Source organism: Bombina bombina, chromosome 4, assembly GCF_027579735.1.
Source record: "Bombina bombina isolate aBomBom1 chromosome 4, aBomBom1.pri, whole genome shotgun sequence".
In the NCBI taxonomy this organism is placed as follows: domain Eukaryota; kingdom Metazoa; phylum Chordata; class Amphibia; order Anura; family Bombinatoridae; genus Bombina; species Bombina bombina.
In genome coordinates, this window is record NC_069502.1 from 795,508,175 (window position 1) to 795,796,532 (window position 288,358).

The 288,358-nt window shown below is 40.2% G+C and overlaps 2 protein-coding genes across 6 annotated transcripts in view; both read right to left on the bottom strand.

Moving 5' to 3' along the window:
* Positions 1-17,254: 17,254 nt before the first annotated feature.
* LOC128657005 (gastrula zinc finger protein XlCGF17.1) lies at positions 17,255-154,047 on the bottom strand. 5 transcript variants are annotated; one of them, XM_053711225.1, is made up of 7 exons: positions 153,979-154,047; positions 130,472-130,624; positions 126,887-126,994; positions 104,567-104,662; positions 102,748-102,852; positions 50,475-50,558; positions 17,255-18,096 (listed from the first exon to the last, which is right to left on the bottom strand). In XM_053711225.1, exons 2-7 carry the CDS (start codon positions 130,521-130,523, stop codon positions 17,273-17,275), a joined length of 1,269 nt encoding a protein of 422 aa, XP_053567200.1. In that variant the 5' UTR covers positions 130,524-130,624; positions 153,979-154,047; the 3' UTR covers positions 17,255-17,272. The 5 variants fall into 5 exon arrangements, with proteins under 5 accessions (XP_053567200.1, XP_053567201.1, XP_053567199.1 ...); XM_053711226.1 differs by having other exon boundaries at positions 153,983-154,031; XM_053711224.1 differs by lacking the exon at positions 153,979-154,047 and having other exon boundaries at positions 130,472-130,673.
* Positions 154,048-262,300: 108,253 nt separating this feature from the next.
* LOC128656999 (gastrula zinc finger protein XlCGF26.1-like) overlaps positions 262,301-288,358 on the bottom strand; it is a 208,062-nt gene continuing 182,004 nt past the window's right edge. The window contains exon 10 of the mRNA XM_053711214.1: positions 262,301-263,760. Within this exon, the coding sequence (XP_053567189.1) occupies positions 262,562-263,760 (1,199 nt within the window). The 3' untranslated portion in view covers positions 262,301-262,561. The remainder of the gene's footprint in view (positions 263,761-288,358) is intronic.

Genomic DNA, 288,358 nt, shown 5'->3' on the forward strand with positions numbered 1-288,358 from the left:
CTGCTATCTAGCCTAATTAGCAAATTAAGCACGGGGCAATCCTATGGGGCTCGCTCCTGGTATTATTCACAAGTGGGGTGAGTAGCAGCATTCAGTATTTCACAATATGCTGATACGCTCATATTATCTTATTCTAGCAAACCGAAGTTGGGGTTTACCTGCATTTTCACAAAATAATTGGCTGATTAGTGGCACATATTTTCTCTATCCATGAGAATATACTTATTTGATTCAAAAGATGGTGTATATAATTTAGCAAGAGGTCATGCCAATATCTATGTCTACGCTGTTGGCACAAGTGATCACCCAATTTTATCTATTACAAGATGTTAAGTCTCATGGATAGGGGACTATGCTAAACAATATATAGAAGATGTAAATATTGCCATATTATTTATAATTTAAGGGGGATTAGAACTAACCAATTACTAGTATTATATAAATCACAACTAGTCTTATCTCGATATTGTAGCCAATATAGATTAACGGTTATAAACCAAAGCGGTCATAAGCCAGCAACGTTATAATTTGGGTATATATAAGGCATAATATATGTCCCATACCGTCAAGGTCATATCAGAATTTAAGTAAGCACAGATTAACCGTTAGAACTCAGACTTGGACATACCAGTACTGCTATAAGTCGATCAGATATAAAATATAATATGTGATGATCTTTCTATAAACGGTTAATCAACTGCCAGGTGGTTTTCCATCAGAGATGCTAGACATATAGTGAGATCCAATTGCGCAATAGCAACTAAAAAATAACTGTGATGGCTAAATATTTTAAGATGCCTGGCATGCAGTGATAAAGTTGATCTTTACTTACAATGCATTGGACCATATTCAATTCCCCTTCAATTGTTCAATAAAGGTATAAGGTGCATATAAAGCCCAAATCCCTGAATTAATATGGTCATGAGCGCTCACAAGTGGCATTTACTTGCATCATACCTATATAGTGTACACAGAATCAGCTAACTAGCACAATCATCAGAAGTGCAATACTGCAAATATAAAAGTAATGCCAAGCTGTCTTTTATGAAACATAGTAACACAGCTACCATATTTTTCTGCTCCATAAGACGCACCTGACTATAAGACGCACCTAGTTTTTTAGAGGAAAAAAACATGAAAAAAAATATTCTGAATCAAATGGTGTAGAACAGCAGTCAACAGTAGAATAAAGAACCTGGGTGCTGGCTGCTTGCTGCCAGGTCAACCATCAATTGATACCAATATAATTATCAGGACAGGAAGGAAACTACCGGTACTGTAACTAGTGAAGAAGTAATTTTTAATTAAATGACACACTCATACTGTGTGTGCCTGGTCGCTTCGGCCCCCTCAGAGTCAGAGAGACCCCCCCAGGCCCCATCCTAGTAGAAATTGAAATACCCCTCCTCATAGAGCCCCCCCGGGCTCACTCAGTCACCTCACCTGGCTCAGATGGATGGATGGTGCTGCAGTGTGTGAGCCTGTGTCATGACTCACTTGGAGATGTCAGGCGGCCGCGGCTCATCCCGCAAGATTCCTCCCTCTCAGAGTGAGTGACATCAGGCAAGTGAGCTCCACCTCGCGCTCCAGTCCTCCACTCTATGACTCCGAGACTGAGTCTGACAACACACGCACGTGCTGCGTGCACAGACCACCACAGTGCCAACAAATTTAAACCAATAATAGCCGGGGCGGGTAGCCGGGTCAGCCAGCCAGCCAGGTCACTGTGTGGTGTCATTCACTTACCGGTAATTTTTTTTTATCAAAGGCAGTCACATTCGCTCCATAAGAAGCACAGACATTTCCCCTTACTTTTGAAGGGGAAAAAAGTGCGTCTTATGGAGCGAAAAATACGGTATATTATAGCAACAATCTTCTGAACTTTCTGCTATATAAATGAAGATGATTTCAGTACACTATTTACTGTTACCAACTGCTATATCACCAACCCATATTTAGGGACAGCTCCCTGAACTTGTTATATTTGTTATAACACTTGACTCAGGTTCTTACCCCCTGAGCGCCACAGCAGTAAGATTGTAGCAAGAGGCACAGATGTCACAAGTATTATAGTAGAATTACCTACAACGTAATTGGCATACATGCCGCAAGTACTTCAGTAGGATTACGTACAACCTATTAATCTTACTTGTCTGTGTTAACATATGCTGAATCAAGCTAGAAATTTATATTCCCACCACTTAGGCAGACACATCGCTAATTAGGTATTAGACTAATACTAGTAACTCACAATTGTGGTACTTGGAATTCTTATAACCAAGGCTTTAAATACTTGAATAGTATCACATCACCTACCACATTGGATCTATCTCACTTGGTTGATTTTAACAATAGAGTGTTTTGTGAATGTTTGTGTTGAATACAATTTTAATTTTCAATAATAAAAAGGAAATTTATGCTTACCTGATACATTTATTTCTTCTACAATATGACGAGTCCACGGATTTCATCCTTACTTGTGGGATTTATCCTCCTGCTAACAGGAAGTGGCAAAGAGCACCACAGCAGAGCTGTATATATAGCTCCTCCCTTCCCTCCACCGCCAGTCATTCGACCGAAGTTAGGAAGAGAAAGGAAAAGCCAAAGGTGCAGAGGTGACTGAAGTTGATAAAAAATATAATATAATCTAAACCTGTCTTAAAAATGACAGGGGGGGCCGTGGACTTGTCATATCGTAGAAGAAATAAATTTATCAGGTAAGCATAAATTTCCTTTTCTTCTACAAGATATGACGAGTCCACGGATTTCATCCTTACTTGTGGGATACAATACCAAAGCAACAGGACACGGATGAAAGGGAGGGACAAGACAGGAACAAGACAGGAACCTAAACGGAAGGCACCACTGCTTGAAGAACCTTTCTCCCAAAACCAGCCTCAGAAGAAGCAAAAGTATAAAAATTGGAAAATTTGGAAAAAGTTTGAAGAGACGACCAAGTCGCAGCCTTGCAAATCTGTTCAACAGAAGCATCGTTTTTAAATGCCCATGAGGAAGCCACAGCCCTAGTAGAATGAGCCGTAATTATTTCAGGAGGCTGCTGTCCAGCAGTCTCATACGCCAGACGGATGATACTCTTCAGCCCAAAAGAAAGAGGTAGCCGTAGCTTTCTGACCCCTACGCTTTCCAGAAAAAACAATGAATAATGGAGATGATTGATGGAAATCCTTAGTTGCCTGCAAGTAAAACTTCAGGGCACGGACCACATCCAGGTTATGCAACATACGCTCCTTCTTAGAAGAAGGGTTAGGACATAATGAAGGAACAACGATTTCCTGATTAATATTCTTATTAGAAACAACCTTAGGAAGATAACCAGGTTTGGTACGTAAAACCACCTTATCAGAATGGAAGATAAGATAAGGCGAATCACATTATAAAGCTGAAAGCTCAGAAACTCTACGAACAGAAGAAATAGCAACCAAAAACAAAACTTTCCAAGATAACAACTTAATATCTATGGAATGCATGGGTTCAAACGGAACCCCTTGAAGATCATTAAGAACTAAATTTAAACTCCAGGGTGGGGCAATTGGTCTAAACACAGGCTTAATTCTGGTTAGAGCCTGACAAAAAGACTAAACGTCTGGAACATCTGTCAAACATTTGTGTAGAAAAATTGACAAAGCAGAAATTTGTCCCTTTAAAGAACTCGCTGATAACCCTTTCTCCAATCCTTCTTGGAGAAAAGACAGAATCCTGGGAATCCTAACTTTACTCCATGAGTAGCCCTTGGATTCACACCAAAAAAGATATTTACGCCATATCTTATGATAGATCTTCCTAGTTACAGGCTTACGTGCCTGAATCAAAGTATCGATGACGAATCAGAAAAAATCCCGCTTAGATAAAATCAAGCGTTCAATCTCCAGGCAGTCAGCTGCAGAGAAATTAGATTTGGATGTTAGAAAGGACCTTGAATGAGAAGGTCCTGTCTCACTGGAAGTTTCCACGGAGGCAGAGAAGACATGTCCACTAGATCTGCATACCAAGTCCTGCGTGGCCACGCAGGCGCGATTAGAATTACTGAAGCTCTCTCCTGTTTGATCCGAGCAATCACCCGGGGAAGGAGAGGAAACGGTGGAAACATATAAGCTAGGTTGAACGACCAAGGCACTGCCAAGGCATCTATCAGTCTACGGCCTGAGAATCCCTCGACCTGGATCTGTATCTTGGGAGCTTGGCATTCTGTCGAGACGCCATTAGATCCAATTCCGGTCTGCCCCATTGGAGAATCAGTGAGGCAAATACCTCCGGGTGGAGTTCCCAATCCCCCGGATGAAAAGCCTGTCATCTTAAAAAGTCTGCTTCCCAGTTGTCCACTCCTGGGATGTAGATTGCTGAGAGATAACAAGAGTGGGCCTCCGCCCATCAAATTATCATGGATACTTCTGTCATCGCTAAGGAACTCCTCGTTCCTCCCCGATGATTGATGTAAGCCACAGTCATGATGTTGTCCGACTGGAATCTGATGATTTTGGCTGAAGCCAACTGAGGCCACGCCTGAAGCGCATTGAATATTGCTCTCAATTCCAGAATATTGATTGGAAATAGCGACTCCACCTGAGTCCATACACCCTGAGCCTTCAGGGAATTCCAGACTGCACCCCAGCCTAGTAGACGGGCGTCCGTTGTCACTATCACCCACGAGGGGCTGCGGAAACACATCCCTTGGGACAGATGATCCGGCGACAACCACCAAAGAAGAGAGTCTCTGGTCTCCTGGTCCAAATTTGCATAATCCCCATTCCACTGTCCGAGCATGCACAGTTGCAGTGGTCTGAGATGAAATCGAGCAAACGGAATGATGTTCATTGCTGCCACCATCAATCCAATTACCTCCATGCATTGAGCCACTGATGGCAGAGGATTGGACTGAAGAGCTCGGCATGTATTTAGAATCTTTGACTTTCTGACCTCCGTCAGAAAAATCTTCATGACTATGTTAGTTCCCAAGAAGGGAATCTTAGTTCCCAAGAAGGGAATCTTTGTCTGTGGAATTAGTTAACTTTTTTCTAGATTCACCTTCCATCCGTGAGTTCTCAGAAAAGACAACACCGTGTCTGTATGAGATTTTGTTAGATGATAATTCGACGCCTGAATCATAATATTGTCCAGATAAGGTGCCACTGCTATGCCCTGCGGCCTGAGAACCGCCAGAAGGGACCCTAGAACCTTCGTGAAGATTCTGGGTGCTGTGGCCAACCCGAAGGGAAGAGCCACAAACTGAAAATGTTTGTCCAGGAAGGCAAACCTTAGATACTAATGATGATCCTTGTGGATAGGAATATGAAGGTATGCATCCTTCAGGTCCACGGTAGTCATATATTGACCCTCCTGGATCATTGGTAAAATTGTTTGAATGGTCTCCATCTTGAAAGATGAGACTCTGAGAAACTTGTTTAGACTCTTGAGATCTAAAATGGGTCTAAACGTTCCCTCTTTTTTTTTGGGAACCACGAAAAGATTTGAGTAAAACCCCTGCCCGTGTTCTAGTCTTGGAACAGGACGAATTACTCCCATAGTAGAGAGGTCTTTTACACAACGTAAGAACGCCTCTCTTTTTATCTGGTCTACAGACAATCGTGAAAGAAGAAATCTCCCTCTTGGGAGAAAATTTTTGAATTCCAGTTGATACCTGTGGGTCACGATTTCCACCGCCCAGGGGTCCGGAACATCTCTTGCCCAAGCCTGGGCAAAGAGAGAAAGTCTGCCCCTTACTAGATCTGGTCCTGGATCGGGGGCTGCCCCTTCATGCTGTTTGGGTAGCAGCAGCAGACTTATTGGGTTGTTTACCCTTGTTCCAAGTCTGGTTGGGTCTCCAGACGGACTTGGTCTGGGCAAAATTCCCTTCCTGCTTGGCGGAAGACGAGGAAGAAGAGGGGACTCCTTTAAAGTTCCGAAAGAAACGAAAATGATTTTGTATACCCCTCAGTTTAGTAGTTCTATCCTGAGGTAGGAGATGACCCTTACCTCCCGTAATGCCAGAAATTATTTCCTTCAAGTCAGGCCCGAATAGGGTTTTCCCCTTGAAAGGAATAGCCAAAAGCTTTGACTTAGATGACACATCAGCAGTGTGGGTCGCAGAATATACAAAAACATGTCGCCATAAAAAAAGTTAGCCATGTGCCCTCTATAAACAGAACAAACGTCGTAACACTGTACACTTCTCAGAATGTAACAGCCCTTTAAACCGCAGCTCCCAGCGTCCAGCCCTGCTATGCAAAGAAATTTTTATACTTTGGCAATCAGCATAGATAAATTTTTATACATTGGCAATCAGCATATAAGGGTCCCAGATACACCAAATCCTTCTGTGTAAACTGCTTCCCCTTCCCCTTATAGGGGATTGCCTACAATAGTGCCATTGTTCGACCCATTTTCCAGTTCTCTCTTTTTATGTATGCAAATTATCACCCTTAAGTGTGATGTGGGAAATGCAGACATGGACCCGTTGCTCAGTGTGCCTAGAGGGATATGGCTGCACCTCACTGACGAGGCCCACATTAGGCCGAAACATAGTTTAGTCAGGATCAGACTGATATGCTTCAGGAAAGTTCTTCTCTGTGAAAGGCACATGTTGAGCAAAAAGAGGTTGCTTCTTGGGTGGTAACTAGTTATAGAACAAGCTATTATGCTATTGTTCGTTCCCAGGTTGAGCGCTTCTCTCTTTTTATGCAACCAAATTTAACACACCTGTTCCCCCTTCACACCTGAGACCTTGTAACACGAACGAGGCACATGACACTGGGGAGGGAAAATTGTTAATTGGGCCCAATTTGGACATTTAACCTTAGGGGTGTACTCACTTTTGCTACCAACGGTTTAGACATTAATGACTGTGTGTTGAGTTATTTTGAGGGGACAGCAAATTAACAATGTTATACAGGCTGTACACACACTACTTTACATTGTAGCAAAGTGTCATTTCTTCAGTGTTGTCACATGAAAAGATATAAAAAATTTACAAAAATGTGAGGGGTGTACTCACTTTTGTGAGATACTGTAAATATATATATATATATATATATATATATATATTATATACACAATATTATATACACATACATACATACACTATGATTTCAATTTCAGAGCTGCTTTACATTATATATATATATATATATATATATATATATGTATATATATATTTTTTTTAAATGCTCATATCTTTGGAGTGGAAATACATATTTGGCTGTAATTTAGTAGTTATATCCGGACTGGGGATCACTACAAAACTGATCTGAAGTAATCAGGTTTAGTAGTTTTTGATATATTTGAGATTTAAAAACCAGGGGTATGAGTTGAAAATGCCATAGACTTCACATTGGAGTATTGAGACAGTGCTAAGAATTGGATGTATGGATTTGTTTAAAATTTGCATACAAAGAGAGAAGCGCTCTACCATGAATGAACAACAGCTCAGTAGCTTGTTCTATGGCGAGTTACCACCTAGGAGCAGCCTCTTTTAGCCCAGTTGTGCTTTTCACAGAGGAAAACTTTCCTAAAGCATATCAGTCTGATCCCGCCAAGTAAGGTCAGTCTAGCCCCGAAATACCAGGCAATTCTCCTCTGAGCAAGGAACGTGACAACCCCAGACGATAGTTTCGGCCTTCTATGGATTTGTTTAAAACTTGGAATTTGAAGAGATTGTGTAACAAGTATACACACACACACTCATGTTCCTGTACTTTCTATTGTTGCTTCATTATTAAAGTGAAGGTAAAGTTTATGTAATTTGAATATATCTATGTATTCCTTGAACATAGAATTTGCTAACTGCTAACTTTATTTTAGAAAAAAAAAAAATATTTGTCTTTTTTTTTTAAACTATATTTTTCCCTACCGTTATGTCCATAACTCCTCCCAACCTCTACATCCGGTTTGTAATGTGCTGTTACGTATAGAGTGATCACACCCGGCTCTATACGTAACAGCAGGAGCGCGTTAACGATGAGCAATCTAACTGCGCATGCGCGATTCTAAGCGCACCCATCTCCCTTCAACCAACATTAACCGGCCTTAAGTAGCAAAAGTACGCATGTGCAAAACTAGAACGCCCGGTGTAGTCTTTGATGGAGAAATAGACTCTAGCGCATGCGCAGTATATCAAGTAGGCGGATGACGTCGGGTCACAGCCGCCTAACGGCCAGAAATTCAACTGGTTTCTCTAAAAACGTGACCAGAAATAAAAAAAAAATACAAAACAGGATGATTGTGAAAAATCGGCAAAAAAGGAATTGAAATTGAAAATAAAGGTTTTTGAAGTAATAATGTAAACAATCATGAATGAAAGTCCTATTCATTTTAAAAAAATAATTGGATTCTGTATCAGTGTCAAGGTAACTTTACCTTCACTTTAATAAAACATTTGTATTAATAATTTATGACTTTAATTATCTTATTTATGACTTTAATTATCTTATGCTGATAATAATTTGTGGGCACAGACATCCACAACATTTTCAAATGTTTCATGAAGCAATTACACCCCCTATACCTTACATGAGGACACTGGTATTCCTGGTCATTATAAAACACCTGAGGAGCAGATTTTTACAGGTTATCAAATTAACGAGTCATGAACTTTTTAAAAAGTAATTTAGATTTTTTTTTTTCTAAACATAACAATTTATTAGTTTTATTTAGTAGATGAGGTAGCTGGAATGAGGAGCTGTCAGGCAGTCAGCATGGCCTCCTGGGTACTGAAAAAAGACTAGAAACCAGCAGGGAGACTCCAGCAATATTCAGCTACAACAGAACAAATCAGATTAATATGTTCCAGCTAATCAGAAGAGAGTCCACCTTCTATGAGGTTTAACATTGAGATTTTATTTAGAAATTAAGCATTTATGGAGTCAAAAAATATTGATCACATCACATTTTAACAAATAAAACAAGCAAAAAAAGATTAAACAGATAGAGTAGTATAAAATCTGATCTACAGTAATGAAGTTACAGTTGGCCTTGCAAGCCCTTAAAAGGGACATGAAACTCTCACATTTTTCTTTCATGATTCAGATACAGCATGCCATTTTAAACAAATTTCCATTTCACTTTGAATATCAAATCTGCTTATTCTCCTGGTATCTTTGTTAAAGAAGCAGCAATGCACTACTGTGAGGTAGCTGAACACATATGGTGCCAATGACAAGAGGTATATATGTGCAGCCACCAATCAGAAGCTAGCTCCCAGTAGTGTATTGCTGCTTCTGAGGCTATTTAGCTATGCTTTTCAATAAAGGATACAAAAAGAGAGTAAAGCCAATGAGATAATAGATGTAAATTGAAAAGTTGTTTAAAATTGCATGCTTTGGGGGGCGGAGCCTGAAGCCTTAGAGTGATGGCTGCTTAATTTGTGAGCTCCGTGCTGAACTGTTTTAGATGGCTGGCATACAAGGAAATCAGGGCTGAATTTACTCCCTGGAAGTTAAGGGCTAAGAGGTGCATACACCGGAACACTTTTGTGGACATTCCCAGACACCTAGGGCTAACGGGGAAACTTGAGACTAACGGAGCTACCCGATGCTGCGCGCCATTTTGGAAGTGTGGCGTGGCTGCATTTGAACGGTCCTGTGCCGCAACAATTGACCACATACTACACCCTAGATGGCATTTGTGACCTGAGAGGAGGCCTTTATTAAGCGGCTACACCGGACACTACAGGAACCGGGTAACAGGCATCATAACGGCAAGAGAAGCCCGGCGAGGCTTCAGATCAACCAAAATGAGTGAACTTACTGTACCGGCTCCGGCAAGAAGAAAGGTGAGGGGGGAGTATTTTATGTAGGTTAAAAGCAAACACTTGATAGAAAGAAAACTACTTATGGCCACACAGATGAGGCATGCGAGGCGCACTTTGCAATCACTTATCTAAGATAACGGGCATGTTGAAGGAAGGTGGAAGGCATCGGCAGGGTGCAAACGTATAACGGCCACGTGTCACGCATATACTTAAAATGCCCTAATCTAACTACTGAGCGATAAAGCTGCCTAATACACTACACTGAAACGAATATAAGGTGCAGAAGCTGTTATTTACAAATAGCAGACAGGCTCTGCTTAAAAGAGGGCCTCTATATTACAACCTACATATCGTTAACACCTAAGATTAAGCAATCTCCCCTTACCAGCAACGACATTATGCTATTTAAGCACTGCAACAAAGCACGCTACTACTTAGCCCCTGCCTGATGGACTCAGCCAGAAAACTGGGAGAAACTCAATTAAGCTAGCTAGGTTTGCTGAATGTATGTGTGTAGCTGTAATAAATAACTATAGGGGACACTACAATACCCTCCTGAAAATAGGGGCTGGGGATCTGCCTCTTTCCTCATCATTATCCAGACCTGTCTTGGGATGGCTCATCTGTCCTCCACATAATTCACTATAAACTTTTCTATGACCATAGCAGTATAGACGAGAAGCAGGAGCAGGATTAACTAGGTTAGCTTGCTCTTTTAATCTTTGCTGGATCTGACATATTATCAAAAACTCTGTAATCAGGGATTAACCCTTTATCAACATGTCTGTTAGGAAGCAAAACAAACCTGCTCAGGGGTCTAAACCGCCTACAGCTAATCTATTCTTTAAGCCAGCCAGAAGTGAGAAAACTTCAGAACCCACTAATATGGGGCTAGAGGAAGATAATATCTCTGACACAGATTCTCAGCTCATGGATGACGATGCTATCCCTGCTACAAAAGCGGACTTGAAAGCCCTTGTGTCTAAACAAGACATCAATACAAATTTCGATAAACTATGGGAAAAAATTGATGCTTTCCAAAATACCGTCACCAACAGCCTAGCAGATATCAAACAAGACATCACAGATTTAGGCACACGGGTGGCTACTTTAGAAGAAAATGAAACCTCCACCTCAGAAGACCTCTCTAATCTAACACAAAAGATTTCCATGCAGCAACAGGAAGTTAATGAGATGCATGATAAATTGGAAGATCTCGAAAATAGAAGCCGCAGGTGTAACCTGCGGTTAAAGGGGATTCCAGAGGCTATTTCGACGGAAGAACTCCCCATCTACTTACACCAACTATTTCAAGCTATAACAGGAGAAATAGGGGAAGAGAAGTTTCAAATGGAGAGAGCTCACCGAGCTTTACGGGCCAGACCGAAGGATGAAGCACCCCCCAGAGATGTTATAGTTAAATTTCTCAGATTCCCAGAAAAGGAAAGCATCCTCTCAGCTGCTAGGAAGCATCCAACCTTCAAGTTCCAGGGTGTGGTAATACAATTTTTTCAAGATCTCTGCATAAGAACGCTCCAGAGGAGAAGCTATTTGAAACCACTTACCACACTCTTAAGAAAACATCAAATTGGATACCGCTGGGGTTTTCCCTTTAGTCTATACATCCAGCACAATGGCAGATCACTAAATCTAAAAGATGTCTCAGAAATTCCGGATATATGTCGTAAGCTTCAATTGGAACCTCCTGATATACCACAATTGAATCAACCAGAAGAACTATCCCAAGCAACATCAAGCCTCACTCCACAGCAGAGACAGAAATGGACTAGAGTCTCGAAAAGAAAAGCTAAGTCTTGACACTGTATCACTTATTTATCTGTTGTTTAAAGAACTTTGCTCTATCTACTGAGGTAAAGAGAGAGATGAGGACTCTAGTATCTCTCAACTTACTATTACTATTGAGGAAGGAGGTGGTTGGTGAAGAACCTCAGTGGTCACTGGATCCTGATAAAAGGGTTCTAATGAAGGTTAAAAGGTTCTTTTGGTTGTGAATTTTAAGGGTTGTTGGTCTCCATGGGGGGCTATCCCCTTTCCCTTTTTTTACAATATCTAGGATTTGTAGTTGCTCTTTCTAATGCCAGTTTCTTGTTCTTTTTTTTAACATACTCTGTTGCAACATATACAGTTTTAGCACGGTAGATTGGTAGAGTACGGTCAACCTGTGTAAGAGGGAGGGCGAGGTTGATGGTACTCTCCCTTTGTTTCTTTTTTTTTCAATTTTATTGCTGGTTCTCTTATATAAGAGAAGCAGATTCTGTTTTTATGTTTTAACATGGTTCTTGATTAGACTGTTAATGTTTGTAAATTCTTATGTTTTTATTTTTGTTTTTGCCATGTCGACTCAACTTGTTTACCTACATGCATCATCTCATACGAGACAACTATATCAGCAATGCCTAAGGGCAATCATAGAGAATGAAAAGACTGCGGATCTGGGAGGAGGGCCCCCCACTGGTAAAACCGTGAGTAATGACTTGTAACCTTCGACTGATATCACACAATGTCAGAGGCCTAAATACAGACTTAAAGCGCAGAACAGCACTTAGCCAATATACTAGTCTAAAAGCTAACATTATATTCCTGCAAGAGACACACTTCACCAGGGAGGTCATACCTAAATATTGGGCCAGAGGCTATACACAACATTTTCACTCAATAACTGACAAAAAAAAAAGAGGAGTGTCAATACTGATACACCAATCGGTAGGTTTCGTAGTAGAAGAGACAATTAGGGACCCGGAGGGCAGGTTTCTTATACTTAAAGGGAGACAACATGATAAGCAGTTAGTATTTTGTAATGTATACGCACCAAATGAAACACAAGCATCCTTCTTTGCTCAGGTTTCTCACCTACTAACCCAGTGGTCGCACTCCCGGTTGATCTTGGGGGGTGACTTTAATGTATCAATGTACACCCACCAAAACAAAGATAAAAACCCACTATCCCAAAAACAACTGAGACATAACTCCACAATTAAAAAAATAAAAGAGATGTTCTTCTCTCATAATATGTTAGACTCCTGGGACACTCTATATGGGAGAACACAAGACTATACATACTATTCGTCGGCACACAAATCCTACTCAAAACTAGATTATGTCTATATCAGCCAAACTCTGATTCCAGACCTAGCGTCCTCTAAGATTCACGCATGTGCTTGGTCGGACCACTCCATAGTCCAAATAGATATCAAACAGACATTCCACACTAGTGCGACGCGATCTTGGAACTTTGACCCATACGTTCTCCAGAACCCTAAGACGCGTGAATCTATCTCTAAAGCACTGTCAGAATATTGGGGCCTGAATGTAGGGACCACTTCCAACCCTATAAATATTTGGGCAGCACATAAACCCTTCGTTAGAGGCCTACTAATTAAGGAAAAAACAGCCTTGACTAAAACAACAAGACTTCAAATAGATACTCTACAGAAACAAATAGATGAACTTACCAGGTCACATCAGCGAAATCTATCACCCACCATTTTTACACAATTACAGGCCAAACGACTAGAATTAGCTACAATTATGAACAAGACTTCTGCGAGAGCAGCACATAGATTAAAATCACAGTATTTTCTATACTCAAACAAACCGGATAAGTATCTGGCCCACAAGCTTAGGGAGAGGACTAAATCTTTTGCCATACCATATCTGCAGACAACTGATGGCTCTTGCACCTCAAACCCCCAAGAGATAGCCAACACTTTTGCACAATACTACGCCCATCTTTATGACGGGGAAAAAGTAACGCATAACGATCAGACGAACCGACTCAGGGCTAAATTTTTGGATGACGCTAAACTCATACCCTTAGATAAAGAGGCCGGAGAGGAGCTCAATGCAGAGATAACAACTAGGGAAGTCCTTAATGCCATAAAAGAGCTTAAACCGGGTAAAGCAGCAGGCCCAGACGGCTTCCCAGGCGAATATTATCAACTCTATAAAACAATTTTGGTCCCACATGTAGTTTCATTGTGCAATGATATTTTACAAGGTAATGAAATCCCACGCGAAATATTACAGGCCAAAATAGTAGTCATACCCAAACCAGGTAGAAACCCAAAGTTGTGCCAAAGCTATAGACCCATTTCCCTAATCAATCAGGATATAAAAATTTTCACCAAAATTTTAGCCAAGAGACTCAAAGTACATCTAACATCACTAATCCACCCCGATCAGGTGGGTTTTATTTTAGATAGAGAAGCCCCAGACAACACAAGACGAACGATCTCCTTAATTGAATACCTCAGCAAGTCGAAAACGCCTTCTCTGGTCCTCTCTTTGGATGCAGAGAAGGCGTTTGATAGAATAGACTGGGACTACATGCTAGAGAGGTCTTGAATAGATTTGGTTTCCATGGGTCGTTTGTTCAGGCTATCAAAGGCATCTATTCATGCCCCACAGCTACTGTTAGGGCGGCAGGATATCAGTCAAAATTAATAGATATCTTGAACGGCACCAGACAGGGCTGCCCGCTCTCACCACTTTTATTTGCGCTTTGCATAGAGCCATTAGCAGCGATGATTCCGTTGACCCCAGATATACACGGAGTTTTACTTAAAGGACAGGAATTTAAGGTGTCATTGTTTGCGGACGATGTCCTTCTTACGATGACTAAACCACTTATATCCCTCCCAAATCTTTATCGGGTATTACAGGACTATTCTGATGTCTCAGGATATAGGGTTAATTTAGAAAAATGTGAAGCTATCCCTATCGCCCTTCCCAATCACACTAAAAAACTGATTGAAACAAACTTTGAATTTACTTGGACTACAGAGTCGATCAAATATTTAGGGATTAAGATCTCACATAATATAGAAGACCTATATAGACTGAACTATGTCCCCTTATATAAAATAATAAGGAAAGATATAAATACATGGAAAAAGGGCGGATTTTCATGGTATGGCCGATTAACGGCAATTAAAATGAACATCCTTCCGAGGCTTCTATACCTCTTTCGGGCCCTCCCAATTAAAGTACCCCTGACTGATCTTAGCAAACTACAAACTGACTTGGTGGGCTTCCTGAGAGGCAACAAAAAAGCTAGAATACCATCCCAGATCCTACAGCAACACAGACAGTTAGGAGGGGTGGGAACACCAAACTTAATACACTATTACCAAGCGGCAAGACTGGCGCAAACTACTTTACTGAGTAAGAATCCAAAAGACCTAGTGTGGGTGCAAGTGGAGACGCTTATGACAGATTACAAAACCCCAGAGGAGATACTATGGGATTTTTCTAGACACCCTTTAGGGGAATGCCAGCCTCAAAGCTCACGATGGAGATGATGCAAACATGGGTTTCGCTCTCCAATTCCCTAAACCTAATCCCTCAGGACTCGGTAGTGCGACCAATTAAGTCCATTTTAAATCCAGACTTTCACACACATTTGGGGAAGTGGGAACAAAGGATTATATAGGGTTGCAGACTTTCTGCATAATAACAAATTAGCTACTTATCAACAAATACAAGAAAAAATCAGCCCAGAGAAACTACACTGGTTTTTATACCTACAAGTGACCTCAGCTATCACCAAACTCAGGACACATAGCTCTAGAACACCGTTAACAACACTTGAGCACTTCTGCAACACATCCAAACGTCACAAAAAACAAATCTCGGCTATATACTTAGCAATACAGAAAGCTAAATTCACATCTAAATCCCCTATAATGGAGAAATGGGAAAGGGATCTACAGAAAGTTTACTCTAAGGATGAATGGGAAATAATGCTATATACAGCTAGTAAAGGATTAATTAGTGCAGACTTCAGAGAAAACTGTATTAAAACATCTTTCAGATGGTATCTGACCCCCATAGTCACATCCCATTATACTCAGAGAGGTAACAAGCTTTGCTATAGAGGCTGTGTGGAAACAGGGACATATATCCACATGTGGTGGGAATGCCCACAGGTCAAACAAATATGGTTCAAACTCTCTGAGTTACTTAGCGAAGTCTTATCTTAAACTATCTCTCTAACACCGTCACAAGCATTGTTAAACGAACACATTAAACCCTTTAATGCACCTATCAATACGTTCATACGTACACTATGCACGGCCACTAGGATTTGCTTAGCACGATATTGGAAATCAGGAGCACCCTCATGGGGGGAGGTGATGGACAAGATTCAAGCTACATATAAAATGTTGGAAACGATAGCCCACATTAAAAATAACTATGAACAATTCTTAAAAATATGGAACTTCTGGATCCTGGCAGGACATTAGATACATAGAGGGCGGGAGCATGTAGCTCTGACATTAGGATAGGTTGCCTACGGATGGGGTCTCTGGGACGATCCACAAAGCTGCTCAGGCGACTGCGATTCGACTTTTGCTTAGAAACTGGTGGGGGCCCTTCCCTCGGATCTGCTGCAAGGGAAAAGAGGCGACAGGCAAGTTGTTGGTAATTTAATTTTATGTTGGTTTATGTTTGGTTTTTGAAGGGTTGGGGGGAGGGGGAGGGGGGGGGAAAGTATATAAAGTAAATATGTCGGGTGTGGAGAAGGGAGAAGTGAGAAATTGTCTGATTTGTTTTTTACTGTTGTTCCCTTCAATGCATCCCTAAAAATTTAGATATATAGTTGGCTACTCAACAACACAGGACTGAAGATTTTTGCCACAATAGCTTTATAAGATAACTTTCATGTGCTAATGGACCTTTAGATAACTTCTCCATAGCGGATCACTGTGTGATGGACTAAAGCTTCTGATCGGGGGATGGTGGAGGGGTTTCGTTTTGTATTATATAAACAATGTGACCTGTATTTGTTATACTTACTGCAATAAAAATCATTTCAACTAAAATTGCATGCTTTGTGTGAAATTTTGACTGTCCCTTTAAGCAGGGAAAATTTACTAATCCTCATAACCACTTTAGTACACAGGGCATGTAGTTCAGAGCTGAAAATGTCAGCAAGATCAAAGTATTCAAGCATATTTACTAGAAACTGCTCATTTAAACCAGTGATACTGCTGAAACATATATGAGAAGCCTCAAGGCACAGTTAACAATCAACAGCATGGAAACAGCCATTAACTTGCACTTGATTAGCTTGAACAGTGGCTTCAGATCCTTTGTGAGAAGCTGAATGTGGAAGTAGGCGACCGTCTACTTTTCATAGCCAGATTGATTATTAGGAAAGATCACCACACTATGTTCTGGATTTGCACCGATCTTAGTGTGGTGATCTTTCACTAGAATCAATCCGTAAAGTTAGAATGGCACGGGCGGCTGCCTACTTCAATGATGAGATCCTCATTAAGGGATCCGAATGCACATCCCTAGTGACTACCATCTATGGAATCTAACATTTCTTCTTACACCTAAAAGCAATCCTATTTGAGCTATGATCTATACAAGGAGGAGCACAAACATATGTAGCTCAATAGTCATTAGAGTGACAGCCCTTACAAGGAGTCTCTAAAGAATACAAAGTCCCAAACACTCGCATTCTGTACATCAAATTTATTAATTTTCTGTATGAATTTTCTGATGAATAATAAGATTAGTTTTCCGAGTAAAACATTTTTCACATTTAGAACATGAAAATTCTTTCTCTCCTGAATGAATTTTCTGATGAGTTATAAGATGCGATTTCTGAATAAAACATTTCCCACATTCAGTACATGAAAATGCTTTCTCTCCTGTATGGATTTTCTGATGAGTAATAAGATGTGATTTGCGACTAAAACATTTCCTACATTCCAAACATGAAAATGGCTTATCTCCTGTATGACTTGCATGATGTCTAATAAGATGTGATCGTCGAGTAAAGCATTTCCCACACTCTGAACATGCAATTTTTTTTTGTCCTGTATGAGTTTTCTGATGAGTAATAACATTTGATTTTTGAGTAAAACATTTCCCACACACAGAGCATGAAAATGGTTTCTCTCCCGTATGAATTGTCTGATGTACAATAAGATGTGATTTCAGAGGAAAACATTTTCCACACTGAGGGCAGGAAAATGCTTTCTCTCCTGTATGGATTTTTTGATGAGTAACAAGATTTGATTTCTGTGTAAAACATTTCCCACAGTCAGAACATGAAAATGCTTTCTCTCCTGTATGAATCTTCTGATGAGTAATTAGATATGATTTCTGAGTAAAAGATTTCCCACAGTCAGAACATGAAAATCCTTTGTTGTCTGTATGAATTGTCTGTTGTGCAATGAGACTTGTTTTCTGGGTAAAACATACATTTTCCACATGATTGCTTTCATTTTGTAAACGATTAAAAGAAACATCTGCACTCTGGCCATCACTAGGATGATCACAATCTCTGAATCTACCTGTTAGACAGAAATACAATAGAAGCAATGTTATTTATCAATGATACAATCTACCTGTTCGACAGAAATACAATAGAAGCAATGTTATTTATCAATGATACAAATATCATGTTTTTAACATTTTAACTGGTCTCTCTAAATGGCGCAAGTTATATGTTAAAGCAATAACTATTTTTAATTTAGTCTCTACTATGAAGAATCCTAAGGAAGGATTAAAATGCATATGTCTACCAAATACATTTAAAGCAAAGGTGTTATAGGAAAGCCATTACCCCTTAAATTCTCATGACAACCCATTTTCATCATATGCATCTATTCTATTAGTGTGGATTATTACTACTTATCCTGGGGGTCCCCTTTACATACCAAATCCTATGCCCCCCTGCACTACTACAGCAGGTGAAGGAGACTGCATCTTCTTCATGAAAGCTTGCTGAGGGTGCATCTGCTTATGAAAAGACCACTTGATGTGTCGGGAACTCACAGGAACTGGGAATGGAGTCAGTGAATTCCTTGTAAGTACGTGGCTAGGGAAAAAGGGCTTTGTACATGCATGTCTCAGCCCCTAAGCCACTTTCATTTAAAAGAGAGTGATACCCTGCAGTAGCACTTAAAGTGCAATTTACTCTGGGGGTTTAATGAAGCCACTATCAACTTCCTTGTTTGTGTAAGAGATTCAAGTGACCCCCTCATTTGAGGAGTCTGCCCTTTTGAATGAGGTCACTTCTACCTGTAGCTTAAAGGAGGAGGAAGAATAGGGGCCCTTTCCACCCTTCAGGGTAAAAAGCGCTTTTAGTGCTTTAGTCGTCTACAGGTTATTGCCATTCTTGGTGATCACATGTGTCATACAGGGGTTTAGAAAAATCCAAAGAAGTTAGGCAGCAAAATGTGGTATTCAATTATTTATTGAGCACAAAGACAGCAACGTTTCGGGAGCAATCCCTTAATCATACCGGGGTTTCAAATGTGTAAAAACGTAAATTATGCTTACATGATAATTTCCTTTCCTTCTGTATAGGAAGAGTCCACAGCTGCATTACTTACTTTCGGGAAATACTGAACCTGGCCACCAGGAAGAGGCAAAGACAACCCAGCCAAAGGCTTAAATAACTCCCCCACTTCCTTATAACCCTAGTCATTCTGCCGAGGGAACATGGAACAGTATAAAAAAATAGGGTGAAAAAATTGCCATAAGAATAAATTTAAATTTAGGGCCGCCCATCGGAGAACACGGGCGGGCGCTGTGGAATCTTCCCATATAGAAGGAAAGAAAATTATCAGGTAAGCATAATTTAAATTTTCCTTCTTAATATGTGAAGAGTCCACAGTTGCATTCCTTACTTTTGGGAAACATATACCCAAGCTCCAGAGTACACAAAATGCTAACAGGAGGGAAAAAGAGAGGAGGACCCTAATCTGAGGGCACCACAGCGTGCAAAACCTCTCTCCCGAAGGCTGCTTCAGCAGAAGCAAAATCATCAAACTTGTAAAGCCTGGAAAAAGTATGTAAGGAGAACCAGGCGGCCGCCTTACAAATCTGATCCATAGAGGCCTCCTTTTTGAAGGCCCAAGAGGAAACTACTGCTCTCGTAGATGAGCCGTAATCCTCAGAGGAGGCTTTTGTCCCACTGTCTCTATGCTAAACGGGTGACACTCCTCAGCCAAAAAGATAAGGAAGTCGAAGAGGCCCTCTAACCCCCACACTTACCGGAAAAGAGAACTAACAGAAAAAACAGAATTTATGCTTACCTGATAAATTACTTTCTCCAACGGTGTGTCCGGTCCACGGCGTCATCCTTACTTGTGGGATATTCTCTTCCCCAACAGGAAATGGCAAAGAGTCCCAGCAAAGCTGGTCACATGATCCCTCCTAGGCTCCGCCCACCCCAGTCATTCGACCGACGGACAGGAGGAAATATATATAGGAGAAACCATATGACACCGTGGTGACTGTAGTTAGAGAAAATAATTCAGCAGACCTGATTAAAAAACCAGGGCGGGCCGTGGACCGGACACACCGTTGGAGAAAGTAATTTATCAGGTAAGCATAAATTCTGTTTTCTCCAACATTGGTGTGTCCGGTCCACGGCGTCATCCTTACTTGTGGGAACCAATACCAAAGCTTTAGGACACGGATGAAGGGAGGGAGCAAATCAGGTCACCTAAATGGAAGGCACCACGGCTTGCAAAACCTTTCTCCCAAAAATAGCCTCCGAAGAAGCAAAAGTATCAAATTTGTAAAATTTGGCAAAAGTGTGCAGTGAAGACCAAGTCGCTGCCTTACATATCTGGTCAACAGAAGCCTCGTTCTTGAAGGCCCATGTGGAAGCCACAGCCCTAGTGGAGTGAGCTGTGATTCTTTCAGGAGGCTGCCGTCCGGCAGTCTCATAAGCCAATCGGATAATGCTTTTAAGCCAAAAGGAAAGAGAGGTAGAAGTCGCTTTTTGACCTCTCCTTTTACCAGAATAAACAACAAACAAGGAAGATGTTTGTCTGAAATCTTTAGTAGCCTCTAAATAGAATTTTAGAGCACGGACTACGTCCAAATTGTGTAACAAACGTTCCTTCTTTGAAACTGGATTCGGACACAAAGAAGGTACAACTATCTCCTGGTTAATATTTTTGTTGGAAACAACTTTCGGAAGAAAACCAGGCTTAGTACGCAAAACCACCTTATCTGCATGGAACACCAGATAGGGCGGAGAACACTGCAGAGCAGATAACTCTGAAACTCTTCTAGCAGAAGAAATTGCAACCAAAAACAAAACTTTCCAAGATAATAACTTAATATCTACGGAATGTAAGGGTTCAAACGGAGCCCCTTGAAGAACTGAAAGAACTAGATTTAGACTCCAGGGAGGAGTCAAAGGTCTGTAAACAGGCTTGATCCTAACCAGAGCCTGAACAAATGCTTGAACATCTGGCACAGCTGCCAGTCTTTTGTGAAGTAAAACAGATAAAGCAGAGATCTGTCCCTTCAGAGAACTTGCAGATAATCCTTTCTCCAAACCTTCTTGTAGAAAGGATAGAATCTTAGGAATTTTTATCTTGTTCCATGGGAATCCTTTAGATTCACACCAACAGATATATTTTTTCCATATTTTATGGTAAATTTTTCTAGTTACAGGCTTTCTAGCCTGAATCAGAGTATCTATTACAGAATCTGAAAACCCACGCTTTGATAAAATCAAGCGTTCAATGTCCAAGCCGTCAGTTGGAGGGAAACCAGATTCGGATGTTCGAATGGACCCTGAACAAGAAGGTCCTGTCTCAAAGGTAGCTTCCATGGTGAAGCCGATGACATATTGACCAGGTCTGCATACCAAGTCCTGCGTGGCCACGCAGGAGCTATCAAGATCACCGAGGCCCTCTCCTGATTGATCCTGGCTACCAGCCTGGGGATGAGAGGAAACGGTGGGAATACATAAGCTAGGTTGAAGGTCCAAGGTGCTACTAGTGCATCTACTAGGGTCGCCTTGGGATCCCTGGATCTGGACCCGTAGCAAGGAACCTTGAAGTTCTGACGCGACGCCATCAGATCGATGTCTGGAATGCCCCATAATTGAGTTATTTGGGCAAAGATTTCCGGATGGAGTTCCCACTCCCCCGGATGGAATGTCTGACGACTCAGAAAATCCGCTTCCCAATTTTCCACTCCTGGGATGTGGATCGCAGACAAGTGGCAGGAGTGATCCTCCGCCCATTGAATTATCTTGGTCACTTCTTTCATCGCCAGGGAAGTCCTTGTTCCCCCCTGATGATTGATATATGCAACGGTCGTCATGTTGTCTGACTGAAACCTTATGAATTTGGCCTTTGCTAGTTGAGGCCAAGCTCTGAGAGCATTGAATATCGCTCTCAGTTCCAGAATGTTTATCGGGAGAAGAGACTCTTCCCGAGACCATAGACCCTGAGCTTTCAGGGACTCCCAGACCGCGCCCCAGCCCACTAGGCTGGCGTCGGTCGTGACAATGACCCACTCTGGTCTGCGGAAGCTCATTCCCTGTGACAGATTGTCCAGGGTCAGCCACCAACGGAGTGAATCTCTGGTCTTTTGATCTACTTGAATCGTCGGAGACAAGTCTGTATAATCCCCATTCCACTGTCTGAGCATGCACAGTTGTAATGGTCTTAGATGAATTCGTGCAAAAGGAACTATGTCCATTGTTGCAACCATCAATCCTATTACTTCCATGCACTGCGCTATGGAAGGACGAGGAACAGAATGAAGTACTTGACAAGAGCTTAGAAGTTTTGATTTTCTGACCTCTGTCAGAAAAATCCTCATTTCTAAGGAATCTATTATTGTTCCCAAGAAGGGAACTCTTGTTGACGGGGACAGAGAACTTTTTTCTTTGTTCACCTTCCATCCGTGAGATCTGAGAAAGGCTAGGACGATGTCCGTATGAGCCTTTGCTTTTGACAGGGACGACGCTTGAATCAGGATGTCGTCCAAGTAAGGTACTACTGCAATGCCCCTTGGTCTTAGAACCGCTAGAAGGGACCCTAGTACCTTTGTGAAAATCCTTGGAGCAGTGGCTAATCCAAATGGAAGTGCCACAAACTGGTAATGCTTGTCCAGAAAAGCGAACCTTAGGAACTGATGATGTTCCTTGTGGATAGGAATATGTAGGTACGCATCCTTTAAATCCACGGTAGTCATAAATTGATTTTCCTGGATAGTAGGTAGGATCGTTCGAATAGTTTCCATTTTGAACGATGGTACCCTGAGAAATTTGTTTAGGATCTTTAGATCCAAAATTGGTCTGAATGTTCCCTCTTTTTTGGGAACTATGAACAGATTGGAATAAAATCCCATTCCTTGTTCTCTTATTGGAACTGGATGTATCACTCCCATCTTTAACAGGTCTTCTACACAATGTAAGAATGCCTGTCTCTTTATTTGGTTTGAAGATAATTGAGACCTGTGGAACCTTCCCCTTGGGGGTAGTTCCTTGAATTCCAGGAGATAACCTTGAGAAACTATTTCAAGCGCCCAAGGATCCTGAACATCTCTTGCCCAAGCCTGAGCAAAGAGAGAAAGTCTGCCCCCCACTAGATCCGGTCCCGGATCGGGGGCTATCCCTTCATGCTGTTTTGGTAGCAGTGGTAGGCTTCTTGGCCTGCTTACCCTTGTTCCAGCCTTGCATTGGTTTCCAGGCTGGTTTGGGTTGTGAAGTATTACCCTCTTGCTTAGAGGATACAGAATTAGAGACTGGTCCGTTTCTGCGAAAGGGACGAAAATTAGGCTTATTATTAGCCTTAAAAGACCTATCCTGTGGGAGGGCGTGGCCCTTTCCCCCAGTGATGTCTGAAATAATCTCTTTCAAATCAGGTCCAAATAATGTTTTACCTTTGAAAGGAATGTTAAGCAATTTTGTCTTGGAAGACACATCCGCTGACCAAGACTTTAGTCAAAGCACTCTGCGCGCCACGACAGCAAACCCTGAATTTTTCGCCGCTAATCTAGCTAATTGCAAAGCGGCATCTAAAACAAAAGAGTTAGCCAATTTAAGTGCTTGAACTCTGTCCATAACCTCCTCATACGAAGATTCTTTACTGAGCGATTTTTCTAGTTCCTCGAACCAGAAACACGCTGCCGTAGTGACAGGAACAATGCATGAAATTGGTTGTAGAAGGTAACCTTGCTGTACAAAAATCTTTTTAAGCAAACCCTCTAATTTCTTATCCATAGGATCTTTGAAAGCACAACTATCTTCGATAGGAATAGTAGTGCGTTTGTTTAGAGTAGAAACCGCCCCCTCGACCTTGGGGACTGTCTGCCATAAGTCCTTTCTGGGGTCGACTATAGGAATAATTTCTTAAATATAGGGGGGGGGAACAAAAGGTATGCCGGGCCTTTCCCACTCTTTATTTACTATGTCCGCCACCCGCTTGGGTATAGGAAAAGCGTTGGGGGGCACCGGAACCTCTAGGAACTTGTCCATCTTACATAATTTCTCTGGAATGACCAAATTGTCACAATCATCCAGAGTAGATAACACCTCCTTAAGCAGTGCGCGGAGATGTTCTAATTTAAATTTAAATGTCACAACATCAGGTTCAGCTTGATGAGAAATTTTTCCTGAATCTGAAATTTCTCCATCAGACAAAACCTCCCTCATGGCCCCTTGAGATTGGTGTGAGGGTATGTCAGAACAGTTATCATCAGCGTCCTCTTGCTCTTCAGTGTTTAAAACAGAGCAATCGCGCTTTCTCTGATAAGTAGGCATTTTGGATAAAAGATTTGCTATGGAGTTATCCATTACAGCCGTTAATTGTTGCATGGTAATAAGTATTGGCGCACTAGATGTACTAGGGGCCTCCTGTGTGGGCATAACTGGTGTAGACACAGTAGGGGATGATGTAGTATCATGTTTACTCCCCTCATTTTAAGGAATCATCTTGGGCAATATCATTATCTGTTGCAATACTGTCCTTACTTTGTTTGGACACTATGGCACAATTATCACATAAATTTAAATGGGGAGACACATTGGCTTTCATACATATAGAACATAGCTTATCTGATGGTACAGACATGTTAAACAGGCTTAAACTTGTCAACAAAGCACAAAAAACGTTTTAAAATAAAACCGTTACTGTCACTTTAAATTTCAAACTGAAAACACTTTATTACTGAATATGTGAAAAAGTATGAAGGAATTGTTCAAAATTCACCAAAATTTCACCACAGTGTCTTAAAGCATTAAAAGTATTGCACACCAAATTTCAGAGCTTTAACCCTTAAATTAACGGAACCGGAGCCGTTTTTACATTTAACCCCTATACAGTCCCAGAATGAGGCTCTGTCTATAACTAGAAAGGCCCCCATCTGAAAAAGGTGTCCAACACAGTGCCTGCCGTTTTTCTAAACGTTCCCCAAGATTATAATACCAATAATTAGTTAGAATCTGCATAATATGCCTAGTAAAGCAATTGTTTTAGCCCAGAAAAATGTCTACCAGTTTTTAAGCCATTTTTGAAGCCCTTTATTCTTTTATGTTTAACTAAGAAAATGGCTTACTGGTCCCTATGAGGGGAAATGACAGCCTTCCAGCATTACATGGTCTTGTTAGAAATATGGCTAGTCATACCTTAAGCAGAAAAGACTGCTAACTGTTTCCCCCAACTGAAGTTACTTCATCTCAACAGTCCTGTGTGGAAACAGCAATTGATTTCAGTTACTGTCTGCTAAAATCATCTTCCTCTTACAAACAGAAATCTTCATCCTTTTCTGTTTCAGAGTAAATAGTACATATCAGCACTATTTTAAAATAACAAACACTTGATAGAAGAATAAAACTACATTTAAACACCAAAAAACTCTTAACCATCTCCGTGGAGATGTTGCCTGTGCAACGGCAAAGAGAATGACTGGGGTGGGCGGAGCCTAGGAGGGATCATGTGACCAGCTTTGCTGGGACTCTTTGCCATTTCCTGTTGGGGAAGAGAATATCCCACAAGTAAGGATGACGCCGTGGACCGGACACACCAATGTTGGAGAAAGAAGTTTGTCTAAATACCTTTGTGGCCTGAAGATAGGACTTCAAGGCCAAAACCACATTCAGAATTACGTTAAAAACGTTCCTTCAACTAAGAAGGATTAGGACATAAGAAAGGAACCACAATCTCTTGATTGATGTTTCGAATTGACACAACCTTAGGAGAAAACCTAACTTGGTTCGTAGAACAGCCTTATCAGCATGGAAAGCCAGATAAGGAGGGACACATTGCAAGGCAGCAATCACAGATACTCTGCATGCAGAAGCAATAGCCAGTAGAAATGGAACCTTCCAAGACAACAATTTAATGTCTACTTCATGCATAGGCTCCAATGGAGTCCGTTGCAAAACCTTGAGAACAAGATTTAAACTCCAAGGAGGAGCAATAATCTAAACACAGGTCTGATCCTAGCAGAGCCTTAACAAATGACTGCACATCTGGAAGCTCAGCGAACCTTCTGTGAAGTAACACAGACAGGGCCGAAATCTGACCCATCAAGGGACCTGCAGAAAAGTCCTTCTCCAGTTCATCCTGGAGAACAGAATAAGTAGGTCCTCCACACCTTAAAAATAACTCTCTCAGAAAACCCTCTTGGCTAGGACTAAGCGTTTAATCTCCACACAGTCAGCCTCAGAGAATCTAGATATTGATGAACAAAGAGACCTTGGTCAGCAGATCCCTGTAACAAGGTAACTTCCACGGAGAAGATGAGAACCTCCCCACTATATCCGCGAACCAAACCCTTTGCGGCTAAGACAGAGCAATCAGTATCACTGACGCCTGCTCTTGCTTGATTCAAGCCACTACACGAGAAAGTAGTGGTAAACGGCCAGAAAAGACAAATTGGATTGAACCTCCAAGGCACCGCTAATCCATCGGATAGCTCCGCCTGAGGATCCCTGTACCTCGACCCATATCTGGGTAGCTTGGTGTTGAGACATCATAAGATCTTCCTTTTGCAAATCTCCGCAAAAACTTCGGGATGGAGAGACCATTCCCCTGGATGAAAGGATTGTCTGCTGAGGAAATCCGCTTCCCAGTTGTCCACACCCGGAATGTGGATTGCTGACAGCGAACAGATGTGGGTCTCCGCCCACTCCAGAATCCGAGATACTTCCCTCATGGCTAGGGATTTTCTCGTTCCCCCCTGATGGTTGATGTAAGCCACCGAGGTTATATTGTCTGATTGGAATCTGATAAACTGGGACTAACCCAGCAGAGGCCAAGCCTTCAGAGCATAGTATATTGCCCGAAGTTCCAAAATGAGATCGGGAGGGAGCTTCCCTCCTGAGTCCACAGCTCCCCATCCTGACAGGCTCGCAACCTTAGTCACAAACACCCAGGATGGTCTTAAGACGGACGTCCCTCAGAACAAGAGATCCGGACAAAACCACCAAGAGAGCGATTCTCTCGATCAGTTGTCCAGAGAAATCTGTGAGACAGATCCGAAAGATCGCCGTTCCACTGCTTCAGCATGCACAGTTGCAACAGTCTGAGTGAAACCTGGCAAAGGGAATGATGTCCATGCTGGACACCATGAGACCAATCACCTCCATACACTGAGCCACATATGGCCATAAGGAGATCTGGAGAGCAAGACATGTTGAAGCTAGTTTGCAACATCTCTGGTCTGATAGAAATATTCTCATGTCTATGGAGTCTATAATAGTACCCGGTAATTCCCATCCATGAGATCGAAGAAGAGAGAGGAGATTCTGAATGGTCCACTCTTCGAAAAATTTCTTGGAGCCGTAGCCAGACCCAACGGAAGTACAATAAACTGGAAGTGCTGGACTAGGAAAGCAAACTCTAGGAACGGGAAGTGGTCCTTGAGGATTGGTACGTGAAGGGAGCATCCTTCAGATCTATCTTGGTCATGAACTGACCTTCTGAAACAAGGGGAAGAAAGGACCCTATTGTCTCCATCTTGAACGAGGGGACATAAAAAAAACTTGCTTAAGCACTTTAGGTCCAGAACCGGACAGAAGTTCACTCCCTCCTTCTTTGGGACCACGAAAAAGGTTTGAATAGTATCCCAAACCTCTCTCTGCGATAGCGATAGGCACCGGGACAAAAACTCCTAAGAGGACAGATCCCATACACACCCCAGAAAGGCTTCCCTCTTTACTGGTCAGAAAGACAGGTTTGAGAGGAGGAATCTGCCCCTGGATGGCTGAGATTTGAAACCTATCTTGTAACCTTGAGCTATGACTTCCAGGACCCATGGATCCTGTACGTCCCTGAACCAAGCGACTGAAAAGAGTGACAGTTTGCCCCCAACATGATCCAGACACGGACCGGGGGCTGCCCATTCATGCCGACTTAGACTCGGCGGGCTTCTTGCTCTGCCTGGATTTATTCCAGGACTGAGCTGGCTTCCAAGACCTCTTGGTTTGCACTGACTTAGCGGAGGACTGCTGATAATGGGCTTTATCAGAACGAAATAGCATCACAGATAAAAAAAATTAGTAACCCTCAAGGCCGCAATTCTTTCCTGAATAACGTCGAGGGGACCTCTCCACCCCGATCAAATCCTATAAGGAGTCGCACCCGTAGGTAGTTTCTCCAGTAACTGCGGCAACAGCCACCGCCAGTTGAAACAAATATCCCGTATGTGAAACGTCTTTCTTAACAGAGTTTCCATCTTTTATCTCCTGAGCTCCTTAAACGAAGAGCTATTCTCAAGCGGAATTGCAGTATGTTTAGCAAGGGAGAGTCCAGGACTGGGAACAATTTCTTAAAGGAAGAAGAGGGGGAAAAGGAATCCAATCCTGTTCCATTAATTCTTAATAATGTTTGCCATCTAACAGGAGCAGGAAAGGATAAGGTACCACCCTGTCCCCATATCCAATTTAGGAAACAAAGGTTCATCAGGCAATTTGGCCTCTGGAACCTCTAAATTCGCAAAAACTTCCTTTAGACGAAAGCGTAAATTCCTAAAACTTCCTCCGCAGCAGGAGGTTTAGAGGCAGCAGACTCCGATCCAGAATGTACATACTCTGAAGTCTCAGAAAGAACTTCATCCTTGCATAACCTTATTAGTTAAATCCAATAAAATATCTGATGTTCTCTGGGAAGGAGTGCAATATGTAACCTTTCGCTTGCGCTTGGCAGGGTGAGGTAAAGCATTAAAGGCCGCAGACACTGCCGTCTGAACTGCGCAGTAACGTCTGGTGGAAAAAAGGCCCCCTCCAGATGGAGGATCAGCAATGCTAGGGGAAACTGCATGTGTAGAGAGAAAAGAATGTAGGGTACGCACCTCACTGGACGACAACTCCTCAGAGGTGGATGGCTCAGTGGTATCAAACATGTTTGAAATTACACATTATCAAGGCATATGGAACATAACTGAGAGGGCGGAGCCAAGGCCAACTCACAATATAAGCAGGAATTACTCTTCAGGAATAGAGGGAGTACCCTCTAAAGTAACAGAATCTGCCGTCGCTAGTGCAATAACTGGAGAACTATATAAAATAAAACAATCCTATTTTATTCACAAAAACAGCACCCTTACAATCTTATTTTATTCACAAAAATGGCACCCTTATACCCCAATGGCTGGGGCATTCCCCACCGCCTATGACCCAGACAGTACAGAGATTTAGGACTCCTCTCTGATAGACACCCGGTCAGGAAAGAGGGAATAAAAACTGCACAATGCGGGGGGGCGTGTCCGAACACCGACTAAAATGGCTGCTTTTCAACTATGGCTGTGAATCCAAGCAGATAAATCCGCTGTTTATTGCTCATTAGCACTAAAATTCAAGGCTTCTCTAAGTACTGCTGTGTTGTCTATCTCTAAAGGAGCAGAATTGTATGGTTTTCATACTAGTTTCCAGCCTGGCAGACCAGAACTTATGAGGTACGCAGCGGAGGCCTAACATCGGCCTGGATCCTCATTCGCCCTCCCCAATTTCCTGATCAGTCGGGTCCAGCAGCTGAAAGAGCTGAGCAGCTATAAGAGCTGAATTTAAACTGTGCAAAATACTGTGAACTTTATCATATTTATGGAGTTGAATCACGTAACCCTACTGAAGGCGGTAGACTGTTTATTTCAGGAACACTTTCTGCGTTTTACTGAGACCTTACATTTAACATGGGGGAGTGTTTGCAAAAACGTGACACCGAGGTTACAGCATACTTCGGAGGGCAAATCAGCCCTGCAACAAGACACCCACTTTATGGAGCCTGTGGCGACAACATGCCAGGTAGATTGTGCAGTGGCATCCTTCCAGGACATTGGGAGCAGCATAACAATGCATGGTGCAGCTGACAGTTTTGTACAGAAGGAGAGTGAGGAGGTCGCAAAGAAAAGACATGGAGGTATGCCCTGCGATCCGGTTACCATTGAGACCCGCTCCATGACCCCAAACCTGTCTCGAAAACAAAAAAAGGAGAAAGATCATCTAGCTGGAATGGAGTTTGGTCAAGGCCCTGACTTCAAGCTGATAAGAGCTGTCCTGAGTGAGGTGTTGCATTACACCTGAGTCTAAGCCTGAAGCAGCATTCATTTGAATCAGAGAGATCCCTTGTTTCAGTATACGAAGCACAGTACAGGATCACATCCACACTTGAGATCCACCTGATCAGTCTCAAACTGTCTCTGTGCCCCAGATCAGGAGTGGGGTAGTTTTTTATCCTGTTAACTAGGAGTCAATTAACCACTCGGTGGGACTGCTGTACTGACTCTCACACCTCGGGACATGTTACTTGTTAGCTGTGTCCCATATATACTTATCGTTTTCATTTTGTCTATAAGTGCTTAATTATGGTCACATAAGTATGTCTGTAATTTATCTTAAGCTAACAATATGTGTCTGTTATGTTGTATTCCACTTTTAATAACAGTTAACCATGCAATGCACATAGGGACATAGCCCATTTGGAGGATTTGATATTATGCACAGAGTTCCGTTCGTAATAATTGCGCCATTTGTCCCACCCCATGGAGGCCTTGTCTATTGTTTTTTCTTATTTATTTGTGCTAACCTCAATTTTACTCTTAGGTCTATTGATAGGTTAGGTCCATTTAATCCCTCTGCCCTTATCAGCGTTAACAGTCAGGTGGTACAACTCCTCTGGCATTAGTATACCATCTCACATATGTATATTCATAGCTCCATACCCCCTAAGATGTTATATCGTTGGCTTAAAAGAATCAATCTCGGACCTCCTTTTACAGTCTGCAACATTGATATTTACATTTACTTAAACCAAGGTTTTTGTTTTCCTTTTTTTTTTTTAGCATATCACTGTTGATGGTGTTGGTTTTGTATTTTTCTAGTTCATATTGTCTACATTTCTATGTATATGTGTGGCAGGGGTCCAAGAGTGGCCCTATATATTTAATAATCACGGAGTGACCCCTATAGCCCCTCTTTCTATTATTCCTTTATGTTAAGAGCCGAAGAGAGGCGATTGTTTATTTTAAGAGGGAACATGTTTTTTTCCCCCCATAAACCTTGATATTTACATTTGGGGGTCACCTTTCTTATTTTATCATTTATAGTTATATAAATAGAAAAGAGGATAATATAGCTAATGTGGGCATAATTGTGATTATATTTCCCTGTTATGTGATATGTGTAATTTAACATATACTGTAAGATTTACTTGATGACCTGCATTACTTGTTGCTACCTTTAGTAATGTAATAAGAAGGGTTTGGCTTCTTGTTAAGTATAATTTTTTTGTTTTACATTTTATATCTGGAAATTTGTAAGCTATGTCCTCAATAAAAATATAAATTTAAAAAAAATAAATTGCACAATGCAGGACCGTCCCTGCTATGAGAAAGCGTGCCAAACTTGTAAACTGCACAGTTCTCAAAGTGAAAGTGAAACCTGTATATTCCATAACAGCCTATGAGCCCATACCATCTCACACATAAAGCAGCATAAAATCAAATAAACATATAAGATTATTCCCCACTGTTCAATAATCCCCCTCAGGAGATATTAACCCTTGATTCTATACAGATAAAAGGAGTCACACTGTGACCCTGTCTTCTTGTGTTATTATACATGTATAAAAAAATGAAACGATCTTACCAGAATCTATGCCGTGGAACAGTAACACGGTCCTTCAAGTTTGACAGATAGTAGCGTTGCTTCTGACATGGACTTGAGTGAAGAAAGCAGGCAACGAAACTCAAAGCTGATTGCCTATGGAGCTGTTAATATAAGTCAGGATGGTTTCGCAGAAAGACTCTCCCTGCATCTCCGGATTCTAACTTTCATCCATGCTCTCACTGAGAGGCTGACAGGACTACTTAAAACTCCAGTCCCATCTTGAAGAGTACTACCCTCCATAAGAGTCTACTCAGAATCTTCTGACACTTCTCTGCCAACCTCCTGTGACGAAAGGCAAAAAATGACTGGGGTTATGAGGAAGTGGGGGAGGTATGTAAGTCTTTGGCTGGGTTGTCTTTGCCTCCTCCTGGTGGCCAGGTTCAGTATTTTCCAAAAGTAAGGAATGCAGCTGTGGACTCTTCCCATATTAAGAAGGAAATAGCAATAACCTGCAGCAGCACTCCATTAGAGCGGTTTATCCTGGGGGCTCTAATGGAGTGCATATCTCTCACCCTATTTGTGTTAGATAATTTTAAAGAGCAGTCTCTCTCAAATGAGGGTACGCTTGGCCCTCTATCACAAATAGGGGGGGGGGGGGACACATAATTTATGTAAGAACTTACCTGATAAATTCATTTCTTTCATATTGGCAAGAGTCCATGAGCTAGTGACGTATGGGATATACAATCCTACCAGGAGGGGCAAAGTTTCCCAAACCTCGAAATGCCTATAAATACACCCCTCACCACACCCACAATTCAATTTAACGAATAGCCAAGTAGTGGGGTGATAAAGAAAGGAGTAAAAAGCATCAACAAAGGAATTTGGAATAATTGTGCTTTATACAAAAAATCATAACCACCATAAAAAGGGTGGGCCTCATGGACTCTTGCCAATATGAAAGAAATGAATTTATCAGGTAAGTTCTTACATTAATTATGTTTTCTTTCATGTAATTGGCAAGAGTCCATGAGCTAGTGACGTATGGGATATCAAATACCCAAGATGTGGAACTCCACGCAAGAGTCACTAGAGAGGGAGGGATAAAAAATAAACAACAGCCAAATGCTGAACAAATAATCCACAACCCAAATATAAGTTATTCTTATGAAGAAAAGAAAAACTTAAAACAGCAGCAGAAGCTGCCTGAAGAACTTTTCTACCAAAAACTGCTTCAGAAGAAGTAAATACATCAAAACGGTAGAATTTAGTAAATGTATGCAGAGGACCAAGTCGCTGCTTTGCAAATCTGATCAACTGAAGCTTCATTCTTAAAAGCCCACAAAGTGGAGACTGATCTAGTAGAATGAGCTGTAATTCTCTGAGGCGGGGCTTGACCCGACTCCAAATAAGCTTGAAGAATCAAAATCTTTAACCAAGAGGCCAAGGAAATAGCAGAGGCCTTCTGACCTTTCCTAGGACCAGAAAATATAACAAATAGACATGAAGTCCGCAAAACCGCCTTATCTTGATGAAAAATCAGAAAAGGAGATTCACAAGAAAATATAATTTATGCTTACCTGATAAATTTATTTCTCTTGTAGTGTATTCAGTCCACGGGTCATCCATTACTTATGGGATATATTCCCTTCCCAACAGGAAGTTGCAAGAGGATCACCCAAGCAGAGCTGCTATATAGCTCCTCCCCTCACATGTCATATCCAGTCATTCGACCGAAACAAGACAAGAAAGGAGAAACCATAGGGTGCAGTGGTGACTGGAGTTTTAATTAAAATTTAGATCTGCCTTAAAAAGACAGGGCGGGCCGTGGACTGAATACACTACAAGAGAAATAAATTTATCAGGTAAGCATAAATTATGTTTTCTCTTGTTAAGTGTATTCAGTCCACGGGTCATCCATTACTTATGGGATACCAATACCAAAGCCAAAGTACACGGATGATGGGAGGGACAAGGCAGGAACTTAAACGGAAGGAACCACTGCCTGTAGATCTTCTCTCCCAAAAACAGCCTCCGAAGAAGCAAAAGTGTCAAATTTGTAAAATTTTGAAAAAGTGTGAAGCGAAGACCAAGTTGCAGCCTTGCAAATCTGTTCAACAGAGGCCTCATTCTTAAAGGCCCAGGTGGAAGCCACAGCTCTAGTGGAATGAGCTGTAATTCTTTCAGGGGGCTGCTGTTCAGCAGTCTCATAGGCTAAACGTATTATGCTACGAAGCCAAAAGGAGAGAGAGGTTGCCGAAGCTTTTTGACCTCTCCTCTGACCAGAGTACACGACAAACAGGGAAGAAGTTTGACGAAAATCTTTAGTTGCCTGTAAATAGAACTTCAGGGCACGGACTACGTCCAGATTATGCAAAAGTCGTTCCTTCTTTGAAGAAGGATTAGGACATAATGATGGAACAACAATCTCCTGATTGATATTCCTGTTAGAAACTACCTTAGGTAAAAACCCAGGTTTAGTACGCAGAACTACCTTGTCTGAATGGAAAATCAGATAAGGAGAATACCAATGTAAGGCCGATAACTCAGAGACTCTTCGAGCCGAGGAAATAGCCATCAAAAACAGAACTTTCCAAGATAAAGGCTTAATATCAATGGAATGAAGGGGTTCAAACGGAACCCCTTGAAGAACTTTAAGAACCAAGTTTAAGCTCCACGGAGGAGCAACAGTCTTAAACACAGGCTTAATCCTAGCCAAAGCCTGACAAAAAGCCTGGACGTCTGGAACTTCTGCCAGACTTTTTTGTAAGAGAATAGACAGAGCAGAAATCTGTCCCTTTAACGAACTAACAGATAAGCCCTTTTCTAAACCCTCTTGTAGAAAGGACAATATCCTAGGACTCCTAACCTTACTCCATGAGTAACCCTTGGATTTGCACCAATATAAATATTTACGCCATATCTTATGGTAAATTTTTCTGGTAGCAGGCTTCCGTGCCTGTATTAAGGTATCAATAACTGACTCCGAGAAGCCACGCTTTGATAGGATCAAGCGTTCAATCTCCATGCAGTCAGCCTCAGAGAAATTAGATTTGGATGTTTGAAAGGACCTTGTATTAGAAGGTCCTGCCTCAGAGGTAGAGACCATGGTGGACAGGACGACATGTCCACTAGGTCTGCATACCAGGTCCTGCGTGGCCACGCAGGCGCTATCAGAATCACCAATGCTCTCTCCTGTTTGATCTTGGCAATCAGTCGAGGTAGCATCGGAAATGGTGGAAACACATAAGCCATGTTGAAGACCCAAGGGGCTGTCTGAGCATCTATCAGCGCCGCTCCCAGGTCCCTGGACCTGGATCCGTAACAAGGAAGCTTAGCGTTCTGGCGAGACGCCATGAGATCCAGATCTGGTTTGCCCCAACGATGAATCAGTTGAGCGAAGACCTCCGGATGAAGTTCCCACTCCCCCGGATGAAAAGTCTGGCGACTTAGAAAATCCGCCTCCCAGTTCTCCACGCCTGGGATGTAGATCGCTGACAGGTGGCAAGAGTGAGACTCTGCCCAGCGAATTATCTTTGAGACTTCCAACATCGCTAGGGAACTCCTGGTTCCCCCTTGATGGTTGATGTAAGCCACAGTCGTGATGTTGTCCGACTGAAATCTGATGAACCTCAGTGTTGCTAACTGAGGCCAAGCTAGAAGAGCATTGAATATTGCTCTCAACTCCAGAATATTTATTGGGAGGAGTTTCTCCTCCTGAGTCCATAATCCCTGAGCCTTCAGGGAGTTCCAGACTGCGCCCCAACCTAGAAGGCTGGCATCTGTTGTTACAATTGTCCAATCTGGCATGCAAAAGGTCATCCCCTTGGACAGACGGACCCGAGAAAACCACCAGAGAAGAGAATCTCTGGTCTCTTGATCCAGATTTAGTGTGGGGGACAAATCTGAGTAATCCCCATTCCACTGACTTAGCATGCATAATTGCAGAGGTCTGAGATGCAGGCGCGCAAATGGTACTATGTCCATTGCCGCTACCATTAAGCCGATTACTTCCATGCACTGAGCTACTAACGGGCGTGGAATGGAATGAAGGGCACGGCAAGCATTTAAAAGTTTTGAAAACCTGGACTCCGTCAGGTAAATTTTCATTTCTACAGAATCTATCAGAGTCCCTAGGAAAGAGACTCTTGTGAGTGGTGATAGAGAACTCTTTTCCACGTTCACCTTCCACCCATGCAACCTCAGAAATGCCAGAACTATCTCTGTATGAGACTTGTCAATTTGAAAACTTGACGCTTGTATCAGAATGTCGTCTAGGTATGGAGCCACCGCTATGCCTCGCGGTCTTAGCACCGCTAGAAGTGAGCAAAGAACCTTTGTAAAAATTCTCGGGGCCGTAGCTAACCCGAAGGGAAGATCTACAAACTGGTAATGCCTGTCTAGAAAGGCAAATCTTAGGTACCGATAATGATCTTTGTGAATCGGTATATGAAGGTAGGCATCCTTTAAGTCTACTGTGGTCATGTATTGACCCTCTTGGATCATGGGTAGGATGGTTCGAATAGTTTCCATTTTGAATGATGGAACTCTTAGGAATTTGTTTAAGATTTTTAAGTCCAAGATTGGTCTGAAGGTTCCCTCTTTCTTGGGAACCACAAACAGATTTGAGTAAAACCCTTGCCCTTGTTTCGTCCGCGGAACTGGGTGGATCACCCCCATCACTAAGAGGTCTTGTACACAGCGTAGAAATGCCTCTTTCTTTATTTGGTTTGCTGATAACCTTGAAAGATGAAATCTCCCTTGTGGAGGAGAAGCTTTGAAGTCCAGAAGATATCCCTGAGATATGATCTCCAACGCCCAGGGATCCTGGACATCTCTTGCCCAAGCCTGGGCGAAGAGAGAAAGTCTGCCCCCCACTAGATCCGTTTCCGGATAGGGGGCCCTCTCTTCATGCTGTCTTAGGGGCAGAAGTAGGCTTTCTGGCCTGCTTGCCCTTGTTCCAGGGCTGGTTAGCTTTCCAGCCCTGTCTGTAACGAGCAACAGGTCCTTCCTGTTTTGGAGCGGAGGAAGTTGATGCTGCTCCTGCCTTGAAGTTACGAAAGGCACGAAAATTAGACTGTTTGGCCTTTGATTTGGCCCTGTCCTGAGGAAGAGTATGACCCTTACCTCCAGTAATGTCAGCAATAATTTCTTTCAAGCCGGGCCCGAATAAGGTCTGCCCTTTGAAAGGAATATTAAGCAATTTAGATTTAGAAGTCACGTCAGCTGACCAGGATTTAAGCCATAGCGCTCTGCGCGCCTGGATGGCGAATCCGGAGTTCTTAGCCGTTAGTTTGGTTAAATGTACAACGGCATCAGAAACAAATGCATTAGCTAGCTTAAGTGCTTTAAGCTTGTCCATAATCTCATCCAATGGAGCTGTGCGAATGGCCTCTTCCAGAGACTCAAACCAGAATGCCGCAGCAGTGACAGGCGCAATGCATGCAAGGGGCTGTAAGATAAAACCTTGTTGAACAAACATTTTCTTAAGGTAACCTTCTAATTTTTTATCCATTGGATCCGAAAAAGCACAACTATCCTCCACCGGGATAGTGGTACGTTTAGCTAAAGTAGAAACTGCTCCCTCCACCTTAGGGACCGTCTGCCATAAGTCTCGTGTGGTGGCGTCTATTGGAAACATTTTTCTAAATATCGGAGGAGGGGAAAAGGGCACACCGGGTCTATCCTACTCCTTGCTAATAATTTCTGTAAGCCTTTTAGGTATAGGAAAAACGTCAGTACACACCGGTACCGCAAAGTATCTATCCAACCTACATATTTTCTCTGGAATTACAACCGTGTTACAAGCATTCAGAGCCGCTAATACCTCCCCTAGCAATACACGGAGGTTCTCAAGCTTAAATTTAAAATTAGAAATCTCTGAATCCGGTCTCCCCGGATAAGATCCGTCACCCACAGAATGAAGCTCTCCGTCCTCATGTTCTGCAAATTGTGACGCAGTATCGGACATGGCTCTCACATCATCAGCGCGCTCTGTCCTTAACCCAGAGCTATCGCGCTTGCCTCTTAATTCAGGCAATTTAGATAATACCTCTGTCATAACAGCAGCCATGTCTTGCAAAGTGATTTGTATGGGCCTCTCTGATGTACTTGGCGCCACAATATCACGCGCCTCCTGAGCGGGAGCCGAAGGTACTGACACGTGAGGAGAGTTAGTCGGCATAACTTCCCCCTCGTTGTCTGGTGATAATTTCTTTACAGATAAAATTTGACTTTTATTCAAAGTGAGATCAATACATTTAGTACACATATTTCTGTGGGGCTCCACATTGGCCTTCAAACATAGTGAACAAACAGATTCATCTGTGTCAGACATGTTTAAACAGACTAGCAATGAGACTAGCAAGCTTGGAAAATCCTTTCAAATAAGTTTACAAGCAATATAAAAAACGCTACTGCGCCTTTAAGAAGCACAAAAAATCGTCACAGTTGAAATAACAATGAACCAAATCAGTTATAGCAACCAAATTTTCACAGTAAATGTATTAAGTTAGCAAAGCATTGCACCCACTAGCAAATGGATGATTAACCCCTTAATACCCAAAAACGGATAATCAATTTAACAATTAACGTTTTTATCACAGTCAAACACACTGTCACAAGTCTGCTGTGACTGATTACCTCCCTCAAAATGAATTTTGAAGACCCCTGAGCTCTCTAGAGACGTCCTGGATCAAGGAGGAAGAAGCAGGAATACTGTAACTGAATTTTTACTGCGCAAAAAAGCGCTAAAATAGGTCCCTCCCACTCTTATTACAACTGTGGGAAACCTAAGTTAACCGTTTCTATGTAGAAATAAACGACAGCCATGTGGAAAATCATGCCCCAAAAGATTTATCAGCAAAGTACCTCACAAAAAACGAATAACATGCCAGTAAACGTTTTAAACATGCACTTTAAAAGTTAGGTAGTGTTATTAATAAGCCTGCTACCAGTCGCTTCTACTGCAGTTAAGGCTCATACATTACTTCAGTATTAACAGTATTTTCTTAGTCAAATTCCATTCCTTAGAAAAATACTTATTGTACATACATTCATCAGCCTGATACCAGTCGCTACTGCATTTAAGGCTGTACTTACATCGGTATCAGCAGTATTTTCTTAGTCAATTCCATTCCTTAGAAAAATAATTTACTGCACATACCTTGTTTGCAGGATTCCCCACACGCTATTCCCTTTCTGAAAGTTACCCCACTGCTCAGAATGTGCGAGAACAGCCAGTGGATCTTAGTTACTTCTGCTAAGATCATAGAAAATGCAGGCAGATTCTTCTTCCAAATACTGCCTGAGAACAAACAGCACGCTCCGGTGCCATTTAAAATAAACTTTTGATTGAAGAAATAAACTAAGTATAAAAAACACCACAGACCTCTCACAACGTCCTATCTAGTTGAGTTGCAAGAGAATGACTGGATATGACATGTGAGGGGAGGAGCTATATAGCAGCTCTGCTTGGGTGATCCTCTTGCAACTTCCTGTTGGGAAGGGAATATATCCCATAAGTAATGGATGACCCGTGGACTGAATACACTTAACAAGAGAAAGAGCAGATAAATTAGAAACTCTTCTAGCAGAAGAGATGGCCAAAAGGAACAACACTTTCCAAGAAAGTAGTTTAACGTCCAAAGAGTGCATAGGCTCAAATGGAGTAGCCTGTAACACCTTCAAAACCAAATTAAGACTCCAAGGAGGAGAAATTGATTTAATGACAGGTTTAATACGAACTAAAGCCTGTACAAATGTAAAAGTTGTCTCACAAAATTTACTTGCAGTAATAAATTCTTACTGAGTTTAGGTAACTAGCATGTTTTATTAGCTAAGTGCATTATGTAACACTATTTCTTTTGACAACACAATGATTATAGTGCAATCATACAGATTAGTGTGCAATATTGTAAGATAGTAGAAAACATTCAATTGCCACCAAGAGAATGTATGTCACCAAATGACCGTAACTTTATGATCATGGGACTAGATGGATTGAGTGGAACGTCACACATTAAGTACTTCCAAGTGGTAAAGTATAAGCTTCCCTTTAAGACAAATTTTTGATAAGTGGCATAAATCGTATATGCAGCAAAGATTGACAAGTCTTTGTATTCAGCAAAGATTGTAGGATGCAAAAATGAGATAACTACAGTCAGTATGAAAACAAGAAAGTAGGCAAACAGTTTACCTTACTCCCGGTAAGAACATCAGAGAGCGCTTGCAGCTAGGAGTTCCGGTGTGTGAACACACTGAGAGGGGAGGAGTCTTCCAATAGATTGTGCACGCTTCTGTTTGCTAAGCGTGTGATGTCATCGGAGCGGCGGAGATGCCGCAGGACATAATTTCCTGACTTCACCAAATATACAGTAAGGTACAATAGCAAAAACAGTAGAATGTAATAAATGGTACCTTGAAGTTGTCCCTGAGTGAGCTGTAAGGGTCGGTAGATCCGGAGCTGAATAGATACCCAGGAATTAGGAGCGAGTGAACTTTACCACTGTGAAGGGTACAATTGTAGGGAAGAGTGAAATCCTGGTAGGAATACTGCTGTCCTGGAATTATAGAGATTCCACAGTAAGCACACACAAAAATGATCTGTAGGTTAGAAGAGGTTAAGCAGATGAATAATAAACGTTCAGAGAGAGCAATTGGGCTGTGTTACTCCAAGCTGAAATAACAGAATACTAAGCAAGGAGTCCTTGATGAGCAGGTGTTTTAAGGGGGTTGCTAGAATGTCATTGGTAGATCAACAATTAAAGAGACAGTGTGAACCTATTCCCTGACAGGACTCCCCCCTCAAGCAAGCTGATCCTCAGCTTGTGGTCTGGGATGATCCGGAAATTTCCTATGAAACTGAGCTACCAAACGTGGTGCATATATGTTGGAAGCAGGTTCTCAAGTATCGTCTTTTTCCGAAAAGTTTCTCCATCTGACCAGATATTGCAAGACGCCTCTAGAATATCGTGAATCAATTAAATCCTTTACTTCATACACATCCGAATCCTGTGGAGAGATTGTTGAAGGTGGTAGAGGGGTAGTGGTTCTAGTAGGAGTATATGGCTTAAGAAGGGAGACATGGAAAGTCGCATGGATTTTCATGGTAGGTGGAAAATCCAGTGTAACCGCATTCCTGTTGATTACTTTGCATATGGTGAAGGGTCCACAAAACTTTTGAGTCAACTTCCTACTTGGAAAAGGTAACTTTCAACCATACTTGATCACCGACTTGGTAGTGAGGTGGTTCTCTACGCCGTAAGTCATAATAGTGCTTCTGGTTGTTTTGAGCTTTTATTATATTTTCCTTAATAAATCTGAAGTTGTCCAGTAGGGCATTATTTAGTTCATCCACCAGAGGGGAATCTGAGGGTGCTGAAGTAATGGGAGCGATGGTTGGATGAAATCCATAATTTGCAAAAAATGGTGAAAGTTTTGTGGAGGAATTAGTCAAATTATTATAAGAAAATTCTGCAAACAGTAAGTAAGTTAGCCAATCATCTTGTTGGTAGGAACAGAAACAACGTAAATACTCATCCAACCATTGGTTAATTCTTTCAACTTGTCCATTTGCTTGTGGGTGGAATGCTGTCGTATATTGATGGGAAATACTGAGAGATTAACAAACTTTTCCAAAACCTGGATGTGAACTGAGATCCTCTGTCAGAAATCAGTGTTGTAGGTACTCCATGTAACCAGATAACATGTTGTATGAAAAGTGTGGCTGTTTCAGCAGAAGTGGGAAGTTTATGAAATGGTAAAAAGTGGGCCATCTTGGTGAAACTGTTGACTACTACCATTATGGTAGTTTGTTTTTTTGATGGGGGTAAGTCTACTATGAAATCGACTCCTATTTGTTTCCACGGTCTGTCAGATACGGGTACTGACATCAGAAGTCCATAGGGGAATTTTCTTTCGGTTTTACATGTTTGGCAGTTGACACACCCTTTTATGTATTCAGATACTGATCTTTTCATATCTGGCCACCAATAAGTCCTTGTTATAAGTTCTATAGTGCGTGTTTCTCCTGGGTGTCCTGCTAATGGGGCATCATGATGTTGTTTCAGTATATCAATTCTCATTATTTCGGGAATATAGATCTTTCCTTTATAGTCGTATAATCCATCCATCTTGAGCAAATCCATCTTTGAATCAGTTGGTGGTGTAATTGAAAACTTCTTGATATCTGAGAGAAAGTCTGTGGTAACACCAATGAAACGTTCTGATGGGATAATAGATGTAGGGTTATCAGATGGTAGTGGAACGGATGGTTGGCGAGACAAAGCATCAGCTTTTCCATTTTTATTTGCAGGCCGGTAGAGAATCTGAAAATCAAATCTTGCAAAGTACAGACTCCACCTAACCTGTCTGGCAGAAAGGGTTTTATTGTTTTGGAGATACTGTAAGTTTTTGTGATCTGTATAGATTATAAAGGGCTTCTTTGCGCCTTCCAGTAGGTGTCTCCAGAATTCCAGGGATTTGCGAATGGCTAATAATTCCTTGTCTCCAATTGCGTAGTTCCTTTCTGCAGATGACATAGTTTTGGAAAAGAATGATATGGGATGTAAAGGTTCTTTCAGAGTTTTCTGTTGGGATAAAACAGTACCAATTGCGAAATCTGAAGAGTCCAACTCTAAAATGTACTGTAGATCAACATTTGGGAATTTCAGTATAGGAGCCTCAGTAAAAGCTTGTTTGAGATATTCGAAAACTCTTGAATGCATAGTATTCCAATTATAGGGGTGTGTTGAACCAGTAAGTTGTGTGAGAGGTCTGACAATAGATGAAAAGTTCTTTATAAATTTTCGATAATAATTAGCGAACCCTAGGAACCTTTGTAGTGACTTCTTATCTGTTGGCTCTGGCCAATCCTTGACTGAATCAACCTTTTCCGATTGCATCTGAATACCTTCTGGTGAGATGGTATATCCAAGGAATGAGATAGTGGTATTATGGAAGGAGCATTTTTCTAACTTGGCATATAATTTATGTGTCTTAAGACGAGCTAACATCCAACGTACATGTTTTATGTGGTCTGTAATACTGTTGGAGTAAATCAGTATATCGTCTAAATAGACTACCAGACAAATGTCTAATAAATCTCGGAATATGTCGTTTATGAAGTGTTGGAAGGCTGCGGGGGCATTACAAAGGCCGAATGGAATCACAAGGTATTCGAAAAGACCATACCTAGTTCTAAATGCTGTGAGCCATTTGTCACCTTCCCTTATGTGTATAAGGTTGTAAGCCCCTCTTAAATCTAACTTTGTAAATATAGATGCGTTGGTTAATCTTTCGATCAATTACGGAATTAAGGAAGGGGATAGCGGTTTTTCGCTGTCCGTTTGTTGAGCTCACAATAGTCAATTATCGGTCTTAGAGAGAAATCTTTATTAGTAACAAAGAACATCCCAGCTGCTGCGGGAGAAGAAGATGGTCTTATGAATCCTTTCCATAGGTTGTCTTGTAAATATTGCTTCAGATGATCAAGATCTGGTTGACTTAGTGGATACAAATGTCCTACAGGTAATGTTGCTCCTGGGATAAGCTCTATCGGGCAATCATATACTCGATGAGGAGGTAAAGTTTCAGCCTCAGTCTTGCTGAAAACTTCTATGAAATCTTGGTAGGATTCTGGAACGTTCATCTCTTCAGATGCGGTTTGAAGCAATACAGGCTGTGGGAAACAAGTAGTTTTGCAATATGAAGAATGAAATTTTACAGCAAAATGTGACCAATCAATGTCAGGATTGTGTAGTTGTAACCAATACAGACCGAGGACTATTCGAAAATGTGGAGATGGTATTATATAGAAAGTTAGGTATTCGGTATGACCATCCTTTGTGGTAACGAGAATAGGTATTGTATTATGTGTAATCGGACCATTTGATATCACAGGGCCATCAATAACTTTGAGTGAGACAGGAGATTTTTTTAACACACTAGGTATTTTATTTTGTTGTACAATAGATATATCTATGAAATTGCCAAATGCTCCTGAGTCTACTATGGCAAAGGTATTCATTCTCCTAAGGTCCCACTGTAATAAGAGAGATACATTGCAGTAAGTAACTGGTTTATCAACACATCTGGAATTGTTTATATGTAAAAACTTACTCTTTTTGTTCTTGCGCAAGATTGGGCAGTCTGTGACCATATGACGAGGATTTGCGCAATACATGCACAAGTGATTGGTCCTTCTTCTCAACCTTTCTTCTGGAGTGAAAGGTCCTTGGATGACTCCTATTTCCATGGGGCTAGCTTGATCAGTAGGAGGAGGTTTCACATGTGTATAAGTTGGAGTAGTGGCTTTGGATGTTTCTTCAGTATTACCACGCTCTGCCTTCCTTTCTCTAAGCCTACGATCGATTTGTGTTGCTACTTTCATTAGTGCTTCAAGGGTGCTTGGTAATTCAATCCATGCTGAATCTGAAGCGTATAATTTAAACTCAGTGATATATTCTTCCAATGTCTTTTTACCTTGTTTTAGGCTCCTCATTTTCTGTTCTGCTGTTAGTTGAATGTCAGTGTCTCTGTATAGCTCATCCATTGCTAGAAAGAAATCTGATAGCGAATTTAAGAGGGGGTCATTCATTTTACATAGGTGGTCGGCCCAAATCCTGGGTTCAGACCTTAAGAAAGAGATTGTAGATAAACCCCTAACCCTATCTGAAGGGTAAGTTTTGGGTTTTAAATTATACAGAAGATGGCATGCATTTTTAAACTGCCTGTATAACCTTCTGTCTCCATAGAACAGTTCAGGTAAACTTATTTGTGGCTCTGGACTGGGGGGGGTGTTGTCCTTTCACCTCCTTAATTAGTTCTCTAAGAACCTGGTTTTCAACCTGTAAGTCAAGGATAGCCTGCCCCATTTGATCCACTTTTTGACTTAAGTTATAGACTATTTGGGGTAATTCAGCTGGATCCATGCTAGCTATTCTTTTCTTTTATGGCTCAGTATTATGTAAAAGTTGTCTCACAAAATTTACTTGCAGTAATAAATTCTTACTGAGTTTAGGTAACTAGCATGTTTTATTAGCATAAGTGCATTATGTAACACTATTTGTTTTGACAACACAATGACTATAGTGCAATCATACAGATTAGTATGCAATATTGTAAGATAGTAGAAAACATTCAATTGCCACCAAGAGAATGTATGTCACCAAATGACCGTAACTTTATGATCATGGGACTAGATGGATTGAGTGGAACGTCACACATTAAGTACTTCCAAGTGGTAAAGTATAAGCTTCCCTTTAAGACAAACTTTTGATAAGTGGCATAAATCGTATATGCATCAAAGATTGACAAGTCTTTGTATTCAGCAAATATCGTAGGATGCAAAAATGAGATAACTACAGTCAGTATGAAAACAAGAAAGTAGGCAAACAGTTTACCTTACTCCCGGTAACATCAGAGAGCGCTTGCAGCTAGGAGTTCCGGTGTGTGAACACACTGAGAGGGGAGGAGTCTTCCAATAGATCGTGCACGCTTCTGTTTGCTAAGCGTGTGATGTCATCGGAGCGGCGGAGATGCCGCAGGACATAATTTCCTGACTTCACCAAATATACAGCAAGGTACAATAGCGAAAACAGTAGAATGTAATAAATGGTACCTTGAAGTTGTCCCTGAGTGAGCTGTAAGGGTCGGTAGATCCAGAGCTGAATAGATACCCAGGAATTAGGAGTGAGTGAACTTTACCACTGTGAAGGGTACAATTGTAGGGAAGAGTGAAATCCTGGTAGGAATACTGCTGTCCTGGAATTATAGAGATTCCACAGTAAGCACACACAAGAATGATCTGTAGGTTAGAAGCGGTTAAGCAGATGAATAATAAACGTTCAGAGAGAGCAATTGGGCTCAGTGTTACTCCAAGCTGAAATAATAGAATACTAAGCAAGGAGCCCTTGATGAGCAGGTGTTTTAAGGGGGTTGCTAGAACGTCATTGGTAGATCAACAATTAAAGAGACAGTGTGAACCTATTCCCTGACAACAAAACAGTGAATATCAGGAAGAATAGCAATTTTTCTGTGAATAAAACAGAAAGAGCAGAGATTTGTCCCTTCAAGGAACTTGCAGACAAACCCCTATCCAAACCATCCTGGAGAAACTGTAAAATTCTAGGAATTCTAAAAGAATGCCAAGAGAATTTATGAGAAGAACACCATGAAATGTAAGTCTCGATAATAAATCTTCCTAAAGACAGATTTACGAGCTTGTAACATAGTATTAATTACTGAGTCAGAGAAACCTCTATGACTTAATACTAAGCGTTCAATTTCCATACCTTCAAATTTAATGATTTGAGATCCTGATGGAAAAACGGACCGTGAGACAGTAGGTCCGGCCTTAACGGAAGTGGCCAAGGTTGGCAACTGGACATTCGAACAAGATCCGCATACCAAAACCTGTGGGGTCATGCTGGAGCCACCAGCAACACAAATGTTTGTTTCATGATGATTTTGGAGATCACTCTTGGAAGAAGAACTAGAGGCAGGAAGATATAAGCAGGTTGATAACACCAAGGAAGTGTCAGCGCATCCACTGCTTCCGCCTGAAAATCCCTGGACCTGGACAGGTATCTGGGAAGTTTCTAGTTTAGATGAAAAGCCATCAGATCAATTTCTGGAAGACCCCACATCTGAACAATCTGAAAAAACACATCCGGATGGAGAGACCACTCTCCTGGATGTAAAGTCTGACGGCTGAGATAATCCGCCTCCCAATTGTCTACACCTGGGATATGAACCGCAGAAATTAGACAGGAGCTGGATTCCTCCCAAACAAGTATCCGAGATACTTCTTTCATAGCTTGGGGACTGTGAGTCCCACCCTGATGATTGACATATGCCACCATTGTAATATTGTCTGTCTGAAAACAAATGAACGGTTCTCTCTTCAACAGAGGCCAAAACTGAAGAGCTCTAAAATATTGATTGGTAATCTCGCCTCTTGAGATTTCCAAACCCCTTGTGCTGTCAGAGATCCCCAGACAGCTCCCCAACCTGAAAGACTTGCATCTGTTGTGATCACAGTCCAGGTTGGCCGAACAAAAAAGGCCCCTTGAACTAAATGCTGGCGATTTAACCACAACGTCAGAGAGTGTCGAACATTGGGATTTCTTTGTATAATCCCGGCACCATTGATTCAGCATGCAAAGCTGGAGAGGTCTCATGTGAAAATGAGCAAAAGGAATCGCGTCCAATGCTGCAGTCATGAGGCCTAAAACTTCCATGCACATAGCCACTGAAGGGAATAACTGAGACTGAAGGTGCCGACATGCTGCAAAAAAATTTCAAATGTATCTTGTCTGTTAGAGACAGAGTCATGGACACTGAATCTATCTGGAAACCTAAAAAGGTGACCCTTGTCTGAGGAATAAAAAAACTTTTTGGTAAATTGATCCTCCAACCATGTTTTCGAAGAAACAACACAAGTTGATTTGTGTGAGTTTCTGCAGAAAGTAAAGACTGAGCTAGTACCAAGATATCGTCCAAATAAGGAAACACCGCAATACCCTGTTCTCTGATTACAGAGTTTAAGGGCACCCAGAACCTTTGAAAAGATTCCCAGAACCTTTGAAAAGATTCTTGGAGCTGTTGCTAGGCCAAATAGAAGAGCAACAAATTGGTAATGCTTGTCTAGAAAAGAGAATCTCAGAAACTGATAATGTTCTGGATGAATCGGAATATGAAGGTAAGCATCCTGCAAGTCTATTGTACACATATAATGTCCTTGCTGAACAAAAGGCAGAATAGTCCTTATAGTCACCATCTTGAAAGTTGGTACTCTTACATAACGATTCAAAATTTTCAGATCCAGAACTGGTCTGAATGAATTTTCTTTCTTTGGGACAATGAATAGATTTGAATAAAACCCCAGGCCTTGTTCCTGAAAAGGAACCGGCATGATTACCCCTGAAACCTCCAGATCTGAAACACACTTCAGGAAAGCCTGAGCTTTTACTGGATTCACTGGGATGCGTGAGAAAAAATCTTCTCACAGGAGGTCTTACTCTGAATCCTATTCGGAAACCCCTGAGAGACAATACTCTGAATCCATTGATTTTGGACAGAATTTATCCAAACATCCTTGAAAAACCTTAACCTGTCCCCTACCAGCTGTGCTGGAATGAGGGCTGCACCTTCATGCGGACTTAGGGGCTGACTTTGGTTTCTTGAAAGGCTTGGATTTATTCCAATTTGAGGAAGGCTTCCAATTGGAAACAGATTCCTTGGGGGAAGGATTAGGTTTTTGTTCCTTATTTTGACGAAAGGAACGAAAACGATTAGAAGCCTTAGATTTACCCTTAGATTTTTTATCCTGAGGCAAAAAAACTCCTTTCCCCCCAGTGACAGTTGAAATAATAGAATCCAACTGAGAACCAAATAAATTATTACCTTCTAAAGAAAGAGATAGTAATCTAGACTTAGATGTCATATCAGCATTCCAAGATTTAAGCTACAAAGCTCTTCTAGCTAAAATAGCTTAGGACATGGATCTAACATCCATTTTGATAATATCAAAAATGGCATCACAAATAAAATGATTAGCATGTTGCAGTAAGCGAACAATGCTAGATATGTCAGAATCCAATTCTTGTTGCGCTAAATTCTCCAACCAAAAAGTTGAAGCAGCTGCAACATCAGCCAAAGTAATTGCAGGACTAAGAAGATGACCTGAATATAAATAGGCTTTCCTTAGATAAGATTCAAGCTTCCTATCTAAGGGATATTTAAAGGAAGTACTATCTTCCATAGGAATAGTGGTTCGTTTAGCAAGAGTAGAAATAGCCCCATCAACTTTGGGGATCTTTTCCCAAAACTCTATTGCAATCGCTGGTAAAGGATACAATTTTTTAAACCTTGCAGAAGGATTAAAAGGAGTACCTGGCTTATTCCATTCCTTAGAAATCATGTCAGAAATAGCATCAGGAATAGGAAAAACCTCTGGAGCAACCACAGTAGGTTAAAAACAGCATTTAAACGTTTACTGGTTTTAATATCAAGAGGACTAGCTTCCTCAATATCCAAAGTAATTAACACTTCTTTTAACAAAGAACGCATATACTCTATTTTAAAAAAAATAAGTAGATTTGTCAGTGTCAATGTCTGAGGAAGGATCTTCTGAATCAGATAGATCCTCATCAGAGGTGGATAATTCATTATGTTGTCGGTCATTTGAAATTTCATCAACTGAATGAGAAGTTTTAAAAGACCTCTTACGCTTATTAGAAGGTGGAAATGCAGACAAAGCCTTCTGAATAGAATCAGTAACACATTATTTAAAATTCATAGGTATATCATGTACATTAGAAGTTGAAGGAACTGTAACAGGCAATGTACTATTACAAATGGACACTCTATCTGCATGTAAAAGTTTATCATGACAACTAATACAAATTACATTAGGAGATATAATCTCCACAATTTTACAACAAATGCACTTAGCTTTGGTAGAACCGATGTCAGGCAGCAAAGTTCCAGCAGATACTTCTGAGGCAGGATCAGATTGAGACATCTTGCAGAATGTAAAAGAAAAAACAACATATAAAGCAAAAATATCAATTTCCTTATATGACAGTTTCAGGAATGGGAAAAAAATGCAAATAGCATAGCCCTCTGACATAGAAAAAGGCAAGAGGCAATAGCAATGGGGCAATAAATAATGAAAAAAAGTTTGGCGCCAAGTATGACGCACAATGTAACTTTTGGCGACAACCATGTCCGGAAATGACACACTCGCGTCACTAACGACGCAACCCTGTGTGAACCCCTGTGTCAACTACAACGCCGGAAATGACGAACTAGCGTCAACAGACGTGCATTTTCGTGCCAAAAAATTCTTGCGCCAAGAATGACGCAATAAAGTGTAGCATTTAGCGCACCCGCGAGCCTAAGACAGCCCGCAATTTAAAACAAGTAGTCAATTGAAAAAAAGACTAAACCCCAGGTAAGAAAATATTTCTCGATATTAACTTTCCAAATATGAAACTGACAATCTGCAAAAGGAAATACATGAACCTGACTCATGGCAAATATAAGTACAATACATATATTTAGAACTTTATATAAATGCATAAAGTGCCAAACCATAGCTGAGGTGTCTTAAGAAATAAAAACATACTTACCAAAGACACCCATCCACATATAGCAGATAGCCAAACCAGTACTGAAACAGTTATCAGTAGAGGTAATGGTATATGAGAGTATATTGTCGATCTGAAAAGGGAGGTAGGAGATGAATCTCTACGACCGATAACAGAGAACCTATGAAATAGACCCCCGTTAGGAAAATCACTGCATTCAATAGGTAATACTCTCCACGTCCCTCTGACATTCGCTGTACTCTGAGAGGAATCGGGCTTCAAAATGCTGAGAAGCGCATGTCAACGTAGAAATCTTAGCACAAACTTACTTCACCACCTCCATAAGAGGCAAAGTTTGTAAAACTGAATTGTGGGTGTGGTGAGGGGGTGTATTTATAGGTATTTTGAGGTTTGGGAAACTTTGCCCCTCCTGGTAGGATTGTATATCCCATACGTCACTAGCTCATGGACTCTTGCCAATTACATGAAAGAAATAGGATCCCACTAAATCCTCTGGGAAAGCAGTACTTTGAGTGCTGCAGGCTATTGTTTTTTTATGAAAGTGAATTATGGCTTTTAAAATGAGATATCTCTTGTCCCTGTAGGAGGTCTGTTGACTGAGATATGGGCTTTTATACCCTTCCCCCAAGCTCAATATTCTCTTGTTACATGTGACGTTGTCATGCACACATCTGATGACATCATAAACAGCTCAAGAAAAAAGTAACTTTAAGATCTACTACATATTTAGTATTTCATACCTCACCTTTGGCAAATGGAAAACTGTTCACATATGGCTCATCAATCTGCTCAATCGTTGTAAAAAATGAAGGTTTCACACTTGAATAACCTGTATGGACATAATTGACAGGTTATGTGATAAAGAACCCACTATATGTCACCAAACAATAATTAGCTGGTAATTCATGTCAAACATACAAACACAAACAACTAGAAATATTAGGCATATCATTTATATATCTATATATGCATTATATTATGTATTTACTATGTATATTAAATGTTAAGTGCTCAAACTTTATATTTGACCTATCATTGATGGGACCAGAGGGTCTGGCCTCCAATGTGAGGTCCAGAGTGTCCCGCTGGGCTGTACACCGTTCTCTAATTGCCATCTAGACCTCCAGGGACCAATGTCCTTTCTCACACTACCTTTCACCTGAAACGTATAATTAGCTCCAAGTAAAAGGGAATGTGTTAGTCACATTTCTCTGTACAGACTCTGGAAGAAACAGTGGTTAAAGAACAAATAATTAAAAGCACACAGCTGTACTAACCAGGCATAGCAGTTGTGTTGTCTAAGACTACACTGGTGTAAGATACACATAGGGACCAGATAAAGAACAAAGAGTAATTGATTAACCTGAAAGTGTGAGAAAAGTCTATTGCAGATACGATAATCTCAGAGGTCTTGTACAAAATAATATTATTTATACTTTTGTGTGTGCTGGTCTACATAAACTTGTGCTTAAAGTACTCATTGTAAAAGTCTTTATTTGATTTTTATCAGGTTTGATATTGACCTCAATTTGATTTACCTGTTGCTGCCTTAATTTCTTCAGTAAAGTTTGTTCAGGAAAAAGACTTTCTTTGTTTTGGTTTTCCATTCCTGCATACTGAGTTCCACACATCTCCCCTCATCCTTACATATGCATATAACAACATAGTTACTTTGTTGACTTGGCTTTTTATAACATTGTCACACAGCACAGGCAGGAACACTTCAAACAATGCCTGTGTGACCTAACTGTAACTAAACCTACACTACCTGCCTCACCACTGAAAAGGTGGCAAGACAATCATGGCTGAAACCCTAACCTGCAGGGTTGCCCTTGGAATATATTGCACTACTACTGGCGATATATCCCACTCCCACAAAATGCCTACATCAACGTCATGTCTTCGCTAATCGCTACACCTGACTAATAAATAAAAAAAAATAAACATCCTATTATAACTATAGGAGCTATGTCAATACATGTATATACAATGTTCAAATAATATGCATTTTCCTGTAGACCGCATATACATTTAAGTATTGTATTAATTTTAAACATGCTTTTTGTGTTGGGAGGTTGGGGTTAGGGGGTGTTTGTGGTGGGGGGTTGTGGCAGTTTAGGGGTTAATAGGTTAGTCGCAGGACATGAACAAATATTATACTCATTTTTATTGCTACATGCAAATTTTAATATATGTATTAGTTTCAATAATCACAAGGTACACAAATATACAGTTATAGGAGTGGGTGAGGGGAGCGCCAAAAGGCTGAGGTAGTTAAAAAAAATTCTCAATATCTAATATGCAATAAAATATACAGTTTTAATAAAATGTTGTGTGGTCTATAACAATAAAATACATGGATCCATGTCTAGTGTATACAGGCAAAAATAGCACAATTAAAATCACAGTACTTGATATTACATATCGATGCAGGCAGTTTCAAAATAACAATAATAGAAGAAAGTGTTGTATGTGAAGCAAAGAGTTGCTCCTATTACAAATGCAGTCTCTTTCTTACTAGAGAGTGATGTCTTAAGAGTTTAAATAGTTAGATAAAGATGTCCTAATCAAGATTGGTCCCAAAATCCAAAACAAGTTAATGGTGATGCATAATTGCTTGCAAGTGATGAAAAAACATAAGTTTATTATAAGTAAATTTAAAAGAGAGTTGGAAGATCTAGCCCTAAAAGCAAAGACCAGGGGGATACTAAACCAAAGAGAATATAACTACATAATGGTCAAACACCCAATTACCCCAGTATTTTACCAACTCCCAAAAATACAAAAATCTTTGGCAAATCCACCCGGAAGACCTATTATATCGGGCATAGGATTGATATCTAGTAATCTTTCCGAATATGTGGATAGACATCTCCAAAAACATGTCACCAGTCTCCCATCATACCTAAAAGACTCCACGCAAGTTCTGACTACTCTGGACAAAATAATATGGGAAGACACATACATTATGGCAACATGTGACATAGTCTCTCTTTATACAAGCATTCCCCATGAAGGAGGTATTGAAGCGGTGGATTTCTTTCTTAAGAAAGACTCATCTGTTCCTGAAGCACAACGCACTTTTATACTTGACAGTATTAACTACATTTTAACCCATAATTATTTTAACAATGATAAAAAGTTTTACCAACAACTATGTGGGACGGCAATGGGGACCAGGTTTGTGCCAAGCTATGCTATACATGGGCAAGTGGGAGAAATTTATTTGGGACTCCTGCCCAGCCAGCACGGACCTGGTCCTATATGTAAGATATATTGAGGATATCTTCCTTATTTGGAGAGGTACACTTGAAGATTTGCAACATACTGTTGATGTAATGAACATGAACAAGATGAACTTAAAATTCACTTATGAATTTAGTCAAAGAGCTATCCCTTTTCTAGACTTGAAAATAGAAATTGTAGATGAAAAAATAGAGACATCGACCTTCTTTAAGGAGGTTGATTGTAATAATTACATTCTCAACCTAAGTTGTCATCATACCATCTGGAAAAACAATATCCCAAAGGGGCAATTACTAAGGGTAAAAAAGAACTGCTCCAATCCCAAAAAGTGGGAGGAAAAAGCTAATGTTTTAAAACAAAGATTCTTAGAAAGAGGATACAGTGAGGCATTATTGGAAGAGAATATTGAAGCAGTCAAAATTGTTGACCGAAAAGATCTCATAAAATATAAAAACAAAGAGGTGACAAAGTCTGAAGATGACATCATAAATGTTCCAATGATCACAGAATATTGTGCCAATAAACATATTATGGAGAAAATTTTCAAAAAACATTGGTCATTATTGAAAGATGATGATATAATTGGAGAAAGACTGACTCCACATCCACAATTCATATACAGAAAAACTAACAATCTGAAAAACATAATAGCTCCAAGTATCCCAAAACAAAAAGGAGAAATATGGTAAATCAATTCAATAAGAAAATAAAAGGATTCTACCCCTGTCCAAGTTGCAAGGCATGTAAAAATGGTTGGAAAACCAACACCTTTACATCACAACACAATAAAGAGAAATTTATGATTAATAATTTGATTAGATGCTGTGATAAAGGTGTCATATACCTAATAGAATGCTCTTATAAATTTCAACATGTAGGACAGACTACTAGACTATTAAGGGACAGAATCAGAGAGCATATACTGTGCATAGAGAAAAACCCCCACAGATACGCCACTATATTTATTTATTTATAAAATATTTTACCAGGAAGGATACATTGAGAATTCTCTCGTTTTCAAGTATGTCCTGGGATCACAAAACATTGCATTGATACAATTAGGGTACAATAAAATACAAAAACAATAATAATACACAATATATGCAAACATTTAACATAGAGCAGGTACGAAATATTTAATCAACCATGACAGGAGCATTCTGTTTTGAGATATGTATAGAGGGATCTCTTAAAGGATTTTAGGCTTGGGGAAGTTTTTAAAGTGTGAGGGAGGTCATTCCATAATTGTGGCGCTCTGTAGGAAAAGGAGGATCGAGCTGCTTTCTTTTTGTATTGAGGCAAGCTAAATAATGTGCTGTTATTGGATCGGAGGTTATAGGAGGTGGGAATAGCAGGGGAGAGCATTCTGCTCAGGTAGGGTGGGAGCTTCCCAGAAAGGCTCTTAAAGACAAGGCAGGAAAGATGGAGGGTGCGTCTGGATTCCAGCGACAGCCAGTTTAGTTCTTTTAGCATGTCACAATGGTGGGTCCTGTAGTTACATTGTAGCACAAAGCGGCAGAACGAGTTATATAATGTATTTAGTTTATTAAGGTGAGTTTGCGGAGCAGGTGCATATACTATGTCCCCATAATCCAAGATAGGTATCAGCATTTGCTGTACAATCTTTTCCTTTACTGTAGGGCTGAGGCAAGATTTGTTTCTGTACAGGGCACCTAGTTTTGGATAAAGTTTAGAGGCAAGTTTTTCTATGGGGTGTCCAAAAGATAGATTGGGGTCTAATAACATACCTAAGTATTTAAAAGAGTGGACTGCGGTCAGCGTGCAATTGGATTTTGTTTTGATGCGAAGATGGGAATTTTGTAATTTTTGTATTTTAGGTCCCGTTCCAAAGATCATTGTGACAGTTTTGTCAGTGTTTAGGAAGAGTTTGTTTTTCGAGATCCACTTTTCTACCTCTGTGAACTGGTCTTGGAGCACTGCTTCAAGCTGCGGCAGATCAGATTTGTTTGCATAGATTACCGTGTCGTCTGCGTACATGTGTACAGTTGAGGATTTGCAGACATTAGGCAAATCATTTATAAATAATGTGAATAGTAGGGGACTGAGAATGGAACCTTGGGAGCAATGATATAGGACGATAGTTAGAAACCAAGGTTAACTCCCCACTTTTATGAATAGGCACTACTCTTGCAGTTTTCCAGAGTTTGGGTATGTATCCAGACACCAAGGATTCGTTAATTAGGGTTGTGACAGGCTTAGCAATTGCCGGCGCACTGAGCTTCAACAGCATTGCTGGGATTTGATCAGGCCCTGACTGGTTTTTCATTTTTAGATTATTGAGGTGTTTCTTAATGACATTGAAGGGTACAGGTCTAAAATTGAACTTTTCTATATTGGGTCTTTGCTGTTTTAGTGGGGCCTGATCCACATTTGTAGCTTCAGGATGCGTGCTATTTATTAGTTTGTCAATCAGGGTGGTGCAGCATCCAACAAAATAATTGTTTAAAAGGCATTTGCTACTTCTAAGGGGAGTTGCAGGTTTTGGTTATCCACATTGACAGTGGAGGGTTGGGAGTGGATTGGTGGATTTTGTAAGTTGTTTATGAGTTTCCAAAACTTTCTAGGGTTAGATATATTATTGTGCAGATTTTCACAGAAATATTGTGCCTTAGCCAATTTTGTTTGTTTAGTACATATATTTCGCCATTGTCTAAATACACAGTGATCATTCATAGAGCCAGTATGCTTGAACTTTGACCACAATGAATCCCGAAATTGGTACATTTGAATGAGGTCAGCTGTGATCCAATTCAGGTGTGCTCCTTTTACTCTCACCTTACGCAGAGGTGCATGTAAATTCCAAACTTGTAGGAGTTCAGACTGAAAGAATTCAACTGCAGAGTCTAGATCTGGGATTAGGTTTAATCTGTGCCAGGGGAGGTTCTTGATGTCATTTAGAAATGATTGAAGATTACATTTTTTGAAGGACCTGGTGATTTTAACCTTGGGAGAGGATTTAGTAGCCTTTATTTTGCGCACACAGTACACTAAGCAGTGGTCACTGAAATTGTTAGGGAGAACACCTGCCTCCTGGATTCGGTCGGGAGAAGTGGAGAGAATCCAGTCGAGCAGGGTATGATTATGGCTTTTGATGTTTATGCGAGTTGGGGAGGAGATTAATTGCGTTAGCTGCAAAGATTTAAACAGCGAGCGACAACTGTTATTTTTTGGATTCAGCCAATCGATGTTAAAATCTCCAAAAACCAAAATTTCACTTTTTGGGTTTTGAGTTATGGATTCACTAAGGAGCTGTGCTATGTCCGAAATGGAATGCACAGGGGAGCTAGGTGGGCGGTAGATTCCTGCAACAATGATTGATTTACTGCACGGGATCTCAATTTTGCCAGAAACGAAATCAAAGGTGGCAGGAGAGCTAGATTTTTGTATGGGGGTGAACTTTGTGGAGTTGTCAACATAAATTACAATGCCGCCTCCTCTCTTTGCTCTGTCAATTCTATGGCATGAATACCCATGTATTGCAATGGCAGAGTCAGGTATTTTTGCAGTTAGCCATGATTCAGAGATCACAATGATTTTTGGCTTGTATTGTAAACACCAAGCTTGCAGTGCATCGATTTTTGGAAATAAGCTGCGTATATTACAGTGCACAAAGGAGAGGCCTTTTTTAGCTGGAAGGCTAGGAATGGAATTTGCTGGGGGACCAGGGTTAGACTCTACATCATTTGCAAGGGCAAGTAGCATAAGGAATAGGAATTTGGACATAGTTTTTGTTTGGCTATATAGTGAATGGCATACTTTATAATTTTGTGAGGTGGGGGTAGGAGGGCTATTTTTTATAACTCTCCATCAGCACTCAGCAGATAAGTTACAGCAACAGAGCAGGCCATGGTGTATGATAATTTGTTTTCCAGTTTGAGGTGGGTGCTTATGGCGGTAATGAAGTGAACAAAATTGGAGTGAGAAAAGGGTTGTCACGAATATCAGTATGGTCATATTTTGATACATGTTAGTGCTATTAGGTGTGTAGATGAAAATAAATAAAAAAATAGTACAATATAAAAAAGAAATATATATAAGTATATATATATATATATATATATATATATACACATATACATATATATATACACACATATATATTCACACACTATTGATGTGGGATATATAGCTATTTGTAGGGAGAGAGGGTATGTATTCTAAAGGGTTAAGTGAATGGAAGGATGTGCTGATTAGTGTTTGCAGCTGTCAGTTTAGGAGAATGAAAGGTGTGTGGGAGACTATCTATAAATGGGGGAATGAACCTGTGGTGGGAGGGTAATTATCTTCCTTTGACTACCTGAAGCAGAGGGCAGTGTCAGCTGAAATGTGGGTCTGTGAATGTTCTTTAAAGACTTGTTGAAAGTATACTTTATAATTCAGCTGAAGCAGAGGGCAGTGTCAGCTGAAATGTGGGTCTGTGAATGTTCTTTAAAGACTTGTTGTAAGTATACTTTATAGACACTTCACCACCATACATAGTGGAAATCTTAAAGATTTTAAATACTGTGGGATATAAATAGTGAGTAAGAACTGAAGAGGAGGGAAATATGAACAGAAATTATTTTTAAACGAGTCCAAATGGATTTTCGCCTTAGATTGTCTATATCCAAAAGGATTAAAGAACAAAGAAGACCTCTCACACCTTTTTCATCTAAAAAGACACTAAGAGTTTGTATACTATAAGAAATTAGCGGAATAATATTTCACCTTTTTCATTTCAACAACAGATAGACAAGTTCAAATTCTTTAAAAACTTTTAAGAAGTTTTAATTATTTTTGATAATTTTTAACAATAATTTTTAATAGTAATTTTTAACAGTAATTTTAGAGACACACTCAGAAATATATGTCCAATCTTAAGTTAAGAACAGATAATTTTATCAATGCATTGCTAACACAATCAGCCTAGTATTTTTATCTCTTAACTAAGAGTCACAATAGAGAGACTTTTATTTTATTTTATAATGGCCAATTAGTCTCCATATACAATTAAACTATTATATGGTAGACCAGTCTGCAAATTAGGTTATATTACCCTATATTTTAATTCCACTATAATATATTAATCTATGGTCTAAAAAGTTTGTTCAACTAAGACATCAATACTTTGTTTGACTTATCCTTTAAACCATCTACGTCTCTCATACATAAGATTCTAATATAAAAGTTATATTCTTAACCATTACCGTATGTAATATGTAATATCCTATATTTGAATTCTATTATATTTCACCAAAATTATATGTTCTATTTCGGAAGAAAGTTTTTTTTAACTATGGTCTTTCAAACATGTCCGTTTTTAACTATGCCTTTTCAAATATATCCATTTTTAATTTTGTCTGTTGATTATAAGAATTTAGCAAATAATGTTTGTTTGATTTCAATATGTTTACGTTTCTTACATACATAAGATCTAAGTATATCTAACAGCTCCTTATGTTTATTTATTTCTGTTTATTTATTTTTGTTTACCTATAATACTGTTATCATTTCCAAGAAGAAATCACTAATATATTATCGATATATAATATGTACCTTCTAAAACAATGTTTTCACAAGTGAGAAATCAACTCACCAGTATAATAATTTCAGTCCATAAATTGACAAATATGAATGATAAACCCTTAGTAAACTCTTTAGATAACCGACAGTAAAACTCTTAGTATAATTTTTAGTTTCATTTTCTAAAAGATCCGGTAAATCCGAAACCGGAAATGCTCAACGCGGAAATGATGTCACACATCCGAAACCGGAAATGACATTCCGGAAATTACGTTAAACAACGCAAAACCAGAAGTATCATTCCGGAACTAGAACTAGAACTAAAAAATCAAAAGGATACATTTTAGACATGGACTAACTACAAAGGGGATATACAAATTAACTAAGTAGTTAGCTTCAAGCTGAAATCTATAAAAATAGACACAAAAAAACAAAAAAAAGATTTTAGGAAGATATCGAACAAACATCTTACATTGTTTGCCCACACCTAGAATGCAATTCACAGGAAGGGGCGGAGCTTAACTTTTGGTGTCCAAACAGTCGACAATTATTGGCAGACTAACCCTATAAAAGTCATATTAGCTTACTTGGTATTTAGTCTTGATAAAGGCCTAGTTATAGGCCGAATCGCATCGACATATCAAAGTAAGCACATTACCTTTATTTGAACTTAACGGTTTATATTTTCTGCAGTATTGTTCTTTTCTTTTTTTTAACAGGTTATTTCCAAAAAATTGTTTTTATATATCCACCGGTGTTATCTATGGACTTTAGAAGACACAAGGAATTTTCTACACCATCCTTTAAACATTGGGAATTTTAATTCAATTTATTTCCTATTTTTCACCTTTTTTGCTAAAAAGTTTTTTTGTGATATAACTTTTCACAAATATTTTGCACAAGTATTTTTGACTTATATATTTTTTCATTTTTTACACAGTTTCTTCATCCCAATTTCTTTTTATTCCAACTTTTAAACTTTTTTTCATCACTTGCAAGCAATTATGCATCACCATTAACTTGTTTTGGATTTTGGGACCAATCTTGATTTGGACATCTAACTATTTAAACTCTTAAGACATCACTCTCTAGTAAGAAAGAGACTGCATTTGTAATAGGAGCAACTCTTTGCTTCACATACAACACTTTCTTCTATTATTGTTATTTTGAAACTGTCTGCATCGATATGTAATATCAAGTACTGTGATACTGTGATTTTAATTGTGCTATTTTTGCCTGTACACACTAGACATGGATCCATGTATTTTATTGTTATAGACCACACAACATTTTATTAAAACTGTATATTTTATTGCATATTAGATATTGAGACATTTTTTTACCTACCATAGCCTTTTGGCGCTCCCCTCACTCACTCCTATAACTGTTAATTTTAAGGTTCACTAGGGAACCTATCGATGAGAGCTAAAGGTACCTTATTTGCGCAGGGTGAACTCAATAATATACCAGTACACAAATATACCAAATGTTTTTAAAATCCTGAATTATTATTATTAAACTGTATTAAGTGTATTTAATACGAAAATAACATAAGGAAATGTCTAAGAAAATATGCAAATTTGCATTTTATTAACATTAAGGGCCAGATTACTAGTGGAGCGCTATTTAATGCTCCTGCTCAAGCTTCAACTGCGCTAGACGAAGCTTTTTGCGCTCGTTGGGTTGCGTCCATATTATGGGTTGAACACAAAAAAGCCCTACTTAGAATATCGCGTGTGGGTTCATGTATTCCCCTAAAGAAGTCAACAAAGCAAACAAAGTGTGAAAAACAACCTTCATGTGCACAAACCTGATATACAAGTGTGCTAACCCAACATGAAAATATGAATATGTCACATTCCAATATTATTGTTCTACTTCTTAACTGCAAGGGGCTCCAATGCACTTACATATATGTCTAAATATGTGCACATATGTATTTATGTGTTTATATGTGTGTATATATCTGTAAATACATATATACAAATATAAATACATGAATACATATGTACACACATATAAACACATATATAAAAGACAGCACTTAGTCTGAACTTCAAATGAGTAGTAGATGTTTTTCTGACAAATTTCAAAGTTATGTCTATTTCCATTCCTCCTGTATCATGTGACAGCCATCAGCCAATCACAAATGCATATACGTATATTCTGTGAATTCTTACACATGCTCAGTAGGAGCTGGTGACTCAAAAAAAGTGTAAATATAAAAAGACTGTGCACATTTTGTTAATGGAAGTAAATTGGAAAGTTGTTTAATTTTGTCCCTTTAAAAAAAAAAAAAAATTGCTCAAAAAAGTTATAAGGGCTCAAAGATATGAGGTCTCAGGTGTTAGAAAAAAAGGAATGCAAAGGGCTTTAACATAGAAATACATAAATATACATGTCTAAGTACTTGTACGTGTGTGTGTGTGTGTGTGTATATATATATATATATATATATATATATATATATATATATATATATATATATATATATATATATATATATATATATATATATATATACATACACATACATACACACACAAGGTAGAATATATCACTGGAAACCAGTGATATACGCTTTGGAGTCTACTGAGCGCAAATACAGAGTGTCACACAATCAATATAAACCTAAATAAATAACCAAAAACAAACTAGAATATAATATAATACTAAGTCCACAATATTATATACTAGTATATAATATAATATTATATCCACAGTATTAGTTCCACCCCTATAACGCTACTGTATAAAAAAACATAATTTATGTAAGAATTTACCTGATAAATTCATTTCTTTCATATTGGCAAGAGTCCATGAGCTAGTGACATATGGGATATACAATCCTACCAGGAGCGGCAAAGTTTCCCAAACCTCAAAATGCCTATAAATACACCCCTCACCACACCCACAATTCAGTTTAACGAATAGCCAAGCAGTGGGGTGATAAAGAAAGGAGTAGAAAGCATCAACAAAGGAAATTTGGAAATAATTGTGCTTTATACAAAAAATCATAACTACCATAAAAAGGGTGGGCCTCATGGACTCTTGCAAATATGAAAGAAATGAATTTATAAGGTAAATTCTTACATAAATTATGTTTTCTTTCATGTAATTAGCAAGAGTCCATGAGCTAGTGACATATGGGATATCAATACCCAAGATGTGGAGTCTTCCACTCAAGAGTCACTAGAGAGGGAATAAAACAAAAACAGCCATAATCTGCTCAAAAAAATTAATCCACAACCCAAAAATATAAGTTTATTTCATTTGAAAGAAAAAAACTTAAATCAAAAGCAGAAGAATCAAACTGAAACAGCTGCCTGAAGAACTTTTCTACCAAAAACGGCTTCCGAAGAAGCAAATACATCAAAATGGTAGAATTTAGTAAATGTATGCAAAGAGGACCAAGTGGCTGCTTTGCAAATCTGATCAACTGAAGCTTCATTCTTAAAAGCCCATGAAGTGGAGACTGATCTAGTAGAATGAGCTGTGATTCTCTGAGGCGGCTTTTGACCCGACTCCAAATAAGCTTGATGAATCAAAAGTTTCAACCAAGAAGCCAAGGAAATAGCAGAAGCTTTCTGACCTTTCCTAGGACCAGAAAATAAAACAAATAGACTAGAAGTCTTTCTGAAATTTTTAGTAGCTTCCACATAATATTTCAAAGCTCTTACCACATCCAAAGAATGTAAGGATCTCTCCAAAGAATTCTTAGGATTAGGACATAAAGAAGGGACAACAATTTCTCTACTAATGTTGTTAGAATTCACAACCTTAGGTAAAAATTGAAAAGAAGTCCGCAAAACTGCCTTATCCTGATGAAAAATCAGAAAAGGAGACTCACAAGAAAGAGCAGATAGCTCAGAAACTCTACTAGCAGAAGAGATAGCCAAAAGGAACAACACTTTCCAAGAAAGTAGTTTAATGTCCAAATAATGCATAGGTTCAAATGGAGGAGCCTATAAAGCCCTCAGAACCAAATTAAGACTCCAAGGAGGAGAAATTGACTTAATGACAGGCTTAATACGAACTAAAGCCTGTACAAAACAGTGTATATCAGGAAGTATAGCAATCTTTCTGTGAAATAAAACAAAAAGAGCGGAGATTTGTCCTTTCAAGGAACTTGCAGACAAACCCTTATCCAAACCATCCTGAAGAAACTGCAAAATTCTAGGAATTCTAAAAGAATGCCAGGAGAATTTATGAGAAGAACACCATGAAATGTAAGTCTTCCAAACTCTATAATAAATCTTTCTAGAGACAGATTTACGAGCTTGTAACATAGTATTAATCACTGAATCAGAGAAACCTCTATGACTTAGAACTAAGCGTTCAATTTCAATACCTTCAAATTTAAAGATTTGAGATCCTGATGGAAAAACGGACCTTGAGATAGTAGGTCCGGCCGTAACGGAAGTGGCCAAGGCGGGCAACTGGACATCCGAACCAGATCCGCATACCAAAACCTGTGTGGCCATGCTGGAGCCTCCAGCAACACAAAAGACTGTTCCATGATGATTTTGGAAATCACTCTTGGAAGGAGAACTAGAGGCGGGAAGATGTAAGCAGGTTGATAACACAAAGGAAGTGTCAGTGCATCTACTGCTTCCCCCTGAACATCCCTGGACCTGGACAGGTATCTGGGAAGTTTCTTGTTTAGATGAGAGGCCATGAGATCTATCTCTGGAAGCCCCCACATCTGAACAATCTGAGAAAACACGTATGAATGGAGAGACCACTCCCCTGGATGTAAAGTCTGGCGGCTGAGATAATCCGCCTCCCAATTGTCTACACCTGGGATATGCACCGCAGAGATTAGACAGGAGCTGGATTCCGCCCAAGCAAGTATCCGAGATACTTCTTTCATAGCTTGGGGACTGTGAGTCCCACCCTGATGATTGACATAAGCCACAGTTGTGATATTGTCTGTCTGAAAACAAATGAATGGTTCTCTCTTTAGTAGAGGCCAGAACTGAAGAGCTCTGAGAATTGCACGGAGTTCTAAAATATTTATTGGTAATCTCGCCTCTTGAGATTTCCAAACCCCTTGTGCTGTCAGAGACCCCCAAACAGCTCCCCAACCTGAAAGACTTGCATCTGTTGTGATCACAGTCCAGGTTGGGCGAACAAAAGAAGTCCCTTGAACCAAACGATGGTGATCTATCCACCATGTCAGAGAGTGCCGTACATTGGGATTCAAGGATATTAATTGTGATATCTTTGTATAATCCCTGCACCATTGATTCAGCATACAAGCTGTAGAGGTCTCATGTGAAAACGAGCAAAGGGGATCGCGTCTAATGCTGCAGTCATGAGACATAAAACTTCCATGCACATAGCCACTGAAAGGAATGACTGAGACTGAAGGAGCCGACATGCTGCGACCAATTTTAAACGTCTCTTGTCTGTTAGAGACAGAGTCATGGACACTGAATCTATCTGGAAGCCTAAAAAGGTGACCCTTGTCTGAGGAATCAAGAAACTTTTTGGTAAATTGATCCTCCAACCATGTTTCCGAAGAAACAACACTAGTTTATTCGTGTGAGATTCTGCAGTATGTAAAGACTGAGCTAGTACCAAGATATCATCCAAATAAGGAAACACTGCAATACCCTGTTCTCTTATTACAGATAGTAGGGCACCCAGAACCTTTGAAAAGATTCTTGGAGCTGTTGCTAGGCCAAATGTAAGAGCAAGAAATTGGTAATGCTTGTCTAGAAAAGAGAATCTCAGAAACTGATAGTGTTCTGGATGAATCGGAATATGAAGGTATGCATCCTGTAAGTCTATTGTGGACATATAATGTCCTTGCTGAACGAATGGCAGAATAGTCCTTATAGTCACCATCTTGAAAGTTGGTACTCTTACATAACGATTCAATATTTTCAGATCCAGAACTGGTCTGAACAAATTTTCTTTCTTTGGTACAATGAATAGGTTTGAATTTAACCCCAAACCTTGTTCCTGAGGAGGAGCTGGCATGATTACCCCTGAAGACTCCAGGTCTGAAACACACTTCAGAAAAGCCTGAGCTTTTACTGGATTTACAGGGATACCCTTGAGAGACAATGCTCTGAATCCAATGATTTTGGACAGATTTTATCCAAAAATCCTTGAAAAACCTTAATCTGCCCCCTACCAGCTGAGCTGGAATGAGGGCCGCACCTTCATGCGGACTTAGGGGCAGACTTTGGTTTCCTAAATGGCTTGGATTTATTCCAATTTGAGGAAGGCTTCCAACTGAAAGCAGATTCCTTGGGAGGAGGATTGAGCTTTTGTTCCTTATTCTGACGAAAAGAACGAAAACGGTTAGAAGCCTTAGATTTACCCTTAGGTTTTTTATCCTGAGGCAAAAAAACTCCTTTTCCTCCAGTGATAGTTGAAATAATAGAATCCAACTGAGAACCAAATAAATTATTACCTTGGAAAGAAAGAGATAGTAATCTAGATTTAGATGTCATATCAGCATTCCAAGATTTAAGCCACAAAGCTCTTCTAGCTAATACAGCTAAAGACATGGATCCAACATCAATTTTGATAATATCAAAAATGGCATCACAAATAAAATGATTAGCATGTTGCAGTAAGCGAACAATGCTAGATATGTCAGAATCCAATTCATGTTGCGCTAAATTTTCCAACCAAAAAGTTGATGCAGCAGCAACATCACCCAAAGAAATAGCAGGTCTGAGAAGATGACCTGAATATAAATAGGCCTTCCTTAGATAAGATTCAAGCTTCCTATCTAAAGGATCCTTAAAGGAAGTGCTATCTTCCATAGGAATAGTGGTACGTTTAGCAAGAGTAGAAATAGCCCCATCAACTTTGGGGATCCTTTTCCAAAACTCTATAGATTTTGCTGGTAAAGGATACAATCTCTTAAACCTTGAAGAAGGAATAAAGGAAGTACCTGGCTTATTCCATTCCCTAGAAATCATATCAGAAATAGCTTCAAGAATGGGAAAAACACCTGGGGAAACCACAGGAGGTTTAAAAACATAATTTATGCTTACCTGATAAATTCCTTTCTTCTGTTGTGTGATCAGTCCACGGGTCATCATTACTTCTGGGATATTATCTGCTCCCCTACAGGAAGTGCAAGAGGATTCACCCAGCAGAGTTGCTATATAGCTCCTCCCCTCTACGTCACCTCCAGTCATTCGACCAAAGACCAACGAGAAAGGAGAAGCCAAGGGTGTAGTGGTGACTGAATTATAATTTAAAAAATATTTACCTGCCTTAAAAAACAGGGCGGGCCGTGGACTGATCACACAACAGAAGAAAGGAATTTATCAGGTAAGCATAAATTATGTTTTCTTCTGTTATGTGTGATCAGTCCACGGGTCATCATTACTTCTGGGATACCAATACCAAAGCAAAAGTACACGGATGACGGGAGGGATAGGCAGGCTCATTATACAGAAGGAACCACTGCCTGAAGAACCTTTCTCCCAAAAATAGCCTCCGAAGAAGCAAAAGTGTCAAATTTGTAAAATTTGGAAAAAGTATGAAGCGAAGACCAAGTTGCAGCCTTGCAAATCTGTTCAACAGAGGCCTCATTCTTAAAGGCCCAAGTGGAAGCCACAGCTCTAGTGGAATGAGCTGTAATTCTTTCAGGAGGCTGCTGTCCAGCAGTCTCATAGGCTAAACGTATTATGCTACGAAGCCAAAAAGAGAGAGAGGTAGCAGAAGCTTTTTGACCTCTCCTCTGCCCAGAATAAACGACAAACAGGGAAGAAGTTTGGCGAAAATCTTTAGTTGCCTGCAAGTAGAACTTGAGGGCACGAACTACATCCAGATTGTGTAGAAGACGTTCCTTCTTAAAAGAAGGATTTGGACACAAGGATGGAACAACAATCTCTTGATTGATATTCCTGTTAGAGACAACCTTAGGTAAGAAACCAGGTTTAGTACGCAGAACTACCTTGTCTGAGTGAAAGATCAGATAAGGAGAATCACAATGTAGGGCTGATAACTCAGAGACTCTTCGAGCCGAGGAAATAGCCATTAAAAATAGAACTTTCCAAGATAACAATTTTATATCAATGGAATGAAGGGGTTCAAACGGAACACCCTGTAAAACGTTAAGAACTAAGTTTAAACTCCATGGCGGAGCAACAGCTTTAAACACAGGCTTGATCCTAGCTAAAGCCTGACAAAAGGCCTGGATGTCTGAATTTTCTGACAGACGCCTGTGTAACAAGATGGACAGAGCTGAGATCTGTCCCTTTAATGAGCTAGCCGATAAACCCTTTTCTAAACCTTCTTGTAGAAAAGACAATATCCTAGGAATCCTAACCTTACTCCAGGAGTAATCTTTGGATTCACACCAGTATAGGTATTTACGCCATATTTTATGGTAAATCTTTCTGGTAACAGGCTTCCTAGCCTGTATCAGGGTATCAATAACCGACTCAGAAAAACCACGTTTTGATAAAATCAAGCGTTCAATTTCCAAGCAGTCAGCTTCAGAGAAGCTAGACTTTGATGTTTGAATGGACCCTGAATCAGAAGGTCCTGTCTTAGAGGTAGAGACCAAGGCGGACAGGATGACATGTCCACTAGATCTGCATACCAAGTCCTGCGCGGCCATGCAGGCGCTATTAGAATCACTGATGCTGTCTCCTGTTTGATCTTGGCAATCAATCGAGGAAGCAGCGGGAAGGGTGGAAACACATAAGCCATCCTGAAGTTCCAAGGTGCTGTCAAAGCATCTATCAGAACCGCTCCCGGATCCCTGGATCTGGATCCGTAGCGAGGAAGTTTGGCGTTCTGGCGAGACGCCATGAGATCTATCTCTGGTTTGCCCCAACGTCGAAGTATTTGGGCAAAGACCTCCGGATGAAGTTCCCACTCCCCCGGATGAAGAGTCTGACGACTCAAGAAATCCGCCTCCCAGTTCTCCACTCCCGGGATGTGGATTGCTGACAGGTGGCAAGAGTGAGACTCTGCCCAGCGAATTATCTTTGATACTTCTATCATTGCTAGGGAGCTTCTTGTCCCTCCCTGATGGTTGATGTAAGCCACAGTCGTGATGTTGTCCGACTGAAACCTGATGAACCCCCGAGTCTTTAACTGGGGCCAAGCTAGAAGGGCATTGAGAACTGCTCTCAATTCCAGAATGTTTATTGGCAGGAGACTTTCCTCCTGACTCCATAGTCCCTGAGCCTTCAGAGAATTCCAGACAGCGCCCCAACCTAGAAGGCTGGCGTCTGTTGTTACAATTGTCCAGTCCGGCCTGCTGAACGGCATCCCCCTGGACAGATGTGGCCGAGAAAGCCACCATAGAAGAGAGTTTCTGGTCTCTTGATCCAGATTCAGAGTGGGGGACAAATCTGAGTAATCCCCATTCCACTGACTCAGCATGCACAATTGCAGCGGTCTGAGATGTAGGCGTGCAAAGGGAACTATGTCCATTGCTGCTACCATTAAGCCGATCACCTCCATGCATTGAGCTACTGACGGGAGTTGAATGGAATGAAGGACACGGCATGCATTTAGAAGCTTTGTTAATCTGTCTTCTGTCAGATAAATCTTCATTTCTACAGAATCTATAAGAGTCCCCAAGAATGGAACTCTTGTGAGAGGCAAGAGAGAACTCTTCTTTTCGTTCACTTTCCATCCATGCGACCTTAGAAATGCCAGAACTAACTCTGTATGAGACTTGGCAGTTTGAAAGCTTGAAGCTTGTATCAGAATGTCGTCTAGGTACGGAGCTACCGAAATTCCTCGCGGTCTCAGAACCGCTAGAAGGGCACCCAGAACCTTTGTGAAGATTCTTGGAGCCGTAGCCAATCCGAATGGAAGGGCTACAAACTGGTAATGCCTGTCTAAGAAGGCAAACCTTAGATACCGGTAATGATCTTTGTGAATCGGTATGTGAAGGTAAGCATCCTTTAAATCCACTGTGGTCATGTACTGACCCTTTTGGATCATGGGTAAGATTGTCCGAATAGTTTCCATTTTGAACGATGGAACTCTTAGGAATTTGTTTAGGATCTTTAAATCCAAGATTGGCCTGAAAGTTCCCTCTTTTTTGGGAACCACAAACAGGTTTGAGTAAAACCCTTGTCCTTGTTCCGACCGCGGAACCGGATGGATCACTCCCATTAATAATAGATCTTGTACACAGCGTAGAAACGCGTCTTTCTTTATTTGGTTTGTTGACAACCTTGACAGATGAAATCTCCCTCTTGGGGGAGATAATTTGAAGTCTAGAAGGTATCCCTGAGATATGATCTCTAGCGCCCAGGGATCCTGGACATCTCTTGCCCAAGCCTGGGCGAAGAGAGAGAGTCTGCCCCCCACTAGATCCGGTCCCGGATCGGGGGCCCTCGGTTCATGCTGTCTTAGGGGCAGCAGCAGGTTTTCTGGCCTGCTTACCCTTATTCCAGGACTGGTTAGGTTTCCAGCCTTGTCTGTAACGAGCAACAGCTCCTTCCTGTTTTGGTGCAGTGGAAGTTGATGCTGCACCTGCTTTGAAATTCCGAAAGGGACGAAAATTAGACTGTCTAGCCTTAGCTTTGGCTTTGTCTTGAGGCAGAGCGTGGCCCTTACCTCCTGTAATGTCAGCGATAATCTCTTTCAAACCGGGCCCAAATAAAGTTTGCCCCTTGAAAGGTATATTAAGTAATTTGGACTTAGAAGTTACATCAGCCGACCAGGATTTTAGCCACAGCGCCCTACGTGCCTGAATGGCGAATCCTGAATTCTTAGCCGTAAGTTTGGTTAAATGTACTACGGCCTCCGAAATGAATGAATTAGCTAGTTTAAGGACTCTAAGCCTGTCCGTAATGTCGTCCAGCGTAGCGGAACTAAGGTTCTCTTCCAGAGACTCAATCCAAAATGCTGCCGCAGCCGTAATCGGCGCGATGCATGCAAGGGGTTGCAATATAAAACCTTGTTGAACAAACATTTTCTTAAGGTAACCCTCTAATTTTTTATCCATAGGATCTGAAAAAGCACAGCTATCCTCCACCGGGATAGTGGTGCGCTTAGCTAAAGTAGAAACTGCTCCCTCCACCTTAGGGACCGTTTGCCATAAGTCCCGTGTGGTGGCGTCTATTGGAAACATCTTCCTAAATATTGGAGGGGGTGAGAACGGCACACCGGGTCTATCCCACTCCTTAGTAACAATTTCAGTTAATCTCTTAGGTATAGGAAAAACGTCAGTACTCGCCGGTACCGCAAAGTATTTATCCAACCTACACATTTTCTCTGGTATTGCAACAGTGTTACAATCGTTAAGAGCCGCTAAGACCTCCCCTAGTAATACACGGAGGTTTTCCAATTTAAATTTAAAATTTGAAATATCTGAATCCAATCTGCTTGGATCAGAACCGTCACCTACAGAATGAAGCTCTCCGTCCTCATGCTCTGCAAGCTGTGACGCAGTATCAGACATGGCCCTAGAATTATCAGCGCACTCTGTTCTCACCCCAGAGTGATCACGCTTGCCTCTTAGTTCTGGTAATTTAGCCAAAACTTCAGTCATAACAGTAGCCATATCTTGTAATGTTATCTGTAATGGCTGCCCAGATGTACTAGGCGCCATAATATCACGCACCTCCCGGGCGGGAGACGCAGGTACTGACACGTGAGGCGAGTTAGACGGCATAACTCTCCCCTCGCTGTTTGGTGAAATTTGTTCAATTTGTACAGATTGGCTTTTATTTAAAGTAGCATCAATACAGTTAGTACATAAATTTCTATTGGGCTCCACCTTGGCATTGGAACAAATGACACAGGTATCTTCCTCTGAATCAGACATGTTTAACACACTAGCAATAAACATGCAACTTGGTTACAATCTTAGTTAACAAAAACGTACTGTGCCTCAAAGAAGCACTAAACGATTAAATGACAGTTGAAATAATGAACTGAAAAACAGTTATAGCATCACTCTTTAAAAACAACACAACTTGTTAGCAAAGGTTTGTTCCCATTAGTAAAGTAACACTAATTAAATTTTAAACATAAAAATCATAGAGCAACGTTTTAAAACACAGTCACTACATAAGTCTCACAGCTCTGCTGAGAGAAACTACCTCCCTTCAAAGAAGTTTGAAGACCCCTGAGTTCTGTTAGAGATGAACCGGATCATGCAGAAAATACAAGAGTAACTGACTGGAAATTTTTGATGCGTAGCAAAGAGCGCCAAAAACGGCCCCTCCCCCTCACACACAGCAGTGAGAGAGAAACGAAACTGTCATAATCAAAACAAGTAAACTGCCAAGTGGAAAAATAATGCCCAAATATTTATTCACTCAGTACCTCAGAAATGCAAACGATTCTACATTCCAGCAAAAACGTTTAACATGAATTAAATACCTATTAAAAGGTTTAATGTATTTTTACAGAGTAATTCCGGTGAAATACCATCCCCAGAATACTGAAGTGTAGAGTATACATACATGTCATTATAACGGTATGGCAGGATTTTCTCATCAATTCCATTCAGAAAATAAAAACTGCTACATACCTCAATGCAGATTCAACTGCCCGCTGTCCCCTGATCTGAAGCTTTTACCTCCCTCAGATGGCCGAGAAACAGCAATATGATCTTAACTACTCCGGTTAAAATCATAAGAAAAACTCTGGTAGATTCTTCTTCAAACTCTGCCAGAGAAGTAATAACACGCTCCGGTGCTATTGTAAAATAACAAACTTTTGATTGAAGTTATAAAAACTAAGTATAATCACCATAGTCCTCTCACACCTCCTATCTAGTCTTTGGGTGCAAGAGAATGACTGGAGGTGACGTAGAGGGGAGGAGCTATATAGCAACTCTGCTGGGTGAATCCTCTTGCACTTCCTGTAGGGGAGCAGATAATATCCCAGAAGTAATGATGACCCGTGGACTGATCACACATAACAGAAGAAAACAGCATTTAAACGTTTATTAAACTGAACGTCAATAGGACTGGTTACCTCAATATCCAAAGTAATTAATACTTCTTTTAATAAAGAACGCATATACTCTATTTTAAATAAATAAGTAGATTTGTCAGTGTCAATATCTGAGGAAGGATCTTCTGTTTCAGATAGATCCTCATCAGAAGAGGATGAATTATTATGTTGTTGGTCATTTGAAATTTCATCAGCTAAATGAGAAGTTTTAAAAGACCTTTTACGTTTATTAGAAGGTGGAAATGCAGACAAAGCCTTCATAATAGAATCAGAAACAAATTCTTTAAAATTTACAGGTATATCATGCACATTAGAAGTTGAAGGAACTGCAACTGGTAATGTACTATTACTGATAGAAACACTATCTGCATGTAAAAGTTTATCATGACAACTATTACAAATGACATTTGGTGGAATAATTTCTACAATTTTACAACAAATTCACTTAGCTTTTGTAGAACCCATGTCAGGCAGCAATGTTCCAGCAGAAACTTCAGAGGCAGGATCAGATTGGGACATCTTGCTCAATGTAAGAGAAAAAACAACATATAAAGCAAAATTATCTATTTCCTTAAATGACAGTTTCAGGAATGGGAAAAAATGCAAAAGCATAGGCCTCTTGATAGAAAAGAAAGCAGGAGGCAAACAACAATGGGGTATTGAAATAATGAAGAAAAAATTGGCGCCAAGTATGACGCACAACGTAACGTAAATGACACACTTGCGTCACTAATGACGCTGCCGTGTGAAAGGTCTCGACGTCACGTATGATGCCGGAAATGACGAAGTTGCGTCAAAAAACGTAATTTCCCGCGCCAAAAATGACGTAATAAAGTCTAACATTTGACGCACCCGCGGGCCTAATACCCGCAAATGCAAAAAGTAGTCAAATTGAAAAAGACTAAACCCAGGTAAGAAATAAATTTCTTAAAGTGTTTATATTCCCAAATATGAAACTGGCAGTCTGCAGAAGGAAATACATGAACCTGACTCATGGCAAATATAAGTACAATACATATATTTAGAACTTTATATAATTTGCATAAAATGCCAAACCATAGCTGAGAGTGTCTTAAGTAAATGAAAACATACTTACCCAAAGGCACCTACCCACATATAGCAGATAGCCAAACCAGTACTAAAACAGTTCTTAGTAGAGGTAATGGTAAATGTGAGAGTATATCGTCGACCTGAAAAGGGAGGTAGGAGATGAATCTCTACGACCGATAACAGAGAACCCATGAAAAAGACCCCCGTTAGAGAAATCATCGTATTCAATAGGTGATACTCCCTTCACGTCCCTCTGACATTCGCTGTACTCTGAGAGGAATCTGGCTTCAACAATGCTGAGAAGCGCATATCAACGTAGAAATCTTAGCACAAACTTACTTCACCACCTCCATAGGAGGCAAAGTTTGTAAAACTGAATTGTGGGTGTGGTGAGGGGTGTATTTACAGGCATTTTAAGGTTTGGGAAACTTTGCCCCTCCTGGTAGAATTGTATATCCCATATGTCACTAGCTCATGGACTCTTGCCAATTACATGAAATAAATATATATATAAAATAGACAGCAGAAACAATACAGAGAAATGAGGTGTATAAAATACAAAGTACTGAATGCTCTAGTAGGATATTCCTTTTGCTATTCTGATTAGGAGATTAAAAATACACACATAAAAACTATATAATATATTAAAAAAATATAAAAATGCAATTAAAATTACCAATCGGCAATATGTGTCGGCAAAATAAATAAATAAATAAATGATTATGAATAAATAGCCTCAAAAAGAGCTCAGTCACCCCCAAAGCGGAATATCCTTTTCCAGATATTCCTAAAGAAAACACAAAATAAACAGAAGGGATATGGGGGTAGTGAGGAAAGCGCTAATAATGGAAACAGGAAACAAAATGAGGGGTCCTAAATGACACAATATAAATAAGAAAATATGTATATATGGTGATAGTTATCATAAAATGTCACAAAGTATCACCTCCACAAGTTTACATTTGGGTCTCTATTGGATTGGACTTTGTTTTTAGAAAAGTAAATTTATGCTTACCTGATAAATTAATTTCTTCTACGATATGACGAGTCCACGGATTTCATCTTTACTTGTGGGATTTATCCTCCTGCTAACAGGAAGTGACAAAGAGCACCACAGCAGAGCTGTATATATAGCTCCTCCCTTCCCTCCACCTCCAGTCATTCGACCAAAGTTAGGAAGAGAAAGGAAAAGCCAAAGGTGCAGAGGTGACTGAAGTTGATAAAAAATATAATCTAAATCGGTCTTAAAAAATGACAGGGTGGGCCGTGGACTTGTCATATTGTAGAAGAAATTAATTTATCAGGTAAGCATAAATTTCCTTTTCTTCTACAAGATATGACGAGTCCACGTATTTCATCCTTACTTGTGGGATACAATACCAAAGCTAGAGGACACGGATGAAAGGGAAGGACAAGACAGAGACCTAAACGGAAGGCACCACTGCTTTAAGAACCTTTCTCCCAAAACCAGCCTCAGAAGAAGCAAAAGTATCAAATTTGTAAAATTTGGAAAAAGTGTGAAGAGACGACCAAGTTGCAGCCTTGCAAATCTGTTCAACAGAAGCATAGTTTTTAAATGCCCATGAGGAAGCCACAGCCCTAGTAGAATGAGCCGTAATTCTTTCAGGAGGCTGCTGTCCAGCAGTCTCATACGCCAGAAGGATGATACTCTTCAGCCAAAAAGAAAGAGAGGTAGCCGTAGCTTTCTGACCCCTACGCTTTCCAGAATAAACAATGAATAATGAAGATGATTGACGAAATCCTTAGTCGCCTGCAAGTAAAACTTCAAGGCACGAACCACGTCCAGGTTATGCAACTTACGCTCCTTCTTAGAAGGATTAGGACATAATGAAGGAACAACGATTTCCTGATTAATATTCTTATTAGAGACAACCTTAGGAAGGAAAACAGGTTTGGTACATAAAACCACCTTATCAGATGGAAGATAAGATAAGGTGAATCACATTGTAGTGCTGAAAGCTCCGAAACTCTACGAGCAGAAGAAATAGCAACCAAAAACAAAACTTTCCAAGATAACAACTTAATATCTATGGAATGCATAGGTTCAAACGGAACCCCTTGAAGAACATTAAGAACTAAATTCAAACTCCAGGGTGGAGCAATTGGTCTAAACACAGGCTTAATTCTGGTTAATGCCTGACAAAAAGACTGAACGTCTGGAACATCTGCCAAATGTTTGTGCAGTAGAATTGACAAAGCAGAGATCTGTCCCTTTAAGGAACTCGCTGATAACCCTTTCTCCAATCCTTCTTGGAGAAAAGACAGAATCTTGGGAATCCTAACCTTACTCCATGAGTAGCCCTTGGATTCACACCAAAAAATTTATTTACGCCATATCTTATGATAGATCTTTCTAGTGACAGGCTTACATGCCTGAATCAAAGTATCAATGACCGTATCAGAGAATCCCCGCTTAGATAAAATCAAGCGTTCAATCTCCAAGCAGTCAGCTGCAGAGAAATCCTGTCTCACTGGGAGTTTCCACGGAGGCAGAGAAGACATGTCCACTAGATCTGCATACCAAGTCCTGAGTGGCCACGCAGGCGCGATTAGAATTACCGAAGCTCTATCCTGTTTGATCCGAGCAATAACCTGGGGAAGGAGAGGAAACCGTGGAAACACATAAGCTAGGTTGAACGACCAAGGCACTGCCAAGGCATCTACTAGTTCGGCCTGAGGATCCCTCGACCTGAATCCGTATCTTGGGAGCTTGGCATTCTGTCGAGACGCCATCAGATCCAATTCCGGTCTGCCCCATCTGTTCCCACTCCCCCGGATGAAAAGCCTGGTGGCTTAAATAGTCCGCTTCCCAGTTGTCCACTCCTGGGATGTAGATTGCTGACAGATAACAAGAGTGGGCCTCCGCCCATCAAATTATTTTGGATACCTCTGTCATCGCAAAGGAACTCCTCGTTCCTCCCTGATGATTGATGTAAGCCACAGTCGTGATGTTGTCCGACTGGAATCTGATGAATTTGGCCGAAGCCAAATTAGGCCATGCTTGAAGGGCATTGAATATTGCTCTCAATTCCAGAATATTGCTCGGAAGTAGAGACTCCGACCGAGTCCACACACCCTGAGCCTTCAGGGAATTCCAGACTGCACCCCATCCTAGTAGACTGGCGTCCGTTGTCACTATCACCCATGAGGGTCTGCTGAAAAACGTCCCCTGGGACAGAAGATCCAGCAACAACCACCAAAAAAAGAGAGTCTCTTGTCTCCTTATCCAGATCTATCTGAGGAGACAAATTTGCATAATCTCCATTCCCCTGTCTGAGCATGCTCAGTTGTAGAGGTCTGAGATGAAAACGAGCAAACAGAATGATATCTATTGCCGCCACCACCACCACCAATCCAATTACCTCCATGCACTGAGCCACTGATGGCCGAGGATTAGACTGAAGGGTTCGGCATGAATTTAGAATCTTTAACTGTCTGACTTCCGTCAAGAAGGTTTTCATGGATATTAAGTCTATTAGAGTTCCTAAGAAAGGAACACTTGTCTGTGGAATTAGTGAAACTGTTTTCTAGATTCACCTTCCACCCGTGAGTCCTTAGGAAGGATAGAACCATGTCGGTATGAGACTCTGTCAGTTGATAAGACGCCTGGATAAGAATATCGTCCAGATAAGGCGCCACTGCAATGCCCGGCGGTCTGAGAACCGCTAGCAGAGACCCTAGAACCTTCGTGAAGATCCTGGGTGCCGTGGCCAGCCCGAAAGGAAGAGCCACGAACTGAAAATGTTTGTCCAGGAAGGCAAACCTTAGGAACTGGTGATGATCTTTGTGGATAGGGATATGAAGATATGCATCCTTTAAGTCCACGGTAGTCATATATTGACCCTCCTGGATCAATGGAAGAATTGTCCGAATAGTTTCCATCTTGAAGGATGGAACTCTGAGAAACTTGTCTAGACTCTTGAGATCTAAAATGGGTCGGAACGTTCCCTCTTTTTTGGGAACCACAAAAACATAATTTATGTAAGAACTTACCTGATAAATTCATTTCTTTCATATTAGCAAGAGTCCATGAGCTAGTGACATATGGGATATACATTCCTACCAGAAGGGGCAAAGTTTCCCAAACCTTAAAATGCCTATAAATACACCCCTCACCACACCCACAATTCAGTTTAACGAATAGCCAAGAAGTGGGGTGATACGAAAGGAGTGAAAGCATCAAAAAATAAGGAATTGGAATAATTGTGCTTTATACAAAAACTCATAACCACCACAAAAAGGGTGGGCCTCATGGACTCTTGCTAATATGAAAGAAATGAATTTATCAGGTAAGTTCTTACATAAATTATGTTTTCTTTCATGTAATTAGCAAGAGTTCATGAGCTAGTGACGTATGGGATAGTAGATACCCAAGATGTGGAACTTCCACGCAAGAGTCACTAGAGAGGGAGGGAAAAAATAAAGACAGCCAATTCCGCTGAAAAATAAATCCACTACCCAAATCAAAAAGTTTCAATTTTTATAATGAAAAAAACTGAAATTATAAGCAGAAGAATCAAACTGAAACAGCTGCCTAAAGTACCATTCTACCAAAACTGCTTCTAAAGAAGAGAAAACATCAAAATGGTAGAATTTAGTAAAAATATGCAAAGAAGACCAAGTCATTTCTTTGCAAATCTGATCAACAGAAGCTTCATTCTTAAAAGCCCAGGAAGTAGAAACTTACCTAGTAGAATGAGCCGTAATCCACTGAGGCGGGAATCAACCCGACACCAAATAAGCATGATGAATCAAAAGTTTAACCAAGATGCCAAAGAAATGGCAGAAGCCTTTTGACCTTCCTAAAACCAGAAAAGATAACAAATAGACTAGAAGTCTGTGTGAAATCTGAATAGCTTCAACATAGGATTCCAAAACTCTTACCATATCCAAAGAATGTAAGAATCTTACCAAAGAAGTCTTAGGAAAAGACAATAATTCCTCCCTAATGTTGATAGAAATCACAACTTTAGGTAAGAATTGAAATGAGGATAGCAAAAACCACCTTATCCTGATGAAAAAATCAGAAAAAGGAGACTCACAAGAAAGAACAGATAATTCAAAAACTGTTCTAGCTGAAGAGATGTCTAAAAAGAACAATACTTTCCATGAAAGTAAATAATGTCTAGAGAAAGCATATGCTCAAATAGAAGAGCCTATAAAGCCTTCAGAACCAAATTAAAACTCCAAGGAGGAGAAATTGGCTTAACGACAGGTTTGATAAGAACCAAAGCCTGAACAAAATAATGAATAACAGGAAGGAACACTGCCTTATCCTGATGAAAAATCAGAAAAGGAGATCCACAAGAAAGAGTAGAAAACTCAGAAACTCTTCTAGCAGAAGAGATAGCCAAAAGGAACAATACTTTCTAAGAAAGTAATTTAATGTCCAGAGAACGCAAAGGTTCAAACGGAGGAGCCTGTAAAGCCCTCAGTACCAAATTGAGACTCCAAGGAGGAGAGATTGACTTAATGACAGGCTTGATACAAACCAAAGCCTGTACAAAACAATGAATATCAGAATGAATAGCAATCTTTCTGTGAAAAAGAACAGAAAGAGTAGAGATTTGTCCTTTCAAAGAACTTGCAGACAAAACCTTATCTAAACCAACCTGAAAAATTGTAAAATTCTAGGAATTCCAAAAGAATGCCAAAAGAATTTATGAGAAGAACACCAAGAAATGTAAGTCTTCCAAACTCGATAATAAATCTTTCTAGAGACAGATTTACAAACCTGTAACATAGTATTAATCACTGAGTCAGAGAAACCTCTATGACTAAGAATCAAACGTTCAATCTCCATACCTTCAAATTTAATGATTTGAGATCCTGATGGAAAAAATGGGCCTTGAGATAGAAGTTAATAACCAAATAGTGAAGCCAAAGCTTCAAGATAGAGAAAGTGCGCACTTTCTCTATCTTGAAGCTTTGGCTTCACTATTTGGTTATTAACTTGTATTTGATACATACAGAGATTGTATCTTTAGAGTAGTGTTTAGCAATACCTTCCTTTAGCGCGCACTAATCCACCCAATTTGATTTGTTTTGCCTTGAGATAGAAGGTCTGGTCTTAACGGAAGTGTCCAAGGTTGGCAACTGGCCATCCGAAAGAGAGCCGCATACCAAAACCTGTGAGGCCATGCTGGAACCACCAGCAGTACAAACGAACGCTCTATTAGAAATTTGGAAGAACTAGAGGCGGAAGATATAGGCAGAATGATAATTCCAAGGAAGTGTCAATGCATACGCTACTTCCGCCTGAGGATCCCCGGACCTGAAATAGGCCCCTGGGAAGTTCCTTGTTAAGACGAGATGCCAACAGAACTATTTCTGGAAGCCCTCACATCTGAAAAATTGAAAAACATATCTGGGTAAAGAGACCATTCTCCCGGATGTAAAGCTTGATTAACAGAGATAATCCGCTCCCCAAATGTCAATACCTGGGAAAAGGACCACAGAATTTAGATAGGAGCTGGATTTAGCCCAAGCAAATATCCGAGATACTTTTGTCACAGTCTAAGGACTGATAGTCCCACCCTGATGATTGACATACACCACAGATGTGATATTGTCTGAAAAAAACAATAAACGTCTCTTCTTCAAAAGAAACCAACTGAAGAACTCACATCTGTAGAGATCATGGTCCAGGTTGAAATCAAAGAGACCTGTAGAACTAAATGATGGTGATCTTAACCACCGAATCAAAGATAGATAAACATAGAATTCAAAGATTTAAAAAGTGAAATCCTAGAATCCCTGAACCATTATACAGCATAAAAAACTGGAAAGGTTTTCTATGAAAATGAGCAAAGGGAATTGAATCCAATGCTGCAGCCATAAGATCTAAATTTCCATGCATATATAGCAACTGAAGGAAATAATAGAGACTGAAGGTACCGACAGACGGAACCCAATAAAAATGTCACTTGTCTGTTAGAGACAAAGACAGTGACACAATCTATCTGGAAACCTAAAAAAAGGTGACCCTTGTGTGAGGAATCAAGAGCTTTTGATAAAAAGATCCTCTAACCATGTCTTGAAAAAACAAAGTTGAATCATATGAGATTCCGTAGTCTCAGAAAATAAAAATAATCTGAATGAAAACAGAAAATGAAGATATGCATCTATTGTATCTAATGAAAACAAATAATGCTATCACTGACCAAAAAAAAAGGCAGAATAGACCATATAAATACCAATCTAAAAGATGGTACATTTATATAATAAAAAGATTTTCTATCTTTGGAACAATGAATAGTTTTGAATAAAACCCCAAAACCCAGTTCCTAAAAATGGAACTGGAATAAATACCCCAGAAGATTCCAGATCTCAGCAGCGCTTGAGCCCCAACAGGTGATCAGCCGCACTTCAACATTACCCAAAATATATAGGACTGAAACACATTAAGGAAGTGTTAGCCTTACTGGAATAGCTGGAATATAATAGAGAGAAAAAGACTTCTCATAGACGGTTTTACTCTAAATTTTATTCTCTACCCAAAATCTAAGAAATTTGGACCGAATAGAACCAAACAAATTTAAAAAAAAAAAAATCTTCCAATTAAAAAACATGTAACTTGGGTAAGAATTTAGAATTTTGTTCCTTAGTAAGAACAACCAAACTAAAATAAGCTTAAAGTTTTAGTCTTAGAACTCAATCTTGAAGCCCAGAATAACAGTTAAGAATTGAATCCAATATGAACCAAATAATTGATTATCTTGGAAAAAAAGAAATAAGGAATTTTTAGAAATCACAAAATTCTTCTAGCTAAAAACAGCTAAAGACATAGATTAAACCTCATTTGTGAAAATATTCAATAAAATGAAGATACAAATGAAATTATTAGCATGTTAATCCAGTTAAAGGACCAGTCAACACACCGGACTTGCATAAACAAATGCAAGACAACAAGACAAATGCAACAGCACCCAGTCTGAACCTCAAATGAGAAGTAGACTTTGTGTCTTAACAATGCTAAATAAAACATAATCTGATACTTGATCTTAAAGTAAACCGAAAAATGAAGCAAATGCAACATCATCCAAATAAATCACAGGTCCAAGAAAAGTACCTGAAAATAATTTTGCTTAAATCAGATACAACCATCTAAAAGGAAAATAAATACTATTTTGCTATAGAAACAATAGCATATTTTAGCAGGAGTAGAGATAGCCCCATTAAATTGGAGAACCCTCAAAATTGAAATTAACTGCCGGCAAAGAATATAATTTAAAACCTTTGAAGAAGGAAGAAAATTCTCAGCCTATTCCATTCCCTAGTATGAAGAACTGGAAAAAAACCTCTGAAAACACAGAAGATAAAATAAGCAGAAATAAAATGTTAGCTAGTCTTGAAAAAGAACTAGTTACCTCAATATCCAAAATAATCAACACCTTTTCAACAAGAAACAAATGTACTCTAATAAAAAATAAAAAAGTAGATTTGTTAGTGTCAATATCTGATGAAGAAAATTCTGAATGAGAAAAAAACAGAATTTATGCTTACCTGATAAATTACTTTCTCCAACGGTGTGTCCGGTCCAAGGCGTCATCCTTACTTGTGGGAATATCTCTTCCCCAACAGGAAATGGCAAAGAGTCCCAGCAAAGCTGGCCATATAGTCCCTCCTAGGCTCCGCCCACCCCAGTCATTCGACCGACGGACAGGAGGAAAAATATAGGAGAAACCATATGGTACCGTGGTGACTGTAGTTAGAGAAAAGAATTCATCAGACCTGATTAAAAAACCAGGGCGGGCGGTGGACCGGACACACCGTTGGAGAAAGTAATTTATCAGGTAAGCATAAATTCTGTTTTCTCCAACATTGGTGTGTCCGGTCCACGGCGTCATCCTTACTTGTGGGAACCAATACCAAAGCTTTAGGACACGGATGAAGGGAGGGAGCAAATCAGGTTACCTAAACGGAATGCACCACGGCTTGCAAAACCTTTCTCCCAAAAATAGCCTCCGAAGAAGCAAAAGTATCAAATTTGTAAAATTTGGCAAAAGTGTGCAGTGAAGACCAAGTCGCTGCCTTACATATCTGATCAACAGAAGCCTCGTTCTTGAAGGCCCATGTGGAAGCCACAGCCCTAGTGGAGTGAGCAGTGATTCTTTCAGGAGGCTGACGTCCGGCAGTCTCGTAAGCCAATCGGATGATGCTTTAAAGCCAAAAGGAGAGGTAGAAGTCGCTTTTTGACCTCTCCTTTTACTAGAATAGACGACAAACAGAGAAGATGTTTGACTGAAATCTTTTGTAGCTTCTAAATAGAATTTTAGAGCACGGACTACGTCCAAATTGTGTAACAAACGTTCCTTCTTTGAAACTGGATTCGGACACAAAGAAGGTACAACTATCTCCTGGTTAATATTTTTGTTAGAAACAACCTTTGGAAGAAAACCAGGCTTAGTACGCAAAACCACCTTATCTGCATGGAACACCAGATAGGGCGGAGAACACTGCAGAGCAGATAACTCTGAAACTCTTCTAGCAGAAGAAATAGCAACCAAAAACAAAACTTTCCAAGATAACAACTTAATATCTATGGAATGTAGAGGTTCAAACGGAACCCCTTGAAGAACTGAAAGAACTAGATTTAAACTCCAGGGAGGAGTCAAAGGTCTGTAAACAGGCTTGATCCTAACCAGAGCCTGAACAAATGCTTGAACATCTGGCATAGCTGCCAGTCGTTTGTGTAGTAAGACAGATAAAGCAGAAATCTGTCCCTTTAGAGAACTCGCAGATAATCCTTTGTCCAAACCTTCTTGCAGAAAGGAAAGAATCTTAGGAATTTTTATCTTATTCCAAGGGAATCCCTTGGATTCACACCAGCAGATATATCTTTTCCATATTTTATGGTAAATCTTTCTAGTTACCGGTTTTCTGGCCTGAACCAGAGTATCAATCACCGAATCTGAAAACCCACGCTTTGATAGAATCAAGCGTTCAATCTCCAAGCCGTCAGCTGGAGGGAGACCAGATTTGGATGTTCGAATGGACCCTGAACAAGAAGGTCCTGTCTCAAAGGTAGCTTCCATGGTGGAACCGATGACATATTCACCAGGTCTGCATACCAAGTCCTGCGTGGCCACGCAGGAGCTATCAAGATCACCGAGGCCCTCTCCTGTTTGATCCTGGCTACCAGCCTGGGAATGAGAGGAAACGGTGGAAACACATAAGCTAGGTTGAAGGTCCAAGGCGCTACTAGTGCATCCACTAGAGTCGCCTTGGGATCCCTGGATCTGGAACCGTAGCAAGGAACCTTGAAGTTCTGACGAGAAGCCATCAGATCCATGTCTGGAATGCCCCATAATTGAGTCAACTGGGCAAAAATCTCCGGGTGGAGTTCCCACTCCCCCGGATGGAATGTCTGACGACTCGGATAATCCGCTTCCCAGTTTTCCACACCTGGGATGTGGATCGCAGATAGATGGCAGGAGTGATTCTCCGCCCATTGTATTATTTTGGTTACTTCTTTCATCACCAGGGAACTCCTTGTTCCCCCCTGATGATTGATATACGCAACAGTCGTCATGTTGTCTGATTGGAATCTTATAAAATCTGGCCTTTGCAAGCTGAGGCCAAGCCCTGAGAGCATTGAATATCGCTCTTAGTTCCAGAATGTTTATCGGGAGAAGAGACTCTTCCCGAGACCATAGTCCCTGAGCTTTCAGGGATTCCCAGACCGCACCCCAGCCCACTAGACTGGCGTCGGTCGTGACAATGACCCACTCTGGTCTGCGGAAGCTCATTCCCTGGGATAGGTGGTCCAGGGATATCCACCAACGGAGTGAATCTCTGGTCTTCTGATCTACTTGAATCTCTGGAGACAAGTCTGTATAGTCCCCATTCCACTGTTTCAGCATGCACAGTTGTAATGGTCTTAGATGAATTCGCGCAAAAGGAACTATGTCCATTGCTGCAACCATCAACCCTACTACTTCCATGCACTGAGCTATGGAAGGACGTGGAACAGAATGAAGAACTTGACAAGCGCTTAGAAGTTTTGACTTTCTGACATCTGTCAGAAAGATCCTCATTTCTAAGGAATCTATTATTGTTCCCAAGAAGGGAACTCTTGTTGACGGAGACAGAGAACTTTTTTCTATGTTCACCTTCCATCCGTGTGATCTGAGAAAGGCCAGAACGATGTCTGTATGAGCCTTTGCTGTTGACAGGGACGACGCTTGTATTAGAATGTCGTCCAAGTATGGTACTACTGCAATGCCCCTCGGTCTTAGAACCGCTAGAAGGGACCTGAGTACCTTTGTGAAAATCCTTGGAGCAGTGGCTAATCCGAATGGGAGGGCCACAAACTGGTAATGTTTGTCCAGAAAGGCGAACCTTAGGAACTGATGATGTTCTTTGTGGATAGGAATATGTAGGTGCGCATCCTTTAGATCCACGGTAGTCATAAATTGACCTTCCTGGATAGTGGGTAGAATCGTTCGAATGGTTTCCATTTTGAACGATGGTACCCTGAGAAATTTGTTTAGGATCTTTAAATCCAGAATTGGTCTGAAGGTTCCCTCTTTTTTGGGAACTACGAACAGATTTGAGTAAAATCCCATTCCTTGTTCCGTCATTGGAACTGGGTGTATCACTCCCATCTTTAACAGGTCTTCTACACAATGTAAGAACGCCTGTTTCTTTATTTGGTTTGAGGATAAGTGAGACATGTGGAACCTTCCCCTTGGGGGTAGTTCCTTGAATTCCAGAAGATAACCCTGAGAAACTATTTCTAGCGTCCAGGGATCCTGAACATCTCTTGCCCAAGCCTGAGCAAAGAGAGAGAGTCTGCCCCCCACTAGATCCGGTCCCGGATCGGGGGCTACTCCTTCATGCTGTTTTGTTAGCGGTAGCAGGCTTCTTGGTCTGCTTACCCTTGTTCCAGCCTTGCATCGGTTTCCAGGCTGGTTTGGACTGTGAGGCATTACCCTCTTGCTTAGAGGATGCAGAATTAGAGGCCGGTCCGTTCCTGAAATTACGAAAGGAACGAAAATTAGACTTATTCTTGGCCTTGAAAGGCCTATCTTGTGGGAGGGCGTGACCCTTTCCCCCAGTGATGTCTGAGATAATCTCTTTCAATTCTGGTCCAAAGAGAGTTTTACCCTTGAAGGGGATGTTAAGCAATTTTGTCTTGGATGATACATCCGCTGACCAAGACTTTAGCCAAAGCGCTCTGCGCGCCACAATTGCAAACCCTGAATTTTTCGCCGCTAATCTATCTAATTGCAAAGCGGCATCTAAAATAAAAGTTAGCCAACTTAAGTGCGTGAACTCTGTCCATAACCTCCTCATATGGAGTCTCTCTACTAAGCGACTTTTCTAGTTCCTCGAACCAGAACCACGCTGCTGTAGTGACAGGAACAATGCACGAAATGGGTTGTAGAAGGTAACCTTGTTGTACAAAAATCTTTTTAAGCAAACCTTCCAAATTTTTATCCATAGGATCTTTGAAAGCACAACTATCCTCGATAGGAATAGTAGTGCGCTTGTTTAGAGTAGAAACTGCCCCCTCGACCTTAGGGACTGTCTGCCATAAGTCCTTTCTGGGGTCGACCATAGGAAATAATTTCTTAAATATAGGAGGGGGAACAAAAGGTATGCCGGGCTTCTCCCACTCCTTATTCACTATGTCCGCCACCCGCTTGGGTATAGGAAAAGCGTCGGGGTGCACCGGAACCTCTAGGAACTTGTCCATCTTGCATCATTTTTCTGGAATGACCAAGTTGTCACAATCATCCAGAGTAGATAACACCTCCTTAAGCAGTGCGCGGAGATGTTCTAATTTAAATTTAAATGTCACAACATCAGGTTCAGCCTGTTGAGAAATTTTTCCTGAATCTGAAATCTCCCCATCTGACAAAACCTCCCTCATGGCCCCTTCAGATTGGTGTGAGCACAGTCCAAGAGTGAGCACAGCACAGAGGTCTGGGTGCACAGGAGACCAGGGGCACTGCCACAGCCCCCCAATAATCTGTCAATGGTACACACAAAGAGGAACTCCAGCACTCCAGTAATAGAAAAAGGCAATTTATTAAGCAACGTTTCGGGGTCACAGCCCCTTCCTCATGCTATCATGAGCATGAGGAAGGGGCTGTGACCCCGAAACGTTGCTTAATAAATTGCCTTTTTCTATTACTGGAGTGCTGGAGTTCCTCTTTGTGTGTACCATTGACAGATTGGTGTGAGGGTATGACAGAACAATTATCATCAGCGCCCTCCTGCTCTTCAGTGTTTAAAACAGAGCAATCGCGCTTTCTCTGATATGCAGGCATTTTGGATAAAATATTTGCTATGGAGTTATCCATTACAGCCGTCAATTGTTGCATGGTAATAAGCATTGGCGCGCTAGAAGTACTAGGGGCCTCCTGCGTGGGCAAAACTGGCGTAGACACAGAAGGAGATGATGTAGAACCATGTCTACTCCCTTCATCTGAGGAATCATCTTGGGCAATTTCATTATCTGTGGCAGTACTGTCCTTACTTTGTTTGGACGCTATGGCACAATTAATTATCACACAATTTTGAAGGGGGAGACACATTGGCTTTCATACATATAGAACATAGCTTATCTGAAGGCACAGACATGTTAAACAGGCTTAAACTTGTCAATAAAGCACAAAAACCGTTTTAAAACAAAACCGTTACTGTCTCTTTAAATTTTAAACAGAGCACACTTTATTACTGAATATGTGAAAAAATATGAAGGAATTGTTCAAAATTTACCAAAATTTCACCACAGTGTCTTAAAGCATTCAAAGTATTGCACACCAATTTTCAGAGCTTTAACCCTTAAAATAACGAAACCGGAGCCGGTTACAGATTTAACCCCATATACAGTCCCAGCTACAGCCTTTGCTGTGACTTTACCAAGCCCAGAGGGGAATACGATACCAAATGACGCCTTCTAGGAACTTTTCCAACTACTTTCAGGTGCTCACACATGCATCTGCATGTCTTGCTCTCAAAAACAACTGCGCAGTAATGGCGCGAAAATGAGGCTCAGCCTACAACTGGGAAGGCCCTTCCTGACTGGAAAAGGTGTCTAACATAGTGCCTGACGTTAAAAAACGTTCCCCAAGTTTATAAGTGTGAATTATCAGCATAAACATGTATAAAATGTCCAAATAAAGCAATCGATTTAGCCCATAAAAGTGTCTACCAGTTTTATAGCCCATATTAAGCCCTTTATTCTGTTTGAGACTAAGAAAATGGCTTACCGGTCCCCATGAGGGGAAATAACAGCCTTCCAGCATTACACAGTCTTGTTAGAAATATGGCTAGTCATACCTTAAGCAGAAAAGTCTGCTAACTGTTTCCCTCAACTGAAGTTACTTCATCTCAACAGTCCTATGTGGAAACAGCAATCGATTTTAGTTACTGTCTGCTAAAATCATCTTCCTCTCACAAACAGAAATCTTCATCTTTTTCTGTTTCAGAGTAAATAGTACATACCAGCACTATTTTAAAATAACAAACTCTTGAAAGTAGAATAAAAAAACTACAACTAAACACCACATACTCTTAACCATCTCCGTGGAGATGTTGCCTGTGCAACGGCAAAGAGAATGACTGGGGTGGGCGGAGCCTAGGAGGGACTATATGGCCAGCTTTGCTGGGACTCTTTGCCATTTCCTGTTGGGGAAGAGATATTCCCACAAGTAAGGATGACGCCGTGGACCGGACACACCAATGTTGGAGAAAACATCATCAGAGAAGGATAATTCAGTATGTTGTTGGTCATTTGAAACTTCATCAATTAAAAAAGAAGTTTGAAAAAGACCTAAAAATTTTAATAGAAGGCGTAAAGTCAGACAAAGCCTTTAACATAGAATCAGAAAAATATTCTTATAATTTTTTTAAGTATATCTTGTACATAAGATGTAAAAAGAATAGCAATACATAAAGCATAAATACTACTGGATTCTGCATGTAAAAGTTTATCATGATAACTTATTACAACCCATAGCTAAAGATAAACATTCATAACATTTAAAATAAATGAACTTAGCTTTGGTAGGACTTATCTCAGTCAACAGGAATCCCTCAGTATGTTCTGATCCAGGAACAGTTTATGGAAAATCTTGCAATATGTAATAGAAAAAAAAAAATCAACATATAAAGCAAAATTATCAAATTCCTTAAATGACAGTTTCAGGAATGGGAAAAAATGCAAACCAAACAAGCCTCTAGCAACCAGAAGCAACAAAAAAGTGAGACTTAAATAATGTGAGAAAAAGTGGAACAAGAATGACACCCACATTTTTGGCGCCAAGTATGAAGCCCACATTATTGGCGCCAAGTACAACGCCCAAATTTTTTGGCGCCAAGTATGACGCCACATCCTCTGACGCCGAAAACGACGCCCACATTTTTTGGCGCAAAAAAAGTCTGAACACACATGCGTCAAAAAATGACGTAACAACGAACAACTTCCGGCGACAACTACGGCGCCGGAAATGACAAAATTTTGCGCCAAAAAAGTTTGAACCAAGAAGGACGCAATAAATTGAAGCATTTTCTGCCCCCGCGAGCCTAACAGCCCGCAGGGAAAAAAGTCAATTGAAAATTTTCAAGGTAAGAAAAAAATATTTATTCATATGCATTATCCCAAATAATGAAACAGAGTCTGAATGAAGGAATACTGATTATCCTGAATCATGGCAAATATAAGTTTAAAGACATATATTTAGAACTTTACATATAAAGTGCCCAACCATAGCTTAGAGTGTCACAAAAAATAAGACTTACTTACCCCAGGACACTCATCTACATATAGTAGATAGCCAAACCAGTACTGAAACGAGAATCAGTAGAGGTAATGGTATATAAGAGTATACCGTCGATCTGAAAAGGGAGGTAAGAGATGAATCTCTACGACCGATAACAGAGAACCAATGAAATAGATCCCGTAGAAGGAGACCATTGAATTCAAATAGGCAATACTCTCTTCACATCCCTCTGACATTCACTGCACTCCAGAGGAAAACCGGGCTCTAGCCTGCTGCGAAGCGCATATCAACGTAGAATCTAGCACAAACTTACTTCACCACCTCCCTGAGAGGGAAAGTTTGTAAAACTGAATTGTAGGTGTGGTGAGGGGTGTATTTATAGGCATTTTAAGGTTTGGGAAACTTTGCCCCTCCTAGTAGGAATGTATATCCCATACGTCACTAGCTCATGGACTCTTGCTAATTACATGAAAGAAAAGAGTTGAGTAAAACCCCTGCCCCTGTATGGGAACGGGACAAATTACTCCCATAGTGGAGAGGTATTTTACACAACGTAAGAACGCCTCTTTTTTATCTGGTCTACAGACAATAGTGAAAGAATAAAACCCTCCCCTTGGGAAGGAATTTTTGAACTCCAGCTGATACTCTTGAGACACACTCTCCAGTGTCCAGGGGTCCTGAACGTCTCTTATTCAATCCTGGACAAAAAGAGAAAGTCTGCCCCCTACTAGATCCGGTCCCGGATCAGGGAGCCGCCCCTTCATGCTGTTTTGGTAGTAGCAGGCCTGGTTGGGTCTCCAGGTGGGCTTGGCTGGAATATGTAGCAATTGTCAAAGGGCAAAAATAAATTTGACCATAGGAAACGATTTTCCTTGAATTTGGAAAATTAACTCTATGCTTTAGTGCTCAGTTATAATTTATTTAATACAATGCACTCAGAATAGGACGGAACTGTCTTTTTAATTCTGAAAGAAACTCATTCTAGTGAAAGTTTGAACCATCACATACAAAGGATGATTGAAAACAACAAAAACAGCCACATTTGTATAAACTCAGTGTTACTAACACACTGTTTGCCTGAAAGTAAGCATAGCTTGTATGTATGGGTACTTGTAAGCGCGGCTAATCGCCCGTAAGGGTCTCAAGGTGCTGCTCAGTCTATCGACCTCGGAAGGATGAAAAACTGAGTGGACCTCACCAAGGATCAAACCTGCAACTCAAGTTGCTGCAGAGCTCAGTCATAGTGCATTAACATGCAGAGTTATTTTAACAAAAATCCCCCCCCTTTTTTTTTTTTTTTTTTTTAAAAAAAAGGAACCTGCTAGAGACAAACCAGTAACCACATAGATATTGCTGCAACAAGACATTGTTATGTATCTGAAAAATTCAAGGTTTTGCAAGGAACCGCAGAGCCCTGCCTGTGGTTCATAAAGTAAATTGGACAACACATGTAAAACATTGTGGCATGGGTTGTGCAATAAAATCTACACATAATAACATGTTACTGTCCTGCATTTACTCCGTCCAAAGACGCCAAAGAGAAAAGGACAATAAACAGTTGAAATACATCTTACTATGTTTTTAAAACATAAAAGGAAAACTCTGTTAGTGCAAGCAAATATCCCTCCAAATCAAATCAACAGTTGAAAGGGCTGTAATAAACTGACACCAAGAAACTGTACTGTGTCTTTAAATGTTAAAGTAACACTTTAATTCTTGTGTGTTAAAACTTTCCAGGACACCCCAGATGAAGCAGAAAAGACCTTTGCAAAAGGTTACTGCAAATATGTAATTTAACCAGCCACCTGAGAAAATACAGCAGCTAAAAATAGTACAAACTGCAGAATGTTTTCCAGCACCATAGCGTCCGATAACCGGAAGAGATCTAAGAAGTGATCAGTATAGAGCGCACATAGTAACCACTAGAGTGCTCCATGTGCCTCTAGGACACTGAATAAAGAACTAAACCTCCGCTCCTTACAACCTTTCTACTTAAATGGTTATAAAGGAGGAAGAAGAAACCTCGGCGTCTGTTACTTTCGCGCCCTTAGAAAACCCCGCCCCTCGTGGGCGTTTCGTCCTCTATCTCCCGGTCGCCATTGATTATATGTAAAGGCACGGGAGTGTATAACGAAAAGATGTCGTTCTCAACAACAGTCTAATCGCCCAACACATATGTGCACTTAGACAACCAACCCCCACCCCTCTAGGGCGAAAACAACCCTCTCCCGGTCGCCATTACCTTGTTACAGAAAGCGCCGGGGGGAAGAAATCATGCGGACAGTTTACATTACACTTATACATAAAAAATGCCAGGGGGGGGACATACAGACAGATTACTTATGTCAATAATAACCCTCTCCCGGTCGCCATCACATTCTCACAGAAAACGCCGTGGGGAAACTCATACAGACTGTGCACCATGCCCATAACAACCCTCACCCAGTCGCCAATACATTTTTACAGAAGGCACCGGGGGAAATTCACACAGACCGTTCATCTATGCTATGCCGCTGGTAGCCGGTATCGATGGTTAGACAAACTAATGGTTACCTAGAAAACCCAATCACACATGCCCCACAGTGCATCGCCGGGGCGGGGGTATCATGTGAGGGTTGATAATGCTGTCAGGGGAAAAACAGCCCTTAAAGAAATAAAGAGAGTTGCCCCTATTAGCGTCAAGCCACCATATTATTCCAGCGCTTCTAACCCATATGTGTTCTCTGCAAAAGTTAGAGTGTCTGGGACAAGGAGACAATATGTCGGTTCTCATACTCTGTGACCTCAGTGAGAATCTGCATGCTGTCATAAAAGCCTATAAGCCCATAGTATCAAAACTTAGAGTACAGTCAGTTCTGAGATATGCTGCATGGCCCCAGAAACAAAAAGACTGCACTTACCTCCATGCTGAGGAACAGCATGAAAAACTCACAGTATCAGGGGGTCCACTCTTCCTCCTGAGGTCCTGTGCAGACAGAAGGGCCTTAGTTAAACTTCTCTAAAGCCATCAAAGAAGAGCAGCATAAATGTGAGAGGCGCAGTGCAGGTAAAACCTCACCAGTTCCCAAAACCATAAGGTTATAATCTAGAGGCTGCTCCAAATAAAAAAATAGTACACATTGGCACCATTGAAAAATAATAAACTCTTGATTGAAGAATCTAAACTCACACCTCACTTTACCTCACTCCTATCACTAACACAGGCAAAGAGAATGACTGGGTTGGGGAGGAAGGGAGGAGCTATTTATGCAGCTCTGTTGTGGAGCTCTTTGCCTCCTCCTGCTGACCAGGAGGCGATATCCCATAAGTAAGGATGAAATCCGTGGACTCGTCATATCTTGTAAAAGAAATACAAGATTTAACTATTTTGAACCTTTCTGATATAACATTAGATGTAGAGGAGCAGAGGGTACTTAAATAGGGTCTGGGCTTCGTTCCTTCAACAGATTTTAATTTTTTTGAGACCATTCTTGATCTAAATAAGTTTGTAAGGAACTTAATGCTTAATAAATGCTTTAAAAATAATACAACAGATTCTGAAAAATTTGTTTCAGACGATAAAGGTCATTGCACTGAAAGGATAGATGTATATTTTAGTGAAGCAACAGATTACTTATCTCTCCTCAGTCTAGAGATGGAATCCTGCAAAGAGCAACAGGTTAAAACTAAATTTAAGGCTGTGTCAGAGTTCTACCTGACTAGGAAGAGGGGGATTTACCTTGAATCCTTTCACAAGAGAGTTGAGAAAGAATTGATAAAACTACATAATTCTCTCTCAGAAAGAACTAAATATAATAATCTTACTAAAGCAGAACAGGAAGCTATTCAAAGGTTGAAATCTAAACCTGACATAGTTATACGCTGAAGTGATAAAGGAGGGAATATTGTTATCCTTAATAAGCGAGACTACGTACAAGAGGCTGAAAGACAGTTAGGAGACATAGAGGTATATCAGAAACTGAGTTTTGATCCAACTGTTTCGTTCAAACAGAGCCTAGAACAAATTCTGGATGATGGTAGAGATCTAGGAATTATTGATGACAATACCAGTGCCTACCTACATGTCAAGTATCCTAGAATTCCTATTTCCCATCACCTCCCCAAGACACATAAAACCCTTGATAATGTGCAAAGACGCCCGATCGTTTCGGGCATTGGGTCATTGTTGGAACCCTGGGGAGGTGGATGGAAAATATCCTTCAACCTTTAGTCAGGATTTTGCCCTCTTTCTTACAGGACACTAAGCATCTCTTGGTTATGCTTGATAGAATAAACTGGAAACCAGGATTTACCTGGATGACGACTGATGTTGTTAGTTTATATTCAAGCATACCATTGGACAAAGGAATGGTGGCCATTGCCTTCTTCCTTGACAGTTACACAGGCTATACAAGCACTCATAAAAGTTTTATTTTAAGAGTATTGTACTTCTTGCTTACACACAATTACTGCTCCTTTGGTGGTAATTTTTACCTCCAGAAAAGAGGGATAGCAATGGGGGCAACATTTGCCCCAGCTTTTGCAAACCTATACATGGGGTGGTGGGAGGATTGCCACCATAGGGGGAAGTATTGTTATGTACAAGAGGTGCATTGATGATCTCCTCTTTATCTGGCAAGGGGCAACTCAGGAGAGTCAGGATTTTGTAAATAATATTAACATAAACAATGTAGGTCTATAATTCACGAGTGTGAAAGATAAACAGAGCATTGAATTATTGGATCTGATCCTTCTGGGAGAAGGAAACAAGATTAAAACTAAACTTCATCGTAAGCCCATATCAGGTAACAGCATCCTAACATGCTAAAAGTATGCATCCTAAGCATACACGTTTTGGTATCCTGAAAGGCGAATTTATTTGCCTTAGAAGAAACTGCTCCTCAGTGGAAGATTATAAAAAATCAGCAGATGAATTTAAAGATAGATTCCTAAAAAGGGGATTCCCATACCAATAAATTATCAACAAAACCATAGGTAACATCTTGGCCCCTAGCGAGGTGAAGATACCTCCAGCCAGAACAAACAGCTGGCTAGAATGTACACTATAAGTGTAGTGCAGGGCACTATAAGTGTAGTGCAGCAAGATGTAAATTGTGTTTATATACCCTATCTGGGAAAACTTTCCAGTCTTTGAATACACAAAAAGTGTTTATGATGGATGCTTGCACCGATTGCCATAGCACTTATGTAGTGTACTTAACTTGCTCTGATTGTCAGAAACAATATGTAGACCTCACTGCAAGGGAAGCCAGAGACAGGATAAAAGAACATCTTAATGGTATAAAATCGGATGACCCTGAATCACAAGTAGCAAGGCATTAGAAGTACTGCCATGATGGCAATACAGATAAATTAAAGTGTCAGGTCATAGAGGGGGTCAGAACCCCCAGAAGGGGTGGAGATAGGGACAAAATGCTTCGCATAAGCAAAGCATTTGGATCTTTAAACTGAAAACCCCAGTGCCAGATGGTATGAATATACAAACAGATTTGATAAACTGCTGGCGCTAATAGATATGTGGACACATATTATGTACATATTTGGTTTCTGGGCTAACTAATACATTGTATAATATTCAATACACATTTGATCTGTTAAATATGCTTATCTACTCTTATAATAAGTTTTTAGACCCCACTAGTAGGGAGCATATTAATTTGTGCCCACATATGATGGAATATTTTATCCATTAGGCTTTGAAACAAACAGAATGTGTCTTGATACATAGTGTTTGTAACTTAGTCTACTATTTGACTTAAGCTGACTAGGATAGGATCCATTTAACATTTGAAGTCAGACTAAGATTTTATAACATAATATAGCTATTTAGGGGAGCTTATCCCCCCCCCCCCCATTTTGGATGTTTCTAGTAATGTAGGCAACTATATAATTTGTATGTGAACAACTTTATATTTACTGCCCACAACATTGTTGTATATATCATGATGTTAATACCGTTTATATTAGTCATTTCCTTTTGTACCAAATTAGCAAGGGTTAATTCTTTAGTGCTGCTGATTACGTCAGAGTAATCATTATAATTTAAGAGGGCTGCGAGCTAGAGACAGCACAGTAAGGCAGGAGCCGAAACATGTTAGACCGCTGCTGTCCTGGCTCTTTATGTTTTTACTGGATGCACCGAAGTAATCTTTTTATTTTAAGGGGTGTACTGGCAATAAACGTTAAGTTTTACATTTTGAACCTGTTGCCCCGACTCGCCTTTTTTCCCACTTCTACGCATTGGATCTACTGGGCAGACCTACAGAAGTCTGCTGGCGGTTTGCAGGGACACGCTAAAAGCAGCTGCAGTAATAGGAGGTGTTGTAACTCCTTAACACACCTGATGGTGACGTGGAACAAGGGAGAGGACCTATTCGAGAGGATCCAGACAGGGACCGTGGCTGATGTCTGAGCTGTATTTGCGGAAGACTACCAACGTATTACAAGGTACTGTCGATCCTTAAAGCAATTTTAACAGATTGTGCTCTTTCTGTGAGCGGATTGTTTGGTTATTGGATCCCCTGCTTTTTTACAACTGTTAGAGCGCTGGTTAAAGGGATTGTTTGAAGGAGAGGAATTGCCTACTAAGTATCTCTGGACTTTTCAAGAGCACAGGAAAGAATATGACACCAAAGATACAACACAGTGAAAGCTATTAATATATCCTTTATGTTTACTCTCATGGGGGGGGATTGTTTAGAGGGAAATGAAGTACCTAGTGGAAGAGGTCAAATCCACGCAGTTCATATGTTTTATGTGTTTCTTGTATTTTTGTTGGCTTTGGTTTTGTATGTTGATCTTAATTCTGTATTATTTGAATGTCCACAGTTGTGATACCAGGAAGTTCCTACCACTCCATCACTCCTATACGAAAGCACTTATCAACAGGAAGAGGCACAGAAGGAATGAAACTACTACATTATTGTTGCAACACACCCAACTTAAACAGCAAGTATACTGCTTGTTACACTGTACTCACACTGTACACACTTATGTAATGCTTTGCATATATTCTCTACCCCCATGGTGACCATAATGACAGCTAATAGAATAAATAAAGTTACTTGTAATGTTGGCGGAGTTACATCCCCCATAAAAAGAAAAAGCATTTTGAGAATCCTAAAAAACAAGAAAACAGATATTGCTAACCATTGATTTACTGAAGCCCATATTAGCACGATTTTAAAACCAGGAAGAGATCCACTACAACCTGAATCATATCGACCTATTTCCCTGCTTAACACAGACTATAAACTATTGACAAAAATTTTAGCCACTAGAATAGGATTAGTACTACCATCTATCATACATGAAGACCAAACAGGATTTGTCCAAGGTAGATCCCCAGTCAAAACATTAGAAAAGTCCAAATATCTTATTTCTGGAAAAATAGACATGACCCCCAGTTCACAAAACAACCTAAAGCATGCATGTTAGCACTAGATGCAAAAAGCCTTCAATAAGGTATTATGGGGCTACCTTTTTCCCACACTTCCTCTCCTCTTTGACACTGCTATTGAACCCCTTGCTCAGGCTATAAGAGTAGAGACTGAAGGCTTAAAGATAGACACATCCACCATGCATTTATCATTATATGCAGACAATATGAAATTATTCCTATCAGATCCACAATCTAAATCGCCCCGGCTGATGATATTGAGAGATTTGGCACCATCTCAGGTTACCATGTGAATCAGGATAAATGGCTAAAAATCACCCAAACTTGCACTAAATATTAACCACTCCATGGAAATCCCGACTTCTTGGCTGGTATTAGAACACAAACCTTCCAAGTATGGCACCAAAAGGGACTTTGCACTGTTTATCACATATTAGACGAATCTGACAACTCTGTTAAAAGTTGGTGAACTCTACAGACAGAATACTCATTACCAAATAATCATCCCTTTTTGTATTTACAAGCCCGACATTACGTGTCAGATTTATTAAAGACAGAGGCTTTTCTTAAACAGACCTATAACCCAATTGGTCTCACTGGTTACTCAGGGAATACATACAATATCTCTAATATATAGGCTATTATTGGAATCGTTAAATGCCAATACAAGTGTACAAATAGCTGAAAATTGGTCCAAATCCACAGGTGAGCAGATAGACACAACATTCATCCAATCAAGTATAAAAACTATGCGTAAAGTAACATTATCCCAAGACTTAAGAGACTCTCATGCCAGACTAATGCATCATGCATACATAACTCCAAAAACATTCCAAAATGGGCACTACAGATTTGTCCTAAATGTAAAAAAAGAAAACCCTGATGTAATACACTTAATATGGCGTTGTCCTCGCCTAACAAAATATTGGAAATCGATAGTATATTGGCTTAATATAAAAGGTCCTGTGGGATTACAGCATACAGACTAGAAATGTCAAGAGTCACTAGTAAGTCAGTAACTTCAATATTGGAGAGTTGTGTGATCAGTTTGATAAAAGATGATGAGTCCTGGATGTAAGATTGCATTTGTTTGACCCATGGTTGAAGATGGAAGTCAACAAATTTTGCCAGAGGTTGAAGAAGAGACCATCTGGCTGAGACAATGGGCCTACCAGGTGGTCGGTGGGCATCTATGTGGATCTTCGGAAGTGTGTATATCACAGGGGTGATCGGGTGATCTTGCTTCAAAAACTTGAGCTCATGGTCTGTCATCAACTATAATTCCCACCATGCTGTCAACTTGCGATCAATTTTTTCTTTGAACACCAAAAGTAAGGTCTCTGGAAAGTATGTGGTAGGTCTGTACATCAGTGAGTTGACGTAACATTTCCTCTCTATAGTCGCACATGTTTATGATGACCACCACACCACCTTTGTCCACAGGTCTGATCACTATGGACTTGTCGTTGCTCAGGGAATTAATAGCCTGTCTCTCTTGTTTGGAAAGGTTATCATTCCAATGGATCTTTTTCTTCTTGAATATCTATTGTGTCAAGAAATTGGTTAAAATAGATATCGAGGGATTCTTAGTGTTTGGGCTGAAGGTGCCTTAAATTCTAAAAGGAGAAGGATCAGTGGTTTTCACTTGAAAAAACTCTGAGTTTCAAATTCATCCCAAATCTTTGAACACCAATGTATGTGTTAAAAGAGTTCATGCTAGTTGATGGTACAAAGGACAGTCCTTTGTTTAAGAGTGATACTTCTGGAGGTGTAAGCTCCCTCAAGCTGATGTTGAATACAATGTCATCTACCTTCTTTGTAATGGGGGGCGGCGCTCAGTGCCCCCCACCTCCGAGCGTGCAGCATCGGCCTATGCCTAAAAAAGGCAAAGCTGTACGATGTGATGTTACTGGCGGTAGTGAAGCTGGATTTGCAGACTGACTATTCCACTGTTGGTTTACTTTTTTGCCCCTTGAGCGATTAGTGATACCACAAAATTCTGAATTGGAGTTGTCAGTCTCTGTGTACACCTCAGGCTCAGAGCTCTCACGAGAGCTGGAATCCACTGTATTTAAAGCTTTTTTGCTATAGTGTCTGCCTCTTCTTGGTCTGAAGTTCCTCCTCTCATCAGGAGTCAGCATCCCCCTATATACACTCTTATGGGTATAGTCACCTAAAGGGTTGAATATCAACACAAGGTGGCAATGCTTCTTATAAGACAAACATCATTACTGTTCATACTCATGAGGGTCCATGATACATGCTAACAGAGCAAGATGTAGTCTAAGCTTGAATACGCACACATGAATGGGAGTCCTGATCTATAGGCTGTTTTTTAATGAGAGTTCTGTTTCATTTTTTGATTTCTTTGATGAGAGCTCTGATTCATTATTACCAGCTATCTGATTGTGCAACACTGTATCCACATATGCATATGTGTCAATTTGCTTTTAGTCCCAAATATGTTGCTGGTAATGTTTGTTTTCATGTCTCTATGAATATTGTCTGTTGTGTGACAGTCTCTCTTTTCTTGTTTTTACTATTTTTATGTATAATGATTTGTTTTTAACTTTTCACCCTTACTTAATTTAATATTTTTTTCACTTTTTCAGCCCTGTCTTAGACTTTTTTTTCCTTTGAGCTGCATGTTGGAATTGAGTTTTGGATGCATGCATTGTTTTGAGACTTTTTGGTTTTATTGTAGTTTTTGAACCTTTTAGGTTATATATTTCATCAATAAGGGTGTTTTTTTTTCCCACACTGTGCTCCGATTTTGAAACCTGCTCTTTAGTGTGTTATGTTTCTGGATAGGACATACCGGTATGGATGTGCACCATGTATTTTACGCATTGTGTTTAGGTTAGACTGTGATTGATCGAGTTAGAATTTGTTAAATATGTCCTTTATACATTGTCTGTGCTTAATGATAGAGTCCCTGTTAGGTTACTTATCATACACTAGTCACTGCTGCAGTTATCTGCAATGTCAGGTATTTGTTTGATAGTCTACTGCTGCTTTTGTTTTTCAGTACTATGGTGACCATTGACGCCAAGGGACGTAACTCCAATTCTTGTGCACAGCCATTATCGGCTCATGGGTGGGATGCAGATCCGTTCAATTGGGACCCCCTACAATAGGGAAATGCAGTAGTAGGTACTTATGTTTTTACTCTACACTTATCAAGATGGTGATATATTGGGGCGTGTGTCCGGCATTATACCACAACACAGATCCATTCATATATTTGAATGTTATCTTGACTTATTGTCCATCACTTGTTTGGTATGACGAGTAGCGGATTGATGGTGAACACGCTAGTTAGTTTGTTTTGGCATCCTAGGGGTGTGTGGTCTGTCTATCAGAATGCTGTGCTCATCACTATGATGATCACTATGGTGATGCATAGGGGCGGGATTCCGGTCTCCTGATCGGCATTGAACTGTAACATAGATCTGTCTACAGATTAGGTTTTGTCCTTATTATTTGGTTGTCTGATAGATTCATAGTTCAGTATCCACCTGGAACTTTGAGTGGCTATCTGACTGTGTTCACGCAAGGCTCATGGTTTCTTACAGCTTAGCGGTGTGTGTGTCAGGTCTGCCTAACAGTGGACTATGAGGAGTGGTTAGAATGACCAATAGGATTGAGGCAAGCACGGCTTAAAGTTTTGACAATCTGTGTGGTGTATGGTGTGGTGTATGTCCAATTACTAACTGGGCTTATATGGATATTTTATATGTACACTATGGATATTCAGCTTATACGCTATTTGTTTATTTTATTTTGCACATGCTCTGTTGTAACCTTTTGCACACGCTGTTTTCCGATTGGAAGACTGTAGTGGGAGGGCTTAACAGGTCTTTAAAAGTTTTATATATATATATATATATATATATATATATATATATATAAAGGTAGCAATAGGTCCAACACTAGTATATAATGTAGCAGTTCATTATTAGTATCAGAAGTGCACGTACGCCTGAGGGTCGCGTATACGCGCCCCTGTACGCTTCAGCTCGCCTGTAGCGGGACGAATTTACCTGCAGGTAATCACCATTGCACACAAACGCAATTTTGCCCCCTGCCCGCACCTAGCCAATCACGCGCGCAGCAGGAGCTGTCAATCTCCTCGGTCGGACTAGACCGCAGAGATTGAATTTCGCCACCTTAGAGGTGGCGAAGAGGTTAGGGAAGCGGCGGTCTGGTGACCGCTGCTTGTTAAATTATGGCGGGCAAGTTCATGTGAGAACTTGCAGCCATAGGGCTTTGATAAATCGAGCCCATAGTGCTGACGCCACATTTTGTTTTTCCTTGTCTTTTAGATATCGTCTGCTATGTTTAGACGATATCTAAAAGACAAGAGAGACACTTCCTTGTGTGTACCAATAGTGTGAGATTGTTTAATAAAACTGTAATACAAATGAGTAAAAAGCAACAGTTTTATTACATTTTGTGTGCTTTTTATCACTCAGTGAGTATTTTTTGCAACACTCATTTAGGTTCATATCCTCCCAAGATGCACTTTGAGAAGGATATTGGATTCTCTTTCCCGTGTTAACGACAGATAAAGTTACTGAGGAGGATATATTTTTAGAGTGTTCCGGTCACCGGTGTACATCGAGCTGAGGCGCTGAAAGTTCTCAGTTCGCCCCTAACAGCACAATTGGGTGCGGCAGTCATTGTGAGTACCCTGAGACTGGGAAGCTTGTATTTGGGGTCAACAATCTCACACTATTGGTACACACAAGGAAATGCCTCTCTTTTTGTCTTTTAGATATCGCCTCGATCTGACCATGCTGAATTGGGCCACTTTGGGGGAGAGCAGCTATATTTTGTATACAGACTTATTTTGATTCACTTTCATATTGTATTTTATGGACTTATGTTTATTCACTTTATATTGTTTTCACATGGACTTATATACGTTATATTTTTGTTTGTTTTTTCACCTTGGTTCTATTAGTCATTTTATCCCATATGGGATATTATAATACACGTTTTGGCGCCCCCTTTTGATTTTAGTACCTTTGGTACTTAAGTGTTATATTCTGCTATGTGCGGAACATTGGGTTATGAAAGTTGCAATATTATCTTTTTATGTTGCCACAATTGTGTTTGCCCAACTTGTGGGGGAGGGGGTGTTCAACTTTTTTGGCTCCATTGAAGTCTATGGATGAATACGATTTTCCATTTGTGACTTACTTCTAAAAGTCTATTTGATACCGCGACTTTGTGAACGTGAGAGCACAAACTTGTTACTTTAAACTCATACTCTGAGCGCGAATCTCTGAGCGCAAAAAAACGTACTTCTAGCAGTTTTAGAGCTTGAACGTGAGCACAAACTACCACTCCAATCTTAAACTGGCCCAAAATTAAAGATATTTACCTGCTATTTACTGCTAGTAGAGGTCGTCTAAGTTTTTATTTTAGTTGTGAGTCGATAAAAATCTGGCAGAAATGTTGTCAAGGCTGTTGATTTATAAGGATTGCACAATGCTTTGACTTCACAGTCTTTATTACAGAATACAGCGATCATAGCCGATAAGTGAGATGAGTCGCACACTGATTTTTCTTCAGTTTAGGATATGATATTTCTGGAACTTGCTTCTAGAGCTTAATTTTAGACTGAGATTTATAAATCATCTCTGGACCCTAATTCTGTTAGTTCTAGTTCTAGCTAGTTCTAGTTCTAGCTTCCACAGCAGATGATTCTGTAACTAAGGTTTCAGGAATTGGACAACCATCATTGATTGCATCAACATCAACCATAGAAAAAAATTACAAGAAAGGTGAATCTGTTTAGGAAATGATCAAGACTTATTACCTTGTAATATAACTTTGTTTTCTTCCAGTGGTCTAATTTGATAAGTAAATTAAAAAGGTTTTAAAAATTGCATGCTCTATCTGAATCATGAAAGAAAAAATGTTGGTTTCATATCTCTTTAAATCATTATTCATTTTTTCTGCAACATCAGCACTGATCTAGGAGATACACCTCAATAGTGAAGCTGCTGTTCAACACTTAATAAATGCTAGATAGAATGATGCATTCAGAGAAAAGAATAGTCTGAGAATAACCTGTAGATGTATTTTTTAAAGTTTAATTAGCTGTTTAAATATTGAGAAAATAAGTGTAAAGTTTTAGTGTATATAAAATAATGGGAGCTGCCATGTTGTAACTTAGGTTACCTTCTCTGCTGTGGCCAATTAGAGACAGTTATAAATAGAGTGTGCAGCCAATAGCTGCGTGGAATATAAACGTGTTCTGCAATTCCATTTCTAAAAGGAAATGAAAAGCTCACAATTTCAGAATGGAATTACAAGAAAAGGGGACAAAATAAATAATGAAAGTATACAGCCACATACACAGCTATCATGTGATCACAAGCTATGCCACTAAAACAAACACTGTCAGTACCAAATTGTACAATTACTGATACCCGGTAAATACTTCTTAATCTTTTTTATTTACCTTTTATATTAATTGTTATGCAAAAAGGAGCTCAATCAACTTGTTTCAAAGAGCTGAAAGCAGCTTGTGAGCGGTGGTTCGGCCACCTGGTGTAGTAATTTACATCACATACCGGGCTCGATTTATCAAGTCATGGTGAACAGGGGCGTACATATGCGCCCCAGCTCGCCTTTTGCGGGCAGAGATCCGCTGGTGGAATGCAGCATTGTACACAAGCGCTATTTTGCTCTTGTGAGAACCTACAGTCACAGCAAGGCGAAGTGCTTGATAAATCGAGCCCACACTAACTTTACTGGATTTGGTGTCTCAGGTAAATGAGTTGTTAGACCACTGCACCCCCACAAGTATCAGGGGCCTGTGCTTCAGTGTTTTAGATTTCTGTGAAATATCATTGTTCTGTGTAATTGGTTAGCAGCATGAGATAAACTATAAGTAACATTGAAGTTCATGAGTTTATACATTTCTTATATAATTATGCTTATCAGGGCTAGTTTTATCACTGGCTTTGTCATGGCTGTTTAGCTGATAAAGTTTATACTGAGCTCCCTATCACCTAACTTGTGTTTTGTGCACTCAGCTTTGTATGCAGGTATTTTTCAGAGCAGTGACTGATGCATATAGAAAAATATGCTCAAAACCTAAATATAATCACCTGTAGCCGTATTTACTGTAACTTTATTTTCCTCAGTCTTCACCTGATCACACGTATACAGATCTTCTGTTATCTCAACTTTCACTATATCAGCGTTATCTTCATCTGTACAAATAAAGCAGATTCTGTTTTTATATCACATGATCTAGTTTTTATAACTTTACCATAAAACAGTTTGTGTATTTCCCAAACAAACAATAGCACCAAATACACTCACTATGGTACTTTTCCCTCTTAACATTTACTTATCTTACATCTTTTAGCTGAAAGAGAAGATAAGAGACCATTTGCGTGCACACCAGGGTGGACAAAAATCAATGATTTTCAAAACCATTTTATAAAATAAACATACAGAGTTGAGAAATAGACCTTAAAGGGACAGTCTACTCCAGAATTGTTATTGTTTAAAAAGATAGTTATTACTCATTCCCCTGTTTTGCATAACCAACACAGTTATATTAATATACATTTTACCTCTGTGATTACTTTGTATCTAAGGCTTTGCAGACTGCCCCCTTATTTCAGTTCTTTTGACAGGCATGCATTTAGCCAATCAGTGCCCTCTCATTTGTAACTCCATGGGCGTGGTCACAATGTTATCTGTATGGCACACATGAACTAACACCCGCTAGCTGTGAAAAACTGCCAAATGCACTGAAATAAGGGGCGGCCTTCAAGGGCTTAGAAATTAGCATATGAGCCTACCTAGGTTTAGCTTTCAACAAAGAATACCAATAGAACAAATCAAATTTGATGATAAAAGTGAATTGGAAAGTTGTTTAAAATTGCATGCCCTATCTGAATCATGAAAGTTTAATTTGGACTAGTCTGTCCCTTTAAATGCACATAATCATGAAAAAAAACTTTGGGGTTGCAGATAGAGCATACAATTTTCAGATGTACTTCCATTATCAGTGTTGCTTCATTCTCTTGGTATCCTTTGTTAAAGAAGAGCAATGCTCTACTGGCTCGTAGCAGAACACATTGGGTGAGACAGTGACAAGTAGCTAGCTCACAGTAGTGCATTGCTTCTAAGCCTACCTATATATGCTTTTCAACAATTTATACAGAGAGAAAAAAAACTAAATTAGATAAGAGAAATAATAAGCCCCCAACCTCCCTGATCCCCCCCAAACAGCTCTCTAACCCTCCCCCTCTACCTTATTGTGCGTCATCTTGGGTTTGCCATAAAATATGTTGGGTTTTTTTAAAAAATATTTTTCTGTAGTGCAGCTGCCCCCCCTCAATAACCAACCACCCACCCCCTTCTCTCTTCCACCTTATCCTAAGCAAAATAAAATTGTGCCATAGTGTAGCGTCCCCACCCGCTCCCGTGCTCATGCTCACCCCCCTCCGACACACTTCCCCCATCGATGGCCGCCTCCCTGCAATGGCTCCCACCCACCAACGATCGTGACCATCGATGTCCGATGCAGAGAGGGCCACAGAGTGGCTCTCTCTGCATCGGAAGGCTAAAAAATGTTATTGCAGGATGCATCAATATCGAGGCATCACTGCAATAACATGAAAGCAGCTGGAAGCAATCCGGATAGCTTCCACCGGTTGAAAACACTAATGACGTACAGGGTACGTCCTTGATCGTTAACAACCATTTTTTGTAGGACGTACCCTGTATGTTATTGGTCGTTAAGGGGTTAAATCAAATCCACACTGGTGCACACTCATCTGTAGCGCATAACCCTCAGACACACCACACGTGAACCCTCACCTGTAACGTGCTTACCAAAGACACACCACTCGTGCACACTCATCTGTAAAGCATAACCCTCAGACACACACACCACACATGCACACTCACCTGGGCTGATACTGTCACTGGTTTCCTCATCCGGGGCTTCCACCTGACGCCACGCAAACAGATCTTCTGTTATCACAACTTTCAATATATCAGCGTCTGTACAAATAAAGCCAATTAAGTTTTATATCACATGATCTGGTTTTTATAACTTTACCATAAAACAGTTTATGTATTTCCAGACAGACAATAGCACCAAATGCTCAATGTGGTGCCATTCCTCTATCTATTCTTTTACTTTTTTAGTTTAAAGGGACAGTAAACACCAGGGTCAGCGAGGGGCAGATATGCAGCAGGGTTAGGCTTGTGAAGCCTGCCGTGTGCACTTCTAAATTTCATAACTGGAAATAACACAATTTTCAGACTTAAATTATATGAGATTAGGAGAAATAAATCATGACAGTATATTGCAATTTTGCTTAGTACACATCATTAACTGTTTACACTACAATCTTAGGACTAGATTACAAGTAGTGTGGCAATTATGTTTTTTCGCAATTACGAAAACATTGCGCGCCTTAAGGTTTTTGCACATTTGGGGTTGTGCAGGTATTACAAGTTGTGAAACAACCTATTTTGTGCGCGCATTAACCCAAATACCGCGCATAAACTAACTTGTGCTTTTGCGTGCGCGAGCTTGGCGCCGGATTTCCCTCGCAGCTATTTGCAAAGAGGTGGAAACATCAACTCTTAGCAAAACAGCGTTCTGCCGTGAGCTGCCTGAGCAGCTCAGTGCGGAGAAGACTTGAAACAAATAACATAAATTATGTTTACCTGATAATTTAATTCTTAATATGGAAAGAGTCCACAGCTGCATTCCTTACTTGTGAAAGCATATACCCAAGCTCTATAGTACACGGAATGCTAACGAAAGGGAAAAAAAAGAGAGGCGGACCATAATCTGAGGGTACCACAGCCTGTAAAACCTTTCTCCCGAAGGCTGCTTCAGCAGAAGCAAAAACATCAAACGTAAAATTTTGGAAAAAGTATGTAAGGGGAACCAGATATCCGCCTTACAAATCTAATCCATAGAGGCCTCATTTTTAAAGGTCCAAGAGGAAACCACTGCTCTCGTAGAATGAGCCATAATTATGTCCCGCCGTTTCTATGCTAAGCGAGTGACAAAAAGATAAGGAAGTCGAAGAGGCCCTCCGACCCCTACGCTTCCTGGAAAAGAGAACAAACAGACAAAGAGGTTTGTCTAAATTCCTTCGTGGCCCGAAGATAGAACTTCAAGGCACAAACTACATCCAGAAATACGTTGTAAACTTTCCTTTGATGAAGAAGGATTAGGACATAAGAAAGGAACCACAATCTCTTGATTGATGTTGCGAAATGACACAGCCTTAGGAAGAAACCTAACTTGGTTCATAGAACAGCCTTATCGGCATGAAAAGCCAGATAAGAGGGATGCATTGCAAGGCAGCAATCACAGATACTCTGCGCGCAGAAGCAATAGCCAGTAGAAAAGGAACCTTCAAATGGCTGCACATCTGGAAGCTCTGCAAACCTCTTGTGCAGTAACACAGACAGGGCCAAAAACTGTCCCTTCAGGGGACCATGCAGAAAAGCCCTTCTCCAGTTCATCCTGGAGAACAGAATAAGTAGGTCCTCCACATCTTATGATAGATGCGACGAGCAACCAGCTTACGAGCTTGAATGAGAGTAAAAATAACTCTCTCAGAAAACCCTCTTTTGGCTAGGACTAAGTGTTCAATCTCCACACAGTAAGCCTCAGAGAATCTAGACATTGATGAACAAAGAGACCTTGGTCAGCAGATCCATGCGACAAGGTAACTTCCACGGAGGAAATTATGAGATCCCCACTAGATCCGCGAACCATATCCTTCACGGCCAAGAACGGGCGGTCAGTATTACTGACGCCTGCCTGACTCAAGCCACTACACTAGGAAGTAGTGGTAACGGTCAGAAAGGATAAATCAGATTGAACCTCCAAGGCACCACTAATGCATCTGTTAGCTTCTCCTGAGGATTCCTGTACCTCGACCACTATCTGGGTAGCTCGGTATTGAGACGTCATAAGATCTTCCTTTTGCAAATTTTCTGCTGAGGAAATCCGCTTCCCAGTTGTCCACACCCAGAATGTGGATCGCGGACAGCGAAAAAATGCAGGTCCCCACCACACCAGAATCTGAGATACTTCCCCCCCAACACTAGGGAGCTTCTCGTTCCCCCTGATGGTTGATGTAAGTCACCGAGGATATATTGCTTGATTGGGATCTGATGAACTGGGACGAACCCAGCAGAGGCCAAGCCTTCAGAGCATTGTATATTGCCCAAAGATTAAAAATGAGATCAGGAGGGAGTTTTACCTCCTGAGACCAGAGGTCCTGTGCCTTCCTGGCACCCCAAACAGCTCCCCATCCTGACAGACATGCAACGGTAGTCACAATCACCCAGGATGGTCTTGAGACAGACATAGTGACAAGTGATCCGGACAAAACCACCAAGAGAGCGATTCTCCCGATTGGTTGTCCAGAGAAATCTGTTGAGACAGATCCAAATGATCTAGTTCAGCATGAGCAGTTGCAACAGTCTGAGGTAAAACCTGGCAAAGGAAATGATCTCCAAGCTGGACACCATGAGACCAATCACTTCCATACACAGAGCCACAGATGGCCTTAAGGAGATTTGGAGGGCAAAACATGTTGAAACTAGCTTGCAACATCACTGGTCTGTTAGAAATATTCTCATGTCTATGGAGACTATTATAGTACACGAGAATTCTGCCCTGGTACTTGATACAAGAGAACTCTCTCTAGATTATCTGCCATCCATGGGATCAAAGAAGACAGAATGGTACACTCTTCGAAAAATGTCTTTAGCTAGACCAAACGGAAGGGCAATTGTCAGGGTGCCATGAATCAGACTGAGACGAGAAGTTCAAAAATAATCACACCTTTATTAATAGCAAAAAATAATAAAGTCCACAAGTCAAATAACAAGCCAGGAGTCAAAACCAGAGCTGGTAGTCAAACGAGCTAAGTCAGGAGCCAAAGCGAATAGTCAGACGAGACGGAATCAGGAACAAGGAAAACAGCAGAGTCAGGAACAAGCCAGGGATCAGGAACCAGGAAGAACGTCAGGCAGCCAGGTAATACACAGGAACTCTTGCAAACAGGTCTGAGACAACGCAAAGCATACTGAACAGAGGCCCTTTAAATAATAAGTGATGACATCACAATTCTGAGACTGCATCCTGCCTCACACGGATGATGCACACCAGTCTGGCCATAAAAGGAAGTGCAGGAAATGAGCAGCATCCTCCACAATGCACCATAGTCAGGAAGAGAGGTGAGTAAAATGGCTGCCAGCTGCACATGGCAAACAAAACAGGAAAAAAACCCTGACAGTACCCTCCCCTCAACGACCTCTCCCCCGCGGGAGGACAAAAGGCTTATTGGGGAAACAAGCATGGAAGGTACGGAGGAGGGCGGGAGCATGAACATCAGAGGAGGGAACCTAAAGTTCAGACCAATTATTGTGGTGATCTGAGACATAGCAACGGAGGAACTGTTCCAGAGCTTGATTAGACCGTTCCACAGCCCCATTGGATTGAGGGTGATATGCCGAGGAGAAGGAAAGCTGGATCCCCATTTGAGCACAAAAGGAATGCCAAAATCTGGAGACAAACTGGCTACCCCGGTCCGACACTATCTCCTTGGGTAACCCATATAAACGGAAGACCTCCCGGGCAAAAATTGAAGCAAGCTCCTGAGCGGTAGGCAGCTTCATCAAGGGAATGCAATGTGACATTTTAGAAAAACGGTCCACCACCATAAGGATTGGAAACAGGGAGCTCGACAATGAGGTCCATGGAAAGATGTGTCCAAGGACGCTCACCATTAGCAATAGGTTGAAGTAGACCCACAGGAAGACGTCGAGGAGTCTTATCCTGTGCACAAACTGAGCAGGAGGCAACATACGCAGCAACATCAGAACGAAGACCTGGCCACCAGAATTGTCGAGTGACAGACCAAATCATTTGGTTCTTGCCTGGGTGACCTGCGGCTTTAGGATAGTGGTAAGTGTGCAAAAGTTTAGTTAGAAGATTCTCAGGAACAAAACACTTACCACTAGGTTTCTCAGGAGGTGCATTGGTTTGTGCAGCCAGGATCTCCTCCCCCAAGGGAGAAGTCAAATTATTACGTATGGTAGCCAAAATATGGTCAGGAGGTATAACAGGAGTAGGTACAGACTCCTCTTTGGACAGAGGCGAACATTGTTGAGAGAGGACATCAGCCCTAACATTCTTACTACCAGGCAGGTAGGAGACCACATAATTAAACCAAGACAAAAATAGCGCCCATCTGGCTTGTCGGGGCGACAAACATTTTGCTTCAGATAGATAAATTAAATTCTTGTGGTCAGTAAGAATGAGCACTGGCACGCTAGTACCCTCGAGAAGATGCCTCCATTCCTTGAGTGCCAAAATTATGGCCAGTAATTCCCTGTCGCCAATTTCATAATTGCACTCCGCTGGAGACAATTTCTTAGAGAAGAAACCACACGGATGCAAGGAACCGTCAGGCGTAGGACGTTGAGACAAGAGGGCACCTACTCCAGTCTCAGACGCATCGACCTCAAGAACGAAAGGCAGGACAGGGTTAGGATGAGCCAGAACTGGAGCGGCAGCAAAGGCAGTCTTAAAACTATCAAAGGCCTTAATGGCAGTAGGTGACAAATGGAGTGGATCATTCTCTTTACGGGTCATGTCTGTGATAGGGTTGACCAAGGAAGAAATTTTTTTAATAAACTTTCTATAGTAATTGGCAAACCCCAAAAAACGTTGAATAGACCGAAGACCAACTGGAACCCTGCAATGGAGATAACATAACCTAGGAAGGTTACTTGAGTCTGATGGAACTCACATTTCTCGAGTTGACAAAACATGCCGTTCTCACATAGTCTCTGAAGAACCTGTGTAACATCAGAACGATGAGCCTCAAGTGTGGGTGAGTGTATGAGGATGTCGTCTAGGTACACCACAACACACATATCTCGTAGGACATCATTAATAAATTCCTGAAAAACAGCAGGAGCATTACATAGGCCAAAGGGCATTACAAGATACTCATAATGCCTGCTCCTGGTGTTAAATGCTGTTTTCCATTCGTGGCCCTCCTTAATCCTAACGAGATTGTACGCTCCTCTCAAATCAAGTTTAGTAAAGACCGTAGCTCTATTGAGGTGGTCAAAGAGTTCCATAATGAGCGGAATAGGGTAAGCATTCTTAATGGTAAGACGATTAAGACCCCTATAATCCATACATGGTCTTAACTCGCCACCCTTTTTCTTCACAAAGAAGAAGCCAGCCCCTGCAGGAGAGCAGGATTTGCGGATGATCCCCCGCGACAGAGCATCAGCAACATACTCCTCCATAGCACAATTCTCTGCAACAGACAGAGGGTACACCAGGCCCCGAGGAGGAATGGCTCCTGGTTGCAGGTCTATGGCACAATCGTAAGACCGGTGAGGAGGCAGCGTACCGGCACGCACCTTGTCAAAAACGTCTAGTAACTCTCGGTTCTCCTCTGGCAATTGAGATACCGAAGAAGTGCACAAGACTTTAACTGGTTTCCGAAGACAAGTGGAAATACATTGCAGGGACCATGACAAAATTTCGGACCTGCACAAGTCGAGACTGGGATTGTGCTTTTGGAGCCAGGGATAACCCAGAACAACCGGAAAATGTGGAGAGTTTATCACCTGGAACTGGAGGGTTTCAAAATGGAGAGCCCCAACAGCCATGGACAACGGAGCAGTTTCGTGAGTAACGAGTGCGGGCTGAAGGGGCCAGCCATCAATGGCCTCAATAGCAAGTGGAACGGACCGAGGCAAAACAGGAATGTAGTGCTTTGATACAAAAGCACTGTCAATGAAATAGCCTGCAGCACCGGAGTAGACAAGAGCCTGAGTGACTATGGAGGAGTCCACCCAGGAAAGGACAAATGTGACCAAAGGTTTCTCCTTAAGTGGTTCCGGGGATGAGGATAAACCACCCAAGGTCTGCCCCCGACAGGACCTTAGGTGTGAGCGTTTCCCGGCCGTGTAGGACAAGACTTCAAAAGGTGGCCCTGTAACCCACAATAGAGGCATAGCCCCTCCCTCCTCCTAAAGGCCCTCTTCGCCGCGGAGAGACGCATGAATCCCAACTGCATCGGCTCAGCAGTACCTGGTGACTCGGGACCAGGAGGCATGGGAGGAGAGGGAGGCATGGGTGGGAACGAACACGTAGGAGACAACGGGACAGGAGGCTTCCGCAAGCGCTCCTTGAAAGAGGGCCTCTCTCTGAGTCTGATGTCAATTAGGATAAAAACAAAAAAAGACACCAATGCCTCAAGATCCACGGGTAAATCTCTGGCAGCAACTTCTTCTTTAATCGCATCAGAGAGCCCATGAAAGAAGGCGGCAACAAGGGCTTCATTGTTCCAAACTACCTCTGCGGCAAGCATACGGAACTCAATAGCATACTGAGCAACAGATCTTGTACCTTGCTGAATGGACATGAGTCGTTTAGCAGCAGAGGAGGAGCGAGCCGGAACATAAAATACCCTTCGAAAGGAGGCCACAAATTCAGGGTAATTTGAAATCACATGTTTATTAGTCTCCCACAAGGGATTAGCCCAGGCAAGAGCTGTGTCAGAGAGTAACGAGATGAAAAATCCCACCTTAGCTCTGTCAGAGGGAAACACCTGAGATAACATCTCAAAGTAAATGCCCACCTGGTTCAAAAACCCTCTGCACTGAATAGGATCGCCTCCATATCACTGAGGTAGAGGTGCAGAACCGGACATGCTCCTGGTAGGCATAGGTGCAGCAGCGGAAACAGGAGCATGCATAACTTGTAGGACACTTTGGTCCAAATGTGCAGTGCGAGTCAGCAGGGTTTGCAGGGATAGTGCAAATTGATCCAAGCGGTGATCCTGTACATCCATCCTGGAAATGATGGCAGGTAAAGGTGGATAATTAGCACCATCAGGATTCATGGCCTTTGCGTAATGTCAGGGTGCCAGGAATCAGACTGAGACGAGAAGTGCAAAAATAATCACACCTTTATTAATAGCAAAAAATAATAAAAAGTCAAAAAACAAGCCAGGAGTCAAAACCAGAGCTGGCAGTCAGACGAGCCGAGTCAGGAGCCAAAGCGAATAGTCAGATGAGCCAGAATCAGGATCAAGGAAAACAGCAGAGTCAGGAACAAGCCAGGGATCAGGAACGACGTCAGGCAGCCAGGTAATACACAGGAACTCTCACAAACAGGTCTGAGACAACGCAAAGGCAAAGCATACTGAACAGAGGCCCTTTAAAAAATAAGTGATGACATCACAATTCTGAAACTGCATCCTGTCTCACACGGATGATGCCCACCAGTCTGACCATAAAAGGAAGTGCAGGAAATGAGCAGCATCCCCCACAATGCAACATAGTCAGGAAGAGAGGTGAGTAAAATGGCTGCAAGCCGCACATGGCAAACAAAACAGGGAAAAAACCCTGACAGCAATAAACTGGAAGGGCTGGTTCAGGAATGCAAACCTTAGAAACTGGAAGTGGTCCTTGAGGATTGGTACGTGAAGGGAGCATCCTTCAGATCTATCGTGGGTCATGAACTACCCTCTCAAACAAGGGGAAGTGTGGACCTTATTGTCTCCATCTTAAACGAGGGGACATTTTAAAACCTGCTTAAGCACTTCCCTCCTTCTTAGGGACCACAAAAGGTTTGAATAGTATCTCAAACCTCTCACTGTGATAGGCACCGGGACAATAACTCTTAGAGGACAGATCCCGTACACACCCCAGAAAGGCTTCCCTCCTTTCTGGTCAGGAAGACAGGAGGAATCTGCCCTTGGATGGCTGAGACTTTAAACCTATCTTTTAACCCTGAGCTATGACCTCCAAGACCCATGGATCCTGCACGTCCCTGAACCAAGCGACTGAAAAGAGCGCCAGTTTGCCCCCAACACGATCCAGAAGAGGACCGGGAACCACCCATTCATGCCGACAAACTTGCCGGGCTTCTTGCTCTGCTTGGATTTATTCCAGGACTGAGCCGGCTTCCAAGATCTCTTGGTTTGCTCTGGCTTAGCGGAGGACTGCCGACAATGGGCTTTATCAGAATGAAAATTTTCCCTTAAACTAGTTCTTATTCTCTTACGGTAGGAGGGCACCCTTGTCCCCTGTGACCGTAGAGATAATGAATAATGAAGTCCAGGCTTGGACCAAACAAAATCTTTCCCTTGAAGGGGAGGGAAAGAAGTCTAGACTTAGAGGTCATATCCGCAGATCATGACGTCAGCCAGAGCCCGACGGGCCTGAGCAGAAAAGCTGAAGCCTTAGCATTCAGGCGAATAATCTGCTTAATAGCATCACAGATAAACGAATTACCAAACCTCAAGGCCATAATTCCTTCCTGAATAACGTTGAGGGGACCTCTCCACCCCGATCAAATCCAATAAGGAGTGGCACCCGTAGGTAGTTTCTCCAGCTACCGCGGCATCAGCCGCCGCTAGATGAAACAAATATCCCGTTTGTTGAAACATCCTTCTTAAGAGAGTTTCAATCTCTTATCCATGGGCTCTTCAAATGAAGAACTATCCTCAAGCGGGATAGTAGTACGTTTAGCAAGGGTGAAGTTAACGCCATCCCATTTAGGGACGGAACCTCACAACTCCATTGAGAGTCCAGGACTGGGGACAATTTGTTAAAGGGAGAAGAGGGGGAAAAGGAATTCAATCCTGTCCCATTCATTCATAATAATGTTCACCATCTAACAGGAGCAGGGAAGGATAAGGTACCACCCTGTCCTCAAATTCTATCCAATTTAGGAATTAAAAGTTCATCAGGCAATTTGGCCTCTGGGACCTCAGAATTCGCCAAAAACTTCCTTTAGAAGAAAGTGCAAATTCCTAAACTAAAGTCTGGTTCCTCCGCAGCCGGAGGTTTAGAGGCAGCAGACTCCGACCCAGAATGTTCATACTCTGAAGTCTCCGACAGAACTTCATCCTCGGATAACCCTCAGATAAAACCAATAAATTATCTGATGTACTCTGGAATGGAGTGCAATATGTAACATTTCGCTTGCGCTTAGCAGGGTGAGGTAAAGCATTAAAGGCCGCAGACACCACCGTCTGAACTGCGTAGTAACGTCTGGTGAAAAAAGGCCCCCTCCAGATGGAGGATTAGCAATGGTACGGGAAAGCTGCATGTGTAGAGATATAAGAATGTATGGTACACACCTCACTGGACGACAACTCCTCAGAGGTGGATGGCTCAGTGGTATCAAACATGTTTGATATTATCACATTATAAAGGCATATGGAACATAATTGAGAGGGCGGAACTAAGGCCTCCTCACCATATAAAACAGAAATTACTCATTAGGAATAGAGGGAGTGCCCTCTAAAGTAACAGAATCCTCCATCGCTAGTGCAATAACCGGAGAACTAGAGAAATAAAACATCTTATATTATTAAAAAAGCGGCACCCATATACCCCAATGGCTGGGGAACTCACCAGCTCCTATGACCCAGACAGTACAGAGGTTTATGCTCCTCTCTGATAGACACCCGGTCAGGAAAAAGGGAATCACATGGTGCACAATGCAGGACCGTCCCTGACATGAGAAAGCGCGCCAAGCTTGTAAGCTGCATGGCTCTCAAAGTGAAAGTGAAACCTGTATATTCCATAACAGCCTATGAACCCATGACATCTCACACATAAAATCAGCATAAACATAAGATTATTCCCCCCTGTTCAATAATCCCCCTAAGGAGATATTAACCCTTGATTCGATACAGATAAAAGGAGTCACACTGTGACCCTGTCTTTTTGCGTTATCATACATGTATAAAATATGAAACAATCTTACCAGGATCTACGCCGTGGAATAGGAACACAGCCCTTCAAGTGTGACAGATAGTAGCATCGCTTCTGACATGGACTTGAGTGAAGAAAGCAGGTAGCGAAACTCTTCAATGCTGATTGCCTATGGAGCTGTTAATATGAGTCAGGATGGTTTCGCAGAAAGACTCTCCCTGCATATATATATATATACACACACACACACAAATACATCTTTAGCAATGTATGTGTATGTATGTCAATGTAAAATCCCTTTGTCGATTTAATATCTGTGAGCCCTTATAACTTGTGTGCAATTTATTTTAAAATAATTTTTATTAGACAGTGTTATTATGGGTGTAACTGTACTATGTTATGTATTTTTGAAGTGTTTTGTGAAACTTTTTTGTTGCGAAAAACTGTTAACTACAGCTCTGAGATCGCTGTAAGGATTGTTGCATAAAAGGGGATTGCACTCGCGCAATCGCTATTTTCCAAGACTTGTAATATCAGCGCAATGAATGTTGCTTGCGTAAAACATAATTTATGTAAGAATTTACCTGATAAATTCATTTCTTTCATATTGGCAAGAGTCCATGAGCTAGTGACGTAGGGGATATACATTCCTACCAGGAGGGGCAAAGTTTCCCAAACCTCAAAATGCCTATAAATACACCCCCACCACACCCACAATTCAGTTTAACGAACAGCCAAGAAGTGGGGTGATAAGAAAGGAGCGAAAGCATCAACAAGGAATTAGAATAATTGTGCTTTATACAAAAAAAATCATAACCACCATAAAAAGGGTGGGCCTCATGGACTTTCGCCAATATGAAAGAAATTTATCAGGTAAATTCTTACATAAATTATGTTTTCTTTCATGTAATTGGCAAGAGTCCATGAGCTAGTGATGTATGGGATAGCAAATATCCAAGATGTGGAACTCCACGCAAGAGTCACTAGAGAGGGAGGGATAAAAATGAAAAAAAAAACTGAAATTATAAGCAGAAGAATCAAACTGAAACAGCTGCCTGAAGTACTTTTCTACCAAAAACTGCTTCTGAAGAAGAGAAAACATCAAAATGGAAGAATTTAGTAAAAGTATGCAAAGAAGGCCAAGTTGCTGCTTTGCAAATCTGATCAACAGAAGCTTCATTCTTAAAAGCCCAGGAAGTAGAAACTGACCTAGTAGAATGAGCTGTTATCCTCTGAGGCAGGGATTTACCCGACTCCAAATAAGCATGATGAATCAAAAGCTTTAACAAAGACGCCAAAGAAATGTCAGAAGCCCTCTGACCTTTCCTAGAACCAGAAAAGATAAAAAATAGACAAGAAGTCTTTCTGAAATCTTTAGTAGCTTCAACATAATATTTCAAAGCTCTTACCATATCCAAAGAATGTAAAGATCTTTCCAAAGAATTCTTAGGATTAGGACACAACGAAGGGACAACAATTTCTCTACTAATGTTGTTGGAATTCACAACTTTAGGTAAAAATTTAAATGAAGTCCGCAAAACCGCCTTATCCTGATGAAAAATCAGAAAAAGGAGACTCACAAGAAAGAGCAGATAATTCAGAAACTCTTCTAGCAGAAGAGATGGCCAAAAGGAACAATACTTTCCAAGAAAGTAATTTAATGTCCAGAGAATGCATAGGCTCAAACGGAGGAGCCTGTAAAACCCTCAAAACCAAATTAAGACTCCAAGGAGGAGAAATTGGCTTAATGACAGGCTTGATACAAACCAAAGCCTGTACAAAACAATGAATATCAGGAAGATTAGCAATTTTTCTGTGAAACAGAACAGAAAGAGCAGAGATTTGTCCTTTCAAGGAACTTGCAGACAAACCCTTATCCAAACCATCCGGAAGAAACTGTAAAATTCTAGGAATAATAAAAGAATGCCAAGAGAATTTATGAGAAGAACACCATGAAATGTAAGTCTTCTAAACTCGGTAATAAATCTTTCTAGACACAGATTTGCGAGCCTGCAACATAGTATTAATCACCGAGTCAGAGAAACCTCTATGACTAAGCACTAGGTGTTCAATCTCCATACCTTCAAATTTAATGATTTGAGATCCTGATGGAAAAATAGGCCTTGAGATAGAAGGTCTGGCCTTAACGGAAGTGGCCAAGGTTGGCAACTGGACATCCGAACAAGATCCGCATACCAAAACCTGTGTGGCCACGCTGGAGCCACCAGCAGTACAAATGAACGCTCCATTATGATTTTGGAAATCACTCTTGGAAGAAGAACTAGAGGCAGAAAGACATAAGCAGGTTGATAATTCCAAGAAAGTGACAACGCATACACTGTTTTGCTTGAGGATCCCTGGACCTGGAAAGATACCTGGGAAGTTTCCTGTTTAGATGAGAAGCCATCAGATCTATTTCTGGAAGCCCCCACATCTGAACAATCTGAAGAAACACATCTGGGTGAAGAGACCATTCTCCCGGATGTAAAGTCTGGCGACTGAGATAATCCGCTTCCCAATTGTCTATACCTGGGATATGGACCGCAGAGATTAGACAGGAGCTGGATTCCGCCCATGCAAGTATCCAAGATACTTCTTTCATAGCTTGAGGACTGAGTCCCACCTTGATGATTGACATACGCCACGGTTGTGACATTGTCTGTTTGAAAACAAATAAACGGTTCTCTCTTCAGAAGAGGCAAAAACTGAATAGCTCTGAGAATCGCACAGAGTTCCAAAATATTGATTGGTAATCTCGCCTCTTGAGATTTCCAAACCCCCTGCGCTGTCAGAGATCCCCAGACAGCTGGCCTACCTTAAAAACTTGCATCTGTTGTAATCACAGTCCAGGTTGGACGAACAAAAGAGGCCCCCTGAACTAAACGATGGTGATCTAACCACCAAGTCAGAGATAGTCGAATATTGGGATTTAAGGATATTAATTGTGATATCTTTGTATAATCCCTGCACCATTGGCTCAGCATACAAAGCTGAAGAGGTCTCATGTGAAAATGAGCAAAGGGGATCGCGTCCGATGCTGCAGTCATGAGACCTAAGACCTCGATGCACATAGCTACTGAAGGGAATAACTGAGACTGAAGGTTCCGACAAGCTGAAACCAATTTCAGACGTCTTTTGTCTGTTAGAGACAAAGTCATGGATACTGAATGTATTTGGAATCCTAAAAAGGTTACCCTTGTCTGAGGAATCAAGGAACTTTTTGGTAAATTGATCCTCCAACCATGTCTTTGAAGAAAGAACACTAGTTGATTTGTGTGAGATTCTGCAGAATGTAAAGACTGAGCAAGTACCAAGATATCATCCAAATAAGGAAACACCGCAATACCCCGCTCTCTGATTACAGAGAGTAGGGCACCGAGAACCTTTGAAAAGATCCTTGGAGCTGTTGCTAGGCCAAAAGGAAGAGCAACAAATTGGTAATGCTTGTCTAGAAAAGAGAATCTCAGAAACTGATAGTGATCTGGATGAATCGGAATATGAAGATATGCATCCTGTAAGTCTATTGTGGACATATAATGCCCTTGCTGAACAAAAGGCAGAATAGTCCTATTAGTCACCATTTTGAATGTGGGTATTCTTACATAACGATTCAAAATTTTTAGATCCAGAACTGGTCTGAAAGAATTCTCTTTCTTTGGAACAATGAACAGATTTGAATAAAATCCCAGACCCCGTTCCGGAAAGGGAACTGGCAAATTTACTCCGGATAACTCCAGGTCTGAAACACACTTCAGAAAAGCCTGAGCCTTTACTGGGTTCACTGGAATGCGTGAGAGAAAGAAACTTCTCTCAGGCGGTCTTACTTTGAAACCTATTCTGTACCCTTGAGAAACAATGTTCTGAATCCAATGATTTTGGATTGAATTGATCCAAACATCCTTGAAAAAACTTAGTCTGCCCCCTACCAGCTGCGCTGGAATGAGGGCCGCACCTTCATGCAGACTTGGGGGCTGATTTTGATTTTCTAAAAGGCTTGGATTTATTCCAAACTTGAGAAGGCTTCCAATTGGAAACAGTTCCTTTAGGGGAAGGGTCAGGTTTCTGTTCCTTATTCTGACGAAAGGAACGAAAACGGTTAGCAGCCCTAAATTTACCCTTAGATTTTTTATCCTGAGGCAAAAAGGCTCCCTTCCCCCCAGTGACAGTTGAAATAATAGAATCCAACTGAGAACCAAATAATGTATTACCTTGGAAAGAAAGAGATAACAACGTTGACTTAGAAGTCATATCCGCATTCCAAGATTTAAGCCATAAAGCTCTTCTAGCTAAAATAGCTAAAGACATATACCTGACATCAATTCTAATGATATCAAAAATGGCATCACAAATGAAATTATTAGCATGTTGAATTAGCTTAACAATGCCATACACATTAGGATCTGGTACTTGTTGCGCTCAAGTTTCCAACCAAAAAGTTGAAGCAACATTAGCCAAATAAATAGCAGGCCTAAGAAGATGACCTGAACATAAATAAGCCTTCCTTAGATAAGATTCAAGCTTCCTATCTAAAGGATCTTTAAAAGAAGTACTATCTGTCGTAGGAATAGTAGTACGCTTAGCAAGAGTAGAGATAGCCCCATTTTGGGGATCTTTTCCCAAAACTCCAATCTATCAGTCGGCAAAGGGTACAGTTTCTTAAACCTTGAAGGAGTAAATGAAGTACCCAGACTATTCCATTCCCTAGAAATTACATCTGAAAAAGCATCAGGAACAGGAAAAACCTCTGGAATAACTACATGAGGTTTAAAAACCGAATTTAAACAATTACTGGTTTTAATATCAAGAGGACTAGTCTCCTTCATATCTAATGCAATCAACACCTCTTTTAATAAAGAACGAATATACTCCATTTTAAATAAATATGAAGATTTGTCAGTGTCAATATCGCTGGCAGAATCTTCTGAACCATATAGAGCCTCATCAGAGATAGATAAATCAGAATGCTGTCGGTCATTTAAAAATTAATCGAATTTGGGCGGAGCCAAGCCACCGAGAGAGATGGCTACCATGTGTTAATGCTCTGTGGTCCCTGTATAAACTTGTTTACTTTTAGAATGATCATATAGCTTAATTAAGTTTCTAGACGTACATAAGAGCTACCTCTAACTATATACTTTATTAATTGCTGAGGTGAACTTCCTCCCTGACAGTGGAACAGAGGCAGTGTGTGCGGATAGTGGGCATCGGAGCTAAGCAGCGCCAACACCCGGCAAATTGGAGCCCCCCTGAGCGGGCTTTAGAACTCCAGCTAATTAAACCCTCCAGAGACGGACTGCTGGGCGGAGGGTTTCGCGGTCTGTACCGAAGAGCAGGGAGCCCTGCATTAGACGCCGCAACTGCTTTTAGCGCTGACGGGCCTCACCCACGTGACCAGCCGGAGGAGCAGGCCTCAAGACCGGGGACAGTATTGCAACGCATTACCTGAGGCACAAATTATCCCAACACAGAAGCACTAGATCACGCAGCTCAATCACGCTGCGCACTGCTGAGGGTAAACTCCCGACTGGCTTGTTACAGGTAAATTTTTTTTTATATATCTGAGTGAAAGGGAATGAATGCCGGGGGGCTCCCTATAAACATTCTGGTGAAATAACGGCACACATAAACACAAGTGAAGACTGTAAGAAGGGGATAATAAGTAGCCCACGCCATATTTGAGACCTTTTCCCTGCGATCTGCAGGAACTAGCAGGGCCCTTAGACAGGCTGACGGCAGATAATACTGTCAAACTCGAAGTGCACAGGAATAAGTGCGAGGGTGCTGCATACAATCATCCTTGTGGAGTTACCACACAAATAACGACTAGTAGCTCATAGTATATCAAAGACTCTCCCCCTGCCACCTATTAGACTTATTAGGGCCCTTAGAAAATATAACCTGATCTGAAAGCAGAGAGCAGCAAAAAAGGTTGGTGAATTTAAGCCTACATAAAGATGTCTAGTAAAAGGAATGTTAAACCACACAAAAGCACACACTCCTCAGTTATGGAGAATTACCTAATATCAGCTGATCCGGTGTTGCCTTCCAGCAAATCCACACAGGAAAGTGCAGGGCAGTCACAAGCAACTGAACCAGAGCAAAGTATGTTACCACATCAGTATATCACAAAGAATGACATTTCACACCTTTCCTCCAAGGAGGACATAAAGAATGCAATGACTGACTTCAAAAACATGTTTGGAGAGCTGAGGAGAGATATTGGGGTTGTGAGCAGGAGGGCCACCCAAATTGAGGAAAAACAGGAGACTCTCAGCTCAGACATGCAGCAACAAGCTAGCTATCTTCAGGCCCAGGAGGGAACAGTACAAGGCCTCATGGACCGGATAGAGGACCTTGAGAACAGGAGCAGGCGTAGCAATCTCCGCCTGCGTGGTGTACCTGAGGATGTGGATCCCCAGCACTCCAGCAATATATCCAAGAATTTATCAGACACCTGAAAAACAACATAAGTGCACAGGAAGTGCAAATAGAAAGGGCACACAGGGCGCTGCGCCCTAAACCACCGAGCAGAGCCCCGCCGAGAGACGTTATTATGAAATTTTTATCATTCAAGGATAAGGAAGAGGTCCTCAGGATGGCGAGAGCGAGACACCCACTTACATTCAGGGGCTCGGAAATCCAAGTTTTTTCAGATTTGTGCCCCACAACACTACAAAAAAGAAGGGACTTAAGGCACATTACTTCAGCTTTAAGAGAAAAAAGGATCCCTTACAGATGGGGATTTCCCACAAGCTTGATAGCCACCAAAAATAATACTACCTATACTCTTAAATCCACAGAAGACATTCCCAGATTCACACAAGCCCTAGGTCTGGATATTAGGCCAATCCGAGAAGATGAAGAAGCTCCCCAGGACCCCCCTAACAGAAACCGGGAGGAAGACCATCAACCAAGAATGTAGAACTCTTCTTCTCCACAGGTTCTTTTGACTATGGTCCAGCTCCCCTATGCCAGCTAGTTGCTGGGATCTCTACTAACCTCCCTAGTGAGAGCAGTATTTCATTGTAGAGACAAATTTCCTGGACTGGTTTGAAGGACTACTAAGGTCGTATGAGTATAAGTTTTAGCCACTCGATTGTGTTTGTTTAACCTGTGACCCCTTGACCCCAACTGCATAACATAATGTTCCACATCCAGACAGTATAATCTCACATATAGCAGACAAGCATAGTCACTAACTGTTTAAATCTATCTCACATAATCTACTGACTAGAATGGCTCCGGGTATAATATTGGAAACAATGTGGGTGTTGCCTGATTTCCCCCCTTTCTCATTGTTTGCTCTATATCTTGAATCTGACATAATACATTGCACCCCTTAGACTTTACAGAACTTTGCGCTACTTAGTCTCTAAAATGGGTTCCAGAGGAACATGCACAAAAGTAAGTGTAGACAAAATGCGGGAGGGGCCGGGACACACATACGCGTTGTACACCTACAACAATGCTGGCTGGTCCGACAGACAGACCCAGGAAATATACACTATCTACTCAGTCACAGACTGCTCTGATATCAGTTTAACGACTCTTTGACGATGTCTTTCTTATGGGAGATAGAGTTTTTTTTTTTTCCTTTTCTGTCTTCTTGCACTGTACCCTTCTGACAACCTTTTCCAGCTGTGGTGTTCCCTCACCCTTCCACGGCTAACTTACTGTTTACCTAGATTTGATATAGAAGCCCTTTTTTTTTTTTTTTTTTTCTCTCCTTCCCTCTCCTCCCTCGCCCCTCTTCCCTCTCCTATCATTACCGTCCCTTCTTCCCTCCCCCATCATCTTTGCTCTGCCCCTCCTTGCTTCTCCCTCTTGTGGCCTTATTTCTGGATCCTCGTTGCCGGCCCCCCGTTCCCATGATGCCGCAGCGACTATTAGCCCCCGGGCCCCACCCACTAGAGCTTATCACCATCAACACAAAAGGTTTAAATAGCCCAAACAAACGCTCTATAGTGCTCAGAGACTTACAGAGAATGGGAGGTGATATAGTTTATCTACAAGAAACTCACTTCTCCATTAAGCATGAACCAAAATGGTTAGATCGCTCTTATCCGAATGCTTATTTTGCTTCGGGTCCTGAAAAGAAAAACGGGGTGGGAATACTCTTTCGTGTAGGCACCCACTTCTCACTATCACAAATTCATCGAGACCCTGAGGGTAGATTCCTGCTCCTTACTGGTACACTACACAACAGGCCCATAACATTAGCAAATATTTACTGCCCTAATGTGTCCCAGCACCTCTTTCTCCAAAGAGTCTCCCATAAGATTCTTGAAATGCAGATTGGTGTACTATTTATCGGCGGAGACTTTAATGCTCCCCTTGATCCCTCCCTCGACACCTCTGATGGCATATCCAGCGCTCCACAGAAAGTTCGTAAGCATATGACTGCAACACTTGCGGAACTTGTGTTGCATGATATCTGGCGCACACACCATCCACAGGCCAAAAACTTCACTTTTTACTCGCATCCACATCGGAAATACTCTCGCATTGACTATTTATACACCAGTTCCACGGGTCTTATTGTTACGAAAAGTAGCAATATTCACGCGATCACTTGGTCGGATCACGCCCCGGTGGGCTGCTCAATCCAATGGCCCACCACACCAATCACGCCTTTCGTGTGGAAGTTGGATGACACACTACTAGCAGACCCGATATTTAATCTGGATGTTAAGGGGGCTATAGCAGAGTATTTCCTAATAAATGACAGCGACCGTTTGAAGGCCACTACAATATGGGAAGCGCATAAGTGCACCATCAGAGGCTTGCTTATCAAGCAAAAAGCAAAACTCAAGAGATTGGGAAGAGAGCGTTACGCCAGACTTCTATCTCAGGTAGAGCAAGCTGAGACCGCTCATAAAAAGTATCCACAAGATGAAACCCGACTAGATCACTTAACAGAAACCAGGAAAAAATTGCTTCAGTTCTTGCAGGAGGGATATCAAAAGCAAGCACTAATTTTAAAACAACTGTACTATGAGCAGGGAGATAAGCCTGGAAAGCTTTTGGCAAGAGCAATCGCGAGGAAAAGAGTCAAGGCATATGTACACCATATGTCAGATTCGCAGGGCATAGTCAAATCCGATGGTAACTCCATGGGAATGGAATGGGATCAGGCCGAGAATTAAGCGGAGTACCATCTATCTTCCTAGAGAGAGGGGAGGATTGGGAGTACCATTGCTGAGAGAGTATCAGAGAGCTATCTTCTTACAGCGGATAGTTGAGTGGTGCGGAAACTCCTCTAATAGACGTTGGATTCAGATGGACAATGATATTCTTAACAGCAGAAACGTGGGCGCGCTGGCATGGGTATCGCAGGGGAACCGGCCGAGGGCTGTTTCCACGTATCCTATGATCGCTGACACATTTGCTATCTGGGACAAAATCGTGTCTGGAGACTCCCCTGTGTCGACGAGAACCTCCCCGAACATACCGGTCAGAGACAATCCAGACCTTGGTATGGAAATTAAACCTTATTCGCAGGGTACTAATCATACCCTAGCCGAGGCTGCAATCTCGAATATCCTATACGATGGACAGCTCAAACCGCAGAATGACCTACTTGAGTGGGATCCTGAAATGTTTAGGTCCTGGTACCGACGCGCTCAAATAGCGCATTACTTGAATTCTCACAGAGAACGCAATGCACTCACCAGACAAAGAACGCAATTTGAAAAGCTATGTGTAATGACTCAGACTCCAATCCATTTAATCTCGCAGCTATACAAAATCCTACTAGCAGGAGATGGATGAAACTTCCGTCATATGCAATGGCCTGGCAGACGGAACTAAAGACAGAAATATCGGCTGAAGACTGGTCCAAGATCTTCACGAGAGCTAAGAAAGCCTCTATTTCAGCGAAAGTGCAGGAAATGCATTACAAGCTCCTGAGCCGCTGGTATCTAACTCCTTCCAGGCTCCACAAGAGCTAGCCTCAGGTGGGGGGGGATTGCTGGAGGGGGTGTGGGGAGGAGGGAACAATTCTCCACATCTGGTGGGAGTGCCCGCACATAAGATTGTACTGGGAGGAGGTGCTGGGAACAATGAGCAAACTTCTGAAGATTATAATTCCCCCAAACCCCAGTTACTTGCTATCTCCTGGGTTCCCCAAGATAGTTGGAGAGGACAAATATTTCCTTTTTCTACTAATGTTAAATTGCGCAAAGGCACTTATCCCTGCTCATTGGAAAAGCTTGCGGACCCCAACCCTACAGGAGTGGAGGCTCAGGGTGGGGGACTCACTTGGACTGGAGAGATATCACTTTCTAAAAACTGGGAGGATAGCCACACATGAAATGATGGTCCTGACCTGGGAGGGTAGGGGAATATAACTCAGACTATTAGGACTCAACAGACCTGGCGCGTGCTACCCAATATACCCTTGCCCCCTACGCCATCTCTATCATATTTCTCCCTTCACCTCTTGACTCTTCCCCTGGGCCCTTCCGGCCATCTCCCCCATTATCCTTATAACCCCACTCTCCCCCCCCCCTTTTTTTTTTTCCTCCTTATACCTCTATTACTCCTTTACCCCTCCCCTCTTCCATCTTCTCTCTCACTCCTTATACACTTTTGTGTGAATACGTAAGGCACCATGATACGCTCAGCTATGTGTAGATGAAAAGCTGAGCTTCATAGTTGATAGTTAATATGCCTGACGTATAAATTGACGTATAAATTATACATTATAAACGATACGATTACTTTAAGCTTATAAATCCTTGTTACATATACTTAGAACATCTCTGCTCTTTACAGCAAGCACCTTGTTTTTTGAACAGTTACTGCTTTATTCATAATGATGGTCAAGACCACACAGCGCATCTCACACTGATCCTTTGTCTCGATTTGGGACTTAACATTGATCCTGATGCACTGGCCCACAATATGGCTCTTGATACAATGTTCAATGTAATGTTTATCCATGTGTGTAAAGTAATGTTACAGAATTTATTGTACAAATTGTCTTGCCACAAATAAAGCTTGTTGTTTTAATAAAAAAGAAAAAAACAATCGAATTTATGAGAAGTTTTAAAAGACCTTTTACGTTTATTAGAAGGTGGTATAACAGAGAGGGCCTTCTGAATAGAATTAGAAACAAATTATCTCACATTAACAGGAATATCCTAAACATTAGATGTTGAAGGAACAACAACAGGTAATGGATTACTACTAATGGAAATATTGTCTGCGTTTGAAAGTTTATCATGACAGCTAACACAAACTACAGCCGGAGGAACAGTTACCACAAGTTTACAACAAATGCACTTAGCTTTGGTAGAACCAACATAAGGCAGCAGCATTCCAGAAGTAGATTCTGAGACAGGGTCAGATTGAGACATCTTGCAATATGTAATAGAAAAAACACATATAAAGCAAAATTATCAATTTCCTTATATGACAATTTCAGGAATGGGAAAAAATGCAAACAGAATAAGCCTCTGGAAACAAGAAGCAAAATGAAATAAGGACTTAAATAATGTCAAAAATCTGGCGCCAAGTATGATGCCCACAACTGACAAAATATTTTTTGGCGTCAAGAACGTCTGCAACAAACACGAGCGTCATAGATGACACAACTACGTGAAAATTCTTGGCGCCAACTAAGATGCAGGAAATGACGACATTACGTCAACAAACGTAATTCTCGCGCCAAAATAGTCTTGCGCCAAAAATGACGCAATAAATTATAGCATTTTGCGCTCCCGCAAGCCTAACAGCTCGCAATTTAGAAAAGAAAGTCAATTTGAAAAATTTTCAGGTAAGAAATAATTTTTTCTTTTTTGTTTTTCACATGCATTTCCCAAAAATGAAACTGACAGTCTGTAAGAAGGAAATATACTGATTAACCTGAATCATGGCAAATATAAGTATAAAACATATATTTAGAACTTTACATATAAAGTGCCAAACCATAGCAGAGAGTGTCATAAATAAAAGAAAACATACTTACCAAAAGACACTCATCTACATAAAGTAGATAGCCAAAGCAGTACTAAAACAAGAATCAGTAGAGGTAATGGTATATAAGAGCATATCGTTGATCTGAAAAGGGAGGTAGGAGATGAATCTCTACGACCGATAACAGAGAACCTATGAAATAGATCCCCGTTAGGATGACCATTGTATTCAATAGGTAATACTCCCTTCACATCCCTCTGTCATTCACTGCACTTTGAGAGGAACCGGGCTTCAGCATGCTGAGAAGCGCATATCAACGTAGAAATCTAGCACAAACTTACGGACAGGGTTATGGAACAGCGGTCTTTAGACCGCTGCTTCATGAATGCTGTTTCTGGTGAGTCTGCAGGCTAGCCAGAAACTCAGGAGGCTCAAACTCCATTTGGAGCTTGCTAGAGAGGCCCCATAGTGTTATCTGCGCTTATAAACCAGACAGTAAACTACAAGGGAGAGCAGTAAGTAACTATGTGCACAGCCCAGGCAGACTCTCACGTAATTACTACTCACCGGCAGGGAGGGACCAACGTATTTCAGTCTGATGACTATTCATGTCATATGTCTCAACCTCTTCCTTCACATTTATTAGCCCAGTGCCCGGGTTTTCCTCTAGACGCCCTGTAATTACAGCAGGAAGTTACCTGATAGAGCACAGTACAGGGTATGACATTGTCGATTCCTCGTCCACAGTTCCTATATACTTACGTCACCAATGACAAAACCGGCTTCCTCCAATCATGGTTTCCCCCCAAAACGTCCGTCTCGTATAGACCACGCCATCATTAGTAGGAAGCAGGTTTCGTTATTGCTGTGTAAGTACAGCAGTAAAGCAGGCAGGGGGTCGGCAGGTTTTTGCTCAAGCAGAAAGGTAAGTATTCTGTAAAAAAACGCTGCAAATGTCCCTACACTTTCATTAATGAAAGTGCCCCTGTTTTAATAGTATTTCTTAAAAACCGGCGCCACTAATTCATGAATGTTTTCATTCACTTTAGGCCGATGCTGTTTCTTTCCTCCCACTACCCTCCCTTTTTCCCCTTAAAGGAACACTAAATCTAACTTTTTTTTTCATGATTCAGCTAGAGAACTACTATTTTAAAGAACAATTTACTTATATTATCTATTTTGCTTCATTCTTTAGATATCCTTTATTGAAGAAATAGCAATACACATTGGTGAGCAATACACATGAGACATCTATGTGCAGCCACCAATGAGCACCTACTGAAGCCATTTAGATATGCTTTTCAGCAAAGGATATTACGTGAATAAGGCAAATAGATAATAGAAGTAAATTAGAAAGTTGTTAAAATTGCGTGATTTTTCTATATCAGGAAAGAACGAAATTTGGGTTTTATGTCCCTTTAAAGGGTAATAGGACCAGATTTTGGGTCCAAAACTAAACCAGTAGCTGTAAATATTGTAGTCATTTTGTATGTATCTATCTCCATTGATCCACCTTAAAACAACACTAACATTCAAATTAAAATGTCATGATTCCATAAAAGTACACAAATTTTAAACAAGTTTTTAAATTTACTTCCAATGTCTAAATGTGCAATCTTTTTATATACACAGTATCCCGAGGCACACCAACTCCTACCGAGCATGTGCAAAAATTCACTGTATATACTATGGGTATATGCATTTTCTGATTAGGCTAATGGCTGTCACATGATAAAAGGGGGAGTGAGATTTAACTAAAATTTGTTAGGAAAAAAAATAAAAATCTACTTCCCCATTTTAAATTGAAACAATTTTTTTATAATGTAATGATCCTTTAACTAACTAGCTACGCTAACCTAGATAGCGGTCCCTTGATGAATCTCTCCTGATTGGTAAATGTGTGTTATTTAAACCCTGCATGTAGGTGTCTATACCAGCGTGCTGTGAGTTTTTACATGAGTGATATAAGAAAGGTTACAGAGCAAACTTAAAGGAAAGTGTTCTACACCGTTTCCCTTTTGTATCTTTATACAGATGTAACTGTTGTGGTTTGGGATATCTACAATGCAGGGCTAAGCAGGGTGATCCTAACTAGAAGTGTGAGTGTACAGTAAAACCCGGGAGACTGAATTAGCTAATAACTGTATGATGATTGGTTGCTACAAGTACCATTCAGAAGTAGGAAAGGCCGGCCCAAAACTATACAAAATACGTAAAAAAGAAAGCAGACAGAGTGCTGGGGGCACCAAGAAAGGTTTATCTGACAAGCGCGGTAAAACTAGTGAGAGGAAAAAGCCTCTGGATTCCATCACAATACCAGAGCCACTGAAAAAAAAAAAAGGGACCTGGTAAGAAAGTGAAGACACCTCCAGCACCGAACATAATTCTGCCCTCAGCTACACACTGAAGAGCTGCACCATATTGTATATAATACGTTTATGTAAACCAGCCGGTAACAGAATATTAGATGCCTCAGTGCCTGCACATACTTCTGCCCCCAGCTACACACTGAAGAGCTGCACCATATTGTATATAATCGTTTATGTAACCAGTGGTAACAGAATATTAGCTGCCTCAGTGCCGCACATACTTCTGCCCCCCAGCTACACAATGAAGAGCTGCACCATATTGTATATAATACGTTTATGTAACCAGCGAGTAACAGAATATTAGATTGCCTCAGCGCCGCACCATACTTCTGCCCCCCAGCTACGCACTGAGAGCGGCACCATATTGTATATAATACGTTTATGTAACCAGCGGTAACAGAATATTAGCTGCCTCAGCCGCCGCACATACTTCTGCCCCCAGCTACACACTGAAGAGCTGCACCATATTGTATATAATAAGTTATATGTAACCAGCGGTAACAGAATATTAGATGCCTCAGTGCCGCACATACTTCTGCCCCCAGCTACACATGAAGAGCTGCACCATATTGTATAGAATACGTTTATGTAACCAAGCGGTAACAGAATATTAGCTGCCTCAGCGCCGCACATACTTCTGCCCCCAGCTACACACTGAAGAGCTGCACCATATTGTATATAATAAGTTTATGTAACCAGCGGTAACAGAATATTAGATGCCTCAGTTGCCGCACATACTTCTTGCCCCCAGCTACACACTGAAGAGCTGCACCATATTGTATATTAATACGTTTATGTAACCAGCGGTAACAGAATATTAGAATGCCTCTGTAATCCGGACAAACACTGATGCCATACAGTATATAACCTGCTTTATCTATTGTTGTTTTTTTTTTAAAGATGTAATAGCCACCATGCAGCAGTGCTGATTGGTAGGGGTCCACAGTTTCACTGCAAACAAACGTTACCTACCAATCAGCAACTATTTAAGCACAGGGACTGATACCGAGTGTGAGGACTTGATGACAATCTCATCACTTAAAGGGACATAAAACCCTTTTTTTTTTTCCTTTCATGATTTCAGCATAGAACATAAACATTTTAAACACTTTCTAATTTACTTCTCATTATCAAATTTTCTTAATTCACGTGATATCCTTTGCTGAAAAGCCTATCTAGATGGGCTCCGTAGCTGCTGATTGGTGGCTGCACATAGATGCTCATGTGATTGGCTCACCCATGAGCATTGCTATTTCCTTCAATAAAGGATATCTAAAGAATGAAGCAAATTAGATAATAGAAGTAAGAAGTTTTCTTGTTATCCCTTTGTGGAAAAGCAGAAATGTAAGCTCCAGAGTGTGCACGTGTCTGTAGCACTATATACCTGCAGTTTTGCAACAATGTTATACATTAGTCAGGGGCACTAGATGGCAGCACTATTTCCTGTTGTGTAGTGTTTCAGGCATGTGCCATGCTACCTACCCTAGGCATCTCTTCAACAAAGAATAACATAAGAATGAGAGAAAAAAATGATAATGGAAGTAAATTGGAGACTTTTTAAAAATTGTATCCTCTATCTGAACCATTAAATGTCCCTTTAACAACAAGACTGTAGCAGGTTTTTAAACTCTGCTTAGCAGAAACTTCTGTACATCACCAGTATACTACTAACCCCTATATCCCTTTAAGGTGATCAGATCACTGAGGTCTCTGGTTGGTTACTGTAAATATTATCCCATTCTGATGACAAAATCAGGTGACATGCATGTGACGTCCCGCTTACCTCCATGTGCATTAGGAAGGTCTGAGGTTTGGTTCTTGGTCTTGTCAGACATTGTCTTGTTCAGCAACTGAAGTTGTCAGATATTCTTATGTTTCGCCTTTACTGACAAACACAGTGATGTGTATTGTATGTGATCTTCATAGTATCAGGAGCCTACACAGAAAGAGAGAGAGAGAGAAAAAAAAAGAGAGAGGGTCTCATGTACAGTTCATTTTCATAGGGGGAACGCTTTGAATTTTTGATGTTCAAAAAACCTGTATCAGAGCATCATAAACATACACAGGACTCAGGAAATAACTCTACTTGGTTACAAAAGGATAACGTGAATAACACTGAGGACAGTGAGTATAATAAATAAACTATTCCCTAAGAGTTCCCATATTTATGTAAAAAATTACTTTCATATTTTTATTTCTAAGACATGTGACACCTCTGTGTTGAAGCTGTTCTCTAACAATTTGTACATAATTTTGTACAATTTTAAATGTTTGTTTTTTCTCTGTGAGTTACCTACACAAATTTATATGCTGTTGTTCAGCAAACCATCACTTTTAGAAACAAAACTTTAATTTGCATTAATACCAAAATATAAAAAAAACAGTCATATAAAATGCAAAACGATTTTTGAGTCATTCTTCTATAACTTACATGACTGGAGTCAACAGTATTGCAATCTCATCTTTAAATAATGGCTATACCCACACTATCTATCTATATATATATATATGGAGTGCGGTTTCAGAATCAGCGCACATAGAAGCGAGAAAACAAAAAGAAACAAATTATGGTGCAGTATGTCAGCACTAGGCAACAAGGCAAAAAAAAAAAAAGAGAGATGAAACTTTGCCTCACCTTTTGAGACCTCAACATGTGAGGTATGTTGGAAGCGTGGAGGGGATAAAAATCCCCTATCTGTGGGATACCCTCTGATGAAGTGAACGTATAGTTCACGAAACGTGTAAGGGCACGCCCACTTTTGACGTCATTTCCGGGTCCGGCGAGACCGTGTTTCCTACTTTCAACTACGGACCTTGTCATTGACAGGCTTTAGTATCCACAGCCATCCGGACTTTGTGAGCCATCCAGATCTCAAAAAAACCACCTGGACCTAAATTGTCAGCTTTATTCTACATCAGCTCTGTAACTGTTACGTTTGTCCCACGAATCATCAACAATTACAGTTAACTGTACTTCCATCAGCTCTGGTAACTATCTTGTTTCCGGTTTCCATGGATTTAAACAACATTTCAACTGCACCTTTATTCTGTCATCCCATCTGGACTTTCACAAGGAGGATTTTAGGTTAATTATTTATTTTTAAGGATATAGAAATAAAGGTGTTTTTATAAGTTACACTTTGTGTCCCTGTAAGCAATCATTTTGAAAGCATTACATAAGTGCTGCAGAGATCATCCACAATTGTTTTTACTGTGTTGTAAACTGTGGGGTAAAACCGGTTCCACACATAAAGTTTATACCTACTCAGAGAGGAGAAGCCTTTCAAGAACAAAAACAAAGTTTTCCACCATACTTCAGAGAGGAGAAGTCTGTTCACAAAGAAGCACCACACTGCTCCACGGATACCAAAAAGAGAAAAAAAGAAGTTTCCTACCAAGAGGGACTACCTCACCAGTCAAGAACAGCTTTACCACAGATAGGGATATATTCCCTCCACGCTTCCAACATACCTCATATGTTTGAGGTCTCAAAAGGAGAGCAAGTTTCATCTCTATTTTTTTTTTGCCTTGTTGCCTAGTGCTGACCTACTGCACCCATAACTTTGTTCTTTTTGTTTTCTCCCTTCTATATGCGCTGAATTCTGAAACCCCCAATCCACACCTTCTATTTCACATTCCATTTGTGATAGTGGAATAACTCAGAAACAAGCTACCATTGAAATATATCAGGAGGAAACTTTAAGCAAAATAAACATTTGCTCTCTCTCTCTCTCTCTATATATATATATACTATATATTTATATATATATATATATAATATAATCTATAAATATAATACTATATATTCTATATATATATATTTATATATACTATATATATATAAAACATAATTTATATAAGAAATCAACTGATAAATTAATTTCTTCTCATGGTGGCGAGAGTGCACGGTTGTTTACGTATAGGATATACATTCCTAACAGGAGGAGGCAAAGTTTCCCAAACCCTCAAAGCCTATATCTCAGTTTATCGTAAAGCCAAGAGGTGAGGTGTTAAAAGGAGTAAATAACCAAAAAAAAGAAGGAGGTACAGAAAAAAAGATGTGCAATTTAAACAAATATTAACCATAAAAGGGTGGGGCTCTCGCTACCATGAAAGAAATTAATCAGGGTAAGTTCTTACATAAATGATGTTTTCTTTCATATAGGTGGCGAGAGTCCATGAAATGTAACGTAATGGGATAAAATACCCAAGATGTGGAAGTTCACGAGTAACAATATAAAGGGAGGGAAAAAAATAAAAACAGAAATTAAATTTAAAAACTTTTTACAAAAAACGGCTTTTGAAGACAAAAAGATCAATATGCTAAAATTTGGTAAAAATATGCCAAAGAATCCCGCGTGCTATTTTTGCAAATTTGATCAACTGAAGCGTACCATTCTTGAAACCAAGATGTGGCAACTGCTCTAGAAGAATGAGCTGAAAATTCTCTGAGGCGGAGACTGGTTCCGCCTTCAACTAAGCTTTTTTTAACCAAGAAGACTAAAGAAAATAGCAGAAGCTTATTGACCTTACTTGGAACCAGAGAAAAGAACAAACAGACTAATTAGTCTTTCTGAAAGCTTTAGAAGCATCAACATAGAATTACAAAGCTCTAACATCCAAATATTATTAAAATCCTTTCAGTATCATTCTTAGGATTTAGGACACATAGAAAGAACGATAATTCCACTGTGAATGTTGTTATAGTAAACAACCTTAAAAGGACAGTATACACTCATTTTCATATAACTGCATGTAATAGACACTACTATTTATTTATTTATAAAATATTTTACCAGGAAGGATACATTGAGATTTCTCTCGTTTTCAAGTTGTCCTGGGACCACAAAACATTGCATTGATACATAGGGTACCAAATAAAATACAAAAAACAATAATAATACACAATATAGGCAAACATTTAACATAGAAGCAGGTACGAAATATTTAATCAACCATGACAGGAGCATCCTGTTTTTGAGATATGTATAGAGGGATCTCTTAAAGGATTTTAGGCTTGGGGAAGTTTTTAAAGGGATAGTAAACCCCAAAAAATATTTTTAACTCATGAAAACTTCTTAAAATAATAAATACATTTGCAATTGGTACTCTTTGTAAATTTTCCTTCCATTTTTTTGTAATTTCAATTGGAAAACTTATGTACTGCGCCAAACCCATTTTTTAACCATTATATGGGACCTGTTACGATGTTCTACCTAGGTAGAAACATCATGGCAGCCCGCATGCGCATCTACAACTATTTTATTAGCAACGCATGCGCAGACTCGCCCCCAGTCTCCAGCAGTTACTGACAGGAGCACAAGTTCTTTCAAGCAGGGCACGGGCTAATCAGGGTATTATAGTCACATCACAGATTTTGTTCATAGGATCTTATATTTGCACTATGTGACTCTCTGATGCCGGGAGATGAGATTCCTCCATCTCCCGGCATCAAGAGAGGTCAGAGAGTGCAAATCATAAGCATCGCTAGAGGGGCAGCCTCACACTTGCCAAATGAGACATTTAGGAGAGCAGCGTGTATACTAGTATTCTTCCCTGCCTGTGATGAAGTCCATCTGTGTTTAAGACGTTAAATACGGCAGTGAGTTGAGAGCCTATGTTTATTTAACTGTGGGGCTCATCTCCCCCTCCCTCTGGCTGTTTTTGCTTGATTAGTGACAGTGAGAGCTCCGTTTTCCACATGAAAGCAAAAACAACCAGAGGGAGGGGGAGATGAGCCCGACAGTTAAATAAACATAGCTCTCAAACTCACTGCCTTGCACAGCTCTCATCATAAACTTGCATCGTGAAGTGTGGAGTTCCTGTTTTATATTGTTCCCTGTCCTCCTCTTACTTGCCGTTTTCAACCAATAGGATCAATAAGCTTTAAACAGCTGTGCTTTAATGTCAGTACTGCGCATGCAATGCTGACTGAATCTAATATTTAAATTAAGGGGCCCAGCAGCTTTGTCATTGGATGGGGGGCGGATGCTGGATAATATGAGCCATGCCTCATTTCATGGGCAGTCATACCGCACATTTCATGACAAATAACCTTTAAAATTAAGGTATGTAAAAGCTTAATTTAATGTAAAAACTATTTTAAATGATTACATTTATAATAGTTATTATAATAATCATATTTTAATCAGGTTCACATGGAAATCATTTCTAACCCTTAAAGTGGAGGTCATTCCCATAATTGTGGCGCTCTGTAGGAAAAGGAGGATCGAGATTTTTTTTTGTTATTGAGGCAAGTTAAATAATGTGCTGTTTATTGGATCGGAGGTTATAGGAGGTGGGAATAGCAGGGGGAGAAGCATTCTGCTCAGGTAGGGTGGGAGCTTCCCTAGAAAGGCTCTTAAAGACAAGGCAGGAAAGATGGAGGGTGCGTCTGGATTCCAGCGACAGCCCGTTTAGTTCTTTTAGCATGTCCACAATGGTGGGTCCTGTAGTTACATTGTAGCACAAGCGGCAGAACGAGTATTATACAATGTATTTAGCTTATTAACCCCTTAATGACCACAGCACTTTTTCCATTTTCTGTCCGATTTATGGGACCAAGGCTATTTTTAAATTTTTGTGGTGATTGTGTTTAGCTGTAATTTTCCTCTTACTCATTTACTGTACCCACACATATTATATACCGTTTTTCCTCGCCATTAAATGGACTTTCAAAATATACCATTATTTTCATCATATCTTATAATTACTATAAAAAATATTATAAAATATGAGGAAAAAATGGAAAAAAAACACACTTTTTCTACCTTTGACCCCCAAAATCTGTTACACATCTACAACCACCAAAAACCACCCATGCTAAATAGTTCTCTAAATTTGTCCTGAGTTTAGAAATACCCAATGTTTACATGTTCTTTACTTTTTTTGCAAGTTATAGGGGCTATAAGTACAAGTAGCACTTTGCCATTTCCAAACCACTTTTTTTCAAATTAGCGCTAGTTACATTGGGACACCTAATATCTTTCAGGAAATCTCTGATATCCATTGACATGTATATTTTTTTTTTAGAAGACATCCCAAAGTATTGATCTAGGGCCATTTTGGTATATTTCATGGCACCATTTCACCGCCGAATGCGATTCAAAATAAAAAAATTATTTTACTTTTTCACCAAATTTTTTCACAAACTTTAGTTTCCACTGAAATTATTTACAAACAACTCATGAAATTATGGAATAAATGGTTGTAAATGCTTCTCTGGGATCCCCTTTGTTCATAATAGCAGACATATATGGCTTTGGCTTTGCTTTTTGGTAATTAGAAGGCTGCTAAAATGCCACTGCGCACCAACCGTGTATTATGCCCAGCAGTGAATGGGTTAATTAGGGAGCATGTAGGGAGCTTCTAGGGTTAATTTTAGCTCTAGTGTAGTGTAGTAGACAACCCCAAGTAGTTGATCTAGGCCCATTTGGTATATTTCATGCCACCATTTCACCGCCAAAAGCAATCAAATAAAAAAAAATTGTTCACTTTTTCAAACTTTAGGTTTTTCACTAAAATTATTTACAAACAGCTTGTGCAATTATGGCACAAATGGTTTTAAATGCTTCTCTGGATCCCCTTTGTTCATAAATAGCAGACATATATGGCTTTGGCGTTGCTTTTTGGTAATTATAAGGCCGCTAAATGCTGCTGCGCATCACATGTGTATTATGGCCAGCAGTGAAGGGGTTAATTAGGTAGTTTGTAGGGAGCTTGCAGGGTTAATTTTAGCTTTAGTGTAGAGATCAGACTCCCACCTGACACATCCCACCCCCCTGATCCCTCCCAAACAGCACTCTTCCCTCCCCCACCCCACAATTGTCCCCGCCATCTTAAGTACTGGCAGAAAGTCTGCCAGTACTAAAATAAAAGGTATAAAAAAAAAAAAAAAATTTTTTTTTAAGCATATTTACATATGCTGCTATGTAGGGTCCCCCCTTAGCCCCCAACCTCCCTGATCCCCCCAAAATAGCTCCCTAACCCTCCCCCTCTGCCTTATTGGGGCCATCTTGGGTACTGGCAGCTGTCTGCCAGTACCCAGTTTGCAAATAAAAATGTTTTTTTTTTTTATGTTTTACTATTTGTTTCTGTAGTGTAGCTTCCCCCCCACAGTCCAATACCCCACCAGCCAAAACCGATCACCAAAAAAACCATATTATACCCCCTTTGATCCCCACTTCTAACAAAAACATTTTCTGTAGCGTAGTGGTTCCCACCCGCTCCCTCCCCGTGCACGCGCCCGCCCGGCCTCCCCATGCACGCGCGCGCGTCCGTACGCGTCCCCCCGGTCGTTCCCCGCCCCCGATCCCGCCCCCCTCCGCATCACAAAGGCCATCGATGGCCGCCACCCACCTCCCACACCGGCTCCCACCCACCAACGAAGGTAGCCGTTAATGTCCGGTGCAGAGAGGGCCACAGAGTGGCTCTCTCTGCACCGGATGGCTACAAATGGTTATTGCAGGATTCCTCGATATCGAGGCATCACTGCAATAACCGGAAAGCAGCTGGAAGCGAGCAGGATCGCTTCCAGCTGCTTTCCAAACCGAGGACGTGCAGGGTACGTTCTCAGGCATTAACTGCCTTTTTTTTGAGGACGTACCCTGCACGTCCTCGGTCATTAAGGGGTTAAGGTGAGTTTGCGGAGCAGGTGCATATACTATGTCCCCATAATCCAAGAGAGGCATCAGCATTTGCTGTACAATCTTTTCCTTTACTGTAGGGCTGAGGCAAGATTTGTTTCTGTACAGGACACCTAGTTTTGGATAAAGTTTAGAGGCAAGTTTTTCTATGTGGAGTCCAAAAGATAGATTGGGGTCTAACAACATACCTAAGTATTTAAAAGAGTGGACTGCGGTCAGCGTGCAATTGGATTTTGTTTTGATGCGAAGATGGGAATTTTGTAATTTTTGTAATTTAGGTCCCGTTCCAAAGATCATTGTGACAGTTTTGTCAGTGTTTAGGAATTAAAGAATAAGATGCACAGATACTGATATAAAAATCCAGTATAAAACTGTTTAAAAACTTACTTAGAAGCTCTCAGTTTAGCTCTGTTAAAAAGGTAGCTGGAAAGCTCACTGCAAGTGGTAAATAAGACACTCCCCCCTCCCCCTTCTTTTGCATATGAAAAGACCATTTACACAAACAGGAGCAAGCTGGAGAAGGTAGCTGATGGTATTCTTATAAAACTTTGGGGCTTGGTTAGGAGTCTGAAAATCAGAGCAATGTTATTTAAAAATAAGCAAAACCATACATTTAAAAAAAACTAAAACTTTATGGGCTGTATAAATAGATCATCTACAAAAAATTTATGCAAAGAAAAAATTAGTGTATAATATACCTTTAAGCAAAAATTTGAATGAAGTCCGCAAAACTGCTTTATCTTCATGGAAAATCAAATAAGGAGACTCAAAGACAGCAGACAATTCAGATAATTCTTCCAGCAGAAGAGATAGCCAAAAGAAACAATACTTTCCAAGAAAGTAATTTAATGTCCAAAGAATGCAAAGGCTCAAAAGGAGAAGCCTGTAAAATCTTTAACACTAAATTAAGACACCATAAATTTAATAACAGACTTAATTCTAGATAAAGCCTGAACAAACAATCGCCAAGATTTAGAGTTCTGCGTTAGCCGTCAAAAGCAGCGTTAAGGGGTCCTAACGCTGCTTTTGGCCGCCCGCTGGTATTTAGAGTCAGGCAGTCTACCGCTCCCTTTTCAAGCCGCGACTTTTCCATACTGCAGATCCCCTTACGCCAATTGCGTATCCTGTCTTTTCAATGGGATCTTCCTAACGCTGGTATTTAGAGTCTTGGCTGAAGTGAGCAGTAGACCCTCTACCGACAAGACTCCAGCCGCAGAAAAAAGTCAGTAGTTAAGAGCTTTATGGGCTAACGCTGGTTTATAAAGCTCTTAACTACAGTGCTCTAAAGTACACTAACACCCATAAACTACCTATGTACCCCTAAACCGAGGCCCCCCACATCGCCACCACTATAATAAAATTTTTAACTCCTAATCTGCCGACCGCGCACCGCCGCCACCTACATTATCCTATGAAACCCCTAATCTGCTGCCCCTAACATCGCCGACACCTACATAATATATATTAACCCCTAATCTGCCCCCCCCCCCCAACGTCGCTGCTACCTAACTACACTTTTTAACCCTAATCTGCCGACCGGACCTCGCCGCCACTATAATAAATGTATTAACCCCTAAAACCGCCGCACTCCCACCCCTCGCAAACCCTATAATAAATAGTATTAACCCATAATCTGTCCTCCCTAACATCGCCGCCACCTAACTTTCAAATATTAACCCCTAATCTGCCGACCGGGCCTCGCTGCTACTCTAATAAATGTATTAACCCTAAAGCTAACCCTAACACCCCCGTAATTAAATATAATTTTAATCTAACGAAATAAATTAAATCTTATTAACTAAAGTATTCCTATTTAAAACTAAATACTTACCTGTAAAATAAACACTAATATAGCTACAATATAACGAATAATTATGTTGTAGCTATTTTAGGATTTATATTTATTTTACAGGCAACTTTGTATTTATTTTAACTAGGTACAATAGCTATTAAATAGTTATTTACTATTTAATAGCTACCTAGTTAAAATAATTACAAAATTACCTGTAAAATAAATCCTAACCTAAGTTACAATTAAACCTAACACTACACTATCAATAAATTAATGAAATAAATTACCTACAATTACATACAATTAAATCAACTAAACTAAATTACAAAAAAAAAAAAAAAACACTAAATTACAAAAAATAAAAAAAGATTACAAGAATATTAGGCTAATTACACCTACTCTAAGCCCCCTAATAAAATTAAAAAAAAAAAATAAAAAAATAATAAAGGTCCGTACCCTATTCTAAATTAAAAAAGTAACCAGCTCTTTTACCAGCCCTTAAAAGGGCTTTTTGCGGGGCATGCCCCAAAGTAATCAACTCTTTTGCCTGTAAAAAAAAAATACAACCCCCCAACATTAAAACCCACCACCCACATACCCCTACTCTAACCCAAACCCCCCTTAAATAAACCTAACACTACCCCCCTGAAGATCTCCCTACCTTGAGTCGTCTTCACCCAGCGGGGCTGAAGTCTTCATCCTATCCGGGCAGAAGAGGACATCCGACCGGCAGACATCTTCATCCATGCGGCATCTTCTATCTTCATCCATCCGACGAGGAGCGGCTCCATCTTCAAGACCTCCGGCGCGGAACATCCTTCTTCCCGACAACTACCCGATGAATGAAGGTTCCTTTAAGTGACGTCATCCAAGATGGCGTCCCTCGAATTCCGATTGGCTGATAGAATCCTATCAGCCAATCGGAATTCGAGGGACGCCATCTTGGATGACGTCACTTAAAGGAACCTTCATTCGTCGGGGTAGTCGTCGGGGAAGAAGGATGTTCCGCGCCGGAGGTCTTGAAGATGTAGCCGCTCCTCGTCAGATGGATGAAGATAGAAGATGCCGCTTGGATGAAGATGTCTGCCAGTCTGGATGTCCTCTTCTGATCGGATAGGATGAAGACTTCTGCCGGTCTGGATGTCCTCTTCTGCCCCATTGGATGAAGACTTCGGCCCGGCTGGGTGAAGACGACTAAAGGTAGGGAGATCTTCAGGGGGGTAGTGTTAGGTTTATTTAAGGGGGGTTTGGGTTAGAGTAGGGATATGTGGGTGGTGGGTTTTAATGTTGGGGGGGGTTGTATTTTTTTTACAGGCAAAAGAGCTGATTACTTTGGGGCATGCCCCGCAAAAAGCCCTTTTAAGGGGCTGGTAAAAGAGCTGGTTACTTTTTATTTTAGAATAGGGTAGGTACCTTTATTATTTTGGGGGCTTTTTTATTTTATTAGGGGGCTTAGAGTAGGTGTAATTAGCCTAATATTCTTGTAATCTTTTTTTTATTTTTGTAATTTAGTGTTTGTTTTTTTTGTAATTTAGTTTAGTTTATATAATTGTATGTAATTTATTTAATTAATTTATTGATAGTGTAGTGTTAGGTTTAATTGTAACTAAGGTTAGGATTTATTTTACAAGTAATTTTTAATTATTTTAACTAGGTAGCTATTAAATAGTAAATAACTATTTAATAGCTATTGTACCTAGTTAAAATAAATACAAAGTTGCCTGTAAAATTAATATAATCCTAAAATAGCTACAATATAATTATTCGTTATATTGTAGCTATATTAGGGGTTTATTTTTACAGGTAAGTATTTAGTTTTAAATAGGAATACTTTAGTTAATAAGATTTAATTTATTTCGTTAGATTAAAATTATATTTAATTTAGGGGGGTGTTAGGGTTAGACTTAGCTTTAGGGGTTAATACATTTATTAGAGTAGCGGCGAAGTCCGGTCAGCAGATTAGGGCTTAATACTTGAAGTTAGGGTGGCCGGCGACGTGGGGGGGGGCAGATTAGGGGTTAATACTATTTATTATAGGGTTTGCGAGGCGGGAGTGCGGCAGTTTAGGGGTTAATAACTTTATTAGAGTAGCGGCGAGGTCCTGTCGGCAGATTAGGGGTTAAAAGGTATTGTTAAAATAGCGGCGACGTTGGGGGGGGCAGATTAGGGGTTAATAAATATAATATAGGGGTCGGCGATGTTGGGGGCAGCAGATTAGGGGTTCATAGGGAAAATGTAGGTTGCGGCGGTGTCCATAGCGGCAGATTAGGTGTTAATAGTATAATGCAGGTGTCAGCGATAGCGGCAGATTAGGGGTTAATAAGTGTAAGGTTAGGGGTGTTTAGACTCGGGGTTCATGTTAGGGTGTTAGGTGCAGACTTAGAAAGTGTTTCCCCCATAGGAAACAATGGGGCTGCGTTGGGAGCTTAACGCTGCTTTTTTGCAGGTGTTAGGTTTTTTTTCATCCCAAACTGCCCCATTGTTTCCTATGGGGGAATCATGCACAAGCACGTTTTGCCAGCTTACCGCTACCATAAGCAACGATGGTATTGAGGGTTGAAGTGGTGGTAAATTAGGCTCAACGCTCCCTTTTTGGAGCCTAACGCAGCCCCTCAGACAACTCTCAATACCAGCGTTGTCTTAAGGGTGCGTTGGGAAAAAAAAGCTGCGTTAGCTACGCGGGTCTTTACCGACAAAACTTTAAATCTAGGCGAATGAAAGTCTGGAAGAATAATAATTGTTCTGTGAAACATCACAGAAAAAAAACTGATATTAGTCCTTTCAATGAACTGGCAGATAAAACTTATCTAAACCATCTTGAAAAAAATTCTAAAATAAAATGGCATGAATAATTATGAGAGGAACACCAAGAAATCTAAGTTTTCCAAACCTTGTAATAGGTTTTTCTTGAGACAGGCTAATCACTGAATCAAATAAACCTCTATAACTAGGAACTAGGCGTTCAATCGCTATGCCAATAAATTCAGAGCTTTTAGATCTGGATGGAAGAAGGGACCTTGAAACAGAAGGTCTGGTCTTAGAGGAAGATGCCATGACGGGCAAATGGATATCCAAAACTAGCTCTGCATACTAAATCTTGAGAGAGGCCCAAAGGCTATCAGAAATATAGATGATAGTTCCATAATGATTTTGGAAATCAATCTGGTCAGCAGAACTAGAGGAGGAAAAAAAATATAAGCAAACTAGAATAACCAAAGGACTGCAAAAGCATTCACCATCTCTGCCTGAGGATCTCTGGACCTCCTGAGAAGTTTCTTGTTCAAACAAGAGGCCACCAAATTTATTTCTGGAAGACCCCATATTTGAAAAAAATTTTTAAAAATACATCCTACGAGAAGAGATTATTCCCCCAGATGAAGAGACTGGTGACTGAGATAATCAGCCTCCCACTTGTCCACACCTGGGATGTGAACTTTTCCGCCCAGGAAAAGTATCCAAAATATTTCCATTATGGCAAGGAACTTCGAATTCCTCCTTGATACTTGAGAATATGCCACAGTTGTGATACTGTCTGTCTGAAAATTAAAAAAAAGTTTGTTTATAATAGAGGCCAATCCTGAAGAGCAGTGAAAAGAGCACAGAGTTCTAAGATATGGAATGGGAGCTTGGATCTAAAAAAATATGAGATATGATATTTAAGAATAATCCTTGCACCATTGTCACAGCATGCAAAGTTGAAGAGGCCTCATATGAAAATGAGCAAAAGGGATCATGTCCAATGCTGCAATCATTCGGCCTAGGACCTCCATGCACATAGCCACTGAAGGGAATGATAAAGACTAAAAATTAAAACAAGCTGAAAACAATTTCATTCTTCTATCTGTCAGAGTAAAAATCATGAACCTCAGTCTATTTGGAAACCCAAATAAATTACCTTTGTCTGAGGAATCTATAAACCTTTAGGTAAATTTATCCTCCCATTCATAAGAAATTAGCAGTGTTATTTGATAGAGATTCTGCTAAACAAAAAGATTGAGCTAGTACCAAGATATTGTCTAAAGAAGGAAAAAGCTGCAATACTCTGCGCTCTGATAACAGATAGAAGAAATATTTGTGGTGTTGTGGCTAGGCCAAAAGGAATAGCAACAAACTGGTAAAGCTTTTCTAGAAAAGAGAATCTCAGAAATTGATAATGATCTGAGTGAAAAAGGGATGTGAAGTTAAAGGAACACTGAACCCAATTTTTTTCTTTCGTGATTCAGATAGAGCATGCAATTTTAAGCAACTTTCTAATTTACTTCTTATTAATCATTTCTTCATTCTCTTGCTATCTTTATTTGAAAAAGAAGGCATCTAAGCTTTTTTTTTATTATTATTCAGAACTATGGACAGCACTTTTTTTTATTGGTGGATGAATTTATCCACCAATCAGCAAGAACAACCTAGGTTGTTCACCAAAAATGGACTGGCATCTAAACTTACATTCTTGCATTTCAAATAAAGACACCAAGAGAATGAGAGAAAATTTGATAATAGAAGTAAAATAGAAAGTTGCTTAAAAGTCATGCTCCTATCTGAATCACAAAGAAAAAAATTGGGTTCAGTGTCCCTTTAAGCAAGTCTATTGTGTACATAAAGTGACTCTGCTGAACTAAAGGCAGAATAGTCGCTATAGTTTCCATTTTGAAAGTTAAAATACTCACAAATCTGTTTCGAGTTTTTCAGATTCAAAAGTGACCTGAAAAAATTATCTTTCTTTGGAAAATTAAAGAGATTGGTGTAAAAACCCTTTCCTTGTTCCTGAAAAGGAATTGGGACAATCACCCCTATTAGTTCTAGATGAAAAAACATGTTAGAAAAAACCTTTTAGCACAGGGTGAAGGTTTCTGATCTTTATTTCGAAAGGAACAAAAACTGATAATTAGCCTCAAATTTCCCTCTAGACTTCTAGGGGTCGATCCGATAAAAATCGTCGCCCGCAAAAGTCGGCGACGCCAATATTTGCGCGGGTTTGGTATCCTATATACGGCGTAACCTAGAAGTTACGCGCGTATATTTCTGCCGTCGCCCGTCGTTTTTTGGGCCATAGGCAGGTATACCAAACCCGCGCAGATTGGTATCCAATATACAGCGTAAGGACTTACGTGGCGAAAATGGAGAAATCTTACTCCATTTTCACCTCGCCACAAAAAGCAGCCGTAAGAAGCTTTACGCTGACTATTGGAGCCCCGTAACTCCCTAAACTGGCTGCTAAAATAAACCTAACACCTAACGCATGCGCAATGTCTATCTCCCTGTCAACCGCGATCTGCTAAAATAAACCTAACACCTAACGCATGCGCAATGTCTATCTCCCTGTCAACCGCGATCCCCCGCCGCAATCCCTAATAAAGTATTTAACCCCTAAACCACCGCCATCTACATAAACTAACCCCCTACTGTGAGCCCCTAAAACCGCCACCATCTAACTGATCTATCCCCTAATGTGAACCCCTAAAACCGCCACCATCTAACTGATCTATCCCCTAATGTGAACCCCTTACACCGCCGCCATCTATATTAAAATTATTAACCCCTAATTTAATCTACCTACCCCGCCGCCAGCTATATTATCTATATTAACCCTAAGTATATTATAGTTAATATAGTTTTTACATATATATATTAACTATATTAACCCTAATTATATTAGGGTTAATATAGTTACTATAGTATTTATATTAACTCTATCTAACCCTAACACCCCTAACTAAATTCTTATTAAATAAATCTAATTCATATTATAAACTAAAATATTCCTATTTAAATCTAAATACTTACCTATAAAATAAACCCTAAGATAGCTACAATATAATTAATAATTACATTATAGCTATGTTAGGGTTTATATTTATTTTACAGGTAAATTGTTAATTATTTTAACTAGGTATAATAGCTATTAAAATAGTTATTACCTATTTAATAGCTACCTAGTTAAAATAATTACCCAATTACCTGTAAAATAAATCCTAACCTAAGTTACAAATACACCTACACTATCAATAAATTAAATAAACTACAAATATCTATCTAAAAATACAATTAAATAAACTAAACTAAATTACAAAAAACAAATAAACACTAAATTACAAAAAATAAAAAAAAGATTACAAGATTTTTAAGCTAATTACACCTATTCTAAGCCCCCTAATAAAATAATAAAGCCCCCCAAAATAAAAAAATTCCCTACCCTATTCTAAATTAAAAAAAGTTCAAAGCTCTTTTACCTTACCAGCCCTTAAAAGGGCCTTTTGTGGGGGCATGCCCCAAAGAAAACTGCTCTTTTGCCTGCAAAAAAAAAAACACAATACCACCCCCCAACATTACAACCCACCACCCACATACCCCTAATCTAACCCAAACCGCCCTTAAATAAACCTAACACTACCCCCCCTGAAGATCTCCCTACCTTGTCTTCACCACACCGGGCCGAACTCCTCATCCGATTCAGGCGATGTGTTCCAGCAAGCGGCAGTGAAGTCTTCTTCCATCCGGGCGATGTGTTCCAGCAAGCGGCAGAGAGTCTTCTTCCATCGGCGATGTCTTCAAGCAAATCGGCATCTTCAGTCTTCTTCCTTCGCTCCTCCGCCGCGGAGCATCCTTCCGGCACGACGACTTCCCGACGAATGAGGTTCCTTTAAATGACGTCATCCAAGATGGCGTCCGCCGAATTCCGATTGGCTGATAGGATTCTATCAGCCAATCGGAATTAAGGTAGAAAAATCTGATTGGCTGATTGAATCAGCCAATCAGATTCAAGTTCAATCCGTTCGGCCCGGTGTGGTGAAGACAAGGTAGGGAGATCTTCAGGGGGGTAGTGTTAGGTTTATTTAAGGGGGGTTTGGGGTTAGATTAGGGGTATGTGGGTGGTGGGTTGTAATGTTGGGGGGTGGTATTGTGTTTTTTTTGCAGGCAAAATGAGCAGTTTTTCTTTGGGGCATGCCCCCACAAAAGGCCCTTTTAAGGGCTGGTAAGGTAAAAGAGCTTTGAACTTTTTTTAATTTAGAATAGGGTAGGGAATTTTTTTATTTTGGGGGGCTTTATTATTTTATTAGGGGGCTTAGAATAGGTGTAATTAGCTTAAAATCTTGTAATCTTTTTTTTATTTTTTGTAATTTAGTGTTTGTTTGTTTTTGAAATTTAGTTTAGTTTATTTAATTGTATTTTTAGATAGATATTTGTAGTTTATTTAATTTATTGATAGTGTAGGTGTATTTGTAACTTAGGTTAGGATTTTTTTTACAGGTAATTGGGTAATTTATTTTAACTAGGTAGCTATTAAATAGGTAATAACTATTTAATAGCTACCTAGTTAAAATAATTACCCAATTACCTGTAAAATAAATATAAACCCTAACATAGCTATAATGTAATTTTAATTAATAATATTAATATTAGATTTATTTTAATAAGAGTTTAGTTAGGATGTTAGAGTTAGATAGGGTTATTATACTTAATATATATATAATATAATAACGATATTAACTATATTAACCCTAATATAATTAGGGTTAATATAGTTAATATATATAATATAATAACTATATTAACTATATTAACCCTAATATAATTAGGGTTAATATAGTTAATATAGCTGGCGGCGGTGTAGGGGGATTAGATTAGGGGTTAATACATTTATTATAGGTGGCCGCGGTGTAGGGGGATTAGATTAGGGGTTAATACATTTATTATAGGTGGCCGCGGTGTAGGAGGATGTAGATTGTAGGCAAAAGAGCAGTTTACTTTGTGACAAAGCCCCGCCAAAAGCCCTTTTAAGGGCTGGCAAAAGAGCTGTTACTTTGGGGCAATGCCACGCAAAAAGCCCTTTTCAGGGCTATTTGTAGGGTTAGACTAGGTTTAGTGGTAGGGATAGTTTAGTATTTTAGGGGTTAAATAATTTAATATAGATGGCGGCGGGGTAGGGGGATTAGATTAGGGGTTAATAATTTTAAAATAGATAGCGGCGGGGTAGGGGCTCACTTTAGGGGGTAGGTAAGGTAGATGGCGGCGGTGTTAGGGGCTCACTTTAGGGGGTTAGAGATTTAATATAGCTGGCGGCGGTTTAGGGGTTAATAACTTTATTAGGTAGCGGCGGGCTCCGGGAGCGGCGGTTTAGGGGTTAATACATATTTTATTGTTAGGCTAGTGAGGGGGGGATAGCGGATAGAGGGTTAGACGTGTCGGGCTATGTTAGGGAGGCGTGTTAGAAAGTGCAGGTGATTTAGACTTTAGTCAGGTTTTGAAGGCGCCGGCAGTTTCTAACGTGCCGCAAGTCACTGGCGACGCCAGAAATTTGTACTTGCGCAGATTTCTGGACATCGCTGGTTTGTCAGACTTACGGCACGTTAGCATCTGACGGCGACATATATGGGATAGCTCGAGTTGCGAGCTGAAACTGCGGGCGACGCGGGTTCCCTCGCTTGCGCCGCAAACTACGATCTATATCGGATCGACCCCCTGGTCTTTAGGCAGGAAAATTAACTTACCTCCAGAAATGGAGGATATAAAAGAATCTATTTGTGAAGAAAATACATTCTTACCTTGAAAAGAATGGAGACAGTAATCTCATTTTAAATGCCATATCAGCATCCCAAGATTTAAGCCATAAAGCTCTTCTAGAAAGAATAGCTAAGGACATTGGTTATAACAGTGATTTTAATAATATCAAAATACTGCATTGCAAATAAAAAGATTTGCCTCTTGAAGTAAATGAAAAATGTTACAACATTCAGGATCTGTAGAGAATTCCTGAGCAAGATTTAGATAGCAAAAAAAGAAGAGACAGCAGCTACATTATCAATAGATATGGCTGGCCTAAGGACATAACCAGTATGTAACCCTTTCCATATGTTAAACTAGAGAATAGCCCCATCAACTTTGGGGATAGATTCCAATAGCTCTAAACTAGTAATAGGTAAGTGATACAATTCTTAAAACCTCGAAGAAAGGTAAAAAAAATAGATACCTTGCTTAGACTATTTTTAGTGATTGTGTTAGAAAACCGCACTAGAAAACCGCACGAGGAACAGAATTTTTTTTATTGAGATTAATTAGAATTTATCTGGTCAGTACATAAATTACTAATTGAAGGTAAAACATGGGCTGACCTTAAATGCTTATTTGAAGGCGGAATCGCAATCAGGGCCTTTTCAATAGTTGCAGCAATAAATGTTTATGTTGCTGGGGTACTCTAGCTGCATCCAGGGCCGCCATCAGGGGGTGACAGGGGTGACTCCTGTCAGGGGCCCAATGGGCTAGGGGGGCCCCAGTGGGTACTACAGCAGAGTGCTAATTGAGCATGGGAAATGTTATTACAAGGAGTAAAGTATTAGCATTTGAGAGGATTTCTGAGTGTGCACTAAACCACTTTGCACAGCGTGAGACAGACTTGGCACTTTGTTTGTACAGTGTGTGCCTGAGTTAGACGGCTGATCACTTTCCTTTGCAGAGGAGGTAGGAATTACTTAGCAAATGTTTTTTATTTCTTTGTGCAATTTAAGATTGTAACTCCAGTGTGGTAGTAGTTGTATGGTGGGGCCAGGGGTCCATAAAAAACAAATTGTTTTTAGAAGCAGTGTATTTATGATTATTTGACAATGCTGTAGAAATTCTATATTTAAAACCATGCAGAAATGTTTTCTCCTCAATACACAAATTATATATATATATTACATTCCAGTTTACTGACTCTTTATGCAAGGACTTTCCAGATACAAGGAGGCATTTTATCTAAGATTTTTACATCTGCATAACATGTTATACTCTCAGACTAAGATTGCTCAGTATTGGAAATGAGACAGGTTAACTTAAAACTGTTCAATTTACACTACAGCTGACTTAATTTTGAAATGCATACCAACAAGCTTAAATCCTGCATTTAACCAGATCTAATGGTATGAGTACCACAGCTTATGGTTCCACCAAGACCATATAGAGTACAGCATTTTCAAAATCCACAAGTACAGCTGACAGATGGGAACATTTGTACACTATATTTGAAGTGGTGCTCTTGGTTGGGGAAAATATCAAACAAACATATGTCAACCTTTTAAAAGTATTTTTCTTCATCTAGCCATCTACCCAGATCATTAATGTATAATTTTGAATTCACAGAATTATTTTTGTTTGCACATTTACAAATTTGATTCTTTAAAAAGTGATCTCTTAATTTCTGCATTTTTATTTATCATGCATGTCACACACTGTTGCTTTAGGGGATGCAAGGTGCATAAATGTTTCTTCCTGCGAGTGTTTCTGTTGGATTCTGTGTTTATGTCTTTGTGCTTTGGTTTGTGTCTCTATGAGTGTGTATGTATTTTTTTCTGTTGGTATCTCTGTGAGGGTGGGTGTGTATGTCTTTGTGCATTTTCTGTGGATGTCTGTGAAGGTGTGTGCATATGTCTTTGAGCTTTTTCTATGGGTGTCTCTGTGAGGGTAGGCGTGTGTTTGTCTTTGTGTATTTTCTCTGGATGCCTCTGTGAGGGTGGGTGTATATGTCTGTGTTTTCTGTGGATGTCTCTATGAGGGTGTGTATGTGTGCCTGTGTTTTCTGTTGATGTCTCTGTGAGGGTGTGCATTTTCTGTGGGTGTCTGTGAGGGTGTGTGTATGTCTTTGTGTGTTTTCTGTGGATGTCTCAGTGAGGGTGTGTGTATGTATGTCTTTCTGTGTTTTATGTGGTTGTCTCTCTGTGTGTGTATGTCTTTGTGTGTTTTCTGTGGGTGTCTCTGGGTGTGTGTGTGTGTATATCTTTATGTGTTTTCTGAGGCTGTCTCTGTCGGTGTTTCCTTGGGTGTATGTGCAAGTTTGAGTTTGTGTGTGTGTCCATTGTCTGTTCCTTTTTAGGACATTTTGACCTTACTACTGATTATTCACATCTTTCTACAGACTTTGAAACTAATGAGACCTTTCCGGAAGTCACCAATCATTTAGTTGGCATCTTCCTTTACAAAAAGATAATCAGAACTCCATATTTTGTTTCCTAAATCTCCTTTTTTTTTTTTTTTTTTACAAAACTGTAGTTTACCTCATTACTTGTAAGGTCAATGTAAACAACTGCTGAGTGTCTGTTTGGGTGTCTGTGTCTGAGTTTCTTTGCCTGTCTGCTAGAGTGTCTATATGTGAATCCTTATGTGTGAGTGTGTGTGTTTGTTTCAGTGTATGTTACTAACTTTACAACATTTCCAAGTTTAAATAGACACTTAAGAATAAAGTGCATATACGTTTTAGTCACTTGGTCAAAAATTGCACATGTCAAAGGAGGGGGGGGGGGGGCCTGATCAATGGTTAAGTCAGGGGCCCCAAAATTTCTAGTGGCGGCTCTGGCTGCATCCATCTGTGAAAGTGAAACAGTAGGTGCACTTGAAACCATAGAGACATTATTAGAACATGATAAATTCTATACATGAGTCACATAAATTATCTGAAGAAGTTACTTCAGAAGTTGAACAAAAAACACACTTATCTTTTGGCAGAAAGGTGTTCAGCAGACTAAGGTCCTATGATTACTTCAGGGACAGAAGCAAGATGTTCCATTATGGCAAAAGAACAAATATATGTAAAATAAAGCAAAAAACAATATTATAAATAATCTCCTTTAGCCAATTTAGAGGAATAGAAAAGTTTGCTAAATAAATAAATGTATATATATATATATATATATATATATATATATATATATATATAAAAAGCACACATTTATAGAGCGTTTCTAGATAAAGCTCATATTGTTAAAAAATGTTCTAAAAACATAAAATATAGAGCGCTTTAAAAAAGGATAGCTGAACTAAAAAACCCTATATTAGAAATAAGGAAAAACAGAGAATCTATTATGAAAAGAGCGCAAAAATAATCGCTGCAAAAAAGGCGTATCTATGATGTCACCGGGAGAATCAAAAAAGATGGGACGCGGCAGCCGCGCTCGTGTGAATATCCCAGGTGTCACAAAGTAAGACGTTTTGATATTGTCTGTCTCTTAATGCTCCCTTGTTAAAAATATAAAAAGAGGCTTCAGCAGAACTTAAGTGACTAAGACATCTTAATTAACACAGCAAAAACAAACCTTTAGAAAAAAAAACTAACAAAGCAAAGCAAAAAACTTAGTAGCAAAACAAGGAGAAAAACTTGCTTGTCCCTGGGCCACATATATAAACATATAAAGCTTAAACTTATAATAAAAGTGCCCGAATGTCTTGTGAAAAAACAATATACTTAACTTAGATATTAGCAGACACTCGTCCACTAGAAGTAGACAGTCAACCAGTACTGAAAATCCTATCAGCAGAGGTAAAAAGATAGGACTATGTAGATCTGTAAAGGAAGGCAGAAAAAGTCTTACAGCAACCGAATTTACAGAAGGCCTTAGAGAGACTACTAGAGGTTTACAACATGGTGTCTAAAGGCTAAACTCCCCAAACATCCCTCTGACAAACACTGTAAACTCTGAGGGGCAACCGGACTTCAGTATACACTGGAGCACATATTTTAAGCACATCATAATTTAACCATCTCCAAAGGAGGCAAAGTTTTAACTGAGATATGAGTGAGGTGGGAGGGTGGGATATTTATAGGCTTTGAGGTTTGGGATACTTTGCCTCCTCCTGGTAGGAATGTATATCCCCTATGCAACAACTCTCGCCACCTATATGAAATTATATATATATATATATATATATATATATATATATATACACACACACATTTATTGTTTATTCGTCTTGGGCAGCACATCATGTTTTATGGTTAGTTTTGCACTACTTGCAGAACTAAAGGCTGGTGTACTGCAGTGGTGTTACAGACGTTGGTGCCAGTGTGTATTAAACATTTATAATTAAACTTTATGTAATTAAAGTGAAAATTAGCTGTTTTGTGAACAGAAGTAATATAGTATGTTGAAAATTAATAGGACTTTCATTAATGCTTTTTTTTCAAAGTTATGTGCAAATGAAGTTTTATCCGAAATTTAAAGTGATGGTAAACTCTCCCCTTTTTAAAATCAGATCTGGAATGTAAGCGCTATTTTAGATGGAGTTTAATTCATTAGCTGTAATGAAGATGCGCTATAACTTACTTTTTATTATAGATATGAAATTCAAATACTGCATGCTCCTCCGCCCACTTCAAAAGTAAAATTTTCTGTGAGCTAACAGATTAAATTGTTGTCCAATCAGCGCTCTCCCCATATGGCACTTTTGTTGTAGCTAGAGCATTGATTGGAGAGTAATTCAATCATTTAGCTGACAGGAAAATTGACTTTTGAAGTGGGTGATGTAACGTGGGGTATTTGAATTTCATATCTATATTAATAACTAAGTTATAGCGCATCTTCATTGCACATGATGAATAAAACTCCATCTAAAATAGCGCTTACATTCCCGATCTGATTTTAAAAAGGGGAGAGTTTACCATCACTTTAAGCATAATTTTACCTACGATAAATTCAACCCAATTTTTTATTTTTTTTTACTTCCTGATCACGTTTCTTTTTTGGCCAAATGAAATTCTGTCCGGTAGGCGGCCGTGAAGCGACGTCATCCGCCTATTTATGGCTCTACGCATGCAACAAATGTTGAATCTGTACTATTTTGTTAAACCCGCTCTCCCGATTCACGCATGTGCATACCATTTGAGACTGACTGAGCATAAACATCATCTGTTTTTACTCCGTGTCCGATACATAGAAGCGCATCACATTACATCGCGCTTTGGAGACAGGTTGAACACAGAATCGCATGCGCATTGAAGGTAGAATTGGCGATTCACGCATGCGCAATGGACTCGGTCCTTATGAACGCGCATTTGTGATACGTATAGAGCGGGTGGGACCACTCTATATGACAACTCTGAGAAATATAGGAAGTGGAAGATGGGAAGAGTCAGCATGAGAACAGTACTGTATTAAAATAATATGATAAAAATAAGGCAAAAATAAATATAATTCATAGAAAAAAATATAGACAATGCATTGTGTTCTAAAGGGACAAAATTTACTTTCACTTTAATAATGTATTTCTCATAACCATTGTCACTAATGTTTTCTACATTCCCTGTATCGGTCTTACCCATATGCCTCCTCCACAGCACCTTTATATATAGACAGTATACACAGAAACTATAGAGATCCCCTTGGTATCACATGCACCACCCACTACTATAGTGCATCATGCAGAGATACACAGGGTCCATATGCCATAAATATTAAATACACTCTCCCCTTATATATAAACATGTAATACTTTCCCCTCAGCCTCACACACAGCAACCTACTCACAACAGGAATAGAAAATTATTGAAAGTCTCCCTCTGCCTGACATGCAGCCACCTCCCCAGTACCTTATATATAGAACTGTTTTATTATAGGCTCTGCCTCACACATACACTAGAGAGAGTGCTTGTCTCACATAGCCCCTCCCCAGTACCTATACAGATCCATAGTATTATAGAGAGGTTCCCCGTGTCTCATATACACAACCTCTTCCTATTATCTTATATACAGATCTATATTATTATATAGAGGTGCCCTGCGTCTAATACTCACAGCCCCCCTGCACCTTATATACAGATCGAAATTATACAGATGGTCCCTCTGCCTCACACACATCCAGACCGATCCTTATATACAGATGTAAGTTATTGTGAGGTTCCACTTCCCACTGCCTCACACACACGAAGCTCCCTTCCGCCTTCCCACTATCTTATATAAAGCTATGTAATACTATATAGAAGCTCCCTCTGCCTCACAAACACACATTCACCTCCCAGAGCCTATTGCTTTATACACACACACAGAGTCCTCCTTTAGTACAGCATATGCAGGTACATAACACTAATACAACGGTGGCTTTGCTTGTTTTTACCTACGTGAATCATCCATGTTGATTATATTATGCATAATGTAGCAGCTTCTTCCCTTCCAGCAGAAGGACCTATGATGTCACAAGTCACATGGCTGTACCATGTGATCGCTGCCATCCTATGTAGTTACTAATGTACGGAACAAGCTGCTACCTCCTCAGCAAGCTATTACGGTTGTTTTATGTAGGTAACTTTCTAATTGGTGATGTGTCTGTGTATAAAGCACTGGAGAGATATGTGTGTATCACAACGAACCTCTCTTTTATAGTGACTATATCTGTATAAGCTACCGGAGAAGACTTTATATGAGAGGCAGAGAGAACCATAATATTAGATATCTGACTGGGGTTAGGTGTGTGAGGCAGAGGGAATCTCGCTATATGAGGGGATGTACTAAAAGGAATGACAAGAGTGAATGACAAAATGCAATGCCCATAGACTATAATGGGATGTAAAATTAAAAGTGTTAAAGCAACAAAACTATGATACATATCAACTAGATATTTACCAGATATGTTCCCCAGGTACAGTAGCATATTCTGAAAGTGAGATTACATCAGATTATAGTTGCTTTCTATGGAATGACAAGGGTCATCCCATTATAGTCTATGGGCATTACATTTTGTCATTCACCCTTGTCATTCCATAGAAAGCAGCTATAATCTGACGTAATCTCACTTTCAGAATATGCTACTGTACCTAGGGAACATATCTGGTAAATATCTAGTTGATATGTCTCATATTTTTTTTATGCTATAGCACTAAATGTAATGTCATTATAGTCTGTGGGCATTACATTTTGTCATTCACCCTTGTCATTCCATAGAAAGCAACTATAATCTGAAGTAATCTCACTTTCAGAATATGCTACTGTACCTGGGGAACATATCTGGTAAATATCTAGTTGATATGTCTCATATTTTGTGTTGCTATAGCACTAAATGTAATGTCATTATAGTCTGTGGGCATACCATTATGATATTCACCCTTGTCATTCCATAGTAAACAGCTATAATCTGACGTAATCTCACTTTCAGAATATGCTACTGTACCCGGGGAACATATCTGGTAAATAACTAATTGATATGTCTCATATTTTAGTTTCTATAGCACTCTTAATTGTAATCCCATTATAGTCTATGGGCATTCCATTTTGTCATTCACCCTTGTCATTCCATAGAAAACAGCTATAATCTGATGTAATCTCACTTTCAGAATATGCTACTGTACCTGGGGAACATATCTGGTAAATATCTAGCTGATATGTCTCATAGTTTTGTTGCTTCAACACTTTTAATTTTACATCCCATTATAGTCTATGGGCATTCCATTTGTCATTCACCCTTGTCATTCCTTTTAGTACATCCCGTGCGTGAGGCACAGGGGGCCGCCATATTATATATCTGTATATAAGGTACTGGTGGGGACTGTGTGTTTGAGGCATAGGGAACTTCTCTATTATATGTATATCTTTGTTTAAAGTACTGATGGGGGATGGTATGAGGCAGATGGAACCTCTGTATAATATTATGTATCTGTATATAGTATTCTGGGGAGGGGGCTGTGTGTGGGGCACAGGAGACCTTAATGTTATATATCTGTATATAAGGTACTTTAAAGGGGGCTGTGTGTGTGAGGCACAGGGGACCACAGTGTGAGCATATAACATATAGTTCTTGTCTGTGTTCTCTATGTTTCTGGGTAGGGTGTGCTGACTCTCAGCTGCGTAACTAACCAAGTCAGTAAATCAGCTATAGACTGATGTGTTATGTAATATATGTGTGCAAATGTTTAATGTGTGTGTGTGTGTGTGTGTAACTATGTGTGTGCAATGTTGTTTGAGTACAATTCCACATGTTAAGTAGCTCCATATAAGGCATATCAACTGTGTTTTGTTCTTTATATTAGATCGTAGAGAAGTGCAGTGCATATTAGGCAGAGGGAATATATTTGTATATGAGGTACTGGGGAGGGTCTTTCTGTGTATACAGAATATATCTGTATATAAGGTACAGGGAGGGGCTGCGTGTGATGCATAGTCAAATGACTATTATAATGTAAATCTTAAATAGCGACTCTGTCATGCTATTTCACCCCCAAAAATGGGTTAAACACATACTTAAAACACTACTAGAGACCCGTGTTGATCCAGTTGTACGACTAGCACTGATCATTGGATAAGCGTTAGTTTCTGCACAGGGCTGCATTGTGCTGCAGGGCTTTAAAGGGATATGAGACCCAAACATTTTCTTTGGTGATTCAGACAGAGCATAACATTTAATAAAAAGCTTCCAATTTACTTCTATTATTAAATTTGCTTTGTTTCCATCATGTTATTCCATAATGAAGAGATACCTAGGTAGGCACCTTGGGCACTACATAGCAGGAACTAGTGCTGCCATCTAGTGGTCTTACTAATGGATACCATTCTTGCAAAACTTCTGCCATATAGTGCTTCAGGAATGGGCCGGCTCCTTGGCATATGTCCCTCCATTTCAACAAATGATACCAAGAGCTAAAATTAAAAGTGTTGAAGCAACAAAACTATGAGACATATCAGCTAGATATTTACCAGATATGTTAAACACATATCATTGAGGGGGTAGGAGTGTGCAACAGTGCTATATAGGTACCTATATAAGGCCAACAGATGGGGTATATCTCCTCTAAATACCCACAAAATACATAGAATATAGTGTTCAAATGCTGTTAAAACAACTCTTTTTAACACTAGCAACACTGTAGTGAAACATGTTTAAAAGAGATAAAAACCTAATATTTCCTCGGACATAGATGTAATGGATCTGTGGCGCCTCTAATGGCTAAATATACTCTCAGTACCAGGCTAATGTATACAATTAAAAATAAAAAGCAGAATGTGCAAATGGAAAATAAAACAATAATAAAGTTTTGAAAAAATAAAAACTACTAGGCGGCTAATGCATGCTCAATGAAAGATTAATTGGTGTAATTTTAAATGCCAGTTATACCAATGTAAGTATTGCCAATGCAGAAGAATCCTAGACTTATATATGCAACATCAATACAAGAGCTACCTATATGAAATGTTGCTACAATGTAGCATATGTGGGAAGAGCACTATCCTATGCCAAATTTCCACTATCGGCTATCACCAAAAATAGCAGTTAGTAAATTAAAGGGACAGTCTTCACCAGAATTGTTATTGTTTTAAAAGATAGATAATCCCTTTTTTACCCATTCCCCAGTTTTGCATAACCAACACAGTTATATTTATATATTTTTTACCTCTGTGATTATCTTGTATCTAAGCCTCTGCAAACTGCCCCTTTATTTCAGTTCTTTTGACAGACTTGCAGTTTAGCCAATCAGTGATGGCTCCCAGGTAACTTCACGTGCATGAGCACAGTGTTATCTATATGAAAAACATGGACTAACACCCTCTAGTGGTGAAAAACCTGTGAAAATGCATTCTTAAGAGGCGGCCTTCAAGGTCTAAGAAATTATCATATGAACCTCCTAGGTTAAGCTTTCAACTAAGAATACCAAGAGAACAAAGAAAAATTGGTGATAAAAGTAAATTGGAAAATTGTTTAAAATTACATGCTCTATCTGAATCATGAAAGTTTTTTTTGGACTAGACTGTCCCTTTAATGACTATCTACACATGAATATCATATTTAGGAAGTATCACTGCTAAAAAACTTCTACAGTTATAGACACTAATCGGTGCAATATCATAAAAACAATCTCGCTAGATTTATTCAATGAAAACAACTTCATAAAATACTATTAAACATAAAAAAACTAAAAGTTATAAAAACATTCACATATATGCATATACGATGAACTTTCATATCACCAGGGATATGAAAATTGAGCTGAAAAACGTTTAATAAAGTCCGTAAATTTCCAAGTTATAGTGAACAGTCCAGAGGGTTCTGTGGATAGATAAAAAGACAAGGGATTCTGCCCGACAATGCACCTGGATACAGCCGCGGCTCGCAAGACACACCAGGAGCTGGAAACTGCGCACAGCACTATAGAGCCAGCAATGGCGGCGGTGGGTTCCTATGAGTATTCTCTCTTTGGGCTGGATGTAAAGACAGCCCCAGTGACCGGCAACTGCTCTGCGGGGACGCCGATACTTTCGACTCCTACTTTGAGGCAGACTCTTACTAAGCTATCATTTGAGGCGGCTGCACATACAACCACAATATTTCTACCTACTAGACTGTATGGAAGGGTGCGATTCCCTACCACGTCACAGGCTTGCACATCTGAAACGCCAGAATCCCTATGCTACATTGCATGCTCTGGACTCTCATCTTGGCAAGGATTAACCCCACTTAAAATAACAGAACCCCAGCGACTCACAACAACCCCCATGCAGCAACCTAGAGAGGGCTCTATTCATCGGATCCTGCAAATTTTTCAGGTAGTAAGATCCTTACATTACCATGAACGCATGGGGGTTGGCTAAGCTGTAAGAGAAACACCATCTGCAGATAGCATCTCACAGAGTGAAGTTGCTAAATACACCGGACCATATTCTGCTACAGACGCTCTTATACATAAAGTTGTCTCCATACAGAAGAGACTATCACTGAAAACTCTGCATAACAGTATCTTGAACAGTAGCACTGGACAGAAAAAAGTGCCTCGCACAACAACTAACACTGTTGACTTACAGTCTGTTCATACTTGTAGAACGTGCTAAGCTTCATTTTCTTACTATTTACCTAGTTAGGTAACTACTAGCTTTTTTCTCTTGTCTGTTTGTTTTGTGGGGGGGGGGGGAGGGGGGGTTATGTTATGTTATTTTATGTTATTTTTATTTTTTCTAATTAGCAATGGGCCACATACTCACCTATGGGACATGTATGTTCTTATTAGTTTCATTTTGTCTTACTCTTGGAATTCAAATGTTTCCTGCAGGTGGTGCTACTGTGCTGCATACTATACACTTCTTACATAGGTCACCATTTATATCAAAGAACAGCTCATGGATCTGACCACCACATGACAAAGTAACTCTTTATTGTGATCTTCAGTTCTATTTCTCTAGGTAGACTATCCTTAGTCAGCCACTGACTCACCCTTAAGTCAAAACCCTCAAGTTGCTGACTATCTATATTCATTGATAGTGACACTGCACATATTCAGATATGACACATACATTTTTCTTCAACATCAGTATTTACCTTACATCATACACCAGGAAACTAATGTGACTCTGTTGTTTGTTTGATTGTTATTCTACATGGTGTACCCAACATACAGTGTCCAGAACATCTTTCATGACATCCAAGACTATATGTACCCACTTAGGCAATATTCTTAGGCAATAATAAGTCATTGCATTTCCTACTTACATATCCAGAATACCGAGTGGAGCATAGCTCTACGGATATTGTGATTTCATTGCTCCCAACCGAATGTATCTAATTGAATAACCAATAGAAGCATTGCCTATATATTCGTCGATAGTGTCTCCATATATATTCAGCTATGATACAGGAAGATTTCTTTCCCCCTAGCATCTTTCTTGCACCATACATTAGGAGACATAAATGTTTATACTATTACTATTCTGTGATGCATGACCAACATAAATGTTCAGCGCACCTATATTAGGACCCAAGGCCTTATGTCTCCACATAGGAAATATTAGGTCACTTCATACCCCACTTATATATCCAGATTATCGGGTGTTGCATGGTTATAAGGTTATCGTGACTCCATAGTCGCCAGTTGAATGCATTTATTCACATAACCAATAGAAGTCTTATCCATTTTCGTTGAGAGTGTTATCACGCTTACTTAGATATTAAGCATCATTATTTCCTTACCTCTAGTATTTATTTTATATCACACATTAGGGGACAAATGTGATTTTATGGTTGGTAATATTATTACTCCGCAAAGCATACCTAACATAACACGTCCTGTGAATCTTTAACAGATCTCAAGGCCCTATGTTTCCATCTAGGCATTATTATGTGTCAGGGTGCGGTAATCCCTAGTATAACTTTGAAGGATCTCAACTGCAGACTAGCTCTATAAGAAGTTGATATCAAACTTTAGAAGTGATATGTATTTCTTTGTTACAGGAGTAATCTGGAAACTTCCTGTATTACTGAATGAATGTCTGTTTAATTCCCTTATATCAGTGTTTGCCAAATAATCCTTAATAAGTGGTACAGTCTTTAGGAATTCTTATCAATGCTTAACCTTGTTATTAATACATATATCTTATATCGACCAGTAGTGACAAGCAAACAGTTCAACTTTGTAGTGTGAGCGTACCTTGTATGCCTTGTGAATGGGAGAGGTGTCCGTGCAGCAGCAGCTGCGCGAGTCTTGTACCTGTGTGATCTTCCTCCAATCACAGTGCAGGATTAGCTGACAGGCAGTCAGCGTGGATGTGCCTCGACCGGGTCTATGTGATAGTAAGCGTGTACAGACCGGGAGGTGTGTTGCTGTAGTCCAATCACAGTGCAGGATTTGCTGGCAGGCAGAACGGTGCTAAAACAAGCACGGTGTTTATCGAGAGCGGGTATCACCCGTGAATAACAATTGTAATCCAAATGAAGTGGGACTATGGTAGCGGTGAGTCTTTTGTATGGAATCTAACCCACAAGTGGAAATGGTTTAAGTTTGCAGTTAGAGTGCGGATAACTTTGGATTTAGAGCCGAGTCGGCTTTGCTTTAAACTGTGAACAGATCTTGAAAGGATAAAACCTTAGGTCCTTAATAGTATGAGAATAAGTCAGTTCTTTAGATATCTTTTGTAGAAATAGCCAGGACGTTCAGAGCATGCTTCCTCTCACATGAGATTCAGGTAGACTAAACATTAATCGGCAGGTGGAAGGGGGAGGAGTAGGAATAAATAAGTTTGGTTTAAAGGTACATGAGCCAACCCTGACATTATGTTACTTTATAGCCTACTTATATGCCCAAGATTTCAAACTAAGCACAACTATGGGGTTGTTGTGACTCCATGGCTCTTGATCCACTTGCATGGTATATAGAAGTTGATGCCTAATTGTTAACGTTTACTTTTATTTCGTTAGTTTAGGTTATAGGAATACCTAATATGTTTAAAAAAGAAAAACCCCAACAATGTAGATACCTAAGACACTAATCAAGGGTATAATGACGACTGAGATTTTGCATGATTGTAATGTGAACATGGCTTTCTTGAAACCTCAAATATCTCAACTTGCATCTTGTGTGCTGTGCAGCTTTTATTTTTCTACCCTGCGTGGTACAATATCATGTTATTATGTATGTCTGCATTGTTGGATATAAATAAAAATTTTAAAAAAGACAAGGGATCCTTGTCAGAGTATGGTGAAGTTTTTTACTTAAGGTGCTTTTAGCTACTTACACCGTAAGTTGATGATGGCTGGTTCGCTCGCTTTTGTTCCTTTGCTTGTATCCTCCGTTAGCAGGTCTTTTCTTTTGCTTTCTTCTCAAACTTGTGTAGTTTGCCGCCTCTGTAATGAATTGTGGTCAAACTACGGATACCTCTAAGGGTCTGATGCAGAGTAACGCGTTTCGGCTCCAAGGATCCTGTTGGTATATACCAGGTTACAAAATTATTATTTATTATTATCTTAGCAGTTGCCAACCAATAAAATGTATATACAGTACGTAACAATTAAAAATTAATATTTATTCCTTAGTTCTTGATTAGTTACCTTTATAGACACCTTGAATAATATTTATGTAGACACTAGATTATGAATCAATTATGCACGCTTATTCCGTTACAATATTCTATACAACAGATCATAAAAAATATATCTCTAAAATTAACCTTACTCACAATGAATCACATTAAAATACCACAATAAAAATACCAGAATATGGACCGCTAACTTAACAGTGCTTAGTTAAATAATATAACAAGATACTTCACACAAATATTACTGGATCTCAATTGATTTAAGATAACTTTCAGACAGGTATAGTTTAACTATTTAGCCTACAAATGGTTCTATATAACTTCAATTAAACCACCAGAAATTGTGTATTGTTAATACACCAGCCAATTTATGTGCCAATAATCTGAGCTGAACTAACCTCTTATGTAGCCACAATAAAACAAATTTTAAAATATATCACAATAGCTGCAAATACTTAATAAACACCAGAGAGATTTAACTACAATAACCAATTTATATAAAATTTCACAATAGTAAAACTGACTTATAAATATGGGATGTAAAATCCTTTCTAGCAAATAAAATTACTTAGCATCAATATGATTATTTTTTAACTACACCCGGCTGTGGAACATAGATTTAAAATACAAAGTACCACTTTAAATCACTAACTTCAATTAAACTGTAGCAACAATTAAGGTATTTGCTTTAAAATATTAAATTATCACCATATACATTACCACATAAGCCAGTATGAGAATTTTCAGACAGATCCGTTCACCTCATAAATAAGAAAGGTATTTGCAATTATGGAAAAAGAAAGTTAGGCCCAGTCTTGCTCTATAGAGCCTGTGTTCCAAAGGCAGCAGTTGTGAGTTAGTCAAAAGTGCAAGAGAATATATCATGTGATAAATCCCGCATTTTTTATTCTAATCATTGGTGAGCCTTTTGGATACGCCCCACCGAAGCTTGTGTGACACTTAAAATATATGTGCACAATTGTATATTGTTTTATGCAATTTTCATGTTTCATATTGAAAGATGTTTGTTTAATTGTATTTGTTTTATATGGTGCTTGTAATAATTTTCTATGAAAATGCAACTCTCTGTTGTGAGAGCATAGGACTCCTATTTTGTAATAATTTACTATGAGAATGCAACTCTCTGTTTATGAAAGCATGGGACTCTTATTTTGACATGGACTTATGATCCTGAAGGATTGTGGGAGATCATGGGTGGAGCAATGAGACTGTTTTTGTTTTACCTCATAACCATTGAGGATTCTGTGAAGTAAACACCCATTCTCCTTATTTCCTGTTTTAACAGGTAACATTTAATCTCCTTACTGGCCTCCTGAATGGGGTCTGTAACAGATTCTTGGGTGCTCGTCCTGGGATCGGCGCTTGATTGATTGCAGAACGCCGGTTCGCAAAATTATGATCTTCGGGACCAACAAAGTATGAATGCAGTGGCTGTATTCAAGAAAAATCGTTTGTGAAAGGAGTGGCCTGGCTGGCTGGTGACAGTGACGTGAAGAATCGTGAGAAGGGTCGGTATGTCGGATAAAGTACGGAAGAGTCTGGTGTGGGACATCAGAAAGAAACTTCTCGCCTTTTCCGCTGATGAACTGTTTCAGATCGCCCAGAGCATATGTCCAGTACCGGACAGGGACATTTCAGAACTAGATGCTGGAGACCAAGAGGGCTGTTCTGAATACATTAATGCCTTCATGTATAGTACTGACTTATTAGAATCAGAGGGCAGAGGTATGGCTAAACTGTTGAATTTGGGAGACATTGTTGACTCTGTTGAACATGTTCGTACTATGGCTGCCCCTGTTCATCAACATAATGAGAGTAATGTTGGTGTACAAACTTCAAGCACAGCACATACATCCATTACTACTGATGATATTTTTACTACAGACACTGTTCATGCAACATAATCTGCAGCTATAGCTGACAAAGGGATTAGTGTAGTAAATGTAAACCCAGATACTAAACAGAATGTAACCCATCATTATCTTGCAGCATACTTACGAAACCACCAATTCTAGCCTACCCAGACTTTAATTTACCATTCACGCTGCACACCGATGCATCAGAAAGGGGCCTAGGAGCTATCCTCTACCAGCATCAGTATGGAAAGTTGAGGGTCATTGCGTATGGCACCTGGATACTCTCCTCAGCCGAAAAAAATTACTGCCTACATAGTGGTAATCTTGACTTTCTTGCACTTAAATGGACAGTGTGTGAAAAATTCAGAGACTACCTGTTCTACGCTCCACACTTTACCATTTACACAGGCAACAATCCCCTGACCTATATCATGAGTACTGCAAAGTTAAATGGGGTTGGCCATCGCTGGGTGGGAGAATTGTCCGACTACCGATTTGATGTAAATAACCGGCCTAGTAAAGTAAATATTGACGCTGATACACTGTCGCATATCGCCCTTGACATAGAAAAGAATGCCACTGAGTGCACAGAGCACTTGTCATCTGACGTGGTGCAAGCAGTCTGGGATGGAGCTTGTGCTGCCACAAGGAAAGATGTGGCTTGGATTGCAGCGCTCAGTATGTCCACCATGGAAACTGACCCACCATCCCACAATGCATTGTTGCCAAGGATAAGTAAAGACAAACTCTTCAAAGCTCAAAGGGAGGATCCAGTAATCTCTGTTACGGTTGCCTCCAGGCTGGCTGGAAGTTGGACCGTAGAAAAGGATGCTCCTAGCGCTCACCAAAGAATCATCAGCACCGTAGTCAGCAATCCCTGTAGTGATATTAGCTTGTCCCCTACAAACATGAGTCAAAGCTGCAAGTTAGAGGGACAGAATAGGTCTGATGTGCTGGAGCACACAGCCTGCTTTTTTATTGAGGTTACATGCAAACAGGACACTCTTAGGGGGAGGCATAAAATCCCCCATCACACATTTGATATTAGATAGAGAGACACTCCCTTTGACAGGCCACAACATTACTTCAGCAGATAACAAGTTACACACAATAAAATAATGCAGTCCACCTTATCACTAGCAGTCTGATTAGACAATGGTAAGGTTTATCACTAAACCTAATTAGAGCTGATCCCAGCAAACTTGTATTTAGAATTGAACAAAATTAACTCTTAATGACACACAATGAAACTGAACCAAGTGGGAGAAAGCCAGGGACAAGTCATTTCACAGGTCTGGGGACATAGTCTTAAAGGGGCATTGTTCACCAAAGTCACAATATGTCCCCAGACGGTTCTTAAAGGGCCATACACACCCAATAAAAGTTAATATGCTCTCAGGGGCACAATCTTCCAGGGGCCATAGTCATGAGGAAGGAGGCTGGCAAATAGGCTTCTCCAAAATCCAGGGAAGCAGGGCAATTTTCCATTTAAAGGGCCAGTTACAAATAGCAGTTTGTAACATATCTCCCCTTTTGGAGGGAGACTAACCAGGCACCTGACCTTCTGTCGGTCAGTGCCTAAGTTTGTCTCGTAACCAACCCACAAATAAACATTAGCAGCAAAGTAGCCCCCCCACAATAAGTAGTACTGGCCTGTAGGTTCCAGGTAGTAGGATGAAAGTGTAGCATCCTCTGCCTTCCTGGCGCAGCTGGGCAAATAGCTGGTGGTACTTGGGGGGCAGAGGCCAGCGGCACTCTGCCCTGGTGCCAGCGCTTCTGCTGGGGTGAGGGGTTTGCAGGCCAGTCCTGTAACAAGGGGGTCTGTAGGGCAGAGGCCAGCAGCGCTCTGTCCTGATGCCAGCTCTTCTGCTGGGGGCATTGGGGCATAGTCCTGCCCGGTGGCAAAGGGAACGTGGAGGTCAGTGGGGGTTAACATCTCCACTGTTAACCCTGGGCCCAAGTTAGGAGTTAGCTGGAGAATGGAGACTGGGCTCCCAATCCACTGCATCTCACTCTGCTGATGGGGGACAGGAGCAACTGTCTCTGGCCCCTGTGCTGTAAGTGCAGAGACCACGGTCCCATCTGCACGGTTGTGGGGCTTACTGTCTCCCCCTGGTGCGTTAAGCTGCCGCTGGGGAGAGGGGGGTAACAAGCTCCTCTCCCATACATACTTCCAGCCGCTGGGGAATGGAGTCTGGGTTCCCAATTCCCTGCATATTCCTCTGCTGCTGGGGGACAGGACCAACTGTCTCTGCCCCCTGTAACTCAGCCTGCCGCTGGGGAATGGAGCCTGGGCTCCCAATTCCTTGCATATTCCTCTGCTGCTGGGGGACAGGACCAACTGTCTCTGCCCCCTGTAACTCAGCCTGCCGCTGGGGAATGGAGTCTGGGCTCCCAATTCCCTGCAATTCACTCTGCTGCTGGGGGACAGGAGCAACTGTCTCTGCCCCCTGTGCTGTAAGTGCAGAGACCACGGTCCCATCTGCACGGTTGTGGGGCTTACTGTCTCCCCCTGGTGCGTTAAGCTGCCGCTGGGGAGAGGGGGTAACAAGCTCCTCTCCCATACATACTTCCAGCCGCTGGGGAATGGAGTCTGGGCTCCCAATTCCCTGCATATTCCTCTGCTGCTGGGGGACAGGACCAACTGTCTCTGACCCCTGTAACTCAGCCTGCCGCTGGGGAATGGAGTCTGGGCTCCCAATTCCCTGCATATTCCTCTGCTGCTGGTGGACAGGACCAACTGTCTCTGCCCCCTGTAACTCAGCCTGCCGCTGGGGAATGGAGTCTGGGCTCCCAATTCCATGCAATTCACTCTGCTGCTGGGGGACAGGACCAACTGTCTCTGCCCCCTGTAACTCATTTTCTCGCTTCGTTCTCAGTAGCCAATTTTCGGATGATTCGACTGACTACCTCCTGCGCAGGGTCTGGACCATATCGGACTAGCCGCCTCTTTACCTCTGGAACGAAATCAGCTCCCTCATAGCGACGGATCAGGTTGAGGTGCTCTTCACAGGGTTCTGACCAGTGTCTTGTCAGCTCCATGCTGCTGTAGGTAGGGACGCTGCGCAGTGGCTAGCGTTGCCCTCAATAATTCTCGTACGATACCAGTGCTGTTGGGGTGCTGCTCCTTGCGCTAGGACACTGTCCCACCGCTGCCGCCAAATGTTACGGTTGCCTCCAGGCTGGCTGGAAGTTGGACCGTAGAAAAGGATGCTCCTAGCGCTCACCAAAGAATCATCAGCACCGTAGTCAGCAATCCCTGTAGTGATATTAGCTTGTCCCCTACAAACATGAGTCAAAGCTGCAAGTTAGAGGGACAGAATAGGTCTGATGTGCTGGAGCACACAGCCTGCTTTTTTATTGAGGTTACATGCAAACAGGACACTCTCAGGGGGAGGCATAAAATCCCCCATCACACATTTGATATTAGATAGAGAGACACTCCCTTTGACAGGCCACAACATTACTTCAGCAGATAACAAGTTACACACAATAAAACAATGCAGTCCACCTTATCACTAGCAGTCTGATTAGACAATGGTAAGGTTTATCACTAAACCTAATTAGAGCTGATCCCAGCAAACTTGTATTTAGAATTGAACAAAATTAACTCTTAATGGCACACAATGAAACTGAACCAAGTGGGAGAAAGCCAGGGACAAGTCATTTCACAGGTCTGGGGACATAGTCTTAAAGGGGCATTGTTCACCAAAGTCACAATATGTCCCCAGACGGTTCTTAAAGGGCCATACACACCCAATAAAAGTTAATATGCTCTCAGGGGCACAATCTTCCAGGGGCCATAGTCATGAGGAAGGAGGCTGGCAAATAGGCTTCTCCAAAATCCAGGGAAGCAGGGCAATTTTCCATTTAAAGGGCCAGTTACAAATAGCAGTTTGTAACAATCTCCAAGATATTGAAGATGAAAGAGGATGTCAAGGCATCAGATGAGAGTCTAAAAAAAACAGTGACTGGAGCTGCCAAGAAACCCTTGCATGAATGGAGCAAGCTAATTCTAGAGGATGGATGTCTCTATAGGAAAACAGCTCAAAACAAACAGCTTGTTCTCCCAGCTCAGTATAAACAACTTTCTTTGGAGTACTTGCATGACAAGTTGGGACATGGGGGCACAGAACGGGTACTTCATCTGATGAGACAAAGATTCTACTGGCCATTTATGAAAAAGGAAGTAGAGGAGTATGTCACAAAGAAGTGTCCCTGCATCAAGCTAAGGAAACCAGTAACCAATGTCAGAGCACCCATGGGAAGAATAACATCCAGCTCACCTCTAGAACTTGTTTGCATCGACTACCTGCACTTAGAGTCAAGCCGTGGTGGGTATGAGTATATACTAGTGGTCGTAGATCACTTTACTAGATTTACTAGAAGAACTGAATCATATCCAACAAAAAATAAGTCTGGCCGTACGGCAGCTAAGCGTCTTCTCAATGACTACATCCCCCGATTTGGCTATCCTGGAAAGCTACATCATGACAAAGGCAGGGAATTTGAGAATGAGCTTTTCCGGAATCTTCGGCAACTTGCTGGAGTACGCCATTCGAGAACATCTCCTTATCACCCTCAAAGTAACCCAGTGTCAGGGTTTTCTCCCTGTTGTGTTTGCCATGTGCTGCTGGCAGCCATTTTACTCACCTCTCTTCCTGACTATGGTGCATTGTGGGGAACGCTGCTCATTTACTGCACTTCCTTTTATGGCCAGACCGGTGTGCATCATCCATGTGAGACAGGATGCAGTCTCAGAATTGTGATGACCGGAGGATCCCTTACAAGTAACTATATGGCTCTGCAGGCAAGTGTCATAAATTTAATCTGACACGGCAAGTTCCCTTTCTCACTCTGCCGCTCTGCTTCAAGTTAGTGAACAGCCCACAGTGCCGCACCCCCTCTACTGCAAGGCATTCTGGGGCTTTTAGTTAAAGTTGAATATGGCCTAGAAATCAGTATTGCGAGGGGGCAAGGGCTCCCCTCCAGCTCACAAGTCAGGTCATATCTAAAGTAAGCTCACAACCTCAACCAAATGAGCGTCATCAAAGTTTGTTTTTGTGTAATTAGTGAAAAGTTCAAAGGCTTCTAAACAACCATCAACTAGGCCGTTAACCGGAATTTGGTAGTGTTACCTCAGTCTCGGGTATCTTTCACATTGAGGAGTCAAGTTCCATTTCCTCGAGTTTCTTTTGTCTTTTGTTTTTTATAGTTAATTTTCTGCCATAACGCTTTGTGTCTGGTTTCTTGTGTTGACTCGCCATTAGAGGGAGCTTCCAGATGTGGTAATGCTGGGGCTTCTAAGCCCAGGACTTTACAAATTTCAGGAATATCTTCTCGCTCTTTGAGGGTTATTATTTTAGAGTCTTTGGTGATGATGAGCGCAAAGGGGAAGCCCCACTTATATGGCATCTGATGTTTCCGGAGCAAAAGTGTAAGGGGCCGTAAGGTACCCCTGCGTTGTAGAGTTCGCAAGCTTAGGTCCTGAAAGAACTGAATCACATTCCCCTGAAATTTGAAGGTAGGATGTCTCCTAGAGGCTTGTAGTATTTTCTCTTTGTCAGGGAAGAAAGTTAATCTGATTACTACATCCCTGGGGCGAAGGCCGTTCTTAGGTTTAGCCTTTAAAGCTCTGTGAGCCCTTTCCACCTGGAAAATATAGTCAGCTGGTTTTTCAGTGATCTGGCTGAAGAGTTGAGATAGATATGCTGGTAGATCTCTAGAAGTGACTTCTTCCGGAATTCCCTTCAGTCTGATGTTGTTACGTCTACTTCTATTTTCGAGGTCCTCCAATTTATCTTGACATTCCGCTATTAGTTGTTGTTGTGAGGAAATTGTGTCATTTCATCCATGTTTCCCACAATAGAGTCCTGTTGGTCTTCTAGGGTCTCAATTCTCCCCCCCCATGTCCACCAAGTCAGATTTGATCTCTGACAAACTGTTAGTGACTAATGTGTGGATAGAGTCAATCTTCTCCCACAACTTCTCAAAGTTATCAGCGATATCCTGCTTAGAGACTAGTGTGCGTAAATCTGCCCTTGTGAGAGGGACACTGTCATCTCGAGGTTGTGTGGGTTCCCCCTCTGATTCCTCTTCTATCTCTGAATCTTTGGGGATTTTATCAGATTGGGTTGTTTTAAAAAAAGAGGACATATTGGTAGTCTTCAGCGACTTATCGCCCTTCACTGATCTACTGGCAGCCATGTTTCTGCTTCTAAGATGTGGTTCTGACTGCCGTGGCGGTACAGACGAGTGCACGGGAGCACCAAGTCCTAAACAATTAATGAAAGTGGGCGTATGTTTATGTCAGCGTTAGGCAGAATATTTGTTTTAATGACTAGATCATTTTTTCATATACTTGAGGTTTGGTATAAAGGCAGCGACCAAAAACAGAACGCCATTTAACGGAATATGAATTACCTGAGAGCATATCATTGGAGTCAGTGAGCTGGCTGGTTACCCCCTCTATTTTATCTATGTGTTTACATTATTTTCACGATGAGAGTGTTCCTGCAGTTCAATGCAGTCCTGAATAATTCTGTTGCAGGTGTAATGCTTCTATTAACTTAAAGAGATGTATAAATAAAATGGTGTATTTTTCCGCCACTTACCCCTCTGCAGGGACTCTTAATATATCTGGATGCCTCTTTTGCTTCTGAATTTCTTATAGTTCTGTACACTATCCCAGCATGGATGTCTGTGTCTTTTCTTACACCACTTTTATTCAGAGAGGCTACTAGGATTGCTGGCTGTGAGGGCCTCCGTTTTTCTCCTGATTGCAAAAGGCTTATTTTGGCTTCTATTCTCCTCTACCTGATCTCTCAATGTATGTGTCTACCTTGTTTGAGCTGACTTTACAAATCCAGCTATTTTTGTCTTCTTTGGGGGGCCTACTCGATCTGGAGTAGGCTGCAGCCGGGGACTTTCCTGAATTTTCCCTGGTTCTCAAATTCAGGTTGAAGTTCCATTTTTTCTAGTGCTTCCAATTTGATGTTATTTATTACCCCTTAGTTGAGGATGCCAACAAGTAGTAAGTAGTGGCCTCAGAAAGCTGCTTTTTATTAGTTTAATACCCTTTTTTACACAGAGCTTCTCTCATATGCTGCTGTTTCCTTTGCCAGCTAGCCCCAAAATATTGGTATAGTTTAAAGGGACATTAAACCTAAATTTTTTCTTTCTTGATTCAGATAGAGTATAACGTTTAAAACAACTTACTAATTTACTTCTATTATCTAATTTGCTTCATTCTCTTGATATTCTTTCCTGAAAAGCATATCTAGATAGGCTCAGTAGCTTCTGATTGGTGGCTGCACATAGATGCCTCATGTGATTGGCTCACCAATGTGCATTGCTATTACTTTAACAAAGGATATCTAAAGATTGCAGCAAATTAGATAATAGAAATAAATTAAAATGTTGTTTAAAATTGTATTATCTATCTGAATCATTAAAGAAAAAAATACGTTTAATTGCCCTTTAAATCTGCTGGGGAAAAAAAATTTGTGTTGGTTTCTCACTTAAAAAAATATTTCCAGTTAACACTCACAAACAGCTTAGCACAGGGTGTGAAATGGTTCAGCAGTGAAGGGGTGACAAGGACATTATAAACATTTTTAGATTGTTATTATTATTGTTATTGTTGGCTTTACAAATCTCATGTGTTTCTTTAAAGAATTGGGAGCTGACATATTGAAATCTATATCTCTTGTTTAAAAAAAAAACAATTTAGTCTAAATGTTTCTCCCCTTAAATTTGTTTCCAAAAATCCATTTTACCTGCTGGAGTGTATTAAATTGTTTTAAAATAACCCCTTTACCTTTACATCAACATTTAAAATAGCTGTGGTATCCCTACCTGTACCTAAAGTTTCTATACTTAAGTATTGGCTATAAAAAAAGCTGTGTGAACATAGCCAGTAGACAAAATTACACTCCCATTGGGAGGTAGGAGAGATAAGCAATAATTTCAATTGTTCTCTCTAATTATTTGGCTTTGGCACACAGATCCACGCACATAAAAAAAACCCCTGGAGCTGCTAAAAGATATTTATAATGATATGGTGAGCCCACGGATCATCATCAATTACTGTTGAGAATATCACTCCTGACCAGCAGGAGGAGACAAAGGAGCTGTTAAGTATCACTTCCCTTCCCACAAACCCAAGTCATTCTCTTTGCCTCTAGTACAAGGAAGAGGTGAAGTAATGAGGTGTCCTGATTAAGATTCTTCTATCAAGATTTTTTTTATTTTGAAGTCTGGGCAAGATTGCTCTGGCCTTCCATCACAATTTTTAGTCTCTACAGCAGGGTTGCTGCCCTGGTATAGAAAGCCTGAGTAAGCTTACTCTGTCTTTCTTTTTACACAGGTCCCTGTGAGGAGCGGCATCCTCTCATACTTTGTGAGTCGTCTGACTGCCGGATGACTAGAATGCAGGTAAGTGCCTTTTGTTCTTCTGGGGCTAGAAGGCTGGCACTGAAGGGGTTAAAAGGCCCTCTGCTGTTCCGATCAGCCAATAGAATGCGAGATCAATCTGATTGGCTGATTGGATCAGCCAATCCGATTGAATTTGAATCTGATTGGCTGATTCAATCAGCCAATCAGATTATTCCTACCTTAATTCCGATTGGCTGATAGAATCCTATCAGCCAATCGGAATTCGAGGGACGCCATCTTGGATGAAAGGAACTTAAAGGAACCTTCATAAATCGGGTAGTCATCGGGGAAGGAGGATGTTCCGCGCCGGAGGTCTTGAAGATGGAGTCGCTCCTCGTCGGATGGATGAAGATAGAAGATGCCGCTTGGATGAAGATGTCTGCCTGTCCGGATGTCCTCTTCTGCCCGGATAGGATGAAGACTTCTGCCGGTCTGGATGTCCTCTTCTGCCCCATCGGATGAAGACTTTGGCCCAGTTGGGTGAAGACGAGGGAGATGTGGGTGGTGGGTTTTAATGTTGGGGGTGGTATTGTGTTTTTTTTACAGGCAAAAGAGCTGATTACTTTGGGGCATGCCCCGCAAAAAGCCCTTTTAAGGGCCGGTAATAGAGCTGTTAACTTTTGTAATTTAGATTAGGGTAGGGATTTTTTTTTATTTTGGGGGGCTTTGTTATTTTATTAGGGGGCTTAGAGTAGGTGTAATTAGCTTTAAATTCTTGTAATCTTTTTTTATTTTTTGTAATTTAGTGGTTTTTTTTGTAATTTAGTTTAGTTTATTTAATTGTAGGTAATTTATTTAATTATAGTGTAGTGTTAGGTTTAATTGTAACTTAGGTTAGGATTTATTTTACAGGTAATTTTGTAATTATTTTAACTAGGTAGCTATTAAATAGTAAATAACTATTTAATAGCTATTGTACCTAGTTAAAATAAATACATATAAATAAATATAAATCCTAAAATAGCTACAATATAATTATTTGTTATATTGTAGCTATATTAGGGTTATTTTACAGGTAAGTATTTAGTTTTAAATAGGAATACTTTAGTTAATAAGATTTAATTTATTTCATTAGATTAAAATTATATTTAATTTAGGGGGGTGTTAGGGTTAGACTTAGCTTTAGGGGTTAATACATTTATTATAGTAGCGGCGAGGTCCGGTCGGCAGATTAGGGGTTAATACTTGAAGTTAGGTGGAGGCGATGTTAGGGAGGGCAGATTAGGGGTTAATAATATTTATTATAGTGTTTATGAGGCGGGAGTGCGGTGGTTTAGGGGTTAATACATTTATTAGAGTAGCGGCGAGGTCCGGTCGGCAGATAAGGGGTTAATAAGTGTAGGTAAGGTAGCGGCGACGTTGGGGGGGGCAGATTAGGGGTTAACAAATATAATATAGGGGTCAGTGATGTTAGGGACAGCAGATTAGGGGTACATAGGGATAATGTAGGTTGCGGCGGTGTACGGAGCGGCAGATTAGGGGTTAATTGTGTAATGCAGGTGTCAGCGATAGCGGGGGCGGCAGATTAGGGGTTAATAAGTGTAAGGTTAGGGGTGTTTAGACTCAGGGTTCATGTTAGGGTGTTAGGTGCAGACTTAGAAACTGTTTCCCCATAGGAAACAATGGGGCTGCGTTAGGAGCTGAACGCTGCTTTTTTGCAGGTGTTAGGTTTTTTCCAGCCCAAACTGCTCCATTATTTCCTATGGGGGAATCGTGCACGAGCACGTTTTTCCAGCTAGCCGCTACCGTAAGCAACGCTGGTATTGAGGGTTGAAGTGGCGGTAAATTTGGCTCGACGCTCCCTTTTTGGAGCCTAACGCAGCCCCTCAGAGAACTCTCAATACCAGCGTTGTTTAAAAGCAGCGCTAGAAAAAAAAGACGCGTAGCTAACGCACCCCTTTGGCTGCAAAACTCTAAATCTAGGCGATTGCCTTATGAGAAGCAATGTCGCTGAGTTGGATATCCTATTCCACTTGTTTAGGACGCGGTGTGATGCATGTTATTTATTTTACTTATACCTAGTTTAGAGTGTTTTAAACATTTAAGGCTGTGATATTGCTTTGTGCGGCTGGATGAAGCTCGATGTTTGCGCGCTTCATCTCCTGCCGTTTCAGTGATCCCGCCATATTGGATTGCAGTTTTCTATAGCTCTGCCTCGTTCTCCGACCGAGAGCGGAGCAGCGTTTTCTTTTCCAAGCAATTGGTAGTGTTGTGAGACAGTGTCAACCAGATTTATGTTCTTAGCTCCATAATCAGGTTCTCCTCAGTAATTATACAACAAAGCTTGTATTGACTCTTGAACTTTTGAGCTGAGTATCTATTTATAGCTTGGTAAGCTATGGCACTGCTGATTGAACATTTGGGTTTAAAATGTGTAAATTAAAGTGATGAAACACTGTCTCCTTTATTTATCATCTTGCATTCTGTGATTAACAATGGAAAAGAGTTTGTATTGAACAAATGGAAAGAATGTGTTGTTACTCTGATATGGTACTTAATTGCATTTTTTTAATGTTTCATAGGTCTCATACATATATCTTGTTTATTTTAGAGCCCTTTACATAAGCAAATAATATCATAATTCCTATATAGATTTTTTTGCTAAAGATGGAACTGAGGTCTATTACTAAGTATTTTTATGATCCAGCAAGTCTATATAATTCTAAAGTGATATTTTTTGTCAAAATTATTTTAGCTTCATGTCTCCCTGGATGATGCTGTTCAGGTTAATGCCACAGCTCCTCCTCAAACGTCCCAAGTCCCTTTTTTATGTCATCACATGCAGTGCCCTGCAGTTCCTCTCACTCTCCTGGAAGAGTTATCTGTTGCAGATTTGCTGACCAGGTGTCTTCTGGTGTCTTTGGCATTATCTATTTTTTCCCTATATTAAAGGGAAATCATTAGAGGAAATTTAATAAATCAGATAGTAAGGTTTCTGCTCTGCTTACTACTATACATATTGCCTTTCTTATAGTCTAATAAGAAGGATAGTCAGTAGCCTTTGAGGGTTGTTATGATCTGCTTATTCTATTTTCATTATTTTATATGTTTACCAAACTTTTCCTTTTCTTTTACTGAACTCTTCTCTGAAACTGCAGATATATTACTTCTGTATTTTACAGCAATTCACTTATAACCTAATAAGCTACTTATCTGCATTTTTCTAACAACTTGCTTCTAACCTAATAAGTTACACTGACATATAACTTTGTTTTGGCTTTTTTCTCATAGATTGTTTTTTAAATGTCTTAAAATCAAGGCCTCTTTGTCTAGTATTATTTTTCCAACCCAATTAGTATCTTGCCAAATTCCAAGAAAGCATATCTTACTAATTCTAACATAGAGAACTTTTTTTTTTAGCAACCACTAATCACGTGAGATTTATTGGCCAATCATTATCAGCCAATTAGCTCTCTGCTTTGTAAGTTACTGTAATAGTATAAAAATGCATGTATATGAAAATGAGTTAGTCTTGCGTTGCTGTGTTTTGTGCTGGGACACTGTTGCATCAGTGTAATAAAGATTACCTCTCCTGAGGTGAGCCCTTGTTTTATAAATATCTGGTCTGGACCTCTTTATTACTGCACCTGAGACGAGCTCACTCACGACAGTAACTTGGCGACTCTGGTGGGACGTGCTTCAGGTCGACCTTCTGTGCCTCCCTGGCTGGGAACCAACATCTGCGCACACCCATCTGATTCAGGTCTATAACTTACCTGTGGGAGGTTTTGTCTTGTTGGACAGGGAGTCCCGGGGGTGATAACAGAGTACATCCTGAGGAACAGACCACAAACAACAGACACAATCTACCCCTTGGACCGGTCTGTGAGTGTCTTTCTTCTTGTCTTTTGTGTTCATGTGTGTGTAATATATGTTGTGGGTCTTTTACCCTGTTTTTGTTTTATATACTGGATCACTATTAAATTCAGTGGGACATCTGTCTGGCAGTTAAACACCATTAGGGTGCCAGCCCACTATAAAATAAAGTTTCAGGTGATAGGGATTTTACAGAGGCAGAAATAGTGATCCAAAACATATTGTGACTTGAGACTATAGTGCTAATCTCTCCCACTAAGCAGGGACGTTGAGGTAGTGTCCGTCCGGTAACTGCAGGGACTTGATTGACTATAGTGCTAATCTCTCCCGCTAGGCAGGGACGTTGAGGAAGTGTCTGTCCGGTAACTGCAGGGACTTGATTAGGGATTAGAGTGAGGTGTGGATTTTGATGGGTTGAAATGACCCTGTTTTTGGTCGAATTTTTGTAGACTGGGCACTTTGTCATCAAAATTTACATTCACTTTAAGGAACAGGGATATAATGATGGAATTTTGGTTGTCTAAAGTAGACAAAGACTCTCCCCTTGCTAAAGTATATGCAAATTAGGGAAAACTCAGTACTGCTTGGTTATAAAAAAATAAATAAATAGACTTTATACTTTGTGCACAGAGCTCTGAGTTTTCTATACTCTCGGCCTTGATCCTGAATTAAGGTGGCCGAAATTTGGGTCCTTTGAGCTCTATAAATTAATTGCCCTCCGCAATCTTCTGGTTGATATATGCCCTGACCAGATGGACTACTATTATCTTTTTGAGAATAGTAGGGTTGCGGACTTCAAAACCCAAATGAAAATGTGTTTTCTGTGTCACTAAAAGTTTGATGTATGCTAAAATTGCGTAAGAATAAATGCTTGGAGTGAAATATTTGAGGTATGCGAGTTGATATGATTTTTGTGTACAATCACTGCAAAAGAAAGCTCGCCTTGATGTTTGATGCAGGCTAGAGCTGTGTGTGTGTGTATCAGGGATTCTTAGCTAAGAAATTTGACGTTGTAATGATTTGCTTGTTATTGCTGTAACTTGGTTTTAAAGTCATATGTATGTTCTTAATTTTGTGTGCCAATAATAGCATTTTTTTTTTAGTTTTAAGTGATATTTGTTTTATGCATGGACTGATGAGAGATTTAATGTGTTTCCACCTGTTTGAGGCATATAAAATATATTGTTTTTGCAAGTGAAGTAACTAAGGACTTTGTAAGTGTGATGGTGTGTGTGATTTTTGGTCACGCTCTAGTAAATATGAGAGTTTTTCTGGTATATGTGATAAATAAGAGTTGATTTAAGTATGTTGTATTTGCAAGATTTGTGCAAGGAGTTAGTGGAAAAGATAAAATAAGGTTATAAGCTGTATATCATTAAATTTATCTAAAGTATTTGAGTCTGTTTCTTTTGCAATAAATATTTAAGTATATACAGGTTTTTATGTAGTGGGGAGGTGGAGTTTTGATGGTAAATAAGACAATAAGGTTGAATATGTAATTTACATGATAAATGATCAGCCCTTAAGGGGACAGTACACTGTAAAATTGTTTTTATATTAATGTATTTTCAATGACTTGTTATACAAGCTTCATAGTATAAAATATAGGAGAAATTGCATTTGCAAGTTTATTTGTATATATATGAAGTAGCTAGTTTTGTGCTTTCAAAACACAGTAATTGTAATGGGTTGAATTTTAGATAATAAGCATATCTCATTGTGTTCCTTATCTTATATTTGTCTGTAAAATCGGAGCTCAGTGCTTAGACAGAGTAATGGAAAATTGTCATTTTATTACTTAAAGGACCAGTTCACTCATTGGAAAGGGGTTCATGAGCAGCAATAACACTATATTAACAATTAAAGAAGATAATACATAAAATGTAGTAGTTTGTAAAATATATATATATTTTTACATTTTTTATCTTCTTTGCAGTTCAGCTAAATGTCCCTGGAATGCCCTGATAAAAGGGCAGTGCTACAATGCTTTATTACCCCGCCCCATGGCCAATCAAAGTGCTTTAGTAAATGATATGCTAAAGACAGTAAACCTCCAATGTGCACACAACAAAATAAATTAAAATATCACTCCCCACACTTTACATGTAACTGTCTCTGGGAGCATAATAATTGCATAAGACCTGGATGAATTTTTATATTTTTTTTAGATTGTTTTACAATACTTTGGTTACATAATCACCTTGTGCACAGACCCTTCCTTGTATATGATATAAAACCTGCTGTTTAGATAGCAGACATTTAGGCAGTGTAAATCAATCCTCTCTGTAATGCAAACTGAACTGATGACAGCTGCCTGCAGTCTTTGTGCTGCAATCTGTGAGACTAGCAGTTGAGAAAAAAAGTTACATTTGTTTTCCAGCTGATTGAGGCTTCATGCCGATGTGGATTTGACTTCTGAGTTGAATACATAAAGGTCTGTGTAAAAGTGAGTTCTAATACAGGAGTGATATTGCATGTTGCAAAGGTTTTTATTTTTTTCTCTTCAAATAGGTTGCAAATTGAGAGATATCACTGACCCTTATGTATTCAAGCTCTAAAAAAAAAAAACTGTTCACTGCTCAACACGGAGTCAGGGGGTGGAGCATGTGCTATGCACAGAAGGCAGGGAAACCAAAAAAATAATATTTAAAGGGGTATAGGCAAACTGATATAAAATCTGAGATTTCAAAAAACATTACACATTTATGTGCCACACGCAGTACACCTCATACTCAATCAGAAAAATACACATTTCTCAAACCAACGTCTCACTAGGTAAGAGATTGTTCCTTGAACCTTCTAATATCACTATCCTCCACTGTACCTCTCTCAACCCAGCAACTTTGTTACCTCTGCCTGATAATGGTACCCCACACCATGACTGTTTATCTGTATCTCTCTTTTCCTCCAAACCAAGGGATGACTTCTCTGATATGCCTCTACCTGGCCTGGATTGGACACTATTTTGTGATGGAAGTTTGAGGATGGTGAATGGTTCTGCTGTAGTCATGACAGATTATGTTATAGAGGCCAAGCCCCTCCCATCTCACTACAGTGCCCAATCGGCTGAGCTACATGCACTCACCCGTGCTTGTCAACTCTCAAAGACAGGTCAGTAAACATTTACACTGATAGTAAATATGCTTTAGGGATTGTACACGCCACTGGTCAATTATGGAAATTAAGGGGTTTTCTAACTTCTGCTGGTACCCAAATTGACATTGTACCACAGGTTTCTGCACTCCTTGACTCAATCTATTTACCCATTTCCATCTCTGTCATGCATTGCAAAGCACACACCCACTTACAGGAACCCATTTCACTTTGTAATAGTTATGCTGATCGAATTGCTTCTCTGCCACTTATCCTTCTCTCATTCACCCCCACTCACAAACCTCACCCTCTTGACACTACATTGTGTTCTCTTGACACTTCTCTTCCTGAACAAACTGTTCACCTCTGGACTAGTCTTGGTCTTACTTGTGACTCTTTTGCTATCTGGTCCACTCCAGATGGATGCCCTGCTCTACCTCAACCACACCTCTCTCTTATGCTATCCTTTCTGCATAACCAAACACACTGAGGTACCACACAACTTGCTGAAACCCTTAACAGACACTGGTTTGCCCCCGGTATCCATCAAGCTGCAAAATAAGTTGTATTGAATTGTGTGACTTGTGCTCAATTCAATCCAAGGGGGGAACCTAAAGGCCCACCAGGCGGACGTCCATGGGCATTTCAACCTTTTGAACGTTTACAAATTGACTTTCCTGACATGCCTTCTTGTAGGGGTTTCAAACATTTACTTGTGGAGGCCTTTCCTACTAGAACTGTGAAAGCTCAAGAAGTTGCCAGGTGAATGCTAAAAGAACTCATACCCAAGTTTGGCCTCCCCAGAGTAATTGAATCTAACAGAGGAACACATTTCACAAGTAATATTATTCAGCAACTGACATTAGCCTTAGGATTTACTTGGCATCTCCATACCCCTTGGCATCCAGAAAGCTCAGGCCAAGTGGAAAGAATGAATCGGACCCTAAAACAGATTGTTGCTAAAATTTGTTCTCAAGCAAGCCTTAAATGGGTAGATGCTGCCCCTAGCACTGTTTGGGACTTGTGCAAACCATAGGGGGACCCTCAAGCTCTCACAATATGAACTGTTGTTTGGTAGGCCACCTCCTTTGTATAGTGCCAACACCTTACACCTGCCTGACCTTGCAGTGGGTGATGTACAACTAACTGCTTATCTTTTGCAACTGCAGACTTTCTCTCCACAGACATGTCTCTCTCTCAGTCTTTGCCATTGGATGTGACTGCACACCCCTTCTAGTCAGGTGACTCAATTTTAGTCAAGACCTATCAAAAGAAGTCACTGCAGCCTCTCTGGAAAGGTCCTTACTGGTTTTGCTGACTACTCCAACAACTATTAAAGTTGCCAAGGTCGACTCTTGGATCCACTACTCCAGGTGTAAAAGATACAGCCCAGAAAAAGAAGCAGCCTGCAACTGAGCAAAAAAAGAAAAAGCTGAGGCAACCAAGGCCTCTGAAGAAGGGGTAACCAAGACCCCTGATGACGGTGATTAATTCAGACCCTTCCTGGTTTGAAACTCAGACTAACCAGAAATAGTAAAATCCCACTATCTGAATGAGTGAAACTGAAAGATTTGTCTTCCTTACTCTTATTTTCATTGTCTCACTCCTCTGTTGATATCTTGAGTAACATTCCTCAATATGTCTCCTTTGTTTTGTGTCACACTTTTGACCATGCTCTCTTACTCTATTTCCCAATATGTGTCTCCTGATCAGTGTGTTTGTTCTAACCCCTTTACTAAATAATCTTGTTCTGGTAACCTTGTATCTGTAGCAGTTTTCCCTCCCACTACTAGCTGCCCCAACAAGTAATTATACTCAAAGTTCGCAATAAAAGTCCTAAGGGTTTTGTTATCCAGTCTATTTACATAGCCCTCACTACTGAATGTTGTTTGAAAATTATGAAGTCGGTAGCTGAGAAACGAAAGTCACACCTCCTTGCTTGGTGTTCCCATATAACTACCATTGCTACAACCCTTACTTACCCCATTATTCTTTTCCCCGTAATGCTAATTTACCTAATGCCCAATTGTCCTCAGAGAACGGTCCCTTAGGTGAATAGGGACTAAACTGATATGTTGTCCTACTCCAAACTATAGCCAATCACACTGAGGGCAACTGCTATATTTGTGCTCACATTCCTACTCATTATAAGAGGGGTATTCCTCTCATGGGTATTAATGTTGATTTGATTACCTTTGATTTGTCTTTTATTCCTCCAGGTACACCATTGTTCAACCTATCAGGCAATTTTATCTCCTTGGGAGGCACCTCATATGGTACTATCTGCAGGGAAATTGTCCAAGATACAGTGCGGTTGGGTGCCTCCCTATGTGAGTATGTAATTTCCAGTAGTGGCACTCATTTCCGGCTGGTAAATTCCTCTGGAATGATCCTGACTGTGAATCATAATCTCACTGCATTTTTTTTGTTTCCTCCAGGGCCCCAATTGTAATTTTGTTTCCCCATCCCTCTTTCCTTAACAAACCATCCCCTGGGTTGTATTGGATATGTGAACAGACAGCAGTGTCAGTCCTCCCTGGTAACTATACAGCCATCTGCTTCCTGGGTGTTGTAACCCCAGCCATCCATGTTGTTCCCATGCTGCCCTTGGGCCCAATTTGCAATAAACGTGAATCTTGAAGCTCTCTGCTCCCCCTTGTTCAACAGTATGGTGGAGATTCAACTGGTCGAGCTATCCTCCCGGCCATTAGTGTCTACCTGAATCATCAGGACATTATCATGTTGTCTGTGATTCTACAGACTTTCAAGAATGAGAGTGCTGGAGTTGTTCAGAGTGTGGCCCAAGAGTTGAAGCAGCTTAGACAACTAGCATTGCAGAATAGGATGGCCCTTGATTACTTCCTGGCTTCCCAGGGGGTGGGGGTATAGTCTTGTGAGCAAAGAATGTTGTACCTATGTTATTGATCAATCACTTAATTTGAGTCACCATCTCACAGTTATTAGGTCCCTTTTCCATGATGTCCAAGATGTGATTAATGACAAATTTGGCCTTGGAGGTATTTTTGACCATCTCTTTGATTGGCTACCTAATTTGGGATGGTTAAGCTCCCTTTTTCTGTATGGCATTGTTATTACAGTATGTCTTATCCTGATGTGTTGCTGTATACAATGTGTACCTGGTTTAATTTCTACATGCAAGAGTTTTCTCTGTGTCTCATTCTTCTCCCAAATACTTGTTTCCCTCTATATGTTTTGAATCTCCCCACTATGTTGAGATCTCTCTTGATCCTGATTTCTTCTGAGTTCACCTACTTCTCTCCTGCTCTATGTCTCTTCTGACCTCTTGATCTTACAATGTTATTGCCTAACCACCAGCTGTGCCCTAAATTTCCCTGTCTTATCCCTATGCAGGATGCACTACGCCCCAAGGATCGTCTAGAACTTTCCTACATTGGGAAACTGGCCACGGACAGACCATGGACCATCATCTACCTTGATGGCCACCCCGGTCGTAGCCTGTATACCCATACCCCACTCCTTTTTCCATCCCTGGTATTGTATATCTTCTGTCTTTTTGTGTTGTTTTAATATTGCTTTCATATTGCATTACCTTATACTTACACTATCTATATTTCCTTCACAGGTGCAGAATTCCTTCACCTCCCAAACATGCCATGATACTGCCTGACAACCCACTATTCGTCATCAACTCTGCAAGAATGATGGGGATTGTTAATTGTTGTTAATAAATCTGGGAGGGGATGTTTCTGCACTATGTCATGTCGCACCACACATATATACAGTGTATATATATTTCTTTCATGTAATTGGCAAGAGTCCATGAGCTAGTGACGTATGGGATATACATTCCTACCAGGGGGGGCAAAGTTTCCCAAACCTCAAAATGCCTATAAATACACCCCCCACCACACCCACAATTCAGTTTTCCAAACTTTGCCTCCTATGGAGGTGGTGAAGTAAGTTTGTGCTAGATTTCTACGTTGATATGCGCTTCGCAGCATGCTGAAGCCCGGTTTCCTCTCAGAGTGCAGTGAATGACAGAGCGATGTGAAGGGAGTATTGCCTATTGAATGCAATGGTCATCCTATCAGGGATCTATTTCATAGGTTCTCTGTTATCGGTCGTAGAGATTCTTCTCCTACCTCCCTTTTCAGATCGACGATATACTCTTATATACCATTACCTCTACTGATTCTCGTTTCAGTACTGGTTTGGCTAGCTGCTATATGTAGATGAGTGTCTTTTGGTAAGTATGTCTTATTTTATTATGACACTCTCAGCTATGGTTTTGCACTTTATATGTAAAGTTCTAAATATATGTTTTATACTTATATTTGCCATGATTCAGGTTAATCAGTATATTTCCTTCTTGCAGACTGTCAATTTAATTTTGGGAAATGCATATGAATAAAACATTTTCTTACCTGAAAATTTTTCAATTGACTTTTCTTTATAAATTGTGGGCTGTTAGGCTCGCGGGAGCAAAAAATGCTATAATTTATTGCGTCATTTTTGGAGCGAGACTTTTTTGGCGCGAGAATTACGTTTGACGACGTTATGACGTCATTTCCGGCATCTTAGTTGGCGCCGAGAATTTTCACGTAGTTGCGTCATCTATGACGCTTGTGTTGTTGCAGACATTCTTGGCGCCAACAAAATATTTTGTCAGTTGTGGGCGTCATACTTGGTGCCAGATTTGTGACATTATTTAAGTCTTTATTTCATTCTGATTCTGGTTTTCAGAGGCTTATTTTGTTTGCATTTTTTTTCCCATTCCTGAAACTGTCATTTAAGGAAATTGATATTTTGCTTTATATGTTGTTTTTTCTCTTACATTTGCAAGATATTTCAAAAACTGTTCCTGTATCAGAAAACAATGTTGGATTCCTGATGACTGATATCAGTCCTACCAAAGCTAAGTTCATTTATTTTAATGTTATGAATTTGATCTTTAGCTATGGTTTGTAATAAGTTATCATGATAAGCTTTTACATGCAGAGTCCATCAGTATTAATGAATTTTCTATTGCTATTCTTTTAACATCTAATGTACAAGATATACCTAGGAATTTATAAGAATATTTTTCTGATTCTCTTCTAAAGGCTTTGTCTGCCATCCCGCCTTCTAATAAAATGTAAAGGTCTTTTTTTATTTTTTTATTATTATTTTTATTGAGGTATAATGCATAAGTTAACTGTTAGTAATAATTCGCAAGACATGTAAGTACAGAAAAGGATCACATTAACACTGGCAAAAGAATATAAAGTAAAAAAAAAAAAAAACAAAACAAAAAAAAAACATTGATATACTCATTTTCACCAGATGTAGTCATGCCAAGCAAGGGAAACAAGTAGTATCTAAATATGCGAAAAGAGATAAGAATATTCAACCTCATGTTTTCTATTATACAGTATCCCCATTAGAGTATGTTAACTTAAAGACATAACGTATGCCCCTAGAGAAAAATAAAGGCCACTCTTGGACCTCCTGAAATATAACTATGTCATAGCAGGGGGCCTTGGGGGAAAGGAGAACAAGAAAAAGGGGCCACTCATGGACCCAGGATGTAATTGAAAAAGGTAGGTGATCAACACTTACATATAGTGAGTTACTCTTATAAAGGGGTAGCACCTGGAAATATGTTAGTGAGTTACTGAGAGTAATATATGGAGATTAACGATATATGGAGATTAATTATATGAGTTAGTGTACTCTCATTAAAATATATATGCTAACCGAAGGCAGGGGGGATGTTAATAGAGACAGCCATTCATTGAAATATATACGCTAAACAAAAGCAGGGGGAATGTTAATAGAGACAGCCATTCAGCAGCAACTTTAGCAGTCTGAGGAACATTCAAACAATATAGATATAGGGGGAAACACATGAGCAGAAGGGCAATGCATATAGCAGTCTGAGGAATATTTGAACAGGCTAGATAAAAAGGGGAAACACCTGGGTAGAAGGGCAATATATTTATATCTGGGGCTTTAGACCTGTGTTAAGCGCTATGCAAACTGAGAACGCTAGTGACATAGCATACGCTAGCATGCTGACAAACAAGGGCACGCTATCCCCGAATCCTTACTTTTACCTGAAGGAAGGGAGAGAGTTAATAAACAAGTATTGGAAATACTCTAGATCTACTGCGTGTCAGAGTAATAGCCTCCGCTACAATAATTTAGCATTATACTGGCCGTTAAGGCCGAAAGGCCAATCAGTCTGAGGAAGGCATGGGAAGAGGTAATAAACAGTTATGGTGCCTCCATGCTAAGAATATACACTCATTTTACTGAATGTCAGAGTAATAGCCTCAATATACTGGCCGTGAGGGCTTAGAGGTCAATCATACCCAAACGCAAATGTCCATCTGGGAGCCCCCAGGATGGCGGTCCATAGCCCTGTAGAAGAATGTTTTTTCTCTTTTCCTCAATGTGCACCCGGTGGCAGAGTATGCAAGTTACTGCGTTGGGTCGTGTCTGGATGCCCCCAGGGTCAAAAGTCCTGCTGAAGAGAAGAGAGCATATGCGGATCAACGGCTGGCAGAGAGGTCCTAGAGAGATGCCCCATACTGATGATTGAACACTCTGTCTCGCTTTTTCCACAGGTAGGCAGTGATATGCACTGGAAGATGTCACCGTTGTGGCCCAAGTCTCCACAGTAATATTGTCCCGGTAGGCAGGTTGCGTCTCAGGTTTCTTCAGTTCCCCCACTGTCATTTTCCAACCACGGTGCTCCCGACATAACTCGCTGATATCTCTAGTGCAGCAGGAGAGGTGAGTCGTGTCTGGGGATGGGGGTATAACATTCACTGCCACGCTGACTGTCCTTGCTGTAGCGGTCTGCTGTTGCCTGGGGGCTTGTGGTTGTATCCCGGTCACGACCGGGACGCCAGCTGGATCTTCGACCACTGCTGTAGAAGGATTAATAGGTGGGCTCAGATGTGATACTGCCTTTGCCAAAGCTTGAATTTGAGGTACTAGGTTTGAGAAGCTATGGCTAGGCCCTTGATAACCAGTAACTTCTTCCGTTTTCTCTGCAAGGTCTCTTGGTTTTGTGTAGCTGCGGCCAGCTTGTCTAGCTAACACACGGAGGTTGTCCCATTCAGTTGCCAAAGTCTGTTGTATCCTCATATGGTGATCTAGCAGTAGCCTTGTTACGGCTGAGAGTATTGTTTCAGCGCCAGACGCCATCTTTAGCTGATATGTGCTGGTAAGGAAGGCTCTTAGTTCTCCTGCTCTATAGTCTCAATAATAGTGATGGTATGACATAAACATAAGTAAGGTTGATATCAAAAAGAAATATTTTGTCCAGTGTCTGTGCACTGCTTACCCGGCCTATTTTACTACCGGGGGGGGGGGGTGTGTGTTGAGAACCTCTCTGTGAAGAGCTTGCCTTAGGCCTCAACGCTCCGGATTGGTGCGCAACGGTGGTATTCTCAAGGGAAATACTTATTTCACTTTATCTTGATCTGTAGAATCCGTATATAAAGATAATATAACTGGATGGTCATTTAATTCACTGATAACAGGCATATTAACAGTGATCCACACGGAGCTCCCAATATTGCTACCATTCAAGGTGCTGCCCAGAGACACGCCCGTCGTAAAGGTCTTTTTTAAACTTCTCATTTAGTTGATGAATTTTCAAATGACCGACAACATACTGAATTATCCTTCTCTGATGATGATTTATCTCATTTAGAATATCTTTCATCAGATATTGACACTAACAAATCTACTTTTTTACTTTTAAATAGAGTACATTCGTTTTTTGTTGAAAAGGTGTTGATTATATTGGTTATTGAGGAGACTAGTCCTTTTGATTTTAAGACTAGCTAACATTTAAATTCTGCTTATTAACCTTCTGTGGTTTCTTCAGAGGTTTTTTTCCCAGTTCCTGATACTAGGGAATGGAATAGGCTTGGGACTTCTTTTATTCCTTCTTTAAGGTTTTTAAATTGTATCCTTTGCCAGCAGTTAGTTTGGAGTTCTGTGGAAAGATCCCCAAAGTTAATGGGGCTATCTCTACTCTTGCTAGACAAACTACTATTCCTATGAAAATAGTATTTATTTTTCAGTTCCTTCAGATGGGAAACTTGTATCTTATCTAAGGAAAATTATTTTCAGGTCCTTCTCTTAGGCCTGCAATTTATTTGGCTGATGTTGCAACTGCTTCAATTCTTTGGTTGGATATTTTAGAGCAACAAGTATCGGTTTATGATTTCTTTAGCATTGTTAAGTTGATCCAACATGCTTATAATTTCATTTGTGATATCATTTTTTGATATTTTCACAGTTGAGGTTAAATCTATGTCTTTAGCTATTTTAACTAGAAGAACTTTGTGACTTAAATCTTGGAATGCTAATTTGTTTTCTATAATCCATATTTCTATTTTTTTTTTTTTTTTTTTTAATAATTTTTTATTGAGACAATGGATAAAAGTAACAGAAAAGGGAGTGTGTCCCAACACAAGACACATACAAAAAGAAAAATAACTGTTACAGATCACATATGAAAGGTACATAAGACATTGGTGTGCTAATATAGGATTTGTTAAGATATTATCTAGACAATAGAGTTTCAATATTTATATAATAATAGGAGTCAATGATATGGAAGATATCTAGGTTGAGAACAGAGAGATAACATTTGACGTAAATTATAGCACCGACTTTATGACCTTAAATACAGAATGCGCACAGTGAGATCAAAACATGTGTGACTGGGGCATATAGAAATGAAGTCTCAGTTTTATAATACAGGTAACTAGTGGTCCCTACTCTCAAATAAGAGGTATTCTATACGCTGGAAATAGTGAGAGGAAGGGAGTTGGCATTTATCAGGCCTCCCGTAGGCCTGTGTATATAGGGGGATGAGGGATGCAGCGGGCAAGAGCCGCTCATAATGGGGGGAAGAGGGGAAGGGAAGGGGGGCGGAGCTAGATAATTCATCTTAAAAATATAAACTACAGGGCGATATGGAATGGAATGGAGTAGGATCTCAGGGCTTTTGAGTATACTCCTGGAAAACATCTCCAAAATATAAAAAAAAACTAGGACACGTGGATGTAAGGGAAATTGCCAAAGAGGATACTAACAGAAGGGGGCTTTTGCAGTCTCATATAGCATATATAGTATAAGTAGCACCTACCTCTCATTGTTAATTGAGCCCTAACTACTACATATAATTAAAAATAGGGAGAATTAGCTGAAGGAAAATTAAGATAACACATGGTATAGCTAATGAGATATCTATATTATCATAACCTCTGCTGGGGTCTAATGAAGCTGTAAACTTATACTATGTGTGAGTATGATATGGCGGGCTTTTGAGTATAGTATATTTCTTAAGAGGATAAATTATCAAACAAGAAGGGGCCGAGCAATACATATTACTGAGTTAAGCATGGTCAAGGCTTATGAGTAAAGAGATAATAGTATCTGCGACTAAAATAAATATATGAGCTTAAGACTAAACACCTCTGAGTAGACCAGCTATAAATCAGAAGCTTTAAGTTGCTAGATTTAAAATAAAGCAAGAGCATACTCAACTGGGAAGAAAAGTTGTGCTCCAACACAAAGCAAACGTGTAAAATGTATGGTTGAGATAGTTCAATTACACAGAAGGCAATTTAAACTGTGATAGATATACATGGAGACAGCTCTCACGTCACAATAATGAATAAACAGAACACACACACATACTGATAAGTGTATTTGAAAAAGGCAAATTATTCTGAGAACCTAATTTTGGGTGAGGGAGGAGTGTAGGAATCTAACATCATGACTGTATGACACCATCTCTAGATTGACCCAGAAATATACTTCTATACATATCTATGATGTAATTGTACAGCAATTGCAATACTATAGTGTTAGGGCTATCTCAGAGTGTGCAAAGCTAGTTAGGTATTCTCTATACAATTCCATAATTGTGGGATGGAGTGCTGCTTCTGTTAGCATCAAGTAGAAAAGATTGAAAGTTTAGGAGAAGCTTAGAGTACCATCGTTAAGTATGCCTCTCAGTACAACAAGGAAAAACTATGAAACCCCCACTCCTAAACTTATCTTAACATGTGTAGGTTATTTATAGATAAATAGTCTATAGTGATGTATATAATGAGGCAAAAGTAGCTTGCGAGCAGGTCAGGCGATATTCATATAAAACAAAGCTATGTTCGAAAGGGAGAACTATAGTTCCATTGTCTAGATATTACTAATAATTGCACTATCAATACGTCTCTAGGGGGTATGTGTAGCTGGGACAAATTAGCTATGCATAGAAATTAGTATAAACATTTGTAACTGAACCTTATCATTTTTACAGAAAGGTCCTTAAAACATATTTAAATATTGCACAATGACAAGGAACATTTAACTAAAAGCAGATAAAGTAAGCAAGTGTGCTGTTAGCAATGGATATGTTAAACTAATACGCGGTATAACAGGTTGGGCACTTTTTTCAAACAATACGGTTCTCATTAACGTGCCCTGATATCAAATGCTCAGTGTGGGATTCAGTAGCTGAAATAACATATAGTCATTGGAAATAAGTAACAACGTTAGTCCAATTACTAGGGACTTGCTAACACTTTTGTTAGGGCCCTCAATATCTTCAGCCCACTCCGACAGTATTTTTGAGTGTCCAGCAACAAGATGGCAGCTTCGTCAGGTCAGACTTACAGAAATCCTGAGTGTGCGTGGTTGCAGAAGGCTGCGACCACATAGTCCCGTCTGTCTCCGTGTACCATAGAGAGCCGCAAGCATCGGCACTAACCTCCTTAGTTGCCCTAGTCAGTGCGATGTCAAGAGATCCGCTCCTCATATAGGGATAACAAGCTCTAGATGGTGGAGTAACGGCATATGGAGCTTCAGTTCCGAGATAGGAGCATTCATCAGGTTGCGCCAACTGAACGTATCCACTCTGTACTGTGAGATCCGTCGCGGCACATAGGGAACTGTCCTGTAGAAGAAACTCTTTGTGAGACTGTGGTGTTGCAAGCACTAAGGGTATTGCCCTTGAATTGAACTGGGGTAACTCCGGGAAATCTTTGCAATCCGCCATTTTAGATATTGAGCCAGCATTCCCCCTACGCTGGTCTCCTGCTACCAGCCGCAAGTCTAGAAAACAGCTTTCCATCTTCTCCCCAAGTTTAGCTAGAGATATGAGGATCTGCTCATAAGTAGCTACCATATTTGCTTAAGCAAGAAGGGATGTAGTGTAGATGCCGATATAATTAGAAATCAGGCAGTCCCTGCAGCCTCGTGGGCAAGCCAGACAGCGCGGTTCTTAAGAGTGGTTGTAGGACACATGTAAAGTTTCTTCAAGCTGCATAGGGAAGAGTTGCCGACCCTCTGCACATGTATAAACCACTAAATTAGTTAGGGAACATAAATTATGGTCTCCGTTAGGCTAAATGTAGATTACCATCACAGGAGCTCATGAGATGTGCGTCTGGTCTCCTCTGTGGCTAGCTCCGCCCCCCCCCCCCCATATTTCTATTTTTCCAAGGTAATAAATTATTTTGTTCACAATTGGATTCAATACTTTCAACTGTTACACTGGGGAAGGAAGTTTTTTTGCTTCAAGATTAAGTTCTAAGAGTACATTTTTAAGCTTATATTAGTTTTTGTTCTTAATAAGGAACAGAAACCTAATTCTTCCCCAAGTAACATGTTTCTATTTGAAGCTTTCTTCAAAATGGAATGAATTCAAGCCATTTAAAAGATCAAAGTCAGCCCCAAATTCGCATGAAGGTGTGGCCCTTATTCCAGCTTAGCTGGTAAGGGGCAGGTTAAGACTTTTTTAAAGTTGTTTGGTTCAATTCGGTCCAAACTTCTTAGATTTGGGTACAGAATAGGATTCAGAGTAAGACCGCCTGTGAGAAGTCTTTTTCTCTCTAGCATATTCCAGCTATTCCAGTGAAGGCTCAGACTTTCCTGAAGTGTGTTTCAGGCCTGGAGTTATCTGGGGTATTCATACCAGTTCCGTTTCAGGAACGGGGTCTGGGGTTTTGTTCAGAACTATTCATTGTCCCAAAGATAGAAAATCTTTTTGATTTGTCATGTAAGAGTACCATCTTTTCAGAATGGTGTTTATATGGTCTATTCTGCCTTTTGGTCAGTAAGGGCATTATTTGCCTACAATAGACCTACAGGATGCATATCTTCATTTTCTGTTTTCATTCAGATTATTTTCATTTTCTGAGATTCTCTTTTTTAGATAAACATTACAAATTTGTTGCTTTTCGTTTCTGGCCTAGCGACAGCTCTAGGAATCTTTTCAAAAGGTTCTCGGTGTTTCCTTGTTTGGACGATATCATGGTATTTGCTCAGTCTTTTCGTTCTGCAGAATCTCATACATTTCAACTTCTGATGTTTCTTCAAGGACATGGATGGAGGATCTTTTTACCAAAAGTTCCTTGATTCCTCAAGACAAGGGTCACCTTTTTTGGGTTTCCAGATTGATTGTGATCTATGATTACGGCCAACGGCCGAAACGCGTAAGATCCGCTTTTTCTACATGCTCCTTTACAGCTGCAGCCTCAGTCATGATGTCTTTTAAATGTATTAATAAAGACTGTTTTTAATCTTTCATGGAGTAGTATCCAAACCTTGTTTTTTGAGATTGTGTCAATGTCTTTGTTTCTAACAGACAAGAGACAATTTTTATTGGGTTCAGCTTGTCGGAACCTTTAGTTTCTATTATTTCCTTCAGTAGCTATATGCATGGAAGTTTTTAGGTTTCATGACTGCAGCATTGGATTCGATTCTCTTTGCTCATTTTCATATGAAATTTTTCCAGTTTTTAATGCTGAATTAATGGTGCAGTGATTATTCTAGGATATCACATTGAATATCCTTGAATCCCAATATTCAACTATCCCTGACTTGGTGGTTAGATCACCATCGTATAGTTCTACAGGGTTTATTTGTGTCATCCAACCTAGACCGTGATCACAACAGATGCAAGTCTTTTAAGGTTGGGAAGCTGTCTGGGGATCTCTGACAGTACAAGGGGTTTGAAAATCTCAAGAGGTGAGATTATATATCAATATTTTAGAACTCCGTGCGATTTTCAGAGTTCTTCAGTTATGGCTTTTATTTGAAGAGAGAGACGTTTATTAGTTTTCAGACAGACAATGTCACAACTGTGGCGTATGTCAATCATTAGGGTGGGACTCTCAGTCCTCAGGCTATGAAGAAGTATTTTGGATACTTGCTTGGGCAAAATCCAGCTCTTGTCTAATTTCTTCGGTCCATATCTCAGGTATAGACAATTGGGAAGCGGATTATCTTTGTCATCAAGCTTTACATCCAGGAGAATGGTCTCTTCACCCAGATGTCTTTTTTTCAAGTTGTTCAGATGTGCGGGCTTCCAGAAATAGATCTGATGGCATCTCATCTAAACAAGGAATTTCCCAGGTACCTATCTAGGTTCAGGGATTTTCAGGCGGAAGCAGTGGATGCATTGACACTTCTTTGGAGTTATCAACCTGTCTATATTTTTCTGCCTCTTAGTTCTTCTTCCAAAAGTGATTTTCAAAATCATCATGGAGGAATTGTTTGTGCTGCTGGTTGCTCCAGCATGGCCGCTCAGGTTTTGGTATGTGGATCTTGTTCGTATCTTCAGTTGCCAACCTTGGCCATTTCCATTAAGGCCAGACCTTATATCTCAAATCATTAAATTTGATGGTATGGAGATTGAATGCTTAGTCATAGAAGTTTCTCTGACTCAGTGATTTAAACTATGTTGAAGGCTTGTTAATCTGTGTCTAGAAAGATTTATTATCGAGTTTGGAAGACTTACATTTCATGGTGTTCTCATATATTCTCTTGGAATTCTTTTAGAATTCCTAGAATTTTTCAGTTTTTTCAGGATGGTTTAGATAAGGGTTTGTCTACAAGGTCTTTGGAAATACAAATCTCTGCTCTTTCTGTTCTATTCCACAGAAAAATTGCTAAACTTCCTGATATTTTTTGTTTTGTACAGGCTTTGGTTCGTATCAAGCCTGTAATTAAATCAATTTCTCCTCCTTGGAGTCTTAATTTGGTTTTGAAGGCTTTACAGGTTCCTCCGTTTGAGCCTATGCATTTTCTGGACATTAAATTACTTTTGGAAAGTGTTGTTCCTTTTGGCCATCTCTTCTGCTAGAAGAGTTTCTGTTTTATCTGCTCTTTTTTTTTGTGTGTCTCCTTTTCTGATTTTTTTTATCAGGATAAAGCGTTTTTTTGCAGACTTTGTTTAAATTTTTACCTAAAGTTGTGAATTTTAACAACATTAGTAGAGAAATTGTTGTCCCTTCTTTGTGTCCTAATGCTAAGAATTTTCTGGTGAGATCCTTACATTCTTTGGATGTGGTAAGAGCTTTGAAATATTATGTTGAAGTTACTTTCCGGAAGACTTCTGGTCTATTTGTTATTTTTTCCAGTTCTAGGAAAGGTCAGAAGGCTTCTGCCATTTCTTTGGCATCTTAGTTAAAGCTTTTGATTCATCATGCTTATTTGGAGTCGGGTAATTCCCCGCCTCAGAGGATTATGGCTCATTCTACTAGGTCAGATTCACTTCCTGTGTTTTTAAGAATGAAGCTTCTGTTGATCAGATTTGCAAAGCAGCAACTTGGTCTTCTTTGCTTACTTTTTCCTAAATTCTACCATTTTGATGTTTTCTCTTTTCAAGAAGCAGTTTTTTTGGTAGAAAAATACTTCAGGCAGCTGTTTCAGTTTGATTCTTCTGCTTATATTTTCAGTTTTTTTCATTTTATGATTAAAACTTTTGCTTTGGGTTGTGGATTATTTTTTCAGCGGAACTGGCTGTCTTTATTTTTATCCCTCCCTCTCTAGTGACTCTTGCGTGGAGTTCCACATCTTGGGTATTTGCTATCCCATACGTCACTAGCTCATGGACTCTTGCCAATTACATGAAAGAAAACATAATTTATGTAAGAACTTACCTGATAAATTAATTTCTTTCATATTAGCAAGAGTCCATGAGGCCCACCCTTTTTATGTTGGTTATGATTTCTTTCATGTAATTAGCAAGAGTCCATGAGCTAGTGACGTATGGGATATACATTCCTACCAGGAGGGGCAAAGTTTCCCAAACCTCAAAATGCCTATAAATACACCCCTCACCACACCCACAATTCAGTTTTACAAACTTTGCCTCCTATGGAGGTGGTGAAGTAAGTTTGTGCTAGATTCTACGTTGATATGCGCTCCGCAGCAAGTTGGAGCCCGGTTTTCCTCTCAGCGTGCAGTGAATGTCAGAGGGATGTGAGGAGAGTATTGCCTATTTGAATGCAGTGATCTCCTTCTACGGGGTCTATTTCATAGGTTCTCTGTTATCGGTCGTAGAGATTCATCTCTTACCTCCCTTTTCAGATCGACGATATACTCTTATTTATATACCATTACCTCTACTGATTCTCGTTTCAGTACTGGTTTGGCTTTCTACAAACATGTAGATGAGTGTCCTGGGGTAAGTAAATCTTATTTTCTGTGACACTCTAAGCTATGGATGGGCACTTTGTTTATAAAGTTCTAAATATATGTATTCGAACATTTATTTGCCTTGACTCAGAATGTTCAACATTCCTTATTTTCAGACAGTCAGTTTCATATTTGGGATAATGCATTTGAATTAATCATTTTTTCTTACCTTCAAAAATTTGACTCTTTTTTCCCTGTGGGCTGTTAGGCTCGCGGGGGCTGAAAATGCTTCATTTTATTGCGTCATTCTTGGCGCGGACTTTTTTGGCGCAAAAAATCTTTTCCGTTTCCGGCGTCATACGTGTCGCCGGAAGTTGCGTCATTTTTTGACGTTATTTTGCGCCAAAAATGTCGGCGTTCCGGAAGTGGCGTCATTTTTGGCGCCAAAAATATGGGCGTCGCTTTTTGTCTCCACATTATTTAAGTCTCATTTTTCATTGCTTCTGGTTGCTAGAAGCTTGTTCTTTGGCATTTTTTCCCATTCCTGAAACTGTCATTTAAGGAATTTGATCAATTTTGCTTTATATGTTGTTTTTTCTCTTACATATTGCAAGATGTCTCACGTTGCATCTGAGTCAGAAGATACTTCAGGAAAATCGCTGTCTAGTGCTGGACCTACCAAAGCTAAGTGTATCTGCTGTAAACTTTTGGTAGCTATTCCTCCGGCTGTTGTTTGTATTAATTGTCATGACAAACTTGTTAATGCAGATAATATTTCCTTTAGTAAAGTACCATTGCCTGTTGTAGTTCCTTCAACATCTAAGGTGCAGAATGTTCCTGATAACATAAGAGATTTTGTTTCTGAATCCATCAAGAAGGCTATGTCTGTTATTTCTCCTTCTAGTAAACATAAAAAATCTTTTAAAACTTCTCTCCCTACAGATGAATTTTTAAATGAACATCATCATTCTGATTCTGATGATTCTTCTGGTTCAGAGGATTCTGTCTCAGAGATTGATGCTGATAAATCTTCATATTTATTTAAAATGGAATTTATTCGTTCTTTACTTAAAGAAGTACTAATTGCTTTAGAAATAGAGGATTCTGGTCCTCTTGATACTAATTCTAAACGTTTAGATAAGGTATTTAAATCTCCTGTGGTTATTCCAGAAGTTTTTCCTGTTCCTAATGCTATTTCTGAAGTAATTTCCAAAGAATGGGATAAATTGGGTAATTCATTTACTCCTTCTAAACGTTTTAAGCGATTATATCCTGTGCCGTCTGACAGATTAGAATTTTGGGACAAAATCCCTAGAGTTGATGGGGCTATTTCTACCCTTGCTAAACGTACTACTATTCCTATGTCAGATGGTACTTCATTTAAGGATCCTTTAGATAGGAAAATTGAATCCTTTCTAAGAAAAGCTTATCTGTGTTCAGGTAATCTTCTTAGACCTGCTATATCATTGGCTGATGTTGCTGCAGCTTCAACTTTTTGGTTGGAAACTTTAGCGCAACAAGTATCAGATCATGATTCTCATAATATTATTATTCTTCTTCAGCATGCTAATAATTTTATCTGTGATGCCATTTTTGATATTATTAGAGTTGATGTCAGGTTTATGTCTCTAGCTATTTTAGCTAGAAGAGCTTTATGGCTTAAGACTTGGAATGCTGATATGGCTTCTAAATCAACTCTACTTTCCATTTCTTTCCAGGGTAACAAATTATTTGGTTCTCAGTTGGATTCTATTATCTCAACTGTTACTGGTGGGAAAGGAACTTTTTTACCACAGGATAAAAAATCTAAGGGTAAAAACAGGGCTAATAATCGTTTTCGTTCCTTTCATTTCAACAAAGAACAAAAGCCTGATCCTTCATCCTCAGGAGCAGTTTCAGTTTGGAAACCATCTCCAGTCTGGAATAAATCCAAGCCTGCTAGAAAGGCAAAGCCTGCTTCTAAGTCCACATGAAGGTGCGGCCCTCATTCCAGCTCAGCTGGTAGGGGGCAGGTTACGTTTTTTCAAAGAAATTTGGTTCAATTCTGTTCACAATCTTTGGATTCAGAATATTGTTTCAGAAGGGTACAGAATTGGTTTCAAGATGAGACCTCCTGCAAAGAGATTTTTTCTTTCCCGTGTCCCAGTAAATCCAGTGAAAGCTCAAGCGTTTCTGAATTGTGTTTCAGATCTAGAGTTGGCTGGAGTAATTATGCCAGTTCCAGTTCCGGAACAGGGGATGGGGTTTTATTCAAATCTCTTCATTGTACCAAAGAAGGAGAATTCCTTCAGACCAGTTCTGGATCTAAAAATATTGAATCGTTATGTAAGGATACCTACGTTCAAAATGGTAACTGTAAGGACTATCTTGCCTTTTGTTCAGCAAGGGCATTATATGTCCACGATAGATTTACAGGATGCATATCTGCATATTCCGATTCATCCAGATCATTATCAGTTCCTGAGATTCTCTTTTCTGGACAAGCATTACCAGTTTGTGGCTCTGCCGTTTGGCCTAGCTACCGCTCCAAGAATTTTTCCAAAGGTTCTCGGTGCCCTTCTGTCTGTAATCAGAGAACAGGGTATTGTGGTATTTCCTTATTTGGACAATATCTTGGTACTTGCTCAGTCTTTACATTTAGCAGAATCTCATACAAATCGACTTGTGTTGTTTCTTCAAGATCATGGTTGGAGGATCAATTTACCAAAAAGTTCATTGATTCCTCAGACAAGGGTGACCTTTCTGGGTTTCCAGATAGATTCAGTGTCCATGACTCTGTCTTTAACAGACAAGAGACGTCTAAAATTGATTTCAGCTTGTCGAAACCTTCAGTCACAATCATTCCCTTCGGTAGCCTTATGCATGGAAATTCTAGGTCTTATGACTGCTGCATCGGACGCGATCCCCTTTGCTCGTTTTCACATGCGACCTCTACAGCTCTGTATGCTGAATCAATGGTGCAAGGATTACACAAAGATATCTCAAATAATATCTTTAAAACCGATTGTACGACACTCTCTAACGTGGTGGACAGATCACCATCGTTTAATTCAGGGGGCTTCTTTTGTGCTTCCGACCTGGACTGTAATTTCAACAGATGCAAGTCTCACGGGTTGGGGAGCTGTGTGGGGATCTCTGAGGGCACAAGGAGTTTGGGAATCTCAGGAGGTGAGATTACCGATCAATATTTTGGAACTCCGTGCAATTTTCAGAGCTCTTCAGTCTTGGCCTCTTCTGAAGAGAGAATCGTTCATTTGTTTTCAGACAGACAATGTCACAACTGTGGCATACATCAATCATCAAGGAGGGACTCACAGTCCTCTGGCTATGAAAGAAGTATCTCGAATTCTGGTTTGGGCGGAATCCAGCTCCTGTCTAATCTCTGCGGTTCATATCCCAGGTATAGACAATTGGGAAGCGGATTATCTCAGTCGCCAAATGTTGCATCCGGGCGAATGGTCTCTTCACCCAGAGGTATTTCTTCAGATTGTTCAAATGTGGGAACTTCCAGAAATAGATCTGATGGCGTCTCATCTAAACAAGAAACTTCCCAGGTATCTGTCCAGATCCCGGGATCCTCAGGCGGAGGCAGTGGATGCATTATCACTTCCTTGGAAGTATCATCCTGCCTATATCTTTCCGCCTCTAGTTCTTCTTCCAAGAGTAATCTCCAAGATTCTGAAGGAATGCTCGTTTGTTCTGCTGGTAGCTCCGGCATGGCCTCACAGGTTTTGGTATGCGGATCTGGTCCGGATGGCCTCTTGCCAACCGTGGACTCTTCCGTTAAGACCAGACCTTCTGTCGCAAGGTCCTTTTTTCCATCAGGATCTGAAATCCTTAAATTTAAAGGTATGGAGATTGAACGCTTGATTCTTGGTCAAAGAGGTTTCTCTGACTCTGTGATTAATACTATGTTACAGGCGCGTAAATCTGTATCTAGAGAGATATATTATAGAGTCTGGAAGACTTATATTTCTTGGTGTCTTTCTCATCATTTTTCTTGGCATTCTTTTAGAATACCGAGAATTTTACAGTTTCTTCAGGATGGTTTAGATAAGGGTTTGTCCGCAAGTTCCTTGAAAGGTCAAATCTCTGCTCTTTCTGTTCTTTTTCACAGAAAGATTGCTATTCTTCCTGATATTCATTGTTTTGTACAAGCTTTGGTTCGTATAAAACCTGTCATTAAGTCAATTTCTCCTCCTTGGAGTTTGAATTTGGTTCTAGGGGCTCTTCAAGCTCCTCCGTTTGAACCTATGCATTCATTGGACATTAAATTACTTTCTTGGAAAGTTTTGTTCCTTTTGGCAATCTCTTCTGCCAGAAGAGTTTCTGAATTATCTGCTCTTTCTTGTGAGTCTCCTTTTCTGATTTTTCATCAGGATAAGGCGGTGTTGCGAACTTCTTTTGATTTTTTACCTAAAGTTGTGAATTCCAACAACATTAGTAGAGAAATTGTGGTTCCTTCATTATGTCCTAATCCTAAGAATTCTAAGGAGAAATCGTTGCATTCTTTGGATGTTGTTAGAGCTTTGAAATATTATGTTGAAGCTACTAAGTCTTTCCGTAAGACTTCTAGTCTATTTGTTATCTTTTCCGGTTCTAGAAAAGGCCAGAAAGCTTCTGCCATTTCTTTGGCATCTTGGTTGAAATCTTTAATTCATCTTGCCTATGTTGAGTCGGGTAAAACTCCGCCTCAAAGGATTACAGCTCATTCTACTAGGTCAGTTTCTACTTCCTGGGCGTTTAGGAATGAAGCTTCGATTGATCAGATTTGCAAAGCAGCAACTTGGTCCTCTTTGCATACTTTTACTAAATTCTACCATTTTGATGTATTTTCTTCTTCTGAAGCAGTTTTTGGTAGAAAAGTACTTCAGGCAGCGGTTTCAGTTTGAATCTTCTGCTTATGTTTTTCATTAAACTTTATTTTGGGTGTGGATTATTTTCAGCAGGAATTGGCTGTCTTTATTTTATCCCTCCCTCTCTAGTGACTCTTGTGTGGAAAGATTCACATCTTGGGTAATCATTATCCCATACGTCACTAGCTCATGGACTCTTGCTAATTACATGAAAGAAAACATAATTTATGTAAGAACTTACCTGATAAATTCATTTCTTTCATATTAGCAAGAGTCCATGAGGCTCGCCCTTTTTTTGGTGGTGGTCATGATTTTTGTATAAAGCACAATTATTCCAATTCCTTATTTTATATGCTTTTGCACTTTTTTATCACCCCACTTCTTGGCTATTCGTTAAACTGAATTGTGGGTGTGGTGAGGGGTGTATTTATAGGCATTTTGAGGTTTGGGAAACTTTGCCCCTCCTGGTAGGAATGTATATCCCATACGTCACTAGCTCATGGACTCTTGCTAATATGAAAGAAATTAATTTATCAGGTAAGTTCTTACATAGATTATGTTTTTTTGTATAAAGCACAATTATTCCAATTCCTTGTTGATGCTTTCGCTCCTTTCTTATCACCCCACTTCTTGGCTATTTGTTAAACTGAATTGTGGGTGTGGTGGGGGTGTATTTATAGGCATTTTGAGGTTTGGGAAACTTTGCCCCACCTGGTAGGAATGTATATCCCATACGTCACTAGCTCATGGACTCTTGCCAATATGAAAGAAATGAATTTATCAGGTAAGTTCTTACATAAATTATGTTATATATATAGGAATGTTTAGGTAGTTGTCTACTCCATCCGACGGCGATTAGCGTCCGGGAATAGCGGAATAGTCTACTACCTAACAACTTTATTCCTACCTTGTTGTTGCTTACCCTCTTGTAGTCCTTTGAACCATCTTGGACGGGAGCACCCATGAACTAATAGCATTGTGATTGTCAAACCGCCATGAGTCGCATAGACTTTTTGTGATCGCGGGACTTTAACATTTGCGATCAAAGGGGGAATGTTATGAGCTGCTTATTCTATTTTCATTATTTTATATGTTTACCAAACTTTTCCTTTTCTTTTACTGAACTCTTCTCTGAAACTGGAGATATATTACTTCTGTATTTTCCAGCAATTCACTTATAACCTAATAAGCTACGTATCTGCATTTTTCTAACAACTTGCTTCTAACCTAATAAGTTACATTGACATATAACTTTGTTTTGGCTTTTTCTCATAGATTGTTTTCTAAATGTCTTAAAATCAAGGCCTCTTTGTCTAGTATTATTTTTCCAACCCAATTAGTATCTGGCCAAATTCCAAGAAAGCATATCTTACTAATTCTAACATACAGAACTTTTTTTTTTAGCAACCATTAATCACGTGAGATTAATTGGCCAATCATTATCAGACAATTAGCATCAGCCAATTAGCTCTCTGCTTTGTAAGTTACTGTAATAGTATAAAAATGCATGTATATGAAAATTAGTTAGTCTTGCGTTGCTGTGTTTTGTGCTGAGACACTGTTCCAACAGTGTAATAAAGATTACCTCTCCTGAGGTGAGCCCTTGTTTGATAAATATCTGGTCTGGACCTCTTTATTACTGCACCTGAGACGAGCTCACTCACGGCAGGGTTAAATCTCCGATTCTGACATTATAATCCCTTCATCTGGTGCTGAAGTAGTTTTATTCAGAGTCAAGCCTGTACACCCTTTAGTGTTATTTAGGAGGGGTTGGCTTCTTGATAGACTGTGACCCTTTGGTCGTTGTCACTCAAGAATCTAGTAATTTTTATATACTGTACACTAGGTTTCATTGGTAAAGATTTCTCATGTTCTTGATTATGCTAGGAGAATTTATCAGGTATGGGAGAAGTCAAGGATTCCTTTTTCCCCATCATCTGCTGTCTGTATTAAACTGTCTCCTTTAATTATCAGCATGGTACTTAAAGTTGTAGGAGCCTCTATTATTCAGATAAAGATAGATGCTCCTTCAGGATGGAGACCTTTATGGACAAGTGCGGCATCCTTTGGTACGACGCCTGGTCTGATTCCAGTGAAAGGTCAATTTTTTCTTTTCGTTGCTAATGTTGTCTTTCGTTAAAGAAACTCTCAGCTAGATCTCATTCTGCAGGTAGGGTTTACCCCGAGTCAGGATCGGATCCTATGCGTTGATATAGTATTCCAGGGTTTTGATTTCAAATTCAACCCCTTCCTCCTAGGGGCAGGTTTTACTTCTTAGGATTATCTGTAGTCAGATAAGAAGAGATAAGAAGAGATAAGAAGAGACACGTTCTTGTAATGCGTTCAGGGTCTTCCTCTCTGCTAGTGATGGTCCAGTTCCAGTTCTGGAACAGGGATTGTTTATTTTCCATTCTGTTCGTGGCTAAAGAGGGAACTTTGTGGCCTAATTTAGAACAAAATTGTCTAAACAGTTTCTTTGAGTACTATCCTTCAAGATGGAGACTATTTGCTCCATTCTTCCTTGGTGAAGAGGGTCAGTTTATAATGACCTTAGACTTAAAGGATGCATACTCTCAGATCCCCATTAAAGGGTTCTTCTTAGAATTTTTCTTTCTAACCAAAATTTTTCAGTTTGTGGTTCAACAATGGCTTTGCCCAAGTGTCCTGAGTTTTCTAACAATGGTTCTGGGATTGCAGTGGTGGCCTGCCTGACTGACATTTTGATTAGGTGCCATCCTTCTTCAAGCAAAATTTTATTTGGAGCTTTCTTTTATCTTTCTCACATTTGAAAGTGAAGCTGGGAAAGAAGTCCCTTATCTCAGCTACAGAGAGGGACTATAATTGTTTTCCTATCAATGCACATCCTTCTGACAAAAAAGCCAATCCTGCTCTCTTCAGTCTACTGTTCGGCAGCTGCTGTTCAGTGTATGGAGACAATTGATATGATGGGGCTTCCATGGACATCATCCATTGTTGTATTTCATTTGAGAGCTCTGCAGTTAGGCATGCTTAGTCAGAGGAATGGGGATTATTCAGATGTCTCGGGGAATAGATCTAGACGACAAGAGTCTCTTCCTGTGGTGGTTTTTCAGGAATCTCTGTCTCATCACTCATATTTCGGAGACCTTCCTGGGCATTTGTGATTGTGAACACCAGCCTGCTGGGCTGGGAGGACTCTGGGACTCGTTGAAGGCGCAGGGATGTTGGTTCTGTGAGACTGCTCTCCCTCTAATCATTTGGGAATTGTGAGAGTTACAATGATCTAAATTTTTGGCTTATATAATTTTCTTTCTGAGTTGCTTAGTCATGTATGAAGTGTTTCAGACTTTTTCTGTGGACAGGTGTTCACAGTTTCTGTCTATCAGCCATCCACTTTTTTGGAGTGGACATGTGGGAAGCGGTGTTTCTGTTCAGTCAGACTTCCCATCTCGGGGAGTGGGACCTCCATCTGGAGGTGTTGTTCAGGTTCAAAACCAATTGGGGCTTACCATAGTTAGTTCTGATGGTGTTTTGTCAAAACACCAAGTTCCCTAATTTGGTTGAGGTCAAGAGATCTTCATGCCTTCCTGATAGATATTCTGGCAGTTCTTTGGAACTTCAGGTGGGCTTACCCTTTTTCTAGGGTTATTCTCCTTCCATGAGTCTTCGTTCAGCTTAAGAGGGAGAGAGTATTGGCTTTTCTAGTTGCTCCTGTGGGGCATCACAAGATCTGCCAAGGCACTGTGGCTGAGCTCTGTAGCAATACAAGGATTGCGTGTTCATCCCCGGCGAGTTCCACTCAACCTTTCATCCTTCTGAGGTCGATAAAATAAGCAGCGCCTCGAGACCCTTGGGGGTGATTGGCCACGCTTGCAAGTTCCCAATACATTCATTCTTTTGTGCTAAGTAATCTCTGAAGCACATTTTAAGGAGTTATCTCTTTTTTGGCGTGGACATGTGGGAAGCGGTGAGAGTATTGGTTTTTCTAGTTGCTCCTGCGTGGCATCGCAAGATCTGCCAAGGCACTGTGGCTGAACTCTGTAGCAACCCAAGGGTTGCAGGTTCATCTCCGGCGAGTTCCACTCAACCTTTCATCCTTCTGAGGTCGATAAAATGAGCAGCGCCTCGAGACCTTTGCGGGTGATTGGCTGCGCTTGCAAGTTCCCAATACATTCATTCTTTTGTGCTAAGTAATCTCTGAAGCACATTTTAAGCAGTTATCTCTTAGTACCCTCAAGGGTCAGATTCCGGCTAATTCCACTAGGCGGATGGTGTCCTACAATGGCTTAGTGGTGAACTTTGCTGCTTTATACGCTGAAAGTCAAGAGTTCAATTCCAGCTGTGGCTATGTACTCTTCTTACCCTAGCATCTGGCGGATGGGCCGGATGTACAATCCTTAGGTCCTGGTCAGTATTGGGCCTGTGTTTAAGTCAGTTGCTCCTCCTTGAAGCCTTATCATTTTTCTTAAGGTTTTTTTTCTACATGGGACTATGCGGTCCATAGATCTCTTGGAAAGATTTGTTTCTTTCTGCTTTCTTCTGCTAAGATAGTTCCGGATTCTCAGTGTGGTTCTCTTTATCTTGTATTTACTGTTAGATAAGGTAGTTCTCTGTACCAAGTTTGGTTTTCTTCTACGGTCCTTTTGGACAGAAAGGAGATTGTTGTTACGTTTCTCTGTCCTATCCTTCTCTTCATGAAGATCGGCTGTTACACATCCTAGATGTTGTGCGGGACTAATAATTTTATCTACAATATTAGGACTTTTGCCAGTCTACTGCATTATTTTGTTTTTCTGGGGTAAACATAATTGCTGGAAAATTCCTTTCACTTTCTTCTCTGGTTGCAAAGTGTTTATCGTAGGGCTTATAAGCCTGCTGCACCTCCTGAGAGTATTTCAGCATCTCCGCTGGGGCGGTGTATTTTTCGTGCCTTCAAAAATGAGATCTCTGAGGAAAAGTTTTTTTTTAACTTGTATTAATTTGATATTGCCTCTGCTGGGGTTTCTTTTGGGAGAAAGGTTTTTCAAGCTGTAGTGCCTTCTGTTTGGATTACCTGTCTTGTCCCTCCCGTATCATCTGTGTCCTCTAGCTTGGATATTAATTCCCAACAGTAATTGATGATGATCCGTGGACTCACCGTGTCATTAGAAAGAAAACAAAATTTATGCTTACCTGATAAATTTATTTATTTCTTGACACAGTGAGTCCACTGCCCTCCCTTTTTTCAGACCGGGTTTTTATATATAAACCTCAGGCACCTCTGCACCTTGTATTATTTCCTTTTTCCCCTTTTCCTTCGGTCGAATGACTGGGGTTTGTGGGAAGGGAAGTGATACTTAACATCTCTGCTGTGGTACTCTTTGCCTCCTCCTGCTGGCCAGGAGTGATAATCCCAACAGTAATTGATGATGATCCGTGGACTCACCGTGTCAAGAAAGAAATACATTTATCAGGTAAGCATAAATTTTGTTATGATTTATTCTGTTTCACATCTTCAATACGGCTCGTAATAAGAATATAAATGTAAATACAAAGACTGCAGGCATGCTAGGGTCACGTCTTACGCCTTTCAGCTCTAGCAGCCTTAAACTTAGACAATAAGCCCCTCCACCTGTCCTTATATATGCACTACTATCAAATAACATTCCTGCATCAACATCCAAAAGCTTTGAAAATCATAAAGTGACAGTGTCACCTGTATTAATATAGTTCACTTTCCCCACTTTTACTCATTAGTGGTGAAATAGGAAGCTTATCTAATAAATGTTTTATTACCTCCTACAATCAACCAATATTCTCAAATAGACAAACTAGCCAACATAACATATGGTTTAGGGAGAAAATTATAATCTTAGGGATACTTAACCTAAAAATGTCCAAAAGACAAAAGAGGGTGTTTCATGTGCCTATCAGTATATCAATAAGCTGGTATAAGTAGTTTACACAGGGTATTCACACAGAGTTACAGCACCCAAATGTGCTGATGGAAGCGTTATGGAAACTCACTATGCTCCTGCTCACTGAACTCCAGCTGCTGGTCTCACACAACGATGTCGAAATCAATATTCCATTTGAGGTAGCATAAATAGGCCATTGCAAATAAGGTTTATTATTATTGGTTATTTGTAGAGCGCCAACAGATTCCACAGCGCTAAAAAAACATAGACTGAGTGCAACAAAACATTTATAGGGATCAAACGGGAACAGGGCCCTGCCAAGAGTCGCACTATTGTAGTCCGCTCTTAAGAAGGTGATCTATGAATAGCTGGACTCTTAGGCTTACATGCTAAGTGATTTCAAGGGGATAGCAATGGAGGAGAGGAACTGGTATAAAGAAAGGTTAGTGTAAGTTGTATGCATCCCTGAACAGTAGAGTCTTTAGGGAGCGCTGTAAACTTTCAAAACTAGGAGAGAGTCTTGTAGAGCGAGGCAAAGAGTTCCACAAGATGGGATCCAGTCTGGAGAAGTCCTGTAAACGGGAGTGTGAGAAGGTAACAAGAGAGTAGGAGGTCATGAGCAGAGCGAAGGGGACGGGAGGGAGAGTATCTGGAGACAAGGTCTGAGATATAGGGGGGAGCAGTGCAGTTGAGGACTTTGTATGTCAGAGTGAGAATTTTGTGTTTAATCCTAGAGGCAAGAGGAAGCCAGTGAAGGGATTGCCAGAGGCATTCATTTGGATTGTAAAGAAGCTAGGCGGCAGCTGGGGAGACCAGAGAGGACAGAGTTGCAGTAGTCGAGGCTGGAAAGGATGAGAGAGCGGAATAAAATCTTACTTGTGTCTTGTGTAAGGAAATGTCTAATTTTAGAGATGAATGTGAGGAGTAAAAGAAAGATCTGAGTCAAATGTGACCCCCAAGACATCGGGCATGTGGGGTAGGGGTAATGATGGAGTTTTCGACAGTTATAGAGAGATTGGGGGTGGAGATTTTGGAAGAAAGGGGGAAAATAAGGAGCTCAGATTTGGAGAGATTTAGCTTGAGGTAGTGAGAGGATATCCAGAAAGAGGTGTGCCAAAGACAGTGACACGGGTTAACAAGGAAGGAGATAGGTTTGGTGCAGAGAAGTAGATTTGGGTGTCATTGGCATACAAATGATATTGGAACACGTGGGACTTTATTAGAGAACCTAATGATGATTTGTAGATTGAGAAGATAAGGGAACTGAGGACAGAGCCTTGCGGTACCCTGACAGAAAGTGGTGATGGGGCAGAGGAGGCCCCAGAGAAGGCTACACTAAAGGTACAGTTTGACAGGTAGGAAGAGAACCATGAGAGGGCTGTGTCACAAATGTTGAAGGATTGGAGGGTTTGGAGCAAAAGAGGGTGGTCAACAGTATCAAAGGCTGCGGACAGTTAAAGGAGGATAAGCAGAGAGAAGTGGCCTTTGGATTTTGCTGTAAGTAGGTTGTTGGTAACCTTAACAATTGCTGTCTCTGTGGAGTGATGGGGACAAAATCCAGATTGCAGTGGGTCAAGGAGGAAGTTTAATGTAAGGAAATGGGAAAGGTGTGCATATACTAGCTTTTGAGAAACTTTGAGGCAATAGGGAGTAGGGAAATAGGGTGGTAGTTCTATGGGGAGGTTGAATCAAGAGAAGTTTTTTTTTGAGTATAGGTGTGACCAGTGCATGTTTCAGAGATGAGGGAAATATAACGGTGCTGAGGGAGAGGTTGAAAATGTGTGTGAGTATAGGGGTAAGGGTAGAAGAGAGTGAGGGGAGTAGCTGTGAGGGGATAGGGTCAAGGCGACAGGTAGTGAGGTGTGAGCGCAGTGTAAGTGCTGAAACGTTTTCCTCAGTAACAGGGGAGAAAGAGCGAAATTTATGGCTATGTGGGTTGTGATTGATTGTGAGCGTTTGAAGGGGTGAGAGAATGGAAGTAAGTTGAGAGCTGATTTAGTTTCTGATGGAATCGATTTTGTTATTGAAGTGGCTGGCAAAGTCTTGAACTGATAGATAAGTTGTATTAGGAGGTGGGGGTGGGTGGAGAAGAGTATTGAAAGTGGAGAACAGACATTTTTGGTTTGAAGAAAGAGTAGAGATAAGAGTAGAGAAGTAATGTTGCTTATAGAGATTAAGGGCAGAATAGTAGGAGTTCAAGATGAATTTGTAATGAAGAAAATTAGCTGATCTCCGAGATTTTCCAGTGCCGCTCAGCAGTACGGGAACATCTGTGTAGGTACCAGGGCTGAGGATGAGTGTGTGATTTCTGAGCTATGGTTAGAGGAGCCAGATTGTTAAGGATGGATGTAAGGGTGGAATTATAGTGGCAGATAGATTGGTCAGGGCAGGAAATGGAGGAGATGGATGAGAGGACAGGTTTGAGGGAAATAGCAAGCTGTTGCTGATCTAATGACATGCTTCTGTGAAGTTTGGTGTGAGGAGTAGAAGGAGGGAAAGTTGTAGGGAGGGATGATATGTTGCAAGTGAGGAGATGGTGGTCAGAAAAAGGAAAAGGGGAGTTTGTGAAGTTTGAAATAGTGCATCGATAGCTAAAGATCAGGTCAAGGGAGTGACTGTCTTTGTGAGTGGGAGAGTCGGTCCATTATGACAGACAGAAAGAGGAAGTGAGTTGCAGAAGTTGTTTTTCAGAGGAGGCAGTGAGATTGTCAAGAGGGATGTTGAAGTTGCCAAGAATGAGGGCAGGGGTGTCTGAGGAAAGGAAATAAGGTAGCTAGGCAGCCAAGTGATCTAGAAATTGAGTTTAGGAGCCACGGGGTCGGTATATGACTGCAACATGTATAGAGAGGGGAGAGAATAAGCGAATCATGTGGGTTTCGAATTAGGAAAATGTGGGATATATTTGTTAAAAGGTGCAATGAGAGGAAAGTAAAATACCTGCTTGTCTGTTACCAGACCTAGGAGTGTGGCTGAAGTGGAGACCCCCATGTGACAGAGCAGCAGTGGATGCTGTGTCTAGGGGAGAGAGACAGGTTTCTGTTAAGGCCAGAAGGTTGAGGGAGCAGGAGATAAAGAGGTCATGTATAGAAGTGAGCTTGTTGCAAACAGCAAGAGTTCCAGAGTGCACAAGTGAATGGGTAAGGTTTAGTAAAAACAGTTTAATATAAAACCACACGTTGCAATTTAGGGTGATATCATGCTAACTTTGTAACCCCTTGTTTTATTGCACACTTAGGGCCAGATTACAAGTGGAGCACTAAATATTGCTTGCATGCAAGCAATATTAGCGCTCCACTTTGTAATACCAGCGCAGGATAAGGTGCCCATCCATAGGCTCCTATAGGAGCCTCGTTCTGATGCCATCACAGACTGCATCAGAACAGAAGGAGGTAAGTAACACACTGATGGGTAGCATTTTTTTTTATATATGTATATGAATATATACATATATATTTGTGTGTATACACATATTAATACATAAATATATATATATATATATTTACATTGCAGTCTATGGAAACCCACAGTTCCTAAAGACCGCAATGTAAAGGCACTTTTCATTGCTGTTTTTTCTTTTCTAACACCCCTTTCCCACCAACCTTATACCCCCAAAACTGCCTAGTGCAGTTCATTTTTATTTAAAAAATAAATAAATAAAATTCCTAAAATATCCACAGCGTCCTCAATTACTGTTGGTGAATATCACTCCTGGCCAGCAGGAGGAGGCAAAAAGCACCACAGCCAAGCTGTTAAGTATCACTCACCTTCTCACAAACCTTAGTCATTCTCTTTGCCTCTGTTCATGGAGGAGGTGAAGTTTTTGGTGTCTGAAGATTCTTCGCTACAAACAAGATTTTATTGTTTTTAGAAAGCCATAGTAGGTTTACTATGATCTTTCCTTTGTCTCAAGGATTGGGTCTAATCATAGTCCATGTTAATCTCTTCAGTAGAGTAGTGGTGGTTTTAAAGCAGTTAGGAACTTGTAAGGTGGGCCTTGCTGCGTTTCCTAACATATTTGCTGCCCTAGTATAGAAAGCCACAGTAAGTTTGCTCTGATCTTTCTTTTTTCCACAGCCTTTTATAAGAAGTTGGCGTCCTTCCACGCTGTGTGACCTGTCCTCCTGCCGGGCGGCTAGAATACAGGTAAGTGCTGGGGAAGGCTGGCAGTGAAAGCTGCAGATTATGGAACTTGGTATTATCCTTGGTAAGGATTTTAAAAGGCAGTGTGAAGACACTTTAATACAGGGTTAATATATTGTTTTTTATGTGACAGAGACAGTGTTTAGCCCCTTAGATGAAGGGGTTAACTTTATGGGCTTATTTATTGCGATATCAGTGTGCTTTGGTGCAATAACTGAGAGCCAAATACAGTTTGAGCTGGGTCGGCTCCTTAGGCTGTAAACTGTTCTCCGCTGGAGCTGTTTGATTTGCCGTGGGATAGAGCATCTGGATGCTGGATGCGCATGCTTTTGTTACTCAGTATTAGTTTAAGGAAGATCATGTGACTTCCTCTTTCTCTGCCGGAGTGGTATTGACACAGAGCTTTTGGAGCTCCATAAAGTGAAGGGCTTTGCTTAGTGCTATCCGGAGGGCAGGTAGGAGTGCCTCAGCCTATTAAGGTGTAGAGGTTTCCTTGGGGGCTAGTTTTTTCCGAAACGTTATATCGTTCTGTGATTTTTTTTTGGTTATTGAAAGTTTTTTCTGCAATGTCTATTGTCGAATTGGAGCAGGAAACTGCTGCTTTAAACTCTTGTTTATTATGTTTAGAGACCCAAATTGTTGCCCACATGCAATTTGTCAAGGTATATGTAAGGTTAACAAATATATATTTTAATCATATATTTTAAGGTTAATAAATATATATATATATATTTCATTCAGATCTGGCTGGTCAGTAGAAAATGATTCATTTCTTTCAAACAAACTAACTTCAATCATGTTTAGTTATCCCCCACTCAGCATGTAAAGTTATGCTGAACACACAGGGGGGACAATGAAACATTTGGCCTGCTCATTTTAGTACAGTCACTTAGAGGAATGTTGTGGAAGTGATTTTGAGAGAGAAAAGAGTTTGTGTGTCAGGTTAGGAAATGTCCAGAAGAAGACCCAAATGCTATGGTGAACTTAAACAACACCCTTGCACTCTGAGTTTAATCCAGGACGTGACCCCACGACAACCTCCAAAAAACAAAGTACTCATGATATGGAGCAGGGTTAGCCTGTGTCAAAGTAATTCATGATATCAGCCAGATAGACTTCTGAATAAGGAACTGGTTTCAGGAAATGTCTTCCACAGAATCAGGAGAGCAGGGATAGTCCACTTATACTCAGACAGAAGGGTAAAACAGGAAACAGTTAATAATGCAGGAGTAGGTCATTTGTTATCAGGAAGTCTGAAGGTTAACACTGAGTAGACAGTCTTTGCAGAGTATGCAACAGGTAATCAGGCAGTTTGAGAGTTAACACTGTGTAGACAGTCTTTGCAGAGTATGCAACAGGTAATCAGGCAGTTTGAGGGTAAACACTGTAGTCAGAACTTGCAGAATTAACAACATGTAATCAGGTAGTTTGAAGGTTAACACTGTGTTGTCAGAACTTGCAGAGACAGCAACAGGTAAACTGGTAGTTTGAAGTTTAACACAGATTAATCAGTACTTGTTGAGATTGGCAACAGGATATCAAGCAGTTTGAAGGTTTACACTGAATAATTGTATTTGCAGAGTTTGGAAACAGCTAAACATGCAGATTGAAGGTTTCACAGAAATAACAGTATTTGAATAGTTTGGCAGTACACAGAGTAGTCTGAATATGCAGGGTTTGCAGCAGGTAAACAGGAAGTTTGAAAGTTTCACAAAACAAACAGTACTTGCATTGTTTGGAGACAGGTAATCAGGAGGTTGAAGGTTAATCCAGCATAGAAAGTCCTTGAAGAGATTGGCAACAGAAAAGCAGCAGTTAGAGAGATTCCTCAGCGAAATCCTATCAGAAGCCACAAAGTTAACAAACAAACGGGCACTGGAGAAACAGGAAGCCCAGAATAAAAAGCCTGGTTGTGACATCATCAGGAAGGGGTGGCTCAGACACCTGTCAATCAAGCACACAGAGAGGACTGCAGAGCTTCCCAGCAGCTGAGCGTGACAGTGCCCCCTCCTCAAGGACCCCTCCGGGGGACCCGACCGGGCCTGGCAGGGTATTTCTTGTGAAAAGACTTGACAAGAGCTGGAGCATGAACATGAGAGGCCGGTTCCCAAGATCATTCAGAGATAGGATAACCCTTCCAATGGACCAGGTAGTACAGCCGATTGCCCCGTAGCTTGGAATCGAGAATCTGGCTGACTTCAAACTCAGAAGTTCCCTCTACGGAAAGTGGAGGAGGTGGTTTACTCTTGATAGAGTACCGATTGTAGATAACTGGCTTCAGTAGGGAGACATGAAACACTGGATGGATCTTTAGAGTCTTGGGTAAGGCCAGGTGGTATGCAGAAGAACAAACTCTGGAAACAATTCGAAAAGGTCCAATGTACTTAGGACCCAACTTGGTACAAGGTTGTTTTAGACGTATGAATCTGGTGGATAAAAATACTCTGTCTCCAGTACGAAGTAAAGGAGCCTTGCACCTTCTGCGATCAGCATATTTCTTATGTCTTAAGGAAGAAGAGAGTAGATTTTGACGAATGAGTTGCCAGTGATTACTGAGATTTTTCACTATACGATCTGCTCCAGGGACTTCAGTAGAACTGGTAATCATAGGAAAGGTTCTAGGTTCAAATCCATAAGCTGCCTTAAAGGGAGCAGTCTGTAATGAGGCGTTATAACGTGAGTTGTGAGCTAATTCCGCCAAAGGCAATAACTGAGACCAGTTGGAGTGGTGATGGTCTACATAATGTCTAAGAAAAGATTCCAAGGCTTGATTTACATGCTCAGTCTGTCCGTTGGATTGAGGATGGTGTGCAGTAGAAAGAGATATGTTGATTCCGAAGTGTTTACAAAAAGACCTCCAAAATTTGGAAACAAATTGGACTCCACGATCTGAGACTATGTCAGTGGGAAAACCATGTAAACGAGATATATGTAGAACAAAGAGTTCAGAAAGTCTTTGAGCTGAAGGCAAGCCTGGAAGAGGTATGAAGTGAGCAGACTTGGAGAACCGATCCACCACTACCCAAATGGTCGTATTTCCAGCAGAAACAGGAAGATCTGTAACAAAGTCTATGGATAAGTGAGACCAAGCGTAATGAGGAATAGGAAGAGGGTGTAATAGACCAAACGGTCGATGAGAAGATTGCTTGTTCGAAGCACAAGAACTACAAGCAGCAATATAATCCTTAACATCCCTCCTCATAGTGGACCACCAAACATGCTGCTTCAGTTTCCACAATGTATTGGTTATTCCCGGATGACCTGCTGAAATGTTGTCATGAGCCCAACGTAGAAGCTTAAGACGTAATCCTTTGGGTACATACAGGATACCAGAAGGTAGTTTGCAAGAAGATGGTACCCGGACTTGAGCAGCATGTAAAGCCTGTACTGGAAAAGAGGATACTTGAGCCAAGACTTTGACTGGACGTAGTATAGGTTGTGAATCCAATGGAGAAGGTTCAGAAGATTGGAACTGCCTAGATAAAGCATCTGCCTTGGAAATTTTTGAACCAGGAACATAGGAAAGTACAAAATTAAACCTGGAGAAGAACAAGGTCCACCGAGCCTGACGAGGATTGAGATGTGTAGCTGTTTGGAGGTATAAAAGATTCTTGTGATCTGTCAGAATGAAAAAAGGTTGACTGGTACCCTCTAATCAATGCCTCCATTCATCCAAAGCTAATTTTATAGCCAAAAGATCCTTATTGCCCACATCATAATTTAACTCGGCAGGATTTAATTTTTTTGGAAAGAACGCCACAGGATGTATCTTGCTGGTAGTCGGATCACGTTGGGAGAGAACAGCTCCAGCTGCTATAGAGGAAGCGTCAACCTCCAAAATAAACTGGAAATCAGGAATTGGATGACTGAGAAGAGGTGCAGAAGAAAATGCTGATTTTAGCGTTTCAAAAGCCTGTACTGCCGAAGAGGACCAGTTCTTACAATTTTTCCCTTTCTTAGTAAGAGAAGTGAGTGGAGACGTAATGTCAGCAAAGATCTTTATAAACTTTCTATAGTAATTGGCAAAGCCAAGAAACCTCTGCAGGGATTTGAGAGTAGTTGGTCTGGGCCAGTCCTTGATAGCCGACAGTTTAGCAGGATCCATCTCAAAACCTGATTCAGAAATGATATACCCCAAAAAGGGGATGGAACTCTGATGAAAAGAGCATTTCTCCAATTTAGCGAACAGGGAATTGTCTCGTAACCTCTGAAGAACCAGTCTTATATGATGTACATGTTCCTGTAATGTTTTCGAATAGATTAGAATGTCATCGAGGTAAATGATAAATTGATTTAGATAATCTGTGAAGATTTTGTTAACAAAGTGCTGAAATACTGCTGGTGCATTGCACAATCCAAATGGCATTACTAGATACTCGTAGTGACCAAATCTAGTGTTAAATGCCGTCTTCCATTCGTCTCCTTTACGGATTCTGAACAGATTGTAGGCCCCACGGAGATCTAACTTGGAAAAAATAGAAGCACCTTGAAGACGATCGAATAACTCAGAAATGAGCGGCAGAGGATAGCTGTTTTTGACAGTAATCTGATTCAAGGCTCGATAATCAATACAGGGACGAAGACCTCCATCTTTTTTCCCAATGAAGAAAAAACCTGCACCCACAGGTGAAGGGGAAGGACGAATGAATCCTCTGGCTAAGTTGTCCTTTATGTATTCCTCAAGAGAGACATTTTCTTGACGAGAGAGGGGATAGGTCCTTCCCTTAGGTAGAGGAGCCCCTGGATACAATTCGATAGGACAGTCAAACATCCGGTGTGGAGGTAACGTCTCAGCCTCTTTTTTAGAAAACACATCACAAAAGGCATGATAGTAATTGGGTAATGATTCAGGAACTTCCACAATAGCTACGACAGGACAGGATGGTTTAGAGGGATTTTGCAGGCAATGTTTGAAACAGGTAGTTCCCCAGGAAATAAGTTCTCCTTTAGACCATGAGAAAACTGGATCATGAAGCTGCAACCAAGGTAACCCCAGAATCAATGGTATGTGGGGAGAAGAGATGACATAAAAACGAATGATTTCAGAATGAAGTATGCCCACAGTCAAAAGAAGAGGAATGGTAGAATGTTGTATGATACCAGTACCTAGAGGCTGTCCACTGACAGTAGTTACCTTAATTAACTGTTTCTTGGCTTGAAGAGGAATCCTGAGAGAGTCAGCAAAGTTTGAATCAATGAATACTCCAGCAGCTCCAGAATCGATGAGAGCTTGAGCTTGAAACTTGGTGTTTCCAAAAGAGATAGTTACAGGAACAAAAAGTTTAGAATTGAGGGAAGACATGGGATTCTGGCTTAACTCTGTCCCTCTATCAAAAGTTAAGCCTTGGCTTTTACTGGCCGGATAGGACAGTCCTTCAGTAAATGTCCTTTGGTACCACAATACAGACATAACCCAAGAGTACGCCTTCTATGGCGTTCAGCTTCTGACAATTTAATAGCTCCTACTTCCATGGGTTCCACAGACTCAGGAGATTGGGAATTATTATTAGAAAGACTTGAGGTTCAAATAGGAGGACGAAAAGAAGATTTAACAAAGGATCTCGGATTCCTATCTCTCTCCTGAAGACGTTCAGAATTGCCGGGCGTCAAAAGTAATACATAAATTGATAAGACCCTCCAATGAATCGGGGAGTTCCCAAAATACAAGTTCATCCTTAAGGCGTTCGCAAAGTCCTTTGCGAAAGGCTGCCCGTAAGGCTCCATAGTTCCAATCAGTTTCTGCGGCTAAAGTCCTGAATTCAATAGCATATTGAGCTACTGAAAGGGATCCCTGTCTCAGATCCAACAATCCTGCCTCAGCAGCTGCAGACCTCCCAGGCTTGTCAAAAACAGAAGAAAAAATGGACACAAATAATTCCACATCCTGTAGTAACGGATCATTCTTCTCTAAAAGAGGGGACACCCAGGCTAGAGCTTTACCCTTCAAGAGAGAAATAATAAAGGTGATTTTGGAAGTAGAATTGGAAAAAACTTGAGGATTGTTTCTGAAGTGTAAACGACACTGATTAAGGAATCCACGGCATTCTTCAGGATTACCGTCATATTTATCTGGAAGTGGGATTCGTGGTATATTCTGTCCAACAGTTTGAGGTGGATTAAAGACAGCATTGGTACTAGTAGCAGTGGCAGCAGGAGTCACCGTCGCTTGAGAAGGAGCGGAGAGGTTATGTAGCAGAGCAGTAATCTGGTCAAGCTTGGAATCCAAAGATTGCAAATGAGCAGAATGATTTCCTAGAAGTTGCCCTTGTAGAGCCACAGCCCTGGATAACTCGTCAGGGTCCATATTATGGCCCGTTTGTACTGTCAGGTTAGGAAATGTCCAGAAGAAGACCCAAATGCTAGGGCGAACTTAAATAACACCCTTGCACTCTGAGTTTAATCCAGGACGTGACCCCACGACAACCTCCAAAAAACAAAGTACTCACAATATGGAGCAGCGTTAGCCTGTGCCAAAGTAATTAATGATATCAGCCAGATAGACTTCTGAATAAGGAACTGGTTTCAGGAAATGTCTTCCACAGAATCAGGAGAGCAGGGATAGTCCACTTATACTCAGACAGAAGAAGGGTAAAACAGGAAACAGTTAATAATGCAGGAGTAGGTCATTTGTTATCAGGCAGTCTGAAGGTTAACACTGTGTAGATAGTCTTTGCAGAGTATGCAATAGGTAATCAGGCAGTTTGAGGGTTAACACTGAGTAGACAGTCTTTGCAGAGTATGCAACAGGTAATCAGGCAGTTTGAGAGTTAACACTGTGTAGACAGTCTTTGCAGAATATGCAACAGGTAATCAGGCAGTTTGAGGGTAAACACTGTGTAGTCAGAACTTGCAGAATTAACAACATGTAATCAGGTAGTTTGAAGGTTAACACTGTGTTGTCAGAACTTGCAGAGATAGCAACAGGTAAACTGGTAGTTTGAAGGTTAACACAGATTAATCAGTACTTGTTGAGATTGGCAACAGGATATCAAGCAGTTTGAAGGTTTACACTGAATAATTGTATTTGCAGAGTTTGGAAACAGGTAAACATGCAGGTTGAAGGTTTCACAGAAATAACAGTATTTGAATAGTTTGGCAGTACACAGAGTAGTCTGAATATGCAGGGTTTGCAGCAGGTAAACAGGAAGTTTGAAAGTTTCACAAAACAAACAGTACTTGCATTGTTTGGAGACAGGTAATCAGGAGGTTGAAGGTTAATCCAGCATAGAAAGTCTTTGAAGAGATTGGCAACAGAAAAGCGGCAGTTAGAGAGATTCCTCAGCGAAATCCTATCAGAAGCCACAAAGTTAACAAACAAACGGGCACTGGAGAAACAGGAAGCCCAGAATAAAAAGCCTGGTTGTGACATCATCAGGAAGGGGTGGCTCAGACACCTGTCAATCAAGCACACAGAGAGGACTGCAGAGCTTCCCAGCAGCTGAGCGTGACATTGTGGCTTGAGACAGGACAAAACCATTTGCTCCTTAATTGAAAATGCAAGCTTCAGAACATCCCTTACCCCCATACAGTTAATAAAGACATAAATGTCTAAGACTGTTGATTTAAGACCAAATGAGATGGAAATTAGCAGACTGGAATCAGGATACATGCCCATATATGGGCTTCCTCCAACAGAGATGCCGATCCGTCTGAAGAGATGTTGAAAATGCAAGCATTTTCCAAAAGGGACTAATAATTTGCACAGGTTTGTTGAGTGACTCATGCTGTGTTGCTGCTAACACTGAAATATACAAAATGTAGACGTTGCGTCTGGGGGAGTATAACACACAGTGAAAGCACATGACTTACATGTTCCAAACAACTATATTATATGCAAGTAGAATACACTTCAGCATTATTAGAAAATATATATTTTAATGGATATGAGACTATTTAAGTGATATTAAATATAAACACATGAACATATATATGGAAAGTAAAAGACTGAATGAAATTTGTAATAATCCCATATTTGAATTACATATATATAACATGCTTTCCTGTTTTCCAGATGGAGCTAAAAAAAAAAAAAAGATAAATACAAGATACTGCATAGAAGTGAATGTGTATATATATATATATATATATATATATATATATATATATATATATATATATATATATATATATATATATATATATATATATATATTTGAAAGCATAAAATGTCTTAGCATCTGTATTATTTAAGAGTATTTGTGGACCTAAAAAGAAATAACTAATAACACTTATTTTATTTCAGATCTGCATAGAGAGGATTCATGCTTCCAAGATCCATTAGAAACGTGAAATATGGCATATTCATGTTGGAATACAATACAATACTCAATTCAAAATAGGCTGTTATTTGTATATAAATGCCAGGATACTAATAAAATTTTAATGGATTTTAAGCCAATAATTAGCAATATAAGTTACTTTAATACAATACAATGTTAATAATATAACATATTTGGTTTTCAGAATAATCAGAAAAATAATCTAATACTACCCATCTATAATTATTATTATTATTCTTTATTTATAAAGCGCCAACAGATTCCGCAGCTCTGTTCATAGGTAACAAAGATAAAAGTATTGGAAAAAAAGGGGTCTAAGGTGCGCTAAGACAAAAAAGAGATTAAAAAACTCCCCCTAAATGACAATATCCCTAAAATTGTCATAAAGTATAAATATAAGAAGAAAGGGTTAAAAGGGAAGCGCTAAAACAAAAGCTAAAGGTAATCTCTCACTTAATATATATACAGTTTATTTAAACATATATAGTTCACATCAAAGGGACGTCTCCCCAAATGACACTGTCATAAAAATGTTAATACAGTATATAACAAGGCCGCTATATATAAAATCAATAAAATATATTGCACATTGATTGACGGTTCTAAAACATATCATAAATCAGAGTTCAGTTAAAAGTTCATGAAATTGACAATTAAAACCACCAAGCTGCCAGAGGAAAAGGTTAATATGGTAGGTCTACCAATCAAAGTGTTCTGAATACTCCACACTTCCTTAAGAGAGATACAAGACCAGCGTATGTACAGAGATGTTATGTTATGAGTTCTTGACAGTTACTTTACCCACGATCTCCTGATCGTCTGCAGTACACCTTCCCTGTTCGGTATCTCCCTTGAGTGGATCCGACTGGGGTTTCTCGGCGTCTGATGTCACGGAATCGAGATCCGGCAAAGAGAAGCGGTCAGAGCTTAGCACTTCACAGGTGCGATTCTTTCACATCCACCCTGCACTTAGTGCTTCATGCATGCAAGGGTGTATACAGGTATTGTAGAGAGATGTTGTAGAGAGGTATTGTGGTGAATATTCCAACTTCATTCAAACCACAAAACATGTAGTAGAAATTCCAAATAGGAAAATGAGTTCCATTACTTATAACCCGGGTTAAGTTTAAGGAATCCAAATGGTGTAGATATATTGCACATATGACAAAGGGTAGTCCTGCCTTCACAGCCGACGCGTTTCGCCCTCTTCAGGGCTTTATCAAGGTAGTGATGGCAAGTCCAGATACCTTTATTTAAAGGTGTATCTTTAATTTGATTGGTGCTGATTTTAATTGACAAACTCTCTTAAGGTGGTATTTGGCTTCCAGTGCAGCTTATTCTTAAGGTGGTATTTGGACAAATCTTAGTGCATCTCTATATCTATAATAGCGCATAATTCACAATAGGAACCCTAAATGGGATCTCTATTTCAATAAGGATAAACAGATGACTCGCATAGACACAGCTAATATTATTAGTATCGTAGTGTAGACATAAACATATAAATTTGTGTGTGATAAGAAATTTTTAAAGTGCTATGTGAATAAATAAAATAAATATCTAAATCAACTACATATAAACATATAAACTTGTGTTAATTTTACTCAAAAAGGAAGGGGGACAGGTCCAATTCTGAGTTAAGCCCTAGCTTTCTTAAAGATAAAAGTTTGTCTGTCTGCCAGATGGTCGCCTATAATATTATCTTCCTTCAGTAAGTGCCAATTAATAATGATCTGCATTTCTAGTCTGTTATAAAGGGAACAGTAATTTTTTCTGTTTTGGTAGGTTCTTTCATTTTATAGCTCAAAAGGTCATCCCTATTTTTCTCCTTTGCTTTCTGTAGGAAAGAACCTACCAAAACAGAAAAAATTACTGTTCCCTTTATAACAGACTACAATGCAGATCATTATTTGATTAAAAAAATTATAAAGAGGAATTGGCACTTACTGAAGGAAGATAATATTATAGGCGACCATCTGGCAGACAGACCAACTTTTATCTTTAAGAAAGCTAGGAATTTCAAAACCATTTTGGCACCTAGCGAATTACGCCATAAAACTAGGAATACCAAACAGTTAGACCTGGAGGGTAAGAGGATAGCAGGATACTTCCCCTGCTATACTTGTAAAGCGTGCACACACAGCTCTAAATTAAATAGTCTGAGGATAAATGGCTCAGGTGAAGATATCACTATTAAGGAATTGATAAGATGCACTCACAAAAATGTTATTTATGTACTTAGATGTACTTGTAACTTATTCTATTTCGGAGAAACAACTAGAAGTCTCCGGGATAGAATAAGGGAACATCTTCTATGTATAGAAAAAGAGAAAGAAGATACACATCTGTACAAGCACTTTAAGGAGGTTCACGGGGGTAACACTAAAGATTTGAAATATTGGGGAATACACAAAATCAAAAATCACTGGAGGGGGGGGGGGAATATTGAGAAAATACTCCTAATAAGGGAGGCTGAATATATTTACAGATATGATACTCTACAGGGAGTGCAGAATTATTAGGCAAATGAGTATTTTGACCACATCATCCTCTTTATGCATGTTGTCTTACTCCAAGCTGCATAGGCTCGAAAGCCTACTACCAATTAAGCATATTAGGTGATGTGCATCTCTGTAATGAGAAGGGGTGTGGTCTAATGACATCAACACCCTATATCAGGTGTGCATAATTATTAGGCAACTTCCTTTCCTTTGGCAAAATGGGTCAAAAGAAGGACTTGACAGGCTCAGAAAAGTAAAAAATAGTGAGATATCTTGCAGAGGGATGCAGCACTCTTAAAATTGCAAAGCTTCTGAAGCGTGATCATCGAACAATCAAGCGTTTCATTCAAAATAGTCAACAGGGTCGCAAGAAGCGTGTGGAAAAACCAAGGCGCAAAATAACTGCCCATGAACTGAGAAAAGTCAAGCGTGCAGCTGCCAAGATGCCACTTGCCACCAGTTTGGCCATATTTCAGAGCTGAAACATCACTGGAGTGCCCAAAAGCACAAGGTGTGCAATACTCAGAGACATGGCCAAGGTAAGAAAGGCTGAAAGACGACCACCACTGAACAAGACACACAAGCTGAAACGTCAAGACTGGGCCAAGAATTATCTCAAGACTGATTTTTCTAAGGTTTTATGGACTGATGAAATGAGAGTGAGTCTTGATGGGCCAGATGGATGGGCCCGTGGCTGGATTGGTAAAGGGCAGAGAGCTCCAGTCCGACTCAGACGCCAGCAAGGTGGAGGTGGAGTACTGGTTTGGGCTGGTATCATCAAAGATGAGCTTGTGGGGCCTTTTCGGGTTGAGGATGGAGTCAAGCTCAACTCCCAGTCCTACTGCCAGTTTCTGGAAGACACCTTCTTCAAGCAGTGGTACAGGAAGAAGTCTGCATCCTTCAAGAAAAACATGATTTTCATGCAGGACAATGCTCCATCACACGCGTCCAAGTACTCCACAGCATGGCTGGCAAGAAAGGGTATAAAAGAAGAAAATCTAATGACATGGCCTCCTTGTTCACCTGATCTGAACCCCATTGAGAACCTGTAGTCCATCATCAAATGTGAGATTTACAAGGAGGGAAAACAGTACACCTCTCTGAGCAGTGTCTGGGAGGCTGTGGTTGCTGCTGCATGCAATGTTGATGGTGAACAGATCAAAACACTGACAGAATCCATGGATGGCAGGCTTTTGAGTGTCCTTGCAAAGAAAGGTGGCTATATTGGTCACTGATTTGTTTTTGTTTTGTTTTTGAATGTCAGAAATGTATATTTGTGAATGTTGAGATGTTATATTGGTTTCACTGGTAAAAATAAATAATTGAAATGGGTATATATTTGTTTTTTGTTAAGTTGCCTAATAATTATGCACAGTAATAGTCACCTGCACACACAGATATCCCCCTAAAATAGCTATAACTAAAAACAAACTAAAAACTACTTCCAAAACTATTCAGCTTTGATATTAATGAGTTTTTTGAGTTCATTGAGAACATGGTTGTTGTTCAATAATAAAATTAATCCTCAAAAATACAACTTGCCTAATAATTCTGCACTCCCTGTATACCCCAAAGGGCTTAACTCGGAATTGGACCTGTCCCCCTTCCTTTTTGAGTAAAATTAACACAAGTTTATATGTTTATATGTAGTTGATTTAGATATTTATTTTATTTATTCACATAGCACTTTAAAAATGTCTTATCACACACAAATGTATATGTTTATGTCTACACTACGATACTAATAATATTAGCTGTGTCTATGCGAGTCATCTGTTTATCCTTATTGAAATATAGATCCCATTTAGGGTTCCTATTGTGAATTATGCGCTATTATAGATATAGAGATGCACTAAGATTTGTCCAAATACCACCTTAAGAATAAGCTGCACTGGAAGCCAAATACCACCTTAAGAGAGTTTGTCAATTAAAATCAGCACCAATCAAATTAAAGATACACCTTTAAATAAAGGTATCTGGACTTGCCATCACTACCTTGATAAAGCCCTGAAGAGGGCGAAACGCGTCGGCTGTGAAGGCAGGACTACCCTTTGTCATATGTGCAATATATCTACACCATTTGGATTCCTTAAACTTAACCCGGGTTATAAGTAATGGAACTCATTTTCCTATTTGGAATTTCTACTACATGTTTTGTGGTTTGAATGAAGTTGGAATATTCACCACAATACCTCTCTACAACATCTCTCTACAATACCTGTATACACCCTTGCGTGCATGAAGCACTAAGTGCAGGGTGGATGTGAAAGAATCGCACCTGTGAAGCGCTAAGCTCTGACCGCTTCTCTTTGCCGGATCTCGATTCCGTGACGTCAGACGCCGAGAAACCCCAGTCGGATCCACTCGAGGGAGATACCGAACAGGGAAGGTGTACTGCAGACGATCAGGAGATCGTGGGTAAAGTAACTGTCAAGAACTCATAACATAACATCTCTGTACATACGCTGGTCTTGTATCTCTCTTAAGGAAGTGTGGAGTATTCAGAACACTTTGATTGGTAGACCTACCATATTAACCTTTTCCTCTGGCAGCTTGGTGGTTTTAATTGTCAATTTCATGAACTTTTAACTGAACTCTGATTTATGATATGTTTTAGAACCGTCAATCAATGTGCAATATATTTTATTGATTTTATATATAGCGGCCTTGTTATATACTGTATTAACATTTTTATGACAGTGTCATTTGGGGAGACGTCCCTTTGATGTGAACTATATATGTTTAAATAAACTGTATATATATTAAGTGAGAGATTACCTTTAGCTTTTGTTTTAGCGCTTCCCTTTTAACCCTTTCTTCTTATAACAAAGATAAAAGGACAGTACAATATGAGACACCAGACAAAATTTAACAAACAAATACAGGAGGAATTGGGAGCCCTGTTCCCGTGGGAACTTACAATCTAAATGGGTAGGCGGGTGAGAAACAGGAGGTGGGGACTGCAAAGGTGGGAATGATGTTAGTGTGAAGTTACAGGAGGGCAACTATTAGGCAAGTGGAATTCATTAGTTACTGATTTGGTTATAGGCTTCCCTGAACAAGAAGGTCTTTAGGGAGCGTTTAAAGGAGGAGAGGTTGGGGGAAAGTCTGACAGCACGAGGAAGTGCATTCCAGAGGGTTGGTGCAGCACGAGAGAAGTCCTGTAGTCTAGCATGAGAGGAGGTGATGGTAGAAGAGGCAAGGAGTAGATCATTGTTGGATCTTAGGGGACGGGCTGGAGTATATTTGTTGATGAGTGAGGACAGGTATGGGGGGGCTGCATTGGTAAGGGCTTTGTAGGTCAAAGTGAGAATTTTGAATTTAATTCTGCTGTGAATGGGGAGCCAGTGAAGGGACTCACAGAGGGGTGCGGCAGATACAGAGCGTCGGGAGAGGTGGATTAGCCTAGCAGAGGCATTTAGGATGGATTGAAGGGGGGAGAGGCGGGAGAGAGGAAGGCCAGTTAGTAGGTTGTTACAGTAGTCAAGCCGGGAAATTACTAGGGAATGGATTAGATGTTTAGTAGTTTCAACACTCAGAAAAGGACGAATTTTGGAGATAGGTGGTTGCGACAGGATGAAGAGAGCGATTGGATGTGGGGTATGAAGGACAGATTGGAGTCGAGTGTAACTCCAAGGCAGCGGACTTGGGGTGATGGGGAGATAGTGGTGTCACCGACAGTGATAGTAAAGTTAGAAACTGGAGTAGAATTAGTTGGGGGGATTAGAAGCTCAGTCTTGGACATGTTGATTTTTAGGTGGTGAGAGGCCATCCAGGAAGAAATGCCAGATAAGCAGCCGCTGATGTGGGAAAGGACAGAAGGAGAGAGTGCAGGGGTGGATAGGTAGATCTGAGTATCATCAGCATAGAGGTGATAGTTGAAGCCATAGCTACTAATAAATTTACCCAGTGAGGAAGTATAAATAGAGAAGAGTAGGGGGCCTAGAACAGAGCCTTGAGGTACTCCAACAGACAGAGGCAGTGGAGAGGATGAGTCACCAGCAAATGAGACAGAAAAGGACCTATTAAAGACATAAGAGTGGATCCAGGAGAGGACAATGTCACAGAGCCCAAGGGAGCTGAGAGTCCGTAGGAGGAGGGGATGGTTAACAGTGTCAAAGGCTGCAGACAGGTCAAGTAAGATAAGTATAGAATAGAGGCCATTGTTTTTAGCAGAAAGAAGATCGTTAGTAACCTTGGTGAGGGCAGTCTCAGTTGAGTGTTGGGGATGGAAGCCAGATTACAGGGGGTCAAGCAATGAGTTGGAGGATATTTGGGGTTATATGTGATTGATGCAGAGAATTATGGTCTGATTAAATAACCATTTTATGAGAATAATTAACTTGTTAAAAATGTTTAGAAATGTTGGATAGTTAAATATACTGCTGTGCTGTATGTCTACTGCCCCTGAGTGGCAGAAATCCAGTAGGACAGTTAAGGGAATCTAACTGTTCAAAAGATGCGTTGCCATGGTGAACATGCTCAGCTCCGTTAAGGGCCAATCAGATCAGATATTCCAAATATCCAATCAGAAGGGACAAGGAGGGCCACCCATTATTATCACCTATGATGGAGAAACCCATATAAGCTTAATGCAAGAAAGGACAGATTTCTGCTGAGCTAAACTTGTAACTGGTTTGTTGGGTGTGAGATACCATTTTACTCAAGCAAAGCTGATCTACCTTTCTCATTGACTGCAAATTATACTTATTGGTATTTTCTGAGGTGAAAATATTCCTATCAAGGAATATTGGATATCGATTTGGTGTTCAGTTTGGTTAATGTATTAAGAAATTGCTGTAGCAAATAGATTTAAAGAAGCAGTTTGTATTTCAAGTTAGTATTCCATAAGCCTGTGTATTGTTAAAAGTTTATCTTTTGTATGCTAAGAAATTCATTTAAAGCAATTGTTCACAGCAAGAATATATGTATTTTTAGTTTTAAATTAGAATTGTGTTAGAATAAATTGAAACTAAATAGCTGAATATATATATTATCCAATTGTTTATAAGCACTGTTAGGATTGTATTGCTTGGATGTTAAAAGTTAAAGATTTTAATCTCATTGTGTTAACTGAATGAAAGGCTATTTGTAAATAAGGCTGGTTTTTAAAGGTAAACTTTTCTGGGCTTTGTAAGATGGATAGCATATCTTAATAGTTTTAAACGCAAATAATATTGTTTCATGTTCTGGTATTATAAATATATTTCAATATGTTCATAGATATTAATTAAATAAAAAGAATTCAGATATTTGTATTCATTTTATAATTTTTAGTAGATGCATATTGATTGAGGGTTTATTTTAAAGGATAATTATTTAAATATATTGTGTTATAACTCTGCCATAGGCTGATATATTATTTGAACAACATTACTGAAAATTCTTATAAATATACTGACATATTGTATGGAGGCACTGCTGAGATTTATTAATATTCATCATATTGATATCATATATTTGTAGTAAATAGAAATTATTATAAGAGAAAAAAAAGAGATTTCATATTTCAAAATTAATATTTTGAAAATAAATTTTTTTTTTTGAAGATTGAAATATTGATGTTGATATTTCGAGATTGATATTTTGAAATATTGTTAAAGATTAATTTTTGAAAAATTGATAAAAATATAAATTTTTCATTTCAAAATTAATCAAAAATATTAATTTTTCATATTTCAGAATTCATCAAAAGTATTTTTCATATTTCAAAATTCATAAAAAATATTAATTTTTCATATTTCAAAATTCATAACAATATAAATTTTTCATATTTCAAAATTAATATTAAATTTATTTTGAGAATATAAGTTTTTTTTCTTCTCTATTTTTATTGGTAAAAATTGTATTAGCATTTTAATTTAACTAAATATTAAACCAATATAATAATGTCTGAAGCCAGAAGTGACTCATTTAATTCTGTACATAGCGTTGAAAATGGTCCCATAATAATACCCCTTACAAAAGGTCAGATCCTTAAGAAAGATGTCATAAGTCACATTAACCCCTTAACGACCAACGATGTATGGGGTACGTCCTGCAAAAAAATGCAGTTAATGACCAAGGACGTACCCCATATGTTGTTGGTCTTTGAAAGCAGTGGAAGCGATCCTTATAGCTTCCAGCTGCTTTCATGTTATTGTAGTGATGCCTCAATATTGAGGCATCCTGCAATAACTGTTTTTAGCCATCCGATGCAGAGAGAGCCACTCTGTGGCCCTCTCTGCATCGGCTATCGATGGCCGTTATCGTTGGTGGGTAGGAGCTCATCCAGGAAGGCGGGTGGGCAGTAGTCATTGGTGGAGGAGGGGGAAGGGATCTTGTGCGGGTGCATGCGCGTGCACGAGAGCCGTGCACGGGTACGTGCACGAGCGCGCGCGTGCACGAGAGATCTATGAAAACAGCATCAATATGCTGTAGATCTGGAGGGTGGGAGAGAGGACTGGGGAGGGTGGGATTTTAAAATCAAGGTGGGAGAGGGTGGGGGGTTGGATGTTGAGGGGGGGCAGCTACACTACAGAAATAAAGAAAATATTTAATAAAATAAAAAAAGTAAAAAACAGACAGCTGCCAGTACCCAATATGGTGCACAATAAAGGCAGAGGGGGGGGGGGGTTAAAGAGCTGTTTGGGGGGGGGGGGTCAGGGAGGTTGGGGGCTAAGGGGGGTCCTACACAGCAGAAGAATTATTTTTTCATTTTTTAAAAAAACCTTAAACCCCCCAAAAAACTTTTATTTTAGTACTGGCAGACTTTCTGCGGGGACAATTGTGGGGTGGGGGAGGGAAGGGAGCTGTTTGGGAGGGGGGTGGGATGTGTCAGGTGGGAGGCTGATCTCTACACTAAAGCTAAAATTAACCCTGCAAGCTCCCTACAAACTACCTAATTAACTCCTTCACTGCTAGACATAATATACATAATATACGCAGTGGCATTTAGCGACCTTCTAACTACCAAAAAGCAACGCCAAAGCCATATATGTCTTCTATTTCTGAACAAAGGGGATCCCAGAGAAGCATTTACAACAATTTGTGCCATAATTGCACAAGCTGTTTGTAAATAATTTCAGTGAGAAACCTAAAATTGTGAAATATTTAAAGTTTTTTTTAATTTGATCGCATTTGGCGGTGAAATGGTGGCATGAAATATACCAAAATGGGCCTAGATCAATACTTGGGGTTGTTTACTACACTACACTAAAGCTAAAATTAACCCTACAAGCTCCCTAATTAACCCCTTCACTGCTGCGCATAATACACGTGTGGTGTGCAGTGGCATTTAGTGGCCTTCTAATTACCAAAAAGCAACGTAAAAGCCATATATGTCTGCTATTTCTGAACAAAGGGGATCCCAGAGAAGCATTTAAAACCATTTGTGCAATAATTGCACAAGCTGTTTGTAAATAATTTCAGTGAGAAACCTAAAGTTTGTGAAAAAATTTGTGAAAAAGTGAATTTTTTTTTTAATTTGATCGTATTTGGCGGTGAAATGGTGGCATAAAATATACCAAAATGGGCCTAGATCAATACTTTGGGATGTCTTCTAAAAATATATATATACATGTTAAAGGATATTCAGGGATTCCTGGCAGATTTCAGTGTCCCAATGTAACTAGCGCTAATTTTGAAAAAAAGTGGTTTGGAAATAGCAAAGTGCTACTTTTATTTAGTGCCCTATAACTTGCAAAAAAAGCAAAGAACATGTAAACATTGGGTATTTCTAAACTCAGGACAAAATTTAGACGCTATTTAGCATTGGTGTTTTTTGGTGGTTGTAGATGTGCAACAGATTTTGGAGGTCAAAGTTTGAAAAAATTGTTTTTTTTCCATTTTTCCTCATATTTTATAATTTTTTTAATAGTAAATTATAAGATATGATGAAAATAATGGTATCTTTAGAAAGTCCATTTAATGGCGAGAAAAACTGTATATAATATGTGTGGGTACAGTAAATGAGTAAGAGGGAAATTACAGCTAAACACAAACACTGCAGAAATGTAAAAACATAATTTATGTAAGAACTTACCTGATAAATTCATTTCTTTCATATTAGCAAGAGTCCATGAGCTAGTGACGTATGGGATATACATTCCTACCAGGAGGGGCAAAGTTTCCCAAACCTCAAAATGCCTATAAATACACCCCTCACCACACCCACAAATCAGTTTAACGCATAGCCAAGAAGTGGGGTGATAAGAAAAAAAGTGCGAAAGCATAAAAAATAAGGAATTGGAATAATTGTGCTTTATACAAAAAAATTATAACCACCACAAAAAGGGTGGGCCTCATGGACTCTTGCTAATATGAAAGAAATTAATTTATCAGGTAAGTTCTTACATAAATTATGTTTTCTTTCATGTAATTAGCAAGAGTCCATGAGCTAGTGACGTATGGGATAATGACTACCCAAGATGTGGATCTTCCACGCAAGAGTCACTAGAGAGGGAGGGACAAAATAAAGACAGCCAATTCCGCTGAAAATAATCCACACCCAAAATAAAGATTAAATCTTATAATGAAAAAAACTGAAATTATAAGCAGAAGAATCAAACTGAAACAGCTGCCTGAAGTACTTTTCTACCAAAAACTGCTTCAGAAGAAGAAAACACATCAAAATGGTAGAATTTAGTAAAGCATGCATAGAAGACCAAGTTGCTGCTTTGCAAATCTGATCAACCGAAGCTTCATTCCTAAACACCCAGGAAGTAGAAACTGACCTAGTAGAATGAGCTGTAATCCTTTGAGGCGGAGTTTTACCCGACTCGACATAAGCATGATGAATTAAAGATTTCAACCAAGATGCCAAAGAAATGGCAGAGGCCTTCTGACCTTTCCTAGAACCGGAAAAGATAACAAATAGACTAGAAGTCTTCCGGAAATTCTTAGTAGCTTCAACATAATATTTCAAAGCTCTAACTACATCCAAAGAATGCAAAGATCACTCCTTAGAATTCTTAGGATTAGGACACAATGAAGGAACCACAATTTCTCTACTAATGTTGTTAGAATTCACAACCTTAGGTAAAAATTTAAAAGAAGTTCGCAACACCGCCTTATCCTGATGAAAAATCAGAAAAGGAGACTCACAAGAAAGAGCAGATAATTCAGAAACTCTTCTAGCAGAAGAGATGGCCAAAAGAAACAAAACTTTCCAAGAAAGTAATTTAATGTCTAGTGAATGCATCGGTTCAAACGGAGGAGCTTGAAGAGCCCCCAGAACCAAATTCAAACTCCAAGGAGGAGAAATTGACTTAATAACAGGCTTTATACGAACCAAAGCTTGTACAAAACAATGAATATCAGGAAGATTAGCAATCTTTCTGTGAAAAAGAACAGAAAGAGCAGAGATTTGTCCTTTCAAGGAACTTGCAGACAAACCTTTATCCAAACCATCCTGAAAAAACTGTAAAATTCTCGGAATTCTAAAAGAATGCCAGGAAAAATGATGAGAAAGACACATAGAAATGTAAGTCTTCCAGACTCAGTAATATATCTTCCTAGATACAGATTTACGAGCCTGTAACATAGTATTAATCACAGAGTCAGAGAAACCTCTTTGACTAAGAATCAAGCGTTCAATCTCCATACCTTTAAATTTAAGGATTTGAGATCCTGATGGAAAAAAAGGACCTTGCGACAGAAGGTCTGGTCTTAACGGAAGAGTCCATGGTTGGCAAGAGGCCATCCGGACAAGATCCGCATACCAAAACCTGTGAGGCCAAGCTGGAGCCACCAGCAGAACAAACGAGCATTCCTTCAGAATCTTGGAGATTACTCTTGGAAGAAGAACTAGAGGCGGAAAGATATAGGCAGGATGATACTTCCAAGGAAGTGACAATGCATCCACTTCTTCCGCCTGAGGATCCCTGGATCTGAACAGATACCTGGGAAGTTTCTTGTTTAGATGAGAAGCCATCAGATCTATTTCTGGAAGTCCCTACATTTGAACAATCTGGAGAAATACCTCTGGGTGAAGAGACCATTCGCCCGGATGTAACGTCTGGCGACTGAGATAATCCGCTTCCCAATTGTCTATACCTGGGATATGAACCGCAGAAATTAGACAGGAGCTGGATTCCACCCATACCAGTATTCAAGATACTTCTTTCATAGCCAGAGGACTGTGAGTCCCTCCTTGATGATTGATATATGCCACAGTTGTGACATTGTCTGTCTGAAAACAAATGAATGATTCTCTCTTTAAAAGGGGCCATGACTGAAGAGCTCTGAAAATTGCACGGAGTTCCAAAATATTGATTGGTAATCTCACCTCCTGAGATTCCCAAACCCCCTGTGCTGTCAGAGACCCCCAAACAGCTCCCCAACCTGTCAGACTTGCATCTGTTGAAATCACAGTCCAGGTCAGAAGAACAAAAGAAGCCCCCTGAACTAAACGATGGTGATCTGTCCACCACATCAGAGTGTCGAACAATCGGTTTTAAAGATATCAATTGAGATATCTTTGTGTAATCCCTGCACCACTGGTTCAGCATACAGAGCTGAAGAGGTCGCATGTGAAAACGAGCAAAGGGGATCGCGTCCGATGCAGCAGTCATAAGAGCTAGAATTTCCATGCATAAGGCTACCGAAGGGAATGATTGAGACTGAAGGTTTCGACAAGCTGAAATCAATTTTAGACGTCTCTTGTCTGTCAAAGACAGAGTCATGGAGACTGAATCTATCTGGAAACCTAAAAAGGTTACACTTGTCTGAGGAATCAATGAACTTTTCGGTAAATTGATCCTCCAACCATGATTTTGAAGAAACAATACAAGTCGATTTGTATGAGATTCTGCTAAATGTGAAGACTGAGCAAGTACCAAGATATCGTCCAAATAAGGAAATACCACAATACCCTGTTCTCTGATTACAGACAGAAGGGCACCGAGAATCTTTGTAAAAATCCTTGGAGCTGTTGCTAGGCCAAACGGCAGAGCCACAAACTGGTAATGCTTGTCTAGGAAAGAGAATCTCAGAAACTGAAAGTGATCTGGATGAATCGGAATATGCAGATATGCATCCTGTAAATCTATTGTGGACATATAATGCCCTTGCTGAACAAAAGGCAGGATAGTCCTTATAGTTACCATTTTGAATGTTGGTATCCTTACATAACGATTCAATATTTTTAGATCCAGAACTGGTCTGAAGGAATTCTCCTTCTTTGGTACAATGAAGAGATTTGAATAAAACCCCAGTCCCTGTTCCAGAACTGGAACTGGCATAATTACTCCAGCCAACTCTAGATCTGAAAACACATTTCAGAAATGCTTGAGCCTTCACTGGATTTACTGGGACACGGGAAAGAAAAAATCTTTTTGCAGGAGGCCTTATCTTGAAGCCAATTCTGTACCCTTCTGAAACAATGTTCTGAATCCAAAGATTGTGAATTGAATTGATCCAAATTTCTTTGAAAAATCGTAATCTGCCCCCTACCAGCTGAGCTGGAATGAGGGCCGCACCTTCATGTGGACTTTGGAGCTGGCTTTGGTTTTCTAAAAGGCTTGGATTTATTCCAGACTGGAGATGGTTTCCAAACTGATACCGCTCCTGTGGGTGAAGGATCAGGTTTTTGTTCATTATTGTGACGAAAGGAACGAAAACGATTATTAGACCTAAATTTACCTTTAGACTTTTTATCCTGTGGTAAAAAAGTTCCTTTCCCTCCAGTAACAGTTGAGATAATAGAATCCAACTGTGAACCAAATAATTTATTACCCTGGAAAGAAAGGGAAAGCAAAGTTGACTTAGAAGACATATCAGCATTCCAAGTTTTAAGCCATAAAGCTCTTCTAGCTAAAATGGCTAGAGACATATACCTGACATCAACCCTAATGATATCAAAGATGGCATCACAAATAAAGTTATTAGCATGTTGAAGAAGATTAACAATGCTATGAGAATTATGATCTGCTACATGTTGCGCTAAAGCTTCTAACCAAAAAGTTGAAGCTGCAGCAACATCCGCTAAAGATATAGCAGGTCTAAGAAGATTACCTGAACATAAGTAAGCTTTTCTTAGAAAGGATTCAATTTTCCTATCTAAAGGATCCTTAAAGGAAGTACTATCTGCCATAGGAATAGTAGTACGTTTAGCAAGAGTAGAGATAGCCCCATCAACCTTAGGGATTTTGTCCCAAAACTCTAATCTGTCAGATGGCACAGGATATAATTGCTTAAAACGTTTAGAAGGAGTAAATGAATTACCCAAATTATTCCATTCCCTTTAGATTACTTCAGAAATAGCATCAGGGACAGAAAAAACTTCTGGAATAACTACAGGAGATTTAAAAACCTTATTTAAACGTTTAGATTTAGTATCAAGAGGACCAGAATCCTCTATTTCTAATGCAATTAAGACTTCTTTAAGTAAAGAACGAACAAATTCCATTTTGAATAAATATGAAGATTTATCAGCATCAACCTCTAAAACAGAATCCTCTGAACCAGAGGAATCATTATCAGAATCAGAATGATGATGTTCATTTAAAAATTCATCTGAAAAATGAGAAGTTTTAAAAGACCTTTTACGTTTACTAGAAGGAGAAATAACAGACATAGCCTTCTTAATGGATTTAGAAACAAAATCTCTTATGTTAACAGGAACACTCTGAGTATTAGATGTTGATGGAACAACAACAGGTAATGTAACATTACTTAAGGAAATATTATCTGCATTAACAAGCTTGTCATGACATTCATTACAAACAACAGCTGGAGGAACAGATACCACAAGTTTACAGCAAATACACTTAACTTTGGTAGATCCAGCACTAGGCAGCGATTTTCCAGAAGTATCTTCTGACTCAGGGTCAATCTGGGACATCTTGCAATATGTAATAGAAAAAACAACATATAAAGCAAAATTGATCAAATTCCTTAAATGACAGTTTCAGGAATGGGAAAAAATGCCAGTGAACAAGCTTCTAGCAACCAGAAGCAATAAACAATGAGACTTAAATAATGTGAAGAAAATAGTGACGCCCATATTTTTTAGCGCCAAAAAAAGACGCCACATCCGGAACGCCGACACTTTTGGCGCAAAAAAAGTCAAAAAAATGACGCAACTTCCGGCGGCACGTATGACACCGAAAACAAGAAAAAAATTTTGCGCCAAAAAAGTCAGCGACAAAATGACGCAATAAAATTAAGCATTTTCAGCCCCCGCGAGCCTAACAGCCCACAGGGAAAAAGTCAAATCTTTAAGGTAAGAAAAAAATGATTTATTCATATGCATTATCCCAAATATGAAACTGACTGTCTGAAATAAGGAATGTTGAACAACCTGAATCAAGGCAAATAAATGTTTGAATACATAAATTTAGAACTTTATATAAAACTGCCCAACCATAGCTTAGAGTGTCACAGAAAATAAGACTTACTTACCCCAGGACACTCATCTACATGTAGTAGAAAGCAAAACCAGTACTGAAACGAGAATCAGTAGAGGTAATGGTATATATGAGTATATCGTCGATCTGAAAAGGGAGGTAAGAGATGAATCTCTACGACCGATAACAGAGAACCTATGAAATAGACCCCGTAGAAGGAGATCATTGAATTCAAATAGGCAATACTCTCTTCACATCCCTCTGACATTCACTGCATGCTGAGAGGAAAACCGGGCTCCAACCTGCTGTGGAGCGCATATCAACGTAGAATCTAGCACAAACTTACTTCACCACCTCCATAGGAGGCAAAGTTTGTAAAACTGATTTGTGGGTGTGGTGAGGGGTGTATTTATAGGCATTTTGAGGTTTGGGAAACTTTGCCCCTCCTGGTAGGAATATATATCCCATACGTCACTAGCTCATGGACTCTTGCTAATTACAAAAATAGCCTTGGTCCCAAATGGTCAACAAATGGAAAAGTGCTCTGGTCACTACGGGGTTAAAGAGAAGTTTAATATTGTGGGTGAATTAAATGATTTTATGGATATGCTTGAAACTAGGGCTAAAAATATTACCGTTAATAATAATATGTGGAATGAAAAAAATGAATTCTTCCAAGAATTATTAATGATTAATCAATGCAAAACTCCCAAAAAGCGAGACAAACTAATACTGAAATCTTGGCCCCTTATAATATGCATTATTGACGAAATGTTGCTTTGTGTCATCGACAAACAATTGCAAATACAGGAGCTAGAAGGTAGTATTCGTTCCTCACACAGACGCGAAGAGGATTTAAAAATAGTCAAAAATAAAATGGATGAATTTGCCCAAAACCTAAACGCCTTAGATAAGCATAACATAGACTTACTCTCAGAGATACAAGAATTAAATAAACAGCTTGCGCAAAGCCAGAAGGAATTAAGTGATTTAAAAAGGTCATATCGCCATAATGAAAACCCTTATATTAACAGTGAGAATAATGCAGATAATGCTAACTCCTTTAGAGAACCCGTCAGGGTGAGGTACAAAAATATATGGAAGAGTATAGATAAATGACCCCTAATGGGTCAGAAATAGATTTGCCAAATAGACAATCACCTCATGATGTAAATCCAGGAAACTGCTATAACGCAGCTGGTGCGGATGAGGAAAACTCTAATAGAGAATCCCAAAGTAAATCTAATAAGGTCTATGATTCCCATAAAATAGTTACTTTCATACAGGGTGCAGTACCTATATTCTCCAATAAGGGAACAAAATCTGTAATTGATCATTTAGAGGCTTTTGAAAATGCATTAGCTATAATGAATGTTACAAGTGAGAAATTAAAAATTGAATTTCCGCCCTGGGTATTTGACAGTAAGCATCACATCACATCAATTCTTTACTTCCCTAAAGGATATGAATATTCATTCCTGAAGTGAAATAAAATGACAATGCAGAAAAGAATTTGGGCAATATCACACTAAAACTGCTGCGAAAATAGCGGTATATGGTTTAAAGTGTAGTGAGAATCAAAGTCCCATTGAGTTCCTTTCTGAATTGAAAAATGCGTACAGTATGGCTGAAGATAATCCCAGATTTGATGGCTCAGAACTTGTAAATTTATTTTTTGAAGCACTGCCTACACCCATCAAAATTAACTTAGCTAGAGATTTTGATGAGGACTGCTCATTGGAATGGCTGATCAAAGAGAGTACAAAATTATACTCTATTCAGCAGTCCAGTGAACAGGGGGTGAAAAAGGAGTCAAAACCCAAAATTGTAGCGGAAACTAGGGTGTCACCTAGCTCCCTCAATTTGGAGTCTAAAAAGAAAACCTACGCGGAGGTGGCCAGTCAAAACAGGCCACCTCCACAGAGGTTTAACTCTGCCCCTTCCCCAACACGGGTTGAGGTGCAGGGAGACTATAACCAAAGAGGGGGACATAATCAGGTAAATAATTACTCACAAAGAGAATACTCACTAAATAATTGGTACCCACGCAAAGGTAGATACAATAGACGGCAAAGATATTCTCAGGGTAACCAGACACCCCAAATATATACTGGTACCCAAAATCATAACGCTGAACAAGCTGAACCCCAGGGGCAACCACGCCAGAATAGAAATAGCGGCCCTGATCCTGAGGGAACCCAATGGTCCAGGAATAACTATTATGGGGCATCAAGAGATAGGCCCAGGGGTAGAAGTAACTTGTACAATCAGGTAGATATGCTTTTTACCCAGTTAAATCGGTTGAGCGAACAATTCGCTAATATGAGTCAACCTTCTACGGCTCAGCAACTGAACAATACTTTTTTAGGGGTACAGCCAGTGGTCAGCAGTGGACCACAGGCACAGTCATAAATACTGCAGTATCACCTGAAAGGGAGGGGAGAGATATACAAAATGTAATGATAAATGTCAATGATACTAATCATGTTCTCTCCCCACAGACCGAAAATGGACGATTTAGCTGTGATGACAAGCAACCTTGGCCTAATAGCATTAACCAAGCTTTTCCCTTTGCAGTGTTCTCTTAATCTTATTTCCACAGATGCAGTACACAAGAACCCAGCTGACCTTGACTGCACAGGGATTGAGAGAGTTAAAGAGTATCTATTTCTCCCTATACAAATGCATGACCTTGGTACAACCAAGTATGCTAAATGAAACTTAAAACAGGAAGCTAGCTATATAAGCGAAGGTTTATTAGCACAAATAGCTGAACCTAAAGTGATTAAATATCTTTCTTCCCAAGACCACTGTGTCCACAACCTGGATAACAGGTCTGAAAGCTATAGCATCACAGCTAAGTGCTTATTATCTGTCTCTATAGGTAATAAGTCAGTGAAGCGCCTGTTTTTAGTTTTAAATACTCCCCATAATCAAATATACATTGGCAATGATATCTTACATAGATATGCCATACAAATAGATTTGATTAACTTTTGCCTCTGGAGCAGGTTAAAGGGGGACCCTGAAGTATTTCAGGATGAAAGTGCAGCCCTGAAATCAAACCAGCAATTGCCATATGCTGTGAATATGCAGGTGTCTAACGATGTTGTAATTCCTGCAGGGGCTGATAAATTTTTTTTTACCCTTACAGGTAAAGAGAGGCCAGAAATTAAAAACTTCTGAAACACTAATTTGCCTCTCCCATAGAATACAAAATCTGGGTGTCACAGTGACCTACACTCCTATGGTGAATATTGGAACTGTTCCAATACATATTATTGTGAATAACATGACCCCACAGGATATAACATTATCTAAGGGAACTACCATAGGATACGCGCTGGAATCAAGTTATTACACTTTTGGATTCCAGAATAATGTAATTGGGCTAATACCTGAAGGATACTTAACTGAAGAACAATTAATAGAACAATCCTTTACATCTATGCTAGAGGGTCTATTTAATATTCAGTCTATTTATCCCTTCAACTCAGAGAAAGGCGTCTGTAAAATTGAAGAAGCCTCTCTAGTGTTTGATCAGCAAATCAAACAGCAAGATTACCCCAATACCCAGAGTCATGGGAGCAATGTAAATTATAATCAAGGGGATCTCACCTCTAGGTTGGAAGAAGCCTATGAAATAGGACAGCCTGAAATCTAATAGTCGAAGAGCAAATATCCTTAGCTAATGGCTGTTCCAGCGATGATGAACGCCAACTGCTGCGAGAACTCCTGTTGGAGTACAAGGATATTTTTGCTAGGGATTCTTACGACTGTGGTACTACAGACTTACACATTGCAAGAACACAAACAGATCCCGATGCACCACCTGTCTTTGTTAAACAATACAGACTTCCTTTAGCCTCATATGATTCTCTTGCAGAAATCATAAGGAACTTGGAAGAAAGGGGTATCATACGACAGGTGCACAGCTCTTATAATAATCCTATTCTAGGTGTTCTTAAGCCCAATGGACAATGGCGTTTGTGTGCTGATTTAAGACAGCTAAACAAACAAGTGTACATGTCTGGCTGGCCTGTACCATACATTGACCAGTGCCTAGCACAGATGCAGGGATCCAAAATATTCACTGCCATTGATTGTGCGCAGGGATTGGACCATAAAGGTACACGAGGAGGACCAGTATAAGCTATAAACCAAAAGGTCCAGTATGCATTTCAGAGACTTACTTTTGGATACATAAATTCTGGACATAAATTTGCTGTATTCATGCATAAGGCTATGCCTGATGCACTGGAAAGGGGGACCTTATCTTATGTTGACAATGTTTTAATCAAAAGCACAGACTTTGAAAAACACATTGCAGAGCTTAAACACGTCCTCAGCCAACTTAAAAGGGCAGGTATCAAATTATCCCTACAGAAAGCTCAATGGTGCCGCACTCGAGTAAACTTCTTGGGACATGAAGTTACTTCTGAAGGGTTAAATCCTCAGAAGAAAAAGGTGGAAGCTATAGTAAATTCTAAAAACCCAACTAATCTAAAGGAATTGAGATCCTTCCTGGGTATGACAAATTATTCTCGCAAATTCATTGAAAATTATGCAGAGTTAGCTAAACCACTACTACTTCTTCTAAAGAAGGACATGAAATGGCACTGGAGTGAGTCTCAAGAGACAGCCATCAGAGAGCTGAAGAGAAAACTCACTCAAGCACCTTGCTTAGCGTACCATGAAGGTGGTAAACCTTTCTTCTTAGAGACAGGTTACACAGATATAAACATGAGTGCTGTTTTATACCAAAAGCATGATAATTTAAGCAAAGCCATTGCATATGCGAGCAAAACTCTAATCCCAGTAGAAATAAAATTTTGCGATTTGCGAAAAAGCCCTCTTATCTACTGTATGGGCTCTACAAAATTTCCGCAGCTATATACAGGGCGAGAAAATTATTGTAGAAACAGCTCACCAGCCTTTGCTATATTTGCAAAGTGAGAGAATAAGAGATGGGAATTTGTCAAATAGCCGCATAACAGCGTGGACTCTTTCCTTACAAGGCTGGCCTTTAGACATTCGCTACAAGCAGAATAAAAAGAATCCAGTCGCACAGGGGCTTGCTGAGCTCCACGACTGTACTGCTAGAGATCCCGGGGAACAATAATCAGAAGATGATTTCCTGGAGGAACAATTGTTTTCCCCATATAAAATATACAATGAGGACTATTGTCAAACATTACCTTGGGTATATGTTGATGGTTGTTCTTACCATGCCACTATTGATAATGAGCGCAGATTAGTCGCTGGCATTGGTATAACTTGGGCAAATGGATTCTCAAATACATCTATAGGTTTTAACATTGGACCAAGATCCAGTCAAGTTGCAGAACTCACTGCTGTTCTCAAAACCATTGAAATGGCTATTGAACATAATATTCATGACTTTGTGATCATAACTGACTCAAATTATGTGCGTGACAGTTTTGTTGAATACCTGCCAACTTGGAAAAGAAATGGCATGCAGAAAAGCAATAACAAACCAGTCAAGCATGGCAACTTGTTCTGCGAGATTGATAATCTGGTGGTATCCAATGATTTAACCATACACTGGAAAAAGACCAAGGGTCATTCCAGAGTTCTAGGTCCTGATAAGGAAGGCAATGATCTTGCGGATTCATTATCCAAACAAGGAGCCATAACTGGAAAACTCCTTAATATTGACCACTTAATGGGTGCAATTCAGGTAGAAGCAATTACCAGAAACCAGGCAAAACAAAAGAGTGAGCCTAACTTGGTACAATGGAGTTAGGATTCTCCTATTGAGGACCTTATCAAAAAGAAGACCCTATTGTAGGCATCTTCTATAAACACATAGAAGATCCTGAAAGCAACCCCATATCAAAAAATGATTGTATTTGCAAAGAAGATATTAGAATCTTAATGAAATCCAGATCACAATTCAAGTTACAGGATGGTTTGTTAATTAGAACCTCCAAAACTGGAATTCAGCAATGGGTAGTACCCACCAAGTTCAGAGATCTAATGCTTCAACATGCCCATGATGCTCCCACATCTGGTTATCGTGGTGCCAAACTCACGTATGAAATATTGCGTGATTATGCTTTTTGGCCACACATGTTGGAAGATGTTCAAACCTACTGTCATGGTTGTTTAATCTGTCCACAGTTCCAACCCACTGCGCCAACGCATAGAGCGCCATTGCAGAAAAGGGGGATAGTAATGCCATGGTCAGATATACAAACTGATTTTATTGGTCCGGTAACAAGGTCATCAAGAGGTAAAAAAATACATGTTGACTGTGACATGTCTGTTCACTAAATGGGTAGAATGCATTAGTGCACCTAACAATAATGCTGAAACATGCGCGGCATTGCTCATCAACCACGTATTTTCCAGATTTGGTTTACCCCAAAGAATTGAGTCAGATCGGGGGACCCACTTCACTAGAGAAGTGATGACCAAAATGTGGAAAATACTAGGGGTTAAAAGAAAGCTCCATATTGCTTATAGAGCTGCCTCAAGTGGTGGTGTAGAGCTTTAAAACCAGTCCATTGTTAAAATCCTCAAAAAGTTTGTGAGTGAAACGGGTAAAGACTGGGATGTAAAACTACCTCTAGTCCTAATGGCATTAAGAGCAACTCCAAGTAGTGCTACCAAGATGTCACCTTTTGATCTGATGACTGGTAGAAGAATGGTTCTACCTCAGCATCTGCTGTACCGTACATCAGACCAAAACTTGATAAACGCTGCCAATACACATCAATATGTGGAAAACCTAAGGCCTAGATTTGGAGTTTGGCGGTAGCCGTGAAAACCAGCGTTAGAGGCTCCTAACGCTGGTTTTAGGCTACCGCCGGTATTTGGAGTCATTCAAAAAAGGGTCTAACGCTCACTTTTCAGCCGCGACTTTTCCATACCGCAGATCCCCTTACGTCAATTGCGTATCCTATCTTTTCAATGGGATTTTTCTAACTCCGGTATTTAGAGTCGTGTCTGAAGTGAGCGTTAGAAATCTAACGACAAAACTCCAGCTGCAGAAAAAAGTCAGTAGTTAAGAGCTTTCTGGGCTAACGCCGGTTCATAAAGCTCTTAACTACTGTGCTCTAAAGTACACTAACACCCATAAACTACCTATGTACCCCTAAACCGAGGTCCCCCCACATCGCCGCCACTCGATTACATTTTTTTTAACCCCTAATCTGCCGACCGCCACCTACGTTATCCTTATGTACCCCTAATCTGCTGCCCCTAACACCGCCGACCCCTATATTATATTTATTAACCCCTAATCTGCCCCCCCACAATGTCGCAGCCAGCTACCTACAATAATTAACCCCTAATCTGCCGACCGCAAAGAGCCGCCACCTACATTATAGCTATGTACCCCTAATCTGCTGCCCCTAACACCGCCGACCCCTATATTATATTTATTAACCCCTAATCTGCCCCCATCAACGTCGCCTCCACCTGCCTACACTTATTAACCCCTAATCTGCCGAGCAGACCTGAGCACTACTATAATAACGTTAATAACCCCTAATCCGCCTCACTAACCCTATAATAAATAGTATTAACCCTTAATCTGCCCTCCCTAACATCGCCGACACCTAACTTCAATTATTAACCCCTAATCTGCCGACTGGAGCTCACCGCTATTCTAATAAATGTATTAACCCCTAAAGCTAAGTCTAACCCTAACACTAACACCCCCCTAAGTTAAATATAATTTTTATCTAACTAAATAAATTAACTCTTATTAAATAAATTATTCCTATTTAAAGCTAAATACTTACCTGTAAAATAAACCCTAATATAGCTACAATATAAATTATAATTATATTATAGCTATTTTAGGATTTATATTTATTTTACAGGTAACTTTGTATTTATTTTAACCAGGTACAATAGCTATTAAATAGTTAAGAACTATTTAATAGCTACCTAGTTAAAATAATTACAAAATTACCTGTAAAATAAATCCTATCCTAAGTTACAATTAAACCTAACACTAGACTATCAATAAATTAATTAAATAAACTATCTACAATTATCTACAATTAAACCTAACACTACACTATCAATAAATAAATTAAATACAATTCCTACAAATAACTACAATGAAATAAACTAACTAAAGTACAAAAAATAAAAAAGAACTAAGTTACAAAAAATAAAAAAATATTTACAAACATAAGAAAAATATTACAACAATTTTAAACTAATTACACCTACTCTAAGCCCCCTAATAAAATAACAAAGCCCCCCAAAATAAAAAAAATGCCCTACCCTATTCTAAATTACTAAAGTTCAAAGCTCTTTTACCTTACCAGCCCTGAACAGGGCCCTTTGCGGGGCATGCCCCAAGAAGTTCAGCTCTTTTGCCTGTAAAAAAAAAAAATACAATACCCCCCCCCAACATTACAACCCACCACCCACATACCCCTAATAGTTTATTTAATTAATTTATTGATAGTCTAGTGTTAGGTTTAACCCCCCTTAAATAAACCTAACACTAAGCCCCTGAAGATCTTCCTACCTTATCTTCACCATACCAGGTTCACCGATCCGTCCTGAAGAGCTCCTCCGATGTCCTGATCCAAGCCCAAGCGGGGGGCTGAAGAGGTCCATGATCCGGCTGAAGTCTTTATCCAAGCGGGAGCTGAAGAGGTCCATGATCCGGATGAAGTCTTCTATCAACGGCATCTTCAATCTTCGGGAGCCATCATCTTCCATCCGACGTGGAACATCCTCTTCTCCCGACGCCTATTAGCCAAATGACAGTTCCTTTAAATGACGTCATCCAAGATGGCGTCCCTCGAATTCCGATTGGCTGATAGGATTCCATCAGCCAATTGGAATTAAGGTAGGAATATTCTGATTGGCTGATGGAATCAGCCAATCAGAATCAAGTTCAATCCGATTGGCTGATTCGATCAGCCAATCAGATTGAGCTCGCATTCTATTGGCTGTTCCGATCAGCCAATAGAATGCGAGCTCAATCTGATTGGCTGATCGGATCAGCCAATCGGATTGAACTTGATTCTGATTGGCTGATTCCATCAGCCAATCAGAATATTCCTACCTTAATTCCAATTGGCTGATGGAATCCTATCAGCCAATCGGAATTCGAGGGACGCCATCTTGGATGACGTCATTTAAAAGAACCGTCATTCGGCTAGTAGGCGTCGGGAGAAGAGGATGTTCCGCGTCGGATGGAAGATGATGGCTCCCGAAGAAAGATTGAAGATGCCGTTGATAGAAGACTTCATCCGGATCATGGACCTCTTCAGCTCTCGCTTGGATGAAGACTTCATCTGGATCATGGACCTCTTCAGCTCCCGCTTGGATAAAGACTTCAGCCGGATCATGGACCTCTTCAGCCCCCCGCTTGGGCTTGGATCAGGACATCGGAGGAGCTCTTCAGGACGGATCGGTGAACCTGCTATGGTGAAGATAAGGTAGGAAGATCTTCAGGGGCTTAGTGTTAGGTTTATTTAAGGGGGGTTTGGGTTAGATTAGGGGTATGTGGGTGGTGGGTTGTAATGTTGGGGGGGGGGTATTGTATGTTTTTTTTTACAGGCAAAAGAGCTGAACTTCTTGGGGCATGCCCCGCAAAGGGCCCTGTTCAGGGCTGGTAAGGTAAAAGAGCTTTGAACTTTAGTAATTTAGAATAGGGTAGGGCATTTTTTTATTTTGGGGGGCTTTGTTATTTTATTAGGGGGCTTAGAGTAGGTGTAATTAGTTTAAAATTGTTGTAATATTTTTCTTATGTTTGTAAATATTTTTTTTATTTTTTGTAACTTAGTTATTTTTTATTTTTTGTACTTTAGTTAGTTTATTTCATTGTAGTTATTTGTAGGAATTGTATTACATTTATTTATTGATAGTGTAGTGTTAGGTTTAATTGTAGATAATTATAGGTATTTTATTTAATTAATTTATTGATAGTGTAGTGTTAGGTTTAATTGTAACTTAGGTTAGGATTTATTTTACAGGTAAATTTGTAATTATTTTAACTATTTTAGCTATTAAATAGTTCTTAACTATTTAATAGCTATTGTACCTGGTTAAAGTAAATACAAAGTTACCTGTAAAATAAATATTTATCCTAAAATAGCTATAATATAATTTTAATTTATATTGTAGCTATATTAGGATTTATTTTACAGGTAAGTATTTAGCTTTAAATAGGAATAATTTATTTAAGAAAAGTTAATTAATTTTGTTAGATTTAAATTATATTTAACTTAGGGGGGTGTTAGTGTTAGGGTTAGACTTAGCTTTAGGGGTTAATACATTTATTAGAATATCGGTGAGCTCCGGTCGGCAGATTAGGGGTTAATAATTGAAGTTAGGTGTCGGCGATGTTAGGGAGGACAGATTACGGGTTAATACTATTTATTATAGGGTTAGTGAGGCGGATTAGGGGTTAATAACTTTATTATAATAGCGGTGCGGTCCGCTCGGCAGATTAGGGGTCAATAAGTGTAGGCAGGTGGAGGCGACGTTGTGGGCGGCAGATTAGGGTTAATAAATATAATATAGGGGTCGGCGGTGTTAGGGGCAGCAGATTAGGGGTACATAGGGATAATGTAAGTAGCGGCGGTTTACGGATCGGCAGATTAGGGGTTAAAAATAATATGCAGGGGTCAGCGATAGAGGGGGTGGCAGAATAGGGGTTAATAAGTGTAAGGTTAGGGGTGTTTAGACTCGGGGTACATGTTAGAGTGTTAGGTGCAGACGTAGGAAGTGTTTCCCCATAGCAAACAATGGGGCTGCGTTAGGAGCTGAACGCGGCTTTTTTGCAGGTGTTAGGTTTTTTTTCAGCTCAAACAGCCCCATTGTTTCCTATGGGGGAATCGTGCCCAAGCACGTTTTTGAGGCTGGCCGCGTCCGTAAGCAACTCTGGTATCGAGAGTTGAAGCTGCGTTAAATATGCTCTACGCTCAATTTTTTGGAGCCTAACGCAACCTTTATGTGGACTCTCAATACCAGAGTTATTTTTATGGTGAGGCCAGAAAAAAGCCGGAGTTAGCTACGCGGGTCCTTACCGACAAAACTCTAAATCTAGCCGTTAGAAAGCACCTGCAATATGCCTTTGCATTTGCTCAAAGGAATTTAGAAATATCCGCAACCGCCACTAAAACCTATTATGATCTCAAAACTTCCAAAAAGGAATATGAAATAAATGATAAAGTTTATCTTTATAACTTTGGAAGAGATCAGGTTTGGGAGAAGAAATGTCTTCCCTCATGGAAAGGTCCTTTAGTCATTACTGACAAAATATCTCCAGTGGCCTATAAAATACGGATCCCCAAAAATGAAAGTTTCATAGATAAATGGATCCATACCAATCAATTGCAGGCATGTCATCCCAGGTCCAGCTGCAAGTCATAGAGGGAGAATTAAGTGTCATATCCCCAAATGTACTAAAGACCTACTGTAGTTTAAAGATGACTAGCTAATAAACATGAAGGCTCAAAAAATAATGACAGACTATCTACATAGAAGACTGTCTATGGTGTGTACGGTCAACATCCTCACCGAATACCATTGACTTTAAGCCAATTTAAATACATGTGTCCTACATCTATTTAAAATTGGAAGGGGGATTTATGTCAAGGTATATGTAAGGTTAACAAAACAGAATTTATGTTTACCTGATAAATTTCTTTCTCCTACGGTGTATCCGGTCCACGGCTTCATCCTTACTTGTGGGATATTCTCAATCCCTACAGGAAGTGGCAAAGAGAGCACACAGCAAAGCTGTCCATATAGCTCCCCTCAGGCTCCGCCCCCCAGTCATTCGACTGACGGTTAGGAGAAAAAGGAGAACCATAGGGTGCAGTGGTGACTGTAGTTTACAAAAATAAATTTAAACCTGACTAAAAAGCCAGGGTGGGCCGTGGACCGGATACACCGTAGGAGAAAGAAATTTATCAGGTAAACATAAATTCTGTTTTCTCCTACATTGGTGTATCTGGTCCACGGCTTTATCCTTACTTGTGGGAACCAATACAAAAGCTTTAGGACACGGATGAAGGGAGGGAACAAGTCAGGTAACCTAACGGAAGGCACCACTGCTTGTAAAACCTTTCTCCCAAAGATAGCCTCCGAAGAAGCAAAAGTATCGAATTTGTAAAATTTGGCAAATGTATGAAGTGAAGACCAAGTCGCTGCCTTACAGATCTGTTCAACAGAAGCTTCATTCTTGAAAGCCCATGTGGAAGCCACAGCTCTAGTAAAGTGAGCTGTAATTCGTTCAGGGGGCTGCCTTCCAGCAGTCTCATAAGCCAACCGGATAATGCTTTTCAGCCAGAAAGACAGAGAGGTTACAGTCGCCTTTTGACCTCTCCTCTTGCCAGAATAGACGACAAACAAGGACGATGTTTGTCTGAAGTCTTTAGTTGCTTTTAGATAGAACTTTAAAGCACGAACCACATCAAGATTGTGCAACAGACGTTCCTTGTTAGAAACTGGATTAGGACACAGAGAAGGAACAACTATTTCCTGGTTAATATTCTTATTGGAAACCACTTTCGGAAGAAAACTAGGTTTGGTACGTAAAACGACCTTATCTGCATGGAACACCAGGTAAGGTGAATTACACTGCAAAGCAGACAATTCAGAAACTCTTCTAGCAGAAGAAATAGCTACCAAAAACAAAACTTTCCAAGATAGTAACTTGATATCTATGGAATGTAGAGGTTCAAACGGAACCCCTTGAAGAACTGAAAGAACTAAATTTAGACTCCATGGAGGAGCCGCAGGTCTATAGACAGGCTTGATTCTGACTAAAGCCTGTACAAACGCCTGAACATCTGGCATTGCTGCCAGACGCTTGTGTAACAAAACAGACAGAGCAGATATCTGTCCTTTTAAGGAACTAGCTGACAAACCTTTCTCCAATCCTTCTTGGAGAAACGATAGAATCCTTGGAATCCTAATCTTACTCCATGAGTAACCCTTGGATTCGCACCAACAAAGATATTTCCGCCATATCTTATGGTAAATTTTCCTGGTGACAGGCTTTCTAGCCTGGATCAGGGTATCTATAACTGATTCCGAAAACCCACGCTTAGCTAGAATTAAGCGTTCAATCTCCAAGCAGTCAGTTGCAGAGAAATTAGGTTTGGATGTTCGAATGGACCTTGAATTAGAAGGTCCTGTCTCAAAGGTAGCTTCCATGGTGGAACCGATGACATATTCACCAGGTCTGCATACCAAGTCCTGCGTGGCCACGCAGGAGCTATCAGAATTACCGAAGCCTTCTCCTGTTTGATCCTGGCTACTAGCCGGGGGAGAAGGGGAAACGGTGGAAAGACATAAGCTAGATTGAACGACCAAGGCTCTACTAATCTACCAATGTCGCCTTGGGATCCCTGGACCTGGACCCGTAACGTGGAACTTTGGAGTTCTGACGTGACGCCATCAGATCCAGATCTGGAATGCCCCTTAGTTGAGTTAACTGGGCAAAAACCTCCGGGTGAAGTTCCCACTCCCCCGGATGGAAAGTCTGATGACTCAGATAATCCGCTTCCCAGTTGTCCACTCCTGGGATGTGAATTGCTGATAGATGGCAGGAGTGATCCTCTGCCCATTTGATGATCTTGGTTACCTCCCTCATCGCCAGGGAACTCTTTGTTCCTCCCTTATGATTGATGTACGCTACAGTCGTCATGTTGTCCGACTGAAATCTGATGAATTTGGCCTCCGCTAGTTGAGGCCATGCCTAGAGAGCATTGAATATCGCTCTCAATTCCAAAATGTTTATCGGGAGAAGAGATTCTTCCTGAGACCATAGACCCTAAGCCTTCAGGGACTCCCAAATCGCGCCCCAGCCTAGGAGGCTGGCGTCGGTTGTGACAATGATCCACTCCGGTCTGCGGAAACTCATTCCCTGAGACAGATGATCCAGAGACAACCACCAGAGGAGTGAGTCTCTGGTTTTCTGGTACATTTGAATTTGGGGAGACAAATCTGCATAATCCCCATTCCACTGTTTGAGCATGCACAGTTGCAATGGTCTTAAATGAATTTGAGCAAATGGAACTACGTCCATTGCCGCAACCATGAGTCCTATTACCTCCATGCACTGAGCTATGGAGGGTTGAGGAATGGATTGAAGAACTCGACAAGTGTTCAGAAGTTTTAACTTCCTGACCTCTGTCAGAAAGATCTTCATTTCCACTGAGTCTATTATTGTTCCCAGGAAGGGAAACCTTGTGAACGGGGACAGAGAACTTATTTCTATGTTCACCTTCCACCCGTGAGACCTTAGAAAGGCTAGAACAATGTCTATATGAGCCTTTGCTTTGTGAAAGGACAATGCTTGTATTAAAATGTCGTCTAGGTAAGGTGCTACTGCAATGCCCCTTGGCCTTAGCACCGCTAGAAGGGACCCTAGCACCTTTGTGAAAATTCTGGGAGCAGTGGCCAATCCGAAGGGAAGAGACACAAACTGTTAATGCTTGTCCAGAAAGGCGAACCTCAGGAACTGATGGTGATCTTTGTGGATAGGAATATGCAGGTACGCATCCTTTAAGTCCACGGTAGTCATATATTGACCCTCCTGGATCATTGGTAAAATTGTCCGAATGGTTTCCATTTTGAATGATGGAACTCTGAGGAATTTGTTTAGGATCTTTAAATCCAGAATTGGCCTGAAAGTTCCTTCCTTTTTGGGAACTACAAACAGGTTTGAGTAAAATCCCAGTCCTTGTTCTGCTGTTGGAACTGGGTGTATCACTCCAATTTTTAAAAGGTCTTCTACGCAATGTAAGAATGCCTGTCTCTTTATCTGGTCTAAAGATAAGCGAGGCATGTGAAACCTTCCCCTTGGAGGAAGGTCCTTGAATTCTAGAAGATACCCCTGAGAGACAATTTCTAGTGCCCAAGGGTCCGGAACATCTCTTGCCCTGGCCTGAGCAAAGAAAGAATGTCTGCCCCCTACTAGATCTGGTCCCGGATCGGGGGCTACCCCTTCATGCTGTCTTGGTAGCAGCAGCAGGCTTTTTGGCCTGTTTACCCTTGTTCCAGCCTTGCAATGGTTTCCATGCTGGTTTGGGCTGGGGTGCGTTACCCTCTTGCCTAGTGGCTGTAGAGGTAGAAGCCGGTCCGTTCCTGAAATTGCGAAAGGAACGAAAATTAGACTTATTTTTGGCTTTGAAAGGTCTATCCTGTGGGAGGGCATGGCCCTTTCCCCCAGTGATATCTGAAATAATTTCTTTCAACTCTGGCCCGAATAGGGTCTTACCCTTGAAAGGAATATTAAGCAATTTTGTTTTGGATGACACATCCGCCAACCACGATTTCAGCCAAAGCGCTCTACGCGCCACTATTGCGAAACCAGAATTTTTCGCTGCTAATTTAGCTAGTTGAAAAGCGGCATCTGTAATGAAAGAATTAGCCAACTTCAGGGTGTGAATTCTATCCATGACTTCATCATAAGGAGTCTCCTTCTGGAGCGAGTTTTCTAATTCCTCAAACCAAAAAGCAGCTGCAGTGGTTACAGGATTAATGCAAGAAATTGGTTGAAGAAGAAAACCATGTTGAACAAAAATTTTCTTAAGTAAACCTTCTAATTTTTTATCCATAGGATCTTTGAAAGCGCAACTATCTTCTATTGGTATAGTCGTGCGCTTAGCTAGCGTTGAAACTGCCCCCTCTACCTTAGGGACCGTCTGCCACGCGTCCCTTCTAGGGTCAACAATTGGGAACATTTTCTTAAATATAGGAGGGGGAACAAAAGGTACACCTGGCTTCTCCCACTCCTTAGTCACGATATCCGCCACCCTCTTAGGTATCGGAAATGCATCAGTGTGTACTGGGACCTCTAAGAATTTGTCCATTTTACACAGTTTTCTGGGATCACTAAAGGATCACAATCATCAAGGGTAGCTAGGACCTCCTTAAGTAGGGCGCGGAGGTGTTCTAGCTTAAATTTAAATGTTATGGTATCAGCCTCTGCCTGCTGAGAAACTTTACCTGTGTCAGAAGTCAGAAATTTCTCCCTCAGACAGGCCCTCCCTCACCGCCAAGTCAGATTGATGTGAGGGCACTACAGATAAATTATCCTCTGCATCTGCTTGCTCATTTTCTGTGTTTAAAACAGAGCAATCACGCTTCCTAGGAAAAGCTGGCAGTTTGGATAAAAATGCTGAGAGAGAATTATCCACTACTGCCACTAACTGTTGCATAGTAATCATAATTGGTGCGCTAGATGTACTGGGCATCGCTTGCGCGGGCATAGCTGGTGTTGACACAGAGGGAGAGGATAGCGAGCTATCTTCACTACCTTCAGCTTAAGAATCATCTTGGGCTATATCTTTAAATGTGATTGTATGGTCCTTAAGCTGCTTGGAAGCTATGGCACACTTCACACATAAATTTAATGGGGGAACCACCTTGGACTTTGAACATACAGAACATAGGCTATCTGAAAATTCAGACATGTTTGACAGACTTAAACAGAACTTCAATGCAATAAAATTATTTTTGACAAAAACGTTACTGTCTCTTTAAATAATAAAAGTGCACACTTTATTACTGAAACATCAAAAAACCATCAAATAAACATCCGATTTTAATGAAAATTTTCACCACAGTTAATGCTTTGAAAAGATTGCACACAAATTTTCAGACCAATTAACTCCTTAATGCCCAAACCGGAGCTAATAACAGTTATTAACCGGTTAACACACTACAGTACTTTGCCACAGCTTCCACTGTGGCCTTTACTTTCCTTAGGGATTATTTTAGTAGGAAATAAGCCTCTCTGGAGCCTTTCCTGAAGCCTCTCGACTCCCCACGTGAAGCTGCATGAACTGCCTAGGCAAAACAACTGCGCAATTGAGGCGCGAAAATGAGGCCTCCTTCCTCTTCCTTCCAGAGTGGAGGGGCCTTTCTGACTAGATTAGGTGTCCAAATAAGTGCCAGGCGCAAATTAAACCCAAAAAGTGTTTTAAAGTTTGAAAAAACACCTTATTTATAGCCAAAAACATGCTAAAAAGCAATCGATTAAGCCCACAATAGTGTCAACCAGCATAGGGCCCTTAATATAAGCCATCATTTTATACAGAGTCTAAGAAAAATGGCTTACCTATCCCAGAGGGATTTTCTGACAGTCTTCTAGCATTACATGGTCTTGTTAGAAAAATGACTGATCATACCTGAAGCAGTTAAGCCTGCAAACTGTCCCCCCAACTGATGTTCTCTGGTTTCAACAGTCCTGCGTGGGAACAGCAATGGATTTTAGTTACTGGTGCTAAAATCATTCCTCTTAGCAGAAATCTTCATCACTTTCTGCTGCAGAGTAAATAGTACAAGCCGGCACTATTTTAAAATAACAAACTTTTGATAGAAGAAATAAAAAACTACAACTAACACCACATACTCTTTACCACCCCCGTGGAGATGCTACTAGTTAGAGCGGCAAAGAGAATGACTGGGGGGGCGGAGCCTGAGGGGAGCTATATGAACAGCTTTGCTGTGTGCTCTCTTTGCCACCTCCTGTAGGGATTGAGAATATCCCACAAGTAAGGATGAAACCAATATAACATCTCAACATTCACAAATATACATTTCTGACATTCAAAAACAAGACAAAAACAAATCAGTGACCAATATAGCCACCTTTCTTTGCAAGGACACTCAAAAGCCTGTGATCCATGGATTCTGTCAGTGTTTTGATCTGTTCACCATCAACATTGCGTGCAGCAGCAACCACAGCCTCCCAGACACTGTTCAGAGAGGTGTACTGTTTTCCCTCCTTGTAAATCTCACATTTGATGATGGACCACAGGTTCTCAATGGGGTTCAGATCAGGTGAACAAGGAGGACATGTCATTAGATTTTCTTCTTTTATACCCTTTCTTGCCAGCCACGCTGTGGAGTACTTGGACGCGTGTGATGGAGCATTGTCCTGCATGAAAATCATGTTTTTCTTGAAGGATGCAGACTTCTTCCTGTACCACTGCTTGAAGAAGGTGTCTTCCAGAAACTGGCAGTAGGACTGGGAGTTGAGCTTGACTCCATCCTCAACCTGAAAAGGCCCCACAAGCTCATCTTTGATTATACCAGCCCAAACCAGTACTCCACCTCCACCTTGCTGGCGTCTGAGTCGGACTGGAGCTCTCTGCCCTTTACCAATCCAGCCACGGGCCCATCCATCTGGCCCATCAAGACTCACTCTCATTTCATCAGTCCATAAAACCTTAGAAAAATCAGTCTTGAGATATTTCTTGGCCCAGTCTTGACGTTTCAGCTTGTGTGTCTTGCTCAGTGGTGGTCGTCTTTCAGCCTTTCTTACCTTGGCCATGTCTCTGAGTATTGCACACCTTGTGCTTTTGGGCACTCCAGTGATGTTGCAGCTCTGAAATATGGCCAAACTGGTGGCAAGTGGCATCTTGGCAGCTGCACGCTTGACTTTTCTCAGTTCATGGGCAGTTATTTTGCGCCTTGGTTTTTCCACACGCTTCTTGCGACCCTGTTGACTATTTTAAATGAAACGCTTGATTGTTCGATGATCACGCTTCAGAAGCTTTGCAATTTTAAGAGTGCTGCATCCCTCTGCAAGATATCTCACTATTTTTGACTTTTCTGAGCCTGTCAAGTCCTTCTTTTGACCCATTTTGCCAAAGGAAAGGAAGTTGCCTAATAATTATGCACACCTGATATAGGGTGTTGATGTCATTAGACCACACCCCTTCTCATTACAGAGATGCACATCACCTAATATGCTTAATTGGTAATAGGCTTTCGAGCCTATAGAGCTTGGAGTAAGACAACATGCATAAAGAGGATGATGTGGTCAAAATACTTATTTGCCTAATAATTCTGCACTCCCTGTATATATATATATATATATATATATATATATATATATATATATATATATATATATATATATATATATATATATATTTGAAAGCATAAAATGTCTTAGCATCTGTATTATTTAAGAGTATTTGTGGACCTAAAAAGAAATAACTAATAACACTTATTTTATTTCAGATCTGCATAGAGAGGATTCATGCTTCCAAGATCCATTAGAAACGTGAAATATGGCATATTCATGTTGGAATACAATACAATACAATACTGAATTCAAAATAGGCTGTTATTTGTATATAAATGCCAGGATACTAATAAAATTGTAATGGATTTTAAGCCAATAATTAGCAATATAAGTTACTTTAATACAATACAATGTTAATAATATAACATATTTGGTATCAGAATAATCAGAAAAATAATCTAATACTACCCATCTATAATTGGGGTTATATGTGATTGATGCAGAGAATTATGGTCTGATTAAATAACCATTTTATGAGAATAATTAACTTGTTAAAAATGTTTAGAAATGTTGGATAGTTAAATATACTGCTGTGTTGTATGTCTACTGCCCCCGAGTGGCAGAAATCCAGTAGGACAGTTAAGGGAATCTAACTGTTCAAAAGATGCGTTGCCATGGTGAATATGCTCAGCTCCGTTAAGGGCCAATGGGATCAGATATTCCAAATATCCAATCAGAAGGGACAAGGAGGGCCACCCATTATTATCACCTATGATGGAGAAACCCATATAAGCTTAATGCAAGAAAGAGAAAGGACAGATTTCTGCTGAGCTAAACTTGTAACTGGTTTGTTGGGCGTGAGATACAATTTTACTCAAGCAAAGCTGATCTACCTTTCTCATTGACTGCAAATTATACTTATTGGTATTTTCTGAGGTGAAAATATTCCTATCAAGGAATATAGGATATCGATTTGGTGTTCATTTTGGGTAATGTATTAAGAAATTGCTGTAGCAAATAGATTTAAAGAAGCAGTTTGTATTTCAAGTTAGTATTTCATAAGCCTGTGTATTGTTAAAAGTTTATCTTTTGTATGCTAAGAAATTCATTTAAAGCAATTGTTCACAGCAAGAATATATATATTTTTAGTTTTAAATTAGAATTGTATTAGAATAAATTGCAACTAAATAGCTGAATATATATATTATCCAATTGTTTATAAGCACTGTTAGGATTGTATTGCTTGGATGTTAAAAGTTAAAGATTTTAGTCTCAGTGTGTTAACTGAATGAAAGACTATTTGTAAATAAGGCTGGTTTTTAAAGGTAAACTTTTCTGGGCTTTGTAAGAAGGATAGCATATCTTAATAGTTTTAAACGCAAATAATATTGTTTCATGTCCTGGTATTATAAATATATTTCAATATGTTCATAGATATTAACTAACTAAAAAGAATTCAGATATTTGTATTCATTTTATAATTTTTAGTAGATGCATATTGATTGAGGGTTTATTTTAAAGGATAATTATTTAAATATATTGTGTTATAACCCTGCCATAGGCTGATATATTATTTGAACAACATTACTGAAAATTCTTATAAATATACTGACAAATTTCTGTTCCTCATTTTAAAATGACTCTCAGGATGATGCTTGCTATGCCACAACTTACTCCTCAAATGTCCCAAGCCTCTTTTTGCGTCACATACAGTGCCCTGCAGTTCCTCTCAAACTCCTGGCGGAGTGTATTTGCCTACAGATTTTGCTGAGCAGGTATCTTCTGCGCTATCAGCAGCGTTATCTGCTTTTACAATATTAAAGGGAAAACGCAAGAGGAAATTTAGTGAGTCAGAAAGTAAGGTTTCTGTCTGATTGTCTGCTACTCAGGTTGCCATTCCTCATGAGTCTGAGGATACATCAGTAGCCTCTGAGGGTGAGATCTCAGATTCGGACAGTTTAATTCCTTCATCTGATGCTGAAGTGGTATCCTTCAAATTTAAGATTGAACACCTTTGTGTCCTGTTAAAGGAGGTTTTGGCTACCCTGGATGACTCCGATAAACCTGTCGCTGTCAACCCTACGAAATCTAGTAAACTCAATAAATACTTTGATGTTCCTTCCTCTGTGGAGGTGTTTCCTGTGCCAGACCGTGCTATGGATTTTACTGCACAGGAATGGGAGAGACCTGGGATTCCTTTTTCCCTGTCTCCTGTCTTTAAAAAGATGTTTCCTGTTACTGACTCCATTAAGGAGTCGCAGCAAAGGGTGCCCAAAGTGGAAGGGGCCATTTCTACTGGCTAAGAGAACTACTATTCCTATTGAGGATAGCTGCTCTTTTAAGGATCCAATGGACAAGAAGATGTATGTTCATCAAGGTCATTGCCACTGTGACAAGTGCGGCAGCCAATTGGTTCAACGCTTTGTCCGAGTCTCTTCAGGTAGAGACTCCCTTGGAGGAGATCCAAGACAGGATTAAGGCTCTTAAGTTAGCCAATTCCTTTATTACTGATGCTTTATTGCAGGTTATCAAATTGAGAGCCAAAATCTCTGGTTTTGCTGTATTAGCGTGCAGAGCTTTGTGGCTGAAATCTTGGTCAGCGGATGTTTCATCTAAGTCCAAGCTTTTGGCGATTCCTTACAATGGTAAGACCTTGTTTAGACCTGGCCTGACAGAAATTATTTCTGATATCACGGGTGGTAAAGGGTCTTTTCATCCTCAAGATAAGCAGAATAGACAGAGTAATTTCTAATAGCCCCTGCGTGGCCTCGCAGGATCTGGTATGCTGACCTAGTGGAGATGTCGTCTCTCTCACTTTGGAGACTACCTCTGAGGAAGGACCTTCCTCAGAAGCTTCTGTGGAACAGATTTGCAAGGCTGCAACTTGGTCTTCTCTGCATACTTTCCCAAATTTGATACTTTTACCTCGGCTGAGGCTTCTTTTGGGAGAAAAGTTCTTCAAGCGGTGGTGCCTTCTGTTTAGGTCTATCTGTCTTGTCCCTCCCTGGTCCTTTGGGTATTGGGGCCCCAACAGTAATTGAGGACGACGTGGACTCACCATGTCTTAGGAAAGAAAACAAAATTTATGCTTACCTGATAAATTTCTTTCTTTATGTTTATGGTGAGTTCACGGCCCACCCTTTATTTTAACACCATTTGTTTTACTAAACCGTAGGCACCTCTATACCTTGAGTTACTCCTTTTTTTATCCATTTACCTTCGGTCGAATGACTAGGGTTTGTGGGAAGGGGATTGATACTTAACAGCTTGGCTGTGGTGCTCTTTGCCTCATCCTGCTTGCCAGGAGTGATATTCCCCAACAGTAATTGTGGACGCTATGGACTTACCATATCCGTAAAGAAATGTATCAGGTAAGCATACATTTTTAAAAAATAAATAACTGAGGACATTTGGGGCACTTTTAGAAAATGAACCAGAGATCTTATCTCTGGTTAATTTTTGAAGCGCTAATTGCTACAGCAAGCTCGCAGTCGCAATAACCAGCCATTTGTAATGGCTAGTTAATTGCGCTCCCGAGTGAGGTAATTTAGTGCTCCACTTGTAATCAAGCCCTTAGTATGGTTTTATATTAAACTTGTTTTTAATAAACTTTATTCACAAGTGCCTATTTATGCTACTTTAAATAGAATATTTATTTTGACATCGCTGTGTGAGACCAGCAGCCGGAGTTCAGTGAGCTTAGAACACTGTGAGTCTCCGGAACGCTTCCATCAACACATTTTGGGTGCTTCAAATCTGTGTGAGCACCCTGTGTAAACTACTTATACAAGCTTGTTGATACTGATACACACATGAAGCGCCCTCGTTTGTCTTTTGGACATTTGTAGATCTACATCAAGACCCGACTGGGAGTATTGAAGGGGAGCTGCTGTGGTGTCTAAAATTTGGAAATCTGAGAACATTTCTCACTGTTGTTGATTTTGGGTTGGATTTGCGCTTTTTCACAGTATGATTGGTGGACATTTATGGACTTTTATATTTTCAAAGTTAAGTTGATTTACATATGTATTTTTTATCATATTTAGGCCAATATTTATATATGGGTATACCAATATATAAAGGTATTTACCTTTATTAAGAGTATTAGCACCCCCTATGGGTTCATAGAATCTTAAGGTTGATACTTAATAGCCTTTGGCCAAAAGTTAATAAGATCACCCTCTAAAGTGAAATCCAAAAAGCTTCTCTTTTGAATAATGTCCATACTCCATGTCCATGCCTACACCCAGTGGTTTGAATTTTACCAGATCTATAACCATCCATGTAAAGGTGCGTACTTGTGCATGTTGAAAAATAAAAGGTTTAGACACACCCGAACAACTTTCTAATTTACTCCTATTATTAAATTTATTTCATGTAATTGGCAAGAGTCCATGAGCTAGTGACGTATGGGATATACAATCCTACCAGGAGGGGCAAAGTTTCCCAAACCTCAAAATGCCTATAAATACACCCCTCACCACACCCAAAATTCTGTTTTACAAACTTTGCCTCCAATGGAGGTGGTGAAGTAAGTTAAAATTTAGTTTTATTTTACCTCACTTCCTATATGCTCCTTGCCTTCTTTATGCCCAGAGGCAAGCCCAGAGGGCCAATTGTAGCATTTTCATTTTTCCAATTCCTGAAACTGCTAGATGTTGAAATAAGATATTTCTGTTTAAATGTTATTTTTTCTTTTACATTTTACAAGCTGTCTCAATCTGATCCTGTCTCAGAAGCTGCTGTAGGAACCATGCTGCCTGAACACAATTCTACCAACGCTATGTGTATCTGTTGTAATCTAGTGGATATTTTATCTCCAGCTGTAGTGTGTAACAGTTGCCATGATAAGCTTTTGCATGCAGAAAAGGTTTCTATTATTGCTAGTACAGTATCTGTTGTTACTTCAACATCTAAAGTACTTGATATCTCAAGTACTCTGTTGATATGAAAAATTGATATGTTGATCTCTGTTGATATGAAAAATTATATTGCTGATGCGATACAGAAGGCTATGGCTGCTATACCGCCTTCAAATAAACGTAAAAGGTCTTTTAAAACTTCTCATAATACTGATGAAATTTGTAATGACCGGCAATATACTGATATATCATCCTCTATTGAGGATCTCTTTGACTCAGAAGATCCTACTTCAGACACGGTCACTAATAAATCATCTCATCTTTTTAAGACTGAGTATTTTCGTTCTTTGTTAAAAGAAGTGTTGATAACTTTGGATATTGAGGAGTCTGATCCTCTTGATAATAAAAACAGTAAACGTTTAAATTCTGTCTATAAACCTCCTGTGACTACTCCTAAGGTTTTTCCTGTTCCTTATGTTATTTCTGATGTGATTGCTAAGGAAAGGTCTAAGCCTGGTACTTCTTTTGTTCCTTCTTCAAGGTTTAAAAAGTTGTATCCTTTGCCAGTGTCTAAAATAGAGTTTTGGGAAAAAGTCCCTAAGGTTGATGGGGCTATTTCTACTCTTGCTAAACGTACTACTATTCCTTTGGAAGATAGTACTTCTTTAAAGGATCCTTTAGATAGGAAAATTGAATCTTATCTAAAGAAAGCTTATTTGCATTCTGGCTATATTCTCAGACCTGCCATTTCTATGGCTGATGTTGCGGCTGCATCAACTTTTTGGTTGGATAGCTTAGCACAACGGGAAAAAGACTCTGATTTGATTAGAATTGTTTGTTTGCTTCAAAATGCTAATCATTTTATCTGCGATGCTATATTTAATGTCATCAAGATTAATGTTAAATCTATGTCTTTGGCTATTTTAGCTAGAAGAGCTTTATTGCTCAAATCATGGTATGCTGACATGGTATCAAGGTTACTATCTCTTTCATTCCAGGGTAATAATTTGTTTGGTTCCCAATTGGATTCTATTAGTTCCACTATTACCGGGGGGAAGGGAGTTTTTTTTGCCTCAAGATAAAAAGTCTAAGGGCAAATCTAAAGCTTCTAATCGGTTTCGTTCCTTTCGCCAGAATAGAGAACAGAAAACCACTCTTTCCCCTAAGGACTCTGGCTCCAATTGGAAGCCATCCTCGAGTTGGATTAAATCCAAGCCTTATAAGAAACCAAAGCCAGCCCCCAAGACTGCATGAAGGTGGGGCCCTCAATCCAGTTCTGCTGGTGGGGGGGGGGGGGCAGATTGAAATTATTTCAAGACGTTTGGGCAGGTTCCATTCAGAATCATTGGATTCAGAATATTTTCTCTCAGGGGTATTGAAAAGGTTTTAGAATAAGACCTCCTATGAGAAGATTTTTTCTCTCTCACGTTCCAACAAATCCGGTGAAAGCTCAGGCCTTTCTGAAGTGTGTTTCAGATCTAGAGCTTTCAGGAGTAATTGTACCAGTTTCAATTCTGGAACAGGGTCTGGGTTTTTATTCAAATCTATTCATTGTCCCGAAGAAGGAAAATTCTTTCAGACCAGTACTGGATCTGAAGTTTTTGAATCAATTTGTAAGGGTCCCAACTTTTAAGATGGTGACTATAAGGACTATTCTGCCTTTTGTTCAGCAAGGTCATTACATGTCCTCAACAGACTTACAGGATGCGTATATTCACATTCTGATTCATCCAGACCACTATCGGTTTCTGAGATTCTCTTTTCTAGACAAGCATTACCAAATTGTTGCTCTTCCATTTGGCCTAGCAACAGCTCCAAGAATCTTTTCGAAGGTTCTCGGTGCCCTTCTATCAGTAATTAGAGAGCAGGGTATTGCAGTGTTTCCTTATTTGGACAATAACTTGGTACTGGCTCAATCTTTTCATTTAGCAGAATCTCACACAAATAAACTTTTGTTGTTTTTTTCAAAGACATGGTTGGAGGATCAGTTTACCAAAGAGTTTCTTGATTCCTCAGACAAGGGTCACCTTTTTAGGTTTCCAGATAGATTCAGTGTTCATGACTGTCTTTAACAGACAAGAGATGAATGAAATTGGGTTCTGCCTGTTGAAAACCTTCAGTCTCGATCATTCGCTTCAGTGGCTATGTGCATGGAAGTTTTATGTCTCATGACTGCAACATCGGACGCGATCCCCTTTGCTTGTTTTCATGCTGAATCAATGGTGCAGGGATTATTCTTGGATATCACAGTTGATATACTTAAATCCCAACATTCAACTCTCTCTGTCCTGGTGGTTGGACCATTATTGGGATTCTTCAAAGCATCACATTTGATAAATCCCCACTGTTCAATAATCCCCCTCAGGAGATATTAACCCATTATTCTATTAAGATAAAATGAGCCACACTGTGACCCTGAGCTATGACCACAAGGAACCATGGATCCTGCACGTCCCCTAATCAAGCGTCTGAAAAGAACGACAGTCTGCAACCCTACACGATCCAGAGCCGGATCTGGGGCCGCCCCTTCAAGCCGATTTAGTCTTGGCAGGCTTCTTGCTCTGCTTGGACTTATTCCAGCACTGAGCCAGCTTCCAAATACTCTTGGTTTGCTTGGGCTTAGCGGAAGCCTGCTGTCATTGGGATTTATCAAAACAAAAGGAATATAAATTAGAAACTTGTCCCTTAGAACTGATCTTTTTATCTTGCGGTAGGAAGGCACCCTTGTCCCCTGTAACCATGGAGATAATGGAGTCCAGGCCTGGACCAAATAAAATCTTTCCTTAAAGGGGAGAGAAAGAAGTGTGGACTTAGAAGTCATAACCTCAGACCAGGACTTCAGCCAGAGCACCTGATGGGCCTGAACCGAAAAGCCAGAAGCTTTAGCATTTAGTCGAATAATCTGCTTGTTTGCATCACAGATAAAAGATATAGCAATTATCAAGGCCTTAATTCTTTCCTGGATAACGTCGAGGGGACCCTCCACCTTGATTAAATCTGATAAGGAGTAGCACCAGTAGGTAGCTGCTCCAGCAACCGTGACAACCACCACTGCCGGTTGAAACAAATATCCCGTATGTTGAAACATCTGTCTTAGAAGAGTTTCCATCTTTTTATCTATTGGCTCTCTGAACGATGAGCTATCCTAAAGCGGGATAGTAGTGCATTTGGCAAGCGTGGAGATAGCACCATCCACCTTAGGGATGGAACCCCACAACTCCAATTGAGAGTCTGGGACCGGAAATGAAGGTGAAAAGGAAGATCTAATTCTGTCCCATTCGTTCTTAATAATGTTTGCCATCTTTACAGGCACAGGAAAAGTTAAAGGCACTACCCTGTCCTCGTAAACTCTATCTAATTTAGGAATCAAAGGTTCATCAGGCAGCTTGGCCTCTGGAACCTCTAATGTAGACAGGACTTCCTTTAGAAGAAAACGTAAGTGTTCAATTTTAAATCTAAAGGCTGGTTTCTCAGCAGCAGGAGGCTTAGAGGCAGCAGACTCCGTCCCAGAAAGTTCATCCTCTGAAGCCTCAGAGTGCAACTCATCCTCGGATAACTGAGACAGAGCAGTGAAATCCAATAAATTACATGATGACCCCAAGGCAGGCGAGCTATGTTTAACCTTTCGCTTGCATTTAGCAGGGTGAGGTAAAGCACTGAGGGCTGCAGACTCCAACGTTTGTAACTGCGTGATAAAATCTGGCGGTAAAAGGCCCCCTCCAGATGGAGGATTAAGCGTGCTACGGGAAGCTGCGTGTGTAGGAGATGAATGTAGGGTATGCACCTCAAAGGATGGCGAGTCCTCACAGGTGGATGGCTCAGTGGTACTAAAAGGGTTAACCTTCTTTGAATGAACAACATTGTCAAGGCATGTGGAACATAACTGAGGGGGCAGGCATACCAAAGCCTCCTCACAATATAAACAGGTATTACTATTTGGAATAGAGGGAGTACCCTCTAAAATATCAGAATCCTTCATAGCTTAAGCTAACAGCAGGACACATAAAATAAACAATCTTTATTTCTCAAAAAACAGCACCTTTATACTCCCAATGGCTAGGGCACTCACCCCCTAATTGACCCAGACAATACAGAGAAATAGTGTCCTTTCTGACAGCCAGCTCAGTCAGGAAAGAGGAAATAAAAGCGAGGCCACTCCTGGTCACATGGTGCGCAATGCAGGACCACCCCTGCTATGAGAAAAAGCATGCCAAGCTACAAGCTGCGCAGCACTCAAAGTGAAAGTAAAAACCTGTGCGTTCCAGCCACATAACAAACAGCCTATGAGCCCAATAAAATTTCACACATAAAGCAGCATAAAATCAAAGCATCACATTTGATAAATCCCCACTGTTCAATAATACCCCTCAGGAGATATTAACCCATGATTCTATTAAGATAAAAGGAGCCACACTGTGACCCTGTCTTCTAGCATTTTCAACACGTAAAAAATTGAAACAATCTTACCAGAATCCATGCTGTAGAACAGAAACACAGCCTCTCAAGTTTGACAGTCTTGTAGCATCGCTCCTGACATGGACTTAAATGAGAAAACAAGCAGGCAGTGAAACTCGTCAACACTGATTGCTTAGGAGCTGTTAGCAGGCAGTTTGGATGGGTTCACAGAAAGACTCTACCTGCATCTTGAGACTCCAACTTTCGTCAATGCTCTCACTGAGAGGCTGACAAGACTACTTAAAACTCCAGTCCCATATCGAAGGGCAGATACCCTCCCAAAGGAACTACTTCGAAATCTTCTGACACCTCTCTGCCATCCTCTTGTGACAAAAGGTAAAGAATGACTGGGGGAAGTGGGAGAGGTATTTAAGCCTTTGGCTGGGGTGTCTTTGCCTCGTCCTGGTGGCCAGGTTCAGTATTTCCCAACAGTAAGGAATGATGCTGTGGACTCTCCTTATATTAAAAAGGAAAAAGTTTTTTTTAAAGGGGAAATTACTTAAATAAATAACAATAACATAAGAGGCTTAAAAAGTGCTAAATAACAAAAAAATATAGTACTTAACATTAGGCACCCTACTATTTGAGAAAACCAGTAGGAAGGCAAAACCAGTGTTGTATTATAACAGCAGAAGATATGGAATAGTAGTATATTGGAAAACAGCAAGAGGCAAAGGACACATCCCTGAAACACATGTGGAAAAGGCTTGTGACTAAATCCCAATAGGTGAAAAATATGCCACTACCTATACTCCAAATATCACTGTAATCAGAGGGGAAATGGGCCACAACCCCTTTTACTGAAAAATCTAATGGATTGTGGACTCTCAACAACCTGTATGAAAGAAATCATATTTTTATTACAATTTCAAACCACAAGATTATTGAGGGTATTTTCTCATATATATTTTTTTTTAATAAAAATTTATAACAGTAAATCAGAAGAAAAAATGTTTTATTAATTCAGCAGTATGCATTTTATTCAGCTAGGGGGGACTATCCTAAACCAGACAAGGGCTTAACATAGGTGTTTGCTTTGTGCAAATGCTTTCTCTCCTATATTAATGTTCTGATGCGCATTAAATTGTAACTTCTTAGTAAAACTTTTTTGACATCCAGAATATGAAAATGCTTTTCTCCTGTATGAATTCTCTGATAATGTAATAAGAGTCGATTTCTCAGTAAATCACTTTCCACATTCAGATACATGAAAATGCCTTCTCTCCCATATGAATTTTCCGATGTCTACTAAGATTTGATTTGTCAGTAAAACACTTTCCACATTCAGAACATGCAAATTTCTCTCCTGTATGAATTCTCTGATGTGTAATAAGAATTGATTTCTTAGTAAAACACTTCCCACATTCAGAACATGAAAATGCTTTCTGTCCTGTATGAATTTTTTGATGTTTACTAAGATTTGATTCTTCAGTAAAACACTTCCCACATTCAGAACATGCAAATGCTTTATCTCCTGTATGATTTTTCTGATGTGTAATAAGAGTTGATTTCCTAGTAAAACATTTCCCACATTCAGCACATGAAAAGGATTTCTCTCCTGTATGAATTTTCTGATGTGCAATAAGATGCGACTTCTCACTAAAACATTTCCCACATTCAGAACATGAAAATGCTTTCTCCCCTGTATGAACTTTCTGATGTGTAGTAAGATGTGACTTCTCAGTAAAACATTTCCCACATTCAGAACATGAAAAGGCTTTCTCTCCTGTATGAATTTTCTGATGTGTAATAAGATGTGATTTCCTGCCAAAACACTTCCCACATTCAGCACATGGAAATGCTTTCACTCCTGTATGACTTTTATGATGTCTACTAAGAGTTGATTTGTCAATAAAACACTTCCCACATTCAGAACATGAAAAGGCTTTCTCTCCTGTATGGATTTTCTGATGTCTAATAAGAGTTGATTTGACATTAAAACACTTCCCACATTCAGAACATGAAAAGGCTTTCTCGCCTGTATGCTTTTTCAGATGGCAAAGAAGATTTGATCTGTCATTAAAACACTTTCCACATTGAGAACATGAAAATATTTTCTCTCCTGTATGAATTTTTTGATGGCCAATAAGATGTGATTTCCGAGCAAAACATTTCCCACATTCAGCACATGAAAATGGTTTCTCTCCTGTATGAATTTTCTGATGATAAATAAGATATGATTTCCTAATAAAACATTTTCCACATTCAACACATGAAAATGCTTTCTCTCTTTTATGACTTTTCTGATGTCTTAAAAGATTTGATTTCCTGGTAAAAAAAATCCCATATTCAGAACATAAATTTTCCACGTTGCTTCTTTGAATTTGAAGAAGATTGAAACAAGTATCTGTATTTTCATGATGGCTAGGACTAGGATTACTGCAGTTTGTAAAGTCACCTGTTGATAGGAAATGCAATGTAATAAATGTTTGTTATTAATGACATATTATATTTTGAGAACATTTCAACTGTTATAAGTGTTTACCGCAAGAGTAAGGAGCAGGCTATGACCCCTACTCCTTTCCATAGCTTCATGCTAATACTTAAAGGGAGAGTCAAGACAAAAAAAAAACAAAAAACTTTCATGATTCAAATAGGGCATGTAATTTTAAACAACTTTCCAATTTACTTTTATCATCAATTTTGCTTAGTTCTCTTGGAGTATTCTTAGTTTAAAGCTAAACTTAGGAGTTTCATATGCTAATTTCTTAGACCTTGAAGGCCGCCTCTGCATTTGAGTGGGCGTTAGTTCATGTGTTTCATATAGATAACATTGAGCTCATGCACTTGAATTTACTGAGGAGTAAGCACTGATTGGCTAAAATGCAAGTCTGTCAAAAGCACTGAAATAAGGGGGCAGTCTGCAGAGGCTTAGATACAAAGTAATCACAGAGGTAAAACGTGTATTATAACTGTGTTGGTTATGCAAAACTGGGGAATGGGTAATTAAGGGATAATCCATCTTTTAAAACAACAAAAAATCTGGTGTTGACTGTCCCTTTAAAGGGATATGAAACCCAAAAATTTTCTTTCATTATTCAGAGAATACAATTTTTATAAAGTTTCCAATTTACTTCTATTATCAAATTTGCTTTGTTTTCATTTTATTCTTTGTTTAAGAAATACCTAGGTAGGTAGCGTGCACATGCCTGAAGCACTACATGACAGGAAATAGAGCTGCCATCTGGTGCTCTTGCTAATGTATAAAGTTGTTGCAAAACTGCTGCCATATAGTGCTGCAGACAGGTTCACACTCCTGAGCTTACATCCATGCTTTTCCACAAAGGAAAACAAGAAAACAAAAATGTGATAATAGACGTAAAACGAAAGGTTGTTTAAAATTGTATGCTCTATCTGAATCATAAAATAACCTTTTTTTTATGTCCTTTTAAAGGGCAGTTTAGTAAACATTAAATAATATTTATTTTATAGCAAACATTAAAAAAATCTCAGATCGAAATATTGTATAGATGTAGCAAAACATAAGAATCACTTATACAAAATCTCTAACAGATTACTATTCTAATATTAGAAAAAAAAACACCCTTCATCTGCCACTACCTTTTCTAAATATGTTTACAATATAATTTGTTTTGTTTATTGAAAACCTTTTAAATAGCTACCCCAGCATAAAAAAAAGCTTTCAAGTCTATTTAAAGTATAATTGTATCACATAATATCTTTCACTAACTAGTGACATAGAATTGTCTTTAATTACAAAAGATAGGCTTTCTTTTATCTGTTGAAAACATAAAATATGTTTATCTTGTTAATAAAATAAAATATGGTAAATATAGAATTTGTCTATAAATCTAAGACGTCACATATTTTCTGTAATGTTAACATCATAACTCAATATTGACTTTAAAAAGTATTACAATTTAGACCAAACTTGAAAACCATTTAAAAATACCAGATATAAGCCCAGAGTATAAATGGGGCACTAATAATAGTGCGGGGTGCAAATATCACTGTACCATGCTAAAATAATTGCACAAATTATACATACACAACATCAGTTGCGCAGCAATGGGCAGCATTGTTAAATGTATATGTATATGATTAAATACATATATATTTATGTTTTAATATGTGTATATACACATAAATATACCTGTATATGAATAAAAAGAATAAACATATATATTTACTGGAAACACACAGTTCCCATAGAGCGCAATGTAAAGGCAATTTTCAGTGCCTTTTTTTTCTTTCTAACATCTCACTCCCACCAACTTTATCACCAAACTACTGTCTAGTGCTGTAATTTTAATTAAAAAAAAAAGGTGCTGCCCCATTTGCGGGCACGGATCTCTGGTTAATTTTCTGAGTGCTAATTGCTACCACGAGGTCGAGCTAGTTAATTATTGCACTCCCACAAACGAGCAAATTATCCTGTTTGCCAGAGCACAATAATTTAGCACTCTAATTGTAATCTAGCCCCTAAATCTAATTAGTCTGGATGAACCCATATTAAAATATCAATTAGATGTATTTTATTCTATAAGTGACTCTGTTTCCACCCCCCCCAATATTTAGCTTTCAAGTTGGAAGTTTTTTTTTGTAAGAATGAATCTCTTTATTTTCTGTCTATTTTAGAGTTTGGACTAATACTAAATTCCACTGCCATTATAATGCCTATATCTAAAAAAGGCATTGCTTTACTTTCTAAGTTAGAACAAAATCTAACCTTGATTGTTAGGGGCATAGAGATGATCTTTTATTAAATAGTATAGCAACCCCTCTAGACCATTTTGAGAAAGATGGGGAGACATCTATTATATATATATATATATATATATACCCCTTTAATAATTTACTGGTTTTAGATGAAACTATATTTATGAATAAAAACAAAACAAAATATCATGTAATAAGGGATATGTTTAAATTGGTCTAATTGAATGTGGGGGTATACATATCCCATTAAAATAAATTAGACTGTGATATTATGTGCCTACAAAAGACAAACCTATCACAGATTGAACATCAAAAATGTAATTATATAGAGAAGGAGATTTGCCAATAGGTCAAGTTAACATAGTAGATGAGGCTGAAAGAAGTCTAGGGGCCAGATTACAAGTGGATCGCTAACAGTTACGTGCGAACGTTAAGGGGTATATCGCGGTTGTTTGCGCACGTTGGGTTTTCCACTCGTATTACAAGTTGAAAGTAAACGCGATCGTTTGACTGCAATCGTCATTTACACTAGAATGAATATCACATCGTCAGAGCTCTGGTTAACTGTTTTGCGAATCAAAAAAAATATAATTTGTACTTACCTGATAAATTCCATTCTTTCATGGCGGTGAGAGGCCACAATACCTTACTCATGGAAATTACTATTACCGCTAGGAGGCAAAGTTTCTCAAACCCCAAGAGCTCTTTTTAAACCCTCTCACCTCACACATACCTCAGTCTAATGTATAGCCCAGTAAGTAAGGTAACAAAGGAATAAGAGCTAAAAATTGATCAAGGAAAAAAGATGTGCTCAAATTAAAAAAATAATTCTAACAAAGGGGTGGGGGCTCGTGGACTCTAATCACCATGAAAAAAAGGAATTTATCAGGTAAGTATAAATTATGTTTTTTATCATACAGATGGTGAGAGTCCACAAGCCCTTACTAACAAATACCCAAGCAGTGAAAATCCATGAGTAATAACATAAAGGAGGGATTTAAAAAACATAATTTATGTAAGAACTTACCTGATAAATTCATTTCTTTCATATTAGCAAGAGTCCATGAGCTAGTGACGTATGGGATATACATTCCTACCAGGAGGGGCAAAGTTTCCCAAACCTCAAAATGCCTATAAATACACCCCTCACCACACCCACAAATCAGTTTAACGAATAGCCAAGAAGTGGGGTGATAAGAAAAAAAGTGCGAAAGCATAACAAATAAGGAATTGGAATAATTGTGCTTTATACAAAAAAATCATAACCACCACAAAAAAGGGTGGGCCTCATGGACTCTTGCTAATATGAAAGAAATGAATTTATCAGGTAAGTTCTTACATAAATTATGTTTTCTTTCATGTAATTAGCAAGAGTCCATGAGCTAGTGACGTATGGGATAATGACTACCCAAGATGTGGATCTTTCCACGCAAGAGTCACTAGAGAGGGAGGGATAAAATAAAGACAGCCAATTCCGCTGAAAACAGAATTTATGCTTACCTGATAAATTACTTTCTCCAACGGTGTGTCTGGTCCACGGCGTCATCCTTACTTGTGGGAATATCTCTTCCCCAACAGGAAATGGCAAAGAGTCCCAGCAAAGCTGGCCATATAGTCCCTCCTAGGCTCCGCCCACCCCAGTCATTCGACCGACGGACAGGAGAAAAAAATAAGAGAAACCATAGGGTGCCGTGGTGACTGTAGTTAGAGAAAATAATTCATCAAACCTGATTAAAAAACCAGGTCGGGCCGTGGACCGGACACACCGTTGGAGAAAGTAATTTATCAGGTAAGCATAAATTCTGTTTTCTCCAACATTGGTGTGTCCGGTCCACGGCGTCATCCTTACTTGTGGGAACCAATACCAAAGCTTTAGGACACGGATGAAGGGAGGGAGCAAATCAGGTTACCTAAACGGAAGGTACCATGGCTTGCAAAACCTTTCTCCCAAAAATAGCCTCTGAAGAAGCAAAAGTATAAAATTTGTAAAATTTGGCAAAAGTGTGCAGTGAAGACCAAGTCGCTGCCTTACATATCTGATCAACAGAAGCCTCGTTCTTGAAGGCCCATGTGGAAGCCACAGCCCTAGTGGAGTGAGCTGTGATTCTTTCAGGAGGCTGCCGTCCGGCAGTCTCATAAGCAAATCGGATGATGCTTTTAAGCCAAAAGGAAAGAGAGGTAGAAGTTGCTTTTTGACCTCTCCTTTTACCAGAATAGACGACAAACAGAGAAGATGTTTGCTGAAGTCTTTTGTAGCTTCTAAATAGAATTTTAGAGCACAGACTACATCTAAATTATGTAGCAAACGTTCCTTCTTTGAAACTGGATTCGGACACAAAGAAGGTACAACTATCTCCTGGTTAATATTTTTGTTGGAAAAAACCTTTGGAAGAAAACCAGGCTTAGTACGCAAAACAACCTTATCTGAATGGAACACCAGATAGGGCGGAGTACACTGCAGAGCAGATAACTCAGAAACTCTTCTAGCAGAAGAAATAGCAACCAAAAACAAAACTATCCAAGATAACAACTTAATATCTATGGAATGTAAAGGTTCAAACGGAACCCCTTGAAGAACAGAAAGAACTAGATTTAGACTCCAGGGAGGAGTCAAAGGTCTGTAAACAGGCTTGATCCTAACCAGAGCCTGAACAAATGCTTGAACATCTGGCACAGCTGCCAGTCGTTTGTGTAGTAAGACAGATAAAGCAGAAATCTGTCCCTTTAGAGAACTCGCAGATAATCCTTTATCCAAACCTTCTTGTAGAAAGGAAAAGATCTTAGGAATTTTTATCTTATTCCATGGGAATCCCTTGGATTCACACCAGCAGATATATATTTTCCATATTTTATGGTAAATTTTTCTAGTTACAGGTTTTCTGGCTTGAACCAGAGTATCTATCACAGAATCTGAAAACCCACGCTTTGATAGAATCAAGCGTTCAATCTCCAAGCCGTCAGCTGGAGGGAGACCAGATTTGGATGTTCGAATGGACCCTGAACAAGAAGGTCCTGTCTCAAAGGTAGCTTCCATGGTGGAACCGATGACATATTCACCAGGTCTGCATACCAAGTCCTGCGTGGCCACGCAGGAGCTATCAAGATCACCGAGGCCCTCTCCTGTTTGATCCTGGCTACCAGCCTGGGAATGAGAGGAAACGGTGGAAACACATAAGCTAGGTTGAAGGTCCAAGGCGCTACTAGTGCATCCACTAGAGTCGCCTTGGGATCCCTGGATCTGGACCCGTAGCAAGGAACCTTGAAGTTCTGACGAGACGCCATCAGATCCATATCTGGAATGCCCCATAGTTGCGTCAACTGGGCAAAGATCTCCGGGTGGAGTTCCCACTCCCCCGGATGGAATGTCTGACGACTCAAGTAATCCGCTTCCCAGTTTTCCACACCTGGAATGTGGATCGCAGATAGATGGCAGGAGTGATCCTCCGCCCATTGTATTATTTTGGTCACTTCTTTCATCGCCAGGGAACTCCTTGTTCCCCCCTGATGATTGATATACGCAACAGTCGTCATGTTGTCTGATTGGAATCTTATGAATCTGGCCTTTGCTAGCTGAGGCCAAGCCCTGAGAGCATTGAATATCGCTCTTAGTTCCAGAATGTTTATCGGGAGAAGAGACTCTTCCCGAGACCATAGTCCCTGAGCTTTCAGGGATTCCCAGACCGCGCCCCAGCCTAATAGACTGGCGTCGGTCGTGACGATGACCCACTCTGGACTGCGGAAGCCCATTCCCTGGGATAGGTGGTCCAGGGTTAGCCACCAACGGAGTGAATCTCTGGTCTTCTGATCTACTTGAATCACTGGAGACAAGTCTGTATAGTCCCCATTCCACTGTTTCAGCATGCACAGTTGTAATGGTCTTAGATAAATTCACGCAAAAGGAACTATGTCCATTGCTGCAACCATCAACCCTACTACTTCCATGCACTGAGCTATGGAAGGACGTGGAACAGAATGAAGAACTTGACAAGCGCTTAGAAGTTTTGACTTTCTGACATCTGTCAGAAAAATTCTAATTTCTGAGGAATCTATTATTGTTCCCAAGAAGGGAACTCTTGTCGACGGAGACAGAGAACTTTTTTCTATGTTCACCTTCCATCCGTGAGATCTGAGAAAGGCCAGAACGATGTCTGTATGAGCCTTGGCTTTTGAAAGGGACGACGCTTGTATTAGAATGTCATCCAAGTATGGTACTACTGCAATGCCCCTGGGTCTTAGAACCGCTAGAAGGGACCCGAGTACCTTTGTGAAAATCCTTGGAGCAGTGGCTAACCCGAATGGGAGGGCCACAAACTGGTAATGTTTGTCCAGAAAGGCGAACCTTAGGAACTGATGATGTTCTTTGTGGATAGGAATATGTAGGTACGCATCCTTTAGATCCACGGTAGTCATAAATTGACCCTCCTGGATAGTAGGTAGAATCGTTCGAATGGTTTCCATTTTGAATGATGGCACCCTGAGAAATTTGTTTAGGATCTTTAAATCCAGAATTGGTCTGAAGGTTCCCTCTTTTTTGGGAACTACGAACAGATTTGAGTAAAATCCCATTCCTTGTTCCGTCATTGGAACTGGGTATATCACTCCCATCTGTAACAGGTCTTCTACACAATGTAAGAACGCCTGTCTCTTTATTTGGTTTGAGGATAAGTGAGACATGTGGAACCTTCCCCTTGGGGGTAGTTCCTTGAATTCCAGAAGATAACCCTGAGAAACTATTTCTAGCGTCCAGGGATCCTGAACATCTCTTGCCCAAGCCTGAGCAAAGAGAGAGAGTCTGCCCCCCACTAGATCCGGTCCCGGATCGGGGGCTACTCCTTCATGCTGTTTTGTTAGCAGCGGCAGGCTTCTTGGCCTGCTTACCCTTGTTCCAGCCTTGCATCGGTTTCCAGGCTGGTTTGGTCTGTGAGGCATTACCCTCTTGCTTAGAGGAAGCAGAATTAGAGGCCAAGTATGGTACTACTGCAATGCCCCTGGGTCTTAGAACCGCTAGAAGGGACCCGAGTACCTTTGTGAAAATCCTTGGAGCAGTGGCTAACCCGAATGGGAGGGCCACAAACTGGTAATGTTTGTCCAGAAAGGCGAACCTTAGGAACTGATGATGTTCTTTGTGGATAGGAATATGTAGGTACGCATCCTTTAGATCCACGGTAGTCATAAATTGACCCTCCTGGATAGTAGGTAGAATCGTTCAAATGGTTTCCATTTTGAACTATGGCACCCTGAGAAATTTGTTTAGGATCTTTAAATCCAGAATTGGTCTGGTTGCTGTTTTGTTAGCAGCGGCAGGCTTCTTGGCATGCTTACCCTTGTTCCAGCCTTGCATCGGTTTCCAGGCTGGTTTGGTCTGTGAGGCATTATCCTCTTGCTTAGAGGATGCAGAGTTAGAGGCCGGTCCGTTCCTGAAATTACGAAAGGAACGAAAATTAGACTTAATCTTGGCTTTGAAAGGCCTATCTTGTGGGAGGGCGTGGCCCTTTCCCCCAGTGATGTCTGAGATAATCTCTTTCAATTCTGGCCCAAAGAGAGTTTTACCCTTGAAGGGGATATTAAGCAATTTTGTCTTGGATGATACATCCACTGACCAAGACTTTAGCCAAAGCGCTCTGCGCGCCACAATTGCAAACCCTGAATTTTTCGCCGCTAATCTAGCTAATTGCAAAGCGGCATCTAAAATAAAAGAGTTAGCCAACTTAAGTGCGTGAACTCTGTCCATAACCTCCTCATATGGAGTCTCTCTACTGAGCGACTTTTCTAGTTCCTCGAACCAGAACCACGCTGCTGTAGTGACAGGAACAATGCACGAAATGGGTTGAAGGTAACCTTGCTGTACAAAAATCTTTTTAAGCAAACCCTCCAATTTTTTATCCATAGGATCTTTGAAAGCACAATTATCCTCGATAGGAATAGTAGTGCGCTTGTTTAGAGTAGAAACTGCCCCCTCAACCTTAGGGACTGTCTGCCATAAGTCCTTTCTGGGGTCGACCATAGGAAATAATTTCTTAAATATAGGAGGGGGAACAAAAGGTATGCTGGGCTTCTCCCACTCCTTATTCACTATGTCCGCCACCCGCTTGGGTATAGGAAAAGCGTCGGGGTGCACCGGAACCTCTAGGAACTTGTCCATCTTGCATAATTTTTCTGGAATGACCAGGTTGTCACAATCATCCAGAGTAGATAACACCTCCTTAAGCAGTGCGCGGAGATGCTCTAATTTAAATTTAAATGTCACAACATCAGGTTCAGCCTGTTGAGAAATTTTTCCTGAATCTGAAATTTCCCCATCTGACAAAACCTCCCTCATGGCCCCTTCAGATTGGTGTGAGGGTATGACAGAACAATTATCATCAGCGCCCTCCTGCTCCTCAGTGTTTAAAACAGAGCAATCGCGCTTTCTCTGATATGCAGGCATTTTGGATAAAATATTTGCTATGGAGTTATCCATTACTGCCGTCAATTGTTGCATGGTAATAAGCATTGGCGCGCTAGAAGTACTAGGGGCCTCCTGCGTGGGCAAAACTGGTGTAGACACAGAAGGAGATGATGTAGAACCATGTCTACTCCCTTCATCTGAGGAATCATCTTGGGCAATTTCATTATCTGTGGCAGTACTGTCCTTACTTTGTTTGGACGCTATGGCACAATTATCACACAATTTTGAAGGGGGAGACACATTGACTTTCATATATATAGAACATAGCTTATCTGAAGGTACAGACATGTTAAACAGGCTTAAACTTGTCAATAACGCATAAAAACCGTTTTAAAACAAAACCGTTACTGTCTCTTTAAATTTTAAACAGAGCACACTTTATTACTGAATATGTGAAAAAATATGAAGGAATTGTTCAAAATTTACCAAAATTTCACCACAGTGTCTTAAAGCATTAAAGGTATTGCACACCAATTATCAGAGCTTTAACCCTTAAAATAACGAAACCGGAGCCGGTTACAGTTTTAACCCCTCTACAGTCCCAGCTACAGCCTTTGCTGAGACTTTACCAAGCCCAGAGGGGAATACGATACCAAATGACGCCTTCTAGAAACTTTTCCAACTATCTTCAGATCCTCACACATGCATCTGCATGTCTTGCTCTCAAAAACAACTGCGCAGTAATGGCGCGAAAATGAGGCTCAGCCTACAACTGGGAAGGCCCTTCCTGACTGGAAAAGGTGTCTAACATAGTGCCTGACGTTAAAAAATGTTCCCCAAGTTTATAAGTGTGAAATACCAGCATAAACATGTATAAAATGCCCATATAAAGCAATCGATTTTGCCCATAAAAGTGTCTACCAGTTTTATAGCCCATATTAAGCCCTTTATTCTGCTTGAGACTAAGAAAATGGCTTACCGGTCCCCATGAGGGGAAATGACAGCCTTCCAGCATTACACAATCTTGTTAGAAATATGGCTAGTCATACCTTAAGCAGAAAAGTCTGCTAACTGTTTCCCCCAACTGAAGTTACTTCATCTCAACAGTCCTATGTGGAAACAGTAAAGGATTTTAGTTACTGTCTGCTAAAATCATCTTCCTCTCACAAACAGAATTCTTCATCTTTTTCTGTTTCAGAGTAAATAGTACATACCAGTACTATTTTAAAATAACAAACTCTTGATAGTAGAATAAAAAACTACAACTAAACACCACATACTCTTAACCATCTCCGTGGAGATGTTGCCTGTGCAACGGCAAAGAGAATGACTGGGAGGGGCGGAGCCTAGGAGGGACGATATGGCCAGCTTTGCTGGGACTCTTTGCCATTTCCTGTTGGGGAAGAGATATTCCCACAAGTAAGGATGACGCCGTGGACCGGACACACCAATGTTGGAGAAAAATAATCCACACCCAAAATAAAGTTTAAAGTTTGTAATGAAAAAAACTGAAATTATAAGCAGAAGATTCAAACTGAAACAGCTGCCTGAAGTACTTTTCTACCAAAAACAGCTTCAGAAGAAGAAAACACATAAAAATGGTAGAATTTAGTAAAAGTATGCAAAGAAGACCAAGTTGCTGCTTTGCAAATCTGATCAACCGAAGCTTCATTCCTAAACGCCCAGGAAGTAGAAACTGACCTAGTAGAATAAACTGTAATCCTTTGAGGTGGAGTTTTACCCGACTCGACATAAGCATGATGAATTAAAGATTTCAACCAAGATGCCAAAGAAATGGCAGAGGCCTTCTGACCATTCCTAGAACCGGAAAAGATAACAAATAGACTAGAAGTCTTTCGGAAATTCTTAGTAGCTTCAACATAATATTTCAAAGCTCTAACTACATCCAAAGAATGCAATGATCTCTCCTTAGAATTCTTAGGATTAGGACACAATGAAGGAACCACAATTTCTCTACTAATGTTGTTAGAATTCACAACCTTAGGTAAAAATGTAAAAGAAGTTTGCAACACCGCCTTATCCTGATTAAGAAAAGGAGACTCACAAGAAAGAGCAGATAATTCAGAAACTCTTCTGGCAGAAGAGATGGCCAAAAGGAACAAAACTTTCCAAGAAAGTAATTTGATGTCCAACGAATGCATAGGTTCAAACGGAGGAGCTTGAAGAGCCCCCAGAACCAAATTCAAACTCCAAGGAGGAGAAATTGACTTAATGACAGGTTTTATACGAACCAAAGCTTGTACAAAACAATGAATATCAGGAAGATTAGCAATCTTTCTGTGAAAAAGAACAGAAAGAGCAGAGATTTGTCCTTTCAAGGAACTTGCAGACAAACCTTTATCCAAACCATCCTGAAGAAACTGTAAAATTCTCGGAATTCTAAAAGAATGCCAGGAAAAATGATGAGAAAGACACCAAGAAATATAAGTCTTCCAGACTCTATAATATATCTCCCTAGATACAGATTTACGAGCCTGTAACATAGTATTAATCACAGAGTCAGAGAAACCTCTTAGACTGAGAATCAAGCGTTCAATCTCCATACCTTTAAATTTAAGGATTTGAGATCCTGATGGAAAAAAGGACCTTGCGACAAAAGGTCTGGTCTTAACGGAAGAGTCCACGGTTGGCAAGAGGCCATCCGGACAAGATCCGCATACCAAAACCTGTGAGGCCATGCTGGAGCTACCAGTAGAACAAACGAGCATTCCTTCAGAATCTTGGAGATTACTCTTGGAAGAAGAACTAGAGGCGGAAAGATATAGGCAGGATGATACTTCCAAGGAAGTGACAATGCATCCACTGCTTCCGCTTGAGGATCCCTGGATCTGGACAGATACCTGGGAAGTTTCTTGTTTAGATGAGAGGCCATCAGATCTATTTCTGGAAGACCCCACATTTGAACAATCTGATGAAATACCTCTGGGTGAAGAGACCATTTGCCCGGATGTAACGTTTGGCGGCTGAGATAATCCGCTTCCCAATTGTCTATACCTGGGATATGAACCGCAGAAACTAGACAGGAGCTGGATTCCGCCCATACCAGAATTCGAGATACTTCCTTCATAGCCAGAGGACTGTGAGTCCCTCCTTGATGATTGATGTATGCCACAGTTGTGACATTGTCTGTCTGAAAACAAATGAACGATTCTCTCTTTAGAAGAGGCCATGACTGAAGAGCTCTGAAAATTGCACGGAGTTCCAAAATATTGATTGCTAATCTCACCTCCTGAGATTCCCAAACCCCTTGTGCTGTCAGAGACCCCCAAACAGCTCCCCAACCTGTCAGACTTGCATCTGTTGAAATTACAGTCCAGGTCGGAAGAACAAAAGAAGCCCCCTGAACTAAACGATGGTGATCTGTCCACCACGTCAGAGAGTGTCGTACAATCGGTGTTAAAGATATTAATTGAGATATCTTTGTGTAATCCCTGCACCACTGGTTCAGCATACAGAGCTGAAGAGGTTGCATGTGAAAACGAGCAAAGGGGATCGCGTCCGATGCTGCAGTCATAAGACCTAGAATTTCCATGCATAAAGCTACCGAAGGGAATGATTGTGACTGAAGGTTTCGACAAGCTGATATCAACTTTAGACGTCTCTTGTCTGTCAAAGACAGAGTCATGGACACTGAATCTATCTGGAAACCTAAAAAGGTTACCCTTGTCTGAGGAATCAATGAACTTTTTGGTAAGTTGATCCTCCAACCATGATCTTGAAGAAACAACACAAGTCTATTCGTATGAGATTCTGCTAAATGTGAAGACTGAGCAAGTACCAAGATATCGTCCAAATAAGGAAATACCACAATACCCTGTTCTCTGATTACAGACAGAAGGGCACCGAGAACTTTTGTAAAAATTCTTGGAGCTGTAGCTAGGCCAAACGGTAGAGCCACAAACTGGTAATGCTTGTCTAGGAAAGAGAATCTCAGAAACTGATAGTGATCTGGATGAATCGGAATATGCAGATATGCATCCTGTAAATCTATTGTGGACATATAATGCTCTTGCTGAACAAAAGGCAGGATAGTCCTTACAGTTACCATTTTGAATGTTGGTATCCTTACATAAAGATTCAATATTTTTAGATCCAGAACCGGTCTGAAGGAATTCTCCTTCTTTGGTACAATGAAGAGATTTGAATAAAACCCCAGCCCCTGTTCCAGAACTGGAACTGGCATAATTACTCCAGCCAACTCTAGATCTGAAACACATTTCAGAAATGCTTGAGCCTTTGCTAGGTTTACTGGGACACGGGAAAGAAAAAATCTCTTTGCAGGAGGCCTTATCTTGAAGCCAATTCTGTACCCTTCTGAAACAATGTTCTGAATCCAGAGATTGTGAACGGAATTGAACCAAATTTCTTTGAAAAAACGTAATCTGCCCCCTACCAGCTGAGCTGGAATGAGGGCCGCACCTTCATGTGGACTTGGGAGCTGGCTTTGGTTTTCTAAAAGGCTTGGATTTATTCCAGACTGGAGATGGTTTCCAAACTGATACCGCTCCTGAGGATGAAGGATCAGGCTTTTGTTCCTTGTTGTGACGAAAGGAACGAAAACGATTATTAGACCTAAATTTACCTTTAGATTTTTTACCCTGTTGTAAAAAAGTTCCTTTCCCTCCAGTAACAGTTGAGATAATAGAATCCAACTGAGAACCAAATAATTTATTACCCTGGAAAGAAAGGGAAAGCAGAGTAGACTTAGAAGACATATCAGCATTCCAAGTTTTAAGCCATAAAGCTCTTCTAGCTAAAATAGCTAGAGACATATACCTGACATCAACTCTAATGATATCAAAGATGGCATCACAAATAAAATTATTAGCATGTTGTAGAAGAATAATAATGCTATGAGAATTATGATCTGTTACTTGTTGCGCTAAAGCTTCTAACCAAAAAGTTGAAGCTGCAGCAACATCCGCTAAAGATATAGCAGGTCTAAGAAGATTACCTGAACACAAGTAAGCTTTGATCCTTAAAGGAAGTACCATCTGCCGTAGGAATAGTAGTACGCTTAGCAAGAGTAGAGACAGCCCCATCAACCTTAGGGATTTTGTCCCAAAATTCTAATCTGTCAGATGGCACAGGATATAATTGCTTAAAACGTTTAGAAGGAGTAAAAGAATTACCCAAATTATTCCATTCCCTGGAAATTACTTCAGAAATAGCACCAGGGACAGGAAACACTTCTGGAATAACTACAGGAGATTTAAAAACCTTATCTAAACGTTTAGATTTAGTATCAAGAGGACTAGAATCCTCAATTTCTAATGCAATTAGGACTTCTTTAAGTAAAGAACGAATAAATTCCATTTTGAATAAATATGAAGATTTATCAGCATCAACCTCTGAGACAGAATCCTCTGAATCGGAAGAACCAATATCAGTATCAGAATGATGATGTTCATTTAAAAATTCATCTGAAAAAACAGAATTTATGTTTACCTGATAAATTACTTTCTCCAACGGTGTGTCCGGTCCACGGCGTCATCCTTACTTGTGGGATATTCTCCTCCCCAACAGGAAATGGCAAAGAGCCCAGCAAAGCTGGTCACATGATCCCTCCTAGGCTCCGCCTACCCCAGTCATTCGACCGACGTTAAGGAGGAATATTTGCATAGGAGAAACCATATGTTACCGTGGTGACTGTAGTTAAAGAAAATAAATTATCAGACCTGATTAAAAAAACCAGGGCGGGCCGTGGACCGGACACACCGTTGGAGAAAGTAATTTATCAGGTAAACATAAATTCTGTTTTCTCCAACATAGGTGTGTCCGGTCCACGGCGTCATCCTTACTTGTGGGAACCAATACCAAAGCTTTAGGACACGGATGAAGGGAGGGAGCAAATCAGGTCACCTAAATGGAAGGCACCACGGCTTGCAAAACCTTTCTCCCAAAAATAGCCTCAGAAGAAGCAAAAGTATCAAATTTGTAAAATTTAGAAAAAGTGTGCAGTGAAGACCAAGTCACTGCCTTACATATCTGATCAACAGAAGCCTCATTCTTGAAGGCCCATGTGGAAGCCACAGCCCTAGTGGAGTGAGCTGTGATTCTTTCAGGAGGCCGCCGTCCGGCAGTCTCATAAGCCAATCGGATAATGCTTTTAATCCAGAAGGAGAGAGAGGTAAAAGTTGCTTTTTGACCTCTCCGTTTACCAGAATAAACAACAAACAAAGACAAAGTTTGTCTGAAATCCTTAGTAGCTGCTAAGTAAAATTTGAGAGCACGAACTACATCCAAGTTGTGCAACAAACGTTCCTTCTTTGAAACTGGATTAGGACACAAAGAAGGCACAACTATCTCCTGGTTAATGTTTTTGTTAGAAACAACTTTTGGAAGAAAACCAGGATTAGTACGCAAAACCACCTTATCTGCATGGAACACCAGATAAGGAGAAGAACACTGCAGAGCAGATAATTCTGAAACTCTTCTAGCAGAAGAAATTGCAACCAAAAACAAAACTTTCCAAGATAATAACTTAATATCAACGGAATGTAAGGGTTCAAACGGAACCCCCTAAAGAACTGAAAGAACTAGGTTGAGACTCCAAGGAGGAGTCAAAATTTTGTAAACAGGCTTGATTCTAACCAGAGCCTGAACAAAGGCTAGAACATCTGGCACAGCTGCCAGCTTTTTGTGAAGTAACACAGACAAGGCAGAAATCTGTCCCATCAAGGAACTTGCAGATAATCCTTTTTCCAATCCTTCTCGAAGGAAGGATAGACTCTTAGGAATCTTAACCTTGTCCCAAGGGAATCCTGCAGATTCACACCAACAGATATACCAAATTATGTGGTAATTTTTCTGGTTACAGGCTTTCAGGCCTGAACAAGAGTATTAATAACAGAATCTGAGAACCCTCGCTTTGATAAGATCAAGCGTTCAATCTCCAAGCAGTCAGCTGGAGTGGGTCGAACGGACCTAGAACAAGAAGGTCTCGCCTCAAAGGTAGCTTCCATGGTGGAGCCGATGACATATTCACCAGATCTGCATACCAAGTCCTGCGTGGCCACGCAGGAGCTATCAAAATCACCGACGCCCTCTCCTGATTGATCCTGGCTACCAGCCTGGGGATGAGAGGAAACGGCGGGAACACATAAGCTAGTTTGAAGGTCCAAGGTGCTACTAGTGCATCCACTAGAGCCGCCTTGGGATCCCTGGATCTGTACCCGTAGTAAGGAACTCTGAAGTTCTGACGAGAGGCCATCAGATCCATGTCTGGAATGCCCCACGGTTGAGTGACTTGGGCAAAGATTTCCGGATGGAGTTCCCACTCCCCCGGATGCAATGTCTGACGACTCAGAAAATCCGCTTCCCAATTTTCCACTCCTGGGATGTGGATAGCAGACAGGTGGCAGGAGTGAGACTCCGCCCATAGAATGATTTTGGTCACTTCTTCCATCGCTAGGGAACTCCTCGTTCCCCCCTGATGGTTGATGTATGAACTTGGCCCTCGCTAGCTGAGGCCAAGCTTTGAGAGCATTGAATATCGCTCTCAGTTCCAGAATATTTATCGGTAGAAGAGATTCTACCCGAGACCAAAGACCCTGAGCTTTCAGGGATCCCCAGACCGCGCCCCAGCCCATCAGACTGGCGTCGGTCGTGACAATGACCCACTCTGGTCTGCGGAAGGTCATCCCTTGTGACAGGTTGTCCAGGGACAGCCACCAACGGAATGAGTCTCTGGTCCTCTGATTTACTTGTATCTTCGGAGACAAGTCTGAATAGTCCCCATTCCACTGACTGAGCATGAACAGTTGTAATGGTCTTAGATGAATGCGCACAAAAGGAACTATGTCCATTGCCGCTACCATCAAACCTATCACTTCCATGCACTGCGCTATGGAAGGAAGAGGAACGGAACGAAGTATCCGACAAGAGTCTAGAAGTTTTGTTTTTCTGGCTTCTGTCAGAAAAATCCTCATTTCTAAGGAGTCTATTATAGTTCCCAAGAAGGGAACCGTTGACGGAGATAGAGAACTCTTTTCCACGTTCACTTTCCATCCGTGAGATCTGAGAAAGGCCAGGACAATGTCCGTGTGAGCCTTTACTTGAGGAAGGGACGACGCTCGAATCAGAATGCCGTCCAAGTAAGGTACTACAGCAATGCCCCTTGGTCTTAGCACCGCCAGAAGGGACCCTAGTACCTATGAGAAAATCCTAGGAGCAGTGGCTAATCCGAAAGAAAACGCCACGAACTGGAAATGCTTGTCCAGGAATTCAAACCTTAGGAACCGATGATGTTCCTTGTGGATAGGAATATGTAGATACGCATCCTTAAAATCCACCTTGGTCATGAATTGACCTTCCTGGATGGAAGGAAGGAGTGTTCGAATGGTTTCCATTTTGAACGATGGAACCTTGAGAAACTTGTTCAAGATCTTGAGATCTAAGATTGGTCTGAACGTTCCCTCTTTTTTGGGAACTATGAACAGATTGGAGTAGAACCCCATCCCTTGTTCTCCTAATGGAACAGGATGAATCACTCCCATTTTTAGCAGGTCTTCTACCCAATGTAAGAATGCCTGTCTTCTTATGTGATCTGAAGACAACTGAGACCTGTGGAACCTCCCCCTTGGAGGAAGCCCCTTGAACTCCAGAGAATAACCTTGGGAGACTATTTCTAGCGCCCAAGGATCCAGAACATCTCTTGCCCCAGCCTGAGCGAAGAGAGAGAGTCTGCCCCCCACCAGATCCGGTCCCGGATCGGGGGCCCGCATTTCATGCTGTCTTGGTAGCAGTGGCAGGTTTCCTGGCCTGCTTTCCTTTGTTCCAGCCTTGCATAGGTCTGCAGGCTGGATTGGCTTGAGAAGTATTACCTTCCTGCTTAGAGGACGTAGCCCTTGGGGCTGATCCGTTTCTGCGAAAGGGACGAAACTTAGGTTTATTTTTGGTCTTGAAAAGACCTATCCTGAGGAAGGGCGTGGCCCTTGCCCCCAGTGATATCAGAGATAATCTCTTTCAAGTCAGGGCCAAAGAGTGTTTTCCCCTTGAAAGGAATGTCAAGCAATTTGTTCTTGGAAGACGCATCCGCTGCCCAAGATTTTAACCAAAGCGCTCTGCGCCACAATAGCAAACCCAGAATTTTTTCGCCGATTGCAAGGTGGCGTCTAGGGTGAAAAAATTAGCCAATTTAAGAGCACGAATTCTGTCCATAATCTCCTCATAAGAAGAAGAATTACTAATAATCGCCTTTCCTAGCTCATCAAACTAGAAACACGCGGCTGCAGTGACAGGGACAATGCATGCAATTGGTTGTAGAAGGGAACCTTGCTGAACAAACATCTTTAGCAGACCTTCTAATTTTTTATCCATAGGATCTTGGAAAGCACAACTATCTTCTATGGGTATAGTGGCGCGCTTGTGTAGAGTAGAAACCGCCCCCTCGACCTTGGGGACTGTCTGCCATCAGTCCTTTCTGGGGTCGACTATAGGAAAACAATTTTATAAATATGGGGGGAGGTACTAAAGGTATACCGGGCCTGTCCCATTCTTTACTAACAATGTACGCCACCCGCTTGGATATAGGAAAAGCTTCGGGGGGCCCCGGGGCCTCTAAGAACTTTTCCATTTTACATAGTGGTTCTGGAATGACCAGATAATCACAATCATCCAAATTGGATAACACCTCCTTAAGCAGAGCGCGGAGATGTTCCAACTTAAATTTAAAAGTAATCACATCAGGTTCAGCTTGTTGAGAAATGTTTCCTGAATCTGAAATTTCTCCCTCAGACAAAACCTCCCTGGCCCCCTCAGACTGGTGTAGGGGCCCTTCAGAAACCATATCATCAGCGTTCTCATGCTCTACAGAATTTTCTAAAACAGAGCAGTCGCGCTTTCACTGATAAGTGGGCATATTGGCTAAAATGTTTTTGATAGAATTATCCATTACAGCCGTTAAATGTTGCATAGTAAGGAGTATTGGCGCACTAGATGTACTAGGGGCCTCCTGTATGGGCAAGACTGGTGTAGACGAAGGAGGGGATGATGCAGTACCATGCTTACTCCCCTCACTTGAGGAATCATCTTGGGCATCATTTTTACTAAATTTTTTTATGACATAAAATACATATAGTTAAATGAGAAGGAACCTTGGTTTCCCCACAGTCAGAACACAATCTATCTGGTAGTTCAGACATGTTAAACAGGCATAAACTTGATAACAAAGCACAAAAAACGTTTTAAAATAAAACCGTTACTGTCACTTTAAATTTTAAACTAAACACACTTTATTACTGCAATTGCGAAAAAGTATGAAGGAATTGTTCAAAATTCACCAAAATTTCACCACAGTGTCTTAAAGCCTTAAAAGTATTGCACACCAAATTTGGAAGCTTTAACCCTTAAAATAACGGAACCGGAGCCGTTTTTATATTTAACCACTTTACAGTCCCTGGAATCTGCTTTGCTGAGACCCAACCAAGCCCAAAGGGGAATACGATACCAAATGATGCCTTCAGAAAGACTTTTCTATGTAGCAGAGCTCCACACACATGCAGCTGCATGCCATGCTGTCCTCAAAAACAAGTGCGCCATACCGGCGCGAAAATGAGGCTCTGACTATGATTAGGGAAAGCCCCTAAAGAATAAGGTGTCAAAAACAGTGCCTGCCGATATAATCATATCAAAATACCCAGAATAAATGATTCCTCAAGGCTAAATATGTGTTAATAATGAATCGATTTAGCCCAGAAAAAGTCTACAGTCTTAATAAGCCCTTGTGAAGCCCTTATTTACTATCTTAATAAACATGGCTTACCGGATCCCATAGGGAAAATGACAGCTTCCAGCATTACATCGTCTTGTTAGAATGTGTCATACCTCAAGCAGTAAGAGACTGCACACTGTTCCCCCAACTGAAGTTAATTGCTCTCAACAGTCCTGTGTGGAACAGCCATGGATTTTAGTTACGGTGCTAAAATCATTTTCCTCATACAAACAGAAATCTTCATCTCTTTTCTGTTTCTGAGTAAATAGTACATACCAGCACTATTTTAAAATAACAAACTCTTGATTGAATAATAAAAACTACAGTTAAACACTAAAAAACTCTAAGCCATCTCCGTGGAGATGTTGCCTGTACAACGGCAAAGAGAATGACTGGGGTAGGCGGAGCCTAGGAGGGATCATGTGACCAGCTTTGCTGGGCTCTTTGCCATTTCCTGTTGGGGAGGAGAATATCCCACAAGTAAGGATGACGCCGTGGACCGGACACACCTATGTTGGAGAAATGAGAAGTTTTAAAAGACTTTTTACGTTTACTAGAAGGAGGAATAACAGACATAGCCTTCTTAATGGATTCAGAAACAAAATCTCTTATGTTATCAGGAACACTCTGAGTATTAGATGTTGACGGAACAGCAACAGGTAATGTAACAGTACTAAAGTAAATATTATCTGCATTAGCAAGTTTGTCATGACAAACAGTGCAAACAACAGCTGGAGGAACAGATACCAAAAGTTTACAGCAGATACACTTAGCTTTGGTAGCTCCAGCACCAGGCAGCGATTTTCCAGAAGTATCTTCTGACTCAGCTTCAACGTGGGACATCTTGCAATATGTAATAGAAAAAACAACATATAAAGCAAAATTTGATCAAATTCCTTAAATGCCAGTTTCAGGAATGGGAAAAAATGCCAGTGAACAAGCTTCTAGCAACCAGAAGCACAAAATAATGAGACTTAAATAATGTGGAGACAATAGTGACGCCCATATTTTTTTTAGCGCCAAAAAAAGACGCCCACATTATTTGGCGCCTAAATGCTTTTGGCGCCAAAATGACGCCACATCCGGAACGCCGACACTTTTGGCGCAAAAAAACATCAAAAAATGACGCAACTTCCGGCGACACGTATGGCGCCGGAAACAGAAATTTTTTTTGCGCCAAAAAAGTCCGCGCCAAGAATGACATAATAAAATGAAGCATTTTCATCCCCCGCGAGCCTAGCAGCCCACAGGAAAAAGTCAAATTTTAAGGTAAGAAAAAATGATTGATTCATATGCATTATCCCAAATATGAAACTGACTGTCTGAAATAAGGAATGTTGAACATCCTGAGTCAAGGCAAATAAATGTTTGAATACATATATTTAGAACTTTATATAAAAGTGCCCAACCATAGCTTAGAGTGTCACAGAAAATAAGACTTACTTACCCCAGGACACTCATCTACATGTAGTAGAAAGCCAAACCAGTACTGAAACGAGAATCAGTAGAGGAAATGGTATATATAAGAGTATATCGTCGATCTGAAAAGGGAGGTAAGAGATGAATCTCTACGACCGATAACAGAGAACCTATGAAATAGACCCCGTAGAAGGAGATCACTGCATTCAAATAGGCAATACTCTCCTCACATCCCTCTGACATTCACTGCACGCTGAGAGGAAAACCGGGCTCCAACATGCTGCAGAGCGCATATCAACGTAGAATCTAGCACAAACTTACTTCACCACCTCCATAGGAGGCAAAGTTTGTAAAACTGATTCGTGGGTGTGGTGAAGGGTGTATTTATAGGCATTTTGAGGTTTGGGAAACTTTGCCCCTCCTGGTAGGAATGTATATCCCATACGTCACTAGCTCATGGACTCTTGCTAATTACATGAAAGAAAACGTATTCTTTCTCTGAGAAAATAAATCCACAACACCACAAAAAGTTTTTTTTTTTAAAATGCACTACCAATGCACTACCAAATGCTGCTTCTGTATATTGTGAAAGTATGCATAGAAGACTAAGTAGCTGCTTTGCAAATCTGATCAACTGAAGCTTCATTCTTGAAAGCCAAAGTGGCAACTGACCTGGTAGAATGAGTTGTAATCTGATGTGGAGGAGACTGACCTGTCTCTGAAAAAGCTCTGTGAATCAGAAGCTTCAACCAAGAGGGGCTGCACCTTCATTCAGACTTAGTAACTGGGATAGACCTTTTTTGTTCCAATTGACAGTAGGTCTCCAGACTGCACAAAAATTGCCTAAATAATTCTTAGCCCTAAATTTTCCATTAGACTTCTTGTCCTAAGGAAGAAAAGCTCCTTTACCACCAGTAACAGTAGAACTGATAGAATCTTAATCAGACTCAAAAGTTTATTTACATGTGCAAAACAGAAAGAGAAGCAGTCTGCCAGGAACGAACAGCAGCATCAATAGCTTGTTCTATGGCCCGGTTGCCACCTGGAGTAGCTTCTTTCTGCCCAATTGTGCTTTTCACAGAGGAAAACTTTCCTGTAGTATATCAGTCTGATCCTGACAGCATGGTCAGTCCAGCTCCAAAATACCAGGCAATTCTCCTTTGAACAAGGAACATGACAACCCCAGACAATCATTTCGGCCTCCTTCGGGCCATCGTCAGTGAGGTGCAGCCATATCCCTCTAAGCACATTGGGCAAGGAGTCCACATCTGGTTTCCCCCATCACCCTTAAGGAGACTATCCCCAGGGTCATATTTACATATGCAAAAAACAGAAAGCAGTCTGCCAGGAACAAACAGTAGCATCAATAGTTTGTTCTATGGCCCGGTTGCCACCTGGTAGTAGCTTCTTTATGCTCAATTGTGCTTTACAAACATTTTCTGCTTCTCATTCTGATTTGCATATGACCCTGGGGATGGGGGAAACCAGACATGGACTCCTTGCCCAATGTGCTTAGAGGGATATGGCTGCACCTCACGGACGAGGCCCAAAGGAGGCCGAAACGATCGTCTGGGGTTGTCATGTTCCATGTTCAGAGGAGAATTGCCTGGTATTTCGGGGCTGGACTGACCATGTCGGCGGGATCAGATGATATACTACAGGAAAGTTTTCCTCTGTGAAAAGCACAATTGGGCAGAAAGAAGCTACTACCAGGTGGGAACCGGGCCATAGAACAAGCTATTGATGCTGCTGTTCGTTCCTGGCAGACTGCTTCTCATTCTGTTTTTCAAAAGATTATTTTCCTGAAAAGAGAGAGATAAAAATATAGACTTAGATATCAGGTCAACATTCTAGGAAACCACAAAGAATAGACAGACATGTTTTTAACATTGATTTTACTTTAATCAAATATAGCATCACTAATAAAATAATTTGCATGTTTGAGCAAATTCAACAAATTAGAAGAAGCAGGATCAGAAGAATATTGCTGAGCAAGACTCTCCAACCAAAAAGACCAATCAAGATGGTCTTTCAAAGAAGTACTGTCTTCCAAAGGTATAGCAGTAAGCTTGTTCAAATGGAAAATAAGATAAGGCAGATCACACTGTAAGGCAGATGATTCTAAAACTCTATGAGCAGAAGAAATAGCCAACGAAACCAAAAAACTTTCCATGGTAAAAATTTAATATCAACAGAACATGAAGAACCAAATTAAGGCTCCAAAGAGGAGCAACAGCACGAAGAACCAAATTAAGGCTCCAAAGAGGATCAACATAATTAAACACAGGCCTGATTCTGACCAGGGCCTGAACAAAAGACTGAGGGGCCTATTTATGAAAGCGTCAACTGAAAATACGCTGGAATTCCGCATCGTAATTGCTGCAAGATTGATCCGACCTAGTTATCAAAGCGTCAAGATCGGCAAATGTTGAAATTTGTGACGTAACATACAATCCCGCAATCTCAATCCGACGCAGATAGATGCTTACGTCATTACAGATGTTCCGAATACACATTCGCCTCTATTTGACACACTTTATCAAACTTTTAACAGGTACGCTTGCGGCTATTCCGACGCATCGTACCTGGTTTTCAAACAGCCACCCTTGAGGTCGCAGATGCCATAGAAATCAATGGGAGTCTCAAAGCAACAAAAGCTTATGTTCGATGCTGCAAGAGAATAAAATATACCCTATTGATTTCTATGGTTGAAAAAAAGTTACGTTTACACCTAACAACCTAGCATAAACCCTGAGTCTAAACACCCCTAATCTGCCACCCCCGACATTGCCGACACAAATAAAATGTATTAACCCCTATTCCGCTGATCCCCGACACCACTAAATAAACGTATTAACCCCTAAACCTCTGGCCTCCTACATCACCACCACTAACTAAACCTATTAACCCCTAAACCGTCAGCCCCTCACATTGCCAAAAACTAAATTAAGCTATTAACCCCTAAACCTAACAACCCCGTAATTTATTGTTTGTTATTTTTTGTAACTTAGTGGGTTTTTTTTTGTAATTTAGTACGTTGTAATAATGTTTAATTGTATATTTAAATAATTTTAGTAGTGTTAGGTTTTTTAATATGTAATTTAGTTTATTTAATTGGTATTTTAATTTAATTATAGTATAATAGTTAGGTTAGGTTAATTTATAGTTTAAAATTAGTTTATTTTAATTCTACAGGTAAGTTTTAATTTATATTAAGATAGGGATCTTGTAATTTTAATTGAAAGTTAAATAGTTGTTAGGTTTAGGGGTTAATAGATTAATTTAGTTTTTGGTGATGTGGGGGGGCTGACAATTTAGGGGTTAAAAGGTTTAGTTAGTGGTGGTGATGTGAGAGGCCAGAGGTTTATGGGTTAATACTTTTATTTAGTGGAGGCGATGTCGGGAAGCGACGGAATAGGGGTTAATATTTATATTAGTGGCGGCAGATTTCAGAATCACATCAAATGTGATGCCGAAATCTGTCCCCTCAGGGAACTGACAGTTTGCCCCAACACGATCCAGAAGAGGACCGGGGGAACGCCCATTCATGCCGACTTAAGACTCGGCAGGCTTATTGCTCTGCTTGAATTTATTCCAGTACTGAGCCGGCTTCTAAGAGCTCTTGGTTTGCTCTGGCTTAGCGGAGGACTGCTGACAATGAGCTTTATCAGAACGAAAATTGTCCCTTAGACTAGTTCTTATTCTCTTACGGTAGGAGGGCACCCTTGCCCCCTGTGACAGTGGAGATAATTGAGTCCAGGCCTGCACCAAACA

Excerpts from the sequence above, each read along its gene's own strand:
- LOC128657005 (XM_053711225.1), bottom strand. The coding sequence starts at position 130,523 with ATGTCTGACAAGACCAAGAACCAAACCTCAGACCTTCCTAATGCACAT. Across the intron at positions 104,663-126,886 it reads ACGTTGGTCCCTCCCTGCCG|ACGCTGATATATTGAAAGTT; the intron begins GTGAGTAGTAAT and ends TTATTTGTACAG. Across the intron at positions 102,853-104,566 it reads CAGTGACAGTATCAGCCCAG|ATGAAGATAACGCTGATATA; the intron begins GTGAGTGTGCAT and ends TTATTTGTACAG.